This window comes from Oncorhynchus masou, chromosome 33, assembly GCF_036934945.1.
Source record: "Oncorhynchus masou masou isolate Uvic2021 chromosome 33, UVic_Omas_1.1, whole genome shotgun sequence".
NCBI lineage: Eukaryota > Metazoa > Chordata > Actinopteri > Salmoniformes > Salmonidae > Oncorhynchus > Oncorhynchus masou.
In genome coordinates, this window is record NC_088244.1 from 17,458,382 (window position 1) to 17,688,998 (window position 230,617).

The 230,617-nt window shown below is 43.2% G+C and overlaps 8 protein-coding genes and 2 pseudogenes across 15 annotated transcripts; 5 read left to right on the forward strand and 5 right to left on the reverse strand.

The window, feature by feature from the left end:
• The first annotated feature begins 1,040 nt into the window (after positions 1-1,040).
• LOC135527919 (coiled-coil domain-containing protein 71-like) lies at positions 1,041-29,355 on the forward strand. Of its 3 annotated transcripts, none has more exons than XM_064956579.1 (4): positions 1,041-1,229; positions 13,324-13,395; positions 13,752-13,961; positions 26,802-29,355. In XM_064956579.1, the coding sequence occupies exon 4, from the start codon at positions 26,829-26,831 to the stop codon at positions 27,879-27,881; it is 1,053 nt and encodes a 350-aa protein (XP_064812651.1). In that variant the 5' UTR covers positions 1,041-1,229; positions 13,324-13,395; positions 13,752-13,961; positions 26,802-26,828; the 3' UTR covers positions 27,882-29,355. The 3 variants fall into 3 exon arrangements, with proteins under 3 accessions (XP_064812651.1, XP_064812652.1, XP_064812650.1); XM_064956580.1 differs by having other exon boundaries at positions 13,332-13,395; XM_064956578.1 differs by lacking the exons at positions 13,324-13,395; positions 13,752-13,961.
• An 18,170-nt stretch (positions 29,356-47,525) lies between these two features.
• On the forward strand, positions 47,526-48,808 carry LOC135527921 (ubiquinol-cytochrome c reductase complex assembly factor 5). The gene is made up of 2 exons (XM_064956582.1): positions 47,526-47,866; positions 48,475-48,808. The coding sequence occupies exons 1-2, from the start codon at positions 47,710-47,712 to the stop codon at positions 48,564-48,566; spliced, it is 249 nt and encodes an 82-aa protein (XP_064812654.1). The 5' UTR covers positions 47,526-47,709; the 3' UTR covers positions 48,567-48,808.
• Positions 48,809-48,814: 6 nt separating this feature from the next.
• Positions 48,815-51,469, reverse strand: ognb (osteoglycin, paralog b). Its single transcript, XM_064956581.1, has 6 exons — positions 51,260-51,469; positions 50,792-50,873; positions 50,326-50,490; positions 49,985-50,187; positions 49,697-49,789; positions 48,815-49,523 (listed from the first exon to the last, which is right to left on the reverse strand). Exons 1-6 carry the CDS (start codon positions 51,356-51,358, stop codon positions 49,353-49,355), a joined length of 813 nt encoding a protein of 270 aa, XP_064812653.1. The 5' UTR covers positions 51,359-51,469; the 3' UTR covers positions 48,815-49,352.
• Positions 51,470-54,538: 3,069 nt separating this feature from the next.
• LOC135527922 (protein BTG1-like) lies at positions 54,539-56,131 on the reverse strand. Its single transcript, XM_064956583.1, has 2 exons — positions 55,598-56,131; positions 54,539-55,450 (listed from the first exon to the last, which is right to left on the reverse strand). The coding sequence occupies exons 1-2, from the start codon at positions 55,713-55,715 to the stop codon at positions 55,104-55,106; spliced, it is 465 nt and encodes a 154-aa protein (XP_064812655.1). The 5' UTR covers positions 55,716-56,131; the 3' UTR covers positions 54,539-55,103.
• Positions 56,132-63,830: 7,699 nt separating this feature from the next.
• LOC135527525 (cytochrome c1, heme protein, mitochondrial-like) lies at positions 63,831-71,419 on the forward strand (annotated as a pseudogene).
• A 4,621-nt stretch (positions 71,420-76,040) lies between these two features.
• On the forward strand, positions 76,041-80,285 carry LOC135527924 (14-3-3 protein beta/alpha-2). Its single transcript, XM_064956587.1, has 6 exons — positions 76,041-76,149; positions 77,695-77,996; positions 78,092-78,215; positions 78,428-78,591; positions 78,921-79,016; positions 79,246-80,285. Exons 2-6 carry the CDS (start codon positions 77,703-77,705, stop codon positions 79,300-79,302), a joined length of 735 nt encoding a protein of 244 aa, XP_064812659.1. The 5' UTR covers positions 76,041-76,149; positions 77,695-77,702; the 3' UTR covers positions 79,303-80,285.
• Positions 80,286-80,368: 83 nt separating this feature from the next.
• On the forward strand, positions 80,369-87,603 carry LOC135527923 (embryonic polyadenylate-binding protein-like). 3 transcript variants are annotated; one of them, XM_064956584.1, is made up of 17 exons: positions 80,369-80,696; positions 80,847-80,929; positions 83,190-83,383; positions 83,674-83,867; positions 83,948-84,063; positions 84,759-84,898; positions 85,101-85,195; positions 85,344-85,484; positions 85,559-85,654; positions 85,800-86,048; positions 86,133-86,220; positions 86,353-86,472; positions 86,560-86,699; positions 86,836-86,944; positions 87,079-87,209; positions 87,370-87,445; positions 87,538-87,603. In XM_064956584.1, the coding sequence occupies exons 3-16, from the start codon at positions 83,191-83,193 to the stop codon at positions 87,430-87,432; spliced, it is 1,875 nt and encodes a 624-aa protein (XP_064812656.1). In that variant the 5' UTR covers positions 80,369-80,696; positions 80,847-80,929; position 83,190; the 3' UTR covers positions 87,433-87,445; positions 87,538-87,603. The 3 variants fall into 3 exon arrangements, with proteins under 3 accessions (XP_064812656.1, XP_064812658.1, XP_064812657.1); XM_064956586.1 differs by having other exon boundaries at positions 86,560-86,645; XM_064956585.1 differs by lacking the exons at positions 80,369-80,696; positions 80,847-80,929 and adding an exon at positions 81,233-82,084.
• Positions 87,604-88,185: 582 nt separating this feature from the next.
• On the reverse strand, positions 88,186-89,799 carry LOC135527421 (odorant receptor 131-2-like; annotated as a pseudogene).
• Positions 89,800-91,123: 1,324 nt separating this feature from the next.
• Positions 91,124-102,322, reverse strand: LOC135527926 (RNA-binding protein 39-like). Of its 2 annotated transcripts, XM_064956591.1 has the most exons (16): positions 101,942-102,322; positions 101,412-101,468; positions 99,771-99,823; positions 99,361-99,561; positions 98,590-98,655; positions 98,420-98,473; positions 98,183-98,300; positions 97,888-98,040; positions 97,640-97,777; positions 96,090-96,155; positions 95,806-96,010; positions 95,446-95,547; positions 93,737-93,851; positions 93,369-93,474; positions 92,640-92,718; positions 91,124-91,983 (listed from the first exon to the last, which is right to left on the reverse strand). In XM_064956591.1, exons 2-16 carry the CDS (start codon positions 101,460-101,462, stop codon positions 91,883-91,885), a joined length of 1,608 nt encoding a protein of 535 aa, XP_064812663.1. In that variant the 5' UTR covers positions 101,463-101,468; positions 101,942-102,322; the 3' UTR covers positions 91,124-91,882. The 2 variants fall into 2 exon arrangements, with proteins under 2 accessions (XP_064812663.1, XP_064812664.1); XM_064956592.1 differs by lacking the exon at positions 98,590-98,655.
• A 184-nt stretch (positions 102,323-102,506) lies between these two features.
• Positions 102,507-221,393, reverse strand: LOC135527925 (solute carrier family 12 member 5-like). 3 transcript variants are annotated; one of them, XM_064956590.1, is made up of 26 exons: positions 221,044-221,393; positions 164,749-164,852; positions 164,285-164,428; positions 155,067-155,213; positions 147,596-147,650; positions 144,003-144,133; positions 143,091-143,338; positions 142,458-142,669; positions 142,157-142,324; positions 141,138-141,236; positions 138,298-138,355; positions 137,853-138,027; positions 137,160-137,278; positions 136,946-137,044; positions 136,447-136,566; positions 129,720-129,824; positions 129,299-129,467; positions 129,007-129,202; positions 128,727-128,896; positions 128,507-128,638; positions 128,274-128,381; positions 127,439-127,561; positions 126,294-126,487; positions 125,676-125,690; positions 125,462-125,578; positions 102,507-104,798 (listed from the first exon to the last, which is right to left on the reverse strand). In XM_064956590.1, the coding sequence occupies exons 1-26, from the start codon at positions 221,096-221,098 to the stop codon at positions 103,496-103,498; spliced, it is 4,566 nt and encodes a 1,521-aa protein (XP_064812662.1). In that variant the 5' UTR covers positions 221,099-221,393; the 3' UTR covers positions 102,507-103,495. The 3 variants fall into 3 exon arrangements, with proteins under 3 accessions (XP_064812662.1, XP_064812661.1, XP_064812660.1); XM_064956589.1 differs by lacking the exon at positions 102,507-104,798 and adding an exon at positions 118,577-125,251 and having other exon boundaries at positions 125,445-125,578; positions 126,294-126,460; XM_064956588.1 differs by lacking the exon at positions 102,507-104,798 and adding an exon at positions 118,577-125,251 and having other exon boundaries at positions 125,445-125,578.
• Positions 221,394-230,617: the final 9,224 nt, after the last annotated feature.

A 230,617-nucleotide genomic window follows, 5' to 3' on the forward strand; every position in this document is an offset into this window, starting at 1 on the left:
TACTATGCAGTAATTACACCTCATATTCACAGTCTGTAGCAGCCATTTTGATTATTCTTGGCAGCCATTTTGTGCCATACTGCTCACATCTGTCATCACAGTGGAGAGATGAGAAATGGGGGAGGGGAGGTTTAAAAAAGCCTGGCTTCACAATAACTCTAAACTTTTCAGTGTCGTAACAGTCATTCCTATAACCTGTAGACAAATGATAAGGTGATAATATTGACTACATTAAACCAGAATTTCTTAATCGATGTCCAATTGTCAGTTTTTAAATTTTATTTTACACTGAATGGTTGCATTATAAAATTGTGAAATTGAGCTGCTTATTAATGCAGAGGTCCTCTTTCTATTGCTATCACCTAGTTCAATTTTTCTGTAAATGGCCGACAAACGAATACAATGCTTTATTATTGCCCCCTCAAAGACTGCATCCTTTAATGTCGCGTTCAGGTGCTCGTCGGGAAACCACAACTTGCTAACTGGATGTAGTTATACACGTGTCGCATTTAACCAGTTAGCAAGTTGGAACTGACAGAGTTTTCTAGTTCTGACTAGCATCTGAACCTGAGCGCGGCATCATTCATGTGCATTTTGGTCAGAAACAATTCTTCAACCCTTAGAATAAGCTAGCTAACATTCCATTTAGTTGTATGTCAAAATTAACATACATAAAAAACATGCTTAATCGTTATCCCATTCATGAATTTAGAAACATAAATACGTATTAATCTAAATGGCTAAATTAACACTGAAAATGCAATAATTTAAATTTCCTTTCAACCCCTCCATTATCTCACAAAGATTGCTAGCTAGCTCACCGCTTACCTTTTTTTTCACAAAAGGCATGGAAGTTTGCCTCCCTTAAATTTGCCCAACCCCTTTCCTGTTCCTGACCACGCCTAAATCACGCCTTCTTTCCCTTTTTTCTGGGCACGGATCGGACACTGATAAGGTCTAATGGGCGTGCTTAGCTTGAAGTGCCGTCCCTATTGCATTCTAAACCCCACCCCTCTTCTCTTTCAGGTCTTCAAAACGGAAACACCCCCAACGGTTGCCATTTTACTTTGGCCAACGCTTGACTGCAATTGTAGCTGTCAAAGCAATATTCCAAAGAGTGCACTTCCCGTTAATTGCTGTATGAAGAAAGTGTGTCTCTGCTCGCATTTGATTGAAGTTATCGGCGCTGCTGAGTGGTGCAAGGGGGCAGCGGTTCGCACAACAAAAAGGTAGCTACACACATTCAGTACCTATGATGTAGGGGAAATGATAGCAAGCCATGGTGGCATGGTGTTTAAATGGCTGACTTTACAACTAGGTAACGTTAGTTACTCGCCGGTTTGTCAGTACAGTATTGTGTTATCTCCTGTTCCTCGACTCAGGAATGTCTGTCTGGCCTCAAGAAACGTAGCCAGCTAGCTAACGTTACATCGGCTCTTGTTTCGAATGTTCTGCCAGCCGAACAATGCTGCTAGCCGGCTAACGTTATCTACTTGGTTTGTTTGAATGTTGGTTACTTTTCTCACTTTTAGAGTGTCTACTAGCTACTCAAATAATCGAACGAGGGCAGGGACTTAGCTCTCTGACTGAATTAGAGTCGTGTTTACTCATAGTAATGTTTTTACTGTTCGATTTTTCTTCTGTCCGACCTTTTTCGATTATTCGGAATGACATCAAGCACGTTATGCCATTACATTTCCATAGACGAAAAGGCAGAAAGGTGATGATTATTATCTTATTTTTTATGTCTCAGTGCGATCAACCAGCACTACTTTTGTATTGAGTGAAATGGTGCCTTATTATAAACAGTCATAATTAGAGGTCGACCGATTACGATTTTTCAACACCGATTTATTGGAGGACAAAAAAAAGCCGATACCGATTAATCAGCCAATTTAAGTGTGTGTGTATATATATTTTGTAATAATGACAATTGCAACAATACTGAATGGACAATGACCACTTTTATTTTAACTGAATATAATACATATGGGCTTTCGGATGGGTGTTCTTAAGGTGATTCCACAGGTGGTATTTTTTTGATTTAGCCGTTGCTGACCCCATGCTTACATCTTTATCACAAATAAGACGCCTTGCTTTCCCTGGTGCCAATTCCATGTAGTTGTCCCACACTGGTGCTCTGCTTTTCTCTGCCATCTGTAAAACGCACACACACTGAAGTGACAATGATACTTAAGAGTCTGCTTAGGAGACAAATACTCTCAACTGTTCCCTGTGATGAATGTTGAAAACAAAAACTTTAATTTCTATATGTAGGAAATCCTATTTTAATAATGGACATGGTAAGAATTGACTACCAAAGTGCGAGTCATAATTCCCATGACACCTAGCAAAATCTGAAAAGCGGTTCCTTCATTCATTTATTCCATAGGATATTTTTAGATTCACTTTAAGGTCTGTTTCGTGTAGGCCTACACCACCTTGCCAATTTTATAACTGTGTAGATATCCATAGTACAAGGTAACTCTGATCAATATTGGCTAAATATAAGCAAAGATAAAAAAAAAAATGTAGAGTGGATTTATGAAAATATTTTGACTAGCATTACCTTATCCTAGTGAGATATACACGGGTATCAAAACGCCGAGGCGCTTCAGGCCTGCACGAAACACAGATCTTATTTGAAGTAGCTCAATACATTCTCTACGGAGGACATGGATGGTAAAATAACGAAACCCTTTCAAGTTCAGCCGCAAGTTATTACCGGAATTATAACGTGTCGACTATCTCCCTTTGACTCTTACGAGCCTGCTGCTGCCTACCAGCCCTCAGTCAGACTGCTCAATCAAATATCAAATCATAGACTTATCTATAATAAACACACAGAAATACGAGACTTAGGTCAAAACCGGAAACTACCACCTCGAAAACAAAACGTTTATTCCATTCTGTACTTTATCTAACAGGTGGCATCCACGAGTCTAAATATTCCTGTTACATTGCACAACCTTATATGTTATGTCATAATTACGTAAAATTCTGGGAAATTAGTTCGCAAAGAGCCAGGCTGCTCAAATTGTTGCGTATACCCTGACTCTGCGTGCAATTTCACCTGGTTAATTAATATTGCCTGCTAATCTGGATTTCTTTCAGCTAAATATGCAGGTTTAAAAATATGTACTTGTGTATTGATTTTAAGAAAGGCATTGATGTTTATGGTTAAATACACATTGGAGCAACGACAGTCGTTGATTGTTTTTTTTTATAAGATAAGTTTAATGCTAGCTAGCAACTTACCTTGGCTTATTGCATTCGCGTAACAGGCAGGCTCCTCGTGAGGCAGGTGGTTAGAGCGTTGGACTAGTTAACTGTAAGGTTGCAAGATTGGATCCCCCGGGCTGACAAGGTAAAAATCTATCTTTCTGCCTCGTTCCCAGGCCATCATTGAAAATGATGTGTTCTTAACCTGTTAGTACTAGGCGGCAGTATTTTCATTGTTGGAAAAATAACATTCCCAAATTAAACGGGATATTTTGTCAGGACAAGATGCTAGAATATGTATATAATTGACAGCTTAGGATAGAAAACACTCAAGTTTCCAAAAACTGTAAAATTATTGTCTGAGTATAACAAAACTGAGAAAAATCCAATCCAGAAGTGACTCATCTTTTGAAAGCCCTGCGTTCCGATGCGTCCCTATTGAGCTGTCAATGCCCTAACAACCAGATTACACTTTCTACGTATTTCCCAAGGTGTCTACAGCATTGTGAAGTAGTTTTAAACATTTATGTTGAAGAATACCCGTAGGCGGCTTCATTGCTCAAGTGGTCACCTGATGCTCCCGGAGAAATTCTCGCGTAAAATACCATTAGGTAGCCATTTTTCCAATCGCTTCTACTGAGAAACCAATTGTCCCGGTTGATATATTATGGAATAGATATTTGAAAAACACCTTGAGGATTGATTATAAACAACGTTTGCCATGCTTCTGTCGATATTATGGAGCTAATTTGGAATATTTTTTGGTGATTTCTCAGTCAAACGTGAAGAACAAACAGAGCTATTTTACCTACAAAAATAATATTTGGGGGAAAAATGAACTTTGGCTATCTACCTGGAGTCTTGTGAGTGAAAAAAATCAAAGTTCATCAAAGGTAAACGATTTAATTTGATTGCTTTTCTAATTTTCGTGACAAGGTTGCCTGCTGCTAGCAAGGCATAATGCTATGCTAGGCTATCGATAAACTTACACAAATGCTTGTCTAGCTTTGGCTGTAAAGCATATTTTTAAAATCTGAGATGACAGGGTGATTAACAAAAGGCTAAACTGTGTTCCAATATATTTCACTTGTGATTTTCATGAATAGGAATATTTTCTAGGAATATTTATGTCCGTTGCGTTATGCTAATTAGTGTCAGATGACAACGGTCCAGTTCACGGGATGGGGTATCACTAGAAAAAGAAGAAAAAACAGTGCCCAAAAATACTAATTTCCAATTGTTATGAACTTGAAATCGTCCCTAATTAATCGGCCGACCTCTAGTCATAATGGTAAAGTTTAATTCTGATCTGTCAGTGGAGGCACTTCAGGAAGGTACCAGAGAAGGGTAGGACCATCTTTCTCAGGGAATTTTATAAAAAATAGTAAAACAAAGTGATACTTTAAAGATAAAATGTTACGAAATATATTCAAGTCACCAAATTGATTAAAACACACTGTTTTGCAATAAATGTCAGTAACCCAACAGACTGCTGTTGAGGCATCACCATGGTGTAGCTGGAGGACAGCTAGTTTTCCGTCCTCTTCTGTGTTCATTGAGTACAATACAAAACCTAGGAGGCTCGTGGTTCTCACCCCCTTCCTTAGACTTAGACAGTAATTATGACAAGCTCCGTAGGATGTCTTCCAATCTATCAGAGCTGAAAGGATCCGAGAATTAATCTAATGAATTAATCTAATTAATTAATCTGAAATCATAAGTTACAGCTAGCTAGCACTGCAGTGCATAACATGTGGTGAGGGGCCTGCCGGTGTAACTGCTAAACTGCTTGCTGTTCACTGTACTGCATGATGTATTGCGTTTATTAACACATTAGTTCTAGAAGCTAGCTATGTTGACTATGACGTTAGCTAATATGGTGACAACGATGTAGCATGTGTGAAAGTTTGACTTGGAAAGGTTTTTCACCTGGTCACAGACAGCTGTTGTATTGTGCACTAAGGTCCACAAGCAAAGGGAAAAGGTGAGAGGAAGAGGGTGCCTCGATGTGAGAAGGAATTATACCTGAGCAAATGATCATGATGTTTGTATGTGGCTGCTATGAAAGTGAACTGTGTTTGCAGAGATCAAGGTTCATTCGTCTCAGCGACTTTGTTGAAAAACGTATCGGAACAGGGAGTAACATACTTTAATTTGTCCAATACAAACTCTGGTTTAAAACTTTTGGGCTTATGAATACACCCTAAATAAGTTAGATACAGACAAGAGTGTTCAAGGCGGTATTGAGTGCGTCACTGTCAGTCCCCTTGATTTCTAAATTCTCTCAACTGGGCACCTACTTTGTAAACATTCATTCGTAGGCTAGGTTGTAGCAACCATATTGGTTATAGGGAACTTTTTTTTGTATCATGTAATAGACCAAAATATCGTTGTTTCAAAGGTTAGGTGAATGTAATATGAATGACAGTCATCCAATATGCTGTAATCACGCCATATTCAAAAACAAAAGTCCTCCCTTATCCTAAAAGGCACTGACTGCCAATGTACACTATAATAGTGTTCACAACACTAAAATACTAATTTCACTGACCAATAAGAAAGACCAGAACACGTAACTCTATGAACTCATGAGTATTATTTGCTACAGACTGGTGGGGTGTTTACCATAACAACCGGTGGGCACCTTGAGGGAAAAATACAGACTGGGTTAGCTTCCTAGGGGTGTGCTGAGGACTCGGACAAATTGAGTATCGTAATGGATATGGAGATAAGTGTTTTTTGTTGAGAGAAAAAATAGTTGTTGTAATTAGCCAGAACTAACACCAAATCAGGAAGTACCAGTGACTCTTTCAATACGGAAGTGGCCAGATGCCGCAGATGCTAAGTTACATGATTCTTTTGCTTGCACTGACTGGAATATGTTCCGGGATTCATGCTGTGGTATATTCCTAAATGCCATATCAGTCAACGGCTTCATCAATATGTGCATTGATGACGTCGAGCCCACAGTGACCGTACGTACATACCCCAACCAGAAGCAATGGATTACAGTCAAAATCCACACTGAGCTAAAGGGGAGAGCGTTCAAGGAGCCGGACTCTAACTCAAACACTTATAAGAAATGCTGTTTTGCCCTCAGACAAACCATCACAGGCAAAACGTAAATACAGGACTACGCTCGTCGGACGTGGCAGGACTTGCAAAGTAAACTCACTCAAAAAATAATCGTCCTCACTGTCAACTGCGTTTTATTTTCAGCAAACTTGTGTAAATATTTGTATGAACCTAACAAGATTCAACAACTGAGACATAAACTGAACAAGTTCCACAGACATGTGACTAACAGAAATGGAAAAATGTCTCCCTGAACAAAATCAAAAGTAAGTCAGTATATGGTGTGGCCACCAGCTGCATGAAGTACTGCAGTGCATCTCCTCATGGACTGCACCAGATTTGCCAGTCCTTGCTGCGAGATGTTACCCCACTCTTCCACCATGGCACCTGCAAGTTCCCAGACATTTCTGGGGGGGGAATGGCCCTAGCCCTCACCCTCCGATCCAACAGGTCCCAGAAGTGCTCAATGGGATTGAGACCCGGGCTCTTCGTTGGCCATGGCAGAACACTGACATTCCTGTCTTGCAGGAAATCACGTACTGAACGAGCAGTATGGCTGGTGGCATTGCCATGCTGGAAGGTCATGTCAGGATGAACCTGCAGGAAGGGTACCACATGAGGGAGGAGAATGTCTTCCTTGTAACTCAGTGTTGAGATTGCCTGCAATAAAAAGCTCAGTCCGATGATGCTGTGACACACTGCCCCAGACCATGATGGACCCTCCACCTACAAATTGATCCCGCTCCAGAGTACAGACCTCGGTGTAATGCTAATTTCTTCGGCGATAAACACAAATTCAGTGAGACTAAACTGCAACTCGCCATTGAAGAGCGCTTTTTGCCGGTCCTGTCTGGTCCAACGATGTTGGGTTTGTGCCAATAGGCAACGTTGTTGCCGGTGAGGACCTGGATCCTTGCTGACGACAACAGTGGTAGGCCTGATAATGAACAACAATGAGACAGCCTATAGGGAGGGAGTCAGAAACCTGGCAGTGTTACTAGGACGACAACCTCTCAACGTGATCAAGACAAAGGAGATAATCGTGGACTACAGGACAAGGAGGGCCGAGCACGCCCCAATTCTCATTGACAGGGCTGTAGTGGAGCAGGTTGAGCGCTTCAAGTTCCTTGATGTACACATCACCAACAAACTATCATGGTCCAAACACAGCAAGACTGTTGTGAAGAGCGCATGACACCAACTTTTCCCCCTCTGAGGAACTAAGGAACCATGACAAATTTATTCAAGCTCCAAAGTTCTATAGCTGGACCATTAAGATTATCTTGACTGGTTGCATCTCCGCCTGGTATGGCAACTGGTCGGCATCCCGCCGCAATAGAGGGTAGTGCATATAGCCCAGTACAATGCTGGGGCCATCCAGGACCTTCTATACCAGGCAGGCCCTAAAAATTGTCAGACTCCAGCCACCCTAGTCATAGACGGAGAGAACAGCTACTGCACGGCAAGCGGCACCGGGGTTTCAAGTCGGTCCGGAAGGCTCTTTAATAGCTTGCCACCCCCCCAGCTGTAAGACTGCTGAACAGTTACTCAAATGCCTACCTGGATTATTTGCACCCCCCCCCCCCTTTGACAAACCTGTACCCATGGACATTGACTCGGTACCGGTACCCCCTGTATACAGCCTCATTATTGTTTTGTTACTTTCTGTTTACTTGGTTAATGTTGGTTAAGAAAATATTTACTAAGGGCTTGTAAGTAAGCCTTACATGGTAAGGTCTACTCCTGTTGTTTTTGGTGCATGTGACAAAACATTTGATTTGATCTGGGGGTGGGATTCAACTGCCAGCACAGATCTTTCGTCACTCAAACGGTGTGAAGCGCTGGGTGCTTTAGGGATGGTATGCTTCAAGGTTTTCTTCATATTTTCAAAGTGACCCGATACAAACATTGGTACTTTTGTAATCAAATGTCACTCGAGTCATCATGGACATCCAAAGCTTTGTTTGATCATGTGCTTATTCAAAGTGTGTATCAAACGCGAGATCCCATTGATTTCGCCAGTGCTTTCTTCAATGCCAAGTTTCTTTCAGACTCAGACCTTTACTACTGGAGACTGTACTTACAAACTTAGTGAGGATTTCTTCGGCTGATATCACTTTAACGGTAATTCAGCAGGTAGATTATCATGGAACACTCAAGGGTGGCATGTGTCAAGTAACATTTACATTTTTTTCTAAAATCACATTGTTTGCACGCTGTTCAGAGTTCATTTTATTTAGTACCCAGTTAGCACTGAGGAGACAGACGTCCCTCATTTACGGGACTGCCGCAATAGACCGCTTTGTCAAGCGGCAGTCCTGCTCGTGAAATTCACATGCTGTTAAACCTCACACAGCCCACCCGCCCTTCTCCCGACGCCAGTAACACTACAGCTGCCAGTCGAAGACGACTCTTTTTTACTTTTTCATTTTGCATACTCCCTGTGGCCACTTTGTATATTTTCTAATTTATTCAAGATACATTTGCCATTTGTTAAAGGTTCGAAAGTACTATAAAATATTGTGCGCAAAATTTAAGATCACAAGGATATATATAACACATACATATACAGTGCCTTGCGAAAGTATTCGGCCCCCTTGAACTTTGCGACCTTTTGCCACATTTCAGGCTTCAAACAAAGATATAAAACTGTATTTTTTTGTGAAGAATCAACAAGTGGGACACAATCATGAAGTGGAACGACATTTATTGGATATTTCAAACTTTTTTAACAAATCAAACTGAAAAATTGGGCGTGCAAAATTATTCAGCCCCTTTACTTTCAGTGCAGCAAACTCTCTCCAGAAGTTCAGTGAGGATCTCTGAATGATCCAATGTTGACCTAAATGACTAATGATGATGATTACACACAGGTGGATTGTATTTAAGTCTCCGTATAAATGCACCTGCACTGTGATAGTCTCAGAGGTCCGTTAAAAGCGCAGAGAGCATCATGAAGAACTAGGAACACACCAGGCAGGTCCGAGATACTGTTGTGAAGTTTAAAGCCGGATTTGGATACAAAAAGCTTTAAACATCCCAAGGAGCACTGTGCAAGCGATAATATTGAAATGGAAGGAGTATCAGACCACTGCAAATCTACCAAGACCTGGCCGTCCCTCTAAACTTTCAGCTCATACAAGGAGAAGACTGATCAGCGATGCAGCCAAGAGGCCCATGATCACTCTGGATGAACTGCAGAGATCTACAGCCGAGGTGGGAGACTCTGTCCATAGGACAACAATCAGTCGTATTTTGCACAAATCTGGCCTTTATGGAAGAGTGGCAAGAAAGCCATTTCTTAAAGATATCCATAAAAAGTGTCGTTTAAAGTTTGCCACAAGCCACCTGGGAGACACACCAAACATGTGGAAGAAGGTGCTCTGGTCAGATGAAACCAAAATTGAACTTTTTGGCAACAATGCAAAACGTTATGTTTGGCGTAAAAGCAACAGAGCTCATCACCCAGAACACACCATACCTACTGTCAAACATGGTGGTGGCAGCATCATGGTTTGGGCCTGCTTTTCTTCAGCAGGGACAGGGAAGATGGTTAAAATTGATGGGAAGATGGATGGAGCCAAATACAGGACCATTCTGGAAGAGAACCTGATGGAGTCTGCAAAAGACCTGAGACTGGGACAGAGATTTGTCTTCCAACAAGACAATGATCCAAAACATAAAGCAAAATCTACAATGGAATGGTTCAAAAATAAACATATCCAGGTGTTAGAATGGCCAAGTCAAAGTCCAGACCTGAATCCAATCGAGAATCTGTGGAAAGAACTGAAAACTGCTGTTCACAAATGCTCTCCATCCAACCTCACTGAGCTCGAGCTGTTTTGCAAGGAGGAATGGGAAAACATTTCAGTCTCTCGATGTGCAAAACTGAGACATACCCCAAGCGACTTACAGCTGTAATCGCAGCAAAAGGTGGCGCTACAAAGTAGTAACTTAAGGGGGCTGAATAATTTAGCACGGCCAATTTTTCAGTTTTTGATTCGTTAAAGTTTGAAATATCCAATAAATGTCGTTCCACTTCATGATTGTGTCCCACTTGTTGTTGATTCTTCACCAAAAAATACAGTTTTATATCTTTATGTTTGAAGCCTGAAATGTGGCAAAAGTTCGCAAAGTTCAAGGGGGCCGAATACTTTCGCAAGGCACTGTAAATGTTCCCATTTGGATCTGATATAGTATTTCTGATTTGGTTTAAAACACCTCCACTAATGACCTTCGAAGCTTCTCAAAGTAATGTTTTCTTCACCTCAAACAGCAAGCACATTTAAGTCTGTTTTTTACATCACATTGAGGAACGGTCATTCTCAATGATATGAAAAATATTTCTCGCTCTCTCCCTTTTTGATAACCACTCGGCGTGAAAGGGAAAAATGTCATGCTCTGATCCAGTGGAAACGTCATAAAATAGGCCCGCCTGATTTACTTTCTTTGCAGTACTGAAATGGGTTTCTTTACTCATTTTGGGTGCTGGTGCGGTTTTTATATTTAAGTGCAGACGCTCCACAATATGTTTGAGCTAATATTCTATAGGAGGAACAGGTGCAAAAGCAGTAGAACATTGATTTGTCAGTGCTCTACTCCGGTGAGCTCCTGCCCAAGTCGAACACAGATTTCTTATCCTTTGCGCAAATAGCCAACAGCTGTGTCTGTCCCCAGCTCACTGGTGCAGGTAACTTGAGGGGTCCAGAAGATTTTATACAATGTTCCAAGTTCGTTGCAGACCGGCCATACATATCACTTTGGCTATTTTATTTTTATCCAGGTTTTTTCTACTAGCAGGATAGTTTTTATTTGTTGGCTCTGTCATGCCGTTGGCCTGGGGGTAGGTTTATGATAAATACCTCTTCCACCCCCCCCTTTTCCTCTCTACCCTACTGATGTTACATTTGCAAACCCTTGGTTAACAGAGATTCTGGGAACATCAGAAGGTGGGGGGGAAATGAACAATAATCTGGTAATCCGACCAATTGAACATATGCGGTGGTACTTAATGAATATGATGTCAGTTCAGTTGTCATCTGAGATTCTCATCAATGATAAGATGACACAACTCTACAGTGGAAAGTCTACACAGTTATTGTATTCACATGGAATTGTTCAATTTAAATGTTTGAATATGAAATTATTCGTGATGGGATGAAATGTCACTTTAGCTTGTAAAATGTGAGATTTGGGTTTTCATAGGACAGGGCTCTGCTCAATCAGGGGGGGAAGAAGGGTTGGGTCAGGTTCTCGCTCAGTCATTCCATTAGAAATAACACTAAATATTCACTTACCTTTGATCATCAGAAGGCACTCCCAGGAATCCCAGTTCGACAATAAATGACTGATTTGTTCCATTTATGTCCAAATAGCCACATGTTCTTAGCGTCTTCAGCCCAGGAATCCATCTTCATGAGGCGCATGCACTTCATCCAGAAACTCAAAAAGTTCCGTTACAGTCCTTTAGAAACATGTCAAACGATGTATGGAATCAATCGTTAGGATGTTTTTAACATAAAACATCAATGTTCCAACCGGAGAATTCCTTTGTCTGAACGAGAAGTACATCTGTCGGGGGCGCGCGTCATGAGACCAAGGCTCTCTGCCAGACCACTGACTCAAAGAGGTCTCATGAGCCCCTCCTTTATAGTAGAATCCTCAAACCCGGTTCTGAAGGCTTGACATCTAGTGGAAGCTGTAGGAAGTACAACATTATCCATATCCAACTGTATTCGGTAGGCCAAGCTTTGAAAAACTACAAACCTCAGACGTCCCACTTCCGGGTTGGATTTTTCTCACGTTTTCGCCTGCCATATGAGTTCTGTTATACTCGCAGACATCATTCAAACAGTTTTTTAGAAACTTCAGTGTTTTCTATCAAATACTACTAACAATATGCATATTAGCATCTGGGACAGAGGCAGTTGACTTTGGGCACGCTATTCATCCAAAAGTGAAAATGCTGCCCCCTATCCCAAAAGAGTTAATCTATATTTTTCATGGCTATCCATTTACCACGACAAACCGATGGTGGTGCGAAGACCGCACTCAATGAGCTGTATAAAGCAAATGAGAAAATGCTCATCCAGAGGCAGTGCTCCTAGTGGCTGGGGACTTTAATATGGCTGCGATCCCCTCAACATCAGGGGAAATTTCAGAGTGACAACTAAAAATACAACTTCGTAACATTAAACATTCTTAAAAATGCAAGTGTCTTACACCCTTCAAAAGATTAGAATCTTGGTAATCAAACTGCGTTTTCCAATTTTAAAATAGCTATTACAAATACCATGCTTTTGTTTGAGAAGAGCAATCAACAAAAACATTTTCTGCCATGACAGTTTTTACACATTCTCATCTGAAGGTAAAATTATGACTTGCATTCTGATATCTTGCTCTTATTTCTCTTCCTGAGAGTCCCAGTGATCAAATGAAGTGCAGTTTTTTGATAAAATCTATTTTCATAAACTAAATCTAAACATTTTGGAACCCGTTTGTGCCGTGAATTCCATCTCTATCAATTTTTTACAGAGCATTCGTGATTACACACCGTAAACAATCGTTTATCTAGTCACGGTTGGTTTCAGTGCATTCCTCTGGATGTTTGCAACACAGCCAAACGTCATTATTTATTTTTGCGGGGAGTATTGACCAAAGTGAACTGATTTTGAAGACAACGAGCAATGACTCTTACGCACCAATTTTAGCGAAGCTTCATTGACTATATTTCTGCCCAATGACCACTGATCTTCTTGAAATCTAGCTGGGTAGATAGCCAATGAGCTGAGGTAAACGCCAATATGTAATGGTTTTGGGTTGGACCACAATTCCTTGTTTGTAATCGCACGCGCAAGGAACTCCATTCTCGCCTTGATGATCAGAGTAGTTGCTGTAAGGCTTTTTACGCACAGCTGTATTTCGGAAAGTTGTAGTTTCAACGATTTCATTGAAGATATCATGGTGAATAAATCAGGAAAAGTGGAGTCTCAAGTGAAAGTGAGACAGATTTTTGTTTTGTTTGAGGAATCTAGTGGTGTTATGATTCAAACGAACTGAGGAGCTGTTTCTGCAAGGACAGGACGTGCTTCTGGATGGGTAAGTGCTAATGCCGTTTAATGAAATATAATAATAATAATAATAATAATATTATATTAAAAAATTGCAATTAAATGTATGTGTATATTCCCCATGTCAGATTTTTTTATTTATTCAAATGGAGTAGAACAGCAAACACACATGGCCACTGCGCCTGCTACTCCTCCATTTCCATATGAAATAGCCATTGGGTGCTGTTCAGGAGAGGGCGGGCCCACAATAATGGCCGGAGTTGAATGGAACAGCACTTCACCTTAGTGACTGTTCCCTCTGCTCTATACAATACATATGTTTATTTTATGTGATGATAAAAGGCTCATACAATTAAAAAAATATTTGTATGTTTTCTTTCACAGTGATAGCGACTCCGACTGGGAGCCCCCGGTGCCAAGCTGCCCGCTCTACCTCTGCCCCCAGTGGTGTTCATTACTGCAGGCATGACTGTGCCTCAGGGCCAAAAGGGCACAGCATGGAAGCGTCGTTGTGTTCTGTGTCGCATGAAATGCAAGAGACTGCTATGGGACATGGCACAGGCAGAAAAATATTGTGACGAGGACTTCCAAAGGGTTTACTGTCTATTTATTTTTTTCTAATATTTTTTAAAAACCTTGTGTGTGTGTTAGAATTGCTTTTTGATATGTTGTATATAGTTATTTGCACTGCTGTATATAGTTATAGGTAATTTCACCAATTCAGCCACTTGGGTACTTTTGGGCAACTTGTGTGGGACACCTGGGTGACTTCATGCTAAATGTAATGTAGCTCACCCATTCCTGAAGTTCAGTCTGAACCTTTGCATACCTACAGTGGCCCTCTTGTGTTATCCATCAAAATTATCTCCAGCATCCTATCTGACTGTGGCTATTCTAGTACATGTGAAAGATGATACTACAACAATAAAAAACAGAACGTATGCTCTTTCTCTTTTCTTCTACCAGATCTGTGTTATATTCTCCTACATTCAATTAACATTTCCACAAACTTCAGAATGTTTCCATTCAAATGATACCAAGAATATGCATATCCTTTCCTCTGGGGCTGAGCTACAGGCAGTTAGATTAGGGTATGTCTTCAGGTGGAAATTGAGAACAAAGGGATGCAGCCATAACAGGGAAATTTAAAACGCTAGACCACCTTCATGCCACACACACAGATGGGTAAAGAGCTCTCTCGCCCTCATTTTGACAAATCTGACCATAATTATACAATCCTTACAATTCAAAGTTTACAATCCAAAGTAAAGCAGGAAGTACCAGTGATTTGCTCAATATGGAAGTGGACAGATGCTAAGCCACAGGACTGTTTTTTGCTGTTCCAGCAAAAACTGGAATATGTTCCCGGGGTTTCTGATGGCATTGAGGAGTAGATCACATCAGTCACCGGCTTCATCAAAAACGTTGTCCCCACAGTGACCGTAGGTAGATGCCCCAACCAGAAGCCATGGATTACAGGCAACATCCACACAGAGCTAAAAGGTGGGAGTTTTCAAGGAACGGGACGCTAACCCGAACGCATATAAGAAATCCCGCTTTGCCCTCAGACAAACCATCAAACAGGCAAAGCTGAAATACAGGACTAAGATTGAATCCTACTAAACTGGCTCTGATGCTTGTTAGATGTGGCAGGGCATGCAGAGTATGTACTACAAAGTGAAGCCCAGCTGCGAGATGCCCAGTGATACAAGCTTACCAGAGGAGCTAAACGACTTCTATACATGCTTCAATGCAAGGAACACTGATTGCATGAGAGCACCAGCTGTCCCGGACTGATCACCCTCGCTGTAACCAATGTGAGTAAGTCCTTTATAAACAGGTCAACATTCGCAAGGCCGCAGGGCCAGATGGATGACCAGGACGTGTAATCCAAGCATGCGCTGACCAACTGGCAAGTGTCTTCACTGACATTTTCAACCTGTCCCTGGACGAGTTTGTAATACCTACATGGTTCAAGCAGACCACCGTAGTCCCTGTGCACAAGAACACGAAGGCAACCTGCCTCAATGACTACAGAACCATAGCACTCGCGTCTGTAGCCATGAAGTGCTTTGAAAGGCTTTTCATGGCTCACATCAACACCATCATCCCGCAACCCTAGACCCACTCCAATTTTTATACCAACCCAACAGGTCCACAGATGATGCAATCTCTATTGCACTCCACACAGCCCTTTCCCACCTGGTCAAAAGGAACACCTATGTGAGAATGCTATTCATTGACTACAGCTCAGCTTTCAACACCATAGTGCCCTCAGCTCATTGCTATGGACCCTGGGACTGAACACCTCCCTCTGCAACTGAATCTTGGACTTCCTGACAGGCCGTCCCCAGGTGGTAAGGGTAGGCAACAACACATCTGCCATGCTGATCCTCAACATGGGGGAGGCCCTTGGGTGCGTGCTTAGTCCCCTCCTGTACTCCCTGTTCACTCATGACTGTGTTGGCAAGCACGACTCTAACACCATTTGTTTGCAGATGACACAACGGTGGTAGGCCTGATGACTAACAACGATGGACTATAGGGAAGAGGTCAGCCACCTGGTAGTGTGGTGCCAGGACCACCTCTTCCGCGATGTGATCAAGACTGAGGAGATGATCGTGGACTACAGGAAAATGAGGGCCGAGCACGTTCTGATTCTCATCGACGGGCCTGTAGTGGAGCAGGTTGAGAGCTTCAAGTTCTTTGGGGTCCACATCACCAACAAAATATCATGGTCCAAACACACCAAGACAGTTGTGAAGAGCACATGACACCGCCTATTCCCCCTTAGGAGACTGAAAAGATTTGACATGGGTCTTGAGATCCTCTTAAGGTTCTACAGCTGCGCTATCGAGAGCATCCTGACTGGTTGCAGCACTGCCTGGTATGGCAACTGCTCGGCCTCCGACAGCAAGCTACTAGAGGTAGTGTGCACGGCCCAGTGCATCACTGGGGCCAAGCTTCCTGCCATCCAGGACCTCTATACCAGGCGGTGTCAGAGGAAGGCAGACATCAGCCACCTAGTCATAAACTTCTCTCTAATGCAGGGCAAGCGGTACTGGAGTGCCATGTCCAAGAGGCTTCTCAACAGCTTCCATCCCCAAGACATAAGACTCCCGAACATCTAATCAAATGGCTACCCAGAATATTTGCATTGCCCCCCCCCCCCTTATGCTGCGACTACTCACTATGTATGCGCAGTCATTTTAGCTCTACCTACATGTACATATTATGTTGACTAACCTGTGCCCCTGCACATTAACCCTTCTATATAGCCTCGCTACTGTTATTTTACTGCTGCACTTTTCATAATTTTTTACTTTTTCTTAACTGCGTTGTTGAAGGGCTTGTAAGTAAGCAGTTCACTAAGGTGTTGTATTTGGCGCATGTGACAAATAAAATTTGAAGAGCGTGCAAAGGGTGGCTACATTAACAAATAAAAATTTATTTTAGATTCTTAACTTTTTTTTAGTTACTACATGATTCCATATGTTATGTCTCCTACAATGTAGAATAATAAAAAAATTAAGAACCTTGACTGAGTAGGCGTCAACTTGACGCTATCTATCTATCAAAAGAAAAATGTCATGTAGACTGCTTTTTCATTATTAAAATAGGCCCCCCAAAAAATCTAACTCAAGTCATCGAATACTAACATCTGTTCGCATATTCAAATAACCGTGTCGATCTCTAATTGGTGCCGTGCTTTTGAGGCACTTTGCTTTTCTTTTTTTATTTACAGCATTATCCACAGGCGTTTCAGGTAGAAAATCCTAAGAAATGTTTTTAATTGACACAAGCTGCCTCCAATTAATCAATCAACATATGGTTGTGTGTTTTTGGGGGGGGGTGGCCTGAGCCAGGGGAAGCGTATCTCTGCGACTCTTAAGAGCTACCACCCTACTTTGTGCAATTTCCACCTGAAGGCATACCCAAATCTAACAGCCTGTAGCTCAGGCACAGAACCATGGATATGCATATTCTTGGTACCATTTGAAAGAAAACACTCTGAAGTTTGTGTAAATGTGAATTGAATGTAGGAGAATATAACACAATAGATCTGGTTTAGATAAAACAATGAAAATAAACATATGTTTTTTTATTTTGCCCTTTTGGCCCTTGGGCACATCCATGATGAACACTTGTGGCAGGAGCAGAAGGGACAGGGCTTGGTGCAGTGGTGCTGTAGCTAGCAAGCTCCTTGATGAGCTGCTCTCTGATGGCTTTCTGTGAGAGGAAGGGCTTTCTAGTCGGAGTCAGTGCCACTGTGGAATAATTTTCAGTTAGAATAGTTTCACATATGAGCCCTGTATCAACAGGAATAAAACATATTATATATATATGTACAGGGAACATAAAGTGCTGTTCCATTTCTCTTTGGCCATTGTTGTGGGCCTGCCTCAAATAGGCTATTTCATGTGGGGGTGGAGCAGCAGCTGGAAGACCATGCTCCCTCTAATGTAGACTGATTGGAGGAAGCATGCTGGCTGTGTTGAGATGTATGGGTTTACATTCTACACCATACCGTTTTTATTTATTTATTTATTTATTTATATATATATATATATATATATATATACACAGACATAGGCATAGACTATGGTCGTTCTCATAGAAACAAACAGACCCTCACTCACAATGACTAGCTAATGTGTACCTTACCCATTTCATTACATCTTTATTTATTGCAAATAAAATTTAAAAACAATCACAAGTAATATTATATATTAATTTCAAACAACGGCATTAGCATGAGAGCAACTTACCAGTCCAAAACCAATGCCCTGTCCGTTCAAAAAATATGCCTGTTTCAGAATCAAAGCTATGGGAGCTAATGGAGTCTTCAAAAAGCAGATCTGTCTCACTTCCACAATCAATTTCCTCTAAAATTGTTTCTACATTTGTATATCTAGTCTTAGAATTAGCTTTCTTTGACTTATTTGCCATGATGCTGGATAAATAAACAGCTGAAGATGGAAGTCACCGAAATACTGCTGTGCGTAATAAGCTTTGCTCCTTCATGGTTGAATTGGCAATGGCGAAAGAACGGTCCTCAATGGAAAGTTTTGTCTTACAACAAAGAACCATGGGATGTTGCCGTTTACCTCTGCTCATTGGCTATCGCCCCAGCTAGATTTCAAGACGATCAGTGGTCATTGGGTTAAGATACAGTCAATCAACGAGACAGTGGTCATATAATTGTTGCACAATGGGCTCGTCAATTGTTGTCTTCCAATCGTTTTTTCCGGGTCAATACATCCCGCAAAATGACCCATCAGGTTTGGTTGTGTTACAAACAGTTGATTGCAAGGAAACCAAACATGACTGGATAAAGTCAGGGAAAGTCTGTCTATTTACGTTGGATGTTAGGTCGAAAATTTAATGACACGAAATTCAACGAGATAAGCGTTCACAAAATGTTTTGTGTTAGGCTATAAAAAATGGATTTAACCAAACAAAAGACCATTCATTGTGTAACAATGATCCTTGGGATTGCAACCAGAGCAAGATCTTCAAAGGTAAACGATGTATTTCAATGCAGTTTGTGATTTTGTTACGCAAGTGCTGGTTGAATAAGTAGTTTGATATGGGGGTCTGTGCTCAGATAATCACAGCGTATTCTTTCGCAATTAATATTTTTTTAAATATGACAACGCAGTTGGATTAGCAAGATTCTAGGCTTTTGAAGCATGTGAGACACTTGTATTTTCAGGAATGTTTAATATGATTATTTGTGGCGAACACCGTATGTTGTCGAATTCAAACCCGTATCCGGGATGGGTAGTTCAGTTAAAGGTCTGCAAATGTACTTTTGGCAGAAAATATTACTCAGATCATGTACAAAGCAGTAAAGGTTTACTATGTAGATAAGGTTAATGTTTTGGATGCATGTACCAAAGCATGAAGGTCTCCATTGAAAGGCCACTACACATGACCATCTAGATAACACGAGGTTGTACATGAGGTTAATGTCCCGAGGGTCTAGCCTTATCCTCTAAAGGTGGACAGCCATTCTCACCCATTTTGTATAGCAGGAAAGGCCAATACATAACACAAGGTTAAAATATGAAAAACTAAAACAAGGATGAAGTGACTAATAATAGTACTCTTCATTGTGAATAAGAAAAAATGCAACACCCGTGTGTAGCTCACATGACACAAACAGTAATCAACTAGATGACATGAGTGCACATTTTCCCAAACTACATTTACTCTAGGGTGCCACGCATGATGGCATCCTGGAAAGACACTTGACCTGCTGGTGTGAGGATGTAGTCCTTGAGGTTGTTGCACACAATTGTTTTCCCTCTATGCTGACATGTTTCTTAGGTCTGAGAAGCTGGTGTCCCCTTGTATCACTCTCTGGAAGCAGGTCCACAGTGGGTGTGTACTGGATCTACACTGTTGATGAATCTGTGTTGTCAGTCTGTGGTTGACGTTAGTTGTGGAGGGCCATGCAGGCCTTCACAATGGTCTCCGCTTTCTCCGGGGGAACCTCAAGGGCTTGTCCCAGGATCCTCCATCTTGCAGAGCAGTTCTCTGAAATTATTTTGGATTTTGAGTGGCGGTAGTTGCAGATCTTCTCGGCATCAAGGCCAGATGAAACCTTGAGTAAAATAAGTGTTTCCATAGCCTTCATGTTTCTGTACAATACGATCATATGTGTACTGTAACAACTGTGTAGCCTATGCTTTGGACATAGGCCCCCATCCTCTTATTGGGATGCCAGATCACTTTTATGTGAAGCATATCAACATCAAATCAAATGTATTTATATAGCCCTTCGTACATCAGCTGATATCTCAAAGTGCTGTACAGAAACCCAGCCTAAAACCCCAAACAGCAAGCAATGCAGGTGTAGAAGCATGGTGGCTAGGAAAAACTCCCTAGAAAGGCCAAAACCTAGGAAGAAACCTAGAAGAACCAGGCTATGTGGGGTGGCCAGTCCTCTTCTGGCTGCCGGGTGGAGATTATAACAGAGCATGGCCAAGATGTTCAAATGTTCATAAATGACCAGCATGGTCGAATAATAATAAGGCAGAACAGTTGAAACTGGAGCAGCAGCACGGCCAGGTGGACTGGGGACAGCAAGGAGTCGTCATGTCAGGTAGTCCTGGGGCATGGTCCTAGGACTCAGGTCCTCCAAGAGAGAGAGAAGTAGAGAATTAGAGAACGCACACTTAGATTCAAACAGGACACATTGGACAGGAGAAGTACTCCAGATATAACAAACTGACCCTAGCCCCCCGACACAAACTACTGCAGCATAAATACTGGAGGCTGAGACAGGAGGGGTCAGGAGACACTGTGGCCCCATCCGAGGACATCTATTGGTATAATTTTTGTGTGTGTATAGTGACATGTATTTAGCGTATCGTAGCTGGATATGGTTCGTACCTTGCATCGCAGACTGCCATGAGGACCATTGGCAAAAAGCCGTTGTAGTAATCGCTGCCCAGGTTTGCTGGATGTCAGAACCGAACATGTTTTCTGTCCAACAATCCTCAATCTGCCGAGTGTGCCATGGAGGTATAAGCAACACAATCCTCCGTCGGGACATGCCAGATAGCCTGGCACACTTCTGTGATGATGGCAGAAACATTCCTAGCTTATGAGTTACAACTCGCAAGCAATACTTGGTGTGATGCCGCTCGCCAAAAACCGAAAGGGCACAGACAGACTTTCTGCAGCCCTTACGGGTAAGCTGTGAGTTTTCTTCTGCGATATGTGAGGGGCAAGCCAGTGAAGGAAGTCGTAAAATCTTGCAACAGACATCCGAAAGTTGTGAACACCTTTCAACATGGCACCGGCAGAGATGGTCGCCTCGCTTCGCGCTCTTAGATAATTATGCAGTAGTTTTTTAAATGTATTTCTTACACTGTTACCCCAGGAAATCTTAAGTCTCATTCCATACAACCAGGAGGAACTATTGGATATAGGAGCAACGTTAACTTACCAACATTACGACCAGGGGTACGACTTTCCCGAAGCGGATCCTCTGTTTGGTCCACCACCCAGGACAATGGATCAGATCCCAGCAGGCGACCCAAAAACAACAACTCCTCAAAGGGCAGGCGGAGCGGTCTTCTGGTCAGGCTCCGTAGATGGACACATCGCCCACCACTCCTGAGTATACTACTAGCCAACGTCCAGTCTCTTGACAACAAGGTAGACAAAATCCGATCAATGGTTGTAGAGATTGTAACGTTCTGTTTCACGGAAAGATGGCTCGCTCGGGATACGTTATCAGAGTCGGTACAGCCACCTGGTTTCTTCACACATCGCGCCAACAAACAAACATCTCACTGGTAAGAAGGGCGGGGGTGTATGCCTTATGATTAACTAGTCTTTGTGTGATCATAACATACAGCAACTCAAGTCCTTTTTTTCACCTGACCTAGAATTCCTTACAATCAAATGCCGCATTATCTACTAAGAGAATTCTCTTCGACTATAACCACAGCCGTGTGTACCCCCACAAGCAGACACTTCGACGGCCCTGGAAGAACTTCAATGGACTTTATGTAAACTGGAAACTACATCCTGGGGCTGCATTTATTGTAACTGGGGATTTATCAAAGCTAATCTGATGAGAAGACTTCCTAAATGATGTCAGCATGTGCGACCCGGGCTGGCAGCATTCTGGATCATTGCTACTCTAACTTCCGCGACGCATACAAAGCTTGTCCTCCTTTCGGCAAATCTGACCGACTCCATTTTTTTGTTGCTCCCTGCCTATAGACAGAAACTAAAACAGGAAACGTCTGTAGTTGGACCCGCGTTGAACAGACCTGAGCAATCTGATTCCACCCTTCAAGATTGCTTCGATCACGTGGATATGTTCCGGATAGCCTCAGACAATAACATTGATGTATTGAGTTTATAAGCAAGTGCATTTGTGGTGATGTACCCACGGTGACGATTAAAACCTTCCCCAACCAGAAACTCTGGATTGATGGCAGCATTCGCGCTAAACTGAAAGTGTGAACCACTGCTTTTAAATCATGGCAAGGTGACCGGAATACAGTGTAGCTATTCCCTCCGCGGCAGTCAAACAAGCTAAGTGTCAGTATAGAGACAGTCAGAATTCAACGGCTCAGATGTATGTTGGCAGGGTCTACATTCAATCACGGATTACAAAAAGAAAACCAGCGCCATCGCAGACACCGTCTTGCTCCCAGACGAACTAAACAACTTCCTTGCTCACTTTGAGGACAATACAGTGCCACTGACACGGCCCGCTACCATAACCTGCGGGCTCTCCTTCACTGCAGCCAACATGAGTAAAACATTTAAACGTGTTAACCCTCGCAAGGCTGCTGGCCCAGACGGCATCCCTAGCCGCGTCCTCAGAGCATGCGCAGCCCAGCTGGCTGGTCACCTCCACCCTATCAATCAGATTTATTTATAAAGCCCTTCTTACATCAACAGATGTCACAAAATGCTGTACAGAAACCCAGCCTACAATGCCAGAACCTAGGAAGAAACCTAGAGAAGAACCAGGCTGAGGGGTTGTTAAGGGAATTTTTATCAATAATGACTAATTATGTATACATTTCAATCAGGACTGACTAATCAGAATACTATTATATTACTGTATATGTATGAATTATCTTTATAATCCTAGTACTGAATATAATGTGTGTAAATATAATCAAGAATTGGAACAATGACTGTCTGTTCCTTGGTAGAAATGAATGAACTTATAGCCAGACTGGCTCGAATGCTTATCTACACAGGAAGACCTTGGTTCTATTCATAAATTATCGTAATAGGGAGAGACGATGTGAAAACCTTACAGCCATTGTACTGGAACGGAGATCAGACGGGCTAGTACTAATTCTAATGACGTAATTTTTAGTTTATAACCTGTGGTAAAATGTATAATGGGCAGTACTCTCGAGAATAAAAGCTGCTGATTGACTCCTCCTATGGCTGCGGTCCCTGTACAGGGATCAAAATCAGCGGAAATTCCAGAGCGCCAACTAATAGTACTCGATACAACTCAAACTTTCATTAAAACACACATGCAGGGTACTCAATTAAAGCTACACTGGTTGTGAATCTCGCCAACATGTCAGATTTTTAAAATGCTTTTCGGCGAAAGCATGAGAAGCTATTATCTGATAGCATGCAACCCCCAGAAATACACGAAGGGGACGTAAACAAAATAATTAGCGTAGCCGGCGCGACACAAAACGCAGAAATAAAATATAAAACATTCATTACCTTTGACGAGCTTCTTTGTTGGCACTCCTATATGTCCCATAAACATCACAATTGGGCCTTTTTTCAATTAAATCGGTCCATGTATACCCAAAATGTCCATTTATGAACACGGTCAGATCCAGGAACAAACTCAGTTTCAAAACGCAACGTCATTTTTTTTAAATTAAAAAAGTTGCCTATAAACTTTGACAAAACACTTCAAACTACTTTTGTAATCCAACTTTAGGTATTAGTAAACGTTAATAAACAATCAAATTGATCACGGGGCGATCTGTATTCAATAGCAGCAAGTCTTGAAATCATCGTCCATATTCTACCTTTCATAACTTCCTCCGGTATACTCGACTACAGGAAGTGCCTATTACTCATTTGACCAAGGATTAACTTCAATACAATTCCCAACACTGGCGACACGTGCGGAAGCTGTAGGAACTGTATACCGGTCGCTATCTATTTTCCCTTGTCATAGACAATACAGAGACTGGCGGATTGATATTTTTTTCGTGTTTTTTGTGAACAGTTTTCCTTGGGATTTTGCCTCCTACACACGTTCTGTTATAGTCACAGACATCATTTAACCAGTTTTATAAACTTCAGAGTGTTTCCTATCCACACATACTAATCATATGCATATACTATATTCCTGGCATGACTAGCAGGATGTTGTAATTTTGCGCGATTTTTAACAAAAAGCTGCGAAAATTCGCAGCCTCCTTAACATGTTTTAAGACTAGTCTCTGTGCATTTTATACAAATAAGTCATACAGATTCTTATGAATTGACAGTGATCAATTACTTTTAATTGGGTATTAAAACAGAGGAATATAATTCCTGTAACGGGTAGCCAGTCCTCTTCTGGCTTTGCCAGGTGGAGATTATAACAGAACATGGCCAAAATGTTCTTAGATGACCAGCATGGTCCAATAATAATCACAGTGGCTGTCGAGGGTGCAACAGGGCAGCACCTCAGTAGTAAATGTCAGTTGGCTTTTCGTAGCCGAGTATCTCTACTGCTTTCTCAGAGTTGAAAACAGCAGGTCCGGTGAACAGGTGACACCCTAGACCCACTCCAATTTGCTTACCGCCTCAATAGGTCCACAGAAGATGTAATCACACTGCCCTAACCCATCTGGAGAAGAGGAATACGTATGTAAGAATGCTGTTAATCGATTACAGCTCAGCATTTAACACCATAGTGCCCTCAACTCGTCATTAAGCTCTAGACCTTTGGTCTCGACCCCGCCCTGTGCAATTGGGTACTGGACTTTCTGACGGGCCGCCCCCAGGTGGTGAAGCTAGGTAACCACCTCTCCACCCCGCTAATCCTCAACACTGGGGCCCCACAAGGGTGTGTTCTCAGCCCCCTCCTGTACTCCCTGTTCACCAATGACTACGTGGCCATGCACGCCTCCAACTCAGTCATCAAGTTTGCAGATGACACTACAGTGGTAGGCTTGATTACCAACTACGGTGGGATGGCCTACAGGAAGGGGAGAGGGCCCTTGGAGTGTGGTGTTAGGAAAACAACCTCGCACTCAACGTCAACATCACAAAGGAGATGATCGTGGACTTCAGGACACAGCAGAGGGAGCCACCCCCCCCCCCCCCCTAACCACATCGACGGGACCGTAGTGGAGAAGGTGGAAAGCTTCCTCAGTGTACACGTCACAGACAAACTGAAATGGTCCACCCAGACAGTGTGGGGAAGAAAGCGCAACGGCACCTTTTCAACCTCCAGGAGGCTGGAGAAATTTGGCTTGTCACCAAAAACACTCTCAGATGCACAATCGAGAGCATTCTGTCAGGCTGTATCACCGCCTGGTACGGCAACTGCTTCACCCACAACCGTAAGGCTCTCCAGAGGGTAGTGAGATCTGCACAAAGCATCACTGGGGGCAAACTACTTACCACCCGACGTCACAGGAAGACCGACAAGATCATCAAGGACATCAACCACCTGAGCCACTGCCTGTTCACCCCGCTATCATCCAGAAGGCAAGGTCAGTACAGGTGCAACAAAGCTGGGACGGAGAGACTGAAAAACAGCTATCTCAAGGCCATCAGAGTGCTAAACAGCCATCACTAACATAGTATGTCAAATCTCTAGCTGCTTCAATAATAAATAATTGGATGTAATAAATGTATTACTAGTAACTTAAAACAATGCCACTTTATAATGTTTACATTACTCATCTCTTATGTGTATGTACTGTACTCTACACCATCTTGCCTATGCTGCATGGCCATCGCTCATTCATATATTTATATGTTCGTATTCATTCCTTTACACGTGTGTGTGTGTGTGTGTGTGTGTGTGTGTGTGTGTGTGTGTGTGTGTGTGTGTGTGTGTGTGTGTGTGTGTGTGTGTGTGTGTGTGTGTGTGTGTATATATATATATAAGGTAGTTGTGAAATTGTTAGATTCTACTGCACGGTCGGAACTAGAAGCACAAGCAGTTCGCTACACTCGCATTAACATATGCTAACCATGTGTATGTGACATAGCTGCCACACAATACGCAAACTTGCAGCAAAGCAATGCAAAGTTATTCCTGTTTCTACATTCCGTTTTGAAATGCCGCATCCACCGTAAGTTGAATCAAAAGCAAGCCTACTTTGTTATGTGACAACGGTCATACACCTGTTTTTGTGGCAGAGGAGACTCTGCCCATCAGATCTGAACGAAAACAATCGAGGGGCAAACTCTCATTCTCCAAATTTGACATTTTCTCAGATTAAATATGACAGGAATTTTGTTATGTCTTGTGCTTTTTGGAGCTAATTTGAATAAGAATGCTCAATCTGTAAAAATTTATTCCAGTTGGAATTGTCAATTTATCATTTGTCCAAGTCTATGGTGGAAATTGCCTCACTGAATTTTAGCTAATGTTAGTCACCCATGGTTGGTAGATGTTTTGAATCTGTTTTAAAATAGGCAAAGCTCTTTTTTATTTTTTTATATTTTTTTTTACTGATGTAACAACACATTTTTCAGAGTTTGTAGGTCTCCCTCTCCAGCAAGATTATGAATACAGCTTTGTTTGTAGTCACTTTGGTGGTACGTTGAATGTTGGGTTAGCCTACTTGATCAGAAACCTTAACCTGAAATTTCCCTTATCCAGGGTTTTGAATGTCAATGATTTACAGAAGTTGAGTATGAAGTCAACATTTTTATGACTGTTTATTCTCTTTTTGCCCACAGGGCTGATCTCGGACGCCAATATCACCAATGCTACAAATTACAGAACAGATGGTATATGCCATGAATTGTAAGGAAGCCACAGAGAAGGTTGTCCAGTCATGGTCACGTTTCAACTCCGCTGGCCAAACTACTCTACTAGAAACTCTGAAAGCGTTCAGTCCTATGTCAAAAGACCTTTTCGATACTGAGAAAGAACTGGCCACTTTTATTGAGGGACTCAAAGATGAAGGTCACAAGCCTACTGTACTTAAAAGCAAAGATGTTTATGGTTACAGGTCTTGTACTGCAGTACTGAGGCCTGTAATAAAGACACAGAGCACACTGGACATTGCTGTCTCAAAGGTTCAAAAGCCTGGCAAAAAGAAGGGTAGAAAACCCCATGGCAAGAAGACTGAAATCAACTATTCTTTGTTAAGTGCAGCAGCAAAAGTTGTCCTGAAGAATCAACCCACAATTATTTTGACAAATCTGTCAAAGGAGTCTCTCAAACAGACTGTCCTCTCTCAACCACCGACCTTGGCTGTTGTGCCTGTTCAGATGCAGTCATACATAAGACTGACCAACATCACTGGACCCTCTACAGGCCACACAGCGAGACTGCAGTTCCACACAGGTGTATGGTCAGGAGAGGTGACTGTGCCCAACTCTCATCGACCACTATCTCTAACAGGTACCCAAGTACAGCCTTCGGAAGGTACCGGAAACTTAGCAAAATCAGTCACTTTGAGGAGAGTGAACTTTTTGCCATGCCCAGTCAATATCATCGGAGTGCCTGCCATACTGCAAAACGACCGGGTTTTGAAGGAATGCAACGGAATGCCTTGCTGGAGGGACCAGAAAAGGAAAAGGACTGACGAGGCTGAAGACAAACTCTGTGTGAAGAGGCCCAGAAATGAGGTCTGGCTGGTCAAAGAGCAGTCTGAAGACCTTAGACTGAGTGAGAACAACCTGAGGTTCAAGGTGATTAAGGTTGATGACTCGATCACCGATGAGGAGGTGAGGAGGAAAGCCCAGAAGATACTGCGAGTTAACCTGTCACCGGTCATAGAGATTCAACCACTTATTGCCTACCCAATGTGACCGGCCGTAATATTTTTGGCTGCGTTTACACAGGCAGCCCAATTGTTTTTTTTAAATTGTTTTTTAAACCCAAATATTGACAAAGATCTGATCAGATTGGCCAAATGACCAATAATTGCGGGGGGAAAATATTTTTAATTGGTCTGTGTGAACACAGCCTTAAAGTCCTTTTGTCCTCCATGTAAATTTCATCCGTTTGTTGCATCTCATCAAGGCAGTGCTTTGTCTTTTAGCTGTGCTCAGCTTGGGAGTATTGGGATTGTTTGGGAGGCTTTTTGGAGATTTGGAAAATCCTATTTCTTTGTTAATATGTTTAGATAAGGGGACGCTGGGTTATTGCCTAAACATCCAAAAATATGGTTTAAAGTTTTTTGTTTACACTGCGCATACTATAGACTGCCCCTTGACTGTTGAGTGATGGAATGGTGAAGTGTGAGGCACAATGGCTGTTCCCATAGGAGTTGTACCTGCAGTATATCCTTCTTTACATGTGTGTTTTTGGGACACTGAAATTTCATTCATCTGTTTTATAAATGATACAAACATCTGATAATGAAGCCATGTCATGTATAACTATGCAGCATTCATTTGCTAGAATATTACAGATATTTTATATACATCACTTTTTAGTCATGTCATTTCTACTGTATGTTGGATTAAAGGGGCAATTGACATGGTGTGTTTTCCTGATGTGTTATAAAGGTAGTTTTTTTCTTTTTTGGACATGACAGTTAAGAGATCCTAGCTATATGTTAACATTTTATGGCTTTTATTCTCATTTGTACAAAGTTTAAGGCATTTTATTCCATTATCTGCATTTAATTTGTAGAAGTATTTACATGGCCTTATGAGTTTTCAGTGTTTTTAAAGCCTCTGGAGGAAACGCTCTAGCCTATATTGTGTATTATCTGACATTTAGAACTATTCCTAAAGCATTTTCTAGCTTTGAAATTTGATATTTGGACCTTGTTTTTTTCTGTAATTGGAGGAAGTATGCTAGTTGGTTTCTTTTATTCAAGTATCCAACTCTCCATTAGGTTCAACTGATTTGATTGATCCGTCCTTGACCTTTCCATTCTCAATCGAAGGCAGAATAAAGCTTTTTTTTGCTTTGGGTTATATTTTGCTTGCTTTGATTTTCATGTGCCAAATGTATATTTTTGGTGCTTCTCAATTGCACTTTCTTTTTTTTTCTCCTTCTCCCCCAACTGAGAATGTTGTTTCTGTTAGCTACATATTCTAAATCACACATGCTTTGAACAAAATGTCTGAGGCACTTTTAGGTTTGTGAAGAGGTAGAGATACATTTCATGTTCAATGTAGCTTAATTTATATCTATTTAAAAAACAACTTTTTTAAAAACTTTTTGTATGAACCACAATGATACTCTTAACAAAGACATCTGTTAACATGTTATGGTCATTGTGTGTTGAAATTACTGTTGAACTGTAAAATAAAGCATTTTGACCACTTCTTTCTCTGGATTACCTGGCATTTACATTTTAATAATGGGTCATTATACTCATAAACATGTTTGTGTGATGACTAGTACCTTTTTATTTCTTTACTTTTACCCCCTTTCCCCCCCAATTTTGTGATATCCAATTGGTAGTTAGTCTTGTCCCGTCGCTGCAACTCCCGTACGAAGGTCGAGAGCCATGCGTCCTCCGAAACACTACCCTGCCAAGCCGTATTGCTTCTTGAAACACTGCTTGCTTAACCCAGAAGCCAGCCGCACCAATGTGTCGGAGGAAACTACGTACAACTGGCAACCGTGTCGGTGTGCATGTGTCCGGCCCAACACAGGAGTTGCTAGAGCGAAATGGGACAAGAACATCCCAGCAGGCCATACCCTCCCCTAATCCGGGCGACGCTGGCCCAATTGTGCGTTGCCTCTTGTCTCCCGGTCGGCTGCCACACAGCCCGGAATCAAACCCGGGTCTGTAGTGATGCCTCAAGCACTGCAGTGCTTTAGACTGCTGCGCTACTCGGGACGCCCAATGACTGGTACTTTTGCCTGAAACCTGAATAGTTACGTTCGTTCAAGCTAAATTCTAGACAGACTTAAGCCTACATAGTGTTGTGACACACAGGAGACGTGGGTTCGAACCCAGTTGGTCAATAGCAGTGTGAAGGGAAATGTTTGCTTTTCTAATAACCAATTTGACTGGGTTCATGCAAGTGACTGACCGTGCCTGGGAGAATCCTCATCAGTATTGGCAATTTTGTACGCCCAGAACATTGTTTTGAGGACGGATATCTCAGTTTCAAGGTCTAAGCATGGAGGGAAGCCTCATGAGGTATTGGTCGCTCACATGTTTGCACCAAAAGTTAATGGTGAATTTATGAATAATGTAACTCATGCGAATATAATTTGTCTGTTTAAGCAGTATATAAGAACTAACTGGACTGCCCTGTTGGAGCTCTTCACTGACGTGTAGTGTACTATGGTGCATTGAGTTTGTTGAAACCGCTCCAGCTTGCTGTTAATAAAGAATGATTAATTTAAGATTGACTTCAGGTGTCCCTGGTGATTTCCCTGACAATTTGGCATCACAAACTAAATGATTGGTTCTGCCTGTGGAGTTTTCCAGTGAGGGCCTGCGAGGGAAAACCGTTGGTGCACTTTATAAAGCGTGAGGGGAAATTCCTGTCTGACCAACAGACAAGGACCCTTACTGCGAGCTGCCCAGGAGGGGACCCATCATCCGTGGACAATTGAGGGACACTGCAACTGGATTTCAGTAAGTCAATTTAAAAGATTTAAAAATACAAATGTTTTGTAAAACTAAACAAAAATGAAGGTACTATTAGTCTTAAGAAAGCTAGAGCTTGTCTCATAGACCAGACTAGAGTGAGGGCAAGTAACGGTACCATGGAAAAGCCCCGCTGACAGATGTCGAGGCATTTATAAGTGTCGATGTGGTCTGTAGCCACGTAATTGCACAAGGTGTTTTTGAGCACATTTTATTTTAGATTATTAGTTCTAAGATATTTGTAATTTAGGTAAGTGGGAAGCTGAGTTCAACAAATTACATTTGGAATAATAACAGGATTGACATTTAGATGAGATATTACTGTTAAGTACTGAGTGAATGAGAGCTGTCAGGACTAACTCTGGTGTGAAAGAGTTGTCTCTGAATGAATACCCTAATCAGTTCTGTGTGAGCTGAGGTTTTCCCAGTTCTGTGTTAGCTGAGTTTTTCAATCTTTAACATTATCTAGAGGTTTTGTCCACCACCGCCCGTTGATCTACAGGTAGTGAGCACTGACCGGAGAAGCCTAGTCTAACAGCTGAGATGGGTGAGTGCTGTTTATTGATTACGCCGGACACAGATTTCCTCAAACATATGTACCTCTCAGGCTGGCTGCACTGTGATCATTGCTGGTGGTGTGGATGTGAATACCTAAGTATAGAAGCAGCAAGACTAAGAATCCATGTGGGCGATGGGGAGACTTGGGAGATTCGGCAATTCTGGGGAGATTTGGGATGACTGGGGAGATTTGGAAGACTGTGGAGACTGAGATTTGGAAGACTGGGGAGACTGAGATTTGGGAGACTGAGATTTGGACGACTGGGGAGGCTGAGAGGTCTGGACGACTGGGGAGGCTGAGAGGTCTGGACGACTGGGGAGGCTGAGAGGTTTGGACGACTGGCGAGGCTGAGAGGTTTGGAAGACTGGGGAGGCTGAGAGGTTTGGACGACTGGCGAGGCTGAGAGGTCTGGACGACTGGGGAGGCTGAGAGGTCTGGACGACTGGGGAGGCTGAGAGGTCTGGACGACTGGGGAGGCTGAGAGGTTTGGACGACTGGGGAGGCTGAGAGGTTTGGACGACTGGCGAGGCTGAGAGGTTTGGACGACTGGCGAGGCTGAGAGGTTTGGACGACTGGCGAGGCTGAGAGGTCTGGACGACTGGGGAGGCTGAGAGGTCTGGACGACTGGGGAGGCTGAGAGGTCTGGACGACTGGGGAGGCTGAGAGGTCTGGACGACTGGGGAGGCTGAGAGGTCTGGACGACTGGGGAGGCTGAGAGGTCTGGACGACTGGGGAGGCTGAGAGGTCTGGACGACTGGGGAGGCTGAGAGGTCTGGACGACTGGGGAGGCTGAGAGGTCTGGACGACTGGGGAGGCTGAGAGGTCTGGACGACTGGGGAGGCTGAGAGGTCTGGACGACTGGGGAGGCTGAGAGGTTTGGACGACTGGGGAGGCTGAGAGGTCTGGACGACTGGGGAGATTTAGGAGACTGAAGATTTGGAACAGTGGGGGGACTTTCAGATTTGGAAGACTGGGGGAGATTTGGAATACTACAGAGGTTTCTTAAGACTGTAAAACTGGGATATTTAGGGAGACTGTGAAGACTAGAGAGGTTTGGGAAATTTGGAATACAGTAGAATTGGGGAGGTTTGGAACACTTGGGAGATTTAGGAGACTGTAGAGATTTAGGATAATGGGGAGACTGGAGATATTTGGGAGACTAACTGGGAGAATGGGAAGACTGGGGAGATTTAGGAGATTTTGGGAGTTTTGGAAAATGGGAGACTTGGAACACGGGATATTTGGTGAGACTGGGGAGATTTTGGAAGATGGTAGAATTGGGGAGATTTTGGAACACTGGGGAGATGGGGCAATTTGGGAGGCTGTGTAACAGAGATTTGGGAGACTTGGGGAGATTTGGGCGATTTGCGAGATTGGATATATTTTGTAGACTGTAACTGGGAGATTTTGGTAACTGGGGAGACTGGGAGATTTGGAAGACTGGGGAGACTGAAAGATGGGGAGATTTGGTTGATGGGAGATTTTGGGAGTTTTTGGAAAACGGGAGTATTGTGAAGAATTTGTAACACTGGGGACATTTGGGGAGATTTTGAAAGACTGGAATTGGGGGTGTTTTGCAACTGGAGACGGGGAGATTTGTGCGACTGGGGAGATTTGAGCGACTGGGGAGATTTGAGCGACTGGGAGATTTGAGCGACTGGGGAGATTTGAGCGACTGGGGAGATTTTGTATACTTGGGTGACAGGAGATCTGGGATGACTTGTTTGTGAGACTGTTACTGGGATATTTGGGGAGACCAGGAAGTCTGGAGAGATTTGGGGAGATTTGGATTTCGGGAGATTTGGGAACACTGGGGAGATTTAGTAGACTGGGGAGAGTTTGGAGATTTGGAAGACTGGAGATAATTGGGAGACTTTCTAACTGGGAGATTTGTGATTCTGGGTAGATTTGGAAAGAGTGGGGGAGATTTGGAAAGAGTGGGGGAGATTTGGGAGGTTTGTTAGACCGTGCCCTGGCCGTTCTCCGCTTAGTGTGCCCAGGTACATCCTCTATGTTGTGAGTGGCTACCTGGTTGATCCTGCCAGTAGCATATGCTTGTCTCAAAGATCAAGCCATGGAGGTCTAAGTACAAACGGTTGGTAGAGTATAGCAGAGACTGGGGAGATTTGGGAGAATTGCGAGAAGAAGTATTTGGGAGACTGTAACTGGGAGACTGGGGAGGCTGTGAGATTTGGACGACTGGGGAGGCTGTGAGATTTGGACGACTGGGGAGGCTGTGAGCTTTGGACGACTGGGGAGGCTGTGAGATTTGGACGACTGGGGAGGCTGTGAGATTTGGGAAGACTAACTAGGATATTTGGGGAGGCTTGGAAGACTGGAGAGACTGTCAGATTTGAGAGACTGGGGAGATTTGAGAGACTGGGGAGATTTGGAGTTTTTGGAGGACTGGGATGTTTTGGATGACTAGGAGATTTGGATGACTGGAGAGGTTTGGGTGACTGGGGAGATTTGGGAGACTGGAGTTTGGAAGACTGGGGAGACTGGACATTTTGGAGTTTTGTGAAGGCTGGGGAGATATTTTTATTTCACATTTATGTAACCAGGTATGCTAGTTGAGAAGAAGTTCTCATTTACAACTGCGACCTGGCCACGATAAAGCAAAGCAGTGCAACCGAAACAATAACACAGTTACATGGAATATAGAAGCATACAGTCAACACAGGAGCCCATTCTACGGGTGGGTGTTATCGTGACCAGTGAGCTGAGATAAGGCAGAGCTTTACCTAGCATAGACTTGTGATGACCTGGAGCCAGCGGGTCTGGCGACAAATATGTAGCGAGGGCCAGCCGACTAGAACATACAGGTCGCAGTGGTAGGTGGTATAAGGCTCTTTGGAAACAAAATGGGTGGCACTGTGATAGACTGCATCCAATTTGCTGAGTAGAGTATTGGAAGCTATTTTGTAGATGACATCGTCGAAGTCTAGGATCGGTAGGATAGTCAGTTTTACTAGGGTAAGTTTGGTGGTGTGAGTGAAGGAGGCTTTGTTGCGAAATAGAAAGCCGAATCTAGATATGTGAAGACTGGGGAGCTATGGGAAGACTGACTGGGGAGCTATGGGAAGACTGACTGGGGAGCTATGGGAAGACTGACTGGGGAGCTATGGGAAGACTGACTGGGGAGCTATGGGAAGACTGACTGGGGAGCTATGGGAAGACTGACTGGGGAGGTTTGGTAAGACTGACTGGGGAGGTTTGGGGAGAATTGGAATAAGGGAGAAATGGGGAGCTTTTGGAACACTGGAGAGATGTAGGAGAATGGTGAGAATGGAGATATTTGAGAGACTAACTGGGATATTTATGAAACTGGGGAGACTGGGAGATTTGGAAGACTGGGGAGACTGGGATGACTTGAGAGGTTTGGGAGACTGTAAAACTGGGATATTTGGGGAGACTGGGAAGACTGGGGAGATTTTGAATACGGAAGAATTGGGGAGGTTTTGGAAGACTGGAGAGATGTAGGAGAATGGAGATATTTGGGAGACTAACTGGGAGATTTGGGAGAATGGGGAGACTTGCAGATTGGGATGACGGGGAGATTTGGGTTATTTGGAAGACTTGGGAGAATGACTAGATTTGGGAAGTCTGACTAGATTTGGGAAGACTGGAGAGATTTGGGAAGACTGTAATTGGGAGATTTGGAAGACTGTAACTGGGAGATTTGGAAGACTGTAACTGGGAGATTTGGAAGACTGGGGAGACAGAGAATTGGAACGACTGGGGTTATTTGGGAGACGAAGACTGGAGAGATTTGGGAAGACTGGAGAGATTTGGGAAACTGTAACTGGGAGATTTGGAAGACTATAACTGGGAGATTTGGAAGACTATAACTGGGAGATTTGGAAGACTGGGTAGACGGAGAATTGGGACGGCTGGGGTTATTTGGGAGACGAAGACAGGAGGTTTGGGAAGACTGGGGAGTTTTGAGAAACTGTAACTGGGATATTTGGGAAGACTGGAGAGAATTGGGGAGATTTTGGAACACTAGGGAGATTTAGGTGACTGGGGAGATTTGTGGAGACAGAAGAATGGGAGGTATGGGAAGACTTGGGAAACTGGGAGATTTGGAAGACGGGGAGATTATGGAAGACAGGAGAAATCTGGAGATTTATGAGATTGGGGAGATGTGCCCTGGCCTTTCTCAGTTTAGTGTGCCCAGGTACAACCTCAGTTGTCAGTGGCTACCTGGTTGATCCTGCCAGTAGCATATGCTTGTCTCAAAGACCAAGCCATGCAAGTCTAAGTACACATAGTTGGGACAGTGAAACTGTGACTGGGGAGATTTGGGACGATGTGTAACAGAGCTTTGGGAGACTGGGGAGAATTGCGAGACTGGAGATATTTGGGAGACTGTATCTGGGAGATTTGGATGTCTGGGGAGGTTTGGGAGACCCGGAGAGAGTTTGGGAGACCGGGAGAGGTTTGGGAGATTGGAGGAATGGTTAGACTGGGAAGATTTTAAAGACTGGGGAGAATTTGGAAAACGGGAGATTTTATTTTATCTTTATTTAACTAGGCAAGCCAGTTATAAACAAATTCTTATTTTCAATGACGGTCAAGGAACAGTGGGTTAACTTGCCTGTTCAGGGGCAGAACAACAGATTTGTACCTTGTCAGCTCAGGGGTTTGAAATTGCAACCTTCCGGTTACTTGTCCAACGCTCTAACCACTAGGCTACCCTGGGAAGTATTTGGAAATCTTGGTAAATTTGGGGAGAGTGGGTAGATTGGGGAGACTGGGGAAGTTTGGGAGACTGGGGAGGTTTGGGAGACTGGAGAGGGAGATTGGAGAGGGAGACTGGGAGAGGCTTGGGAGACGTTTGGAGAGGTTTTGGAGATTTGGGGAGACTGGGGAAATTGGGAGACTGGAGGAATCGTTAGACTGGGGACATTTTAAAGACTGGGGAGATTTTGGAAAACGGGAGGTGTGGGAATTATTTGAAAATCTTGGGAAAATTGGGAGGAGTGGGGAGATTTGGGAGACTGGAGTTTGGCTGATTTGGAAGACTGGGGGGGGGGGGTGTTGGGAGATTTCTATGACTGGTGAAACTAGGAGATTAGGAAGACTGGAGAGTTTTTGGAGACTGACTGGCAAACTGGGACTGTAGAGGTTTGGGAGACCAGAGAGGTTTTGGAGATTTGGGAAGACTGGGAGATTTGGAAGACTGGTGAGACTGGACAGGTTTGGTAGGCTAACTGGGAGATTTGGGAGACTGGCTGATTTGGAAGACTGGGGAGACTGGCTGATTTGGAAGACTGGGGAGACTGGCTGATTGGGGAGACTGGCTGATTTGGAAGACTGGGGAGACTGGCTGATTTGGAAGACTGGGGAGACTGGCTGATTTGGAAGACTGGGGAGACTGGCTGATTTGGAAGACTGGGGAGACTGGCTGATTTGGAAGACTGGGGAGACTGGCTGATTGGGAAGACTGGGGAGACTGGCTGATTGGGGAGACTGGCTGATTTGGAAGACTGGGGAGACTGGCTGATTTGGAAGACTGGGGAGACTGGCTGATTTGGAAGACTGGGGAGACTGGCTGATTTGGAAGACTGGGGAGACTGGCTGATTTGGAAGACTGGGGAGACTGGCTGATTTGGAAGACTGGGGAGACTGGCTGATTTGGAAGACTGGGGAGACTGGCTGATTTGGAAGACTGGGGAGACTGGCTGATTTAGAAGACTGGGAAGACTGGCTGATTTGGAAGACTGGGGAGACTGGCTGATTTGGAAGACTGGGGAGACTGGCTGATTTGGAAGACTGGGGAGACTGGTTGATTTGGAAGACTGGGAAGACTGGGGAGATTTGGAAATACTGGGGAGATTTGGAAAGACTGGGGAGATTTGGAAGACTGGGGAGACTTTTAAAACTGTCCCAGATGCTAATATATGCATATTAGTATTGGATAGAAAACACTCTGGAGTTTCTAAAACGGTTTGAATGATGTCTGTGAGTATAACAGAACTCATATGGCAGGCGAAAACCTGAGAGAAATCCAACCAGGAAGTGGGACATCTGAGGTTTGTAATTTTTCCAAGCTTGGCCTCCCGAATACACATTGAGATATGGATGATGTTGCACTTCCTAGGGCATCCACTAGATGTCAACCATCTTTAGAAACTGGTTTGAGGATTCTACTGTAAAGGCAGAGTGCCTTGGTCTCATGACGCGCGCTCCCGACAGAGTAACTTCTCGTTCCAGTGCTTTTCTGAAGACCAAGGAATTCTCCGGTTGGAACATTATTGATGTTTTATGTTAAAAACATCCAAACGATTGATTCCATACATCGTTTGACATGTTTCTAAAGGACTGTGACATGACATGTTTCTAAAGGAAGTGCCTGCGCCTCATGAAGATGGATTACTGGGCTGAAGACGCTAACAACAAGTGGCTATTTGGACATAAATTATGGAACTTTATGGAACAAATCAGTCATTTATTGTCGAACTGGGATTCCTAGGAGTGCCTAGGAATCTTCTGATGAAGATCATCAAAGGTATGTGAATTTTTATGGGGTTGTTTCTAACTTTGTTGATTCCAAAATGGCGAATATTCCTCTGGCTGCTTTGGGTTCTGAGCGCCGTTCTCAGATTATGCTTTTTCCGTGAAGTTTTTTTGAAATCTGTCACAGCGGTTTCATTAAGTATAGCTTTAATTCTGTGAATAACACTAGTATCTTTTATTAATGTTTATTATGACTATTTCTTCAAAATCACAGGATGTTTTGGAATCAAAACATTACTGCGCATAAGGCGCCACTGTAAACTGAGATTTTTGGATATAAATATGCACATCAAACAAAACATACATGTATTGTGTAACATGATGTCCTATGAGTGTCATCTGATGAAGGTCATCAAAGCTTAGTGATACATTTGATCTATATTTCTGCTTTTTGTGACTCCTATCTTTGGCTGGAAAAAATGGCTGTGTTTTTTTGACTTGGCGGTGATCTAGCATAATCATATGTTGTGCTTTAGCTGTAAATCATTTTTGAAATCGGACACGATGGGTAGATTAACAAGATGTTTATATTTCATTTGCTGTATTGGACATGGAAATTTGTGAAAGTTACATATTTCTAAAATATATTTTTGAATTTTGCGCGCTGCCTTTTCAGCGGAATGTTGTCGAGTGCGCTAGCAGTAATAATTTGTCATACAGTAAATAGTTTGTCTGGATTTCCTGAATCAGAAATGTCCTAAACTAAACTGTTCAGGTCTGTCCTCTCTCAAGGTTATGGCGAAGATGACCACAGATGGTATCTCGATGCACGGAAGGGATAATTCAACCAAGAAAGTGAGCCTCACCACCTCTAACCATCTGAAGTAATAGCAACAATGGCGTTCACCTCTTCTTACTGAGTCCAAGCTAGCAACCTGTACACAGCATCCAGTTCAAGCTATTAACTGACCTTTCTCTCATACCTTTTCTCTCATGCCTTTTCTCTCAGTAGTGCGACATGAGTCCACGTGGAGTGAGCATGGATAGAGAACCTGTCCAAACTTCTCTCATGCTGCTTGTCTACTTGGTAGGAAAATGTACAAGACATAATGGACCGTAAAGGACAGTGGCGGCTCAGGTGGGTGATTTGTCTGCTTGGGAAAATCAGATCATTATCAAGGGCCATCCACTTTGAACATTGGGAGGACAAACTGAAATAATATCTAAAGAAGAAAATTAAGAAATGCCAGAAGAATGAGTGCTGGGAAGGGGTTAACCATGCTCGTAATTGATTTAGGCTTGTCCAAAATTGTTCATTTGGAGTATCAGGTTAATTGTGGAGGTCTGCAAACTGCATAGTAATTTAGACAAAAAATGCATTGAGATACCGATCTGTCATTAACATACAACTCGCGTCAAAAGCTCCAGCTGTAATGTCATTGCCAAAATCCATAAATTAAATAGTGTAATGAAGCGTACAGTGCATCCGGAAAGTTATCAGACACCTTCACTTTTCCCCATTTTGTTACGTTACAGCCTTATTCTAAAAAATATATATGTTTTTTTAAATCCTCATCAATCTACACACAATACAACATAATGACAAAGCAAAAACAGGTTTATAGACATTTTTGCAAATTTATGTAAAAAAGATAACTTATTTAAATAACTATTCAAACCCCTTGTTATGAGACTCAGAATATTGCTCAGGTGCATTGTTTCCATTGATCATCCTTGAAATGTTTCTACAACTTGATTGGAGTCCACCTGTGGTAAATTAAATTGATTGGACATGATTTGGAAGGGCACACACCTGTCTATATAAGGTCCCACAGTTGGTTTTTGCTCTGACATGCACTGTCAAGACATGAGGTTGAAGGAATTGTCCGATGAGCTCCAAGACCGGATTGGGTCGAGGCACAGATCTGGAGAAGGGTACCAAAAATATTCTGCAGAACTGAAGGTTCCCAAGATCACAGTGGCCTCCATCATTCTTAAATGGAAGGCGTTTTGAAGCCAAAAGATTATTCCCAGAGCTGGCTGCTCGGCCAACCTGAGCAATCGGAGGAGAAGGGCCTTGGTCAGGCAGGTGAACAAGAACCTGATGGTCACTCTGACGGAGCTTCAGAGTTCCTCTGTGGAGGTGGGAGAACCTTCCAGAATGAGAACCATCTCTGCAGCACTCTACCAATCAGGCCTTTGGTAGAGTGGCCAGACGGAAGACCACTCCTCAGTAAAAGGCACATGACAGCCTGCTTGGAGTTTGCCAAAAGGCACCTCAAGACTCAGACAATGAGAAAAAAGATTCTCTGGCCTGGTGAAACCAATAATAAACTCTCTAGTCTAAATGCGAAGCGTCATGTCTGGAGGAAACCTGGCACCATCCCTACAGTGAAGCATGGTGGTGGCAGCATCATGCTGTGGGTTGTTTGTCAGCAGCAAGGACTGGGAGACTAGTCAGGATCGAGGGAAAGATGAATGGAGCAAAGTACAGAGAGAGATCCTTGATGAAAACCTGCTCCAGAGCACTCAGGACCTCAGACTGGGATGAAGATTAAGCTTACAACAGGACAATGACCCTAAGCACACAGCCAAGACGAAGCAGGAGTGGCTTCGGGACAAGTCTCTGAACGTCCTCGAGTGGCCCAGCCAGAGCCCGGACTTGAACCCAATCAAACATCTCTGGAGGGACCTGAAAATAGCTGTGCAGCAACACTCCCCATCCAACCTGACTGCTTGAGGGGATCTGCAGAGAATAATGGGAGAAACTCTCCAAATACTGGTGTGCCAAGCTTGTAGCATCATACCCAAGAAGACCCGAGGCTGGAATCGCTGCCAGAGGTGCTTCAACAAAGTACCGAGTAAAGGGTCTGGACACTTATGTAAATGTTATATACAGTGCCTTGCGAAAGTATTTGGCCCCCTTGAATTTTGCGACCTTTTGCCACATTTCAGGCTTCAAACATAAAGATATAAAACTGTATTTTTTTGTGAAGAATCAACAACAAGTGGGATACAATCATGAAGTGGAACGACATTTATTGGATATTTCAAACTTTTTTAACAAATCAAAAACTGAAAAATTGGGCGTGCAAAATTATTCAGCCCCCTTAAGTTAACACTTTGTAGCGCCACCTTTTGCTGCGATTACAGCTGTAAGTCGCTTGGGGTATGTCTCTATCAGTTTTGCACATCGAGAGACTGAAATGTTTTCCCATTCCTCCTTGCAAAACAGCTCGAGCTCAGTGAGGTTGGATGGAGAGCATTTGTGAACAGCAGTTTTCAGTTCTTTCCACAGATTCTCGATTGGATTCAGGTCTGGACTTTGACTTGGCCATTCTAACACCTGGATATGTTTATTTTTGAACCATTCCATTGTAGATTTTGCTTTATGTTTTGGATCATTGTCTTGTTGGAAGACAAATCTCCGTCCCAGTCTCAGGTCTTTTGCAGACTCCATCAGGTTTTCTTCCAGAATGGTCCTGTATTTGGCTCCATCCATCTTCCCATCAATTTTAACCATCTTCCCTGTCCCTGCTGAAGAAAATCAGGCCCAAACCATGATGCTGCCACCACCATGTTTGACAGTGGGTATGGTGTGTTCAGGGTGATGAGCTGTGTTGCTTTTACGCCAAACATAACGTTTTGCATTGTTGCCAAAAAGTTCAATTTTGGTTTCATCTGACCAGAGCACCTTCTTCCACATGTTTGGTGTGTCTCCCAGGTGGCTTGTGGCAAACTTTAAATGACACTTTTTATGGATATCTTTAAGAAATGGCTTTCTTCTTGCCACTCTTCCATAAAGGCCAGATTTGTGCAATATACGACTGATTGTTGTCCTATGGACAGAGTCTCCCACCTCAGCTGTAGATCTCTGCAGTTCATCCAGAGTGATCATGGGCCTCTTGGCTGCATCTCTGATCAGTCTTCTCCTTGTATGAGCTGAAAGTTTAGAGGGATGGCCAGTGGTCTGATACTCCTTCCATTTCAATATTATCGCTTGCACAGTGCTCCTTGGGATGTTTAAAGCTTGGGAAATCTTTTTGTATCCAAATCCGGCTTTAAACTTCTTCACAACAGTATCTCGGACCTGCCTGGTGTGTCCCTTGTTCTTCATGATGCTCTCTGCGCTTTTAACGGACCTCTGAGACTATCACAGTGCAGGTGCATTTATAAGGAGACTTGATTACACACAGGTGGATTGTATTTATCATCATTAGTCATTTAGGTCAACATTGGATCATTCAGAGATCCTCACTGAACTTCTGGAGAGAGTTTGCTGCACTGAAAGTAAAGGGGCTGAATAATTTTGCACGTCCAATTTTTCAGTTTTTGATTTGTTAAATTTTTTTGAAATATCCAATAAATGTCGTTCCACTTCATGATTGTGTCCCACTTGTTGTTGATTCTTCACAAAAAAATACAGTTTTATATCTTTGTTTGAAGCCTGAAATGTGGCAATAGGTCGCAAAGTTCAAGGGGGCCGAATACTTTCGCAAGGCACTGTGTGTATATATATATATATATATATATAATCATATTAATAATTTGCAAAAATAAATAACCAGTTTTTGCTTTGTCATTATGGGGTATTGTGTGTAGATTGAGGGGGGAAATGATTTAATCCATTTTAGAATAAGGCTGTCGCGTAACAAAATGTGGAAATAGTCAAGGGGTCTGAATACTTTCCGAATGCACTGTATGTGTAACTGCATGAAAGGAAGTTCTTAAGTTACCTATAAAACCATTGCAGTAGAAAGTTGTAAGAGCTATGGAAACAATCGGAGTCTACAGATCCCTTGTGTGTATTTTAGATAGTTCAACCCAAAGTAAAGGGGTTTGAAAACATGAGGTGTCTGGTTTTATGTTTTAATTCCGCTTACTTCATAGAAGAACCTCCTTTTGATAGAAGATGTAATACCTTAAAATGTTACTATAATGTCAGAGTATTACGAGGAGGGAATGTGAAGGTAAATGTTTGTGCTTTTCTAATAACCAATTTGGCTGGGTTCATGCAAGTGACTGATTGATCGTGCTGGGAGGAATCCTCACTATCAGTATAGGCAATTTGGCAGTACGCCCAGAACATTGTTTTGAGAAGGGAAAGGGATATCTGTTTCAAGGTCTAAGCTAGGAGAGAAGAAGCCTCATGAGGTATTGGTCGGTCACATGTATGAACCAAAAGTTAATGATGAATTATGAATAATGTCATTCATGCAAATATAACTTGTTTACATTTACATTTAAGTCATTTAGCAGACGCTCTTATCCAGAGCGACTTACAAATTGGTGAATTCACCTTCTGACACTTGTCTGTGTAAGCAGTATATAAGGACTGCCCCAGCAGAGCTCCTGACTGACGTGTACTTGGTGCATTGAGTTTGTTGGAACCTCTCCAGCTTGCTGTTAATAATGATTCATTTAAGATTGACTGCAGGTGTCCCTGGTGGTAATTTCCACGACAGCAGCAATAACTAATAATGATTTACCTAGTGTCGTTCAAGAGCTGTCACTATAAGGATATATATTGTGACTGTTAACTTAGTTATCCCTTCGCGCGCCAATCCCGTTGACAGGATTGATTTAACACCCAGTGAAATAGCAGTGTGCCAAATTCAAAAACAGAAATACTCATAATAATAATTCATAAATAATACAAGTGTTAAACATGGGTTTAAAGATAATCTTCTTCTTAATCCAGCCACAGTGGCGAAAGCAAACCATGCTATTATCTGAGGACAGCACCCCAGCAAACATACACATGAAAATCATAATTCAACCCGCCAGGCACAACTCAAAAGTCAGATATAACATATAATGCATGCTTTACCTTTGAAGATCTTCTGTTGGCACTCCAATATGTCCATTAAACATCACAAATAGTCATTTTGTTCGATAAATTCTGTCGTTATATATCCAAAATGTCAATTTATTTGGCGCGTGTGATTCAAAAAAATACACCGGTTCCAACTCACGCAACATGACTACACATTATCTAATTAGTTACCTGCAAACTTGATCCAAACATTTCAAACAACTTTCCTAATCCAACTTTAGGTATTTTAAATGTAAATAATTGATACAATTTAAGACAGAATAAACTGTGTTAAATACCATAGGAAAACAAAGTGGAGGGAGCTTTCAGGTCATGTGCCTCAACCACAACAGTACACTTCACTCAAACCTCGTTCTGAAAAGGGCTACTTCTTCATTTCTCAAAGAAAAAACCTCAACCAATTTCTAAAGACTGTTGACGTCCCGTGGAAGCGATAGGAATGGAAAGCAACTGCCTAAGAATTCTAGATTCCCCATGAAAACCCATTGAAAAGTGAACTTAAAAAAATAATTCCTGGATGGTTAGTCCTCAGGGTTTCACCTGCCAAATAAGTTCTGTTATACTCACAGACATCATTCAAACAGGTTTAGAAACGTCAGTGTTTTCTATCCAAATCTACTAATAATATGCATATCCTAGCATCTGGGCCTGAGTAGCAGGTAGATAACTTTGGACACACTTTTCATCCAGATGTGAAAATAGTGCCCCCTAGCCTTAAGAAGTTTTAAAGGGGCAATCAGCAGTTGCTTCATCCATTTTTGGACATATAAATTCGTATCTACCCATTGATTCTTGAAGAACATAACTTGTTTTTTCAACTGTCTTAGCCCATCAAAAACCAATATATAAGCTTGTTTTACTCCAATGTTTGTAAACAAATCAACATGGTTGAAATTATAATTTTAATATCATAGATGGTCAGTCATTTTATGATGCCAAAATGCATCATACTGGCTGTATTTATGTATTTTGAAAGTTATATCTTAATGTTTATTGCTGACTTGCAAAATATATTGATACAGTATCAACAATGGTCTAGGCTAATGAAACGAATAGAAAAATATAGTTTTCGTGGAGTTTTCCTTTTAAGATACTTGGACGCTTCTGCTTATTGTCACTTGCTCAGCTGTGTAGGCATACTGTTGCAAGCTAAGTTAGGGTTAAGTTTAGGAGTTAGGTTAAAGGGTTAAGGGAGAGAGATTAGCTAAAAGAGTTAAGATTACGGGTTAGCGAACATGCTAAGTAGTAGCAACCTTTGGGTTGCTAGATGTTCTTGTTATACCCTGCCATGACGTTGGCCTGTTGGGGAGGTTTATGACCCCCATAAATACCTTTCCCCTTTTTCCTCTCTCTACTCTACCAATGTGACTATTGAAAATCCCTTTGTTAACATTGAGAGTCTGGTAATATCAAAAGGTGGGAAACTAAACCATATTTCGGTAATCCTACCAGTTGAAAATATGCATTGGTACTTAATGAATATGATAGGACAACATAAACTGTATTTTGTAAATCAGATTCACATGGAATTGTTGTGCAGTTTAAATATTTAAATATGAAACTCTTTGTGAAAAGACAATGTAATTTTAGCTTATAAAGGAGAGAGTTGGTTGTCATAGAGTAAACTGCTCAGTCAGAAGCCCCGTCCAAGTGAACAGATTTTGGTTGTAAACTATGAAACACGCCCTTCTTTCACCACTGTATAAACCCTTCGATGAAAATTCAACTTCCTGTTCCAAGGACGTGAGGACTTGTGGTCCCCGTGTTGAAAGGACAAAGACCACCTACAGAACTAAGCCAACCTCAGCAAGAACCTCACGAAATGTGAAGGTGACGATCGACATGCCGAAAGGACGAATTTCGACTAAACCAGCCAGAATATTGCACGAGCTTAAAAGTATGGCAACCTGGTTTGAACATTGAACTCTTATTCACTCCAGGAGTCATACCCACTCTGCCCTCTGAACGTGGGCTAGGAGAGGACGGACAGAGTATCCAGTCTACCACATGATGACGGTACTACCAAGTAGCCGTTCTATTCTTCAAAGGACAACCCGGTCTTCTATCTACGACCAACTGATGGAAGTGCAGCTCAGAGTAAATATTTATTGCGTTTTCTTTTTCCAACTGGGCAGTTATTTAGAATGCATGAAATACTGTATTTACGATAGCATAGCTGCCTACGGCTTGATAGAGACACAAAACCCTTTTTGTTCTTCAGTCTTCCTGCTCTTTCATTCAAACCCAACCCTCTTTCTTTGTGTAACCAGCCGTCATATATGTTCCGTCCGCTAGGGACGTTTTCCTTTATGACATCATTTGTAATCAATGTATGATCCATTCTGTGTAGATGTAATTCTGTGGGATTATTTAGGTATTTAGTAAATAAATAATTAAACCAAATTTTGTATTGCTGATTTAACTTGTTAGCCAGGGTTCGTGAAGATAACCAAGAATTTACAACTTTCAGATGAGACAAAATAAGGTGACGATTAAATATTGACTGCTATTGAGGTAAAAGATTACCAGGTCTTTAAGAGTTTATACGGAAGAGAACAGCTCTATAAACATTATTTCGTGGTGCCCTGACTTTCTAGTTAATTATTTATCTGATTAGCTTAATCAAGTAATATTAATTGCAGAGAAATGATTTTATAGAATAGCATGTCATATCACTTAATCCGGCATAGACAAAGACACGACAACCCCTACTCATCCACACCGACCAGCCACCCTGCTTTAGTGTTTTTTAAGTAACCATCTGTCATATGTAACCATATCAAACGTAAAATAGCATATTATTTTGAGTGTCCTATATTTACATTTACTATGTTACGTCTAGTCTACGAGACCAAGGTGTTAAGTTTCGCATGGTTGGCAGTTGTCACGTATGAGTTTTGACACTAGGAGGCTATATCAACCCTTTCACATTTTTTGCACATCCCTCTCTAAGGTGTTGAGGTTGGTGATTATAGATCTTCCTCTGGGAAATGAGGAAGGCAACCTTTCCATGTCAGCAAACCCCTAAAATACAGATTGGGGATCTGAGGAAGACAACCTGCTTGTGTCAGCATACCCCTGAGGTACAGATTGGGGATGTGAGGAAGATAACCTGTCTGTGCCAGTGTACCCCAGAGAGACAGAGGCTCATTATGCTTCAACAATATTCTGGGTTTATCAGAGGTTCTAAATATATTAATTTGACATATAACACATAGATAAGTAACAGGGTATTTTGAGAAGATGAAATATTCTGACATTTGGCTAAATACTGTTTTAGTAGTGCCATCTAATTAGAGACAATGAGCCAAGTCACCAGGTGTGCATGATTTGTTCCACATTTTAACCTGGATGCTTTAATAATATGAAGGTAGTGCAGAAGCTTGATATCAGCGCAGATGTATTGCCTTTGTATTGTACTACAAGCTGCTTTTTAACTTGTGCACTGACCTGTGTTTTCAGTGTTATTATAATTCATACATTTTTGAAAGCTTGCAAGGATTAATTGTTCTCAGACAAATACATTTGTTGGTCTGGTTGACAACTGCTTTAACCAAATATGCTCTTTGAGGTACACTGCACACAAAGGCCAGTAATTTGCATCCTCTGAGGGATGCACAGTCTCCATTGGCAAACCAACCCACCTGAACAGGTGGTATCAGATACGCTCAATAATTGCTGAAATAAAGAGGAAATTATACCCTGCCTGCACCTGGTGTCCCCCTGTGAACACCTTATAACATAAATACCTATTACACTCAGGAAGAAGGAAAACTATTTGAACATTTAAAAAACTATATATAGGATATTCATCCATAATTGTATTATGATGTGGTTATAATACATTGTAAGACTTGTCATAAGCATGTATAACCCCTCATCTCATACATCAAGCCATCTTGATGGTGGTTGATAATCTTTGGTAAGGGGAGTAGGAAGTTGGATATCTTGTTGGTAGTTGAATATCTTTGGTAAGAGCGTGACATCACGTGAACCAATGAAAACGCTTAAATATATGACGTCTGCAACGCCATCTTCTCTTATGCAGAGTCGTGATAAAGACAGTGGTAAAGGACAAAGTCGCCATGCATGATATGCAATAAAGTTAGTAACATAAGAGATCATTAACGGCATTTTACTTAGTCTGTATGCTACCTTGCTTGCTACTTAGGCAATTGAAAATACTGTGTTAAAACACGAGGAACAGAAGAGATAATGTTTCAGAGGAAGAGTCAAAATATCAAGTCCTTCCTGAGTCTTGTGCCAGGGAAACGTCGCTTTGGAGTGTACAGATTTCTGCCCGTCTTCTTCTGTATTGGAGGTGTGATGGAATGGGTCATGATCAACGTGAGGATTGGAAGGGAGACATTCTGTAAGTATTCAAACCTCTGGCTGATTTTATCTGCACTGTCAAACTAGCGCACACGATTGAAGCATCACTGTATGTGGATGTACGTACAGTAGAACTGCTGCTTTGCCAAGAGCCGACTTCTACTGTTGTAACATGGGGTGATGGTTAACGTTAGGACACCGGCCCTGTCCGTTTCTGTTTCAACCCACATCAGGCTGTTCACTACAGTGGTGTCAACAGTGGGATAGTCCTTGATATCTCAGGCCTTTTAATGGAGATACATTGTGTGTGGATGCATAGAAGGGAGTGTGCCTGTGGCCTCCCAATGTGAGTACTACCTCTGCCACAAGAGCCCAGGCTTGTATGGTGCTTGTCCTGAAACCAAAGGGTCACTAATTCAAACCCTGCTCCAGTTGTTCCTCTGAAATCGACACTGTAGTATAAATTGGATTCAGACAACTTGGGCTACTGCTGAGGTTACAGTCAATACAAGTCTGTTGGTCCTCTTCAAAAAGCTAAGATTGTGCAATTAAGTCAATGGTTGAGCTACTGTAAAGAGTTGAATATATTTTTAATTATAGAATCAGTTAACCATTCTTCTGTTTCATTCATCTCCATTTCTCCCTCAGATGATGTCTACAGAAGAAAGAAGTCAGAGAGGGAATACCAGCAGAAGATCGAGGATGGATTGATTGTACTTACTAAACCAGTAGCCAAGTGAATTACTGAACCAGTAGCCACTATAATGGAAGTAGAACACTTGAGATGTGATTGGGACACAAACACTGGTGTTTGCAATGCAATGGACTTGAGGCAAACATTTCTGGATGGTTCAAAAGACTGATATTTAATGAAAACATTTATGTACTCTTTGTGATACTGAGTTTGGATGAAACATTTTTCAGAGCCAAATGTGACAACGTGATATTTGTCAAATAAAGGTTACATTACTCAGTGGAGGCATCGCAGTGTCGTTTGAATCATTTTATATTGTTTTTATTCTGATAAATGAATATAAACATTTACGTCAAATTACATGTTATACCCATTTAAAATATAGGTAAACAGTTTCAAATGTTAGCAAATTGTAGTTACTTTATGTACATTTATTAGCCATTATTATTTAAAGTAGATGAATGCAACGGATGCAATTTCCAGATGTGTTATTGGAAATATTAAACATTGATAAAAAATGGTCAAAAGAGTATTGTGTATATACTTATGTTGTGTAAGAGAACTCCTGTCCTACTTAAGAGGACACCAATTTAACCAATCATGGCTGTTAAGATGACCTAAGAGACATTCAATTGTAACTTACAAAACAAACACATTTCTCATATTACATAGCGCTGCTCTATATATCGTAACATACCAGTACACACTTCTCATATTACATGCCACTGCTGCGCTATGGTCTATTGACTTGTGTATTACATTAGTTGGCCCTTTTCACAAGGGAACCCCTCACTGTAGTATTGTGGTCCTCACTAGACTGTATTCCACTGGTTCAGTGGTAAGGTCCAATGGGCAGGGCCCTGAGGCAAACAAAGCTGTTGGGATGCTTGGCCAGCACCAGAGGGTTGCCATCCAGTCTCACCTCCTCCATGTTGGCTCTGATGTACTGAGTGTTGTTGCCTTGGCAGAAGGTCTCATCCGATAGCGTGGTGATCTTATTGTTCTGCAGCGGGAGTAGATTAGAAGACAGATGTTGGTTGGTAAAAACTTTTTTGTTTAGTTTTTTACAATATGCATTTGCCTGCACCTGCATTTATACTCTAAAATGTGTTGTTAGGTGAAAGATACATATTTGTCTGAACATTATTGCTGTGTGAGCCAAAGTTGTAAACAGACATATAGGTGCACAATGTGGAGACTCTCTGGAAGTTGTGGGATTGCCTCCAGCTCGTTATTGCCAAGGTAGAGGTACGCCATCTTGGTGAGTTTCTGAGAAAAGAGATTTGATGTTTTGTTTACATACTACAGGGTATTTCAGGTAAGATTCATGTTTGGCATAGAAATTGTTGTTGAAATTCTATTAACATTCAATGCAACCATTACTCAGACTGTAAAATGTTACTGTATGTAAAAAAAATATATATAGTGTTTGCTCCAGAATCTTGGACTGACTTTCTGGCTTACCTTAAAAGCGGTTGACTTTATACCCTTGGTTTTAAGCTGGTTGTAATTGGCATTGAAGGATATGAGTTTGGCAGGTAACATGGGTAGTTTGGCCAGCTTGTTCTCTGAGAGATTCAGCTCTTCAAGGAGGGCAAGCTTTGAGAAAGCTCCGTCTTCTATCTCAGAGATGAGGTTCCCAGTCAGATCGATTCTTCTCAAAGTTGCTATAAAATGTTAGAGACCATAAACTTTAGAGATGTTCACTAAAAAAGTAGTTGGAGTGATAAGTGAATAACATCTTAATGTAAATGTTTATTTTATTTTTAAGTCCACGGTGTTACAAAGCTACTCTAATCACTAACCAATGTCTGCAAAGTCTTTGTTGGTGATTTTTGTGATTTTGTTGTAGCGTGCGTAGAGATAGGCAGTTTCCTTGGGCAGGGATGGAACTGCTGTCATCTCAGGGGAGACCTCCTCACAGTATACTGACCCAGTCAGACACACACACAGTAGGCACGTGGGCAGCTCTGAAATCCATAGCCATGTCCTTTAAATGCATTCTCCTTCAGCAATGACTTCCAAGTTTTCCTATCGATCAGCCAAGTAATCCCTCCCTGTATTCATCTCTCTTCATTCTTTATAGAAACCTAACATAAACGTGTGCCATAGTAGTCCACGGGCCTCTACATGTAACATTCCTGCTGTAATGTGTGGTTGTTTAATGCATTCACAAAGGGGAAAACAGCTCATTAGACCTAGCACATGACCTTAATAAATAAGTGATTGTGAATGCCTTTTCTCCAGTGTGTCTCGAGAGAATAAACTCACCACCCTCATCTTTCGGAGCTGCTGCTGGGCTTGTATCTGAGTCTCCAGTGGTGTCATAGTCTGGGATGGTCACAACCTCTTTCTGTGGAATTGTTTAGAAGAAATGTCTCCAGATCACCTCACAAGAGAAGACGTAAGCTGGCTATTTTATTTCACACCAACTGAGTTTTCCTAACGGTCTGATTATCTGCTAAGCAAGTATTTATAATCTCAGACACCAATGTATAATCTTCACAGACTATGTTGAGTCATCATTTAGGCAGGGATAGGGTTTGGCACCTGGTGTGTGGGACTTTTACAACTCTCATATGCAAACTTTAAGCTTTATAGTTGTATTATAGATTCTGCTAAGTTTTTAGAGGTATGGATCCTGCCTCAAAAACACATTCTCATAAACTCTAAACAAAATCAAATAATCATGAATTTGCCCAAAAACATTTACAAAAGATATGCACTTCCAAAAATTACCTTAGGTTTCCTTGCTTCCATGTATCCATTTCTTGCTGCAGAAGAGAGCATCAATGGTACCAGAATAATGGTGAAAAACAAAGTCCTCAGGTCTATCATTGTGTCTAACAGCTGGAATGGGAGCAGAACCGTACTGAGGACAGAGGGGTAGGGCTGTGAGTACTGGGCTGAGATCTGAGTGAGCAGGAGAATTTTCCATCCAGTTTTAAAGAAAAGCTGCTAGTGGAGTATTAAGTAAGACTAGGAAACAAACCTTAACCCAATATTTGCTGTCAAAGTAGCCTTCTCATCTCATCAGTTTTGACAGCTTTTGGAAATTGGCATGTTTTAGAAAATTGTGAAATCTGACAGTAGGCCTTGGATGCATGTCATTTCAGGATAAACCCCACCGGTTCATAACATTTGAAAATAAAACAAACTCTAATGGTTTTAAGCCAAACATATCTTAATTTATTTTTCTTGTAACAAACCTTGACGTTATGGTTTCTCTATCAACAATGGACTCGTGTTGGGCAGGACCATGGTTGTGTTCAGTAGGCACGAAAATGGGAAAAATGTATGTTCTTATTGGACATTCATTCCTCCTGTTTAGTGCCCACTGAACACAACCCAGTTGATTGAGGCGTCTGTATGTTACAGAGTGTAAGGCTGCCATTGTAAGCTCAGTTGTATTCATTACGCCAATTATTATGGATGTTTATGGACTAGAAAGTGTTATAAAGTGATGAAAAGATTAACATGTATATCAAGAGTGTAAAATGCAAGTAAAACCCATTTGTTTGCCTTATTATTGTTTTTATGCAACTTGTCAGAGACCCTTGCATCCCTATACATTCAATCATTATGTTGGAAAGGTTCACTTTTAAATAAAAAGAAGACCTTTGTCCCTTTAGGATGGACTGGCAAACCCCTGTGCTGTGTATGTTGGAAAAAAAGTTGGAAAAAGTTCATGGAAAAAGGCTGGCTTTTAAAAACAAGAACTATTTATCTGGAAAATACTGACTGGTGTGGACAGAGTGCAGAGAGAGAGAGAACTTAAACGTAAAGAGCAGTGGGATATGATTACTGGAATTTTGGACAGAACTCTTTTGCATGAAGTGATTATAAAATCTAATGCCAAAGCAAGCAATGAAGAAAGGAATGTATTCTTCTTACTAACACCTCCCTTTCTGACTTAAAACTCCAACAAAAATGTTTCCCCTGGTCTCTCGTGGTTTTATTTGGAAATGTTTTGTGTAGAAGCGTTTGTTACAAGTCAGCATCTACTGTCTGCCCCTCCTATAATTTTTCAGAGTGCAGGTGTCCATCCAGTTGCTCAAACTTGGTTCATGTGAGAAAAACAGTTTTACTTGAGAGCTTGTCCAACTATGGGAGCAGCCAATATTAAGACAAATGCATACCTAAAAGTATGTGTAAGGCTTGTTTAAACTGTTGCGCTCAAACTAGGCTGTACACATAAACAATTGAATCTCTCTTTTGCTTCTATACAAATTAAAAACATTCCTCATCCTAAGTACCTTGAGTTTTCCTACATTTCGCACCATTTTCCATGAAAAGATATACACGGTTCTCCTCTGGCTGTTCTCATGTTTTTCCATGCCTCATTTTTCCTATTGGCAGGGTTTATGTGAGATATTTAAAATAATTTTAATGCAATAACAATATGGTGTAATTTCCATTATTATTAGCATTATTATATTCATCATGCTCTCAGTGCACTTTTGCAAAGCAATCTCACTTATATTCAAAGGTGATGGGATGAGAATTTTGGCTATATTTTTATAAAGTAGGTGTGGTCCTAGAAGTGAATTCCCAGAGTGAGACATATCATGTTAATATGTGATACAGTAGATACAAACATGCTTCTATAGTTTTTGTGTAAGATGTGACTGACCATTTTCCCCCCATTCCCCATTTATTTGCTATTCAGAATCTTTGACTCCATGAGCATGTGGATATAATTTGATTACTTAAACAGAGGTGTACTTTCACTGAAGTCTGCTTTAGACATAAAAAGAGGTTTAATGGGAGTCTTTGTAGAATCTGCTGCACAGGACAAGTCGTACCGAGACACTGTGTTGCCCTTTTATGACTGCCTGTCTTATTGAAAAAAGGTAAGTATGTGGAAATGGTTCATTGCTGTAACAGATCAAATTAATGATAAACGAGTTACTTTGGCAAGAGCAGAGATTCAAGCCTTTTGGGTCCATATCATCTCACTTCAGGGACAACAAACCAGCCAAAACAAATGATTTTTTTCATTTTATATTATGCTTATTACCGATCAATGATTTGTTTTAGACAAAAGCATATTGTTTCACTCCCATTGAGAGCAGTCGATGGAAATAACTGTAGATGGAAATACCAAACCAAAAGAAAGGACAAAGTCATCTCTGATGCCATGCAACAGCAAATATGTTCCCCTGAAAAGTATTCTACAATTGCTAGCAGCTGTTTATCATACATCTGCTTTGTCGATGAGAATCTGAAGCTTCAGTTTACTTCCCAAGCTTCTTTCCTTGAGTGTGTGCTGGTTTTCTTCCTGACCAATTACTGTCCGTCTTAGTCAATTCTTTTTGCTCTTTACAGACTAGAAATGCAATTTCTCAACCTCATTGCAGGTGTAGGGTTACACCGGCCATTGTGCTCCTCCTGTGCTCATTTCCCTGTCACCATTTCACTCTTCACTATCATTACAAAATCTGTGTTATTCATAAATCAACTGAGTGCCTTTGTGCGATACTGACCCCCTAAGTTGGAGTGGTCAAACATGCTTATGTCACTGCTCCTTTGCCTTTCGTGAAGGGATGGAAGATCAGAACCTCTAATACAATCTGATAATACGTGGGGTCAGTATGTTCAGTCAGCTGCAGCTCAGGCTCCCAGTGACCTAAATATCCCACCATCTAACAACTTATCTTCAACCTGACCAACACCTGGGGTGTATTCATTGCTTCTTTCAAAAGAAACGGTTTACTATCCAAACGACTGCAAATGGAATGAAACAAGGAGGGACCTACCAGAATTTATCCAATAGAAACTTGTTTTGTAGCAAACGGTTTGTTGCAAAACATTTAGCAACAATTGGCGTAATGAATACACCTGAGCTTACAATGGCAGCCTTACCCTCTGTAACATACAGACGCCTCAATCAACTGGGTTGTGTTCAGTGGGCACGAAACAGGAGGAATGAATGTCCAATAAGAACATGCATTTTCATGCCTACTGAACACAACCATGATCCTGCCCAACACGAGTCCATTGTTGATAGAGGAACAGTTGCTTTTGAGGAATTTATTACAAATACAACTCATTGTAATATAAATCTATACAATTTTTGCTTCAGGACAGTACTTCAGTTACAGATCATGGAACTAATGGAAAACAATTTAGCATTTTCACGAGTCACAACAAACAGGGTGCGGCAGTAATACTAAAATCTTTAAAGGGATACATTGGGGTTTTGGCCATGAAACCCTTTATCTACTTCCCCAGAGTAAGATTATCTCATGGGTACCATTTATGTCTCTGCATGCAGTATGAAGGAAGTTGCTAATGACTGGAAGTCTATGGTATCTGCTAGCATGCTAACAGATACCCATAAACTTCCAGTCATTGTGCGAACACTAGTTACCATTGGCTTACAAAACTAGCTTTAACTTCCTTCATACCTGACACAGATATATAAAAATGGTATCCACGAGTTAATCTGACACTAGGGAAGTAGAAAAAGGGCCTTATTGGCAAAATCCCTAAGAATCCCTTGTAATGTCTTAATTACATCAAAATGTAGAGCAGAACTGATACAGTAGTGCACAGAGAAAGCTCTGAACATAAAAAAATATTAGCTTGATACGATCATCATGAACGAATTGGAGGGGCTTGGCCTTCCAAATCTCATTTCTTCCTTGCAGCTGACCATGTCTGTTGTGTTGGCATTAGTTGGCACTGGTGGAGTGGACTCATAGAGGATGCAGATGGAACCATCCTCTCCTATCCGATAGGACACCTCGTACGGATCGACCCACATCGTCAGTTCACTGGGCAGGAGTGAGAAGAGTTGTTCTCGAGTGAGTCCAATGGTGCAAGCTGCTTGGCCAATCAAGGGGTCCATTTTGTGGTTGATCCTGAGACATCTGTACCCCGAGCCTTTGCATGGAGCCTGGGGGAACCAGTGGTGTTGGTAGTGCTCTGTAAGAGGGCAATGAGAGCAAAGCATTAGACCCAGCTCAGAGGTAATTAAGCTAGTTTGCTTAATAGTAACTAACTAGTAGTCTATAGGCTCTGAAATGTCAACAACACAACAATGGCTTTTACATAGCTAGCTACATGCTCTACCTGCTAAAGCTTCCTCCAAGGAATGGGTGAACTCTTTCAATAGGTCTTCCGACAAGTATCCAGTTGCTCTCAGCAATCTGGCAACAAAGCTGGCCGCTGTTGAGACTTCAGTTTTCATTTTCGAAGCAGATGCTATTTATCTCATCAGCCAGACGTTGAATAGCAACGAGCCCAAGTTGGCTCTATATCCGAAATGTCAAGCTAAATGTAGACTTTCCTCCGTTGAAACAAAGGCTACACAACAAGGTCCAGAGACAACCAGTTGTCGTTTGTCTTTCTTTTGTCCAGTTGTAAAAGCTAGCTAACGTCAGTTGCAAAACGGAAGCCACAATAATTCACTGAGACAATGTAGGGTTAGGAGCTACAATTTGGCACCTACCAAACGTCCGATAATTTGATTGGATCTAGTAAAAATAAAGAAATAACTTTAGATATAAAACATTTTCAGATAATTAATTTAATGTTCATAGAATATGATAACTTCACCCCTTCGCTGCGAAACATTAGTTTTGCGTCACAAAGCCATATCTACCAATCAGACCAAACGTTGTTTAAATGACGTCACAAAGCTTCTTTCTCTATGGTGACGCAGCACCTCAATCGAAGAACTCAATTACAGCGCCACCTGTGAGTTTAAAAAATATACTACATCAAATACCACCTTTTACAACTCAGGCCAAAAGCTCTTTCTTGCAGCACTTTACTATTTCTAAACTAAAGCAAGGCATACACCTAATATTGCACACCCTTTTCAGACTACTGAACTGACCCAGCCAAGCTTTACTATGCCAACCTGATTACACATTCATAGAGAGAGAGAGAGCTCTGTTATCTATTTATTTTCACTTGCTTTGGGAATGTAAACATATGTTTCCCATGCCATCCCGAGTGAGTCTGATCACACCTCTTCAAACTGTCCTGCAGATGAGGATAGTCCACAGATCCACAAAGACTTCAAAAACAAATCCATTTTTGATAAACTCCCATATCTACTGGGTGAAATTCCACAGTGTGCCATCACAGCAGCAAGATGTGTGACCTGTTGTCACAAGAAAAGGGCAGCCAGTGAAGAACAAACACCACTGTAAATACAACCCATATTTATGCTTATTTATTTTCCCTTGTGTACTTTAACCATTTGTACATAGTTACACTGTATATATATAATTTGACATTTGTAATGTCTTTATTGTTTTGAAACTTCTGTATGTGTAATGTTAACTGTTAATTTTTATTGTTTATTTTACTTTTGCATATTATCTACCTCACTTGCTTTGGCAATGTTAACACATGTTTCCCATGCCAATAAAGCCCCTTGAATTGAAATTGAATTGTCATCCCACCCAGTACTAAACACACCCAGATCAAACAACTGCACTGCTCCTCCATCATTGAGAGGGATAAATTCACAGACCTGGAGAGGGACATGGTGGAGCTCAGAGAGCTAGTCCACACAATCCAGACAGAACAAACTCACAAAACAGACCAGCACAACAACACACCCCCAACAAGACCCGGAGGGCAGAAGATGGAGATGGACGGCTGTCTGAGAGAGCTGGCTGCTCTACGGACTGAGGTGAGAGAACTTAAAGAGGCACACATGGCACTGAAGGAGGTGAGAAAGCTGAGGTGTGAAAGAGAGCAAGACACTCCCCAGAGAAGCCAGCAGAACAGCCAACCTCAGACACAGACCACAACCTCAACACCACAACGGGACAGACAACACAGGACACACCAACCCAAAAGACACCCCCCGCTAACAGCTCCCCTGATAGCTCTCTTGACAACCCCCACACATCCACTGAGGACACATAAAAGCCAGAGATTGTGCTCCTCATTGACTCAAATGGCAAATACATTCAAGAGGTTAAACATTTTCCCAAACACAAAGTGGCTAAACTCTGGTGCCCAAACACTAGGCATGCCCTGGCACTGTTGTCAGAGGGCAGACTAGGGTCCCCCAGCCACATCATAATTCACACAGGCACAAATTACCTGAGGGCCCAGCAGAAATAGGTGGCCACAGCACTCAAGGGAGTGACTGAAAAGCTTATTTCACTTTCCCCAACGCACATCTCCAACATGCTACCACAAAAAAACATTCACCCTGTCACCATACAGCGGGTGAAGGCAAGAACTTCGTGAGACTGTGCCTCAAAACCTAATGTCTACCTGGCCCACCACCATCCTGGATTTAAACTGCCTTTACGACCAGGTCCACCTACAATGCATGTCACGACTCCTACCGAAGGTGGCTCCCCTTCCTGTTCGGGTGGCGCTCGGCGATCGTCGTCATCGGCCTACTAGCTTCCACTGATCCCTTTTTCCCCTTTTCTGTTTATTGGTTTCACCTGTGTTTGGTTTAGGCTGATTGGTTGCTGGTTGTGCGGGATTGTTCTATGTACATGTGTACATGTCTGTGTGTCACGGTTTTCCCATGTGTTTGGGTTTTTTGCTGGACTGTTTAAGTCCTCCGTGTTTGGGGCATTTGTTTTGGTTGGTGTCTGTTGACCGTTGTGGTGCATTAAAAGTTAACGCTACCCTGAACTCTCTGCTTTCTGCACCTGACTTCTTCCCCACTACACTCCGGGCGTTACAGAATCCCGCACCTTCAATATGGAGTCAGCAGGAGCAGCTGCCAACCCCCTCCCATCGATGGAGGAACATGTCCTCCACCACACCACCGTCCTCCATCGGATAGGATCGGTGATGGACCAGATGATGGAGAGAATGGACCGATGGGAGACGAGTGGTCTCCTCTCTGCACCTTTGGTTCCTCCAGAGCTGGATCCACCTTCTCCTCCCTCCCCCTCAGGCTTCGGCGCTCTCCGTCTTGCGCTCCCGAGGGATTATGATGGAGCGGCGGGGGGGTGTCAGGGGTTCTTGCTCCAACGTGTACCTGGCGACCGTGAGGCCCACTCCCTCTGGAGCGGAGAGGGTGAGTGTCCTCGTCTCCTGCCTGACGGGTCGTGCTCTGGAGTGGGCAAACGCGGTCTGGAATGGCCCAGGCTCGGCGAAGGAGCACTACCCAGAATTCACCCGCCGCTTTCGTGCCGTGTTTGATCACCCTTCAGAGGGCCGAGTGACTGTTCCACCTTAGGCAGGAGAAGAGGAGCGCACATGATTACGCGTTGGAGTACCGGACCTTGGCCGCTGGGGCTGGGTGGAACGACAGGGCCCTGATAGACCACTACCGGTGAGGTCTCCGGGAGGACATCCGCAGGGAGCTAGCATGTCGGGACACCGCCTGGGGGCCCATCTGGGAGTTCGAGAAGGCAGGCGGAACACTTCTCGGTCACCCCAGGTGAGTCAGCACCAAACTCACCCAGAACCGTTTCATGTGTCTCTCCTCAGGCCGGTGGTAGCTGGTCCCCTGCAGGACGATGAGGTTCCGGAGGTCCCTTCGCCCCCTTTGGACATCGAAGGGTCCCCGGCGTACACGATACGGGCCATTCTGGACTCGAGACGCCGGATGAGGGGCCTGCAGTACCTCGTGGACTGGTCCAGAGGAGAGGTGCTGGGTACCGGTGGGGGACATCTTGGACCCGCCTGCTGGTTGTGCAGGATTATTTGATGTACATGTGTACACGTCTGTATGTCATGGTTGTCCGTGTGTTTGAGTTTTTGCTGGACTGTTTAAGTCCCCGTGTTTGGGGCATTTGTTTTGGTTGGTGTCTGTTCACCGTTGTGGTGCATTAAAAGTTAGCGCTACCCCGAACTCTCTGCTTCCTGCGCCTGACTTTTTCCCCTCTACACCTCGGGCGTTACAATGCAGCAATCCCAACTTTTGCCAGGACCCTGAAGGATGTCACCCTCAACCGTAGCCCCAGCACCTCACACAGGAGCAGCAGAGTAACGGTCACCCCGCCCAGACCAGCGAGACACCCTCCCAGACCTGCGAGACCCCCTCCCGAAGGACCTGCACAAAGAGAACCCACGCCAAGAGGACCTACACCCAGACCACAGCATCACCAGCCACACCCCAACCAGCTACGACCACACCAAGCAAACCCTGGCCACACCCTGTATAGGCCCCCCCATATCAGATCTATTCCCCTTCTGCCCACCCCATGTCCCCCGCCCCTGTGACAAAGACCTCAACATGACAACAGGACATATGCCTAGGCCGTGAGCAGAGTAACAGGCCCAGCCTATTACACCCGCCCAAGCCCCATCCTGCGACCTAAGAGGTATGGGGCGGCAGGGTAGCCTAGTGGTTAGAGTGTTGGACTAGCAGCCGAAAGGTTGCAAGATCAAATCCCAGAGCTGACAAGGTACAAATCTGTCGTTCTGCCCCTGAACAGGCAGTTAACCCACTGTTCCTAGGCCATCATTGAAAATAAGAATTTGTTCTTAACTGACTTGCCTAGTTAAATAAAGGTAAAAAAACAAAAAAACATGTATCAGATGCAGATCACATGCTCTGCTCACACCTACTGTGATGGTTCGGGCCTAAACCACACAAAACTACACTAGACACAATGGAACACAAATCGTTTACTATCTCATCCTGAAATATACAAGATCTGAGGTAGTCTGCCTTTGTCTTAAAGAATAGGAACCCAGACTTCATCAAAGAAATTGGAAATACAGACATTGTCATCCTACAAGAACCATGGTATAAAGGTGACGGACCCACTGGTTTGACTTATAGGTTACAGAGATCCTCTCAGCTTCCCTATCAAATCTAAAAATGTCAAGCAGATAAACTAAAAAAATTAACAACAATGACAATTGGTTTGATGAAGAATGCAAAAACCAATGAAAATATCCTCAATGTACAACGTAAAACACCAAATAATGCATGCAGAGCAGAATTAGGCCGATACCCGCTAATTATCGAAATCCAGAAAAGAGAGTTAAATTCTACAACCACCTAAAAGGAAGCGATTCCCAAACCTTCCATAACAAACCCTACAGAGAAATTAACCTGGAGAAGAGCCCTCTAAGCAAGCTGGTCACAAACATAAACAGACCCCACATAGCCCCAGGACAGCAACACAATTAGACCCAACCAAATCATGAGAAAACAAAAAGAGAATTACTTGACACATTGGAAAGAATTTACGAAAAAACAGAGCAAAATGGAATGATATTTGCCCCTAAACAGAGAGTACAGGGTGGCATAATACCTGACCACTGTGACTGACCCATAATTAAGGAAAGATTTGACTATGTACAGACTCAGTGAGCATAGCCTTGCTATTGAGAAAGGCCGCCGAAGGCAGACCTCGCTCTCAAGAGAAGACAGGCTATGTACACACTTGCCACAAAATGAGGTGGAAACTGAGCTGCACTTCCTAACCTCCTGCCAAATGTATGACCATATTAGAGACACATTTTTTCCCTCAGATTACACAGATCCACAAAGATTTTTTTTTAAATCCGATGTTGATAAATTCCCATATCTATTGGGTGAAATACCACAGCAACAAGATTTGTGACCGGTTGCCACAAGAAAAAGGCAACCAGTGAACAACAAACACCATTATAAATACAACCTATTTTTATGTGTATTTTCCCTTTTGTACTTCAACTATTTGCACATCATTACAACACTGTACATAGACATAATTTGACATTTTAAATGTCTTTATTCTTTTGTGTGTATAATGTTTACTGTACATTTATTGTTTATTTAACTTCTGTTTATTAACTATTTCACTTGCTTTAGCAACATAAACATATGTTTCCCATGCCAGTAAATTTTAATTTAATTGAGATAGACAGCCCAGCAAAATAGTCTTTGCTCTGTTTTATTGCCTCTGTTTATGACTGTAAATATAATGGACACTGATCATGTGACACATTGATTAAGGGCTTGTAAGCATTTCACTGTAAGGTCTACTACACCTGTTGTATTCGGCCCATGTGACAAATACAATTGGATTTGATTTCTATGTGAGACTCAATAGCAAATTGAGACAGTTAAGATGGAGTCTCATGGACGGCGTTATCCAGTACTCCTGTTAGGCAGCTAGCTAGCTACAGTTACCCATAGCTGGCTAGCTAGTTTTATAATTTGATCGGAAGTTGATGCTATTGCTATGCAACCTCTTGCCTAGTTATGACGAGCTATACATTTCAGCTGTGTTCGTAAATTCAGAGCGAGTTGCCATATTGTCTGTTACAAATTCAGAGCGTTTTCCTTTCGGAGCGCAGCTCTGGTCGAGGTGTCATAACAGCAGTCAAGCTCACAAGCAAGCTTCCAGACACAAATGAGAGAAGGCCTCCCTCTGACCATTTTACTCGCCCAAGCGGAGCTGGTTAGGCTTTTTTCATGTTATCCAGAGTTTTGGTGACACTGTGCTGCTTGTGTAACAGTTTAACTTTAGTCCATCCCCTCGCCGGGCTCGAACCAGCTGACACCCACGAAGCATCGTTACCCATCGCGCCACAAAAGCCACGGCAGAGCAAGGGGAACAACTACTTCAGGTCTCAAAGCGAGTGATGTCACCCGATTGAAACGCTATTAGCGCACACCACCGCTAGCCATTTCACATTGGTTACACTCACCCCCCTTTTGACCTCCACCCTTTCCGCAGCAACCAGTGATCCAGGTCACGGCACTAATGTAACAGTTCAACTTTAGTCCGTCCCGTCGCCGGACTCGAACCAGGGACACTCTGCACACAGACAACTGACACCCACAAATCATCGTTACCCATCGCGCCATAAAAACCACGGCCCTTGCAGAGCAAGGGGAACAACTACTTCTCAGAGCGAGTGAGTCACCCGATTGAAACACTATTAGCGTGCACCGCCGCTAACTAGCTAGCTATTTCACATCGGTTACACTTGCAACAATTGAATTATGCTTTTTTTTGCCGATTGGCGCAGTGGCCTAAGGCACTGCATCTCAGTGATAGAGACATCACTACAGACATCGTGGTTCGAATCCAGGCTTTATCACAACTGGCTGTGATTGGGAGTCCCATAGGTTGGCGCACAATTGACCCAGCGTCGTCAGGGTTTGGCCGGTAAATAAAAAATGTGTTACTTGCCTAGTTATAAACAATATATATATATATATATATATTCTGTGCTCTGACAGACTGGAGTACTCTGACATTGGAGTAGATAGTGAATGTACTATTTACCACTTAGCTAAGAATGACATGAATAATCAAGTCAATAAACGTTGGGTAGTTAGTTAGATAGCATATAGTTAATACTGGCAAGTTCGATGTATTAGTAGCCAATTAACGTTAGGTAACTAGCTAACCTACTGCTGTTATGCTATGCGGTTTTTAAGGACAGCGTAGCCAACATAAAATGTAGCGTAACTTATTTGAAAAGTAATTACTTTATTACATTGCTCAACATTTTCTTAACATTTGTCATAATTAGTTAAAGCAATGAAATTGTATCCGCTCTTGCCGGACTTCGGCTGCATTTTTACCCGACATTTTTTTTAAATCTGAAAACGTAGTGAAGCCACGCCCATTTTCGGAAGAATTGTATTATGGGCCCTAAAAGCACTGAAATAGGGCCCACTGCTTATATACTTTGTATTTTCGCGGAAGAAGTACGACACCTGAGAACTTTTGGCATACTAACTATATCCTTACTATGACCAATAAGCATACTACATACTCAATTTACATCACCAAAAAAATAGTAGTTAGTATTAGTATTTGAACGCAGCTCTAAACTCTTCTCTTTGTTGTCACGGCCTTGTTTGAGTTTGCGGAGATCTATATTAGTCTCAGCCATTGGTATGTATGGCTGGTTACAGTAACAGTGGGATAAACTATATAAGGTCAGCTGACGCTTAAACCGACTAGCAAAAGCCTAAAACTGAACCAAACCAAATAGTTTATACATTCTGAAGTTCAATATCGATTTGGGTGTCAGACGTGTCATTATAGACTCAACCAGCAACAGTGCAGTTACAGATGAAGCTGAAGGACAGTTATGTCACTGTGATTGTTTGGTAACTCCCCTTGATCACCACCTGGTGGACATACTCACGCTGGGTGCAAACATTGCGGTTCATGGGACAGTTGTGTGCTGTAGCAGCAGAACACTTCTGAATAATCTCGTCATCACTAATATGGTAATCTGAGGTATATTGTAATTACAGCCTTTCTCTATTGGGTAATATTGGATTTGTAATGTAATTTTGTTTTGAATATCGCAAGGTCATCTATCACCGGCAGCATTCGTTTCCTGGCTAGCTAGCTAACTAGCTAGGAAGACCTTGATTTCACCACTTCCACAGGCACACAACATGTCTTTTGCCAGTCTGTCCAGGGGAAAGATGGCCATATCGTCATTGGGTGTGTTGACTGCAGGAGGTGCAGTGTTGCTCAGATGCTTCACCAGACGGTGAACGCATCAGATCTGGAGTTTCACCCACCATTTTACCCATGGACTCAGTGGCATGCTGTCATCTCTTGATCATGCCAGGTTAGATCACCTCCTTTATGTTATTATCACTCATGTGAGGGGATGTTTAAATGGCTCCCTGAGAAACACGTTGAGATTACACAATTCTCTCATGCCTCTGTTGTTTTGTCCCACAGTATCTGACTTTGATATCAGGTGTTTTCTGCCTGTCAGTATGGAATACATGGTCTTCTGAAACCTTGTAGAAGTCTCGCAGACATAGGCTGAAGTCAAGGTGCTTGCTGAAAAGGTGAGAGCCACTGTCTTGTGTTACTAAAGCATACATTCCAAAATATAGCAATCAGCTGTTTTTCTAACATCTACTAATGAGAAATACAAAACATGAATGTTGACGCTAAACATGTTTTCCCAGTAGATGGCCCTGACGACTCTGCAGAGATGTTGACACGTCAAGGGACTACTTCCACAAGATACCCCAAAAAAGAAGCTGCTCGTGTGTTGAACAATGGAGCCCTACCCCCTGACCTCAGCTACATAGTCAATGGGTTCACACAAAATAGGTTCACACCAAGCAAGGTCTAAAATGTACATATCAAATCAAAATCAAATCAAATGTATTTATATAGCCCTTCTTACATCAGCTGATATCGCAAGGTGCTGTACAGAAACACAGCCTAAAACCCCAAACAGCAAGCAATGCAGGTGTAGAAGCACGGTGGCTAGGAAAAACTCCCTAGAAAGGCCAAAACCTAGAGAGGAACCAGGCTATGAGGGTGGACAGTCCTCTTCTGGCTGCCGGGTGGAGATTATAACAGATAATGGTCAATATGTTCAAATGTTCATAAATGACCAGCCTGGTCAAATAAAAATAATCACAGTAGTTGTCGAGGGTGCAGCAAGTCAGCACCTCAGGAATAAATGTCAGTTGGCTTTTCATAGCCGATCATTAGGAGTATCTCTACCGCTCCTGCTGTCTCTAGAGAGTTGAAAACAGCAGGTCTGGGACAGGTACCACGTCCGGTGAACAGGTCAGGGTTCCATAGCCGCGGGCAGAACAGTTGAAACTGGAGCAGCAGCACGGCCAGGTGGACTGGGAACAACAAGGAGTCATCATGCCAGGTTGCCCTGAGGCATGGTCCTAGGGCACAGGTCCTCTGAGAGAGCGAAAGAAAGAGAGAATTAGAGAGAGCATACTTAAATTCACACAGGACACCGGATGAGACAGGAGAAGTACTCCAGATATAACAAACTGACCCTAGCCCCCCGACACACAAACTACTGCAGCATAAATACTGGAGGCTGAGACAGGAGGGATCAGGAGACACTGTGGCCCCATCCGATGATACCCCCGGACAGGGCCAAACAGGAAGGATATAACCCCACCCACTTTGCCAAAGCACAGCCCCCACACCACTAGAGGGATATCTTCAACCACCAATTTACCATCCTGAGACAAGGCCGAGTATAGCCCACAAACATATGACTGTTTACACAGGTTTAGTTCCTTGCTTTGAATCTAGGGACATTTGTAGCTTTAACCTATCCCTTCCTGTTATGGCCCATTTCGCTAATTCTGCTGCCTTTATAGATTATAAGCACAAGTGAATAGCTGAAGGATGTATCCAAAATGGCATAGCAGTAAGACGTTTTTGTCCCATGTAAATATTCTGTTTTTTTTGGGGGCGTTTTCTGTGTGCATTTCAATATATTGAAATCTCTTTTTTTTTACATTTTAGAATTAAATATACCTTCCTGCAACCCGCCTCACCCAATATGGTATGGATCTGATATTTTTTAGACCTTATAACTGGAACCTCAAGAAGTTAGCCAGCTAATTAGCTACTAGCTATTTAGTCATTGTTAGCCACTGCTGGCGGTCTTAACCTTAAGCTCAGACACCAGCTGCTTTAGCCCAGATAATACCTGCCAGTCTGCACAGCGCGATATCAGCCCTGAGCATATCGTGCTGCTTTTTTCCACCACATTACCGGATTCCTGCCGCAAGATCTGGACCATCACACCTGATCATCGCAGCTAGCTAGCTGCTAATGAGTGGCTATTGTGGCTAAAGCCCTTGTCCAGAAGCAAGCACCAGTTAGCCTCGAGCTAGGCCCATGTCTCAGCTCGCAAACGATGTACACCAACTACAATACCTCTCTTGCCAATTGGCCTGGACCCTTTGTCGACAAGGAGCCCCGCCGATCTATCACTGCTGGTCTGCTGACGTAATTCAGCCTATGTGCTCTCAACCGGCCTCTGTTGGTGAAGACCTATCTGCTAGCCCCGGCCCGCTAGCCTTTTGAACTCCCGCTCGCCTAGTGTAGTAACAACTACCGAACGGCGCCCTGTTTCATCTATTGCTGCTCATTGGACCCTATGATCACCCTCGGCTACACAGCTGATGCCTGCTGGACTGTTCATTAACATGGTACTTCATTTTGTTTATCTGTCGGGGTCTGTGTGTAGCTAACTGACCCTCTCTGCCCATTCATCGTCATTTACCCGTTGTTGTCTTGCCCGTTGTTGTCTTAGCTCTCCCAATCAACACCTTTGATTGCTTTATGCCTCTCTCTCTAATGTCAATATTCCTTGTATACTGTTATTTAGGGTAGCTCTCATTGTTTTATTTTACTGCGAAGCCCCTAGTCCCGCTCAACATGCCTCAGATAGCTCCTTTGTCCCAGCTCCCACACATGCGGAGACCGCACCTAGCTTAACTGGCGCCTCCAGACATGCAACCTCTCTCATTGTCACTCATTGCCTACGTTTACCTCCACTGTACTCTCACCCTACCATACCCTATGCCCTGAATAAATCCTACCACGCCAAGAAATCTACACCTTTTTATTTTCTGTTCTGAATGCCCTAGACGACCAGTTCTTGTAACCTTTAGCCTTACCCTCATCCTACTCCTCCTCTGTTCCTCTGGTGATGTAGAGGTTAACCCAGGCCCTACGTGTCCCCAGACACTCTCATTTGTTGACTTCTGTAACCGTAAAATCCCTTTGGTTAATGCATGTTAACTTCAGAAACCTCCCTAAGTTTGCTTTATTCACTTCTTTAGCACACTCTGCCAACCCTGATGTCCAAGCCGTGTCTGAATTCTGGCTTAGGAAGGCCACCAAAAATGCTGAAATTTCCATCCCCAATTACATTTTTCATCAAGATAGAACTGCTAAAGGGGGCCTATATGTGAATTGATTGCCCCCCCCCCATCTATCGGCAACGTTCGTACTGTTAGGTGACCTAAACTGGGATATAGATGACGTTAATCTCACACAAATGATCAATGAACCTAACAGGTACAACCCCAATCTGTAAACATGAGCACCCTAATAGATGTGATCCTGACCAACTTGCCCTCTAAATACACCTCTGCTGTTTTCAACCAGGATCTCAGCAATCAATGCCTCATTGCCTGCGACCACCCCTCATCACTGTCAAGGGTCCCCTAAAACACTTCTGTGAGCAGGCCTTTCTAATCGACCTGGCCCGGGTATCCTGGAACGATATTGACCTCATCCCATCAGTAGGGGATGCCTGGTTGTCCTTTAAAGTGCATTTGTCACCATCTTAAATAAGAATGCCCTTTCAAAAAATGGAGAACTAAGAACAGACATAGCCCTTGGTTCAATCCAGACTTGACTGCCCTTGACCAACACAAAAACATCATGTGGTGCACTGCACTAGCATCAAATAGTCCCAGCGATATGCAACGTTTCAGGGAAGCCAGGAACCAATATACACAGTCAGTTAAGGAAGCAAAGGCTAGCTTTTTCAAACAGAAATTTGCATCCTGCAGCACTAATTCCAAAAAGTTCTGGGATACTGTAAAGTCAATGGAGAATAAGAGCACCTCCTCCCAGCTGCCCACTTCACTGAGGCTAGGAAACACTGTCACCACCGATAAATCCACAATAATTAATAATTTCAATAAGCATTTCTCTACGGCTGGCCATGCTTTCCACCTGGCTACCCCAACCCCGGCCAACAGCTCTGCACCCCCTGCAGCAACTGGCCCAAGCCACCGCTTCTCCTTCAACCAAACCAAATCCTCTCTTTTCAATTTTTAATTTGTTTATACCTTCCGGTAACCTGCCTCACCCAATGTGATACGGAATCGCTATTATTTTTAATTTTTAGAACACACTCAAGAACCTCCAGAAGCTAACCATCTTAAATAAGAATGCCCTTTCAAAAAATGGAGGCCAGCTTCTTCAGGCAGAAGTTTGCATCCTGTAGCTCCAACTCCAAAAAGTTCTGGGATACTGTGAAGTCCATGGAGAACAAGAGCACCTCCTCCCAGCTGCCCACTGCACTAAGGCTAGGTAACACGGTCACCACCGATAAATCCATGATTATCAAAAACTTCAACAAGCATTTCTCAACGGCTGGCCATGCCTTCCGCCTGGCTACTCCAACCTCTGCCAACAGCTCCGCCCCAACCGCAGCTCCTCGCCCAAGCCCTTCCAGGTTCTCCTTTACCCAAATCCAGATAGCAGATGTTCTGAAAGAGCTGCAAAACCTGGACCCGTACAAAACAGCTGGGCTTGACAATCTGGACCCTCTATTTCTGAAACTATCCGCCGCCATTGTCGCAACCCCTATTACCAGCCTGTTCAACCTCTCTTTCATATCGTCTGAGATCCCCAAGGATTGGAAAGCTGCCGCAGTCATCCCCCTCTTCAAAAGTGGAGACACCCTGGACCCAAACTGTTACAGACCTATATCCATCCTGCCCTGCCTATCTAAGGTCTTCGAAAGCCAAGTCAACAAACAGGTCACTGACCATCTCAAATCCCACCGTACCTGCTCTGCTGTGCAATCTGTTTTCCGAGCCGGTCACGGGTGCACCTCAGCCACACTCAAGGTACTAAACGATATCATAACCGCCATCGACAAAAGACAGTACTGTGCAGCCGTCTTCATCGACCTTGCCAAGGCTTTCGACTCTGTCAATCACCATATTCTTATCGGCAGACTCAGTAGCCTCGGTTTTTCGGATGACTGCCTTGCCTGGTTCACCAATTACTTTGCAGACAGAGTTCAGTGTGTCAAATCGGAGGGCATGCTGTCCGGTCCTCTGGCAGTCTCTATGGGGGTGCCACAGGGTTCAATTCTCGGGCAGACTCTTTTCTCTGTATATATCAATGATGTTGCTCTTGCTGCGGGCGATTCCCTGATCCACCTCTACGCAGACGACACCATTCTATATACTTCCGGCCCGTCCTTGGACACTGTGCTATCTAACCTCCAAACGAGCTTCAATGCCATACAACACTCCTTCCGTGGCCTCCAACTGCTCTTAAACGCTAGTAAAACCAAATGCATGCTTTTCAACCGATCGCTGCCTGCACCCGCATGCCCGACGAACATCACCACCCTGGATGGTTCCGACCTTGAATATGTGGACATCTATAAGTACCTAGGTGTCTGGCTAGACTGTAAACTCTCCTTCCAGACACATATCAAACATCTCCAATCGAAAATCAAATCAAGAGTCGGCTTTCTATTCCGCAACAAAGCCTCCTTCACTCACGCCGCCAAACTTACCCTAGTAAAACTGACTATCCTACCGATCCTCGACTTCGGCGATGTCATCTACAAAATTGCTTCCAACACTCTACTCAGCAAACTGGATGCAGTTTATCACAGTGCCATCCGTTTTGTCACTAAAGCACCTTATACCACCCACCACTGCGACTTGTATGCTCTAGTCGGCTGGCCCTCGCTACATATTCGTCGCCAGACCCACTGGCTCCAGGTCATCTACAAGTCCATGCTAGGTAAAGCTCCGCCTTATCTCAGTTCACGATGGCAACACCCATCCGTAGCACGCGCTCCAGCAGGTGTATCTCACTGATCATCCCTAAATCCAACACCTCATTTGGCCGCCTTTCGTTCCAGTACTCTGCTGCCTGTGACTGGAACGAATTGCAATAATCCCTGAAGTTGGAGACTTTTATCTCCCTCACCAACTTCAAACATGTGCTATCTGAGCAACTAACCGATCGCTGCAGCTGTACATAGTCTATTGGTAAATAGCCCACCCATTTTAACCTACCTCATCCCCATACTGTTTTTATTTATTTACTTTTCTGCTCTTTTGCACACCAGTATCTCTACCTGTACATGACCATCTGATCATTTATCACTCGTGTTAATCTGCAAAATTGTAATTATTCGCCTACCTCCTCATGCCTTTTGCACACAATGTATATAGACTCCCCTTTTTTTTCTACTGTGTTATTGACTTGTTAATTGTTTACTCCATGTGTAACTCTGTGTTGTCTGTTCACACTGCTATGCTTTATCTTGACCAGGTCGCAGTTGCAAATGAGAACTTGTTCTCAACTAGCCTACCTGGTTAAATAAAGGTTAAATAAAAAAATAAATTAAAAAAAACATCTGATGTTCTGATAGAGCTACAAGATCGGGATCCCTACAAATCAGCTGGACTAGACAATCTGGACCATCTCTTCCAGTTTTTCTACTTGCACATCCTCATCTGGACACCTATCACTCCAGTGTTATTTGCTATATTGTAATTACTTCGCCACTATGGCCTATTTATTACCTTACTTCATTTGCACACACTGTATACAGATTTTCTATTGTGTTATTGACTGTATGTTTGTTTATCCAACAGGTAACTCTGTGTTGTTTTTGTCGCACTGCTTTGCTTTCTCTTGGCCAGGTTGCAGTTGTAATTGAGAACTTGTTCTCAACTGGCCTACCGGGTTAAATAAAGGTGGGGTGAAAAAGGACAGTTGTGAAGGAAATGGTCTTATGAGTGTGCGGTATTCACAATCTGCCTCCGGCTTTCCTTGCAGACATGGAGGAGAGAACTACGTGTTCTCCTTACTGACAGGGTACTGTGACCCCCTGCAGGGGTCGAAGTGAGAGTGGACCTCTACTACAATCGTTATTTCCCTGGCAAGGCCATTGGCTTGGCTCCTCCCATCTACAACAAGGTTCTAGAGTTTGAGGATGGTGATTGGTCTACATTGTGTGTAGATTAGACTCTTCTCTTTATCAGACTAGGATATCACACACCTGTACAAAACCACTAGCTATGCACTGTGCATGTTCAACGGCAACCCTTTTTCCTGATGACATTGCTCCACACGCACCTCAGCCACTATGAGCCAGGTGGCCAAAGATGTCTGCACCTGCCTGAGGTGGACAGCGTAACCTGAGCACGATCAGAGGAAATGAATGGGACTGAAAGTGTGTGGCTCTCAATTATAGTTCTCTAAGCTGCCTACTTTGTTGAGCAGCTAGGTCATACATTTTGTATCTAATGCCGTTGATACTTGTGATGGATGCCAATGACGGTATGTTTTCTTTTTCTCTACAGCTACTCATGGGGTCTGAAATCTAGGTACCATTGGTCTATTACATGAAGAGACACAGGTGCTCACTTTTTGAAGAGCTGGAAGATAGATAGCATACAGACCACCAAAATAAGACATCTCAACTTCATGACCCACTGGAATTGTGATACAGTGAATTATAAGTGAAATAATCTGTAAACAATTGTTGGAAAAATGACTTGTGTCATGCACAAAGTACAGTGGGGCACCAATTGTACAAGTTATCCCACTTAAAAAGATGAGAGAGGTCTGTAATTTTCATCATAGGTACACTACAACTATGACAGACAAAATTAGAGAAATCCAGAAAATCACATTGTAGGATTTTTAATAAATTTATTTGCAAATTATGGTGGAAAATAAGAATTTGGTCAATAACAAACGTTTATCTCAATACTTTGTTATATACCCTTTGTTGGCAATGACAGGTCAAACATTTTCTGTAAGTCTTCACAAAGTTTTCACACACTGTTGCTGGTATTTTGGCCCATTCCTCCATGCAGATCTCCTCTAGAGCAGTGATGTTTTGGGGCTGTTGCTGGGCAACACGGACCTTCAACTCCCTCCAAAGATTTTCTATGGGGTTGAGATCTGGAGACTGGCAAGGCCACTCCAGGACCTTGAAATGCTTCTTACGAAACCACTCCGTTGCCCGGGCGGTGTGTTTGGGATCATTGTCATGCTCAAAGACCCAGCCACGTTTCATCTTCAATGCCCTTGCTGATGGAAGGAGGTTTTCACTCAAAATCTCACGATACATGGCCCCATTCATTCTTTCCTTTACACAGAGCAGTCATCCTGGTCCCTTTACAGAAAAACAGCCCCAAAGCATGATGTTTCCACCCCCATGCTTCACAGTAGGTATGGTGTTCTTTGGATGCAACTCAGCGTTCTTTGTTCTTCAAACACGACGAGTTGAGTTTGTACCAAAAAGTTATATTTTGGTTTCATCTGACCATATGACATTTTCCCAATCTTCTTCTGGATTATCCAAATGCTCTCTAGCAAACTTCAGACGGGCCTGGACATGTACTGGCTTAAGCAGGGGGACACGTCTGGCTCTGCAGGATTTGAGTCCCTAGCGGCGTAGTGTGTTACTGATGTTAGACTTTGTTACTTTGGTCCCAGCTCTCTGCAGGTCATTCACTAGGTCCCCCCTTTTGTGGTTCTGGGTTTTTTGCTCACCGTTCTTGTGATCATTTTGACCCCACGGGGTGAGATCTTGCTGGAGCCCCAGATCGAGGGAGATTATCAGTGGTCTTGTATGTCTTCCATTTCCTAATAATTGCTCCCACCGTTGATTTATTCAAACCAAGCTGCTTACCTATTGCAGATTCAGTCTTCCCAGCCTGGTTCAGGTCTACAATTTTGTTTCTGGTGTCCTTTGACAGCTCTTTGGTCTTGGCCATAGTGGAGTTTGGAGTGTGACTGTTTGAGGTTGTGGACAGGTATCTTTTATACTGATAACAAGTTCAAACAGGTGCCATTAATACAGGTAACGAGTGGAGGACAGAGGAGCCTCTTAAAGAATAAGTTACAGGTCTGTGAGAGCCAGAAATCTTGCTTGTTTGTAGGTGACCAAATACTTATTTTCCACCATAATTTGTAAATAAATTAATTTAAAAATCCTACAATGTGATTTTCTGGATTTTTCTCTCTCATTTTGTCTGTCATATTTGAAGTGTACCTATGATGAAAATTACAGGCCTCTCTCATCTTTTTAAGTGGGAGAACTTGCACAATTGGTGGCTGACTAAATACTTTTTTGCACCACTGTAGATGTCCTAACTGACTTGCCAAAACTGTAGTTTGTTAACAAGAAGTTTGTGGAGTGGTTGATAAACTAGTTTTAAATGACGCCAACCTAAGTGTATGTAAATTTCCGACTTCAACTGTATATCTTTTTCTTTTTTACTGGGGTCAACAATTTCAAGTTTTTTTTTCAGGTCTTTTGAGGTCAGGCTTCATGATTGACAGCACTGAATCAAAATAGGACAGGTGTTAGGAAAACTGGCCTATTATTGCACAAACATTCTGTACACATTTTATGTGCAAATACATAACATACACATGTGTAATCAATAAAATGCATTTCCAATGACCAGATTGTTTTTGTGGTAAGGAAGGGGAGGGTGATTAATTACATTATAACCTGATGGTTCTAAGTATTCACCCCCTTGGATTTTTACACATTTTGTTGCGTTAGTTGGATTGAAATATATATTTTGATATACAAAAAATACTCAATGTTAAAATTAAATTCTAAAATTTTACTAAATTTAATAACTAAAATATAGTTGTTCAGGAGTTAAATTTGGATTAACAAATCACATAAATTACATGGAATAACTGTCAGATAATAGGGGTTGACATGATTGTGTAATGACTACCCCTTCCTTTGTCCCCTATATACACACATCTGTAAGGTCCCGAAGTCAAGTATTGAATTTCAAGCACAGACCAGGGAGCTTTTCAAAAGCCTCATGAATAAGGGCAGTAATTGGTAGATGGGTAGCAAAAACAAATCAGACATTGAATATCTAAGCATGGTCAAGTTAATAATTATGCTGTGGATGATGTATTAAACCACCCAGACAAATTGAAGATAGTCATCCTTCTGAACTGAAGGACAGGAAGGAAACTGCTCAGGGATATCACAATGAGGCCATTGGTGATTTTAACAGCTACAGTGTTCAATGGCTGTGATAGGAGAAAACTGAGGATGGATCAACATTATAGTGACTCCATAGTAATGACCTAAATAACAGAATGAAAAGAAGAATACACATATACAGAATACAAATAATCCAAAACATGCATCCCGTATGCAACAAAGCACTGAAGTAATACTGAGGGGGGAAAACACGGAAAAGTCATTCGCTTTTTGGCCTTAATGCAAAGCCTTATGCTTGGGGAAAATCCATTATACTCATTAACTGCCTCCTTATTTTCAAGAATGGTGGTGGCTGCATCATGGTATGGGTGTGCTTGACATCGGCAAAGACTGGGGAGTTTTTCAGGATAAAAAGAAATGGGATGGAGCTAAGGACTAGCAAAACAATAACCCACAACAGAATGTCAAATCTACACTGGAGTTGCTTACCGAGAAGACAGTGAATGTTCCTGAGTGACCAAGTTACAGTTTTGTATTAAATCTGTTTGAAAATTATATGGCAAGACTTGAACATTTCTGTCTAGTCATGAACCCCAACACCTTGACAGCTTGAAGAATGTTTAAAAGAAACATTACAAGTAAATATATTTTAATCACACTTTGACACAAAATGTGAAAAAAAAACCCGGGGGGGGGGGGGGGGTAATACTTATTATAGGTTGTGTATATGAATGGAATTTGGACACTAGTCACATGCACAGGGTTGCAGGGTACAGTGAAACTATAAAGTTTTGAGCTCCAACAGTGCAGGTCAAGTCTGGGGGGGAGGAGGAGCAAGTAGCTGACTCGTGGTGGCTATTCAGCACAATAAATGTCCGTTAGGTGGGGGCAGGGCCTGTTGAGGTGGGGGATTTTCATAGGGGGGGCAGCAAGGGGTGGGAATGGTGACAGGGGGAGCCGGTGGGGGCTATTCAGCAGCCTCACGGTCTCAGGGTATAAGATATTGGATCGTCTTTCAGTTTTTGCCATGATGCTCCTATACTGCCTGCGCCTGAGCGATGGAAGCGGGGAGAACAGTCTGCGGGGTCTCTGATGATCTTCTTTGCCTTCCTGCGACACGTGGTGTTGTTGGTGTCCTAGAGGGCAGTCCGTATGCACCCAATGGTGTGATTGGCTGAGTGTACCACCCTCTGTAGTTCCTTGTGGTCAGTGGTGGTGGAGTTGCCGTACCAGGCTGTGATGCAGCCCAACAGTATGCTCTCAATGGTTCTCCTGTATGACACTGTGAGGGCCCTTGGGGACAGGATGAATTTATTCAGGCTGTCATGCATTCTTCACCAAGTGCTAAACTGTTCTACATTGGACCCCTGACCATGCAATAACTTGGGGCATGCACAAAACCAAAGCAAGCAAAATGACTGTAGAACAGCACTGCACTTATGCAATGTACGTGTATGAGTCAACTTTATTATTTGAAATTAAGTCATTGTAAGATACTGAACACTGTTTACCACTTTGCTCATCCACATTCCAAAGCATGTCTATTTAGCTTTGAGTTATATTGACTCATACAGGCTCAACATGCTCCACTGTAAAATGCTCTGAATGTCAATTGCACAAACACTACAATGAGTAGAGTACAGTATGTAGGAGTGTGCAAGGCCATCTATAGTGCAAAAACACACCTGGCCGTGGTATATCTTAAAACACTGGCCAATTGCTAGTGCATTTATTTTTCTACAATTTTTCATATCTAATTTATTTTTCAACAATTTTTCAAAGCTGTGATGAGATTTGTCCTTCAACTATTAGTCATAGGGAAGTATAACTGCTTCCAATGTCCAGTGGCAAGTGCATCCATAGAATGGGTCCAACGTGCATTGAATTCAGTGCAACGTTGAAGAGATGTGTACAGCTGTTCCTCTTGCTACACATTGCACTATCCCGGTTTAAATAAGAGTTTGAGTCTTTCCCATTGAGTGATTTGATAATAAAACATAGTAGGTAGCTTTATAAACATGATTAAAACCAATAAATGTAATGTCTGTCAAAGGTTGAAGTCTCGGTTTGATATGTCGTGAGCTAGCTAGAGGAAACAGAAGCGTCAATATAGCGGAAGTGGTACTGCCCTGAACGATTCTAGGAGCGAGACGGAGGACGGAGGCTGCATCTCTCAGAGAAAAAAAACAGGAATTAGAGCCGTAAATATTGTGAGTTTGTATAAACGGGGACCCGATGAAAGTGCATTTATGTGTTAGGTCTTTATTTATTGTGTTCAATATTACACAGTATATTCGTTTCGGTGTAATTATATTCGTTAGCCATCATGCTAGCTCGCTAAATCAGACAGCGTTCGTCTGAAGTGGGCCGAACAAGGACTTGCTAACTGGCAATCATGACACTTTGTTCTTGCAAGCTTGCTGACCTAGGCCATGTACGCAACTGAAAATCGTTAGCTAACTGTAAGATACTCGTTAGAAGCTGGATAACGTTGCATCGTAGTACAAAATAACAATTGACTTGTCCTAATTTAAATGGTCATATGAGAAGTCGATAACCCTCAAACATCGTATTTTTCAGCTAGCGAAAGTTTGCTTGCTCCTTTCCCGCTAGCCATTATTTGACATATCCTCCACTCTTCTGACGTGCTTAGCTGCTACTAGCTGATCTCTCGGCTAACCGCTAGCAGGCTGAGCACAGGCCTTTGCGGCTAGGTAATAATGTCACAATCTGACCTGCAACGTTAGCGGGATAATTGTGTAGATTGTTGGCAACGCTACATCTATAAGAAAACAATTATTTGTTAGCCTGCTGCGTTTAAATAAAGGTTTTGTTTAACAATAATGGTAACCAAAGTTAGGCCGTTTGAAAAATGCCGTAGCGTTTGTTAGCCAGCTAGTTAGCTACATCAAGCGTTTTACCGCAACGTCGTTAGTTAGCTAAAGCTAGCTAGGCAAATCTCCGCCATCCAGATACCGTTTTATTTATGTAATAACTAAAACGTCAGATAGCAAACCAATATCTAACAATTGAGACAATCATATTTAGTGATTTGGAGCGGGTGAAGATATATCTTAGGGTCGATTGGTTGTTCTGTCAGAATTGGCTAGCTGGAGTAACTAGCTAGCTATCTAACTCGACGACATGTAACTAGGTAGCCCAACGGCCCCACGCATTGCTGCCACAGTACTAGACAAGTTACTTGCGAGACCATTTTCAGGAACACACCACCATGACGAAGTTGTATGGTATCCGGACTCGTACAACAGCGGCCATGCACCAGTAAAAAATGAAGGCCGAGTGTAAAATATATATTTATATATATATATTTAAAAAAAACACACCGGATAGGTGCAGTCATAGTAACCGAAAGGTCTACTGGCAAAACGCTTCTAACCGTTAGGCTAGCTTCCTGTTTTAGCTAGTAGGACGAGCTACATTCAATTGCATTCGTATTTCAATTCATAGTAAATTGCATAATCCTGGCCCACAACGTAGTATGAAAGTAGGCGATATAATTCTCCCCTAGCCATGAATTTACAAGACTTTCCGAAACTAACCAAGAAGGAACCTACTACCCCTCTTGCAGGTGTCTCCTCTCAGCAGTTTGAATAAATGCTGTAATTTACCAGTTATATGACGTAGGTATATTTAATGACATAGGTATATTTGATCTCAATAGTCCTTTCCCTCATCTGCACAGACATAAGACAAAAATAAAAAGTCCCACCTTACTATGTTTCTCTCTCACACAGACTGAAAAATGGACAAGAACGACCTAGTACAAAAGGCTAAGCTCGCTGAGCAGGCAGAGCGCTATGACGACATGGCCGGGGCCATGAAGTCTGTGACGGAGCAGGGCGGGGAACTCTCCAACGAGGAGCGCAACCTGCTGTCAGTGGCCTATAAGAACGTGGTGGGGGCACGCCGCTCATCCTGGCGCGTCATCTCCAGCATCGAGCAGAAGACAGAGGGCAACGAGAAGAAGCAGGCCATGGCCAAGGAGTACCGGGAGAAGATTGAGACCGAGCTGCAGGACATCTGCAATGACGTGCTGGTAAGAATAACTTGTGGTCTACCCTGTGAAAGGGGACTTTTTACATTTCTCACTAGGCAGATATGCTGAGTTCAACAACAACAAATTTCTTTCAGGGACTTCTTGATAAGTACCTAATTGCCAATGCGACTGCAGCTGAGAGCAAGGTTTTCTACCTGAAAATGAAAGGCGACTATTATAGATACCTGTCTGAGGTAGCAGCTGGAGACGCAAAGAAGAGTAAGTAAGCAAGAGTTCATATAGAGTTACTTAAAATGGGACAATGCACCAAATCACATCGTCATGACTCGTGAAACTCCTAATGGATCAGATGTGTGCATAGAGGAATATGTTAAAATACTCTATGTGATGAAATGCGCTGCCGCACAGTAAGTGCATGTTGGAATCATGGCATTGCTCAAACTCATCTTCTTCCTTGTTCCTTTTTAAAGCCACAGTGGATAACTCCCAGCAGGCATACCAGGATGCTTTCGACATAAGCAAGAAGGAGATGCAGCCCACACACCCCATCAGGCTCGGCCTGGCCCTCAACTTCTCTGTGTTCTTCTATGAAATCCTCAACAATCCAGAGAAGGCCTGCACCCTGGCCAAAACGGTGAGAGTGACTTCAAGTGCCAAGTTATGCAGCCTCATGTTTTACCCCCAAGACAATCAATAGCACAGAGCTTCACTCAAAGCATGCAGAGCCATTGTAGCATGTCTTGTCTTGACAGTTTCTGCATTTGTATGAAGGGACCGTGGCTCTATTTGCAAAAAAATAAATTGGATTTAAAATGGCACCTCTGCTACAGTTATTTCTGCATGCCACTATTTACCCACAATGATTAGTGGCAGTGTACATGTGTATAATTGAGGAATAGCTGTGTACTGGAATAGCTGGTGGCAGTTTTGCATTCTATTCTTAGTGTAATTTACTCTTTACAGGCATTTGATGAAGCCATCGCTGAACTTGACACCTTAAACGAGGATTCCTACAAAGACAGCACCTTGATCATGCAACTATTAAGGGACAACCTGACTGTAAGTTCTGTTTATGTAATCACATTTTTTTTGTATAAATAGTAAATGGTTTCATACATCTTCCTCTTGTGTTGTCATTTATTCTATAGTAATTTCATTGATGGTTCCAGTTGTATGCGTCTGTTTGTAAATTGCTATGGCAATGTGTTTTTTTCTCGTTAATTCTAACGTGGAAAGTTCCAAATGCAATTTGGGGAATATAATGTAACAAATCTTTAACTCTTTGCAGCTGTGGACATCGGAAAACCAGGGAGACGAGGGAGAGACCGGAGAAGGAGAAAACTAATGGAATTGCACTGTTAATCCACCTACACTCTTAAACACAAACAGCTTATAAACATCCCCCTCCACTCCATCAGCCCCTCCCCCTTCTGTATGACAAGCAGCCTGAATTGTTCCTGACCAACTAGTTTACCCCTCTCAGGTCACTGAGGCGACAGGGTAATGTTTAGTTGTTAGCAGGTTGTCATTTTGTTTGTGAAAATAATGTGGTTGTATTGAGTAGCGAGTCCATGTTTGTGTGCGCGCGTGCTAGATCATATGTCTGTGCGCCTGTGTGTATGACTGTTTGTATTGGGGGCCGGGGGGTTGTGAATTCTAATCATCCATTTCTTTGTCCTACCTAGCTGGTTAAACATTTTTCATTCTTTTTTTTATGGTCATTTTTTTTTAGTGTGATTCGTCATGGTATTTGAAGGTTTTATCTTATGGTTATTAAACTGGCAGTTAATTTTCACCTAACACTGTGATGCTAAGTGTTGCATTTTCTTCCCCACTCCACTATTGCTTGCTTTTGAAGTTCTGACACGCAGTACAATCCTGTATTTAACTAACAGTGCAATTCTGCTGTCTGCTCATACAGAAAGGAGGCAGGCTGTATTGTGACACTGGCATCTGGGTGTTTTGCTCTAATCATGATCACAATTTTAACGGTTTGATTAAGGGGCCCCTTTGTTCGCCATGTTAGATTTCCTCCATAAGACATTCCACCAGAATTATATTAGGCATTCTGAAAGGCAGAACTCTTTTTGAACAAATTGTGGATTATTGTCCTAGTGGTGTAACTCACAGTTCAAGATCAAGTGCTGCTTGAACTCGGTACAATTAAAATTTTATGTGCTTAAATGTACCTTGTATTTTGCAAGATTGACTATCATCTTTCTGTAAAACCTACAGTAACCTTTTTTTCAACGTTAATTGAAAATGTCTTACCACACTGTATCAACCCTGCTTGCAAAATATTCCTCTTAAAGCGGTTGTTTTCTCCAATGTTTCTGTGCCTGGGTTTCTCTCCTGTCTCTTATGGACACTTTGTTTCAGACTGCCAAAAGTTCAAATTTATCTTAGACCAATCAAGAGTCTTCATTCAATTCTCATGTTTTAGAATCTAAAACGTATGAATCAAGGTTTGTAAAGGTAACGAACGGTATGATGTCATACTTCTGCTTACTTGCCCCTGAACATTACTGCTTTGAAAATGACCCTCAGAAGGAATTGCTGTCCAATTTATCTGGCTTGTTTGACAGTGCAGGTGATTGCTGACAGACTGATCTATGAAGAAACTTGCATCATCAATAAGTTACTTACTATTTGTAGATCAGTTTATGCATTCATTATGGTTTTGATCCTCTTGAACACAGCCATTGTGAAGCAGCAGATTGGAGGCCCAACCCATACCAAGTAAGAAGCAGTGTCACAATACCATGCATCCCACATAGAGTAAGACACGACTACATATGTCAGTCTGTTTTCTTAAAGATGCACCACATACTGAGTATAACATTTAACTAGGCAAGTCAGTTAAGAACAAATTATTATTTTCAATGGCAGCCTACTCCATCCAAACCCGGCCGCCGCCGCCCTATGGGACTCCCAATCACAGCCAGATGTGATACAGCCTGGATTTGAACCAGGTAAGTGACGCCTCTTGCACTGAGATGCAGTGCCATAGACCACTCGGGAGTTAAAATCCTCTGAATATATAAAAAGGCAATTGGTGAATGTGGAACAACCTTTCTTGCTTTGTTTTTACTGACCAGTATTCTTCTAGATATGTGTATTTTAAAAACCATCCTAGTTTCACTTACTGTACATGTTTAGGAAACTGAAAAGTTGTTTAAGGTAAAGGTCATCTTTATTTTAACTTTACAAAGTACAATTCACAAATTATTGAATGTAGATGTAAATCAAAATGTGTGTAGTCAAGTCAGGGCAACCCCACACTCCAGCAAAGTGTGTTTTGCCAATGAAGTACAGGTAACTGCCAAAATAAAGGAAACACCAACATAGTATCTTAATAGGGCGTTGTGCCACCATGAGCCGCCAGAACTTCAATGCGCCTTGGAATACATTCATACACACCGATAGAATTAGTCGTTTAATCAAATCTCTATAGTGACACCATTCGGAATTCCATCATTTGGAGTATTGTTGATGGAAAATGCTGTTTCAGGAGCCGCTCCAGAATCTCCCTGCCCATCCTGAGACCCCTCCTTTCAGAGTCACTGAAATCTCTTCTATTCATATTTGCCAAAATAATGGGCCACTGGGCATGATGGGATGTTAAATTGCTTAATTAACTAAGGAACCACACCTGTGTGGAAGCGTCTGCTTCCTATCCCACATTTTTTTACGTGTTTTTTATTTTGGCATTTACCTGAATATAAACTGTTTACATCATTGGTTTTAGCTCTTCATTTAATTGTTGAAACAAATGTTTGGTCTTTGCAAAGTGCAAATTAACAGTGGTCAATTTCACACTTCGCTAGCCTAGACATATACTTCAAAAGTATGCAAAATTGAGTGGCGGGACGAGTTTTGTTGTTTTTTGAATCCCAGAATGTAGCTTTTCAATGTAGATGGACTACTTTTTCACGCGGAGGATTAGTCGGACCGTGTCATTATCAAAGTTTATAAATAGGTCATTGAAGAATATTCATGGTCGCGGAGTGAAAAGGCAGGTGTTTCACGGCAATTATCAAATTAAAACAAACATTTTACTAAGTTTTAGGCTAGAACTTTTTAAATTCAAGAATTTGAGCTGTTTCCACCTTGGCCAATTCAATAAGGTAAGAAATTCTACATTAATATATGTATAAATGTATTTTTACTGCAATTTATTTCGATTTCCATTAACGTTAGTGATGCTGGGTTTGATTGGCAATTACTAACTTATTGGCTAGTAGCTAAAGTAGCTGGCATTGTATGTTAGCAAACACATTGGGTTTCAAACAAATGCTGAACTCTTTGATGGTTTACACTAACGTTAACTTTACTGCCTTCTACAACTCAGCAGTCTGTTTCAACTACTAACCGGCTAAAATAGCTGGCTACCATTTTAATGTTAGTTAGCAAGCTTGTGATGTTTTAAGGATAGACAGTACACATGATGTAATGATCCAATCTTTTAGGTTTACTTGTTTTAAGACGAATACAAATTTACTGGCATCTAACTAACTAGCGAAGTTAATAGGTCGCTACTTTAGGTAACTGGATAATCCATGTCAAATCTTTACACTCCCAGTGGTGGCCATGTGAGAGCAGAAATACTCATACTATCATGTTAAATAGCTAAAGTAAACTTTGGTGGTCGTCATTGTTGTATAACAATAGTGAAGGTTTTATGGAAGGTCAGGTGTTAGTATAGACCCCACAACCAGTTCAGACACAACTGAGTTGCCCTAAAAACGCCTTGATTGGCCATTCTGATCCTCAACTGGTGAACTCCATTGTGACCCCTCCCCTCACAAACCACCCCAAGTTTGTTTTATTTATTTGCACCAAAGAAAACAAGTGATAGACAACAATACAGATACTAAATAAATAATGGGTGTAGTTGGAAACCCAAATGCTTATATGAAAACCACACTACAAACAGACCGTGTGTCTCAAGTGCCAAAGGTCAGATAACCTAACTAGCCTACATTTGTAGGCAACTTCATATAATACAGAAGTCAATGAAAACCAGGTGCTTTAATAGGCATATGCTTACTTTGATTTTTACCTTACGCTGATTAAGATGAGATGTTTACATGACTATTTCATAATCTGCCTACTGCCGTAACCAGTTTAATATCGAATTATCACTGCACATGTAAACGTACTGGCTGTTAGATTTTGTTGTCTGCCAGTTTCACCCACTCCCTCTATGATCTTCACTATCTCTGTCTGCAGGATGAACAGCAGTGGTCAGTCATACCCATTGGCCTCCCTCTACGTAGGGGACCTGCATCCTGACGTCACAGAGGCCATGCTCTACCAGAAGTTCTCTCCTGCTGGGCCCATCACATCCATCCGTGTCTGCCGTGATGTCATCACTCGCAGGTCCCTAGGATACGCATACATCAACTTCCAGCAACCCGCTGATGGTAATATTATTTTTGTGATCAGATTTGTACTCTCTATCAATCATGGACAAATTGATAAGCTGATGGCAACTCGCACCATATGAGAGTTCTCTTAATTTCAGCCACTCCAAAGGTCAACTACATTAAAGTAGCTATTTGCTTTGACCAAGGGGATTTCAATAATAATCCTGCTAATGGATTAATATTCCAATGAATACACAACTTAAATCCTATATTAGGTTATTCATGGACATGTGATTAGCAGATGTCTGATGCTGTATTTCTCTTTATACGTGTCATTTTTTCCCCAGCGGAATGTGCTCTGGATACAATGAACTATGAGGTCCTCAAGGGTAGGCCTATCAGAATAATGTGGTCTCAGCGCGACCCAGGGCTACGGAAGTCAGGAGTTGGAAACATTTTTATCAAGAACATGGACGAGTCTATTGACAACAAGGCCCTGTATGACACATTCTCAGCCTTTGGGAATATTCTGTCTTGCAAGGTAGACATTGCATTCTTGTCTTTGCGTGTCAGGGCATAATTTATCTGTACATCATTTCGAACATGCACTTTTCATTTCAGGTAGTGTGTGATGAGAATGGCTCCAAAGGCTACGGCTTTGTTCACTTTGAAACCCAAGAGGCAGCCAATCGTGCCATTGATACCATGAATGGAATGCTATTGAATGACCGTAAAGTGTGAGTGAACAAATTCCTACCAAGAGCTGTTTATTCTATCTGTAAGGTACCTTTTTTTTACCCTATTTTATCTACATTTCTTTCAAACAATATATAAACCACCTTGAATTTAGTGAGATGTAAGTAGGGGAAGTGCAAAGGAAATCTGTAATGGTTAGGGAGGAGGGACTATTGATTTGGTCAACGTTGTATCATTCTCAGACAGTGATGCACGTTTTTGCAGATAACATTTTCATGTTCTTTGCTCAGGCTAGAGACAGGTAGTGACTCTGGCATTGCAGACCCAAAGGCCCATTTCCTGGGGGGGAAATGTCAGTTGTCCACGATTAGGTGAGGGAAATGGTAGACATTTGTTCCTGTCCTTTTTTTTCCTTCTTTTTTTAATAATGTTTTTGTCTGTTGACCACAAAGTTGAGACTTGCAAGACTTTCTAAATTAAGCTATGAAAAAGCTTAGGCAGCAGATTATCATTCAGCATTTCAATAATTACAAGTAGTGCTTAATGTAAAATTAAAGGTATATATCAACCACTTGTCTCATATGTTGCAATGTGTTTATCAAGGTGAGAAAATCATTAAGTCTCCACACTGATATTCTGGGATGTGGAGCAGTTTGTTTGATATTTTGTAACAAGACTGATTGTAGTTTTATATTTTTTTCTCTCAACTGTCCCTGGTGATGGGTGTGGTGTTCAGTTTTGTTGGCCATTTTAAGTCCCATAAGGAGCGACAGGCTGAGTTTGGGGCCAAAGCCATGAAGTTCACCAATGTGTACATCAAGAACTTTGGCGACGACTATAGTGATGAGAAACTCCAGGAGGTCTTCTCTGCATTTGGTAAGAACATCCTGAAAGTAGGACATATGACAAGCTTTGACATTCTATTCCTTTCTTTGGGCACTAGTATAAGGTGGTGGTTGATGTTATAGCTATTTGATTTAAATGAACATTTTGGAACATCCATGCAATCAGATGTTTTGGGTGGATTGGCATGAAAGCTTATGAAATCTGGGCTCCTTCTCTGTTCTTGGACTCCTAGGCAGGACCCTCAGTGTGCGGGTGATGATGGACGAAAGGGGCCGGTCTCGTGGATTTGGCTTTGTAAACTATGAAAACCATGAGGATGCACAAAGGGTCTGTATTTGGGGTTTTATGGTAATACTCTAAAGTTGCTCCCATATGTGCCATCTCCTTGTCAACCAGCAGGCTGTCATAGTGTGAAATGGGGAACATGACATCTAAAATGTGGCATTTTGAGTTGACTTTGATGGACTGCTTTTAGGCAGTTGAGGAGATGAATGGGAAAGAACTCGTTCCTGGCCGAGTTCTGTATGTGGGCCGTGCTCAGAAGAGGATGGAGCGACAGGGGGAGCTGAAACGCAAGTTTGAGCTGATCAAACAGGAACGTATCCACCGCTATCAGGTACTGTGAGGAAGTGAACACCTGTGGTCTTAAGAAAAATATCTTTAATATAATTTATTTTCTTGTTGATTCAGGGGGTCAATTTGTACGTTAAGAACTTGGATGATGGGTTGGATGACGAGAAACTCAGGAAGGAGTTTGCCCCTTATGGCACCATCACCAGTGCCAAGGTAGAAATACCCATACTTTTTCATGAGTAGTCATTTCTGCTATCCAATGATGTATCACAAAGGCTGAAAGAATCATGTCTGGATCCATGTAATATCTCTGCACCTCTTAACGTCATGGTTTTCTCTAACCCTTTCCTCCACTCAGGTGATGACGGACGGGGGCCACAGCAAGGGCTTTGGCTTCGTCTGTTTCTCGTCTCCCGAGGAGGCCACCAAAGCGGTAACTGAGATGAACGGCCGCATTGTGGCCACAAAGCCGCTGTACGTGGCTCTGGCCCAGCGCAAGGAGGAGCGGAAGGCCATCCTCACCAACAAATACATGCAGAGGACCATGCCCGGCCCAGTCATCGACTCCTACCAGCAGGCAGGCTACTACATGTCTGCTGTGCCTCAGGTCTGTAGTACGGTTGAAGGGAGTGAGCTGGCCCTGGAAGGGGATGTTTTTATCTGTAAGATATTGTTGTTGTTTTTTTTGTAGCCCCCAAGTCGCACCTTCTACAACCCCAACCCTGCGAGCACCATGAGGACATCTCCTCGCTGGGCTGCACAGCCACCCAGACCACAGGGTGAGTCGGAGGCAGATGTTTTTGAGATATTGGAGCTAAAATAAGTAGCATTACTGCTACTCTAAAATGTCTATTTGTTACACAAATTTGTTTGATGCCCTATTAACATGGCATGTGTTGTGTTGCTGTCAGCACCCTACTCGGGCCAGTTTGTCAGGTCTGCTGTTCCCCGACGCGCCTCCACCCCCATCAGCACCGTCAGACAGGCCTCCACCCAGGCTCCACGCATCATCAACTACACACAGAGGATGGGTAAGGGATACACACTAGCTTACTCAAAACATATACTTGCTGTGATGCAAAAACCGAACAGTAACTAACAGACACCCCCATCTCCAGCTAACATTGGCACACAGACAGCAGGAGGTCGGGCAGGCATATCTGGTGGTATGGTCCGAGGCACCCAGTATAAATACTCATCAGGGGTGAGGAACTTACAGCAGGTCATCACTATGCCTGCACCAATGGCAGTGCAGCAGGTAATATCGTAAATTGCATCCTTTCCATGCAATATAGCTGTGTAAAAAAATTTTTTTACTCAACTGTTCTTTTAGAGGTCCATCCCAGTGGTAATGTGTATTGCATTGTGTTTAATCTTTCCTGCTGTGTGGTAAGGTTGTTACCCAGCAGATTATGGAGCCAGCGGTGCATGTCAGAGGCCAGGAACCCCTCACTGCCTCCATGCTGGCTGCAGCCCCTCTCATGGAGCAGAAACAGCTGCTTGGTATGTAACTGGAATGTTATTGGGGAGTGTTCATGATCTGTGATGTTCTGCAGTCAATCCTATATTGGAGGGTGTTGAGATGCCTCACTGGCACTCTCCTCAATCTAATTCGTTCTCTTTCCCTTGGTTTGCAGGTGAGCGATTGTACCCTCTGATCCATGGCTTTCACTCCAACCTGGCTGGTAAAATCACTGGGATGCTGCTGGAGATTGACAACTCTGAGCTGCTGCACATGCTGGAGTCACCCGAGTCCCTGCATTCTAAGGTACGACAAGCTTCCATTCCCTCTGTCCTTTCAGATCAACTTTTACATGCAAAAAGGAAGCCACTTATGATTGTTTGGAGTTTCTTGGTGGTGTGTTATCATGGTCATAGTAGTTGTTATGCTAATCCCATGCGTTCTCTCTCTTCACTGTTCTCTCCAGGTGGATGAGGCTGTAGCTGTGCTGCAAGCCCACCAGGCCAAGGAAAACTCTCCTAAGAAGTAGAGAACCCTTTCAGGTTAGGTTATGAGTTAACAGTAGTTACTATGCCAAAATTGACTTTTGTGACTGTAAAGCAGTTACTGAATTTGGATTTTACATGTATTCCAGGACTCTGCGAAGAAATCGCTGAAGGAGGAAAAAGTTAAAACGAACAAAAAAATAGTAAAATTTTGTAAGGGGGGGGGAGAGAAGTTTTGTAAATGGCACTTTTGATTCAAATCTGAGAATTTAATTAATGTATATCTATGGGGAAGAAAAGCTGTTTGCAATGGGTTATGTTTATTCTACTTTTTGTTTAAAAAAAGAAATGTAAAATAAGAAAATAAAGTCTTGGTGTTTTGTGCATTGAACCTGTATATCACTTCTCATTTGTTGTGCTTCATGGATCTGTGGACTGAAATCTCCTTAAATGTTACAGATTAGTAATCAGTTCCAATCCATAGACTATAGTGGAAAGGATTGTGATGTACTGTAATTCTGTGGCGAAGTGGGATAATGGCCTAATACACCAAGGGGATCTGAGGTGAAAACAAGCTTGAGGCAAGAGGGGATCATATTTAGAAAGGGATTAGTGTCTGGATGTCCCAAAAACCACATGCTATTAGTGATGGACACAATCAAAATAATCTTGAGCGGAATTCAAAAGTAATTCAGTACATTACTGGCCAGTCACCATTTTAACAAGTGTTTTCATAAAGGTCAATACAACATTGCAGAGCAGATTGTTTTAGGTGTGCAGTATAGCAACAATTGGTGTTATGGTAAATTTTTTAATCTCTGACTTCTACTCAAAGTTTTGACCACTGGATCTGTTTTTCTATAAAGGGACTCCTTAATGAGCTTCTTAAACTTTTGATCTCTGACCATGGATGAGAGGGCTGGGCAAGTGGGGTAACATGTCAGTTGTGATGTAATTGTAGAACAGTATGACAAAATGGAACTTGGAAGAGGCTAATGAAGGCATTGTCCATGACCGGAGTGATTTATGACAGCATACAGATTAGCAGCTGCACCCCATGCAGTAGTATAGTCATCTGGGCCTTTTTGGCTGAAACGGGATCTGAGATTGCAGCTTTGGCTGAAAACATTACTCTGACGTAGGTGTAGATCTTTGTGATCCACACAAAGCACAGGTAAAGGATATTGGTGGCATATTTGGTGTTCTAGTTGTGAACCGAGTCAGACATTCCTATGATAGCACATCCTACCGGTAGAGAAAAATGACAGGCTTGAGGATGAAGGCAATAATGACATGAACACCGGGATGGCCCCTACAACTCAAATACATGTGATAAGCACATAGGTCATGTTCACTGTGCAGATCAGAGGATGCTGTAAAGGTTGACAGATGGCTACAAAGCATTCAATAGACATGGCTGTCAAGTTCAGAGGTGTGTTTTTGGCTATCATGACAAATATATACACAGACAAATTTAGGAAAGGGCATACACAGGTCAAGACAATCAAGAGCACAGTCAAAGACATGATGCTATCATTGATTAGCTCCATGTACAGGATGTTCCTGGAGTTGCTGTGGAAGGTCACATTGGTGAAGGTGTACAACAGGGTGCCATTGATGAGGGCCAACAGAACCACTGTTAGGTTCTTGAATAAAGCCTCAAGTCATTGCTGTCATCACTGCTACTCATCTCTCAGGCACAATAGTACTTGTTTCCAAAACACAAAGGACAATGTATCAAATACTCCGATTTGAAATTAATCAAGAAAAACAAAAAGAACCCATGCCTACTGTTAACCATTCCTATTCCCTGAAAGTGGATACATAGAGCACTGAACATGTGTCCTATTGAATGAATGTTTGTCTTACCCCTCTGAAGGGGGCTAAAAGGCTTTCTTATAAATCAATGGCGTGGAAAACAGCAATAGCACATAGGACAAATGCATAAGACAATGTACTCACAAGGGTCCCAGCCTAATGTCAAGACCCAAAGTACAGTAAGGGGACCAAAGTTTGGGTGTGAGGTTATGGGTTCATGTTTATTGAAGTCTGAAGTTTCAACAAATCACTGCTGACCTGGGGAGTTCTACACAAACATCTTATCATGGGTTTAGGGGACTCTGACCATTTCACATTCTTAGAAGTCTTTTGGGCCTGACTCTAACAGGTTATTACCAGAATGCATCACTGTCATAAGAAATTCTCTTTAGAGCCTGCTGACAAAGGTCAGGCATTATTTGATGCGAGTTTCATAATTGGCATTAATGGGAGTTAGTGCAGTCTAAAGGGAATGAATAGTGAGTTGGCAAAAAGTGGTCAAGATTATCTGAAGTTCCAAGCAGAAAACTTCTCAAACTCTGCCAGTACTCTACTGCTAAATGTATTGAGTTCTCTGTCAGTACCATATCCATGGTGTAACTGTGGGTAGGAATATAATGTCCACTTGTGAATTGAAGCTTTACTGTATATTAAAACTAGAGGTCAACCGATTAATCTGAATGGCCAATTAATTAGGGCCGATTTCAAGTTTTCACAACAATCGGGAATCTGTATTTTTGGGCGCTGATTTGTTTATACCTTTATTTAACTAGGCAAGTCAGTTAAGAACTCATTCTTATTTTCAATGACGGACTAGGAACGGTGGATTAACTGCCTCCTTCAGGGGCAGAACGACAGATTTTCACCTCGTCAGCTCGGGGGGATACAATCTTGCAACTTTACAGTTAACTAGTCCAACGCAATAACGACCTGCCTCTCTTGTTACACTCCACAAGGAGACTGTTGCACGAATGCAGTAAGCCAAGGTAAATTTCTAGCTAGCATTAAACTTATCTTATAAAAAACAATCATAATCACTAGTTAACTACACATGGTTGATGATATTATCTAGCGTGTCCTGCGTTGCATATAATCTGACTGAGCATATAAACATCTAAATATCTGATTGAGCGGTGGTAGGCAGAAGCAGGCTTGTAAACATTCATTCAAACAGCTATTCGTTGTGCTTCAAGCCTATCAACTCCCGAGATGAGGCTGGTGTAACCGAAGTGAAATGGCTAGCTAGTTAGCGCGCGCTAATAGCATTTCAAACGTCACTGGCTCTGAGCCTTCGAGTAGTTGATCCCCTTGCTCTGCATGGGTAATGCTGCTTCGATGGTGGCTGTTGTCGTTGTGTTGCTGGTTCGAGCCCAGGGAGGAGCGAGGAGGGACGGAAGCTATACTGTTACATTGGCAATACTAAAGTGGCTATAAGAACATCTAATAGTCAAAGGTTAATGACATACAAATGGTATAGAAGGAAATAGTCCTATAATTCCTAAAACTACAACCTAAAACTTCTTACCTTGGAATATTGAAGACTCATGTTAAAAGGAACCACCAGCTTTCATATGTTCTCATGTTCTGAGCAAGGAACTGAAACATTAGCTTTCTTACATAGCACATATTTCACTTTCTTCTCAACACCGTTTTTGTATTATTTAAACCAAAGTGAACATGTTTCATTATTTACTTGAGGCTAAATAGATTTTGATATATTAAGTTAAAATAAGTGTTCATTCAGTATTGTTGTAATTGTCATTATTACAAATAAATAAAAATCGGCTGATTAATCGGTATCAGCTTTTTTGGTCCTCCAATAATCAGTATCGGCGTTGAAAAAAAAAAATATGATTGGTCGACATCTAATTAAAACAGTAATTATTAAAAGGTCTGAGTGTAAAACACAAGACCAGCTGTTGTAAACTAGGATTTTATTACAAACACATATTTCACATCCCCCTTCATTCCAGATGAAACAATCCAATGTCAACAAGACAAAATGCACATCACATTGAACCACCCAAATCACTTATTTTGATAGTAAATTTAAATCAAGAGTTTTTACAAAATCAAGTCTTGATTACAAATGTTAAAAACTTAGTGATCTCAAACACAATGAATACCTTGAAGTTGTTAACAACAAAAAAATAGATCTGTTTTTGGGTGTTTGTAGGCATTGTTCTTTTCATTTAACACATTAACTGAAAAACTTACTGGGCAAATCAATTTCTAAAGCTGAACTGAATGACAAAACGTACAATAAGTGGTAATTGGATGAGGACAGAGCAAACTGCACTTAGAATCAGAGGTTAATTAGGTGGGGTTGTCCCCAAAATGGGTTCTTTTGTGGTCAGTTTCAACTTAAATCTACTTAGTACCCACTTTCCACTGTATAACAACTCCTTATCGCAATGCAGGTTGAAACACACAACGTAATTTGCTCAAGTGCACCAACAGAAATGTGCGGATACAGAACTCAAGCTCAGCCTGATGGCTGTCAGATTGAACAATAAAACAAATATCCTTCAAAACCTTTTGTATTTCTGAATGAAGATTGGGTGGACTGGTGCAGTATTTTGCTACTCTGGTAAATAAGTTCCCAACATATTAGCAAACATTATGTACATTTTGAAGCCCACAGGTGTTGCAACATCTACTCCATGCATGGCAGACCTATCGCCGCGAAGGCATCAGTAGCTGGGTGGCCGTTACCGAATCAGGGAAAAGGTTATGGTAGGTTGGGAGGGGTACGTATGCCGCAGTGATCATTTTACCTACGGAGAAAAGAAAAAAAAACTTGCATCATTACTTGTCTAACACATATGAACAAGTTATTTATGAACGTAGAAAGCAGATTTAAAAAAAACAAAAAAAAAACATTCTAGCTCGAGATAAAAATGTTTTAATAAAATCAGCAGCACAACTCACTTGAACCTAAAATAAAAGAGTACAGTAGGAAGATTTGAGAAGCATTTAGCCTATAGAAATCCCTGATCACACTTGTAGGCGATGTTGGCTAACTAAGCTCATGCGTAGAAAGAGAAAACGCGTTTAACGGTGGTCTCGTGCCAAACTGCATGTGCAGGCCGTCAAATCAAAGGTCAATATAAAAGTTGTTTTTGTCTAAAATGTGTTAGTTTGTCACTTTTACAAGGTTGGAGTAATAACATGTTCAACTACTTGAGACATTTGCTCGAATCTAGGTTGTGCCTTCACATTTCTATTAAATTATCAGCTAAGAAATTTGGCAAGCGTTCAAGGAAGTCTTGCAATGCTGTGGCTCTGGGTTTAGAAACTCTGTGCTAACATGGTACAGTTTTGTTTTGATTACTTCCCATTATTCCATGCCACAAACATAACTGATATAAATGCAAGGCATGTAAATATCAAAGAATGACCCTATAGAATGCATTGGTACAAGGATACACACCTGCAAACCACCGTCCATGTAGGGCATTCACTGCAGCCATCGCTGTTGGGATAGTGGGGCATTTTACGTACACGTTGCCCTATAAGAGAAAGGAAGCGGTAAGATAAGGGCAATAAAACATCTATTGATCTGTAACATTGCCCAAGTACCTTAAATCCACGGAGTTGAGCGCAGACTAGAGTTTTTTTTATTTTTTTTAAATGAACCTCCGACTTGCTATGCAGTCGATACTTCCAAAATGTAAATTCTTACACCCTTACCGTGGACCCATGTTTGGCTTCGGTTGTTGCGTGCCTTTGTTTGCTGAAATCAAATACAACTGACTCTTTCCTCATTGCTGTTGCTCTAAGATGGCAACTCAGCGCATGTGCCAATTGAATCTCAACAAGGAAACACTGTGGCTGTATTTCATTAATGTTTCATTAAAAAGTATGGATTTCAGCAAACAAAGACACGCAACAGAGTACAAACATAGGTACATGGGTTAACATTTTGAAATAACTGCAGAGACTTATATTCATATATTTTTTTTTATAGTCTGCACTTGGCAATCTGCAACAGACAATTTGATGGACGTAAGGCTATAATTGATCTTGAAATTAACGTAACATTCTAAATTTTACCATTATATAAAACATGCAGCACCTAATTTTTGGGGGGCAAAGTGCATAATTTGCTGGACCAGTTTAGAACTATCCACCTCTATAGTGCATTTTAAAAGGGTCTTACCTGAGGTGAGTTCTTGTCGACATATATATGGACAATTCCACCATGTTTGTTGCACTCCTCCATGACGTCATCTTGAATCTCGATGTCCCAACCAGGCTCATTTTCCCTGGAAAGGAGGCAGGTCGTTTCAACCCCTTCATCACAAACTAATGACTCGTCTAACCCAGCTTCATGAAATGAAAAGTTAAGCCCTTTTGGCTCCCAGAAAAAAAGCCATAATCAATGAGTTGACAGTTATTTAGTATCTCCCCAATTGTACCCTAATCTTACATTTGGTGATGCATTTGTGAACCTAGTTCAGTGAATCAAAGCTCTAAAACAATGGTTTTTTGCCATCATGAAATGAAAAGGGGAAAGTAGTGTCTTACGACTGTGGGCTGAACATGTTGGACAGCTGTAGGCAGTGTGTAGCCAGTGGTTGAGTTGGGAGGTTCATGGCCTGGTTCATGCTTGGACCCAGGTTCATGGCAGGGTTGGCGACAGCTGTAAAAGGAGATGACAGCATCATTAACAGAGGTCCTTCTCACCAGGGGGGTCAAGTGCAGTTGAATTCCTGTCTGTTGAATTGACCATCAGCTCCCGAACAAACTGTAATTGACCCCAACCCTGCACCTGACTTAATCATCAGGTTGACTTAGTAATTTTGATTACCTCCCCCCTTTAAACAAGCAATCAATGAATACATGTAAAAGTACAGGACTGGTCTTTCTTCCGTGTTGTTTCAATGCACTGTTGGACAAAATGTAGTTACACACAAGAAAACCAGAGAAGATGTATACGGAGAGCTTGAGAATCTTATTTGGCTTAAACAAGAAAAACATTTATATGCATACTGTGAATTTAGTATGCATGACAGCAATGACTTCAGGCCACAACAAGAAAAAAGGAACATGGGAGATTTCACTCTGGTTTGAAACATGAGAACTTGAAAGGATTTATTTTAGATGAGCATTAAATTGTGTGCAGATTTGATAAATTGTGCACTCCAATTAAACACATTCACCTTCAGGGGGTGGGTTCAGCCTGGCTTGTATGTCTAAAAGATTAGAAGAAGAGAAGTTAAAAACTAGCACTTAGGCTGGAAAGGGGAAATTATTTAGGTTGTGAGGATGGAAAGATGCACAATAGATGAAGAGCATAGCCAAGACCATTTACTTACTACACTGCAGTGCACATCATACCATTAGACCTAGTTACTACAGATGGACATCCATAGCATAAAGCAAACACAGAGAAGCTAAGGTTCTCCTGTTTCTGCATGTTAGTTCAATATCAGCATTCCATCTAGTATTATAGTGTTTCAGCAAGTTGTAAGTGTCCATTCACTTAGTAAGACAAATTGCTGGCTTTGGCAAGACAAAACACAGGTTGACTTGAATGATGCTAACTCATTATAGGTTTCCCACCAGTTGCCCATTATATTCAATGTGCTCTTTTCAAGCAGTGTCATAGTGAGGGAAGAAAACATCTTTCAGAGAGTACGTCTCAGATGTCTTTCACCAAAAGCTGACAACATGGCAGGTTGTTGCAGGGATGTGGCCAGAAGCGATGAACATACCACATAAAGGAGTATTGGTGGCAATGGCAGATTGGCATTTAGTGTTTACGTGTGGATCCATTAGATAAATGTGGAAGAGATCATTAAAAGATAAACGATAGTGAGAAAGGATGAGAAGTCCTATGGTGGTACATTTGAGGTGATCAAATACTGGTGGTCACAGAAGCAGTTTATTTGAACCCACGCAGTCTCCAGATCATTTGAACCCACGCAGTCTCCAGATCACTTGAACCCACTTTGCATCCATTGTTCACTGGAAACCATCCTGCCAATGGAGGTCTGACAGCTCTCGTTTGCTATGTACCTCTAGAATTAGTTATGATCAACAGCCAAAGCAAACTTAGTACATTTCACATTAGCATGAGGTATCAATAAAGCTTAAAATTCAAAATCACAGGTTTTGAACTTTTCTCCTTTGAGGAGAGGCATGTCTGCCGTGTCTTAAGATGAGGCCAGTGAGTAGTTCATTCCACAATATGTAGTGTGACATGTTACATACAGTATAGATCATGTGACTACCTGTACCAGCTGCCATGTTGCCGAAGTGGATTGAAGAGGAGTGCATGGAACCACTCATCTGTAGAGCCTGTTGTGCAGCTGGAGGAATCTGAAGACCAGTACCTGAGGGAAACAAGTATTCATTAGCATCAAGTCTGTTCAATGCTATTTAAAACAACTTGAGCACACATACTGGAGTGATTAGATGTCAACTGGGATAACAACACCTTGGTTGATAAAATAGGTTTTACATTTCATCACAACAGGTGGAGATATTGAATACTACGCTCAACTTTTACTAACTGCTGACAAATAAACCCAATGGCAATTTTGAGCACAAAAGAAACTACATTCACTCAAAAACATCAGCTAATAGCTCACCCTCTGCCAGCCGGGCCATAAGCTGCAGGCGCCCGGTGGTGCCCAGGTCAATGCCCGTCCTCTCCAGCTCGTCGTTGTCCAGGAAGGAGCTGGCGGTGGAGGAGTCGGTGCGTTCTGTCACGTTACCAACCTTCATGGGCCGTCCGGCCAGCTCAAAGCCATTCAACTGCTCCAATGCTTTCTTAGCGCACTCTGCATCTGCAAACTGCAATTACACAAGGTCATCCAGTAGGAAATTAGCTAAATAACATGGCACACACACACTTTTTGAATCAGGAACTTACGGAGATGAAACCATATCCTTTGGATCGTGCAGTTTCACTGTCCATCATCAGCTGTATGCTCTCAATCTGTTAAGGAAAACATCCAGTTAGATACAGAGTTAGTGGAAAATTGAGGTTAACTTTTAATAGCTGCAGGGGCAGTATTGAGTAGCTTGGATGAAAGGTGCCCATATCAAACAGCCTGCTCCTCAGTCATAGTTGCTAATATTTGCATATTATTATTAGCATTGGATAGAAAACACTGAAGTTTCTAAAACAGTTTGAATGATATCTGAGTATAACAGAACTCATATTGGCAGGCAAAATCCTGAGTTGAAAGCAAAAAATCTGAGCTTGTATGCATTCACCAGAGCCCCCAATGAAATCCCCTTGAGATATGAATGATGTGGCACTGCCTAGGGGTTCCACTAGATGTCAACCATCAATAGAAATTATGAGGCTTCTATGTTGTTGAGGGAGTGAATGAGAGCAGAATATATCAGATGTCCATCAAGCAGCCATTTTGTGATCCCACTTTTTCCTCATGGTAGTCACTTGCGTTCCATTGCTCACGAAGACAAGAATACTCCGGTTGGAACTTTATTGAAGCTATATGTTAAAAACATCCTAATGATTGATTCTGTACTTAGTTTGAAATGTTTCTTCGACCAGTAATATCACCTTTTGAAGTTTTTGTCCGATATAACGCTGACCAGATTTAGCGTTTGGATATGTATACCAAACGCTCAAACAAAAGAAGGTATTTAGACATAAATAACGGATATTTTCGAACAAAACAAACATTTGTGGACCTTGGATTCCTGGAGCGCTTTCTGATGTAGATCAAAGGTAAAGGAATATTTATCATGTAATTTCTTATTTATATTGACGCAATCTTTGAGGCTGTGGTGTTTTTAAATTGAGCGCCGTCTCAGATTATTGCATGCATTTCTTTTTCCATAACGTTTTTATTTTATTTTTTATTTTTTTTTTTAAATCTGACACAGCGGTTGCATTAAGGAGTGGTATATCTATAATTCCATGTGTATAACTATATTATCATCTACATTTATGATGAGTATTTCTGTTGAATGATGTGGCTATGCAAAATCACTTGATATTTTTGGAACTAGTGAATCTAACGCGCCAATGTAAACTCAGATTTAAAAAAATATAAATATGAACTTTATCAAACAAAACATGCATGTATTGTGTAACATGACGTCCTATGAGTGTCATCTGATGAAGATAATTCAAGGTTAGTGATGAATTTTTATCTTTATATCTGGTTTTTGTGAAGGCTGTATTTTGCTGGAAAATGGTTGTGCTTATTGTGGTTTGGTGGAGACCTAACATAATAGTTTGTAGTGCTTTTGCTGAAAAGCCTATTTGAAATCGGACACTTTGGTGATGATAAGACACATGTATGTTTGAGGAATTGTAATTATGAGATTTCTGTGGTTTGAATTTTGGCGCTCTCTATTTTCACTGGCAGTCATATCGATCCCGGTATCAGGATTGCAGCCATAACAGGTTAACATACATGACAAGTAATGGGGTTTCCTCCTTACCCTTCCGAAAGGCTCGAAGATGCCTCGCAGCATGTCCTCTGTGATGTTGAAGTGCAGAGAGCCCACGTACAGCCGCATGGGGCCAGCATTACCCTTCTGAAGGTTGTTGGCCATTGCTGCTGCTCTGTTCTTCTCAGCCTGCACACACACACAAAAATGGTGAGTCTATGCCACCTGCCAAGTTAGTTGTGAAAGGTGACATCACATTTACTAATTCCATCTAAAAATGTTATGGTTAAATCAACTACCTGAGAGGCCTGGACAATGATGGGCACTCCAAGAAGTCTCTGTCCAGTCAAGCCAATGGCCAATGGGACCGAATTCGCCTCCAGAAACTCAATGTAGGCGATGCCCTTTGACCTCCTGGAGTTTCTATCGGAGATCATCCTCACGTCTCTCACCTACAGGGGATAAAATAGCAATAGTGTGTCAAGAGTGAGCACCTTCCTATTGACCATTAGCTAAATGCTTTGTCAAAATAAAGTCTTGATCTTGTCATATTTCAGGCTTCTACTTTAAAATGTGTAAACTGTGAATACTGACTTTCCCCACAGCAGAGAAGAAGTCCTCTAGATCTCGTGGTCGGATTCTGGCTGCCAGCTGCATACAGAACACAGTACGGGCATCCCTCTCCTCTGGGGTCAGGTTGTCAATTGGTTGCCTTGAAAAAGAAAACAGAAAAACATGTTTTTGATGGACGGTGAGAAAAGAATTCCAGTTCACAAAACTGATCTGAAACCACGAGAGCTTCTAACTAGACAATCCAGCTGTGTATCTCACCTTACTGGACTCTTGTCTTTCTTGAAGGGACTACGACTTCTTGAGCGCCTACGACTGAAAAAGGTAACAATCACAAGAGTTAGTTCTAACCCAGACTTTACATTAATACTTTAATGACAAGACAGCCAACCACCAACACGTCATATCACAAAGAATTTAATTATAAAAACCTTAGTTTGTTGGCATGTGGTGGGCCAATCTTCCCTCCTGGACCACCGTTAAATTTCGGCCCCAAACTAGGGGTGTAAAACAAGGTTCAGCTCAGTATGTATGCCTACTACTGATGAAGATTAAATTTCAAACTGTGTTGGTTTTTAATAAGTGTTAAGTGTATAATATGTGTTAAGTGTATATTCAATTACCAATGACCTCAACGGAGTAGGTTAATATGCCTCAGAGTACAATTCATGCTTATGTGTTCGGCATTAAGTTTCAGGGACACACTGACTATCTGTGGAGGAAACGTCTCCAGCTGCATAGTAGGAATGATGAACACTTTCCCATTCATAAAGGCGATAGTCAAAATGGGCCCACAACAGCCTCCACCCCCACTTGGGCCTACTTTGTGTACTCTACTTCTCTTGAAACACAAAGGCTAATTAGCCCAGTCACATGACACTCAGCTGAAAGAGGAAGTAAGAAAGGAGTAGTAAACAGGGTTGACCTGAGGACAAAACCAGGGCTACAGCATTATTTATCCACCTCATGTCTGAACTTCCACATAGAAGTCAACCACCATAACCCAGATGTTTGTTTTTTTACTATACCGCTGTCAAATACAAAATCCCGTTTCATTTCATCAACATTTGTACTGCCAGCTTTCAAGGGGGGAAAAACAAATTACCTACAATGAAATGATAAAGCAGACTATTCCCCACCAAAACGTGGGAAGTAGACAACACAGATAAGGGACGCAAAAATTGGTAGATCTCTATACATACAAGGGGCTGCGGCGTCCTCTGTAGCGCCCAGCACGCTCCCTGCTATGGGAGCCGCTGCGGCGGCGCTCCTTACTGCGGCTGCGTTTCTTCTCCCGACTCTTGCTCCTCTTCCTGTCCCGGCTCTTCTTCCTGTCTTTGCTCTTGCTTCTGCGCTTGTCAGAGCTCGGGCTCCGACTACTCCTACTGTGGCTCCTCTTTTTCCTGGAACACAAGTTGAGATTGTCAGAGTGCAAGTCACAGAATCAAATAATACAGTTAAAAGATACTTGAAACAACATCTTCTGCCCATTACTCATGTAGTTTTGTAAAGGTTACATGATTAAAACCTTACTAAATCTGTAGATAGCTAACTGACCAGATAATGTGAAGACGGTTTAGCAAATAGCACAAGTTTAAAACTCAGTACTTACTTCTTACTACTGCGCTCCTCATGTCCATTAGCGCTAGAGGACTTGATCTCATCCTAAGCAGGGTCGATAGAAGAACATCATGAGGACGTAGAGGAAACATTGCAAGTCGTCAGGGGTAAGGGGAGGGAACAAGAAAATACAGAATATATTCATTTAGTAAAAATACTGTTAACATTACTGATATGTTTGGAGAGTATCTAAGGTGGTCCATCTACAGCCCCTGTAGAGTTCCACCCCCACCCCCCACCCACTGTTATAACTACATACTGTACAGTACTCAATCCAACCAAAAGTCAAGGTGTATGGGGAAAGCATCTAACATTTTGGCATGCTACAGTAAGCCATGGTAACAGTTTGGTCATCTCAACCCCACCCCTCCTGCTTTGTCGTACCAATACCACTATCTGTTCCTAAGCCCACTGAGGCCATGCTTGGCCCACAGCCACTAAAAGAGATCCTGTGGTTGGTGCCAGTCCAGTGATCTTCACCCATTTTCCTTCTTGGAATGTAAGAGTTCGATGCCACCTCTGTCACACATCTCGCCCTGAAGCAAACAGGGATTCACACTGCTTAGTAATATGGACTCCCAAGAAAAACTGAAAAGAAAAAATCCACTAGTTCAGCCTCATGTTAAATGACCTATGTTTGTTCTTTTAGTGCCGGCTGAATGGAGGTGATCCATTTTGGCTTGTATTTCATGAGGGGAAAACTATTCTTATTGGTGAAATCAATAACTAAATGTATCATGGAAATGAAATCTTGAAATGAAAATCTTAAATAAATTGTAATAAGAAAATAAACTTTGAATATTACTGGTGTTAAAAGGCATGCAAAGTCAAGATGCTGATTTACGAATCGGAATCAATAGACTTGGGCATGGAGACAGTATTCATATTTCAAAGTTATCAATAGCTTACTCTGTTGACCTCGGCAAAATCATGACTACACATTTAAGCCATATCAATGATTTGTAAAACAACGTATACTATGAGTCAGTAGACTAATCTACGAAAAGACATGTAAGGGTAAAAGTACTAACACACGTAAGGTCTATTTCAGGTCCGACTTACTTGACAACGATGCATAACAAATGTCAATGCATATAAATAGAATATGTGCCAGAACTACTGGTATCACGGTCAATCTAACTAACAGGTGTAAACATGGTGGAACAATGCCGTTAGTTACCATGTCAACAGAAATTTTAAATACTGTCTCCTTTGCATGTGAGGTAAAATGCGCTGATTATCATCCATTTGCATTCACCTTGTTGCAACCGAACAGGTGATAGGATGTTCTAAGATGAGGCTCTTTTTGTCCTAGGGGGATCACAGTACATCAATACATTGCGCAATTACTACCTTACTTTTTTCACAGTTCACACTGGAATCAAAGGTGAATTCATGGGAGTAGAGGTGAGATATCATTAGGCAAGTCTACAAAGAAAGATAGATGGGCGTTTATTGAGAATTTTGGATTATGTCTGACTGCATCACACACCACATTCATACATTGAGAGGCACACACAATCATTTAACTATCAATAATAGCGAACTTATACATCTCTGAGCAGCAAGATGATACTAGATCAGCAAATAGTGAATGCACAAAAAAAAATACAAGCCTGGCAATTCTACCCACCTTTCTGTATGGAGCCTCTAGCATAGCCTCAATGTCAAAATCGTCTGCCATGGTCTCCTGCAAGAGAAAACAAAATACAATCAACTCATGTTTAGTCATAAGATAAAAACATGACATTCATATAGAATTCGTTAGGTCTATTGCGGCCACAGAATATAACGTTAGTTGGCAATCTAGCTAACGTTAGTTAGAAAAACTGTTCGCTAGCTACCAGTAGCTAGTTGAATGTTCTCACAATAACTACATTTTAGCTGGGCAGCTAACTAGCTAGCTAAATAGTTCCCAGCTGACAGAGCATCAACTGTGGAACATTCCAATGCATTTGACCAACACTCCTACACGTTAGGCTGCAGCTTACAGCTAGCTAATGCTAGCTAGACTAGTTATAGCTAGCTACCTACAGTAGCTGATTAAGAACTATAGCTAAGACATTTAGCTAGCAAGATGTTTACTAGTAACGTAACTGGCGTTAGCTAACTAACTAGCCAACGTTCGTTTACTACTGAGGAAGATGTGCAATGGTAATTTACCGCAGGGATTTGTCCCACCGTCCCGTCTGCTTCTTTTTCTGTGACCAGAAAATGAATAGTTACCTAGCTAGCAAGCTAACCAACCAGCCAGTGAGCTAGCCTGCGAACTACCGTTGCCTCCTTCTAAAATAGGCCCAATTTGACCTCGGATTCGCTTGCTGCTGTTCCTGACAACAACAGATTCAAAATAATCGCTCCAGAAAATGCTCTCTCTAGACTACGTATTACCAACGAAATTATCAGTAACAGCCCGTAAAGTATTTAGCTTTATATTAGTTATCTTTCTTCCCCTTTCAAGCGTTTGAAGTTGTTTCACAAAACAACTTCCTTTGCCTCTCTAAAATGGCGCTCTGCACTCAAGCCTCGAGGAAGGCGGGGTTGTTTGTCCTAGCTATCTAGAAAGGCGACTACACCGCCTCTCTCTTCTCAATATGGTACTTTACCGCCACCTACCGGAAAATTAGACCAAATCACCCAAAATGTGAAAAACAAATGCCTCCTAGGACTGCATTACCTCCCCTGCACAGATATGATCATAGAACAGAGCCATGTAGCCAACCGTTTATTTATTTATTTATTTAGTTTTTTGTGTGGTGTATAAACATGTCTGGCTCTTTACGACTGTAATTTGGCTGTAGAATAACAACCTCTTTCAATTTTCAAACACTTTTGTTTGATGTCAGGAAATAAATTCACAAGATCAGGAGAATTTCCTAACCAGGAAAAATATTAGTCCCTAGCTGAGATTTTTGCACTCAAGGCCTCTGCATGCTAAAGGGTCACCTTAGTTGCATAATAGCTTACTGCATGTTGGCCATCAGACTTTGTGACCCTTTAAGGAGCTGTAAAATACCTTTCACCGCTCCACTAAACATGATCTAAATCTGAGTATACACAATAAAACATCGCAAGGAGGACTGCAGGAACAGTGTAAAGCAATAGTGGGATTGTAAAATGAGAGATTCTTTATTAATAGTCATCAAATTAGTGTCAATATTCTGTATTATGTGAATGTGGATGTGTCAATATTCTGTATTATGTTAATGTACATTGTATGAATTATATAATCATGTGGTTTGAGTGCCCTTATTTGCAATTTTTTTGCTAATCGCAAAATTGTATTCATTCTCAGGTCATTTGACATAAAATTACCAATGTTGTACCACACTTGAAAACAAAAGCCTCCTCTGACCTCAATGCATTTAACAGTCAGGTGTGTGAGGCTACTGTAGTCGGTATGAGATGACACACTTTTACAAACCACTAAAAATAGACAAATGGATTTCATTAGGCAGTGAGACACAGACTTGCACACTAAAACATCTTAAAATAAGTACAAATAAAAACCCAATGGTTAATTTGTTTGTGTCCATAACACCTCTCATGTGGGATTGTAAAATAAAAAAGTGCAAGAAAGAGAAATGGATCAGAGTACATTAACCACGAATGAGGATTTATTCTATTGCTAAACTGCATGATTATCTAATCAATTTAAATGTTTTACCGTCATTCAGCAGTAAACTTATTTATACAACTAAATGGATAGCTAGCACCCTATGATGCTGTCGAATCGTCAGTTTTGATTTGACCATTTAGGGCCATCGGACAATCATAATGAGGCGGAACATTGAAAAATAGCTCATCATCAAAGCAGAGGTCATCTGAGGGTGATGCGAGATACGGCAGCTTCAACACAAAGCCTGTCAATATGCCCCCTAGTGCAGCCACTCCCATAGTGGAGAACACAGCTGCCACCTGGTAGAGGGCCTGTTCCCTGGCACTGCGCCCCAGACCTGGCTGCAGACCAGGGATTAACTCCTGGAGCTCCAGAAGCTTAGGATCTCCTTCCATAGGTGCCCTGTGGCTAAAGATCTCATACATGCTGGGTCCATACACCTCCTCAGTGGCTGTCAGGATGGCACATATCCCTGCGGCACAGGATATGAGTCCTGTGAGGCCATGCAGGTTGTGGATACCACACTGGTCCTGGATCCGGAGGTGGCGGGCCAGGAAGGGGCTGAGGTACTTGTATCCCAGCATGCAGGCGATGCAGCCCATCACACCCAGTGCATACGCAGCCGCAGGGGAGATCATCATGTCCACCGACGCCCCCACTGTCACCCCGCCCGCCAGGGTCACGTTCTGGATGTCGGCCATTGTAATCTTGCCATTCTTGTTGAGCATGGCAGAGAGGGCGAAGGCGGTGAGGGTGGAGGAGCTGAGGCCTATGAAGGTGTGCAGGATGGCCCTGTGCTGGTCGTCTCCCTTCAGGGTTAGAGCTGAGTTAAAGGAGGGCCAGAACACCCAGAGGAACAGGGTGCCCATAACTGACAGGATGTCTGACTGGTAGCTGGTGTTCTCCTTGGCGTGACCCTCGTTCAGACGTGGCCTGTACAGGACAAATGTTGCACCCAGGCCGAAATAGCAGGCAAACAGGTGGATGAGGATCGATCCCCCTGCATCGTTGATCCTCAGGTACTTGAGCACGGCCCATTCATTGACTGAGAACACTGGGACCTCCAGCAGGGCCATGACTAGGAGCTGCACTGGGCTGGTCTTTCCCAGGACAGCCCCGAAGGAAATGAGCACCACGGCACAGGCAAACTCAGCATTGATCAGGTTGATGACCCCCAGGTGGATCTTCCCAGCATGGCTGAACTGGAAGTAGCCCTGTACCAGGATGGCCCACTGGATGGCGAAGGTGGCCGTCAGGAAATTGAAGACCATTCCACTGAAGCCGTAGAGACGGAAGAAGGCCAGAAGGCACCCAAATCCAATGAATATCATCACCTGAATGTCAGCAAAGTATGGGTAATCTCGGTACAGTGCGTTGTCCATGGGTTTGGTCTCATTGTTCTGCAGTTTAGCATTAGCATCATTGTCATAGGTGACAAAGGCAGTGTAGAGAGCTAGGAGGAGAACCTCCAGGACCAGCACCAGGACAGGCAGTCTCACCCTCAGACTGGTGGAATGCTTTTTCATGTTGAGAGCTTTTTCAGACAAATGACCAGAATTGCTTTTCTCTGCCTTTATATCATCTCACCCTTGATAAGAAAGGCCTAGAACATTGCTGGAGTTTTTACTAAGACTGATGTGCATAGACCACACCCCCTTTGTAGAGCAACGTTACTACTTGTACTTTGGCCTTTACAATAAACCATCTCCCAGGCATTGTGTGGAAAGCTACTCTGAAATATAGTTTACCAAGTTACCAATTACTTCACACTGGAAAAAGTTGAGCTACATAATGCTTACCTGAAGATAATTATAGTTTAATTAAAGTTACTCTGAAAAAGCAGTTCACTACATCAAAACTACCTTGTGAAAAACTATAACTAAATCTAAAATGTCATATAATACAAAGTTAAGAAACATGTATGTATTAACACTGTTAATACTGTATCAAAACAGTATTAACGGTGTAGTGAGATCTGTGTGACAGACAGAATGTGAGTGTGTCGGCTAGCCCAGCGGTCATTAACTACTGAAAACACTATCAACATTTGAATGTAGTTAAACTGCCAACAAGCTACTGCAAAATGTAGTTGAATTACTAGTTGAATTACATGTTGTGGTACTATTCCCCCAACACTACTCCCAGTCAGAATCTGTTTCGCAATTTTACAACACAGCGCAACCTTCAATAAAATTCTATAATGAGCACAGATGGTATACACCTGACTTCAGGATGATCATTGTAAATGAGTGTGTCACAGGTGTGATGAAAACCCTTGAGTACTATGCATGCTTCAGCCAATGCGCTCCTAATTGAGTCCCTGCTAATTGATTGATTCATTGAGAACTGTGATTGTCTCCCTGTTTTTCCATGCCTGTTTTTAACCCTTGTTTCGGTCGTTTGAGATGTGGCTGTGTTTGGGAGGGAAGCAGCTGTTTTGTTACGAGAAGGATGATGTGACAGATGATGCGATAGCTGATACCCTGAGTTTTAGGTAGTTGTAATGCTTTCCCTCCACCAGCACAGAAACTTGTTTTTATTTGATTCGATTGTAAAATTGTTTTGTGTTCTGGCCTCCCATTTTTGTGCAAAGCTAACACTAACTAGTTTATTTATGAGAACTGGCCCTTCCTATGTTCTTCCCCTGAATCCCAAACGTAAAGAACCTTTGTAAACTGGTATAAATATGATTCTGAACTCCCTATGCTCTTGGTGTAAATCTTGGGTTGTGTAGTTGGATCTATGGTACTGAAAGGAGTTTAGCCATCGCAGCCCTTCTCAGCCAGGGTGTGATGTGTTTCCACAGAGTACAGCATAACACCCTCATGATCAAAACATGGCATAATCACTTTGTTAAAAAGATTGAGGACTGTGCATGCATTTTTACTGTGCGTGGCCGCTAAAGGAAATTCTCCCCAAAAATATAGCTAAAAGAATGTGATACATTTTGATTACTGTTTTTCTAGTGCTAAATCTGGGGCAGCGTGAAATGGTTAAATGTAAACAGGAAAATAAAGTATTGATTGAATCCTCAATTCATCAGTCTGAGAGGTTAGCATTAATCATGTATACTGAAAAAAATAAACACAATGTGCAATAATTTCAAAGCTTTTACTGAGTTACAGTTCATATAAGGAAATCAGGCAATTTAAATGAATTCTCTAGGCCCTAATCTATGAATTTGACATGACTGGAAATAAACATATGCATCTGTTGGTTACAGATACCTTAAAAAAAGGCAGGGGTGTGGATCAGAAAACCAGTCAGTATCTGGTGGGACCACCATTTGCCTCATGCAGCGCGACACATCTCCTTTGCACAGAGTTGCTCAAGCAGTTGATTGTGGCCTGTGGAATTTGGTCCCACTCTTCTTCAATGCCTGTGTGAAGTTGCTGGATATTGGCGGGAAATGGAACACACTGTCGTACACGTCGATCCGGAGCATCCCAAACATGCTCAATGGGTGACACGTGTGGTGATTATGCAGGCCATGGAAGAACTGGGACATTTTCACCTTCCAGGAATTGTGTACAGATCCTTGCGACATGGCGCCGTACATGATCATGTTGAAACATGAGATGATGGTGGCAGATGAATGGTACCACAATGAGCCTCAGGATCTCTTCACGGTATCTCTGTAAATTCAAATTGTCATTGATAAAATTCAGTTGTGTTTGTAGCTTATGCCTGCCCATACCATAACCCCACCGACACCATGGGCCACTCTGTTCACAACATTGACGTCATCAAATCGCTCGCCCACACGATGCCATACATGCGGTCTGCGGTTGAGGCCGGTTGGACATACTGCCAAATTCTCTAAAACAATTTTGGAGGCAGCTTATGGTAGAGAAATTAACATTCATTTATCTGGCAACAGCTGTGGTGGTCCTTCCTGCAGTCAGCAGGCCAATAGCATGCCCCCTCAAAACTTGAGACATCTGTGGCATTGTGTTGTGACAAAATTGCACATTTTATTGGCCTTTTATTATCCCCAGCACAAGGTGCACCCCCAAACTGCAGTCAGTTCAAGACCCTGGTGAGGACAAAGAGCACGCAGATGAGCTTCCCTGAGATGGTTTCTGACAGTTTGTGCAGGAATTCTTTGATTGTGCAAACCTAGAGTTTCATCAGCTGTCTGGGTGGCTGGTCTCAGACGATCCCGCAGGTGAAGAAGCCTGATGTGGAGGTCCTGGGCTGGCGTGGTTACACGTAGTCTGCGGTTGTGAGGCCGCTTGCACTTACTACCAAATTCTCTAAAACGACGCGGGTTATGGTAGAGAAATGAACATTAAATTCTATGGCAACAGCTCTGTTGGACATTCCTGCAGTCAGCATGCCAATTGCACACTTTGAGACATCTGTGGCATTGTGTTGTGTGAAAAAACAGCATATTTTAGAGTGGCCTTATATTGCCCCCAGCACAATGTGCATCTGTGTAATGATCATGCTGTTTAATCAGCTTCTTGATATGCCACACCTGTCAGGTGGATGGATAATCTTGGCAAAGGAGAAATACTCACTAATAGGGATGTAAACAGAATTTGTGCACAACATTTGAGAAAAATCTGCTTTTTGTGTGTATGGAACATTTCTGGGATCTTTAATTTCAGCTCATGAAACATTGGACCAAATCTTTACGTATTGCGTTTTGTTCTGTGTACATTACATGGGTGGAAAGAGTATTGAAATACACTATATATACAAAAGTATGTGGTCCACCCTTAACGTTAGTGGATTTGGCTATGTCAGCCACACCTGTTGCTGACAGGTTTATACAATTTAGCACACAGTCATACAATCTCCATAGACACACATTAGCAGTAGAATGGCCTTATTGAAGAGCTCAGTGGCTTTCAACGTGGCACCGTCATAGAATGCCACTTACCATCAAGTCAGTTCATCAAATTTCCACCCTGCAAGAGCTGCCCCAGTCAATTGAATGTGCTGTTATAGTGAAATGGAAACATCTAGGAGCAACAACAGCTCAGCCATGAAGTGGTAGGCCACACAAGCTCACAGAATGGGACCGCTGAGCGCTGAAGCGTGTAAAAATCATCTTTCCTTGGTTGCAACACTCACTACCGAGTTCAAAACCTCTGGAAGAAATGTGAGTTCCAAACGGACTCTGGAAGCAATGTCAGTTTGCTACATGAGGCTCATTTATAATGGTTAAGTTGTTATGAATGCACTGATGTAAGTGGACGCAAGTTGTATTTCGGCTACTTTGGAAAAAAAGATGAGGCCTCTATCTATCTCTATGGCCTGTTAAAACTCATATCGGCCCTCTCCTTGGCTAGAATGTTCCCACCTGATCTCACGTCCTCCCCACCTGCCTTCCATCTTTGAGACCGGAAGACATCTATTTCCATTGTTAGAGCTGTCACTTGACTATCTTGTCAATATAATAGACAATCGTTGTATAAAGGCAGGTTGTTCCGTCCTCAGTGTTGTTCAGTGTTTGTGGTGGCATGGGGTGGCCCAAGTCCTTTATTATTTTCCTTTTTTTGGGGTGATCTGACGATCAGTGCTATCCAAGATCCTTGGGACTCCCCTACCCTAAACCCTACTCTTACCCTAACCATAACCATGATCTAACCTTAACTCTTACTTTACCGTTAAACATGTTAACTTCAATGGAGTAGGGATGTCTAGTACTGCATGTTCAATATCCTAGCTTATACTAGCTTGTTATTGATATTGTATAGTGTCAGGACCCGGTTACGAACCTGGGTCTCCGGAGTGAGAAACAGTCACTTAACCAACTGAGCCACGAATAGTCAGCAGAACCCAGAAGATGAGGCAGACACAGCAGTACTTAAGACGGTGTATTTAATAAAGTAAAAAGGAGAAGTCCTTAAATACAAAAATGGCAAATCCAAAAGGTGGTAGGAATAGCACAAAAAAGCCTCAAGAGACACTCAAAAACAAAAACAGAATTCCACAAGAGCATCCACCGGAATCGACAGGAAAACACAGAACACTAGGGCTGGGTGCTAACATACAAACACAGAGCACAGAACTGAGGGAAACTAAGGGTTTAAATACAATCAGGGGAAAACGAGGTACAGGTGCAAATAATAATGGGGAACAAGGGAAAAAACACAAGGTCAAAAATCACAATGGGGGCATCTAGTGACCAAAACCCGGAACAACCCTGGCCAAATCCTGACAGAATCCCCCCCCCTAGGAACGGCTCCTGACGTTCCTACCAGCTCTCTCAGGGTGGAGGGCCCTGAACTGACGAATGAGGTCAGGATCCAGGATGTCTTTGGCAGGAACCCAGGAGCGCTCCTCGGGACCGTAGCCTTCCCAGTCCACCAGATACTGCCAGGACCGCTGCACCCGGCGGGAATCCAGTATCCGATGGACGGTATAAGCCGGCTGGCCTCCAATGACACGAGGCGGAGGGGGAGGTCTGTCTGCCGGGACAGGGGAGAAAAAACAACAGGTTTTAACAATGAAATGTGAAATGTGGGATTAATCTTAAGGGATCTGGGTAAGTGTAGGCGATAAGAAACTGGGTTAACTCTCCTGGCAACCTTGAAGGGACCGATGTATTTTTGGGACAGCTTGCGAGACTCCACCCGTAGAGGTAAGTTTCTTGTGGAGAGCCAGACTCTCTGGCCGGGGCGCAGGGTAGGCCCGGGACGGCGACGTCTGTTGGCTTGTTGTTGGTACCTCTGTGAGGAACGCATAAGATTAAGACGGGTCTTCCTCCACATAAGCCGACAGCGTCTGACGAACTTCAAGGCTGAAGGCACTCTGACTTCTGCCTCCTGGTCCGGGAACAATGGAGGAGCATAGCCAAACTGACACTCGTGCGGGGACATACCAGTGGAGGAGGAGCGCAAGGTGTTGTGCGCGTATTCGGCCCAAACAATAAAGGATGACCATGTGGACGGGTTGTCACGAGTCATACATCGGAGGGTGGTTTCCAGCTCTTGGTTCATCCTCTCTGTTTGGCCGTTGGACTCCGGATGGTACCCTGAAGATAGACTGGCAGAAGCCCCCATGAGTTGGCAGAAGGCCTTCCAAAACCTTGAGGCGAACTGGGGACCTCTGTCAGAAACCATATCTTGAGGAATGCCGAAGACTCGGAACACATGATTAATTACCAACTCAGCCGTTTCCTTGGCAGAAGGTAACTTAGTCAGAGGGACGAACCTGGCCGCCTTTGAAAACCTGTCGATTATGACTAGGATAGTAGTATTGCCATGGGATGGAGGAAGTCCAGTAATAAAGTCCAATGAGATATGGGACCAGGGTCTGTGGGGAACAGGTAAAGGGTGAAGGAGTCCTTGAGGGCGGAGGTGAGAAGATTTGCCCTGGCAGCACACGGGACAGGCATTGACGAAAGTGGCAACGTCTTCTCTTATGGTAGGCCACCAGAACTTACGCTGGATGAACTCCAAGGTGCGACCTACGCCCGGATGACAGGTGAGGCGAGAGGAGTGCCCCCACAGAAGGACCTGAGTCCTCACTGCCTTGGGGACAAACAACCGATTGGCAGGACCTCCTTTCGGGTCCGGTTCGCTAGCTTGAGCACGTCTCACGGTATCCTCAACTTGCCACGAGATCGGAGCCACAATCTTAGCAGCAGGAAGGACAGGCATGTCCGTGTCATCTCGAATGGCAGGAGCGTAGACTCGGGACAGGGCATCCGGTTTGAGATTCTTCGACCCGGGCCGATAGGTGAGGATAAACTGGAATCAATTGAAGAAAAGAGACCATCTAGCTTGTCTAGAGTTCAACTGCTTCGCCTGCTGGATATACTCCAGATTTTTGTGGTCCGTAAGCACTTGAAACGGGTGAGAAGCCCCCTCGAGCCAGTGTCTCCATTCCTTCAATGCCATCTTAACCGCTAGGAGTTCACGATCCCCCACATCGTAGTTCCTCTCAGTTGGGGTAAGCCGGTGTGAGAAGAAAGCGCACGGATGAAGCTTCTTGTCTTCACCCCTCTGAGACAGGACAGCTCCAACACCAACCTCTGATGCGTCTACCTCCACCACAAATGGTTCATCCGTAGTCGGTAGTATCAGGATGGGAGCAGAGAGAACGCGCTGCTTGAGTCCTTGGAAGGCCGTCTCAGCTTCTCTTCCCCACAAAAACCTTGCATTGCCACCCTTGGTTAAAGCTGAGAGAGGGGCTGCCACCAAGCTGAAGTTCTTGATGAACTTGCGGTAAAAGTTTGTGAAGCCCAGGAAACGCTGAACTTCCTTAACGGATTTGGGGGTGGGCCAATCCGCTACCGCCCCTACCTTCCTGGGGTCCATTTGGACTCGACCGGGTTCCACTACAAATCCCAGGAATTGTACTCGGGATGAATGAAATTCACATTTTTCCGGCTTAACGTACAGATGGCTGTCCAGGAGGCGTTTGAGTACTTGTCTGACATGCTTAGTGTGTTCTTGAAGGGAGCTCGAAAAGATGAGGATGTCATCCAAGTAAACGAACACAAATATGTTAAGCATATCCCTAAGCACATCGTTTATGAGCGCTTGGAACACCGCTGGGGCGTTGGTCAGGCCGAAGGGCATCACCAAGTATTCATAGTGACCAGTAGGCGTGTTGAAAGCGGTCTTCCACTCGTCACCAGGTCTGATCCGCACAAGATGGTATGCGTTCCGCAGGTCAAGCTTAGTGAAAACAACTGCTTCCTGGAGCAGCTCGAAGGCTGTGGCCATAAGGGGTAGCGGGTAACGGTTACGGACGGTTATGGCATTGAGTCCCCGGTAGTCGATGCAAGGACGTAATCCACCGTCTTTCTTGGCCACAAAGAAAAACCCTGCTCCCGCCGGGGAGGTGGATGGACGCATGAGGCCTGCTTCCAGAGCGTCCTTGATGTAGGTATCCATAGCAGCTCGTTCGGGTGGAGATAGGGAAAAGATCCGACCCCTGGGGGGGCAAGTGCCCGGAAACAGGTCGATGGGGCAATCGTAAGGTCTATGGGGTGGTAGCATGGTGGCCCTCTGTTTGCTAAACACCAGTTTGAGGTCATGGTAACACTCGGGAACTCGGGTCAGGTCGATGGATTCTAAAGACTCGGGAGTAGAACTCGGGGAATTCTGGAAAATACAAGTAGCTTGGCACGTAGGACCCCACTGCTTGATAGTGCCCACAGACCAGTCGATGTGAGGGTTATGGCTGTGAAGCCAGGGGTATCCAAGGACGAGAGGGAACTCGGAACAGGAGATCAAATGAAAGTTCATCAATTCCTGGTGTTGTGAAACTGAAAGTCACAAGGAGGTAGTGACATGAGTGACAAGTCCAGATCCCAAAGGGCTTCCATCCAATGTAGTGACCCTCATGGGTTCACTTAGAGGTTCAGAGGGAACGCCATTCTCCTTCGCCCAGACACCATCCATGAAGTTACCTGCGGCTCCAGAGTCTACCAAGGCTTGAAGGTGAAGCTTGTGGTTGTCCCAGGAGAGGGTGACTGGAATGAGCAGACGGGAGTTGGACGGATGGGAGGAGGTTATGTTTCCCGTTACAGTTCCCCCGGTCTGTACGGGACAGAGCGTTTCCCTGGAGCCCGGGACACGTGGAACGGAAATGGCCCGGTTTGCCGCAATATAGACAGCGTCGCTCCCTCATCCGGCGGTCTCTCTCAGCCTGGGAGATGCGTCCAATCTGCATGGGTTCCGATGGAGCCAGCGAGGATAAAGGTGGGGACTCGGAGCTGGGACTGATAGGGGCTAGAGGTCTACGGTTGAGTTTCTCTCTCTCAGACGCTGGTCAATGCGTGAGGCCAACTTGATCAGGGACTCGAGATTGTCCGGTGGTTCCCGAGTGGCCAGTTCATCTTGGATAGTGTCGGAAAGGCCTTTCAGAAAACACACCGTGAGCGCCTCGTTGTTCCAGCCACTTGCTGCTGCCACCGTGCGGAACTGGATGGCATAGTCCGTCACGCTGCGCCAACCTTGGTGGAGAGTCAGGAGCTGTTTGGCTGAGTCAGAACCACTGCTTGGGCCTTGAAACACTCGTTTGAATTCCTCAGCAAAGGCAGGGTAGCTGGCACAGCAGGAACTATGGGCATCCCACACAGCAGTAGCCCAGGCCAGGGCTTTTTCCGACAGCAGGGTGATGATATAAGCGATCTTAGACCGGTCGGTGGGAAACGACGAGGGTTGTAGCTCAAAGGAGAGAGAACATTGGGTGAGAAACCCTTTACAAGCACTTGGATCACCTGAGAACCGTTGGGGGGTGGAAGACGAGGTTCAGCCAGGGGGTTAACTGCCATGGGTACATGAATCTGAGGTACTGGGACGGGAACTGTTGCCGGGGTAAGACGATCAGATATTTGCTTAATGGAAGTCAGCATCTCCGACAGAAGATGAGAATGTCTAGCCATTAAGACCTCTTGCTGAACCAGGGCGGCTTCGTGGCGTTGGACAGTCTCCTGGTGGTGGGACAGCATGGCAAAAAGGTCCTGGGAACTGGCTGCCTCTGGGTTCATTTTTGGCTCTGTGTTTCTGTCAGGACCCGGTTACGAACCTGGGAGTGAGAAACAGTCACTTAACCAACTGAGCCACGAATAGTCAGCAGAACCCAGAAGATGAGGCAGACACAGCAGTACTTAAGATGGTGTATTTAATAAAGTAAAAAGGAGAAGTCCTTAAATACAAAAATGGCAAATCCAAAAGGTGGTAGGAATAGCACAAAAAAGCCTCAAGAGACACTCAAAAACAAAAACAGAATTCCACAAGAGCATCCACCGGAATCGACAGGAAAACACAGAACACTAGGGCTGGGTGCTAACATACAAACACAGAGCACAGAACTGAGGGAAACTAAGGGTTTAAATACAATCAGGGGAAACGAGGTACAGGTGCAAATAATAATGGGGAACAAGGGAAAAAACATAAGGTCAAAAAGCACAATGGGGGCATCTAGTGACCAAAACCCGGAACAACCCTGGCCAAATCCTGACAGTATAGGCTACTTTATATTATGTTATTAGTTATGACACTGGTTAATCATGTCTGTGTTATATCTACCCTTTAGTGTCCTCCAAAACCACAACATGATTTCAGAACCTTACCTATCATACCTACCTGCCTTACAAGCAATACCATATATTCATCCTACCCCTCAATGTGCTCCTGTGTCCTTTTCTAGTTAATAACTACTCTGAACTGGAAACCATTCTTACAGATGCACCCTAGTGGCAATGTCACTCCTTAACCTAGCTTAAGATACTGTCCACCCTAGTCCTTTTCTTTAGTTACTATAATTACATTTTCTTTCACTTGAGTAATAGGTGTGTATTTTTCCTTTTTTCAACCAGGCAAGTCAGTTCAATTCTTATTTACAATGACGGCCTACACCGGCCAAAACCGAAGAACACTGGGCCAATTGTGCACCGCCCTATGGGACTCCCAATCACAGCTGGTTGTGACACAGCCTGGATTTGAACCAAAGTGTCTGTAGCAATGCCTCTAGCACTGAGATGTAGTGTCTGCGAGCAGTCGAAGTACTCGGAATAAAAGTAATTCAGTTATTTTTGACATAAAAACATTGACCTTGATAATTAGCTAATTCCGCTAAGGTTACCTGAATGTTCTTACACAATCTTTTCCATGCATTAAATTGAAAAGCAAGATGAAATTAATGTATTACGAACTAAGTTAATTTATTTTATGAGTTGCACAAAAAAACGAAGGATTTGTCAAATATACTATTAACATTTGAAAATAACTCAAACATTAAAAGCTATTAAAACGTATTGATACATGTAAAAATCCTTACAAAATAAAGTGCATATTTTTTTTTGCCAGACTTCAAAATTCTTCCATAAATAACAGCCTGGATTCAGAGCCATACGAAACATACTTTATGTATTTTTGAGCACCTCCAAGATTTAAACAGCAATGAAAGTAGGGAGGTTGGTCTAGGAGGATGGATGGGTGTAATCCGTGACTGTCTAGCAATCCAAAGGTTGTGTGCTTGAGTCATGTCGTCATAACTGTAGAATTTTAGCTAACTTTTATTCTAAACTTAACCCAATACATCTAACCTGCTCTGTAAATTCACACAATTTTTATTATAACCATTGTTTTAGTTCTCCTAACCAGTTACATAAAATTATCCTAACCTTTGTCGTTAGTTTCCCTAACCGCCAATGTTAATTCTCCCCGTAATTCTCCTTTGTTGTTACAGCGCAACAAGCAACCTGTTCTCAGAGAAAGATGTATAATACTATACATCCTCCAAGATATATGATAAATTGTCATCCAATTTGTATGCTATAGAGCCCCACAGTGGATGTATCATAATACCCATAAAACCTATTGATCAAACAGGGAACTGTTCCAATTCTTTTTTTCACCATACATTTTTTAGAAACACTTAAAATAAGGGCTATGTTTCGTGTAGGACTACACTAGCTTGACGTTTTGATAACCATGTAAATATCTCTCAGACAATGTGACTTTTATCAATATAGTCGGCTCTATTTCCTCTCAGATTCAAAAAATTATAATTGGCATAAAAGTAGTATCATGTCCTGACCTTAGTTCCTTTTTTATGTCTCTATTTTAGCTTGGTCAGGGCGTGAGTTGGGGTGGGCATTTTATGTTTTGTTCTATGTTTGTATTTCTATGTGTTTGGCCTGGTATGGTTCCCAATCAGAGGCAGCTGTTAATCGTTGTCTCTGATTGAGAACCATACTTAGGCAGCCTGTTTTCGCCCTTGAGTTGTGGGTATTTGTTTTCTGTCTCTGTACCAGACAGGACTGTTTCGTTTGTTCCGTTTTGTTCTAGTGTTCAGTGTAATTAAAAGATCACGAACACGTACCATGCTGCACCTTGGTCCTCTCCTTCTTCCACCAACAACAACCGTTACAGAACTACCCACCGCAAAAGGACCAAGCAGTGTGGTAAGGAGGAATGGACATGGGCGGACATTCTGGACGGGAAGGGATCCTACACATGGGAGGAGATCCTGGCTGGAAGGGATTGCCTCCCATGGGAACAGGTGGAGGCAGCCTGGAGAGCGGAGGCATCAGGAGAGGTGAACCAGCGGTAGAAGGGAACACGGCTGGCAAGGAAGCCCGAGAGGCAGCGGCAAAAATGTATTAGGGAGGCACACGGGGAGATTGGGAAAGTCAGGTAGGAGACCTGAGCCAACTCGCCGTGTTTACCGTGGAGATAGTGACCGGGCAGGCACAGTGTTATGCGGTGAAGCGCACGGTGTCCCCAGTGCGCATACATAGCCCGGTGCGCTACATCGCAGCTCCTCGTATCGGCCGGGATAGAGTGGGCATCGAGCCAGGAGGGATGAAGCCGGCTCAGCGCATCTGGTCTCCAGTGGTTCTCCTTGGTCCGTGTTATATGGCACCAGCCCTATGCACGGCTAAAATCAACATCCAGCCAGGACGGGTTGTTCAGGCCCTTAGTTTGAGACCTCAAGTGTGCCTCCATGGACCGGTTTATACTGGGGGGGGGGGGAGGGGGGGGGAGTACTGTCACGTCCTGACCTTAGTTCCTTTTTTAATGTCTCTGCTTTAGGTTGGTCAGGGCGTGAGTTGGGTTGGGCATTCTATGTTCTGTTCTATGTTTGTATTTCTATGTGTTTGGCCTGGTATGGTTCCCAATCAGAGGCAGCTGTCAATCGTTGTCTCTGATTGAGAACCATACTTAGGCAGCCTGTTTTCGCCCTTGAATATGTGGGTAGTTGTTTGTCTCTGTACCAGACAGGACTGTTTTGTTTGTTCCGTTTTGTTCTAGTGTTCAGTGTAATTGTTCAGTGTAATTAAAAGATCATGAACATATACCACGCTGCACCTTGGTCCTCTCCTTCTTCCACCAACGACAACCGTTACAAGTTGACATCATGCAAAATTACAAATCCCTGCAAGCTCCTGCACGTCGTCTCTAGCAGACACCTTTGCTGACTGGCATTGTGTCAATTTTAAACTTGTACAAGACAGTTCACAGAATTTTACATTTAAATAAATATTGCCAATTTATTCATTACTACATTAGATAATCAATCCAGAGATTCTTACCTTTGCCTCGATTTGGCAGTCTCATCCAGATCATGGCATTTATAGTTCTTTATGATCGCCACATTAAAAGCTAATTAGCTTTTAATTTAGGGTGGGTAAATACAGCCGACTGTATTGATAATATTCACCTTGTCCAAGAGATTTACACTGTTATCAAAACCTTCCGCCACGGTATGTCTGCACGTGCTTTTAAAATCCCCTATGGGAAAAATGAATGGTGAGAAAATGATTGGAACCATTTCCCTGTTTGATCGCTAGGTTTTATGGGTATTATGACTCATACTGTGGCTATTGTATGACTGAGTAAGACGTATGATACTATATGATGACGCAAGTGTCATATGAAAAACAAGGTTTTCTGGTGCACTTTGTCCATAAGAAAAATATGCCTACAATCTTTTGAGCTTTGCTTGGTGAGATAAGAACACACTTGTCATAACAGTCTGAGTTTAAATAGTGCAATGGGATGTGTCTGCCTGACCTGCATATGGTATTTCACAATTTTTTCAAACAGCTCTATGGTAAACATTTAATCTATAACAATGTATTATCATATATTTTTTTAAATGGCTTTTTACCCCCTTTTCGTGATTTCCAATTGGTAGTTGCAGTCTTATCCCAACCCTGCAACTCCCGTACGGACTCTGGAGAGACGAAGGTCGAGAGCCATGCGTCCTCCGAAATATGACCTTACCAAGCCACACTGCTTCTTGACACACTACTCGCTTAACCTGGAAGCCAGCCGCACCAATGTGTCGGAGGAAACACCGTACAACTGGTGACCGTGTTAGCGTGCATGCGCCCGGCCCGCCACAGGAGTCGCTAGAACACAATGGGACAAGGTCATCCCGGCCAACCAAACCCTCCCCTAACCCGGGCGACGCTGGGCCAATTGTGCATTGCCTCATGTGTCTCCCGGTCACAGCGGGCTGCAACACAGCCTGGAATCGAACCCGGGTTTGTAGTGATGACTCAAGCTGACTGGAATGGTCTCCTTCCCCCCTCACATATAAAAGTACTGTTTCACTCCAAAAGTATTTCCCTGTCTAGAAAATGTCACTGTACCAAAGAAGTTCATGAGTGTTTTTAAACATTTAATATGCTTTGAACTGTTTAGTAAGACCCTCAATAGTTTGTCTATAAACAAAGAATACGCCTGCAAGCAAAGTTGTAATAAAATGACTTCAGTTTATTGCATTTTGTGCAGACAAATCTATAAAATGGTTTGAGGAAACCATTAGCCATTGATGTATACGCCTTTGACATGGTAAAACAACACAGTAAAACAACTGTTTATATATCATTATTGAACACAATAGAGAATACATAGTTCTATATCTGTAAAATATTAAACTTGCATTGACACACAAATTAAACATCTAAGCTCTACTTTGATAATTACTGTTTTATTTACAGATGTCCCATCTTTATTCTTCATCTTTTCATTAAATACAATGTCCTCTCTCAAACAAACACATGCATACACATACACACACACATACACACACACACGCACACACTCTGCAGACACTGACATAACTGAACACGCCACTACATTTTTTTCTACATCATCACTCTTGTTCCTAGGAGAGGGAACATAAAATTGTGAACACAAAACAATTACTAATCAAGATAGTTATTCATAGATCTACATAAAGGTCTACATTTAAAAATGCATTACAATGCTCTTATGGACCCAGTATAAATACAGTATCATAAGTGAAGATTTAGAAACACTAGCTTTTGTTTTTTTCTCCTGCTTGCGTTAAGTGCTCACACTTCTTGAGATGATGAAGGAATCATGAGGGTTGCACAACAGTTCAACCTTCTAAAAAAAGGAGGCTTATTCAACATTAATACAATGTGTTGAGGTTTACTTTACTGTCATGAAAACGGCACATCTACATGCATATACTAGGTTCTAAAGTCTTAGGAAACCAGAATAGAGAACACACAGTAGTCCATTCTCAGTAAAAGCTACAAAATCCCCCTCACACTATGCATTGTCCTCAGTTAAATCAGCAAAACAGTTCCTTGCTTAATCAAGAATAGGTCTGTATGAAAAACAATTGGTATTTTAGAAGAATATGGGTGGAAGTGCAATACAGCAGTTGGAGCTTGTACATAAAATGGCAGTTTTTTTCTTCTTCAAATTCAGCAGATAGTGCACAGATTTTGACCAAAAGTGCCCAACATTGCAAATAAAGGGTGTCATTTGAGACACAGATGTAGAGGAAGGTTCTACGAATGGAATTATTTGTCTAGATTTCCTTGGACTGAATAGCCCTTCACAAGGGTTATGATGACCCCTTCACAAGGGTTATGATGACCCCTTCACAAGGGTTATGATGGATTAAAGTTGTATTTCCCCTGTGACTTTTGATTACACTAGAAGCCGCTGACATAATTGTATTGGGGGCAAACTCAGTGTTTCAGTTAAATAATTACATAATGATTCATTTTCAATCTAAATCAGCATGTATCAAGAATTATTGAGCAAATGTGCACAGTAAGACCATTGCAGTTATATTACCACTGTGATTTACTTTTTGTGGCCACAAATGCTTTACCTAAATTGTAAAATAAATAAATATAAATAAATATAAAAATTCTGAATATTAAATTGCAGAAACACACTGCAGTATACATTACGTGCATGCATTAAACCAATCACAATTATTCACAATTGTGCACATATGCGCTAGAACTATCACAGTGAAAAGCCTGTCCCTGCTTTGGACAGACACAAATAGCCTCTCAGCAATATAACATGTTGGATTCTAAATGAATAAATCAATGGTCTAAACAAATTGGCTGAGTTTCTTCAGGTTCTTTTACAGGGTTGTAAACAGAAGTGCATTCTAGATGAACACTTTCATAACTTCAATGTGGTCTGCGCAAGTAAAGGTCCAATGTAACAGGGTAAGGATACATGGATTTCAGAGCCCTTATCACACCCTGTTTGTTAAAAGATTTAGATTATCTGACATCTTGTTTTACTCAAGAGAAGGTTTCTAATGTACACTGAGTGTACAAAACATTGCTCTTTCCATGACAGACTGACCAGGTGAAAGCTATGATCTCTTATTGATGTCACTTGTTAAATCCACTTCAATAAGTGTAGATGAAGGGGAGGAGACAGGTTAAAGAAAGATTTTTAAGCCTTGAGACAATTGAGACATGGATTGTGTATGTGTGCCATTCAGAGGATGAATGGGCAAGACAAAATATTTAAGTGACTTTGAACAGGGTATACTAGGTGCCAGGGGCACAGGTTTCAGTGTGTCAAGAACTGCAACCCTGGCTTTTTCACGCTCAACAGTTTTCCATGTGTATCAAGAATGGTTCACCACCCAAGGACATCCAACCAACTTGACACAACTGTGGGAAGCATTGGACTCAACTTGGTTCAGCATCCCTGTGGAATGCTTCAACACCTTGTAGTCCATGCCTCGAAGAATGTAGGCTTTTCTGAGGGCAAAAGGGGGTGCAACTCAATAATACGAAGGTGTTTCTAATGTTTTGTACACTCAGTGTATATTTCTAGGGCTGTCAAACAATTAAGAACATTTCATCAAATTAAATTGCAGGATTTGCTGTGCTTAATCGCAAATTCAGAATTAACTCAAATTGAGCAGTAATTTAAGATTTCTTTTGTACAGAAAAAGCATTACAATAATATTGACACCTTGATTTTGTCCAAACTAATGGTAAGCAACATTAGGTACATTGTTAAAGCACACTTTCTTTATCGTCAATGTCAACTTGTTTTGACATCACATTGTTGTTTTTAACTATATATTAGGTATTTTGAACATTTCCAGACAATGCAATTAATTAGTACACTAAAATTACAAAAAGTTAACTCAAGTTAACTCTAACAGCCCTGATATTTGGGACATGATACTTGGGAAACACCTGAAGGATGGTAGTTTTACTGCAACAATTCTGTCACTGACAGAGATGGAGTCATCAAACATGTGAATATAATACCATACTGTAAAGGTCTCTCTGACCTCTGCCAAAGGTGGAAGCCCTGGTTTTGTTGTCTTTGATAATATTAATAACTACCACAGTCACACTGCTGGTGAATCAGTAGGTTGGTTGGTTATAAGGGAGGATTTTATGTGTCTATAGAAATCACATATCTAAGAACCATACTGTAGCCAAACGTACAGATGATCTGCACAACGGACATCCATGTCCCAACACACAGCCATTTTCAAAACATAGATATTCTAGTTCTATAGTTCGATGGCTCCAACACTCGTCATCTAATGTACCCAATAACTCCACACACAGAAAAGCTATGAATCTACTTGATTCCGAAGATTGCAGCATTGGAAACTTCAGCTTCATGCAACAACAATAGGCTCAGCAGTGTACTCCCAAGCCCGGATAACATCTTTCACCCATGTCAAACTGTTGATATGGCGATGGACACAGCTGAACTTTGCACATATTCTGACAAAATATATGTCCAAGAAATGCCTTATGTTTTAGTTTTACAGTAGATTTGAAATGCATAGATACCCAGTTGACACAAAAATTCATATTCCAAATCGCCATATCTTTTAAAGTTTTCTGTAGTTAATTGATGACTGAGGCCAAACATATTGAATCAACTTACTAGTCTCCCTAGCCAGGTCTCCCACAATGTAAACAATGTTCCAGCTGTGTCTGGGTTTTCCGAGACTAAACAATGACCTATTTTGAGTTCAAAAGATACACTTTGGACAATTTACTTTATGCATTACTCAATCCAAATAAGATTTCAGCGAGAATAAAACGTAAGAAGACTATATGAAACTACTGTTACAAACACCATGCAAACAGGGATATAATACATTATTTTCAACCGTCGTCTTTTCATCTCATATTAATATTTTGAGTTACTGTATATACATTATAGTATTTTAGATTTTATTTAAATAGTTATATATACTGTATAGCTAAATATTTCCAAGATTATATTATTTTGATTGTAGGTAGTATTTGTGTGACACTTAGTAAGTGTGCTGAGTGAGGATAACTATTTAGCACTAACTTCTAGAAAAGACCCCAGACCTAATCACCTCTTCCCCAGCTAAGAGCTGTCAACAAAACTTACTGGCATGTCTTACTGGGATCCAAGGGACCAGTCAAACATCTAAAAAGGTCAGTCCCCTCATTGACTTCAGCATATTTTAAAATCTATTTGGGAAACACCTGAATATTTTATATCTCAAATAAACTCAATATATTTTCTATCTGCCCTCAGAACTGCCCTTGGATATCTAGTTCAAATGATTGTTTCAGGTCTTCAATCTAAACTTAATATTGAGCAATATTCGTCAATGTTGGTCCTCAAGTAGGCTGCATTTGCTCCAACTAAATAATGCTCAGTAGAGATGTTGGTTGACTAATGTCAGCTGTGAATCCTTTTGTATATATATTTTTTTCCCACAAAAACAGCGTCATGTCAACATCAATAGACAGTTAACAACTCCATTGACTATGTGATTTGTTGGAGCAAAACTGACTGTTGAACCTCAAGGACAGTGTTGAAAACCACTGATTAGCTGCCTTGCTATTCAAGTCACTCCAACCCTGTATGCCCTTTCTACTCCCCCATATGTTTTTGGTTCAATATTTACACATGGATCAGTATAGCAGCTTTTGAAATGTTAGAACCTCTATCATGTCATAATATGGTAGATACATTATATCCTTCACATAAATACAACATCACACACAAAATATACAGTTTTTACACAAACCATTCAATAAATACAATTCAATCATTTTCTTTTGAAAACAATATAATACAACAAAATAATTGAGTGATTTATATAGATAGGACTTTATATAATATGTTTCTACCACATGGTAAACAGTGCCCTCCACTGCCCAGAAACTAATATGTGAAATACTGGCAAATATGAGGTCAACCTGTATGTACACATATGTATCTATTTCCATATAATATTTGTTTACAAAAATAATTAATATGATTCATGTATTAGTTCAGGGTTGATGCTTTAGACATGACCTTGTAAGTATGCAGAACTTAGGAATTGACAGTAATATTATATTTAGCAAATAAATAGCTGTGCCACATTGAAAATAAATTGTGTTTCTTCCAATTCTAGAACAAAGTTGTGAAGATTCGCAGTAATGCTGGGTTCAAAACTGTCCATTCAAACCAGTTGTAATTTCACTGCTAAATTCCACCTTACACATAGTCAATTCAATACACAGTTTTGCCTTGGTACTACAAAGAGGTTTGTATCAAAAAGTTATTTATTTTCATATGGCACAATTTGTATGTTTGTATTTGGCAAGAATTATAGAATTCACATTTTTAGACTGGAATTAGTGTAAACCAAATCATGATGAAGAAAGACAGATGTATTTACTAAAAATATATCACAAACATAGTTTTCTGAGTGTCTCTAAATTAGCAATTCACATTTTCTAATGTAAACTACTACATGGTAAAATATTGAAATGTTTGCCATTTGGTATGATAGTATTAAACAAATATAATTTTGTTTTAGATTATAACACAGTAGTTTCTTGCAATTATTATCTACGTTATATCAATATATTTTTCACGTTTGTTTCTTACTGTCCTATCACTGGTATAACAATAGTTTATGCCACCTAAAAGTCTTGTCAGCAATCTCTAGGTATAGCTAGTAGTAATATATTAAATGATTGGACAATGGACACTATTTACAGTAATCAGCTTTTTTTTTGGGGGGGGGGGTGTCAAAGGTTGAGGTCATGATGTGTCTCTTAGCAACTTCAAATATCTCATTGTACTGTTTTCTTCACAGTATCACAGTATAAAAAGCCAGGGTTGTGATCAACACCAACTCCATCATAATTGAGTCAATTCAATGACAAATTAAATGTATTCAATTCATTAAGTACATTTCAAATACCGCCTGTGAACTGACTGGTATGAACGCTATTCCTCTCTCCTTCCTTCCGACTGTAATATACTTCACTGCTGCTCCGGTGTCGTCAAGGTGACAGCCCATAGGAAGACATGTTGCTGATGACTGATGAATTCTCGACCCACCCTCTTCCCTCAATGATTTTAACACATCATATCGTACATAACATAAAACAACCAAATGCACAACAAAAAAACATATTAACTGTATTCTCTAAATAAATTAATGCATACATTTAAAAAAAGTAAAACATGAAATAGACCAGCAATGAGAATATATCCATCCTTCTCTTGCAAGTAACCCACATCCCTACAAAAATAAGAAGAAAAGCAACAAGATTGACAGACAGATCAAATAAAACAAGGACAAACACAACAAAAACATCTGACCTCTAGTTTGGGGAATTATTTGTCTTTTGAATATGTCCACTCCTCTGTATGAGAAGAAACTCATGTGCCATTTGACATCTAGTGATCTGATAGCCATTGAAGAACCTAAACAGGTTTGATGCCACAGCTTTCTAGATGATGAGATGAGCAGACATTATGCTGGTAGAGGTGATTGAGAGTAAAGGAGAATTGAGCTGGTGCCTTTTTGGGGAGGGGCTGTACTAACTACGTAGTGCAAAGTGAGCTGATATGTTTTGGGATGGGTTTATGTGTATGTGGGTATGTGTGTGTGTGGGGAGGGGTGTTGGTGGGATGTGAAGGATGTGACGACTGAAGTAAGGATGCAGGGGGAGTGTAAGCAGGGGCCATAAACCATTAAGATGCAAGGTGAAGGGGTGTGGATTTGATACGAGGTCTCTCAGGAGTAGATGGTGATGACCTCGCGTCCACCACCACGTACTAGGAGGACCCGGTTGAGACCCTCGGTGAGGACTTCCAGGAACTCCATATCTGAGAAAGGATTAGAGTTAAGGAATAAGCAAGTTGTCACATCTGGCTTTTGTAGCCTATTCATGCTAGCTATCCTGTTGAGCCCCTTGGTTTCACTTACATTTATGACAGTAGAAGCTACGTATTGTTATAGTACTATAAAATACAGAAGTCTATAATATAACATATCTATGACAAAGATATGATAGGATACAGTTTTCCTCTCCCATGCGGTTCTTGGGTGGTCCAGGCATGTTGAGCAGCACTAGCTTGGCCTCCTTGGACTTCTTCATGATGACCTCATTGAGCCTCAGCGCTGTGTGCATGCGCCTCACGTTGGACTGGTTCCTGACGGGAGTAGGTTACAGAATGCATGTTGCATCATTACTGCTATTTCACAACATGCATGGAAAACATTTAAACATCATGCTAATGTAATACTTACAGGCTCTCCCACTCCCTGCAGCATGTTAAGAAGAGAATGACAATGCAGAGATCTTTACAACACTGAACTTACATTGAGAAGTTGTGTTGTGCGGATGACACTCAAAGCCTTTCAAACCTTTGTGGTATTACTTCTGAAACTAGCTTATAAACAACTGCCACCCCCCAACAGTAACAACCTATAAATACTTTGACCTTATTTTCTATTTATTTTAAAGGGAAAGGGGGATACCTAGTCAGCTGTACAACTGAATGCATTCAACTGAAATGTGTCTTCCGCATTTAACACGGTTTAGGAATACACTCCCAGAAAAAAGGGTTCCAAAAGCATTCTTCGGCTGTCCCCAAAGGAGAACCCTCGTTGGTTCCAGATAGAACCCTTTTTGGTTCCAGGTAGAACACTTTTGGGTTCCATGTAGAACCCTCTGTTGAAAGAGATGGTTCTACATGGAACCAAAAGGGTTCTATCTGAAATCAAAAGTGGTTATTCAAAGGGCTCTCCTATGGGGACAGCCGAAGAACCTTTAAAGGTTCTAGATAGCACCTTTTTTTCCCTAAGAGAGTAGTCCACACAAGCCTTTGGACACGTGATTGAAAGTGAAAGTGACAGCAGACTCACGGCTTCATGTTGAAGATGTCTTTGACCCCGCCCTGCTCTGGGTGGCCTGCTGCAGCCTGGGTCTCAGCCTTGTCTGTCCAGGTCATCTGCACCTCCGACCCGGGGGTGGCAGCGCTCCCTGCGGGCGTGGTGGGGGACGTGGGGTTCTTATTGTGGATCAGCTGCACCTGTTTAGGGCGGGAGACAGCCACAGACTAAGAGAGGGACACCACACAACAACGTGACAGGGTGAAGGAAAGAAAGAGATCTGTCAGTTGGGGTGACGCAATATAAACACCAGACCACCACTGGGCGGTGAGTTGAAAGCACAATTGGGGCACTGTAACAAAGAAACTAGGTAAGATGCTGTTCTGTCATATCCCTTCTTTATGCTGTAGAGGAAAAGGTCCCCTTAAAATGCTACACGCCAGAGAACAATATCAAAGTGAGAGAATTGGCATTTTGACAGAGGATGAGGTAAGGCAGTAGGCCAAGAGTTGACAGAGGATGAGGTAAGGCAGTAGGCCTAGAGTTGACAGAGGATAGACAGAACAAAGAAAAAAATGCAGCGGATGAGAGAGATGGTGAAAAATAGAACCATTTAAACACAGCAGAATGAAGGACAGATAGAGTAGCACATGGGGATGTGTGAAACTTACTCCTCAGCCTGAAGTGTCCCCAATTATGCCAGAGAATAGCTAGCTTTTCATGTGGTGCTGACTGGTAAGACGCTTTAGGAGGGGTGGCCACGTCTGCAAGCAAGGCACAGGTCCTGGGTTTGAGGCTCGGTGTGAGCTGAATCATTAGGATGTGGTACTAGCTAAGCAAGCAGCTTGATGTCCATTACAGTGGTGCTCAGCTCAACACTGGGATCAATGTTGAGTAAGTTCTAGGGGTGAATGTAGCACATGGGGATGTGTGAAACTTACTCCTCAGCCTGAAGTGTCCCCACTTATGCCAGAGAATAGCTAGCATTTCACGTAACGCTGACTGTTAAGATGCTTTAGGAGGGCAGTCACGTGCGCTAGCAAGGCACAGGTCCTTGGTTGGAGCCTCGGTGTGAACCAAATCAGGAAGAATCGGTGCTCGTTAAGCAAGCAGTGTGGCATCCTTTACACATAGTACAAAGGTTGATCAGAGAGTTAGGTATGAGCACACTTCTGTACCTCCTCCTCTGGTTTCTCCTCCACGCTGACTCCTGCCGGCTCCTCACTGCTCTGCTGAGACTGCAAGTTAGACGGGTTCTTACGGCGGATAGAACCACGGGATGAATCAGTGATGCTCTGGATCTGTGGAAATCAAAGCAGCAAGAGGTTTTAAAGAAAGACAAAGAGTTCAAACATGAGACTTCGAGTTGAGATATGTAAGTTACTGGTACAACAAATCACAGAGAAGCAATGTGTCAATACTTGACAGATTATAACTGGAGGGGTGGATAGCTCAACGCAAAGCCAGATTTGATGCTTATGTTCTGTAGCATGTGTTTTTCTGTATTTTTTTTATTTTTACATGCATGACATTATAGAATGAATACTTGTTTTTGAAGTGGAATAGTCATTGTTAGAGCACACAGGTTGTTCTGTAAGTCCTCACACTTTATCTTATCTGATGTTAATATTGTTCAGTCTGCTTTCTTGATTAATGAGATAGATCAGTCCAGGCAAGTGCAGACACAGAGATTGCATTTTAAACCTTGCTCAGTAATTATAATCATTTCCCTGTTGCCTTGCCCTGTTGCCTTTCAAAATCAGTGAGTGATGATGGCTGGCTGAATACAAATAACAAGGTAGAGGTGAACTAAAAAACCTTCAGATAATCTATAAGGTCATTGTTTTATTCAACACAAGTGGTACTAAAAGGGGTTAGATAAACCATAGGAGCTTTCTTTTGCCCACTATGTCTTTGTTTGGTGATTGCTAACAACCACACTGGTAATATTAAATCCTAGTCAGTTCCCTATGTATGAGTTAAACATTAGAGGAGGGAGGTGTCAGGGCTTACTTCTCTCTCCATCTCATTTTTGGTGAGGTGCATCTGTTTGAGGATCTGGGTGCGCTGCTCCATCACCAGGGTCTTCTCATATGTATAGGCTGAGATATCACTGTCATGCTAAAAATGGGTGTTAAAACATACTGTTTCAATGCACATTATTTGACTGAACTGCCATTGCTCTCACAAACACATCACCTTACGGAGCACATGTTAAAAACATACAACATGGTTTTGTCTCTCACCATTTCCACCACCTCGACCTCAGCATCGATACGCAGGTGATACAGGAAGGTGATCAGGTCTTTCTTCATCTGGATGCTGTTGTCGTCCATTTGGGCCACGGTGAAGATGCGCATCTTACACTTCCTCCAAACCTGTCAACACAAGAAAGTCTATGGCTGATTGCTGAATAACAAACACTGAAAAACATGTTCTCTCCAAATCCCCAAAATGGGATCCCACCTTGTGCTGGCGGAGAAGGAAGGGCAGCAGCATCAGCATTCCTCCATCATGGACGATCCACCACACGTCAATGTGGCCTTCAGTGAAGCGTTCTCCGTTCGACGGGTAGGCAGCAATGTTTTTAGGGACCAGCAGAGCCATGCTTGCTGCAGTCGTCTCCCTAACCACCTCTGCAGAGGTGTTGAACATGAGTTAGGATATGATGATGATAACACACAAAACCTTCCCAAAGCATTCTTAGCATAGTGAAAAACCTGTCATCTGACCACCTCTAACTCACCGATGAAGTTCCTGAAGCGCAGGTTGTCCTCAGCCTGTTTCCAGGTGCGTGGCCAGCTGACCAGCACAGTGTTGTGCTTCAGGCCTCCCAGTCCCCCGACCTGGATCAGGTGGGAGGTCCCATCCCTCAGGTTGGAGGAGATCACCACCTGGGAGAAACCCTTCACCTTCTCTGTCTCCATCAGCTTCCTCAGAGACTGGAGCACACAGTGGAAGAGAGACCAGGGTGTTATAAATTATTCAGAAATGATTCATCACTGTTTCTGTGTGTGTGTCTCTCAGACAGTACGAACCTGATCTGCCTGCTGGGCCTCTGCATGGTTGTTGAGGAAGGTGCCCACCACTGAGGTACCCACGATGGTAAGACCTTTTCCTGCTTTCAGCTGATTGGTCAGGGACAGCAGACGGGGCTGCTCCACATTCTGTTCTGAATCCATGCTCACCAGAACCATAATCTGAGGCCTAACCAGCAAGAATATCAACAATCAGTCACATTCAGATTTACAGAGAGACTAAAGCTGGAAACCGGCAGAAATACCATTAAATAATGTTGTTGTTTTTTTAAATTCATGAATATCAAATATCAATATCAAATCTCAATATAATCAAATACATTTCCCTTGAGTTCAGTATGGTACAGATGATGACTAAAGCTTGTGCAATAATAGAAGTGTATCTTGTAGTTGTGAGTACCCCTCTCTGTGACTCACTGACCTCCAGTTCTTGGTGTGAGGCGGTCCCTCCTCCAGCCTCATGAGGGCGAAGCGAGCAGCGCTGAGTGAGATGCCACGTATACCATCTCCCCACTCCTTCTCTGCCCTGTCACACAACACCGAGCAGAGAGTTAGAGCCAATTAACCATCAATGAACTGACATTTTCACTGATGCTTAGTATGTGTGTTTAATAGCCTGTGAGTGTGAACATGAGAACATCCCAACAGTGTTTAACCATTGTATTTCAAAATCTCCAGTTTGATTTATATTTCATTCACATATTTTTTAATGCCAAGAGTGTGGAAAGCTGTCATAAAGGCAAAGGGTGGCTACTTTGAAGAATCTCAAATATTAAATATATTTTGATTTTTTTCCACACTTTTTTTCACTATTATTTTACAATGTCGAAAATAGTACAAATAAATACTTTTGACTGGTACTGTGTGTGTAATGTAATATATATATATATATATAGATAGATGTGAAGACAATATTAGCATTACATGTAAGTCAGTTTTTATCATCTCCTCTTTGGTCACTGTGAGAGTTCCACATGTTGTATCTGAAAGTGGTGACATGTCAAATGGTGCTAACCGGACAAATGTAACTGCTATTCCTACTTTCTTTTCTTTTCCTAATACGTATAATCCAATCTTTGAGTCTCCCGTTGCTCTGAAATCTCAAAGTAATCTGACTTGTATTGAAACTCTGTGATTTTAAATGCAGAAAAGGTTTGACATTTTAACAACTTAACATTCATAGTTTATTACCTAAAATGGATCATGTCAGGATGTGGACCTCTCAGGCAGACCCTGATATTGTTATTTGATCTGAAACTTGGTTAACTGATAAAACTCTGGTTAAAATGTGTTTAGAGCTGATAGGAAAGGTAAAGGTGGTGGTGTTGCAATTTACACAAATCATCTTCTTTCTTTGTCTCTGTTAAAGGCTACCACCAGTCCTTAACAATTTGAAATTTTGGCTTTAAGTCTTTAGTTGGGTTTAAACCAAACAATAGCAGTTATGTGAACCTATCGTCCACCCTCCACCAAGAAGTGTGTACTAAACAAACTCACTGATTTAATTGCAATATTTACTACCCCAGAGGTGTTGACCACAGGAGATTTTAATATTGCATGTGGAATGCAGGATGCTGACTGACTATTTAAATTATTTTTGTACTAATCTAAATTTGTGCCAGCTGATGACAAAGCCTACTCGTCCAAACTTAAAGGACCCTACGAACTTTGATTGACGTCATATTTACAAATACTCCAGAGTAATATGCTGGGAGTGGGGTATTTTATTTGGATATTAGTGACCACTGTCCCATTGTATGTGTCAAAGATATACGGATGATTACATCCAAAGAGGAATACATTTTTTAATGAACAGGCCTTTTTTTGTGATCTTTATTTTGGTGACTTTGATTGTATTGCATCTATACCTGACCCAGAGTTGGCTCTGAACCCCTTCTCAAATGTTTTCAACTGTATTGCAGATAAACATGCTCCCTTTAAAAAACTGAGAATTAAAAAAATAGGTCTTGTCCTTGGTTCAGTCCTGAGCTATCTGAAGTCATACACAACAGAGATGCTGCCTGGGCGAAAGCTAGATTCACAGACTCGGGCCCAGACTGGCAGTCTTTTAGGCGATTGAGAAATCGGTGTGTATAAAAATAGTTAAAAAAGCCAAATTGTATTATTATGTTAATACACTATCTGAATGCACAGGGAAACCAGCTACCTTCTGGAAAGTTGTTTTGTCACTGAAGGGTTGTCTCCCCTTCTCTCCCCCAAGAAATCAATTTAGACTAAATTGATATCATTAATGCATTTAATCGCCATTTTATCTCTGCAGGCTATGTATTTGAATGTATTTCAAAGCCAGCTCTTGAAAAGAATAGTTTGGATGTTGATGGTGAAAATATATTGACTGAAAATGCTGGTCAGGAGTTTTCTTTTTGGAAATTCACCGATAAAGTAGTCCTGGATGTTTTGCTAACATTAGACAAAATAAATCCACAGGGGCTGATCATTTGCAGCCTGGTCTGCGTAAGTGTGCAGCTCCCCTTATTGCTGCCTCGGTAGCCCACATTTATTAAACATTGTTTTCAGGAAGTATCCCTAACCATGGAACTCCGCATGTGCTACCACTACATAAGGAGGGATACAAAGGATCTGGACAACTATCGCACCATTTCAAGACGACCTTCTTTAGTGAAGATTCCTGAATCCTTGGTTAATGTACAACTTAATTCCTTTTTACCTGATAATTGTATTTTTAATATAAACCAATCAGGGTTTAGGCCTGGGCATAATATTACCACAGCAACAATGCTAGTTGTTAATGATCTTGTCAATGCCTTGGATGCTAAAAAGAGTTGTGCTGCTTTGTTTATTGACCTGTCAAAGGCGTTCGACACTGTTAATCATTCTGTTTTGCTGAAGAAGTTATCAAAAATAGGCCTGGGATATACAGCCCGTTTAAGGTTTCAGAATTATCTTAGCGACAGAACTCAGGTCACAGATGCGGTTAAATCTGAATTCCTTGAGATTCAAAAAGGTGTTCCTCAGGGTTTGATTTATTATTACTGTTGTTCACCTTGTACATTCGTGACATAGGAAACACTGTTAATACTTGTAACATTCATCTCTATGCAGATGACACAGTTTTGTATTCCTGTGCCACCTCGGTGCAGCAGGCCATTCGTGAACTTCAGCATGAATTCAGAAATCACTTACAGATCTTAAATTAAATCAAATTTTACTTGTCACATGCGCCAAATACAACCGGTGTCGACCTTACAGTGAAATGCTTACTTTACAAGTGCTTAACCAACAATGCAGTTTTAAGAAAATAAGACAGATAAGAATAACAAATAATTAAAGAGCAGCATTAAACAACAACAGCGGGGCTATATAAATGGGGTACCTGTACAGAGTCAAGGTGCGAGGGCCCTGATGCCGAGGTAATATGTAGGTAGAGTTATTAAAGTGACTATGCATAGATAACAGTGAGTAGCAGTAGCGTAGAAGGGGGGCTGCAAATAGTCTGGGTAGCCATTTGATTAGCTGTTCAGGAGTCTTATGGCTTGGGGGTAGAAGTTGTTTAGAAGCCTCTTGGACCTAGACTTGGCACTCCGATACTGCTTGCCGTGCGGTAACAGAGAGAACAGTCTATGATTAGAGTGGCTGGAGTCTGACAATTTTTAGGGCCTTCCTCTGACACTGCCTGGTATAGAGGTCCTGGATGGCAGGAAGCTTGGTCCCGGTGATGTACTGGGCCGTACGCACTACCCTCTGTAGTGCCTTGCGGTCGGAAGCCGAGCAGTTGCCATACCAGGCAGTGATGAAACCAGTCAGGATCCTCTCGATAGTGCAGCTGTAAAGACTTTTGAGGATCTGAGGACCCATGCCAAATCTTTTCAGTCTCCTGAGGGGGAATAGGTTTTGTTGTTCCCTCTTCACAAATGTCTTGGTGTGCTTGGACCATGTTAGTTTCTTGATGATGTGGATGCCAAGGAAATTGAAGCTCTTAACCTGCTCCACTACAGCCCCGTCGATGAGAATGGGGACATGCTTGGTCCTCCTTTATCTGTAGTCCACAATCATCTCCTTTGTCTTGATCACGTTGAGGGAGACGTTGTTGTCCTTGCACCACACGGTCAGGTCTCTGACCTCCTCCCTATAGGCTGTCTCATCATTGTCGGTTATCAAGCTTACCACTATTATGTCGTCAGCAAACTTAATGATAGTGTTGGAGTCGTGCCTGGCCGTGCAGTCATGAGTGAACAGGGAGTACAGGAGGAGACTGAGCACGCACCCCTGAGGGGCCCCTGTGTTGAAGATCAGCGTGGCGGATGTGTTGTTACCTACCCTTAACACTCGTCAGGAAGTCCAGGATCCAGTTGCAGAGGGAGGTGTTTAGTCACAGGGTCCTTAGCTTATTGATGAGCTTTGAGGGCACTATGGTGTTGAACGCTGAGCTATATTCAATGAATAGCATTCTCACACAGGTTTGCCTTTTGTCCAGGTGTGAAAGGGCAATGTGGAGTGCAATAGAGATTGCATCATCTGTGGATCTGTTTGTGTGGTATGCAAATTGGAGTGGGTCTAGGGTTTCTGGGATAATGGTGTTGATATGAGCCTTTCAAAGCATTTCATGGCTACATACGTGAGTGCTACGGGTTGGTAGTCATTTAGGCAGGTTACCGTAGTGTTCTTGGGCACAAGGACTATGTTGGTCTGCTTAAAACATGTTGGTATTGCAGACTCAGACAGGGAGAGGTCGAAAATGTCAGTGAAGACACTTGCCAGTTGGTCAGCGCATGCTCGGAGTACACGTCCTGGTAATCCGCCTGGCCCTGTGGCCTTGTGAATGTTGACCTGTTTTAAGGTCTTACTTACATCGGCTGCAGAGAGCGTGATCACACAGTCATCGGGAAAACAGCTGATGCTCTCATGCATGTTTCAATGTTACTTGACTTGAAGTGAGCATAGAAGTTATTTAGCTCGCCTTGTAGGCTCATGTTACTTGGAAGCTCTTGGCTGTGTTTCCCTTTGTAGTCTGTAATAGTTTGCAAGCCCTGCCACATCCGACGATCGTCAGAGCTGGTGTAGTGCGATTCGGTCTTAGTCCTCTATTGAAGCTTTGCTTGTTTGATGGTTCATCTGATGGCATAGTGGGATTTCTTATAAGCTTCTGGGTTAGAGTCCCATTCCTTGAAAGCGGCAGCTCTACCCTTTAGCTCAGTGCAAATGTTGCCTGTAAATCATGGCTTCTGGTTGGGGTACGTACAGTCACTGTGGGGACGACGTCCTCGATGCACTTATTGATAAAGCCACTGACTGATGTTCTGTACTCTTCAATGTCATTTGAAGAATCTCGGAACATATTCCATTCTGTGCTAGCAAAACTGTCCTGTAGTTTAGCATCTGCTTCATCTGACCACTTTTTTATAGGCAGAGTCACTGGTGCTTCCTGCTTTAATTTTTGCTTGTAAGCAGGAATCAGGAGGATAGAATTATGGATAGATTTGCCAAATGGAGCTTTGTACTCGTCTCTGTGTTGAGTAAAGGTGGTCTAGAATTTTTTTCCCTCTGGTTGCACATTTAACATGCTGATAGAAATTTGGTAAAACTGATTTAAATTTCCCTGCATTAAACTCCCCGGCCACTAGGAGCACCGCCTCTGGATGAGTGATTTCCTGTTTGCTTATGGCGGTATACAGCTCATTGAGTGTGGTTTTAGTGCCAGCATCGATCTGTGGTGGTATGTAGACCGCTACCAAAAATACATATGAAAACTCTCTAGGTAGATAGTATGGTCTACAGCTTATCATGAGATATTCTACCTCAGTTGAGCAAAACCTTGAGACTTCCTTAGATATCGTGCACCAGCTGTTGTTTACATATATGCATAGGCCCCCGCACCATGTCTTACCAGAGGCTGCTGTTCAATCCTGTCAATAGAGTGTATAACCCACGAGTTGTATGTTCTTAATGTCGTCGTTCAGCCACAACTTGGTGAAACATAAGATATTACAGTTTTTAATGTCCCGTTGGTAGGATATACGTGCTTTCAGTTTGACCCATTTATTTTCCAGCGATTGATCTTTGGCTAGTAGAATGGAAGGCAAAGGCAGATTAGCCACTCGTCGCCTGATAGACGTTTCCTTCTCCAGCGAATGGCAGGGATCTGGGCCTAGTGTCTGTAGTATCTCCCTCCCGTCTGACTCATCGAAGAAAAACTCTGATCTGAGGTAAGTAATCGCAGTTCTGATGTCCAGAAGCTCTTTTGGGTCATAAGAAATGGTAGCAGCAACATTATGTACAAAACAAGTTACGAACAACGCAAAAAAAAAAAAAATAGCATGGTTGGTTAAGAGCCAATAAGACGCAGCTATCCCCTCCGACACCTTCATGATGCATTAAATACAAGTAAAACCAAGCTCATACTGTTCTTTAGGTCATGAAATGTTGACACTGAGAACCTGCATATTTGCGCTACAAATGGAGCCCAAATTGAACTTGTTTCTCAATATGTACCTGGGTGTCTGGATTGATGACAAGTTGTCCTTCGTAACGCATATAGAAAATATGTCTAAGAAGCTAAGATTCAAGATTGTCTGTTCATATCGAAATAAATCATGCCTCTATATTGAAAACAGGAGAACAATTGTTCAAACAACGCTTCTCCATTGGATTTTGGTGATATTGTTTACATGCATGCGGCAACCTTTGTACCATTCCGCAATACGTTTTATCACAGGGGACAATTTTAGGACTCATCATTGTAGTCTGTATAAAAATGTGGGATGGACCTCTCTGTCCAGAAACTCCCCTCATATGTAACTTCATTAATTAAGTTAAGAATCATAAGTTACCAAGCCTGTTCTCAGGAATGGATAATACTAGCGATCCCTTCAGTCTCCACAGATTTGGGAAAATTTTGTTATTTTGTTATTGTGTGCTGAATTATATAGTTTTATACAAATATATGAGTATGTTTTCTAATTCTGTTTTTATTGTAATATGTGCAGGGCTCTCTTGTGAAATTGATTTTTAATCTCTAGGTTAAATAAATAAAAATATATATACAGTACCAGTGAAAAGTTTAGACACACTTACTCATTCCAGGGTTTTTCTTTATTTTGACTATTATATATAATTTCTTAGTTGCGATTTTTCTTTGCTTTGTAGTCCAAGGTTGGAAGCTCACTCACCCAGCAAACTCAATGTATTTGTAGATGCAGGTAGCAATCACCATGGCAACAATGGCGTAGTACCAGGAACAGATAAACATGAGCGACAGACACAAGCTCATGCCCAGGAAGGAGAGAGCCCTGTTGGGGAGAGGGACAGGAAGTTATATCCTCAGTCTGTTGCTGCGAAAGTCAAACCAGTCACTGATTATAATAATGGCCACAGATTGGAGACAGGATATCTTGTCTCTCTGTCTGCTGTTGTTACATTCAAGCCAGTAGAGGATCATTATAGGCTAAGCCAGGCTCCAGATTCCCGCAGTGTCTCTGGCAGACTATTCAGGTAAATAACTGCTTCCTAACAGGAACCTACCTGGTCTGGCTTGATATCCAGTGCAAAACACAAATGCTGTAGTAGACTGTTTCACACCTGAGAATATTAGCTAAGCAGCACTCTTTGGCGATGATCCCATGGCTAAGATCTAGAGCTATGTCTGCTATGTTGAGTTGTTTAACTCACCAGTGGTAGAACTTGAAGCGAGGCCTCCAGTTGGGGGTTCTCAGCAGAGTTTGCAGGGCACAGGCCAGGTTGACAAACATGTAGCACATCAAGAAGAACCTACACAGAGAGAGAAAGAAGAACTCAGAACAGCTATACTTGCTACCAAGACATAACCATCTCCATAGTGTGTTCATGAGAAGCAGAGTATATATTAGACATGTGGTGGTCTTACATGGAGAGGATGGGGGCAACAGCGTCCAGAGAGGCGATGATGATGCCAATCTCACAGATACTGGCTGTGAGGAGTAGGGCCCAGGTAGGCTCTCCGTTGGCCTTGCCATGCCCAAAAACCTACAGACAACGCACAACAGTGAGGTACAATGAACTATTAACACCCACACCTGCATGCACGCACACCTGAACCTATAGCACGGCACATTGTAGTATTAAGTTGAGTGGACTGCAAGAGTTTCAGCCCCTCTCGGCCTCTCATTCAGGTCACACTGGTCCTTGCTGCAGCATGATTAATCATTATCGTCCCTATATCACACGTTAGACATGTCTGCTCAGTCTGGGAAACTTTCCCTCATTTAATCAGTGGGGATGACAGACAGCTCCTGTCACAGCAACTCAACCTGAGCCTGGACTATAGTAGGACCATGAATTAGTAATCACTGCTAGCCCCGACACACTTGAGGGCTATTTGAGTAGAGTGGATCTACATTTCTCTGAACAAACAGAGAAATTGTCTCGATGGTATTAGAAGAGTAGAAATAGTGGTTCAGGTAATAATATGCAGTATAACATATACAGAAAATTACTAATGTCTGCTGATTGACCACTCCATGAAGTAAATAGTGCTAGTGTATATGTGTGTGTGTGTGTGTGTGTGTGTATGTGTGTATGTATGTGTGTGTTTACTCACTTTAAGGAAAGGGATTACACTATCGCGGGAGATGGCCTGCAGGAGGCGTGGCGCTCCAGTCAAACTCTGAAGCCCTGCCCCACAGGTGGAGAAGAAGGAGCCAATCACGATCACCCATGGTGAAGGCCACGCCAGGGTACCAATTACAAGGTTACCATCCACCCCCTCACCAAACCTGAAGTCAGAGAGACAGATCTAAGTTGACTTTTTCAATTAGTTTTTGTTATAACAGCTACCCTCGTCCACTGTCCATTGCAGTATCAATTCAGTGCACACATTCTCAATCAAGTCCTTTAAGTATTATTTGTTATTCTATGTGTTGCATCTGATTACATGGACAATTAGTGGGAGAGTATTGATTTTGAGATGGGCAAGACTCACGAGGCAACGATGATAGCTATAGTAATACAGGAAGTGGATGTAGAGTGGAATACAAATAACTCACTTGTCCCTCAGGACCACTCCTTCAATGCAGGCCCCAAACAGGACCACGGCAGACATGTCTGGGAGGAGCAGTGAAGGAACACACACACAGACCTCACAATACACACATTACACAATGAAGAGCAACAATACGCTGCACTTGACCCATTTATGAAATTGCTTATTCCAGTTACTAATAAGCATGCACCCATTAAGAAAATGTCTGTAACAACTGTTAAATCCCTGTGGATTGATAAGGAATGGAACAATTGCATGGTTGAGAGGGATGAGGCAAAAGGAATGGCAAATAAACATACTGCAAATTGAGAAATTATGTGAATAAACTGAATAAAAAAACCAAGAAACTATACTATGAAACAAAGATAAATTATATGAAGAACGATAGTAAAAAGCTATGGAACACCTTAAATGAAATTCTGGGCAAAAGGCAAACTCAGCTCCATCATCATTTATTGAATCAGATGGCTCCTTCATCATAAAACCCAGTGATATTGCCAACTATTTTAATGATTTTTTCATTGGCAAGGTTAGCAAACTTAGGCATGACATGCCAGCAATAAAACTCTGACACTATACATCCATGACAAAATTATGAAAGACAATAACTGTAATTTGAAGACTAGGTTTTTTGTTGTTGTTGTCTATCAATAATGACAAGCCACCTGGGTCTGACAACTTGGATGGAAAATGACAGGGGATGATATTGCTACTCCTATTTGCCATATCTTCAATCTAAGCCTACGATCTAGGTAAACCTTTGGAAAAAAATGTGTTTGACCAGACAGACTTTTAGCACACTTATAGGGAAAGACATTCAACATGCAGGGGCACAAATTACTGATGATTGGCTGAGAGAAATTGATGACAAAAAGATTGTGGGAGCTATTTTGTTAGACTTCAATGCGGCTTTTGACATTATTGATCATAGTCTGCTGCTGTAAATACGTATGTGATATGGCTTTACACCCCCCTGCTATATTGTGGATAAAGAGTTACTTGTCTAACAGAACACAGAGGGTGTTCTTTAATGGAAGTCTCTCCAACATTATCCAGTTGGAATCAGGAATTCCCCAGGGCAGCTTTCTAGGCCTCTTACTTTTTTCAATCTTTACTAATGACATGCAACTTGCTTTGAGTAAAACCAGTGTGTCCTTTGTATGCAGATGACTCAATGCTATACATGTCAGCTACTACAGCGAGTGAAACTCAATGCTATACATGTCAGCTACTACAGCGAGTGAAACTCAATGCTATACATGTCAGCTACTACAGCGAGTGAAACTCAATGCTATACATGTCAGCTACTACAGCGAGTGAAACTCAATGCTATACATGTCAGCTACTACAGCGAGTGAAACTCAATGCTATACATGTCAGCTACTACAGCGAGTGAAACTCAATGCTATACATGTCAGCTACTACAGCGAGTGAAACTCAATGCTATACATGTCAGCTACTACAGCGAGTGAAACTCAATGCTATACATGTCAGCTACTACAGCGAGTGAAACTCAATGCTATACATGTCAGCTACTACAGCGAGTGAAACTCAACACTATACATGTCAGCTACTACAGCGAGTGAAATTACTGCAACACTTAACAAAGAGCTGCAGTCAGTTTCAGAATGGGTGGAAAGAAATCAGTTAGTCCTAAATATTTCAAAATCAACAAGTATTGTATTTGGGACAAATCATTCACTAAACCCTAAACCTAAAATAAATCTTATAATGAATACTGTGGAAATTAAGCAAGTTGAGGTGACTAAACTGCTTGAAGAACCCTGGATTTTAAACTGTCATAGTCAAAAAATATTGATTCAACAGTAGCTAAGATGGGGAGAAGTATGTCCATAATAAAGCGCTGCTCTACCTTCTTAACACTATCAACAAGGCAGGTCCTACAGGCCCTAGTTTTGTCGCACCTGGACTACTGTCCAGTCATGTGGTCAGGTGCCACAAAGAAGGATTTAGGAAAATTACAATTGGCTCAGAAGAGGGAGCACGGCTGGCCTTTAAATGTACACAGAGAGCTAACATTAATAATATGCATGTCAATCTCTCATGGCTCAAAGTAGAGGAGAGGTTCACTTCATCACTACTTGTTTTTGTAAGAATTATTGCTATGCTGAATACACTGAGCTGTCTGTTCAAACTACAAGCACACAGCTCGGACACCCATGCATACCCTACAAGACATGCCACAAGAGGTCTCTTCACAATCCCCCAGTCCAGGAAAGACTATAGGAGGCTCACAGTACTACATAGAGCCATGACTACATGGAACTCTATTCCACATCAGGTAACTGATCCAAGCAGTAGAATCAGATATTTAAAAAATACACTTTGGAACAGCGGGGACTGTGAAGAGACACACACACACAGGCACAGGCACAGACACAAGCATACACATACACATGTTAACACACGCACTCTACACACAATGGATTTTGTATTGTAGATATGTGGTAGTGGAGTAGTGACCTGGGGGCATACTTAATGCGTTGTGAAAAGTGTTATGAAATGTATTTTTAATTGCATATATCTGCCATAATGTTGCTGGACCCCAGGAAGAGTATCTGCTGCCTTGGCAACAGCTAAAAGAGATCCTTAATCAATTCAAAAATAAATACACTGTACCTACAGGCTTTAGTACAAACTGTCTCCCAAGCATTTACAAAACCTGAAACTAAATTAAGAATCAAATGCTTCATATTGTCTATTCAAACGTCACCCATATTCTATGTAACATTCCAGCGTATTTTCGTCAGAAGTCCCTGAGAAGTTTCAAAAAACATGGACTGCTCCAGTAAGACTGGCAGTATTTACTGTAGTAAAGGATACACACTATAGAAGTAGTGGTAATGGCTGCTATGGTGCCTATGGGGATGGACTTCTGGGCATCGCGCAGGTCTCCAGAGCGGTTAGAGCCAGCCATGATGCCTGGGTGGCAGAGGGACAGAAGTGGAGAGGGACAGAAGAAGGGGGAGGGGGGATAAACAGGATCAAACAGGAACCATTCCCATCCTTCACACTTGATGTGTAAGGGCTTGTCCTAGGTTTCACACATGTTTTTTACTTATTTATTTTTACTGTGCTAGCTAGGGAGTGCTGTCTGAAAGTGGTAAAGTGGAGGGCCAACAACAACAACAAAAAAATCTGAATTTTTGATTAGCAACTTTTAAAAAACGAATTCTTTACTTGTAATAGCAAGCAACAGTGTTTTTTTGTTTGTTGTTTTTACAATCCAGAAAACTGGTGAAGTGTTCATCAAACCATTTTACATCACCAGCAGCAGCTCTCACAAAACATGACAATACTAATGTCACAGAGCAAATGCTTGTACACAATGGGCATTTTATTCAGCGGTTATGAAACTGGGATGATAGTGGGAATGTGACTCATCTATTCCCCAGACTTTCTGCTGATGTGGTTTTTGGCAGAAATTCCACTTGATCTAATTTCACCTCATTCAGCTCCTCTAGTGTCATCAGTTCTGGAAAGTATGTCTCTGTCTCTCTCTCTGCATTTGGGACTGTGGAGAGACTCCCAGGTTACTATAAAGTGGATATAACAATAGGAATTATGTTTCTCATGTGAGAAATCCAATACTGCCGTTAGGTGCCCTTGTATAAGCAAATTATTAGTCAGAGGATACAAGCAGTGCTTTTTTTAATGTAGCATTTACTTTGAAATCATAAGGTAAAATGTTAATTTAATTATAATAACTTAATATAGGTGATTAGATTGATCAGGTTTGTGCCCATACTGTCCTTTTGGTATATGATTGGCCTAGTCCGTCCCCAGCAGTGACCCCTGACCGTTGACCCAGTGATTGACCTGTGACCCCAGCAGTGACTGACCTGTGACAGAGGGGAAATAGATCCCCACCAGCAGGGTGAAGAAGCTGGTGATGTCAGCCAGGACATAACGGTTGGAGTTGGTGATGGGAGCGTCAGGGTCCTGCATGGCTGAGATTCCCCGCTTCTCCAAGAAGTCTCCCTTCTCCAGGTAGTAACCAAACAGGTTCTCTGTGAGAGTGAGACAGAGACAGAGAGATGCACAAATATCACAATAATAACATACCTCTTGTGGAGTACCAATATGTCTCTCTATTACAGACTACACTAGCTTACAATACGTTCTGAATGGGGCACTTCTTACCAGCCAGTATACCACTGCTAACCCCTGGGATGCCCTGGATCTCAGAAACATTGTTGCTGGCAAAGTACTCATCACAGGTCGCGTTGAGGAACTCCGAGTCGCAGAAAATCTTCCACAGCTTGGTGGTGACCGTGCCGTTGTCCCTCTCAATGACCTTGGCACACAGGTCAAATCCCTTGGAGATCAGAGTGCGGTTCCCCAGGATGCACACGCTGTAGGGGGAGGACAGATAAGACATCATCAGCCACCGGTCTATTTAGAGGTTAGGAAAACATTCCAAAAATTAAATGACTTAACTAAGTAAATGAAGTAAACATTAAACATGACCAGAGACAGGGTCATCATGACATTTGTTTAGTTTTTTTGTAAAGCTCTAACAACTTTAAAGTTGGAAACCTTAATTGGTCAAACTCCCATGTCTGTTTGGTATAATACAACAACAAAGAAGTTACTGCAAACAACAAACACCATTCCCCCTGGACACTATTCCACGCGTGGTAGGACAGCAGAATATGCAGTGCAATTTCTTTTCTCCCATGCTGACGAATGCGTCTCTCCTCTGTTTTCATCAACAAAATCAAAACAATAACAACGGCGCTGGGGCGAACAATGGCTCAGTCAGGTCAGACTTACGGAAAAACAGGGGGTTCAAAGGCCGTCTTGATGACCCCAGCATAAACAGCCAGGATGGACAGAATAACGCACGCCAGGAAGACCAGAGCCAGCTTGTTGACATATTTGACCCCCACAAACACCACTGTGGCCATGAAACTGAGCACAATGGTGCCGTACACGCGCATGTTGTTCAGCATCGCTGCCTCCATATCAGCCCCTTCCAGACCCTCCATCTTAAAAATGGCCGCCTGGGGAAGGATGTAAATCTAGAGAAGGGAAAGATGGAGGGAGAGAGAGAAAGGGAAGGGAAGAGAACATGAGAGAAGAAGAGAGGAGAGAGTAAGAATAGGATGGAGGGAGAGAAAGGGAGCAAGTGTCAGAAAAGGAGGATGAAGGAAAAAAGGAGGATGGGAGTGAGAAGAGAGATCAGACATGATCTCAAATATTGGAGACATCAGATAAACGTAATAAAAATTGTATTGTTTTTATGATGGTGGATGATGGAACAGACAAGGCACGAACAAATGAACCAGCATATGAAAGGAAATGCACTTAGTATTATTTTGAAAAAGCATCAGATCTAAATAAAGCTCTGAGTGTGACAGCTTGATGGATGAATTCATGGTAATTGAGATATTATGTCTCTAAGGAAAAATCACTCAGGAATTGCAACAACTTTTCATATTTGTCAAAAATGAAAATATATTATTAACATAATGGGTTTCAATTGATTGTATTTAGTGGGTAACTTTCGGCATCCTCATCCCTTGCATTACAATCTACACTGAAGAACACAGACATGTGAGTGCACATCTTTGCATTAATCAATGTTGTGGTCTCTTCCCAATATAAAACGCTGGAAAAGGCACAGAGGAATACAAAACAGATAGTAAACAAATCAATAAAATAATAGCAAGCATCTATCCTTACCAGCAGAAGTTCGATGGCACCAAGGATGTACATGGCACCCGCAAAAGTAGTCCCCAAATAGAAGCAGATTCCGACAGCTCCGCCAAACTCAGGCCCCAGGGAACGGGAGATCATGTAGTAGGAGCCTCCGGCTGAGACACACAAACACACCATTGGCATTTCTATTTGGCTCTATTTCTGCAACATTGTCTTCCAAGATTAACCCCAGGTCTGCACAAAACTCTAAAGAATTGGGGCTTGAATCTGCGAAAGCAGTAGTTTGTAAACAAAAAGGTAGTGCTGCATAGACATTGCTTAGGCATGTTAGATAGAGCTTGAATACAGTTCTAGACTTTCTCTACATTACTATGGTTCTATGGATAGGTACAAAATAGATTATAGGTTTCTGAATAGAAAAGTTTCACACTTTGACTTTGTGCAGGTGGTGGAAGCGGTGCTAATACAGTGTGGTTCTGATTTAGCCATGCTAGCATTACCTAAGCTGTGTTCGAATACCCATACTAACATACTGTATACTACATACTTAATGATTATATACTACACTGCTAAAAAAATAAAGGGAACACTTAAACAACACAATGTAACTCCAAGTCAATCACACTTCTGTGAAATCAAACTGTCCACTTAGGAAGCAAGACTGATTGACAATAAATTTCACATGCTCTTGTGCAAATGGAATAGACAACAGGTGGAAATTATAGGCAATTAGCAAGACACCCCCAATAAAGGAGTGGTTCTGCAGGTGGGGACCACAGACCACTTCTCAGTTCCTATGCTTCCTGGCTGATGTTTTGGTCACTTTTGAATGCTGGCGGTGCTTTCACTCTAGTGGTAGCATGAGACGGAGTCTACAACCCACACAAGTGGCTCGGGTATTGCAGCTCATCCAGGATGGCACATCAATGCGAGCTGTGGCAAGAAGGTTTGCTCTGTCTGTCTGCGTAGTGTCCAGAGCATGGAGGCGCTACCAGGAGACAGGCCAGTACATCAGGCGATGTGGAGGAGGCCGTAGGAGGGCAACAACCCAGCAGCAGGACCACTACCTCCGCCTTTGTGCAAGGAGGAGCAGGAGGAGCACTGCCAGAGCTCTGCAAAATGACCTCCAGCAGGCCACAAATGTGCATGTGTCTGCTCAAACGGTCAGGAACAGACTCCATGAGGGTGGTATGAGGGCCCGACGTCCACAGGTGGGGGTTGTGCTTACAGCCCAACACCGTGCAGGACGTTTGGCATTTGCCAGAGAACACCAAGATTGGCAAATTCGCCACTGGCGCCCTGTGCTCTTCACAGATGAAAGCAGGTTCACACTGAGCACATGTGCCAGACGAGACAGAGTCTGGAGACGCCGTGGAGAACGTTCTGCTGCCTGCAACATCCTCCAGCATGACCGGTTTGGTGGTGGGTTAGTCATGGTGTGGGGTGGCATTTCTTTGGGGGGCCGCACAGCCCTCCATGTGCTCGCCAGAGGTAGCCTGACTGCCATTAGGTACCGAGATGAGATCCTCAGACCCCTTGTGAGACCATATGCTGGTGCGGTTGGCCCTGGGTTCCTCCTAATGCAAGACAATGCTAGACCTCATGTGGCTGGAGTGTGTCAGCAGTTCCTGCAACAGGAAAGCATTGATGATATGGACTGGCCCGCCCATTCCCCAGACCTGAATCCAATTGAGCACATCTGGGACATCACGTCTCGCTCCATCCACCAACGTCACGTTGCACCACAGACTGTCCAGGAGTTGGCGGATGCTTAAGTCCAGGTCTGGGAGGAGATCCCTCAGGAGACCATCCGCCACCTCATCAGGAACATGCCCAGGCATTGTAGAGAGGTCATACAGGCACGTGGAGGCCACACACACTACTGAGCCTCATTTAGACTTGTTTTAAGGACATTACATCAAAGTTGGATCAGCCTGTAGTGTGGTTTTCCACTTTAATTTTGAGTGTAACTCCAAATCCAGACCTCCATGCGTTGATAAATTTGATTTCCATGGATAATTTTTGTGTGATTTTGTTGTCAGCACATTCAACTATGTAAAGAAAAAAGTATTTAATAAGAATATTTCATTCATTCAGATCTAGGATGTGTTATTTTAGTGTACCCTTAAATTCCTTGAGCAGCGTATATACTATTAGTTCATTTTAGTATACTGTAAACGAGCAGTATGCTTTCAGTTGAGCGTACTAGCGCTTTGCCTGTCTACCGGAAGTTGATACTGTTGCTATGCAACCTCTTGCTAGCTACTTAGCATAACACATGACTAGTTAGACATTTTACGACTTCGGGTGTGTTCTTAAATTCAATCTGGAGTGCCAGAGTGTGCTCGTAAATTCAGAGTGTTGTCAGGTTGGCCGTTTGTAAATTCAGGGCGTTTCGCTCTCGGAGGGCACACTGGACGCTCGGGCCAAGGAGTAGGGTTGATTTGAGTGTTCTGACCTTACAACTGCAGCCAAACACCCAAGCTAACTTGCTAGCTACTTCCAGACACAAACGAGACCACTAACCATTTTACTTGCCCTAGAAGAGCTGGTTAGGCAGTTGTCATGTTATCCAGAGCGTTGGTGACTGTAACTGTGCTGCTGGCAACAATTTAATTATGATTTTTTGCCAACATTTACTGACACCGGCCATATTCAACGGGTGGTGAGCGCTCATAAATTCATTATTCTGTGCTCTGGTACACTCAGACAGAGTGCTCTGAAATCAGAGTAGATGGCCAGAGTGAATTTACAAAAGCACCCGAATGTCCATCAAACGCACAATGACTATACCATTTAGCTAAGCTAAGAATGACGAGAATAATCAAGTCAGTAAACGTTGGGTAGTTAGATAGCCTATAGATAATATACTGGCAAGTTTGATGTATAAGTAGCCAACTAACATTATGTAGCTAGCTAACATACCGGTACATACTGCTGTAATGATATGCTATGTGGTTGGTAAGGACAGCGTAGCTAACAAATCGTCAGCCAATATAACGTGTAAGGTAACTCATTTGAAAAGTCATTACTTTATAACATTGCTCAACATTCTCTTTGTATCTGCTCAATGAATTTGTATCTGCTCTCGTTGTACTTCGGCTGCATATTTTCAAATGCCTTTGCTTAACAGCGTCTGTATGTAATAGAACGTCATTTTGGCATAGTGGAACTGCCTACGTCACTACCTTATCTGCTTGAATAGAATACTAAATAGTAGCTAGCAAGATGAAGATCACAGAGGTCATTTTTAATGAGTGCATTTAGAAAGTGAATAGTTTACATCAACTACCTGCAAAGGTTTTGCTTGCAAACTTTGGTTTTGAATCGTGAGTTTCTGACATGTCTGCCTCGTGATTTGTTGTTGGGAGAGTTCTCTGTCTGAGCACCCACCCCAGATTTCTTTTTTCCTTATCAAAGTTGTCAAAAGAGTCCGTTGTCGAAACCAGACCCTAGTTACTGTTGCATAAGGTCGGGTTTTCGAGACTAAGTATTACCTGTCCACAGACCTGAGCAATATCAGAGGACATGAAAACCTAATTGCTTGTAAATAACAACAGGATTGCCCTGCGGCACCCAGGCCTCCCACACATGCACACACTGTGTTATGCACTCACCTGGCACCACTCCATTTGTTGCGATGGCACTCATGGAGATCGCTGTCAGCATGGTCTGAGACAAGAGAGTCAGTGGGGAGAGAAAACAATATATTTAAAATGGAGGAGCAGTTAAATATATTTTATTCACTATCTGCAGAGTTCTGATTATTAGTTTAATAATATATTGTTTGTGATGCTCCATCTTTATGCCATACTTCAGTATGAACATTGTGAAGATGGTTCAAAATAGTTTCTTAGTTATATACTGAACAGAAATACACTATATATACAAAAGTGTGTGGACACCCCTTCAAATTAGTGGATTCGGCTATTTTAGCCACTCAGCCATTGCTGACTGGTGTATAAAATCGAGAACACAGACGTGCAATCTCCATATCCAAACATTGGCAGTAGAACGGCATTATAGAAGAGCTCAGTGACTTTCAATGTGGTACCGTCATAGGATGTCACCTTTCCAACAAGTCAGTTTGTTACATTTCTGCCCTGCTAGAGCTTCCCCGGTGAACTGTAAGTGCTTTAATTGTGGAGTAGAAACGTCTAGGAGAAATAACGGCTCAGCTGCAAAGTGGTAGGCCACAGAAGCTCACAGAACGAGACTGCCGAGTGCTGAAGCACATAGCGTGTAAAAGCGTCTGTCCTCTGTTGCAGCACTCACTACCGAGTTCAAAACTGCCTCTGGAAGCAATGTCACAAGAACTGTTCTCCGGGAGCTTCATAAAATGGGTTTCCATGGTCAAGCAGCTGCACACAAGCCAAAGATCACCATGCGCAATGCCAAGCTTTGGCTGGAGTGGTTCAAAGTTCACCACATTTCGACTCTGAAGCAGTGGAAACGCGTTCTCTGGAGTGATGAATCACGCTTCACTATCTGGCAGTCCGACGGATGCCAGGAGAACACTACCCACCCGAATGCATAGTGCCAAATGTAAAGATTGGTGGAGGAGGAATAATGGTCTGGGGCTGTTTTTCTTGGTTCAAGCTAGGCCCCTTAGTTCCAGTGAAGGGAAATCTTAATGCTACAGCATACAATGACATTCTAGACGATTCTGTGCTTCCAACTTTGTAGCAACAGTTTGGGGAAGGCCTTTTCCTGTTTCAGCATGACAATGCCCTCATGCACAAAGCGAGGTACATACAGAAATGATTTGTCGAGATTGCTGTGGAAGAACTTGACTGCACCGGCACAGAGCCCTGACTTCACCCCCTGTGAACAACTTTGGGATGAATTGGAATGCCGGCTGCGAGCCAGGCCTAATTGCCCAACATCAGTGCGCGACCTCACTAATGCTATTGTGGCTGAATGGAAGCAAGTCCCCGGAGCAATGTTCAAACATCTAGTGGAAAGCCTTCCCGCAAAGGGGGGAACAACTCCATATTACTGACCATGTTTTTGGAATGAGATGTTCGACAAGCATACTTTTGGTATGTGGACAAAGTGTGTAATTGGCATGCTGACTGCAGCGTCATTTTAGAGAATTTAGAGAATCTGCCTCACAGCCGCAGACCACGTGTAACCACGCCAGCCCAGGTCCTCCCAATCAGACTTCTTCACCTGCGGGATTATCTGAGACCAGCCACCCAGACAGATGAAACTGATGAAACTGATGAAACTCTGGGTTTGCACAACCAAAGAATTTCTGCACAAACTGTCAGAAACCAGCTCATGGAAGCTCATCTGCGTGATCATCGTCTCACCAGGGCCTTGAACTGACTGCAGTTTGGCGTCGTAAACCAACTTCAGTGGGGAAATGCTCACCTTCGATGGCCACTGGCATGCTGGAGAATTGTGCTCTTCATGGATGAATCCCGGTTTCGTTGTGTGGGCGAGTGGTTTGCTGATGTCAACGTTGTGAACAGAGTTCCCTATGGTGGCGGTGGGGTTATGGTATGGGCAAGCATAATCTATGGACAATGAGCACAATTGAATTTGATCAATGGCAATTTGAATGCACAGAGATATCTTGACAAGATCCTGAGGCCCATTGTTGTGACTTTCATCCATCAGCTTATGTTTCAGCATTATAATGCACGGCCACACGTTGCAAGGATCTGTATGTACACAATTCCTGGACGTGAAAATGCCCCAGTTCTTACTTGGCCTGCATACTCACCACACATGTCACCCATTGAGCATGTTTGGGATGCTCTGGATCAACTTGTACAACAGCGTGTTCCAGTTCCCGCCAAGTGGGACAACATTTCAACGGCCACAATCAACAGCCAGATCAAGATCTATGCGAAGGGGAGATGTGTTGTGCTGTGTGAGGCAAATGGTGGTCCCACCAGATACTGACTTGTTTTCTGATCCAAGCCCCTTCCTTTTTTTGTAAGGTATCTGTGTCCAACAGATGCATATCTGTATTCCCAGTCATGTGAAATCCATAGATTATGGACTAATGAATTGATTTCAATTGACTGATTTCCTTATATGAATTGTAACCTGAAATTGTTGCATGTTGCGTTTATATTTTTGTTCAGTGTATTTGGCAGATGATCGATCATGACAACATACAATGCAACCTTGAACTAACCTGACAACTCATCAATCTAATCATCATCCTGGCAGAAATAAAAGACAGAGATCATAGATATCTATAGTGTCAGTATTTATATCTAAGGTGGGGAAAATCTGCAAGCTTGTGATAAAAGTTTCCCTTAGATTTAGGATCAGATAATCCATTGTAGAAATTATATAACAGATTTAGGATCAAATGAGCATACCTGTAAATAACCTTACTTATTTGATGGGTGTAAAAATATCAATATCAAAAATATCTGACCACTGAATCAGTGGTTAGAAGCAACTTCTACACAACCTGTGTGTTCTACCCTTTTAACTGGGTCCCAGAGCCCCAGATGACCCAGATGGTCAGATGGCATTGGCTAAATAAAGGATAAATAAAGGAGTCATAATAAATATGCTTGGGAAGGCAGACCAACCATCTCTGCTAAAGCTCAGTGATGCAGATAGGGCATTTCACAAATCCACAAGGCAGAATGACAATGTGGAGAGAGAGAGGGGGGGGGGGTGAGAGAGGAAATGTAGAGTGGAGAGAGAATGAAAGGGACAGACAGGGAGGGAAGTGGGGAGAGAGGGAGGGAGAAGTTAGGTTTAGTAGGAATCATGAGAGAATAAGAATGAGAGGGAGAAACAGGTGAATGTGAGAGGGAGGGATCAGTGCCTGTGAGAGAGAGACAGGTGTATGTGAGAGGGGGAGACAGATCTCTGTGAGTGTCTGTGAGAGGGAGAAAGGTGTCTGTGAGAGGGAGAGATAAGTGCCTGTGAGAGAGAGACAGGTGTATGTGAGAGGGAGAGATAAGTGCCTGTGAGAGAGAGAGACAGGTGCCTGTGAGAGGGAGAGATAGGTGTATGTGAGAGGGAGAGATAAGTGCCTGTGAGAGAGAGAGACAGGTGCCTGTGAGAGGGAGAGATAGGTGTCTGTGAGAGGGAGGGTCAGGTGTCTGTGAGAGGGAGAGATAAGTGCCTGTGAGAGGGAGGGTCAGGTGTCTGTGAGAGGAAGGGACAGGTGTCTGTGAGAGGAAGGGACAGGTGTCTGTGAGAGGGAGGGACAGGTGTCTGTGAGAGGGAGGGACAGGTGTCTGTGAGAGGGAGGGTCAGGTGTCTGTGAGAGGAAGGGACAGGTGTCTGTGAGAGGAAGGGACAGGTGTCTGTGAGAGGGAGGGACAGGTGTCTGTGAGAGGAAGGGACAGGTGTCTGTGAGAGGGAGGGACAGGTGTAATACAGACTGAATCACAGGACACTGTGAGAGGGAGGGACAGGTGTCTGTGAGAGGGAGGGACAGGTGTCTGTGAGAGGGAGGGACAGGTGTCTGTGAGAGGGAGGGACAGGTGTCTGTGAGAGGGAGGGACAGGTGTCTGTGAGAGGGAGGGTCAGGTGTCTGTGAGAGGAAGGGACAGGTGTCTGTGAGAGGAAGGGACAGGTGTCTGTGAGAGGGAGGGACAGGTGTCTGTGAGAGGGAGGGACAGGTGTCTGTGAGAGGGAGGGACAGGTGTCTGTGAGAGGGAGGGACAGGTGTCTGTGAGAGGGAGGGACAGGTGTCTGTGAGAGGGAGGGACAGGTGTCTGTGAGAGGGAGGGACAGGTGTCTGTGAGAGGGAGGGACAGGTGTCTGTGAGAGGGAGGGACAGGTGTCTGTGAGAGGGAGGGACAGGTGTCTGTGAGAGGGAGGGACAGGTGTCTGTGAGAGGAAGGGACAGTTGTCTGTGAGAGGGAGCGATAGGTGTCTGTGAGAGGGAGCGATAGGTGTCTGTGAGAGGGGAAGAGTTGAAGTAAATAAAAGAGACAGAAGAGAGAAAGACAGACAGTCAGAGTTGGAAAATAAAGAGAGCAAGTGAGGTAGTTAGGCCAGAGAAAGAGAGTTAGTCAGAATGGTTAGATGGAGACAAATACTGACTGGATCATGGAGGAATCAGCGGGAGAAAGAACAAGATATCTGGATTAAAGGAAAGAGATGGATAGAGAAAGACAATGAAGGAAATAGATCTCAGGACACAGGGAGTGAGAATGAGTCACGGAGAGACAAAAAGAGAGTGACATTATGAACACGATAGAGAGAGATGATTGCGCTCAATCAATACCTCTTCAGTGTGGGTTTCCAGTGGCACGCCTGGAGCTGTGTGTGTGTGTGTGTGTATATTAAGTGGCGACGGGGCCCTCTCAGAGCCCAACAGGCCTGGTGACCTGGCACTGCTATGAGACTCCTTATCAGCTGGTAATGAAGTGACCCTGCTCTCTGAGGAGCACAGATAAAGCCCTAATTTTTGTACTGTTATCTGATGCTGCAGGTAAGGGACCCCGGGACTGCTCTACTGCTCCTTGAGCATCCCTGGGCAGACAGACAAGCTCCGGGAAGAAGTTGCCCTTTGACACAGATCTGGGATCACCTTACCCCTCATCAAGTGAGCACACATTATATATGTAAATTGACAGTGATGTGAACTGATAACCATGTACAAAGCTGACCTGGGTTCAAATACAATTTCAGGTATTTAAATTACTTTTCAAATCAAATATTCTTTTGTCATTTCAAATGCACATGTATTTGAACCCATGTCTGGTACAATGTAGAACAAGACAGGAAAACATGAAGCGTCAAATCAGCGTTGGGTTATAATCTCTTATAAGAGATAGTTTGGACACTTGTCCCATCCTGTGAAACCCTGCTGTCTCTTCTATCTAAAGGTGTCCGTCCGCATGCTTCCCATCCGGAAGAGTTCGGGAACAGACCCCTTGACCTTTTTCAAAGGTTGTTACGTTACAGAGTTATTCTAAAATTGATTAAATTGTTTTTTTCCTCTCATCAATCTACACACAATACCCCATAATGACAAAGCAAAAACTGTTTTTTAGACATTTGAGAAAAAAATATTAAATATGAAATATCACATTTAAAGTACATAAGTATTCAGACCCTTTATTCAATACTTTGTTGAAGCACCTTCTCCTTCCCTCCCTCTGACAACGATTAAAGCCTGTTCAGCGGATAATATTCTATGTTTTAAATGCTTTTATGTTATGATGCTACAAGCTTGGCACACCTGTATTTGGGGAGTTTCTCCCATTCTTTGCAGATCCTCTCAAGCTCTGTCAGGTTGGATGGGGAGCGTTGCAAAGCTATTTTCAGGTCTCTCCAGAGATGTCCGATCGGGTTCAAGTCCAGGCTCTGGCTGGGCCACTCAAGGACATTCAGAGACTTGTACCGAAGTACATGTCGCTGACAAACACCATGTTTCCCCGTAGGGGTTGTGCCAAGTTTCTTCCAGATGAGACGCTTGGCATTCAGGCAAAATAGTTCAATCTTGGTTTCATCAGACTAGAGAATCTTGTTTCTCATTGTCTGAGAGTCTTTAGGTGCCTTTTGGCAAACTCCAAGTGGGCTGTCCTGTGCCTTTTACTGAGGAGTGGCTTCCGTCTGGCCACTCTACCATAAAGGCCAAATTGGTGGAGTGCTGCAGAAATGATTGTGCTTCTGGAAGGTTCTCCCATCTCCACAGAAGAACTCCTCCCTGACCAAGGCCCTTCTCCCCCGATTGCTCAGTTTGGCCGGGCGGCCAGCTCTAGGAAGAGTGTTGGTGGTTCCAAACTTCTTCCATTTAAGAATGATGGAGGCCACTGTGTTCTCGGGGACCTTCAATGATGCATAAATGTTTTGGTACACTTCCCCAGATCTATGCCTCGACACAATCCTGTCTCAGAGCTCTACGGACAATTCCTTCGACCTCATGGCTTGGTTTTTACTCTGACATGCACTGTCAACTGTGGGACCTTACATAGACAGGTGTGTACCTTTCCAAATCCAATCAATTTAATTTGCCACAGGTGGAATCCAATCAAGTTGCTATTTCTGTGTTTGGCCTGGTATGGTTCTCAATCAGAGGCAGCTGTCAATCGTTGTCCCTGATTGCGAACCATATTTAGGGAGCCTGTTTTCTATCGTGTTTCGTGGGTGATTATTTACTGTTCTGTGTTTTATTTTTTTAGTTTGTTTGTTGTTTTATTGTTTTTTGTCTCAGTGTTCACTATTCATATTAAAAATCAGGAAGACCACTTCCCACTCTGCACTTTGGTCCTCTCCTTCATACGACGACCGTTACATGATCAGTCCTTTGATCTGACGGGCTGTATCTGCCTTTTTTTTAGTACTGTTGCTGACATGCTAATCGGCAGTGATGGAGCTGATAGTAGCTTAGAGTGCTAGCTAGCCTTCATTTGTTACTGGATCTTGAGATAGACGGGGGTAAGGTTGGTCACCTATTGTTTGGAGGTTGGCTCATGGGGGGAGATAGTCCTCAAGGCCAGTACTACTAAAGCTATAGCTTTTAGTCCCTTAGGGAGACAAACCAGAATTAATCAAAAGGAACACCATTTTTTTTTTATCCTACATTCCAAATGCATTCTGGAATTTAAGTTTCAGTTGTTCTGGGTTATATAATAATTTTTAGTAACAAATTATGACATTTCTATGAATCAGCATGTATAGAAACCCAAAATATACTTATGTATACAACACTGTAAATGAATAGCTATTTCTGTAAGTGAAGGGATGAATTGTAAATGTATTCTGTAAAGCTTGTAGGGTTACCTCAGGTCAAAACAGGATTAAACTAGGATTTAGTCAACTGGGAGAGCTTTGGACATCAAACAGAATTAAAATGGAAGTGGTGTTAAGTATATCCTTATCAGAGCTGCAAACTGGCCTCTGCTCTGGCAGGCACAGTGCCCATTCTAACACTGATGGACATTAGGATAGAGAAAGAGAGGGAGAAGGGGAAATAGAGAGAGAGAGAGAGAGAGAGAGAGAGTGGATGGAAGAGAAAAAGAGCTATCCCGACAGAGAGGGAAACATGGAGGGTGATATAAAGAGCGAGAGGATGAGGGGAAGAAATAATGAGAGAAGGAGGAGAACAGAAGAGAGTAGGTTTGTGAGAAGGATATGGTCCAGACTCACCGTGGAGCAGCACATGAAGACGATGATGAAGGAGCCAAAGACCCCTCCGATGCCCACCATCCAGGTCATCCGCAGGAACAGGATCACACCAAAGATATTCTGGATGCAGGGCAGGTACACCCCCATCAGAGTGCCCAGCGATGGTGCCTGGAGAACAAACACAGCGCAAAATGGATTAAAACTGTGTGTGTGTGTGTGTGTGTGTGTGTGTGTGTGTGTGTGTGTGTGTGCACGTGATATGAACATTTAACAGTGGCACGGTAGTACAACCATTAATATACAAGTACAGTAATGTATCCAACACCTTAGTGGAACAAAACAAATTCCTCCAGTGACCAAATCTTGCATCTGAGTTTGGTGGATTCAGTACAGACTCATTCTGCACTCAGCATACTGAAATACAGTACAGACTCATCAGAAGCTCACAGGCCCTCCTCTATCCCATCACAAAGAGACAGTAATCAAATGAAGAGGGAATGACAAGCTCTTTATTCAGTCATAATGGAGACATCTCCTCCCCATTAACCTATTTGAATGGCAGCAGGAAGATAACACTTTTCCTTTTCTTCATTATTTTGGAGAGCGATTCTGTCCGTCCATGACTGAAAGCTTTTCTTCTGACGCAATTAAGCAGAAATTCAGGCAGCAGAGATTCCTCTGTGTCTCACTACACAGAGAGAAAATAATCCATACATGTGATATCATAGTTAAGTAGTAGAAACTTACTTTCACACTCTTCTATTCATGCAGGTGGAAGTGGCTCTAGGATACTAGCTCTGGCTGCCCAAACCCAATGTCCTCTATCGCTCTGCCAGCCCATTTAGCTAATGGCTAGCACAGTTGTCCTGTTGCCAGGGAGAAGGACCATCTCATTAATTTCTTCACATGGGCCTATCTGTTTAGCTATGTATATGGGAGAAAATGTAATTATCCCAACAATGTCATCCCACAATGTCGTTCTCAAACGCTACCCTTGATTAGACATAGCTTTCAACTATTGAGTTCAATGGGATTGGATCTGCCATAGGACTCCACTTGTGACCAGACCTCCAGTAGCTAATACCCGTACGGGACATTACTATTTATTTTTTTATTTTTTAAATTTTACCTTTATTTAACCAGGCAAGTCAGTTAAGAACACGTTCTTATTTTCAATGACGGCCTGGGAACAGTGGGTTAACTGCCTGTTCAGGGGTAGAACGACAGATTTGTACCTTGTCAGCTCGTGGGTTTGAACTCACAACCTTCCGGTTACTAGTCCAACGCTCTAACCACTAGGCTACCCTGCCGCCCCTACTAACACATTATGGTAGTGCAGGATTCACACTTTTTTATTACTTTTAAATGCAATTTATTCTAGGATAAGATTGGAAAGTCAGTTTAAATTCCAATCGCCTATGAAACAGGGATTTGGTCATATCCAATAGTGACAACAATGACAACAATGACAGCGTCTTATAAGACAGTACAAGTAGAGGTACAAGCAATTATTTGTCCTCTTAGTCCTTGCTTGTCTTCCTTACACTCCAATTAAGTGTCTGAAGCTCCTCATTTAAATTCTGTGGAGTCCAGGGAGGAGACGAGACATGGGAAGGAAATTGAAATCTGTATATAGAGAGAGATGTCTTAGCCCCAAGGGTTCTGCAGAGCCACAGGGGAGAGCCAGTGAGAGGTAGCCTACTGCAGGGCCACTCTGACAGACTGTATACCTCAGGTTTTGCCCTTGGACCTCAGATCCTCCAGGTGACTCATCACAATAGGAGCCTCGCCACACCATATACGGAATTACTTAGCATTCAGTGACAGGCTCCACGGCAGCCTGTCTCTTTCACTGTAGAGCAGTTTTTCTCAATCCTGGTCCTGGGGACCTAAAGGGGAGCACATTTTTATTTTTGCCCATGTACAAACAAAGCTGATTCAAATAATTAATCAAGAACAAGCTGAAGCTGGTCATTTGAAAGGTGTGTTAGTGCAAGGGCAAAAACAAAAAATGTTCCCCTTTAGGTCCCTAGTACGAGGGTTGAGAACCACTGCTGTAGAGAACACTACTGAAGTCCACAGTACACAATACTCTACCTGTTGAATGAGTCCTCAAGTGCTAAACTACAAATGGACAAATAAATGCACATTTTGATGCATCAATCTTCATTAAATTGTAAAACGTAGCCTGTCATGTTTTTTCTTTGCAGAACAATCGTTCTTATCAATTTGACTGATGCTAAAGACAACACAAACCACCTCTAAAATAACCTGTCAGACCAATTACCATGCCATGTGATCATGTGCCCCAATTTCACAGCATGAGAGGAATTGTAGTCAGGTGATTGAGTAAGGCTGGTATGATGCTACTCATCTTGTCTAAGATAAAAAAAGTAAATGAAAACATTATCCCATCCTCTCAGGTTAATATCTACTACCCGTTTAGAATTCTCTTATATCAGCCTCTTTTGGCCTCTTGGCTGGAAGAAGCTGTCAAATGAAGATGCAGATAACAAGAAAAAGAGTGGAGGGGAATGATGCAGTAACCTGCCTCAGACCAGGGTAACAAGACAGGACGAGAGAGCAGCTTGTTGTATCAGGGTAACGACAGGCCAACAGAGCAGCTTGTTGTATCAGGGAAACGACAGGACGAGAGAGCAGCTTGTTGTATCAGGGTAACAAGACAGGCCAAGAGAGCAGCTTGTTGTATCGGGGTAACGACAGGACGAGAGAGCAGCTTGTTATATCATTGTAACAAGACAGGCCAAGAGAGCAGCTTGTTGTATCAGGGTAACGACAGGATGAGAGAGCAGCTTGTTGTATCAGGGTAACAAGACAGGCCAAGAGAGCATCTTGTTGTATCAGGGTAACGACAGGCCATGAGAGCATCTTGCTGTATCAGGGTAACGACAGGCCAAGAGAGCAGCTTGTTGTATTAGGGTAACAAGACAGGCCAAGAGAGCAGCTTGTTGTATCAGGGTAACAACAGGACGAGAGAGCAGCTTGTTGTATCAGGGCAACAAGACAGGCCAAGAGAGCATCTTGTTGTATCAGGGTAACAAGACAGGCCAAGAGAGCATCTTGTTGTATCAGGGTAACGACAGGCCAAGAGAGCAGCTTGTTGTATCAGGGTAACGACAGGACGAGAGCAGCTTGTTGTATTAGGGTAACAAGACAGGCCAAGAGAGCATCTTGTTGTATCAGGGTAACGACAGGACGAGATAGCAGCTTGTTGTATCAGGGTAACGACAGGACGAGAGAGTAGCTTGTTGTATCAGGGTAACAAGACAGGCCAAGAGAGCAGCTTGTTGTATTGGGGTAACGACAGGACGAGAGAGCAGCTTGTTGTATCATTGTAACAAGACAGGCCAAGAGAGCAGCTTGTTGTATCAGGGTAACGACAGGATGAGAGAGCAGCTTGTTGTATCATTGTAACAAGACAGGCCAAGAGAGCAGCTTGTTGTATCAGGGTAACAAGACAGGCCAAGAGAGCATCTTGTTGTATCAGGGTAACAAGACAGGCCAAGAGAGCATCTTGTTGTATCAGGGTAACGACAGGCCAAGAGAGCAGCTTGTTGTATCAGGGTAACGACAGGACGAGAGCAGCTTGTTGTATTAGGGTAACAAGACAGGCCAAGAGAGAAGCTTGTTGTATCAGGGTAACAACAGGACGAGAGAGCAGCTTGTTGTATCAAGGTAACAAGACAGGCCAAGAGAGCATCTTGTTGTATCAGGGTAACAAGACAGGCCAAGAGAGCATCTTGTTGTATCAGGGTAACGACAGGCCAAGAGAGCAGCTTGTTGAATCAGGGTAACGACAGGACAAGAGCAGCTTGTTGTATTAGGGTAACAAGACAGGCCAAGAGAGCAGCTTGTTGTATCAGGGTAACAACAGGACGAGAGAGCAGCTTGTTGTATCAGGGTAACAAGACAGGCCAAGAGAGCATCTTGTTGTATCAGGGTAACGACAGGCCAAGAGAGCAGCTTGTTGTATCAGGGTAACGACAGGACGAGAGCAGCTTGTTGTATCAGGGTAACGACAGGACGAGAGCAGCTTGTTGTATTAGGGTAACAAGACAGGCCAAGAGAGCAGCTTGTTGTATCAGGGTAACAACAGGACGAGAGAGCAGCTTGTTGTATCAGGGTAACAAGACAGGCCAAGAGAGCATCTTGTTGTATCAGGGTAACGACAGGACGAGAGAGCAGCTTGTTGCATCAGGGTAACGACAGGACGAGAGAGTAGCTTGTTGTATCAGGGTAACGACAAGCCAAGAGAGCAGCTTGTTGTATCGGGGTAACGACAGGATGAGAGAGCAGCTTGTTGTATATGGCAACTGCTTGGCATCCGACTGCAAGACGCTACAGAGCGTAATGCATATGGCCCAGTACATCACTGGTTGGTATATCAGGCGATGTCAGAGGAAGGCCCTAAAAATTGTCAAAACTCCAGCCACCCTAGTCATATACTGTTCTCTCTACTACCACATGGCAAGTGATACGGATGCATCAAGTCTGGAACCGACAGGACCCTGAACAGCTTCTACACTCAAGCCGTAAGACTCCTGAGGTTAAGAGGTTAAATAGTTAACCAATAGCTACCCAGACTATCTACATTGACCCTTCTTGCATTAACACATACGCTGCTGCTTCTGTTTATTATGTATCCTGTTGCCTAGTCACTTTATTCCTACCTGTATGTACATATCTACCTCAATTACCTTGTACCGCTGCACATCGACTCGGTATTGGTATACTGTGTATGTAGTCAAGTTATCATGAATATTTTATTTTCTATTACTTCAATTTTTTTCTCTCCGCATTGTTGGGAAGGGTCCGTAAGTAAGCAAGTCACTGTTAGTCTACACCTGTTGTCTATGAAGAATGTGGCAAATACAATTTGATTTAATTTGTGTCAGGGTAACAAGACAGGCTGAGAGAGCAGCTTGTTGTGTCAGGGTATCAAGACAGGCTGAGAGAGCAGCTTGTTGTATCAGGGTTATGCTCCACTGCACATGTGCTGGATAACAGGCCTAATGTGGCCATGCTCAGGCAGGTTAGCATTTTTCATAATGAATCTTGTTCTAGATGCAGCTCTGCAGAGTGGTGACTAGTTTGCACAGCCACAAAGTCATAAAATTAGATTTTAAACCTGTATCCTTTATTTAACTATGCAAGTCAGTTAAGAACAAATTCTTATTTACAATGACGGCCTACCCTGGCCAAACCCAGATAACGCTGGGTTTGAATTTTTGAATTTTTGAATTTGCAGTTGGCCGTTCTAAGGGGAAATGGCTCAGTTCTGCCTCCAGGACAAGATTCATGGCAATAAACGTCAACCAGCCCTGCTCAGGCCCGATAAATGACCAAACGGCTGTGAATTGGCGGGGAAAGAAACGGACAGCGTGCACAGCCATCAATAATGTCCTGTCCAGGCCTAAACATGGCCGACAGCGTCATCAATAACGTCCTGTCCAGGCCTAAACATGGCCGACAGCGTCATCAATAATGTCCTGTCCAGGCCTAAACATGGCCGACAGCGTCATCAATAACGTCCTGTCCAGGCCTAAACATGGCCGACAGCGTCATCAATAACGTCCTGTCCAGGCCTAAACATGGCCGACAGCGTCATCAATAACGTCCTGTCCAGGCCTAAACATGGCCGACAGCGTCATCAATAACGTCCTGTCCAGGCCTAAACATGGCCGACAGCGTCATCAATAACGTCCTGTCCAGGCCTAAACATGGCCGACAGCGTCATCAATAACGTCCTGTCCAGGCCTAAACATGGCCGACAGCCTCATCAATAACGTCCTGTCCAGGCCTAAACATGGCCGACAGCGTCATCAATAACGTCCTATCCAGGCCTAAACATGGCAGACAGCGTCATTAATAACGTCCTGTCCAGGCCTAAACATGGCAGACAGCGTCATTAATAAAGTCCTGTCCAGGCCTAAACATGGCCGACAGCGTCATCAATAACGTCCTGTCCAGGCCTAAACATGGCCGACAGCGTCATCAATAACGTCCTGTCCAGGCCTAAACATGGCCGACAGCGTCATCAATAACGTCCTGTCCAGGCCTAAACATGGCCGACAGCGTCATCAATAACGTCCTGTCCAGGCCTAAACATGGCCGACAGCGTCATCAATAACGTCCTGTCCAGGTCTAAACATGGCCGACAGCGTCATCAATAACGTCCTGTCCAGGCCTAAACATGGCCGACAGCGTCATCAATAACGTCCTGTCCAGGCCTAAACAACGACAGCGTCATCAATAACGCCCTATCCAGGCCTAAACATGGCAGACAGCGTCATTAATAACGTCCTGTCCAGGCCTAAACATGGCCGACAGCGTCATCAATAACGTCCTATCCAGGCCTAAACATGGCAGACAGCGTCATTAATAACGTCCTGTCCAGGCCTAAACATGGCCGACAGCGTCATCAATAACGTCCTGTCCAGGCCTAAACATGGCAGACAGCGTCATTAATAACGTCCTATCCAGGCCTAAACATGGCAGACAGCGTCATTAATAACGTCCTGTCCAGGCCTAAACATGGCCGACAGCGTCATCAATAACGTCCTATCCAGGCCTAAACATGGCAGACAGCGTCATCAATAACATCCTTTCCAGGCCTAAACATGGCAGACAGCGTCATCAATAACATCCTTTCCAGGCCTAAACATGGCAGACAGCGTCATCAATAACATCCTTTCCAGGCCTAAACATGGCAGACAGCGTCATTAATAACGTCCTGTCCAGGCCTAAACATGGCCGACAGCGTCATCAATAACGTCCTATCCAGGCCTAAACATGGCAGACAGCGTCATCAATAACATCCTTTCCAGGCCTAAACATGGCAGACAGCGTCATCAATAACATCCTTTCCAGGCCTAAACATGGCCGACAGCGTCATCAATAACGTCCTGTCCAGGCCTAAACATGGCCGACAGCGTCATCAATAACGTCCTGTCCAGGCCTAAACATGGCCGACAGCGTCATCAATAACGTCCTGTCCAGGCCTAAACATGGCCGACAGCGTCATTAATAACGTCCTGTCCAGGCCTAAACATGGCAGACAGCGTCATTAATAACGTCCTATCCAGGCCTAAACATGGCAGACAGTGTCATCAATAACATCCTTTCCAGGCCTAAACATGGCAGACAGCGTCATCAATAACATCCTTTCCAGGCCTAAACATGGCAGACAGCGTCATCAATAACATCCTTTCCAGGCCTAAACATGGCAGACAGCGTCATCAATAACATCCTTTCCAGGCCTAAACAGGCCGACAGCGTCATCAATAACATCCTTTCCAGGCCTAAACATGGCAGACAGCGTCATCAATAACATCCTTTCCAGGCCTAAACATGGCCGACAGCGTCATCAATAACATCCTTTCCAGGCCTAAACATGGCAGACAGCGTCATTAATAACATCCTTTCCAGGCCTAAACATGGCCGACAGCGTCATCAATAACATCCTTTCCAGGCCTAAACATGACAGCGTCATCAATAACATCCTTTCCAGGCCTAAACATGGCAGACAGCGTCATTAATAACATCCTTTCCAGGCCTAAACATGGCCGACAGCGTCATCAATAACATCCTTTCCAGGCCTAAACATGGCAGACAGCGTCATCAATAACATCCTTTCCAGGCCTAAACGCCGACAGCGTCATCAATAACATCCTTTCCAGGCCTAAACATGGCAGACAGCCATCAATAACATCCTTTCCAGGCCTAAACATGGCAGACAGCGTCATCAATAACATCCTTTCCAGGCCTAAACATGGCAGACAGCGTCATCAATAACATCCTTTCCAGGCCTAAACATGGCAGACAGCGTCATCAATAACATCCTTTCCAGGCCTAAACATGGCAGACAGCGTCATCAATAACATCCTTTCCAGGCCTAAACATGGCAGACAGCGTCATCAATAACATCCTTTCCAGGCCTAAACATGGCAGACAGCGTCATCAATAACATCCTTTCCAGGCCTAAACATGGCAGACAGCGTCATCAATAACATCCTTTCCAGGCCTAAACATGGCAGACAGCGTCATCAATAACATCCTTTCCAGGCCTAAACATACGACAGCGTCATCAATAACATCCTTTCCAGGCCTAAACATGGCAGACAGCGTCATCAATAACATCCTTTCCAGGCCTAAACATGGCCGACAGCGTCATCAATAACATCCTTTCCAGGCCTAAACATGGCAGACAGCGTCATCAATAACATCCTTTCCAGGCCTAAACATGGCGACAGCGTCATCAATAACATCCTTTCCAGGCCTAAACATGGCCGACAGCGTCATCAATAACATCCTTTCCAGGCCTAAACATGGCAGACAGCGTCATTAATAACATCCTTTCCAGGCCTAAACATGGCCGACAGCGTCATCAATAACATCCTTTCCAGGCCTAAACATGGCAGACAGCGTCATCAATAACATCCTTTCCAGGCCTAAACATGGCAGACAGCGTCATCAATAACATCCTTTCCAGGCCTAAACATGGCAGACAGCGTCATTAATAACATCCTTTCCAGGCCTAAACATGGCCGACAGCGTCATCAATAACATCCTTTCCAGGCCTAAACATGGCAGACAGCGTCATCAATAACATCCTTTCCAGGCCTAAACATGGCCGACAGCGTCATCAATAACATCCTTTCCAGGCCTAAACATGGCAGACAGCGTCATCAATAACATCCTTTCCAGGCCTAAACATGGCAGACAGCGTCATCAATAACATCCTTTCCAGGCCTAAACATGGCAGACAGCGTCATCAATAACATCCTTTCCAGGCCTAAACATGGCAGACAGCGTCATCAATAACATCCTTTCCAGGCCTAAACATGGCAGACAGCGTCATCAATAACATCCTTTCCAGGCCTAAACATGGCAGACAGCGTCATCAATAACATCCTTTCCAGGCCTAAACATGGCCGACAGCGTCATCAATAACATCCTTTCCAGGCCTAAACATGGCAGACAGCGTCATCAATAACATCCTTTCCAGGCCTAAACATGGCAGACAGCGTCATCAATAACATCCTTTCCAGGCCTAAACATGGCAGACAGCGTCATCAATAACATCCTTTCCAGGCCCTCTTTTCATCCAGGTGGAGGATGGAGACCTGGGAGGGATACACTCTGCCACCTCAGATCAAGTCAAACTTCAGCTAATGTTTATGTTTAGGACAAGACTTTAGTTAGATTAGATGGAGTACCTTGACAGCAGGTTTCTTTTTAGATGGTGCCGCCCCCTCCTCGTTCTCGGCCTCCTCGTGCTCTTTGCTGCCCTGAGGCAGGTTGGAATAGTTGGCCAGACTGCTAAGTATGGACGATACCATAGGACTGTTGTCCATCTCCTCCTGCAGGACAGAGAGAAAGGTGGACAGACACACCATATCACTATATTAGAGAACAAAACACAGTAGGAAACATGCAGGTAATATTGAATTTTACAGTCCTCTAAGCTGATATTGGCAACTGAGAAACTAAATGATTAAGCCAGTTCTTATTTCAAAGAATTCAACCCACCTGCTGTCAGATGGTAAGTAAGTAAGCAAGGCTTCATATATACTGTAGGTGCTTGTTTCATCGAAACCAATGGAACAAAGCAATTTGATAATTACTAGATCATTACTATGTAATTATATGTAAGCAAGTGAAGGAGCCTCATGTTACAGACCTCAAACAGGGCCATGTTCTTGCCATCGTACTGCTGGCTCTTCTCCACGTCGCTGGCACTGCTGCTGTTGATGAAGGGACTGCTCTCCTTGGGGTTCCCATCGCCTGCAACACACAGACAGCACGCTAAGGGTTAACAGAGAAACACACACACACACACACACACACACACACACACACACACACACACACACACACACACACACACACACACACACACACACACACACACACACACACACACACACACACACACACACACACACACACACACACACACACAAATAATCCTTAAAAGAGAGATGTTGATTCAAATGGGGATAACATTTAATTAATATGAATGTTTGCAAAACACAGACATTGGTAACACTGAAATATTACTTTCTCAATATGTAGTTTTAATGACAGACCCAGGTTGTTTTAACAGGAGGAGTGAAATGATTGCTTTTCGATTAATATGAATGTGTTGTTTGTTAATAAATGATGTCAGCTTGGAGAAAGTATTCATCGTTCAGGGTTGAATTATGTTAAGACACATGGGGTAGTCGCTAGAGCCAGGAAATGCTCTCTTTAGATGGATCTGTACAGGCTTTGTGTGGGAAGGGTTCATGCTGGGAATGACAAATGGAACCAGAGATTCTAAATTGTGTGTATTCATCATATCACACAGAGAACCTCATAGAAAGTCAAACATCAGTGTGATTTAGATATTAGGTGTTATTTCACTGTTCAGGAATATAGAGGGGTACTTAAGCAGTTCACACACACATATACACAAGCCCAGTCATCCAATCGATACTTTTTGGATTGCCTGCCCTGTTCCCTCTCCAGCCTGGCATGCAGTTCTGATTGTGGCCCCTGTCAGCTGCCTGACACAGACTCTGTGCGCAGGGCCTATTAATAGCGTTAAGGGAGGGAGGGAGGGAGGGAGGGATGGATGGATGGATGGAAGGAAGGAAGGACAGAGAGAGAGTGTGTGAGAGAGAAGAGTGTGAGAGAGAGAGTGTGAGAGAGAGAGTGTGAGAGAGAGTGTGAGAGAGTGAGAGTGAGAGTGAGAGTGAGAGTAAGAGAGAGAGAGAGAGAGAGAGAGAGAGAGAGGTGGTGGTGGTGGTAGATATGGGCACTGGCTCCGCTCCAGTCCCAGAGGAGACCCTTCTTAGAAGGCAGGAGAGGAATACTAAAGATCCACTGCAGTGCATCAGCGCCAGGCAGCACACAACGATCGACCACACCAGCCATCACTAGAACACACAGCACAGCACAGCACAGTCAACCTGGCATATCGCTGCACACCAAAACTAGCACAGGACATGCAGTGTGTGTGCTGCATTACATTAAAGCCAAACCAACCACATCAGCCAACAGTACAGGGGCTCTGGCTAGAAGTTGCCATAAGGCACAAATCTAAGATGGGGCGGGGGGGCTTCATCTTACTCTGAGCACAGGGAGTGCAGTGAATTAGCAGTTTATGGCCTATATAGCTCTGGCTCTTTGGTAACAAGCTGCACTATATATTTTATTCTATGTGCTTCACATGGAGCTTACTGCTGTGTTTTATGTTATGTAACAAAACTGTACATTCAATGAGTCAGCATAATGTAGACGTGTTTGTAAGATAGGTGAATAGGTTATGTAAGATCGAAGGTTTGAAATGTAATCTCACAAAGCATGGCATGTCATGGGACTGCCCGTATTGACATATTCGTGTCTAATAAGCATTTACACTATGATCAAGCTAGGTACAGATGTAGGATATTAATTTGATCACCCTGTTGCAGGAGAACTTTCCAGATTTTTTTTTATATAGTGTATTTGAGGTGTAAAAAGGCTTCTGAGATTTGTAATTTCCATTTAGAAATTTCAGACTTGATTTTTCAATCCACATAGTAATTCAAATGTCCTGTTGTTGCAGGATTAGTTTCCTTCTGTATCCTATATTTGTAGAGCCCCTATACTTTATGGATCTGGATAGCACCATGTCAGCTAGATAACATTTTCAGTTCATTATGTAGTATGTACACCTGACCGTCGTTCTGATCACATTCATGGCAGGCATGCATACTGTAGTCCTGTATGTAAAAATACATTCGCCATGACAGTTTCTTAATTTACCTTTGGTGGGATGACCCAGTATGAGAGATGCCCATTGGAGAGCAGATAGAGCGGCTCATATCATTAACCACAGCTCAGATCGTTATATTGACCCATCCAAGTGCATGTAATAAATTAGTCCCTGTCTTGGTGCTTTATAGAAATGGGCCATGAATTGCATTTACAGTATGTAGCTAGTGCTTCTCATAAGATCTCAAAGCTTTTTAAAGATGGATTTTTATTTATGGTCATGCTCTGTTTGGCATTCAAATTTCTCTCTAAAAATATTGTTGCTGTAGTTATTAATCATACAATTATTGTAAACAACATAGATTTACATAGAAAGAGAGAACGTGTTGTTAGAAAGAGTCTCCCTTCCTGTTCCATCTCTCTGTGTGTGTTTGGGTGCGTGTGTGTGTGTGTGTGTGTGTATGGTGTGTGTGCGTGTGTGTGTCTGTGTGTGTGTGTGTGTGTGTATGGTGTGTGTGTGTGTGTGTGTGTGTGTGTGTATGGTGTGTGTGTGTGTGTATATGGTGTGTGTGTGTGTGTGTGTGTGTGTGTGTGTGTGTGTGTGTGTGTGTGTGTGTGTGTGTGTGTGTGTGTGTGTGTGTGTGCGTGTAGGGGGGGTGCGAGGTAGATCAATTTGACCTCTGTCAGATTTACATACAGTCTCCCTGTTCATCCTTTACCTACAATATTGATCTTGCCAGGGAAGGACATCCACACTCTTTAGTTGTGAAATGATTCTCCCACTCAGCTCTGCTGCACTGCATAACAGGGTGGCAGGTAGTCTAGTGATTACGAGCATTGGGCCAGTAACACAAAGGTTGCTGGTTTGAATCCCCAAGCCGACTAGGTTAAAAATATTGTAATGTGACCATGCGCAAGGCAATTAACCCTAATTGGTCCTGAACGTTGCCCAAAGATCACTCACTACCTCCACAGTAGAACTTGGAGAGAGGGAGAAAATACTAGAGAAGGAGGCTGTTTAGTGAGAGGTGTGTGTGACTATACATTCTATTTAATTAAGACTACGGTGTGTGAGCTCATGATAAAGGTCCCCTCATACAACGTGTCCTCTGAGTCCTTGGTGACAGCACATTTTGATTAATGCTCCCATTAAGGATGAGGCTTCATAGTCTTAAGACCACTCTCCCTTCCTTTGCCTCTAAAGGTCCCTGCAGTGTGGTTGTGGGTCCTCAGGTAGCTTGCTGACACTATCCAGTCCTATCTCCCAATGATGTTTAAAGCATTAACTATTCACAAACTGACTGAAATAACAAAACAGCAAATCCAATACTTTCACCGTCAGCTAACATGAATATAATCAAAAACATCAACGCCCATATCAAATAAAAAATTGAATAAAATCTAAATGTATTTGTCACATGCTAAATATAAAGTGTTCATAAGTATTCACACCCCTGAGTCAATACTTTGTAGAAGCGCCTTTGGCATTGATTACAGCTGTGAGTCTTTCTGGGTAAGTCTCTAAGAGCTTTCCACACCTGGATTGTGCGACACTTGCCCGATATTCTTTTCAAAATTCTTCAAGTTCTTTCAAATTGGTTGTTGATCATTGCTAGACAACCGTTTTCAATAGCAAATTTCAGTCAAAACTTTAACCCTGCCACGCAGGAACATTCACTGTCTTCTTGGTAAGCAACTCCAGTTAGATTTGGCTTTGTGTTTTACGTTAATTTCCTGCTGAAGGGGGAATTCATGTCCCAGTGTCTGGTGGAAAGCAGACTGCACCAGATTTACCTTTAATAATTTGCCTGTGCTAAGCTCCATTCTGTTTATTTTGTATCCTTAAAAACTCCCCAGTCCTTAATGATTACAAGCATACACATAACATGATGCAGCCACCACTATGGTTGAAAATATGTAGAGTGGTTCTCAGTAATGTGTTGTATTGGATTTGCCACAAACATAACACTTTGTATTCAGGACAAAAAGTGAATTGCTTTGCCACATCTTTTACAGTATTACTTTAGAGCCTTATTGCAAACAGGATGCATTCATCATGTTGTTCTGCACAGGCTTCCTTCTTTTCACTCTGTCAATTAGGTTAGTATTGTGGTGTAACTACAATGTTGTTGATCAATCCTTAGTTTTTCCCATCACATTTTTACCCATCTACCAATAAGTGCCCTTCTTTGGGAGGCATTGAAGACCTCCCAGGTCTTTGTGGTTGAATCAGTGTTTGAAATTGACTGATTGACTGAGTGACCTAACAGATAATTGTATGTGTGGTGTACAGACAGGAGCTGGTCATAATAAAATCATGTTAAACACTATTATTGCACACAGAGTGAGTCCATGCAACTTACGTGATTTGTTAAGCGATTCATACTCCTGAACATATTTCGGCTTGTCATAATAAAGGGTTTGAATACTGTAGAACATTTCCAAAAATATCATTTCACTTTGACATTATGGGATACAGTGTATAGGCCAGTGACACAAAATCTGACTTTAAACCATTTTAAATTCAGGCTACAACATAACAAAATGTTGACAAAGTCAAGGGGTGTGAATACTTTCTGAATTAACTGTATAGGTAGAGGTAAAGTGATTAGGCAACCAGATAAATAATTAACAGTAGCAGCAGCGTATGTGAAGAGTCAAAAGAGTTAGTGCAAAGAGGGTCAATGCAGATAGCCCAGGTAGCTACTTGGTTAACTATTTAACTAACTACTGTCTATACAGTAGCTATCTTATGGCTTGGGAGTAGAAGCTCTTCAGGGTCCTGTCGGTTCCAGACTTGGCCGATCGGTACCGCTTGCCTTGCAGTAGCAAAGAGAACAGTCTGTGATTTGGGTGGCTGGAGTCTTTGACAGTTTTTAGGACCTTCCTCTTGACACCGCCTGGTATAGAGGTCCTGGATGGCATGGATCTTGGCCCCAGTTGCGTAATGGGCCTTATGCACTACCCTCTGTAGTGCCTTGCGGTCGGATGCCAAGCAGTGCCATACCAAGCAGTAATGCAGCCAGTCAAGATGCTCTTAATAGTGCAGCTGTATAACTTTTTGAGGATCTGAAGGCCCATATCAAATCTTTTCAGCCTCCTAAGGGGGAAGAGGCATTGTCATCCCTTCTTCACAATTGTGTTGGTGTGTGTGGACCATGCTAATTCCTTAGTGATGTGGTTACCAAGGAACTTAAAGCTCTCGACCCACTACACTACAGTCCCGTCGATGTGGATGGGGGCGTGCTTGGCCCTCTGTTTCTTGTAGTCCACTATCAGCTCCTTTGCCTGGGATAATGGTGTTGATGTGAGCCATGTCCAGCCTATGAAAGCATTTCATGGCTACAGATGTGAGTGCTACGGGGCAATAGTCATTTAGAAAGGTTACCTTGGTGTTCTTGGGCACAGGGATTATGGTGGTCTGCTTGAAACATGTAGGTATTACAGACTGGTTCAGGTAGAAAATGCTTACGATTGTGACACCGCGTCACAGCATTGTCCATTTGTTGTAATCTGTGTAATTTATCTGGTGTAGATAATCACATCAGTATCGAGACAAGCAGAAAACCACACAAACACAAGACCTTAATCCCTGTGGTGTTTTAAAGCACTGAAACACAACAGTACCTGAGTATATGAGCCAACACACTTGTGGGGAGAGTGCCAAGCAGCAGAAGAGACACAGCCCTTTATTGATTGGATGTAGAGAGAGAGAGGAGTCTGGGGGATAGGGCTGTGAAAACAGCAATAAATCTTCTGTCTCTCTCATAAAGTTACACTGGTGGTTTCTGTGGAGAGATACTAACTAAAAGACCAGCCAAAAGATCAGCCATTCACAATTGCAACGCTGGTTAGTTAAATAACTACAGAGGGAATCTATTTGAACTGTGTTAGCTAGAACAGAACCATGGAACAGAATGGGTGCATCACAAATCCTGCTCAGTACCAGTCTGCTTCCTTCTTCATTTACATGCAAAGCCTGACTCACTGTTTATCAGTCAAACCTGTGCACAACACTGATGTGATCAGACAGCTGCAGAATCACTATTCATGTGCAGCCGAAGTGGCGCATCTTTTCTTCAGCTTGATCTCAGATATTAGGAGGTGCTGAATGAATGAGCCATAGAGGTTAAGTGGAGCTCATCCATACCCATGAGCTACAGTTGGGCCGGGGTAAGGTCGGGTGCTACATGCATTCTAAAGCAGCATGGACTGAGAGACAGTACATTTGAAACAGCTGATAACGTTTTGTGTAAATCATGCACTGGAACAGTCTAGTTGAGCACAAAGAACATCTCAATTCAAGTTAGGCCCTGAGCAGCTGGATGGGGCTCCGTCTTGTTTGTAGCCATCCAGGGCTAGTCCTGTCAAAGTTGCTGTATTCTAGCAGTAACATGCTGTACCCTTTCCCCCTGGCAGTGGATTATCTATTCAGGAAATACACTAAATAAATAAGTGTCCTGTGGGCCAAGTCAGCACCCTCAGCAGGGACAGAGACAATGTGCACTTCCTTTTCAGAGTCTGACACCTCCTCTAACTTCCTCTTGATATGAGCCAAAACAAACCTTCTACTAGAAAATTGAGGGTAAGGCCAAAAGTGTGCTCCCACGACTGCACATTGACTACACTGTGAAGAATAGTGATATATTTGTAAATACATTTCTGATGATGAACATGTAGCATTAGCTACAGGCTGGACATAATATCTCAGTCAATTGTGTTTCTGTATCGGTGGCTCCAACGGCATTATACTCTAATCTTAAAACCAAGGAGACAAAGTCAAATAGCAGCCAAATTGCTCTCACACAGCACAGTAATCCTTTGAAACTTGGAACATTTCCCTAAAGACGCATTACCTGTCAAATTGGATAAGCAAACATTTAATTTTCATGTAGTTTGAGGTTGCACAGAGGATAACAGCATTTAGCTGCATTGTTGAACCTATACACTCACCCCATACCTGAACCTAATGCTCCCTGAATATAAAGCAGTGCTCTTTCACATGGAATAAGACCAAAAACATGCCCCAAACTTACTGCTTTGATGAACATATTAGTCATTCAGGACAGTAGTTCCCAACCATTTTTATTTACTGTACCACCAGCTGAATGTTGCTCTGCCCAGGTAGCCCCGAAGTACACCCTCATGTGCATTATACCAGTAACCCTATGGCCTCATGAGTCTTCTCAAGTAACCCTGTGGATAGACCAAGTACCCGTAGGGGTTCTATTACCCCTGCTTGGGAACCACTGATTTAGCAGAGACTCTTATGCAAAGCAACTAAGGTTAAGTGCCTTGCTCAAGAGCACATCAACAGATTTATACTTAGTCTGCTTGGGGATTCGAATTAGCAATCTTTCGGTTACTGGCCCAGCGCTCTTAACTTGTAGGCTACCTGCCATCATATCAGTGCAGTTGATGCTTTTTATTCCCATTGTAATACCACCTTAAAATACAGTAATCCACCACAGTTTAAAAATCTGCATTTAAACCCCATTTTTAGCCTTTGGCTTAGAATGTAATCTGTTACGAATTTTTTGTACCTTTTCCATGTTTTCCAAAACATATTTTTGTACATATTTTTTTATATGTGTGTGCATGCATGTGTATGAATGAATGCGTGTCCATGTATGTGTATGAATGAATGCATGTCCATGTATGTGTATGAATGCATGCGTGTCCATGTATGTGTATGAATGCATGCGTGTCCATGTACTGTATGTGTATGAATGAATGCGTGTCCATGTACTGTATGTGTATGAATGCGTGCGTGTCCATGTATGTGTATGAATGAATGCGTGTCCATGTACTGTATGTGTATGAATGCGTGCGTGTCCATGTATGTGTATGAATGCATGCGTGTCCATGTATGTGTATGAATGCATGCGTGTCCATGTACTGTATGTGTATGAATGAATGCGTGTCCATGTACTGTATGTGTATGAATGCGTGCGTGTCCATGTATGTGTATGAATGAATGCGTGTCCATGTACTGTATGTGTATGAATGCGTGCGTGTCCATGTATGTGTATGAATGCATGCGTGTCCATGTATGTGTATGAATGCATGCGTGTACATGTACTGTATGTGTATGAATGCATGCATGTCCATGTACTGTATGTGTATTAATGCATGCGTGTCCATGTACTGTATGTGTATGAATGCATGCGTGTCCATGTATGTGTATGAATGCATGCGTGTCCATGTACTGTATGTGTATGAATGAATGCGTGTCCATGTACTGTATGTGTATGAATGCATGCGTGTCCATGTATGTGTATGAATGCATACGTGTCCATGTATGTGTATGAATGCATGCGTGTCCATGTACTGTATGTGTATGAATGCATGTCCATGTATGTGTATACATGAATGTGTGTCCATGTATGTGTATGAATGCATGCGTGTCCATGTACTGTATGTGTATGAATGCGTGCGTGTCCATGTATGTGTATGAATGCGTGCGTGTCCATGTACTATATGTGTATGAATGCATGCGTGTCCATGTATGTGTATGAATGCATGCGTGTCCATGTACTGTATGTGTATGAATGAATGCGTGTCCATGTACTGTATGTGTATGAATGCATGCGTGTCCATGTACTGTATGTGTATGAATGCATGCGTGTCCATGTACTGTATGTGTATGAATGCATGCGTGTCCATGTATGTGTATAAATGAATGCGTGTCCATGTACTGTATGTGTATGAATGCGTGCGTGTCCATGTATGTGTATGAATGCGTGCGTGTCCATGTATGTGTATGAATGCATGCGTGTCCATGTATGTGTATGAATGCATGCGTGTCCATGTATGTGTATAAATGAATGCGTGTCCATGTACTGTATGTGTATGAATACATGCGTGTCCATATACTATATGTGTATGAATGCATGCGTGTCCATGTATGTGTATGAATGCATGCGTGTCCATGTACTGTATGTGTATGAATAAATGCGTGTCCATGTACTGTATGTGTATGAATGCGTGCGTGTCCATGTATGTGTATGAATGCAAGCGTGTCCATGTATGTGTATGAATGCATGCGTGTCCATGTACTGTATGTGTATGAATGCATGCGTGTCCATGTACTGTATGTGTATGAATGCATGCGTGTCCATGTAATGTATGTGTATGAATGAATGCGTGTCCATGTACTGTATGTGTATGAATGCATGCGTGTCCATGTACTGTATGTGTATGAATGAATGCGTGTCCATGTACTGTATGTGTATGAATGCATGCGTGTCCATGTATGTGTATGAATGCAAACGTGTCCATGTATGTGTATGAATGCATGCGTGTCCATGTACTGTATGTGTATGAATGCATGCGTGTCCATGTATGTGTATGAATGCAAACGTGTCCATGTATGTGTATGAATGCATGCGTGTCCATGTACTGAATGTGTATGAATGCATGTCCATGTATGTGTATAAATGAATGCGTGTCCATGTATGTGTATGAATGCATGCATGTCCATGTACTGTATGTGTATGAATGCGTGCGTGTCCATGTATGTGTATGAATGCGTGCGTGTCCATGTATGTGTATGAATGCATGCGTGTCCATGTACTGTATGTGTATGAATGCGTGCATGTCCATGTATGTGTATGAATGCATGCGTGTCCATGTATGTGTATGAATGAATGCGTGTCCATGTACTGTATGTGTATGAATGCATGCGTGGCCATGTACTATATATGTATGAATGCATGCATGTCCATGTATGTGTATGAATGCGTGCGTGTCCATGTATGTGTATGAATGCATGCGTGTCCATGTATGTGTATGAATGCATGCGTGTCCATGTACTGTATGTGTATGAATGCATGCGTGTCCATGTACTGTATGTGTATGAATGCATGCGTGTCCATGTATGTGTATGAATGCATGCGTGTCCATGTACTGTATGTGTATGAATGCATGCGTGTCCATGTATGTGTATGAATGCATGCGTGTCCATGTACTGTATGTGTATGAATGAATGCGTGCCCATGTACTGTATATGTATGAATGCATGCGTGTCCATGTACTGTATATGTATGAATGCATGCGTGTCCATGTACTGTATGTGTATGAATGCATGCGTGTCCATGTACTGTATGTGTATGAATGCATGCGTGTCCATGTATGTGTATGAATGCATGCGTGTCCATGTTCTGTATGTGTATGAATGCATGCGTGTCCATGTATGTGTATGAATGCATGCGTGTCCATGTACTGTATGTGTATGAATGAATGCGTGCCCATGTACTGTATATGTATGAATGCATGCGTGTCCATGTACTGTATGTGTATGAATGCATGAGTGTCCATGTACTGTATGTGTATGAATGCATGCGTGTCCATGTATGTGTATGAATGCATGCGTGTCCATGTACTGTATGTATATGAATGCATGCGTGTCCATGTACTGTATGTGTATGAATGCATGCGTGTCCATGTACTGTATGTGTATGAATAAATGCGTGTCCATGTACTATATGTGTATAAATGAATGCGTGTCCATGTATGTGTATGAATGCATGCTTGTCCATGTACTGTATGTGTATGAATCAATGCGTGTCCATGTTCTGTATGTGTATAAATGAATGCGTGTCCATGTATGTGTATGAATGCATGCGTGTCCATGTATGTGTATGAATGCATGCATGTCCATGTATGTGTATGAATGAATGCGTGTCCATGTATGTGTATGAATGCGTGCGTGTCCATGTTCTGTATGTGTATAAATGAATGCGTGTCCATGTATGTGTATGAATGCATGCGTGTCCATGTATGTGTATGAATGCATGTGTGTCCATGTACTGTATGTGTATGAATGCATGTCCATGTATGTGTATACATGAATGCGTGTCCATGTATGTGTATGAATGCATGCGTGTCCATGTATGTGTATTAATGCATGCGTGTCCATGTACTGTATGTGTATGAATGCATGCGTGTCCATGTACTGTATGTGTATGAATGCATGCGTGTCCATGTACTGTATGTGTATGAATGCATGCGTGTCCATGTATGTGTATGAATGCATGCGTGTCCATGTACTGTATGTGTATGAATGCATGCGTGTCCATGTACTGTATGTGTATGAATGCTTACGTGTCCATGTACTATATGTGTATGAATGCATGCGTGTCCATGTACTGTATGTGTATGAATGCATGCGTGTCCATGTACTGTATGTGTTTGAATGCATGTCCATGTATGTGTATACATGAATGCGTGTCCATATATGTGTATGAATGCATGTGTGTCCATGTATGTGTATGAATGCATGCGTGTCCATGTATGTGTATGAATGCATGCGTGTCCATGTACTGTATGTGTATGAATGCATGCGTGTCCATGTACTGTATGTGTATGAATGCATGCATGTCCATGTATGTGTATGAATGCATGCGTGTCCATGTACTGTATGTGTATGAATGCATGCGTGTCCATGTACTGTATGTGTATGAATGCATGCGTGTCCATGTATGTCAGGATTTGGCCAGGGTTGTTCCGGGTTTTGGTCAGTAGATGTCCCCATTGTGCTTTTTGTCCCTATGTTTTTCCCTTGATCCCCATTATTATTTGCACCTGTGTCTCGTTTCCCCTGATTGTATTTAAACCCTTTGTTTCCCTCAGTTCTGTGCTCTGTGTTTGTATGTTAGCACCCTGCCCTAGTGTTCTGTGTACTCTTGTCGATTCCGGGTGAAGTTCTTGTGGTATTCTGTTTTTTGTTTTTGTTTATTTTTTGGTGAGTTTCTTTTGAGGTCTTTTTGTGTTTTTCCTACCACCTTTTGGATTTGCCATTTTTTGCATTTTAGGATTTTTTCTTTATTAAATACACCGTCTTAAGTACTGCTGTGTCTGCCTCATCTTCTGGGTTCTGCTGTCTATTCGTGGCTCAGTTGGTTAAGTGACTGTTTCTCACTCCGGAGACCCAGGTTCGTAACCGGGTCCTGACAATGTATGTGTATGAATGCATGCGTGTCCATGTACTGTATGTGTATGAATGCATGCGTGTCCATGTACTGTATGTGTATGAATGCATGCGTGTCCATGTACTGTATGTGTATGAATGCATGCGTGTCCATGTACTGTATGTGTATGAATGCATGTCCATGTATGTGTATACATGAATGCGTGTCCATGTATGTGTATGAATGCATGCGTGTCCATGTATGTGTATGAATGCATGCGTGTCCATGTACTGTATGTGTATGAATGCATGCTTGTCCATGTATGTGTATGAATGCATGCGTGTCCATGTACTTTATGTGTATGAATGCATGCGTGTCCATGTACTGTATGTGTATGAATGCATGCGTGTCCATGTACTGTATGTGTATGAATGCATGTCCATGTATGTGTATACATGAATGCGTGTCCATGTATGTGCATGAATGCATGCGTGTCCATGTATGTGTATGAATGCATGCGTGTCCATGTACTGTATGTGTATGAATGCATGCATGTCCATGTATGTGTATGAATGCATGTGTGTCCATGTATGTGTATGAATGCATGCGTGTCCATGTATGTGTATGAATGCATGAGTGTCCATGTATGTGTATGAATGCATGTGTGTCCATATATGTGTATGAATGCATGCGTGTCCATGTATGTGTATGAATGCATGAGTGTCCATGTATGTGTATGAATGCATGTGTGTCCATGTATGTGTATGAATGCATGAGTGTCCATGTATGTGTATGAATGCATGTGTGTCCATGTATGTGTATGAATGCATGCGTGTCCATGTATGTGTATGAATGCATGAGTGTCCATGTATGTGTATGAATGCATGTGTGTCCATGTATGTGTATGAATGCATGAGTGTCCATGTATGTGTATGAATGCATGCGTGTCCATGTATGTGTATGAATGCATGTGTGTCCATGTATGTGTATGAATGCATGCGTGTCCATGTATGTGTATGAATGCATGTGTGTCCATGTATGTGTATGAATGCATGCGTGTCCATGTATGTGTATGAATGCATGTGTTTCCATGTATGTGTATGAATGCATGTGTGTCCATGTATGTGTATGAATGCATGCGTGTCCATGTATGTGTAGGGGTGTGTGTATATTGTCCTCTATGCCATATTTTCAGGGGCATGATTTTCCCTCTACACTTTGAGCAGTGCACTTTGAGCCCCAGTCTCCCAACATGAGCACCACGTATCTGAAATGTATAATCTTCGATGGGATGGCAGAGGCAGGGGGATTACCTGACACCGAGGTCAAGCATGCAAACATCCCACAGCCTGGCTGCTGATTTAACCTCCGCCAATACTCTTTCAAACCCTGGACACACAGTGTAGAACTGCTGTACGCTCTCTCTCTAAGCCTCACTCTCTCTCTCTCTCTCTCTGTGTCGCTCTCTCTCTCTCTCTCTCTCTCTCTCTCTCTATCGCTCTCTATCTTGCTCATTCTCTCTTTCTTGCTCATTCTTTCTCTCATTCTCTCTCTCTCTCTCTCTCTCTCTCTCTCTCTCATTCTCTCTCCCCTTCTCTCTCTCCTTCTCTCTCTCTCCTTCTCTCTCTCTCATTCTCTCTCTCTCATTCTTTCTCTCCCTCTCTCTTTCTCCGTCCAGCCTAAGCCATCTCAGCCTCTAAACCATGTTGACACTCTTGCTCTTGTAATGACGTGGCCTGTCAACGTCTATAAATGAAAAGTGATGTATCCTCGCATTGGCCCTAAGATATTACCCTGGGACCACTGTAAATATCTTCCAGTACAGGACATCAAGTTAACACAGCAGAAATAGGCCATATTTCCTGGGTGGGGATGTCTAGAGGTCAGATTTGCTATAAGTCTGAATCAGTGCAGAGTTTGCATGTTATTTCTCTAACACTTGAGATGCTATTGAAGAAAACTACCTTACAATATCACTGGTTTCATGCATAGTATGACTTCAGAAAATTATCACCAACCCCACCGGCAGATTGGTCCATCCATAATCTTCTCCTTCATAAAGACTTAAAGATTAAAAAAAGCCCTGCTAGTTCATAAATCTTTACAGAGCATGAAGTATTTCCTGACCACAATCCACAGGGTTTTAACTGCATACTCATCCCTACTACCTCCACAGGGTTTTAACTGCATACTCATCCCTACTACCTCTCCTTCATTCCATCTACCAAACTATCTTAGAACCGTCCCAATGAACCCTCAAATTTGACTCCATACTGATTGAAGCTTTTACAATCTGTCTTTCGACGCGTACAGTTTCAGTTTTTTTTATTTTTTTTATACATTTGCAGAAATGTCTAAAAACCTGTTTTTGCACTGTCGTTATGGGTTATTGTCTTTAGATTTATGAGGGGGAAAAAACAATTTTATAATAAGGCTGTAATGTAACAAAATTTGGAAAAAGTCAAGGGGTCTGCATACTTTCCAAACGCACTGTATCATGGATTCTGAAGTGTGCAGATTATACAAGTGTGAAATCCCACCGTAGTCCTCAAAGCTTATTGTTAAAGCACATGGTATCGAAACAATGTCCTTTGTTCCTATAGTCCCCTCTACACACAATGATTTACCTTGTTCCGATAGCTGCTGTAACAGGCCCAGTCCCCTTCACACACAATGATTTACCTTGTTCCTATAGCTGCTATAACAGGCCCAGTCCCCTCTACACACAATGATTTACCTTGTTCCTATAGCTGCTATAACAGGCCCAGTCCCCTCTACACACAATGATTTACCTTGTTCCTATAGATGCTATAACAGGCCCAGTCCCCTCTACACACAATGATTTACCTTGTTCCTATAGCTGCTATAACAGGCCCAGTCCCCTCTACACACAATGATTTACCTTGTTCCTATAGATGCTATAACAGGCCCAGTCCCCTCTACACACAATGATTTACCTTGTTCCTATAGATGCTATAACAGGCCCAGTCCCCTCTACACACAATGATTTACCTTGTTCCTATAGCTGCTATAACAGGCCCAGTTCCCTCTACACACAATGATTTGCCTTGTTCCTATAGCTGCTATAACAGGCCCAGTCCCCTTCACACACAATGATTTCCCTTGCTTCTATTGATGCTATATTAGGCGCAGTCCCCTCTACACAATCTTACAAAAAAAGGTGCTATCTAGAACCCTAAAGTTTTTTTTTTGGCTGTCGCCATAGGAGAATCCTTTGAATAACCCTTTTTGGTTCTTAATTAAGGATCTGCCCCTTTTGTTCAATTTTTGCCTAAAATTACATACCCAAATCTGCCTGTAGCTCAGGCCCTGAAGCAAGGATATGCATTTTATTGGTACCATTTGAAAGGAAACACTTTGAAGTCTTTGGAAATGTGAAAGTAATGTAGGAGAATATAGCACAATAGATTTTAAAGGACCAAAGAGTTAACAAGCAATATAACAGTCAGCTCAGTGCCACAATGTCTGCTTCGGAGTCTGCTCCAATCAAACTTTTCTGTATCCCAGTAAGTTTCACCCAATTAGAATTTCTCCGTTTTTTCTCTCTCAGTGAGCCTACCTGCCCAGAGGGCAGAGGTTAAGCCTGACTGCCGCTCTGCTGCTCGAGTGAGGAGGGGATAAGGTGTGAGTAGCTTTGGAGATGCACTCCCCTTTTCAGTCCCTCCCCTGCAACTGACATCCCTAAATTCACTCTTGTTCTTGTTCTTCTTCTTTGTCTGTCTAGCTAACAACTTCCCTAACTCTGCCACACACACTCTCTCTCTCCCCATCCTGTAACATGAGACACAGAATCCCTTTCATCCATCAGCACCAAATGATGGTCTGTTTTAACAGAGAGCAGACAGACCATATCGATCTCACCATTGACATACCGTGTAAATCAGAAGCATCAGAAATTCCCCAGTCAACCTGGTGGCATTAGTTATGGAGACAACAATGCCAATACAAATGGTGACTAATTGATTGCTTTGGCTGTGTGTGTGGCTGTGAATTATTCATTTACACACTAATTATATGCATCCAAGCCTTGAGGTTATGCTAAGAAGTGCAAGTAAAGAAATAGAACTACTAGTGACCATTCATTAAACTACAAAGAGATAGGGCATGTTGAATAATTAAGCAATAAGGCACGAGGGGGTGTGGTATATGGCCAATGTACCACGGCTAAGGGCTGTTCCTAAGCAAGCCCCAACGCGGATAGCCTGGACACAGCCCTTAGCCGTGGTACATTGGCCATATTTCACAAACCCCAGAGGTGCCTTATTGCTATTATAAACTGGTTACAAACGTAATAAGAGCAGTAAAAATAAATGTTTTGTCATACTTGTGGTATACGGTCTGATATACCACATCTGTCAGCAAATCACCATTCAGGGCTCGAACCACCCAGTTTATAATTAATGATAAGAAATTGTCAACTTTATTACTCCTCTGTTTCCATCTATTTTCTTCACTGCATTATGTAATCACTGCATATTCATAACATAGCACTAAAGCAACTTAATATATTCACCAATTGACCTCATCCAAGGTGGAGTTCTGCACTGTAGTGCCGAGGAAGTGGGACCAGTCTCACCTGGTGGGTTAATTTTCATAGGCAGAGTGAGCCTGCCATGTTTGTGGGGTTATGGACATGTGTAGGAGCACAGAGCTACCGTAATCCCTGCTATCCCACAGATTCTCATTTTGTAGGTCAGACATCACGAGGAGGAAGAGGAGACTCAACTGACCCATATTTGGCCTGCTCATGGCAAAAATCTGCTCAAAGATGGGCATAGAACACACACATACACACATAATGGCTTACAGCACAGACATAGAGCACGAAGACATAGAGCACCAAACACAGTGAGACTCCACAACTCTGTCCGCACTAGCATATCCGCCACGGTCAAAAACCACATTTCACATCCAATGACTCAGCTTCCAAATGTCTATGTGCAGGGCTGGAGGTTAAGGGCTTAAAAATGCAGACAAAGGGTGTTAAACTCGGAATCTAAAATTGTCATTAGTTGTCAGGATAAATCCTTTGTGGCCCAGTCAAAGTTTGGCATTTAGGAGAGAGCGGTTCTGCGTAGCAGATAAGCTACCATTCTCTACCCAGCCTAATTGCCATTGCAGATCCATTTGCAAATGTAACAAATTGACTTGTCATGCTGGTGGCACATTTGGAGGCAACAGCATGATTATTCTGGTGACTCTACCTTGTCAAGATAATGATCTGTCAAAACAAAGTATGCAGCCAAATGTATCATGCCTCCATTTTTGTAGAGATCAAACTCACTCTCTCTCTCCCCCTCTCTTTCTTCCACACATACTTGCTCTCTCTCTCTCTCTCTGATGTCACAAAGTTCTGCCGCAGCAACAGCAGGACCAAGGTAGCTGTTGCTGCAGCCAGGTTGAAAAGCTGCGGGAGTGCAGATTGATGTGAAATGGTTATTTCAAAATGGACAGTTTATACCGGCTTTTAAAAGCTTAGTAGAAGGCTGGCTCAAGAGGATTACCCAACAGCTGCTGGAGGCCACAGTGGAAGAGAGAAATTAACATCTGCATGTGAGAGAGATCTCTCTCCGTCACTCTCTGACCATCTGACACATGCACACAGATCACAGATCACACGCACGGGACTGGAGTGACACAGACACGCATCTGTGTTCTGTGCTCTGTGTTCTGTTCTAGGATAGTGTTTTGTCTCTAATAGAGTGACAGCATTGCATGCTACCTTGCCTACCTGCCTGTCTGCCTGTCTGCCTGTCTGCCTGTCTGCTTGCCTGCCTGCTTGCCTGCCTACCAACCTGCCTTTCTGCTTGCCTGCCTTCCTATCTGCCTGTCTGCTTTCCTGCCTACCTGCCTGTCTTCTTGCCTGCCTACCTGCCTGTCTGCTTGTATGCCTACCTGCCTGTCTGCCTACCTGCCTGTCTGCTTGCTTACCTATCTGCCTGTCTGCCTACCTGCCTGCCTGTCTGCTTGCCTGCTTATCTGCCTGTCTGCCTACCTGCCTGTCTGCTTGCCTGCCTACCTGCCTGTCTGCTTGCCTGCCTGTTTGCTTGCCTGCCTGCCTGCCTACCTGCCTGTCTGCTTGCCTGCCTGTCTGCTTGCTTACCTATCTGCCTGTCTGCCTACCTGCCTGTCTGCTTGCCTGCCTGTCTGCTTGCCTGCCTATCTGCCTGTCTGCCTGCCTGTCTGCTTGCCTGCCTATCTGCCTGCTTGCTTTCCTTCCTTTCCTGTCTGCTCGCATGCCTGTCTGCTTGGCTGTTTGTCTGCCTGTCTGTCTGTCTGGCTGTCTGTCTTTTTCTCAGCGATGTCGCAGTGCTGCTCACATCCCCAGCCACCAGAGATAACTCTCAAATGTAGCTCAGTCCGCAAACAACGCATCCAACTTAAATGTCAAATGTGCATTTCATTGCCACTTGTCATCAAAATAGATTCATTGCTGTGTAAAAAGTAAGTAGCCCTAGCGGCAGTGCGGAGGGAATACCAAAAGGAGGAATGATGCTGCATTTTCTGTGATGGGGGGACTCAATGTCATACAGTAGAGATGTGCCCTTGCCAGGCAGAGTGAACATGGGGTGAATTACAATGTGATCAAGTTGAATGAACCAAACTGGGTACCATATTGCTTACCTGCTTATGGCAGCACAATGTGCAGAATGATTGCATGCCATAGCTCTGTGTCCTTCATAGAAGTTGGGGCACCTGGCACTCTGTAATGCAATAGTTGTATGTTCAACTATTGCATACTCCTGAATACTCTTGCATAATCCTGACCCCTTTTTTGAAGTAGACTCTCTGTATAGTTAATGTAACAAGGGAGATGAATATTGCAAACTATCTTTCAAATAAAACAGCATGCATCATTGTGTTTCCAATAACATCTACCCACTGCTATTGTCATTGAATGCTTTGCATCGTTGCTTTTAATCTCTGACAGGTATGGTTTCTTGTAAACCTGTCAGGTGAAACTGCCACCTGAGGTGCTCTGCTTTGTGGATAACAGCATTAAACACACTCCTCCTTCCACATAAACACCCACTGTGAGATTGTTCAGGGAGATTGTAGAGTGAGATTGTCGATTGAGATCATTAAACTGCATTCACACCACTATTTAACTGCACTGAAGACTCATCGGCAGATCAGATCCTCAATGATCCCTCTTTCTCTCTCCTCTCCTCCCCTCCTCTCGCCCCCTCCGGCGAGGCAGCGGCACCTGCTGTGGGCTGGAGAGATAAGATGGCCCAGGGACAAAAGATAAGAGAGAGAGGGTGACGGAGCGGCGGGTCGACCCCATCTGTCCAAAATTAAATTACGCCCCTGTTGTCGTCTGAGTTATAGCTATCGACAGGGCTGCAAGTATTAATGGAATAAGAGTTTGATATGCTGTCTGGCTGCGGCTGACAGGCCTGATACGGGTGCTCGGAGTGGTCACTCTCTCGCTCTCTCTCTCTCCCTTTATCTGTCTTCCTCTCTCTCTCTCTCTCAATTCAAAGGGCTTTATTAGCATGGGAAACATATATTTTTACATTGCCAAAGCAAGTGAAATAGATAATAAACAAAAGTGAAATAAACAATAAAAAATGAACAATAAACATTACACTCACAAAAGTTCCAAAGGAATAGAAACATTTCAAATGTCATATTATGGCTCTATACAGTGTTGTAATGATGAGCAAATAGTTAAAGTACAAAAGGCAAAATAAATAAATATAAATATGGGTTGTATTTACAATGGTGTCCGTTCTTCACATGTTGCCCTTTTCTTGTGGCAACAGGTCACAAATCTTGCTGTTGTGATGGCACACTGTGGTATTTCACCCAATAGTTATGGGAGTTTATCAAAATGTGATTTGTTTTTAATTCTCCCTCTCTCACACACATGCTCTCTCTCTCTTTTTCTCTCTCACTCTCTCTCACACACAGTCTCTCTCTCTCTCTCTCTCTCTCTCTCTCTCTCACGCTCTCTCTCTCTTTCTCCCTTTCTCTTATCTCTGTTTCACTACCTCTACAGAGAGAGAGAGACTGACTGTGTGTGTGTGAGAGAGAGAGAGAGAGAGAGAGAGAGAGAGAGAGAGAGACTGACTGTGTGAGAGAGAGAGAGAGAGACTGACTGTGTGTGAGAGAGAGAGAGAGACTGACTGTGTGTGTGTGTGAGAGAGAGAAAGAGAGAGAGAGACTGACTGTGTGTGAGAGAGAGAGAGAGACAGACTGACTGTGTGTGTGAGAGAGAGAGAGAGAGAGACTGACTGTGTGTGTGAGAGAGAGAGAGAGAGAGAGAGAGAGAGAGAGAGAATGTGTGTGTGAGAGAGAGAGAGAGAGAGAGAGAGAGAGAGAGAGAGAGAGAGGGAGAGAGAGAGAAGAACAAACACTATTGTAAATACAACCATATATTTCCTTTTGTAGTTTAACTATTTGCTCAACGTTACAACGCTGTATATAGACATAATATGACATTTGAAATGTCTCTATTATTTTTGGAATGTGTAATGTGTAATGTTTTTTATTGTTCATTTCACTTTGTTTATCTATTTGTAAACACATGTTTTCCATGCCAATAAAGCCCCTTGAATTGAAGTGAGAGAGAAGGAGAGGGAGAGAGGGGCAGAGAGGGAGCGGGGGCCGGAGGGGGAGCGGGAAAAAGGGGGAGCGGGAGGGGGAGGGGGAGTGGGAGGGAGCGGGGAGGGGCGGGAGGGGGAGAGGGAGCGGGAGGGAGCGGGAGCGGGAGCGGGGGCTGGAGGGAGGGAGGGGGAGGGGGGGGGGAGGGGGAGTGGGTGGGGGGGGGGGGTGCGGGAGCGGGGGAGGGAGCGGGAGGGAGCTGGAGCGAGCTTGAGGGAGGGGGAGCGGGCGGGAGCGGGGGGAGTGGGAGGGAGCGGGAGCGAGCTTGAGAGAGGGGAGCGGAAAGGAGCGGGGGGGGAGCGGGCGTGAGCGGGCGGGAGCGGGAGCGAGGTTGAGGGAGGGGGAGCGAGAGGGAGCGGGGGGGAACGGGAGGGAGCGGGAGGGAGCGGGAGGGAGCAGGATCTGGAGCGAGCTTGAGGGAGTGGGAGTGGGAGGGAGCGGGAGGGAGCGGAGGGGAGCGGGAGGGAGCGGGAGGGAGTGGGAGGGAGCGGGAGGGAGTGGGAGGGAGTGGGAGGGAGCGGGAGGGAGCGGGAGCGGGAGCGCGAGGGAGAGGGAGGGAACGGGAGGGAGCGGGAGGGAGCGGGAGGGAGCGGGGGAGTGGGAGGGAGCGGGAGGGAGCGGGAGGGAGCGGGAGGGAGCGGGAGGGAGCGGGAGCGGGAGCGGGGGAGGGAGCGGGAGGGAGGGGGAGCGGGAGGGAGTGGGGGGGAGTGGGAGGGAGCGGGAGCGAGCTTGAGGGAGGGGGAGCGGAAAGGAGCGGGGGGGAGCGGGCGGGAGCGGGAGCGAGGTTGAGGGAGGGGGAGCGAGAGGGAGCGGGGGGGAACGGGAGGGAGCGGGAGGGAGCGGGGGAGCAGGAGCGGGAGCGAGCTTGAGGGAGTGGGAGTGGGAGGGAGCGGGAGGGAGCGGGGGGGAGCGGGAGGGAGCGGGAGGGAGTGGGAGGGAGCGGGAGGGAGTGGGAGGGAGTGGGAGGGAGCGGGAGGGAGCGGGAGCGGGAGCGCGAGGGAGTGGGAGGGAACGGGAGGGAGTGGGAGGGAGTGGGAGGGAGCGGGAGGGAGTGGGAGGGAGCGGGAGGGAGCGGGAGGGAGAGGGAGGGAGTGGGAGGGAGCGGGAGCGGGAGGGAGTGGGAGGGAGCGGGAGCGGGAGGGAGCGGGAGCGAGCTTGAGGGAGGGGGAGTGGGAGGGAGCGGGGGGAGTGGGAGGGAGCGGGAGCGAGCTTGAGGGGAGGGGGAGCGGAAAGGAGCGGGGGGGAGCGGGCGTGAGCGGGCGGGAGCGGGAGCGAGGTTGAGGGAGGGGGAGCGAGAGGGAGCGGGAGGGAGCGGGAGGGAGTGGGAGGGAGCGGGAGAGAGTGGGAGGGAGCGGGAGGGAGCGGGAGCGGGAGCGCGAGGGAGTGGGAGGGAACGGAGGGAGCGGGAGGGAGTGGGAGGGAGCGGGGAGGGAGTGGGAGGGAGCGGGAGGGAGCGGGAGGGAGCGGGAGGGAGCTGGAGCGAGCTTGAGGGAGGGGGAGCGGGAGGGAGCGGGGGGGAGTGGGAGGGAGCGGGAGCGAGCTTGAGGGAGGGGGAGCGGAAAGGAGCGGGGGGGAGCGGGCGTGAGCGGGCGGGAGCGGGAGCGAGGGTGAGGGAGGGGGAGCGAGAGGGAGCGGGGGGGAACGGGAGGGAGCGGGAGGGAGCGGGAGGGAGCAGGAGCGGGAGCGAGCTTGAGGGAGTGGGAGTGGGAGGGAGCGGGAGGGAGCGGGGGGGAGCGGGAGGGAGCGGGAGGGAGTGGGAGGGAGCGGGAGGGAGTGGGAGGGAGTGGGAGGGAGCGGGAGGGAGCGGGAGCGGGAGCGCGAGGGAGTGGGAGGGAACTGGAGGGAGCGGGAGGGAGTGGGAGGGAGCGGGAGGGAGTGGGAGGGAGCGGGAGGGAGCGGGAGGGAGTGGGAGGGAGCGGGAGCGGGAGCGGGAGCGGGAGTGGGAGGGAGCGAGAGCGATAGCGAGAGCGAGAGCGAAAGCGAGAGAGCGTTGTGATTCCTGTGGTTGCTGGTTATATAACTGTCTTTCTCTGTATTCTCACTCCGCCCAGGTATCTGCTGTCTGCCTGTGGATGGGGTTATAAATACATCTGCAGAGTGTCTTCAAAGCATGCCTGGGAGAGAGAAGAGAACATAGAGCACAGAGACGGATCCTCGGCAGCAGCTGCCATGTTTGTGTGTGCGGAGGAGGACATGACGTGACCCAGATAGAGACTGTTCAAATTCACTGCTACTGTCTACAGGTGAATCCACATCACCAGCATGTCAATTATCCCACCTTTGGCATAGCTACTAGTCAGAGATTATCACCAATCAGCTATTAACTGAGCTTGTGATGTCAAATGTAAGATATAAAGTGCACAATGAGTACCTTAGAAGTAGCAATACAAAGTATCCGCCCAAGTATCCGCCCATAAGGAATAAAATCCCAGCTTTTCTCACATTTAGAACTCTCACCGCCAAGGCATCCTCTCAGCATCATCTCTCACATCGAAAACACTGTTCTCACCACCAAGGCATCCTCTCAGCATCATCTCTCACATCTAAAACACTGTTCTCACCACCAAGGCATCCTCTCAGCATCATCTCTCACATCGAAAACACTGTTCTCACCACCAAGGCATCCTCTCAGCATCATCTCTCACATCTAAAACACTGTTCTCACCACCAAGGCATCCTCTCAGCATCATCTCTCACATCTAAAACACTGTTCTCACCACCAAGGCATCCTCTCAGCATCATCTCTCACATCTAAAACACTGTTCTCACCACCAAGGCATCCTCTCAGCATCATCTCTCACATCTTAAACACTGTTCTCACCACCAAGGCATCCTCTCAGCATCATCTCTCACATCCATGAAATCATCACCTCCATGAGCGTGTGATGCTGCAGCTTGAAAACATGACTGTTCCCTGAGGGTAGCAGCGACCCGCTGAGCTCCTGGTGACAATACACCCGGGAGCACAGGCGATAATGAGAGCATTCTGTTCCACTGTTTGTTGGCGCGTTAGCAGCTGATGGAGAGGGAGAGGGAAGGAAGGAACCATGACAGTCATGGTCCTGTGGAGGCAGGCATGCTTTCTCTTTCTCTCTCTCTCCTTCTCACTGTCACCCTCACGCAGGGACCCTTTTTTGTAGAAAGAAAAGTTGGGACACCTGAAAAGGGGCTGAAGTACAAGACTGTCCCCTGTGACAAGTGCAGCCAATAAGACTTTATTTTCATATTTACCACTGTAGCAGCACAAAGAGCATTTTAAACAAATAGGAGAATGGATACGTTTCCACTCTGCTTTCTCTGCATCTATTTCATTATGCCAAGCTCATTACCACCCTTCAAACACTGCATAGTGTGTGGTTTAATCTTATGTCCTTTAATGTCATCAGGCTTCTAATATCACGCTCGCACAAAATGCCTGCCTACCCCCCGCCCCTCTCTCTTTCTCACTCTCTCGCTATCTTTGTAATCTCTCTTTCCTTCCTCTTTGGCTCTCTTTTGTTCTTTCTCTCTCAATCTCTCTCATTGCCTGCCTGCAGTTTGTCTCTGAGTGCCACAGACCGTTTCTCTGTGCTACAGATGTTTTTGTGGTTGATTAATTAGTCACATGCACAGGGTCACAGGTGTAGTTACAGTGTACAGTAAAATTCCTAAGCTCTGAGTTCCAACAGAGCAGGTGTGAATGAAGCAAAACAACAAACAAAAAAATACATACATGTTTACAATTGTGACAGTGATAGATATAAAGGTCCTTTGAGGTGTGGGCAGGGTAATTGTCAGTTGAGTGTGTCACACTGCAGAGGAAGCAAAGCACACACACTATGAGCCTCAATATGGTCCACAGCAAAAACACAGTCAGACTGTGACACACGCCATCCCTAGCTGTGTGAGAGGGAAAGGTCTGATCTGAGGCCTGATCTCAGACTGGTGTCGACTTTGTCTCCTTTTGCTCAGTCCACCGCACTGCAGCAGGCCTGCTCTTTATACAGGCAGACATGCAACGGTGATGTCATTTAGAATCTGATCTTAGCCATTCTGGAACTCACCCTATGGCACATGTTCACGTCAGCCAAATTACACAGAGCTCATCCACTCCATACGAGGACAACTGCCCCTGTTAAGTGATTGATGGTGAAGACTCCCATCTCAAAGAACATCCTTTTTTTTGTGCAACAAAATGTCCAGGGCCTGAAAAAAGAGGCTACACTCTTATCTTTACCTTTACCTTGTGCAAAATCCAAAACATTCTCTCCCCTCCTTCCCTATACCTTGTGCAACTATCCAGAAGTCTCGCAAGCGTACATTCTGTTTCGCTACACAAATTGATAGAGCAGCTTTAACCAGTCTGGTAATTACGAGGCTACCTGTTTGTCTCTTCCTGATGTTCTCTTTCAGGTAGGCAGGAACTGGCCTTCAACCATCCTGGGATCCAATCAGTCATTAAATGTCTGTTGGTTATATGTGGCCAATTCCCCCCAGTGGTTCTGTCTCATTCCTGACTAGTGGAAAGTGAAAATGTCCTCTCTCTGCAGAACATTCTTGTTTTACTGAATAAACCGGCTGGTTATCCTGTACATTACCTGCCTCCAAAGTGTTTTTGTTCCTTCACAGACAGAAGGAATTTTGAGGTGAGGTTCCATTTCTGTTTTTATTACATCTCCTAAACTCAAACAATTTCCAGGAACAAAAAGGTGGACATTAATATCCTGAAACGGAATTGACCCCCCCAACCCTGCTTAGGAGATGGAAATGAAGCTGGGAGGCAAAGATGTTAGACAATACCATAAAGCGAAGTGCCACACCATACCATGTACTTGAAATGATAGTAATTCTTGTCAACATCACTGCATTTTTTGCATGGTCAAAATGGTTCTCCTTATCGCCAGTGTGAGCAGCACCTACTAACTGCCCAGTAACATGGCTCTGAAACACTGTCCTGCTGTCCTGCCATCCAGCTATTGTTAGGCCTGACTAAGCCCAAATAGGAAGAACAATAATCTTTTTCAACATAGTGCTCTGGGGACTAGATGGCCTGGATTAGGACTCACAAACAGGATTACTATCAGCACAGAAAAGAGGTAGTTAAACCAAAAAAAGGTGCTATCTAGAAACTAAAAGTGTTCTTAGCCTGTCCCCATGGGATAACCTTTTGAAGAACCGTTGTTGGTTCAAGATAGAAGCCTTTTGGTTCCAAGTATAACAATTTTGGGTTCCATGTAGAACCCTTTCCACAAAGGGTTCAACAGGATTTCACCTGGAACCAACAAGGGTTCTTCAAAGGGTTCTCCTATGGGGACAGGCTAAGAACACTTTTAGTTTCTAGATGGCACCTGTTTTTCTAAAAGTTTACCTACCTTTTGCTGAGACTGATTTGCAGCCATGCAATCATTTGCCAAACCACACCTCTTAAATGTACATTTTATTTTTTATTTAACCAGGCCAGTCAGTTAAGAACAAATTCTTATTTACAATGACGGCCTACACTGGCCAAACCCAGATGACGCTGGGCCAATTGTGCACCACCCTATGGGACTCCCAATCATGGCCGGTTGTGATACAGCCTGGATTCAAACCAGTGTCTGTAGTGACGCCTCTAGCACTGAGATGCAGTGCCTATGACCGATGCACCACTCGGGAGCCTTAAAGCCCAGTTTACAAAATATGCAGGTTCTTGCTTCCAGCTTACAATAAAGACAGTTTAGTAACTCTTTCAAATGCTTTTCCCAAATCAAAGAACTGGAAGCCGAGTGCTGAAGACTCCTCAGCATCTTGCCTGCCTGTTGGCAGAGGCAGTGTTCAGCAAAACAATACATTGACTATATGATTTACCCCTAATTGCTATAGTGTATTTACTTTTCTCAACATTAAGATAAAAGTGCTCATTCCAATGATGGATCCTATATCCCCTCAAAATCAAATGTCAACACCAAACCTCAAAACTATTTATTGATTGTTACAGAGCGTGTTCTGGACTAGAACAGTATGAGATAGGGTTCTAGAAAAGAGCAGTATCAGGGAGTCTTCTCGACTAGAGCATTATCAGAGTGTTCTAGACTAGAGCAATACCAAGGAGTGTTCTAGACTAGAGCAGGATCAGGGAGTGTTCTAGACTAGAGCAGGATCAGGGAGTGTTCTAGACCAGGGGTTCCCAAACTTTTTCACTCAGGTCCCCCTTGTAGCATTGGGGAACTTCTTTCCTGTAATTCTACACATTTTGCAGAGAAAATGTTGCAGTTTTGATGCACATTTTCTTGCAATTCTATACATTTTTCCATGTCTAATGTGCATTCATGTGAAATTTGAGTGACTCTATGGGCTAAAAATCCTAGCTGAAAATTTTTAGCTGACATGGACTAGTTGATCTGGACATTTCTAACAAGTTACAAATAGCTCTCCAATGTATGCAATGATAAGAGGAATACTGATGATGCACTACCCAATTATTAAAACTAGAGTAAGTAAGAGTAAGTTGAAAGCTGGACTTTTTTCCTTAAAAAAATATTTTAAAAATTGATGAGATATTTTGAAATTTCCGCCCCCTCCCCAGGTGTGTGTCCCACAGTGTGCGTCCCACAGTTTGGAAACCACTGTTCTAGACAAGAAGTATCTAGGGGGGAGAAACTAAGAGGAGACGTGTCTGCAATGCCAAGCATTCCAGAGACGTCCCACACGTCACGGCAGACCTCAGAGCCACAATCAATGATACATATGCTTCATCTAATAACTGTGCCTTTATGTGTTTTGCACAAATGAAGTGAAAAAGCGACCTCTACCCAGCACCATCCGAGGCTGTGTGATGATCAGTCATATGAGCTATTTGGAAGAAAACAAGTCGCACCCCAAGGCCATCATGCATTATGCAACCATCCCCTCTTTACCCCAACCCCTTCCACAGCCCTGTCAATTTCTTTCCAGGTGCGTACTTTGCTTGAGGTGTTCACAGGTGTGTGACATAGCCTCTAAGGTGGGTGTCGGCCCTTATAAGGCTAAGGGAAGATACGTTGGCTCCGACTGAGCATGTCGGAGCTATTTACCTCTGTCGTAGAACACTGAGCGTGTCGGAGCTATTTACCTCTGTCGTAGAACACTGAGCGTGTCGGAGCTATTTACCTCTGTCGTAGAACACTGAGCGTGTCGGAGCTATTTACCTCTGTCGTAGAACACTGAGCGTGCGAGTGAGACAGATGCAGAGAGAGAGAGACTGAGAGAGAGAGAGAAAGAAAGCAACAGAGAGAGAGATACAGCGACCGAGCCAGAAGGAGTGGGCATCTAGTCTCAATCAGCACACCAGCCTGATGCAGTGATGTAATAACTCAACCCTGGTTGGCTCTGACTGACCCCTCAAGGGGGTACACTCACATCCCTCAATCAAGGACAAAAAGACTCAAAAAGACTGTCGTAATCTAATCTTCGTTAAGCTGTTTTTAAATGGATCAGATTTCCAAGATTTCTAAGCACCCATCGCACATTTGTGTTGCTTAAGTACAGGATTTATCCTACTAGGAAGCATATTATTGTGTAATAATGTTATTGTATGTATGGAGGAGGCACATTTTTATTTTTATTTGATTTAACCTTTATTTAACTAGGCAGTTACTCCCTGCTGTGTATGCTTCCAGTACTGGGACTTCACATGGCTGCATTTCCATGGATTCATGGACCTAATTAAGTGTGATCCCATCTTGCAGGCAGAAGGGAAGGGAACACCAAGGTGGGAAAAGGCTGCAGACTTGGATCCTCTCCTGTTCTCACTCTGCCCATCATAAACACTCCCATAAACGTCTCCCCTGGACACCGCTGCCTGTCATGTTCAGAGGATTCTTCAGTAATCTATGTAGACTTTTGGAGCCTGTTTTTCCCCTCTCTCTTATTCTCCCTAGTAACAGTACAAGCCTATATAATCTCATCTCAGCCCCTTTTCAAGGATGTAGAAATGCTAAGATGCACAAAATACTGATTATGGTGAATATCTACAACTAGAGATAGTGTACAGTGCAGCCTGAGAGCACATTGTCAATAAGCAGATGATCATTTGTGTCAGGGAGTTGGTAAGCAGCTAGCCTTATTCCCACACTTGCTCTGAAGTTAGTGTGGTGTGACACACTGGAACAGTGTGAGCTGGTTGTGAGCGGAAAAGTGATGAGGAGGGAGAGGAGGAGGTAGAAGAGGAAGAAAGGATTACATGATAGCTATATTTCCTAATCTCCAATCTAAGCAGACAGGGTGTGAGAGAAAGTATCAGATGTATCAGCTTAGCTTGAGGATTAGTGTGGGTCTCTCTCTCCCCCAGCCCTCTCTCTCTCTCCATCCCTCCCCCACCCCTCTCTCTCTCCCGTTCTCTCATTCACTCCCATAAAACAGAGGACTAAACACTAAAGACAAAAGGTATTTCTACCCCAAGCAGAGATTTCCTACCCATTATTTAGGCAGGTAGGCCCTAGCTGTAAAAAGATCTGTTAGAGGTTTCTCGTACCAAAGCCAACAGAAGCCTTTCTGGCATCCTGATGATCCCTGTGATCTCATTCAAAGAACAGGGAGTTAACACAGCTTCAATCAGAAGGATGAGCTGGTGTGATGCAGTGTGGTGTGGTGTGATGTGGTGGTGTGATGTGATGTGATGTGATGTGGTGATGTGATGTGGTGTGATGTGGTGGTGTGATGTGATGTGATGTGGTGATGTGATGTGGTGTGATGTGATGTGGTGTGATGTGGTGGTGTGATGTGGTGGTGGGGTAATGTGGTGGTGTGGTGTGATGTGATGTGATGTGGCATGATGTGGTGGTTTAGTGTGGCGTGGTGTGGTGGTGTGGCGTCACATGGCATAGTGTGATGTGGTGTGGTGTGATATGGTGGTGTGATGTGTGTGATGTGGTGTGATGTGGTGGTGTGATGTCATGACTGGCCTGCTCGGGTCAGGTTACCGTGGACCACAATCCTACAGAGAGATCTCTCACACCCACCAGAGGGGAAGAGATGGAGAGGTATGGAGATGGGGGGAGACACCTCACACCCATTGTAAATCTAAGGCAGCAGACACAATTCCTTTGTCCTCAGAACATTAACATGTAATACATGGACTTTGGGTCAACCACAATGGTGGTAATGACGATAGATGGAATATGAAAGTTGATGTTGTTTTTGTTATGCTATTAAAAGTTAATGGACAACGTTATAACAAAAACATTGTAACTTTAAGAGTTTTCCTAGTATATGCTTGATGTTTGTACATTGTACGTTGTGTGGAAAATGTCCAGATCAAAGAGAATGTTTTTGTAAAAATGAAATGTGAGGTTAGTTGTCTAAATTTGATCTGAGTAAAATCCAGACCTTGCCTCATAACTTGGTACGCCCAGAGAATTGCCCTGAAGCCGGAAACACTACAGGGCTGGCTGTTCTCAAAAGACCCCTTTCAGAACAAGGGCGAGGAAACTAAGACAAAGGACACTGACAAAGGACACTGACATCGTGAGGACAACCTGTACACCCTGTACACCCTGTAACCAGAGAAGTGCGTCATCAGAGAAGCCGAAACGGTCCATGCAGAGAACCCCATCGGAGACCTTCAACACGTAATAACATCATTATATTCTGGCCCACAGTCGGAGACCTTCAACACGTAATGACATCATTATATTGTGACCCACAGCCGGAGACCTTCAACACGTAATGACATCATTATATTGTGACCCACAGTCGGAGACCTTCAACACGTAATAACATCATTATATTGTGACCCACAGTCGGAGAGTTTCAACACGTAATGACATCATTATATTGTGACCCACAGTCGGAGAGCTTCAACACGTAATGACATCATTATATTGTGACCCACAGTCGGAGAGCTTCAACACGTAATAACATCATTATATTGTGACCCACAGTCGGAGAGCTTCAACACGTAATGACATCATTATATTGTGACCCACAGTCGGAGAGCTTCAACACGTAATAACATCATTATATTGTGACCCACAGTCGGAGAGCTTCAACACGTAATGACATCATTATATTCTGACCCATAGTCGGAGACCTTCAACACATAATGACATCATTATATTGTGACCCACAGCCGGAGACCTTCAACACGTAATGACATCATTATATTCTGACCCATATTTGGAGACCTTCAACACATAATGACATCATTATATTCTGACCCATAGTCGGAGACCTTCAACACATAATGACATCATTATATTCTGACCCATAGTCGGAGACCTTCAACACATAATGGCATCATTATATTCTGACCCATAGTCGGAGACCTTCAACATGTAATGACATCATTATATTCTGACCCATAGTCGGAGACCTTCAACATGTAATGACATCATTATATTCTGACCCATAAGGGCGGCAGTTCGGGGAAAGGTTATGGTTAAAATAAGCATAGCTGACAAATGCACCCAAGTGTACTTTTCTCTCGTGTACTCTCTCTCTCTCTCTCTCTCTCTCTCTCTCTTTCTCTCTCTTTTGAAATCCCCATCTTGTGTAACACGTGTCATATTGTGTTGGCCCGCTAGGGAACTGTTTCGTTGTACTAAGTTCTAATCAATAGTCTAGACTGTATGTTTGTGTATGTGTATCTTATATTATCATTTTATCATCAACTCAATTGGTGTGGTACGGACTCATTGATGGGACTCGGGTTTTGTGCAGATTCCCGGATTATGCAACATTCAGAATGAGACTTTAGAGGAAATTGATTAATTAACGACTGTTGTAAAATCAAAATTCTGATTCGTTGAGTTAATTTGGGAAATAGAAACTCAATAAAACCAAACTTCCCACGGTGCCCCAGGTTAATGAGTTAATAATGACCTGATTCAATTAATCACGTATTTAGAAACCGTTAATCATTCGATGAGCAGCAGTCATCACATGAATCAATACAACGTCACTACAGCGTTGTGGTGTGATGTGATGGTGTGGCGTGATGTGGTGTGATGTGGTGTGATGTGCCGTGGCGTGGTGTGGTTGTGTGGCGTGGCTTGGCATCATGTGGTGTGGTGTGATGTGGCGTGATGTGGTGGTGTGGCGTGATGTGGTGTGGTGGTGTGGCGTGATCTGGTGGTGTGGTGTGGTGTGTTTAACTCTGATAGAACTAAATGTGCACTATTGTTTTGTATGGAATAAGGTGTCATTTGTAGTTCTGACTATGCTTTTGAAATAGAGGAGATGGCAACCATTTGTTGGTTTTTAGAGTGAATCTACATCAATCACCATTTTGAATCTGATCATTTACATACATTAATGAGTACAAGATATTAAAACCTTTATGACATTTTCATTCGCTGTAGATTAATGACAGTTTCTGACACTGGAATATAAGAGCAGATAGGCACTACTAAGCTAAGCAAGCACAAGATGATTGATGAACTTCAGACAACCTATTGGCATTCCTTGACCTCCTTTGGTTCAGATCAGATCAGTTACTCTCCTCACCTCATTGGGATGTAGAAGCAGGTCTGAGATATTTAACCTGCATCACTACAACCACCATCATCACCGCACAGAGAAATGGCCAATGTCCTATCATCCAATCCAGCCAGAAACAGCTGGCAATCACAATTTAGCAAAGCCGTAAATCAACTGAGACTACATCAGTGGAATTACGAGCAAGCAGCAGCAATATTAAAGAACTGTATATGGTATTAAGAGGAGGAACGCCTTACATAATGCAATGCTCTTCTGAAATTATATAACACCGAACACACTCCACAATGATATAATACCGAACACACTCCACAATGATATAATACCTAACACACTCCACAATGATATAATACCTAACACACTCCACAATGATATAACACCTAACACACTCCACAATGATATAATACCTAACACACTCCACAATGATATAATACCTAACACACTCCACAATGATATAACACCTAACACACTCCACAATGATATAATACCTAACACACTCCACAATGATATAACACCTAACACACTCCACAATGATATAATACCTAACACACTCCACAATGATATAATACCTAACACACTCCACAATGATATAACACCTAACACACTCCACAATGATATAATACCTAACACACTCCACAATGATATAATACCTAACACACTCCACAATGATATGATACCTAACACACTCCACAATGATATAATACCTAACACACTCCACAATGATATAATACCTAACACACTCCACAATGATATAACACCTAACACACTCCACAATGATATAATACCTAACACACTCCACAATGATATAACACCTAACACACTCCACAATGATATAATACCTAACACACTCCACAATGATATAATACCTAACACACTCCACAATGATATAACACCTAACACACTCCACAATGATATAATACCTAACACACTCCACAATGATATAACACCTAACACACTCCACAATGATATAATACCTAACACACTCCACAATGATATAATACCTAACACACTCCACAATGATATAATACCTAACACACTCCACAATGATATAACACCTAACACACTCCACAATGATATAACACCTAACACACTCCACAATGATATAATACCTAACACACTCCACAATGATATAATACCTAACACACTCCACAATGATATAATACCTAACACACTCCACAATGATATAATACCTAACACACTCCACAATGATATAACACCTAACACACTCCACAATGATATAACACCTAACACACTCCACCCCTGCTCAGTTCTCTCACAACAGTCTGCAGGTGAATACACAAATTAATGAATGAATCAGATAAAAAGTGAAACAATTAAATGAATAGACACTGTAAAGAAGGGAGAGGACATTCACAAACATTACTGCACTGTCTGCAACGTTTTCCCTTTTCTGACTTTTATATATTGCAGGTATTTTGGTCCACAAAATTAAGAAACATTTTCACACATCTACTGTGAACCTGTTATTGCAAGCACACCACATCACACCACACAACATCAAACCAAACCACATCACATCACACCACATCACACCAGACTACGCCGTACTACACCACAACACATCACACCACACCTCCCTGCTGGTTGGGATGGGGAAAGCTGACCCTAGACCCGTGGGAAAGCACCGGACCACAGGTGACCCCTGCCAAGTTGGCCACACTACACCACATCACACCACGCTACAACACACTACATCACTCCACATCACACCAAACCACCACAGCACATCACACCATATTACACCAGAACACTCATGACTGGTTTTCTGTACAGTCAACTTGGAAACAATATGCAAGGAAAATACTTTTAGAACCTGAAGCATCTGATGGAGGATAATGTGACACACAGACCTGGAATCTGTTTTATTTCTGCCTCCCTGCTGGCTGGGATGGGGAAAGCTGACCCTAGATCCGTGGGAAAGCACCTGAACACAGGTGACCCCTGCCAAGTTGAGATGAGTTGCTCCCTGCATTGCAGTGGAAGGACAGACTGTGTTGCACTTTCACTGCTTCCCAAAGACCAGCCAAACAAGTCTCAAGACAGAAAAGATTGACAGCAAAGACATCAGGACCAGATGAGGCTGAGGACAACTGCTGCTCCTGACATATCTCACTCTCTCGCTCTTTGTAAAATTACAATGGACTCATACTGCATTAGTGTATGGGCAATTACACAAATTGATTCAGATCCAAAACACTGGTGGGACGGGGTGGGGACATCTGGCAAGCAGATTAGACCATAAGAGAGATATCTCTCTCTCACTCTCTCTCACTCTCTCTCTCTCACTCTCTCTCTCTATATATATATGTATGGCCGGAGCAGTGGTTGTCCTCATCTGGTCATGATGTCTTTGCTGTCAGAGTTTCAGAAAAGAGACATTAAATTCTACAACCACCTAACCATCTGGGTGGCAGGTAGCCTAGTGGTTAGAGTGTTGGACCAGTAAAAGAAAGGTTGCTAGTTTGAATCCCTGAGCTGACAAGGTAAACATCTGTCATTCTGCCCCTGAGCAAGGCAGTTAACCCACTGCTCTTAGGCTGTCATTGTAAATGAGAATTTGTTCTTAACTGACTTGCCTAGTTAAATAATGGTTTAAAAAAATAAAAGGAAGTGATTCCCAAACCTTCCATAACAAAGCTATCAGAGATAAATCTGGAGAAGAGTCCTGTAAGCAAGCTGGTCCTGGGGCTCTGTTCACAAACACAAAGAAAGCCCCAGGACAGCAGCACAATTAGACTCAACCAAATCATGAAAAAACATAATTACTTGACACACTGGAAAGAATTAATAAACATACAGAGCTAACTAGAATGTTATTTGGCGGACCCAAAATTGAGGAAATATTTTACTATGTACAGACTCAGTGAGCATAGCCCTGCTATTGATAGAGGCTGCTGTAGGCAGACCTGGCTCTCAAGAGAAGACAGGCTATGTGCACAATCCAATTTTGATTAACTCCCATATCTATTGGGTGAGTTACCAGTGTGCCATCACAGCAGCAAGATTTGTGACCTGTTGACACAAGAAAAGGGCAACCAGTGATGAACAAACACCAATGTAGATACAACCCATATTTATGTTAATATATTTTCCCTTTTGTACTTAAACTATTTGCTCATCATTACAACACTGTACATCGACGAAATCTATAATTTGAAATGCCTCTATTCCTTTAGAACTTTTGTGATTGTAATGTTTATTGTACATTTTTTATTGTTTATTTCACTTGCTTTGGGAATGTAAACCTATGTTTCCATGCCAATAAAGCGCTTTGAATTGAATTGAGAGAGACAGACAGACAGAATGACAGGGACAGGGTAGAATGACAGGGGCAGGGTAGAATGACAGGGTAGAGAGTCTGGGACAGAGGTAGAGAGTCTGGGACAGAGGTAGAGAGTCTGGGACAGAGGTAGAGAGTCAGGGACAGAGGTAGAGAGTCTGGGACAGAGGTAGAGAGTCAGGGACAGAGGTAGAGAGTTAGGGACAGAGGTAGAGAGTCAGGGACAGAGGTAGAGAGTTAGGGACAGAGGTAGAGAGTTAGGGACAGAGGTAGAGAGTCAGGGACAGAGGTAGAGAGTCAGGGACAGAGGTAAAAAGCCAGGGAAGGAAAGACAGATGCTTCTGGTCAGTCCCACTAATCTTGCGATGGAAATGTTTAGTTTATTTCCATTAGCCAACGCAGCTCTAATACCTAATGCCACCTCCGTTCATCATTTACCTTGGAGTGTGCAGAGGTGACGTGAGAGACAGCAAATCACACCTGTCGTAAGTAGGATACGCATTGCATGCCTGTGTCTGATAGTTGTGAAGTCATGTTGTACATGTAAACTAATAAGTGCTAGATTAGTGCCAGTACATGCCAATAAGTGCTAGATTAGTGCCAGTACATGCCAATAAGAGCTAGATTGTTGTCAAATGTTGTAGGTTACATTGTAAATCCATGAATCAATATGCTGTTGTACAGGTAGAGTTGTTGTACCAGACATATTCACAAATGTGCCAAACAACAATGATGCCATGGCCACAGAGCCACGGTGCTTACGAGGGATACTAAGCATTAAGTGGGTGAACGAATGTTACCCCATAGTGTCTTCTTCTCTACATTCCATGGTTCCATGGTTCCAGCACTTGCTTAATCTCTGTCAGTTCAAACCGACCCAACAAGCGGTTTGGACCATCTGCCTGGTGCTCCAAGATGAAAGTCCCAATTGATGTTCTGTGACTACCTACTGTTTCCGCAGCTAAGAATGACACAGCCTTGAACTCAGAACTTGAAAATCAAATCTACAGTTCCAAGACATGTCTTTCCTGTGTAATCTTCTTTGGATAATAATATTATGTCTTTCTCAACTACATTTTCATTACACAGTATTCTGCATGCTCAAAGCAAATTCGGGGCATTCGGTTGATTTGGCAGCGCTGTGCTAGTGTTTTATTTTGAACATGTCGTCTGTCTATCCATCATAATAATACCCTGACCTCTGACCTGTGTCTTGCTCAGACATGCCAACATTCTGTCTGTACATGCTGTTGTTACATAAGTGGTGACCAAACTTCTCTGTGTCATGCCGTGTAACACGGATTTAAGAGGGAAAGCCTTTAAGATGTTCTTCTGAATCCACTATATAATCATATACATGTTTTTATCCATAATCATGTTTTTGTTTACTGTAGGCTACATGTTGGCATCATTGTTGTTCCATGAATGGACTGATAACAGCATTGTCAACAGAAACGGAAAATAACCCCAATATTTAGAGACGGAGATGAAATGAAGGATCTCCAAGTGTACGGATGTCAGTCAAATAATAAAACATTGTGTATCTCTGATTTGACTTCAGTAAGGAAATGCAGAGGTATTTATGGTGATGTGATTACAGCCTCAACAGGGGGCTTTTAGAGGGCCTGTCAGCTACAAGGAGTACAAACAGGCATACAGTAGCATCGATTAAACAAAATTACTCTAACAACCATCATGTGAGGAATTCATTGTGTGTGTGTATGTGTGTGTGTGTTTGTGTGTGTGTGTCTGGGGCATATGCAGTAGTGTGCAATATTAACATCCAATCCAAATCAAATATTATTTGTCATATCCGCCAAATACAACAGGTGTAGGTTTTACAGGGAAATGCTTAATTATGAGCCCATTCCCAAAAAGTAAGGCAAACATTTGCTGAACAAAACAAATGAATTGGTAACAGAATAAAACCCACAATGAGATGGAAAGGTGGTGTATATTGTGAAGAACCTAGAAGAACATACAGTCCACATCCCTTATACTGTGAAGAACCTAGAAGAACATATAGTCCACATCCCTTATACTGTGAAGAACCTAGAAGAACATACAGTCCACATCCCTTATACTGTGAAGAACCTAGAAGAACATACAGTCCACATCCCTTATACTGTGAAGAACCTAGAAGAACATACAGTCCACATCCCTTATACTGTGAAGAACCTAGAAGAACATACAGTCCACATCCCTTATACTGTGAAGAACCTAGAAGAACATACAGTCCACATCCCTTATACTGTGAAGAACCTAGAAGAACATACAGTCCACATCCCTTATACTGTGAAGAACCTAGAAGAACATACAGTCCACATCCCTTATACTGTGAAGAACCTAGAAGAACATATAGTCCACATCCCTTATACTGTGAAGAACCTAGAAGAACATACAGTCCACATCCCTTATACTGTGAAGAACCTAGAAGAACATACAGTCCACATCCCTTATACTGTGAAGAACCTAGAAGAACATATAGTCCACATCCCTTATACTGTGAAGAACCTAGAAGAACATACAGTCCACATCCCTTATACTGTGAAGAACCTAGAAGAACATACAGTCCACATCCCTTATACTGTGAAGAACCTAGAAGAACATATAGTCCACATCCCCTATACTGAGAAGAACCTAGAAAAACATACAGTCCACATGCCTTATACTGTGAAGAACCTAGAAGAACATACAGCCCACATCCTCTATACTGTGAAGAATCTAGAAGAACATACAGTCCACATCCCCTATACTGTGAAGAACCTAGAAGAAAATACAGTCCACATCACTTTTACTGTGAAGAACCTAGAGGAAAAATACAGTCCACATCCCTTTTACTGTGAAGAACCTAAAGGAACATACAGTCCACATCCCCTATCATGATGCCTTGAGAGAATGAGTGAAAAGGAGAAAAGGAGCGAGAATGAGGGCGAGAGAGAGTAAGCCAGCAGAGAGTAGAGGAACCTTTTCGTCTGACTGTAATTGGTCAAAATCAATGCATATGAAGACCGATAGGTGCTGTAAGGGAATTAGATCTCAGATGTTACAAGAAGTGAGATTGATAAACACAAACAATGAAGTGAAGAAATTTGAAGTGGTTTACCGTAAAAGTCCTATGCGCTAGATTTTGAGTTACTTGGCAACTTTAGTTGTGAATGATACACATCTTTGAGTGTCTCAGAAATCAAAACAAATATGGGCTGCATGATGCAACTATAGACTATTGATGATTTGAGAATATTGCAAAAAAAAGCTTAATCTCTGTTCCTTGCCTCTGGCAGCACACGCTGTGAAGCTGTGACTATCAGACTATTCTCAATGAAATCTTGTCTTCAGTTTGGATTTATAATGGCCCATTATCAATTGGGCAGGAACAGGGGGAAAAAATACATGTCATCCGTCCGAGTGGCTCCCGAGTGGCGCACGGAGGCGTCACTGCAGGCCCTGGTTCGATCCTGGGCTGTATCACAACCGGCCGTGATTGGGAGTCCCATACGGACTCGGAGGGTTTGGCCGGGGGAGGCCGCCATCGAAAAATAAGATTTTGTTCTTAACTGACTTGCCTATTTAAATAAAATCCGTATGCACTCGAATGGTGAATGGAGGCCACTTTCACAAAATTTGTTTGTCAATCATGTCAGCGTAGGTTACTCCAGTTTTAATGCAGAGCATGTGCTTAATATGAGCAGCTCAGACATAAATATAGTAGCAGCTGAGATCTTCCTCTTAAGTGGCAAACATTTTATTTAACTAGGTAAGTCAGTTAAGAACAAATTCTTATTTACAATGATAGCCTACCGGGAACAGTGGGTTAATTGCCTTGTTCAGGGGCAGAACAACATATTTTTACCTTGTCAGCTCGGGGATTCGATCCAGCAACCTTTCGGTCAAAACACTGCTTTCACACAGGATTCCATATAGAAATGTCTGGGCTTGCCTCCCAGGTGGCGCAGTGGTCTAAGCCACTGCATCGCAGTGCTAGCTGTGCCACCAGAGCCCAGGCTCTGTCGCAGCCGGCCGCGACCGGGAGGTCCAGGGCTCTGTCGCAGCCGGCCGCGACCGAGAGGTCCATGGGGCGATGCACAATTGGCCTAGCGTCGTCCGGGTTAGGGAGGGTTTGGCCGGTTGCGATATCCTTGTCTCATCGCGCACTAGCGACTCCTGTGGCGGGCAAGGCGCAGTGCACGCTAACCATGTCACCAGGTGCACAGTGTTTCCTCCAACGCATTGGTGCGTCTGACTTCCGGGTTGGATGCGCTGTGTTAAGAAGCAGTGCGGCTTGGTTGGGTTGTGTTTCGGAGGACGCATGGCTTTCGACCTTCGTCTCTCCCGAGCCCGTATGGGAGTTGTAGCGATAAGACAAGATAGTAACTACTAACAATTGGATACCACGAAATGGTGGAGAAAAAGGGGGTAAAAAATTAAAAAAAGAAAGAAAGAAATGAACACTTACTGTATTTCACTCCATGCATCAACTACTGTTTGAGGAGCATGCAGCCTCTCGCTGCGCTACAGGTCATATTCTGTCCAAACTATGTATGCCATGGGCTCTCCAACCCTGTTCCTTTAGCTATTAAGTGAAATCTGTTCGGGAACATCGATAGTAACATATTTTCACAAGAAAACATATTTAATTAAAACTGTTGACAGCTCCTCTCTCTGCGCACTTGAGAAAGGAATGAAGGAGAGAGAGGAGATGGAAATGCATGGTGGTGAGATAATCTGTAGCTAAAGATAATGTGTCAGCCTATTGATTATGAAAATATAAAAAATGCCCTATTACTAGGTTATTCAAAATCAAATACAAATTCACTGTAATTGTAGGCTAACTGTAAGCCGCCCTACACAATCAATGAACTAATAGCATCGCCAAGGCCTATACGTTCTTTCCCAGACTCATGGATATACATTTTTGAGCGTAAGGTAAGCAGTTCATCTAGTATGCATAATAATACAGTCCACATTCAAAGGCGATTATTAGAATTTGTTTAATTTTGTAGTAAAGGCAAGACCACTTATGTACCAAAGACATTTTAAATATATAAAAAAGAAGGTTTTCTACTGTTTGGAATATGCTATTAGGCTACAGTGCATTCTGAAAGTAGTCAGACACTTTCCCTTTTTCCACGTTTTGTTCCACATTTGTTAATACATTTTTGCAACTGTATTAAAAATAAAAAACTGAAATACCTTATTACATAAGTATTCAGACCCTTTGCTATGAGACTCGAAATTGAGCTCAGGTGCATCCTGTTTCCATTAATCATCCTTGAGAAGTTTCTACAACAGTCCACCTCTGCTAAATTCAATCAATTAGACATGATTTGGAAAGGCACACACCTGTCTATATAAGGTCCCACAGTTGACAGTGCATGTCAGAGCAAAAACCAAGCCATGAGGTCGAAGGAATGGTCCATTGAGCTCTGAGACAGGATTGTGTCGAGGCACAGATCTGGAGAAGGGTATCAAACCATTTCTGCAGCATTGAAGGTCTCAAAGAACACAGTGGCAGATTGGGGACCATATTTAGGCAGCTATTTCCCCCACTGTGTTTTGTGGGATCTTGTTTTTTGGTTAGTTTTCTGTGAGGACGCCATTTGCTGCAGAAACTCTACGTACGCTTCGCCTTGTTCCGTCATTCATTATAACGATTGTGGCAGGATCGAGGGAAAGATGAACGAAGTACAGAGAGATCCATGATTAAAACCTGCTCCAGAGCACTCAGGACTCCAGACTGCGGTGAAGGTTCACCTTCCAAGAGGACAACGACCCTAAGCACACAGTAAAAATAATGCAGGAGTGGCTTCGGGACAAGTCTTTGAATATCCTTGAGTGGCCCAGCCAGAGCCCGGACTTGAACCCGATCGAACATCTCTGGAGAGACCTGAAAATAGCTGTGCAGCGAAGCTCCCCATCCAACCTGACAGAGATTGAGAGGATATGCAGAGAAAAATGGGTGAAACTCCCCAAATACTGGTGTGCCAAGCTTGTAGAGTCATACCCAAGAATACTCAAGGCTGTAATCGCTGCCAAAGGTGTTTCAACAAGTACTGAGTAAAGTGTCTGAAAACTTATGTAAATATAATATTTCATGTTTCTTTTCCTTTTTCCTATTTTTTCTCTAATTTCATGATATCCAATTGGTAGTAACAGTCTTGTCCCATCACTGCAACTTCCCTATGGATTCGGGAGAGGCGAAGGTCGAGAGCCATGCGTTCTCCGAAACACGACCCTGCCAAGCCGCACTGCTTCTTGACACACTGCTCGCTTAATCTGGAAGCAAGCCACACCAATGTGTCAGAGGGAACACAGTCCAACTGGCGACTGACGTCAGTTTGCAGGCGCCCGGCTCGCCACAATGAGTCGCCAGAGAACGAACGGACAAGGAAATCCTAGCCAGCCAAACCCTCCCCCTTTTCCCTTTGCTAAGCTTTGAAACAACATCCACAATGACCATGATTTCCACTCAGTTCCAACCTGTGGTTGAACTTCTTCCTTCAAATTGATCAATTACAGTGGGTTTTAAAAGCATGATACTGTTTTGGTAATAAGTGTTTGATGGGATTGCCTTTCATTGATGTCATGTGTGTTAGAGGGACAATAGAGCCCTGAGTACAAGACCATTAGGCGAGTTGGGTACTAGTTGGGTACTACCAACAGTGCGAAGATTAGTGTGACTCAACTGTCACGTGGAATTTGACTTTGGTCATGATAATCTATTGAAATCTTTAGCTGTCAGAGCAGCTTACCGATCGCTGCAGCTGTAACACAGCACATCTGTAAATAGCCCATCCAACCAACTACCTACCTCATCCCCATATTTGTTTTTGTTTTTATGCTCTTTTGCACAACAATATTTCTACTTGCACATTCTCATCTGCACATATATCACTCCAGTGTAAATTGCTATATTGTACTTACTTCGCCACATTTGGCCTATTTATTTCCTTACCTCCTTACTTAATTTGCACACACTGTATACAGATTTTTCTATTGTGTTATTAACTGTACCTTTGTTTATCCCATGTGTAACTCTGTGTTGTTGTTTCTCTAAAACAATGTAGGAGGTGGCTTATGGTAGAAAATTAACATAAAATGATCTGGCAACAGCTCTGGTGGACATTCCTGCAGAACATTTTAGGGAAGTAAGCTTTTAGTCCATATGGAACATTACTGTGAGCTTTTATTTCAGCTAATGAAACACTTTACATGTTGCGTTTACAATTTTGTTTAGTATATATGGAACCCAAAAGCATTCTACCTGGAACCAAAAGAGTTCTACCTGGAACAAAAAAGGGTTCTTCAAAGGGTTATCCTATGGGGACAACCAAAGAACCCTTTAAGGTTCTATAGCACCTTTTCTAAGAGTGTACTCTCCTAAGTTCAAAACTGCAAACATGTAATGTATGCATCACAGGACACAAACACAACGCTATTATATTAGCCAATGGTCTTTGTTGCTACAGTATGAACGTGGCAACTAGCTTGGGGGGGTTAAGTACATCAGAACTCCATTGTGTGGGATGGGAGAAGGGAGATTATTTACGAGGTGGAGTCGATGCTTCTTTCCCACAGAAAGGGAGTGAATGAAAGTGTTTCTGATGTGCGAGCCCACTCCAGAGGTGAGCCACCCGTCCTCCCACCTCAGTACGACTCCCATTGCTGGACTATTGATTAGCCCCCAACGTGTCAGTTTCTATTGCTGCTTGGTAGGCTGTAAACTCTGGGCTCTAGGGACTCCACAGCCATAGTTTCCATTGGAATGTTCAGTTTTTCACATCCCAACTTATTTTTATGTAGTATCTCTTTGAAGACGATCAGAAAAATTTATTATTTTAAAGAGAATAGAATGGCTCTTTTTCATTTTGGGGTTGTTTGCTCCAAGGCCTGTTTCATTAGTATGTTCTCTTTCTCTATGGGGCTGATGATCACTCTACTTTGTGTGTGTGTGTGTGTGTGCGTGTGTGTGTGTGTGTGTGTGTGTGTGTGTGTGTGTGTGTGTGTGTGTGTGTGTGTGTGTGTGTGTGTGTGTGTGTGTGTGTGTGTGTGTGTGTGTGTGTGTGTGTGTGTGTGTGCGTGTGTATGTGTGTTGACTGCAGACTGCCTCATTATCCCATAATGATGTATATCAAATGCTGGATTGAAAACAAAAGGTCACCCTCCACCTGTGAGCCATGTCTGATACCCATATAATTAGAATTTAGTGCATTTCCCAATCTCCAATCTACATAGACAACAATAACCAATTCTGGTGTGGAGCCATATTGGATGGAGAGTGAAATCATGTGGATTCTAGGACTGTGTCCTGCACTGACTGCTTCACTGCATGTTGTGGGTGCAATATGTGTTGGGCATATTTCCTCTGCACTGTCCGTTCAAATGCATATTCTGCACTTTACATGTTCAGACATAAGTGTTGGGACATAGAACCACAACCTTGAAGAACCATCCTCAAATGAGGGGGACTTGAGGGGGGTATTTCAACTTACAGTTTCACAGCTGCCCGCCTAGATTGTGTATCAGCCAGGGATCTTTGTCTGTACCAGGCACGTTTGTGCTGATGTCTGGCTCCATGTACAGAATACTAATATTAGAGAAGTCATTATCTGAGATCACACGCAGGGGACAGATGGAGCCAGACATAACCAGAGCATAGATTAGAGTACAGGAGGAAGAAGAGGAGAAGGAGGAAAAGGAGGAGGTGGTAGAGGAAGAAGGCAAAGGAAGGAGTGACTCCCTTCCTTCCTTCCTTCCTTCCTTCCTTCCTTCCTTCCTTCCTTCCTTCCTTCCTTCCTTCCTTCCTTCCTTCCTTCCTTCCTAGTTATCTGCACCCCTTTCATCTATGTGTCTGTCTCTTTCTTTCTATCTACTTTATCTCTACATCCGTGTTTCTCTCTTTATAAACACTATACAATTTTCTATGAGATCATGTATAAAATACTGACTAAACAATCTGAAGTACAGAGCCTTCGGAAAGTATTCAGACCCCTTCACCTTTTCCACATTTTGGTAAGTTGCAGCCTTATCCAAAAATTGATTATTTAAAAAAAAATCCTCAGCAATCGACACACAATACCCCATAATGACAAAGTGAAAAGAGGTTTTAAAAATGTTTGCACTTTTATTAAAACTTAAAAACAGAAATACCTTATTTACATAAGTAGCCAGACCCTTTGCTATGAGACTCGAAATGGAGCTCAGGTGCATCCTGTTTCCATTGATCATCGTTGAGATGTTTCTACTACTTGATTGGAGTCCACCTGTGGTAAATTCAAATGACTGGAAATGATGTGAAAAGGCACACACATGTCTATATAAGGTCCCACAGATGACAGTGCATGTCAGAGAAAAAAACAAGCCATGAGGTCGAAGGAATTGTCCGTAGAGCTCCGAGACAGGATTCTGTCGGGGCACAGATCTGGGGAAGGGTACCAAAACATTTCTGCAGCATTGAAGGTCCCCAAGAACACAGTCGCCTCCATTATTCTTAAACCCCAAACCCCTCTCCCCAAATCTGTATGTTCTTCAATGACTTACTTCAGGCACATTACCATTGACATTACACGCCTGCTAGCCACCCAACACTAAATAATGACATGAATTGCCCCTGATCCTTGTGTATTTCTCCACAGGATCCTGAATCATCATCCTCCAGAGATAACTTTCTGTCTGCTGGTCTGACAGCAGGACACAGCTTATTTATCAAGCATATCCATTTCCATTTGTCTTGTCATTATACTCCTCTGTGGCTGTCCACTTACTCCATAGCAATTTTCACAAACATGCTCGCTCTCTCTCCCTCATTCCACTTGTCTCTCTTTGTCTCTCTCTCTGTCATTCCATCTCTCTCTCTCTCTCTCTCTCTCTCTCTCTCTCTCTCTCTCTCTCTCTCTCCCTCTCTCTCTCTCTCTCTCTCTCTCTATATATATATATATATATATATATATATACGTCCGGAGCAGTGGTTGTCCTCATCTGGTCATGATGTCTTAGAGACATTAACGACACTCAGGTGTGTCCTATTTAATTGTCAGGTTGTCATTTGTCGAAGCTTGAATTGTTAACTGTGTGCTTTTGTTTCCTGGGGTAGTTTTCGAGACTTAGTGTTTGTTGTTTTTTTCATGTGTACTGGGATCCTGCGGCTACCGTTTCTAAGTAAAGCTTTATGTTTATCCTTAACCACTGAGTCCTCGTCTGGACTCTTCTCTGCACCTGGGTGCAACCTCACCACGTCACATCACCTACAAAGAGATTAACCTACAGAAGAGTCAACTCAGCCAGGTGGTTCTGAGCCACAGGACAGAAACACATTTATACCCAACTAAATTATGAGAAAGCAAAAAGATAACTTTGGAAAGTACTCAGACCCCTTGACTTTTTTCATGTTTTGTTACGTTACAGCCTTATTATTAAACAGATTAAAGAGAGAGAGAGAGAGAGAGAGGAAGAATAAGCGAGTGCCAAGCCAAATCAGATGACAGATTACTTTTTCCAGGTTTGTGAAAAATGCTACGGAGTAAGTGGACAGAGTGTAATGACAAGACAAATGGAAATGGATATTCTCTCTCTCTCTCTCTCTCTCTCTCTCTCTCTCTCTCTCTCTCTCTCTCTCTCTCTCTCTCTCTCTCTCTCTGTCTGATTGGGAGAAATAAAAGTCTCAGAATAGGATCTGGACCTCTCTGGTCACAGTCCCTCACCCTCATTAGCATTGAGCTCCAAAAACACAGTTTTAATCACTGCTAAACAAAAAAAAACAATAATGTCACCCTCACCAGGGCCCACGTGCATCAACTAGAAAAATATAAGTTGGAACTGAAGTAATGACTATATACTTAAACAGCCATTAAGTAGATGGCAGAGCCAGATGCATAAATGGAGTTTCCTATATATTTTCTTCATTAAGTTGATACTGTATATTCAGCCTTTATTAGCAATATACTATGGGGCAGGTTTAATTGAATGCTGATGTTTATTGTCATGAGTCTTGTCCTAGAGGCAGAATTGAGTGATTTCCCCTAAATAGGCCAAATGCAAAGTCAAAAATGTTGATATTGTAAAAGTTAGTGAAAGATTCATTTAAGCATTAGAAATTGGCATTAGTGTTAGCGGTGTGGTTAAGATTAGGGTTAAGGTTAGTGTTTGGTTTAAAATCAGATGTTATAACTTTGTGGCTGTGCCAGCTAGTGACCACTCTACAGAGCTGCCTGCAGAAGAAGATCAGTGCAAGAATCCCTGTTATTGTTCCCTTCTTGAAATACCAGGTGCCTATGTTTCGTTTGAATAAGCCTTTCCAACAACATTACATGATACCCCTGTGAGTAAACATATGAGCAACATTTTTCATTGAGCTCTATTTGAAGTTTAAATGTTTGGATGAAGTTTGCTCTCCTGAGGTGGGTGTTTAGTAGAGTGTCTTGACTTTTTCACATTTTGTTGTGTTACATTTAACATTATTTTTAATTGACTACCCCATCTCTTTACCCCACACATGCAATTATCTGTAAGGTTCCTCAGTTGAGCAGTGAATTTCAAGCACAGAATCAACCACAAAGACCAGGGAGGTTTTCCAATGGTTCGTAAAGAGGGGCACCCATTGGTAGATGGGTAAAAAAAGCAGACATTGAATATCCCTTTGAGCATGGTGCAGTTATTAATTACACTTTGGATGGTGTACCACTACACCAGTCACTACAAAGATACAGGCACCCTTCCTAACCCAGTTGCCGGAAAGGAAGTAAACCGCTCAGTGATTTCACCATGAGGCCATTGGGGATTTTAAAATGAGTTACAGCGTTTAATGGCTGTGATAGGAGATTTCTGAGGGTGGATCAATAACATTGCAGTTACTCCACAATACTAACGTAAATGACAGTGAGACTTACCCTGAAAGACTCGCAGCTGTAATCGCTGCAAAAGGTGATTCTAACATCTAATGACTCAGGGGGTTGAATACTTATCTAATCAAGATATATTACTGTTTTATTTTCCAATATTAATTGAAAAAAGTTTTTAGAATTTTTCTTCCACTTTGACATTACAGAATATTTTGTGAAGAATTTTGACCAAAATATTACAATTAAATCCATTTTAAACCCACTTTGTAACACAACAAAATGTGGAAAAGGAGTGTGAATCCTTTCTGAAGGCTCTGCATATATACCGGCTAATAACGACTTGATTTGACCAGTGTGTGTGTGTGTGCGTGTGTTTGTGCGGGTGCATGTGTGCATGAATGTCAATGTGTCAGTGTTCTCAGCAGCTCCAGGAGACTGCAGGAGGGTGCATGCTCACTGAATTTCAAGTCAATAAACATATAGCACATCTTCCCTTTTAATCCAATTTCGAGCTTAATCCTGTAAAACTCAGTCAGGCAGTCGATCCCAACGTTACACACCCCTTCATTGACAATGACATGAGTTGGACAGGGATTACGGTAACACTGTCTATGAACCACCTGTATAATGCAATTTCAATGAATTTATATGGACCTCTATCACATTTTGGAATATAACAGTTGCTATAAGCCTTCATAACTGGTCACAAGGCTTTTAACATCATTTAGGCTATGCATTCATAACGCATCACACAGCATTATAAAACATGCTCGAAAACATTGCAGCCTCTAAAAACGGATAAATGGTTATATTAGATATACAGCTGAAGTCGGAAGTTTACATACACCTTAGCCAAACACATTTAAACTCAGTTTTTCACAATTCCTGATATTTTATCTGAGTAAAAATTCCTTGTCTTAGGTCTGTTAGGATCACCACATTATTTTAAGAATGTGAAATGTCAGAACAATAGTAGAGATAATGATTTATTTCAGCTTTTATTTCTTTCATCACATTCCCAGTGGGTCAGAAGTTTACATACACTCAATTAGTATTTAGTAGCATTGCCTTTAAATTGTTTAACTTGGGTCAAATGTTTTGGGTAGCCTTCCACAAGCTTCCCACAATAAGTTGGGTGAATTTAGGCCCATTCCTCCTGACAGAGCTGGTGGAACTGAGTCAGGTTTGTAGGCCTCCTTGCTCGCACAGGCTTTTTCAGTTCTGTCCACACATTTTCTATAGGATTGAGGTCAGGGCTTTGTGATAGTCACTCCAATACCTTGACATTGTTGTCCTTAAGCCATTTTGCCACAACTTTGGAAGTATGCTTGAGGTCATTGTCCATTTGGAAGACCCAAGCTTTAACTTCCTGACTGATGTCTTGAGATGTTGCTTCAATATATCCACATTATTTTCCCTCCTCATGATGCCACTTTTGTGAAGTACACCAGTCCCTCCTGCAGCAAAGCAGGCTTGCAAGCTTCCCCCTTTTTCTTCCAAACATAACGATGGTCATTATGGCCAAACTGTTACATTTTTGTTTCATCAGACCAGAGGACATTTCTCCAAAAAGTACGACCTTTGTCCCCATATGCAGTTGCAAACAATAGTCTGGCATTTTAAGGCGGTTTTGGAGCAGTGGCTTCTTCCTTGCTGAGCGGCCTTTCAGGTTATGTCGATTATAGGACTCATTTTATTGTGGATATAGATAATTATGTAACTGCTTCCTCCTGCTTCCTCCTCACAAGGTCCTTTGCTGTGGTTCTGGAATTGACTTGCACTTTTCGAACCAAAGTATGTAGGAGACAGAACGCGTCTCCTTCCTGAGCGGTATGACAGCTGCAAAGTCCCATGGTGTTTATACTTGTGTACTATTGTTTATCCAGATGAATGTGGTACCTTCAGGCATATGGAAATTGTTCCCAAGGATGAACCAGACTTGTGGAGGTCTCCAACTTTTTTCTGAGGTCTTGGCTTATTTTGTTGGATTTTCCCATGATGTCAAGCAAGAAGGCACTGAGTTTGGAGGTAGGCCTTGAAATACATCCACAAGTACACCTCCAATTGACTCAAATAATATCAATTAGCCTATCAGGAGCTTCTAAAGCCATGACATAATTTTCTGGAATTTTCCAAGCTGTTTAGTCAACTTCGTGTATGTAAACTTCTGACCCACTGGAATTTTTTAAATTAATTTTAAAAACATATATATTTTTAAACTTCCGGCGCCGACAGAGATGGCCGCCTCACTTCGCGTTCCGAGGAAACTATGCAGTATTTTGTTTTTTTTACGTGTTATTTCTAACATTGGTACCCCAGGTAATCTTAGGTTTCATTACATAGAGGAACTACTGAATATAAGAGCAACCTCAACTCACCATCATCACGACCAGGAATACGACTTTCCCGAAGCGAATCCTGTGTTTTGCCCACCACCCAGGACAATGGATTGGATCACAGCCGGCAAACCTAAACAACGTCGCCATAAAAGGGGCAAACGGCGCGGTCTTCTGGTCAGGCTCCGGAGACGGGCACATCGCGCACCACTCCCTACCATACTACTCGCCAATGTCCAGTCTCTTGACAACAAGGTTGATGAAATCCGAGCAAGGGTAGCATTCCAGAGAAACATCAGAGACTGTAACGTTCTTTGCTTCACGGAAACATGGCTCACTCGAGAGACGCTAACGGAGTCGGTGCAGCGAGCTGGTTTATTCACGCATCTCGCCGACAGGAGCAAGCATCTTTCTGATAAGAAGAGGGGCGGGGGGGGGTATGCCTTATGTTTAACGAGATGTGGTGTGATCATACCAACATACAGGAACATACAAGTCCTTCTGTTCACCTGACTTAGAATTCTTCACAATGAACTGTTGACCGCATTATCTACCAGGAGAATTCTCTTCCATTATAATCACAGCCGTATATATTCCCCCTCAAGCAGACACATCGATGGCCCAGAACAAACTTTATTTGACTCTATGTAAACTGGAAACCACATATCCTGAGGCTGCATTCATTGTAGCTGGGGATTTTAACAAGGCTAATCTGAAAACAAGACTCCTAAATTCTATCAGCATATCGATTGTGCAACCAGGGCTGGAAAAACCCTGGATCATTGTTATTCTAACTTCCGCGACGCATATATGGCCCTCCCCCGCCCTCCTTTTGGAAAAGCTGACCATGACTCCATTTTGTTGCTCCCAGCCTATAGACAGAAACTAAAACAGGAAGCTCCCGCATTCAGGTCTGTTCAACGTTGGTCCGACCAATCTGATTCCACGCTTCAAGACTGCTTCGATCACGTGGATTGGGATATGTTCTGCATTGCGTCCAACAACAACATTGACGAATACACTGATTCGGTGAGCGAGTTCATTAGAAAGTGCATCAGCGATGTCATACCCACAGCAACTATTAAAACATTCCCAAACCAGAAACCGTGGATTGATGGCAGCATTCGCAAGAAACTGAAAGTGTGAACCACTGCTTTTAACCAGGGCAAGGTGAGTGGAAACATGACCGAATACAAACAGTGTAGCTATTCAATCCACAAGGGAATCAAATAAGCTAAGCGTCAGTATAGAGACAAAGTTGAGTTGGCAGGGTCTACAGTTAATCACAGATTACAAAAAGAAAACCTACCCCGTCACGGATCAGGATGTCTTGCTCCCAGATAGACTAAATAACTTCTTTGCTCGCTTTGAGGACAATACAGTGCCACTGACATGGCCCGCTACCAAAACCTGCGGACTCTCCTTCACTGCAGCCGATGTAAGTAAAACATTTAAACGTGTTAACCCTCGCAAGGCTGCAGGCCCAGACGCCATCCCCAGCTGCATCCTCAGAGCAGAAATTCAGCCACCTGAGGTTGGCTTGAGACCAAGCCAAGGCTTGTCACCAAAAGCACTCACAAACTTTTACAGATGCACAATCGAGAGCATCCTGTCAGGCTGTATCACCGCCTGGTACAGCAACTACTCCGCCCACACAACGCATCACCGGGGGCAAACTACCTGTCCTCCAGGACACCTACACCACCCGATGTCACAGGAAGGCCATAAAGATCATCAAGGACAACAACCACCCGAGCCACTGCCTGTTCACCCCCATATCATCCAGAAGGCAAGGTCAGTACAGGTGCATCAAAGCAGGGACCGAGAGACTGAAATACAGCTTCTATCTCAAGGCCATCCGACTGTTAAACAGCCACCACTAACATTGAGTGGCTGCAGCCAACATACTGTCTCAACTCCAGCTCACTTTAATAATGGAAATTGATGGAAATTGATGTAAAAGATGTATCACTAGCCACTTTAAACAATGCCACTTAATATAATGTTTACATACCCTTCATTGCTCATCTCATATGTATATGTATATACTGTACTCTATACCATCTACTGCATCTTGCCATCTTTATGTAATACATGTATCACTCGCCACTTTAAACTATGCCACTTTTTATGCCACTATGCCACTGCATCTTGCCTATGCCGTTCTGTACCATCACGCATTCATATATCTTTACGTACATATTCTTTATCCCTTTACACTTGTGTCTATAAGGTAGTAGTTGTGGAATTGTTAGGTTAGATTACTCGTTGGTTATTACTGCATTGTCGTAACTAGAAGCACAAGCATTTCGCTACACTCGCATTAACATCTGCTAACCATGTGTATGTGACAAATTTGATTTGAAGTGAAATAATCAGTCTGTAAACAATTGTTGGATAAATGACTTGTGTCAAGCACAAAGTAGATGTTCTAACCGACTTGCCAAAACTATAGTTTGTTAACAAGAAATTTGTGGAGTGGTTGAAAAACGTGTTTTAATGACTTCCGACTTCAACTGTATAATGTAGAAGGTTCGTAGAAACTGTTACTGGACTTTATTGCAATTGAAGAATATACAGTAACAGTCGAAAGTTTGGACACATCTACTCATTCAAGGCTTTTTCTTTATTTTTACTATTTTCTACATTGTAGAATAGTGAAGACATCAAAACTATGAAATTACACATATGGAATCATGGAGTAAACAAAAAAGTGTTAAACAAATCAAAATATATTTTAGATTTTAGATTCTTCAAGGTGGCCACCCTTTGCCTTGATGAGAGCCTTGCACACTCTTGGCATTCTTTGTGCCTTTTTCTGATTACTACATGATTCCATTTGTGTTATTTCATAAGTTTGATGTCTAGAATCTCACACAACTGTCCACACGATAAGAGAATGAGAGATAGCTATCTGTCAAGCAGGGGCATAGTCACTGGGGAGCCAGGCCCACCCAATCAGCAACAACAACAAAAATGTTTTATTTTATTTCTTTACTTGTCAGTGTTCCAAACGGGGCATTATTGGTATTTTTATCAAAAGATGCAAACACCATCAGATATAATTCATAGCACACAGTCCACTGGGTTACTCAGATTTGATGAAATATACACTTAGAAAAAAAGGTTCCAAAAGTTTTTCTGCTGTCCTCATAGGATAACCCTTTTCGGTTCCAGGTAAAACTGTGGAAAAGATTCTACATGCAACCCAAAAGGGTTCTACTTGGTACCAAAATTATTCTTCAAAGGGTTCTCCTATGTTGACAGCCGAAAAACCTTTCTAGGTTCTAGATAGCACCTTTTTATCTAAGAGTGTATAAAAGAAGAGATTAACTGGAATGACATTCACTCTCAAGGGATAGGTCGCCAAAAAGAACTAACTGAAAGCCTCACCCCTAGTAAGTCAGAATAGCATGAGATTAGTTATACAACTGCAAATGTTTCTCTTTGCCCCATGGCAAAATGTGTAAAATTGTAGGAAGTTAGCTGTGACAAATGTCTGGCTACGCCACTGCTGAAGTGTAGTTTCAGCACCATGGACAGAGTCTAATCCAGGCAATGTGTGCATGTCACTGTATTACCAAATGCAGTAGACAGAAACATAAGGCATGCTTCCAGGAACAACAGTATTTTAACAGCCCAATTTCAGCACCACAGACAGCGACAATGCAAATATGAAGCTGTATGCTTGCACCAAGTAGTTTAGACTGCAGTGGCTGGGAAAGCGTTGCTTCACATCAATACAAGTATGGAGTTCAAAAGCAAAATTGAAATGTGCAGAATTATCAGCAGTTTAATACATTTTGGGAAATCCCTGTGATTCATAATTCATTTGTCTTATCAGTGTTTAATTAATCCTGCCTTACGGCAGAGGTGATTTGGAGAGAGATCTCCCATGTAGAGCACAAACACACACACTTATAGATGTAGGATCATAATTTGAGCCAGTTTGAGCCAGTTTGCTACAGCAGGACAATAATCCTGCAGCAACAGGAAATGTGAATTATTATGTGGATTATAATTAATGGACATTTTTATAGGGTTTATACATTTTCCAAAAGGGAAAGTGAAGTCTGAAATTACAAAGTGGATGTCACGCCCTGACCATAGAGAGCCCTTGGTTCTCTACGGTGTAGTTGGTTAGGGTGTGATTAGGGGGTGTCTCCAGCAACGGTTCACAGTCCAGAACCTTCAGCGACGGTCCACGGTCCGGAATCTCCAGCGGCGGTCAATGGTCCGGAACCTCCAGACACGGCGTCCAGTCCCGCTCCAAGGCAGGGGCCTTCCTCTGCGCCAATGCCCAGTCCAGACATGGCGTCCAGTCCCGCTCCAGGGCAGGAGCCTTCCTCTGCGCCAATGCCCAGTCCAGACACGGCGTCCAGTCCCGCTCCAGGGCAGGGGCCTTCCTCTGCGCCAATTCCCAGTCCAGGCACGGCGTCCAGTCCCGCTCCAGGGCAGGGGCCTTCCTCTGCACCAATGCCCAGTCCAGGCACGGTGTCCAGTCCCGCTCCAGGGCAGGGGCCTTCCTCTGCGCCAATGCCCAGTCCAGGCACGGTGTCCAGTCCCGCTCCAGGGCAGGAGCCTTCCTCTGCACCAGTGCCCAGTCCAGGCAAAGTGTCCAGTCCCGCTCCAGGGCAGGGGCCTTCCTCTGCGCCAATGCCCAGTCCAGGCAAAGTGTCCAGTCCCGCTCCAGGGCAGGGGCCTTCCTCTGCGCCAATGCCCAGTCCAGGCACGGTGTCCAGTCCCGCTCCAGGGCAGGGGCCTTCCTCTGTGCCAATGCCCAGTCCAGGCAAAGTGTCCAGTCCCGCTCCAGGGCAGGGGCCTTCCTCTGCGCCAATGCCCAGTCCAGGCAAAGTGTCCAGTCCCGCTCCAGGGCAGGAGTCTTCCTCTGCACCAGTGCCCAGTCCAAGCACGGCGTCCAACCCAGCTCCATGGCCAGAGCCCTCCTTTGCGCCAATGCCAAGTCCAGACACGGCGTTCAGCCCGGCGCCATGGCCGGATCCGGGGTCTGGGCGGGTGCTACGACCTGCACCGGAGCCGCCACCGACACGAATCACCCCCCCCTACCCTCCCCATTTGGTTTCAAGTTTTGCGGCCGGAGTCCGCACCTTTGGGGGTGGTACTGTCACATCATACTTAGGTAGCCATTTCTCCACCTGTGTTTTGTGGGATATTGTTTGTGTTTAGTTGCCTGTGAGCACGTCATGACTTCACGTTTCGTTGTTTCTTTATTGTTTTGTTTGTTTCACGCAGATTAAAAATATGTGGAACTATACTCACGCTGCGCATTGATCCGCTCATTACGATGATCGTGACAGTGGAAGTTACAAACTTCAGAAACCTTTTTAAACTTCAAATACACTACAAGTTTTAAATTGCCTGTGATGCAGGAAAGTTCTCCTGCAACAGGGTAATCAAATTAAGATACTACATCTGTACACGTATGCACGCACATACACAGGCACACACAGAAGGAGCACCCACAAGCCTGTCATGGGAAGTCGTTTTGTTGCATTGCTCACATACGCATACTGTCGACCCCAATCAAAGAAATGGCTTTTCAATATGATTTAAGATGTGAATGCACACGCATATGCACACACGCAAGCAGGCACGTGCGCACACTCAACCACCCACACACACACACACACACACACACACACACACACACACACACACACACACACACACACACACACACACACACACACACACACACACACACACAAACAAACAAAGGCTATCGGGCTATCATAGTTTCCACCATTGTGAATTGCTCATCTTTCCCCCATGGGAAGATAATCCTTGATGGGGCGAGACATCAGAATGAATGAGTTCTGTAGATCCCTGGAGTTGAATCTAAACACCTAAAGAGAGAATTGATTCCCCAGACGCTCTCCAGGAGCTCTCTAGGCCTTATCACAGACCAGACAAGATGCCTATGACGTGGATCTATACATCTACAAGCAAGGGCTGAAATCACTGCAAGCCACATCTAAAGGAAAGAAGTGTCTCTGCAGAAACACACACATGTTACTGCACCGCTCTGCTCTGCCGCAAAGACCCAGCGGTCCAGGGACATCCGTCCTCCCACTGTATTTACTCAACTTCAGAAAAACCAGAGGGTTTATAGTCAAGATAAAAGAGGAAATGGCCTGAACGTTTGGCAAACAGATGGGGGTTGACATATGCATCCCCAGGCGGTCCCCTTGCCCAAACATGACTCTGCTTGGGAGCCAAGTGACAGTGCCATGAGGCAGACTGGTCCTCTGGCTGTCGCACTACAGGACTTTATCTGCTGCTCCTCTTCTCTTCTTAACACTGAAACACCATTATTATTCCTGCCACAGAGTCACAGCAGCCTTGCAGTAACAGCCACAGCTGAGGATTGTATAAGCCAGTGGAGGAAGAGGAGTGCAGAGATACAGATACATTCCTCTGTCCATCCATTTTTCTCTGTCTCTCTCTCTCTCTCTCTCTGTCTCTGTCATGAAGTGAGAGACACAGGCAAACACACCATATCCCTGGAAACAGACACACACACTCTCTCGTACATACTGTAACTTGCAAAGACATGTACTGTACTCACATGCACACATTTATGCGCACTTGCACACACATACACCCCCCCCTGCCCCCCTAAAAACTGCTCTTGTACACACATTCAAACTCCCCCTCACAAACACACTTATTAACCTCCCTCCCACCACCCAGCACAAACGCACATTCACCCCCACACTCCCCTGCACACCCGCTCACAGCTCAGTGACATATTTCATAACTCACCCTGGCTGTTGGGTCCCCCCTCTCCCTCCTCGGTGTCTGTCATGTTATTAAGCATCCTCTCTTCCTCAGGCTGCAGTCTGCAGAGAGAGAGACACTGCTACTGCTCTAGCACTGGCAATCAGAGCTCTGTGGGCTGGAGCCACAGCAGAGAAAGCAGCACGGACGACAAGAAGCACTGTTTTATTTCTGTAGCTCACTGCCTCCCTCTCTCTCCCTCTTCCCTTCCCTCTCACGCTCAGCAAAAGAGCAGTGCAGAGAGGAGAGAGTTTTTTTATCTTCTCCACTTCTTCTTTCTGGCGTGTTGCGTGATTCTCTCTTTCTCTCTCTCTCTTCAGGAGGAGGATAAGAGAGTGAGAGAGGCTGCAGGGTATAGCTGATGATGGAGTGCCTGTGAGCAAGGTCTCGCACACACTCACTCACACGCACGCTTGTTCGCTCGCTTGCTCTGCGCACTGCACAGCTACGATCGGCCCCCAGTCAGCCTAAGCCTGATGACTAAATTCATCATGCATTCAGAAGGCATTATCTCTCTCTCTCCCTTTCTCTCTCTCACTCCCTTGTTCATACACTCATCCCCATCAACCATCTCTTCACGAGAGAGAGAGAGGGAGAGAGACAGAGCGAGAGAGGGAGAGACAGAGAGAGAGAGAGAGAGAGAGAGAGAGAGCGAGAGGGAGAGAGACAGAGCGAGAGAGGGAGAGACAGAGAGAGAGAGAGAGAGACAGAGCGAGAGAGGGAGAGACAGAGAGAGCGAGAGGGAGAGAGACAGAGCGAGAGAGGGAGAGACAGAGAGAGAGAGAGGGAGAGAGCAAGTGCGAGGGAGGGAGGGAGGGAGGGAGGGAGGGAGGTTGCACATCAAATGTAAGGTTGCCTTCTGTGTTTGAGCATCTCTTTTGATGTTCTTTTCAGATGCAAGACAAGGTTCCATTTAATTTTTGCTTATGTATTCCTCTATTTTGTTTTCCTCTCCTCTATGGTTACTGCCAGTTATCTGAAGTAGGCTGCAGGGCTTGTATAGCATTCTCTGAACCTAATTATTTGAAACTAAAAGCTTTCACTGTCACCATGCACTGGTTGTACTGGTCTGACAGCTACTACACTATGTCAAGGTCAAGTTGAAAGACTGCCTTGGTTCACCATCAGGTTCAGTCAAGCGTTCATGGCTTTTCCTTTTGGGTTATTTTCTGCCGAAGTTGTAATAAATACAAAATTAATCATTATGTATATGAATAGGGGGCAAAGAAGCACTTACAGCGTAGGGGAGCGTGGGATAAGTTGAGCAAAGGGTTAGTTGAACCTCCCCTTGTTTCTAGGAAACCATACACAAAATGAATCATGTGACCAAATATTGAGGAACCCATCATGTCACAAAAGCCACAGCCCTTGTAGAGCAAGGGGAACAACTACTTCAAGGTCTCAGAGCGAGTGACGTCACTGATTGAAATGCTATTAGCGCGCACCCCGTTAACTAGCTAGCCATTTCAAATCGATTACACAAAGAAGGGCACCTATTGGTAGATGGGTAAAAATGTAAAAAGCAGACATTGAATATCCCTTTGAGCATGATAAAGTTATTAATTACACTTTGGATGGTGTATCAATACACCCAGTCACTACAAAGATACAGGCGTCTTTCCTAAGGAAGGAATCCGCTCAGGATTTCGCCATGAGGCCAATGGTGACTTTAAAACAGTTACATAGTTTAATGGCTGTGATAAGAGAAAACTTAGAATGGATCAACAACAATGTAGTTACTCCACAATACTAACCTAATTGACAGTGAAAAGAAGGAGCCTGTACAGAATACAAATATTATAAAACATGCATCTATTTGCAATAAGTCACTAAAGTAAAACTGTAAAAAAGGTGGCAAAGAAATGTTCTTTATGTCCTGAATACAAAGTGTTATGTTTGGATCAAATCCAACACAACACATCACTGAGTACCACTCTTCATATTTTCAAGCATGATGGTGGCTGCATCATGGGTATGCTTGTCATCGGCAAGGGAGATTTTTAGGATAAAAAGAAAAGGAATAGGGCTAAACACAGGCAAAATCCTAGAGAAAAACCTGCTTCAGTTTGCTTTCAAACAGACACTGGGATAGAAATTCACCTTTCAGCAGAACAGTAACCTAAAACACAAGGCCAAATATACACTGGAGTTGCTTACCAAGCCAACATTTAATGTTCCTAAGTGGCCTAGTTACAGGTTTGACTTAAATTGGCTTGAAAATCTATGGCAAGACTTGAAAATTGCTGTCTAGCGATTATCAACAACCAACTTGACAGAGCTTGAAGAATTGTAAAATGAATCATGTGCAAATATTACACAATCCAGGTGTGCAAAGCTCTTTGAGAAAAATAAGTACAGTAGTGGTTCTACATGAAAAAATGATGTCAACGGCCTTTCACTAGCTAGAGCTTTTACTGGAACTCCATGTCAACTCGAGGGGTCACTTTAAGATCTTAATGCTTTAACCATGATAGAATACACATGAGAGAAAGAGAGAAAGAGAGTGCCTTCTAAAAATAAATGACAGAGATGGGGTGAATGTGAAAACGGTGCTCCTGAAAGGGAGGGAAAGGACCTCAGAAAAAAGCCTGAGTGCCAGTGGAAATGTTACCCTCTGGAAGAGTAAAGCCACTCAACACAAAGGGGGAGAGAAGACGAGAGAGGGCGAGAGAGCCTGGGAGAGAGGAGAGAAGAGGTGAGATGGGAGGGGGGTAGAATGGGAGAGAGGAAGAGAGGGGGAGTATAGAGGAGAGAGAAAGAGAGAATGTAGAGAGGGATGGGGAGAGATGGGAGGATGGGATAGAGTTTGGAAGAGAGGAGAGAGGGGGAGAATAGTGGAGAGTGGGAAAGAGTGGAGGAGTAAGGGAGAGAGGAGAGAAAGAGGGTTGAGAGTGGGAGAGTATTAAAGACCGGGGAGAGTATTAAAGACCGTGGCTGTGTTCGTGGATTATAGATTCTTAGATGTGTGTGAATAGAGGCTACCTTGGGTGTGCACAGTGCAGCAGTGGAGTGGAGAAAGCACTAATCCATAGCACTCACTCTGCCTGTCTATGTGACCTGGTACCAGAGAGATGGAGAGAGAGAAAACTACAACAGGCTTTTTAAAACCATTAGTACTTATATGTTTGTCATTGTAGCCAGAGTGCCCTGTGCAACTACCTCTGTTAGGATTATTCTATTTCTTGGCAGCCATTCAGGAGTATGTTTTTCTCACATTCTCACGAGCTTCAATGCCTTAAAACACTCCTTCTGTGGCCTCCAACAGCTCGTAAATGCTAGTAAAACTAAGTGCATGCTCTCCAACCGATTGCTGCCCACACACTCCTGCACAACTAGCATCACTACTCTGGACGGTTCTGACTTGGAATATGTGGACAACTACAAATTCCTAGGTGTCTGGTTAGACTGTAAACTCTCCTTCCAGATCTCCAAACCAAAATGAAATCTAGAATCAGCTTCCTATTTTGCATCAAAGCCTCCTTCACTCATGCTGCCAAACATACCAATGTAAAACTGACTATCCTACCGATCCTTGACTTCGGCGATGTCATTTACAAAATAGCCTCCAATACTATACTCAACAAACTGGATGTAGTCTATCACAGTGCCCTCCGTTTTGTCACCAAAGCCCCATACACTACCCACCACTGCGGCCAGTATGCTTTCGTTGGCTGGCCCTCACTACATATTCATCACCAAATTCACTGGCTCCAGGTCATCCATAAGTCTATGCTAGGTAAAGCCCCACCTTATCTCAGCTCACTGGTCACAATAGCAACACCCACCCGTAGCACGGGTTCCAGCAGGTATATTTCACTGGTCATCCCCAAAGCCAACACTTACTTTGGCTGCCTTTCCTTCCAGTCACTGAAGCTGGAGACTTATATCTCATTCTCTAACTTTAAGCATCAGCTGTCAGAGCAGCTTGCCAATCACTGTACCTGTACACAGCCAATCTGTAAATAGCCCACCTGTAACGCTCGAAGAGTGATGGGTGTGGAGTCAGGCGCAGAGAGCAGAGGATTCAGAAAAAAAATGTTTTGATGTCCAACAGAAAAACGTACAACGGGTGACGCCGAACACAGGCGTAATAAACTCTACCCAAGTACAAACTGGTACCTCACCAGACAGCAAAACAAAACAACACAACAATTATGATGATGATGATGATGATGATGATCAGGTACACCTCTTGACATAACAGTAACAAGCCCGCACAAACAGAGGCGGGCTAACCGAACTTAAATAGCCCCAACCCAAAAAGCCCAACAAGGAACAGGTGAAACCAATTAGACAAAACCAAACCAAACGGGGAAAAAGGGATCGGTGGCAGCTAGTAGACCAGCGACGACGACTGCCGAGCGCCACCTGAACGGGAAGAGGAACCACCTTCGGTGATATTCGTGACACCACCGAACTACCTCATCCCCATATTGTTACTTATGCTCTTGCTCTTTTGCACCCCAGTATCTCTACTTGCACATCCTCATCTGCACATCTATCACTCCAGTGTTAATGCTAAATTGTAATTATTTAGCCTCTAGGGCCTATTTATTGCCTTACCTCCCAACTCTTCTACATTTGCATACACTGTACATAGATTTTTCTATTGTGTTATTGACTGTACGTTTGTTTATGTGTAACTCTGTGTTGTTTTTTTTGTTGCACTGCTTTGTTTTAATGTTGCTAGGTCGCAGATGTAAATGAGAACTTGTTCTCAACTGGCCTACCTGGTTAAATAAAGGTGCATTATTTTTATTTTTAAACAGTAAGCAACTACTGTACATTACTGTCTACTGAAAACCACATCTTCACAGCTGATTATTTTAGTGGTCAGGTGATGCGACATTCAAATTCATTGGCAGGTAGGCCTAAATTGTTTTTGGAGCCTGTTGAAAAATACACCAACATAGATTATTTTCTACGTTGACCTACAGTACTGTAAAAAACATCAATTTGTATAAACTGTGCAAATAACAGTTATATTGCAGTAAGCTGAATACAAAGGAGATTGTATTGGTTTTTGAGTTCCACAAAGCTCCCAGTCAGAGAAACACTATTAGGTGAAATATTGGACAATGGCACAGCAGTGAGGAGAATGCAATTACTACTCTCTGTGTGAGATAGCCAACCTCACAGGACCTCAGTGTTATCAGGAGAGAGGAGAGTGGTGGTTGGTGGTGGTTGGGGGGAGATTCAAGTATGCTGCTTTGCTGGTAAGTGGATGGGGCAGAGTGGGTGGTGATCGGGAAGATAGAGGGTGATAGAGGGGGAAGGTGTGGAGTTGGGTTTTGGATATGATAAGATATAGGGTGCAGAGCAGCCTACACAGCAGGTGAGGGAGAACAGCAAATAAAGTAGGGCATTGGCAAGAGGGCTGAAGTAAGGTAATGGATAGTGAATTAGGGGAGATATAAAACCACTAGGAATTCAACATCATAGCCCAGAGGTTCTGTATTACCTTATTCCACAGCAAAAACAACTTGGAGCTCCAATAACTTCTTACTAACCAAGTACAATTTAAGCATTTCTTAATTTAGATACTTCATTCTCAAATCACAAAACCTTTGAACTCCCTGGCATCTAAGCAGCAAAATATTTATTTAGCACACTATACAAGGCACACTAGGATCTCTGAGGGAGCATTGCAATCTGGGTCATACAGACAGTGTATTGTACGGTTGTGCTGTGCTGGGCTGCTGTGCAAGAGAAGACTCACTGGCAGCCTAATTAAAAGCATCACTAATGAGGAACTTCCTGACCATTAAGCTTCGAACATGAAATCCTCCAGATGCTTCTGTCTCCTTTGATCCGATGTGGAAGGGAGAGCCACTGCTTCGGCACCTTTGCAAAATACCTTGCTTGTTTATATCATGTAGCAGGTATGTTGTCAGGGAGATGGATCTGATATCAAAACCATTTCAATAAAGACACTTTCATCTTGGTGCCGATGGGGGAAGGAAGATATGGCATTTGACTCGTCCTCAGAGATGCTTGTGGAAGACGAATAACGAACGGTCACGGTGGGTTTCTACCCGGCAACAGTAATGGAGAATAATGTTTCCTCCTAAAAGCATTTGAGAGTTTAATGTTGTCTATTATTAGGAGCTGGGATTGAGAGCAAACCTTCCCGTGTGTTCTCCCTTAGGGAAAGGGAAGGAGAAATTGAGTCAGGGAAGGAGAGATTGAGTCGGGAAGGAGTGATTGAGTCAGTTTGAGTCAGGGAAGGAGAGATTAAGTAAGGGAAGGAGCGATTTAGTCAGGTTGAGTCAGGGAAGGAGAGATTGAGTCAGGGAAATAGAGATTGAGTCAGGTTGAGTCAGGGAAGGATAGATTGGGTCAGTGTAAAGTAATTTGTCCTCCTCTGACGAGGAGTAGTCAAGATCGGATCAATGCGCAGCGTGGTATGTGCCCATGTTAATATTTAATAAATCAACTGAACACTGAATAACAAAACAACAAAGTGAAAGAATGAAACGACAACGAAACAGTCCTGTCTGGTGAAGACACAAAACAGAAAATAATTATCCACAAAACACAGGTGGGAAAAGGCTACCTAAGTATGATTCTCAATCAGAGACAACGAACGACACCTGCCTCTGATTGAGAACCCTACTAGGCCAAACACATAGAAAAAAGAACATAGACTACCCACCCCAACTCACGCCCTGACCAACCTAAAACAAAGACATAACAAAGGAACTGAGGTCAGAACGTGACAGTACCCCCCCCCCCAAAGGTGCGGACTCCGGCCGCAAAACCTGAACCTATAGGGGAGGGTCTGGGTGGGCGTCTGTCCGCGGTGGCGGCTCTGGCGCGGGACGTGGACCCCACTCCACCATAGTCTCGGCCCACATAAGTGGATTTTGGGTGCGGCGACCCTCGCCGCCGACCTCGGACTGGGGACCCTTGCCGTGGGTCCCGAATGAACGGGAGATTCCGGCAGCACTGGACCAGCAGGAGACTCCGGCAGCTCCTGACTGACGGGCGGCTCTGACAGCTCCTGACTGACAGGCGGCTCTGGCAGCTCCTGACTGACGGGCGGCTCTGGCAGCTCAGGACAGACGGGCGGACCTGGAGGGAGGAGACGGAGATACAGCCTGGTGCGTGGGGCTGCCACAGGACCCATCAGGCTGGGGAGACCTACAGGAGGCCTGGTGCTTGGAGGAAGCACCGGATGGACCGGGCTGTGTGGGAGCACTGGAGCCCTGGTGCGCAGCCTTGGCATCACTCCTCCCGGCTGGATCACCATTTTAGCCCGGACCATCCAGAGTGCAGGCACAGGTTGAACCGGGCTGTGGGTGAGCACTGGAGATCTGGTGCATACCACTCGCACCTCTCCCTTAGGCTCAATACCCACATTCGCCAGGCACGGGCGGAACGCGGGCATAGAACACATTGCACCCTCCCAGCGCCTCGGAGACACAGCACGCAGAGCCGGCGCAGGATACCCTGGGCCGAAACGGTGTACCGGAGACCAAACATGCTGGGCTGGCACAACATACCCTCACTGGATGCTCACTCTTGCTTGGCACTTGCGGGCGCTGGCCTATAGCCCACTGGGCTATGAGCGCGTACTGGCGACACCGTGCGCTTGACCGCATAACACGGTGCCTGACCAGTACTGTGCTTCTTACGATAAGCACGAGGAGTGGGCTAAGGTCTCCAACCTGACTCTACCAAACTCCCCGTGTTTGGTAGTGTCCGCCCGTCTGTCTCGTGCCTGTCGCGCTACCGTGCTGCCTCCTCATCTCCAGCTCTGCCTTGGGGCGGCGATATTCCCCAGCCTATGCCCAGGGTCCTTTTCCATCCAAAATCTCCTCCCATGTCCATGAGTCCGGAGATCGCTGCTGCCCGATACCACGCTGCTTGGTCCTTGGTTGGCAGGTGATTCTATAACGTAATTCGTCCTCCTCTAATGAGGAGTAGTCAAGATTGGACCAATGCGCAGCGTGGTATGTGTCCATGTTAATATTTAATAAATCAACTGAACACTGAATAACAAAACAACAAAGTGAAAGAACGAAATGACAAAGAAACAGTCCTGTCTGGTGAAGACACAAAACAGAAAATAACTATCCACAAAACACAGGTGGGAAAAGTATGATTCTCAATCAGAGACAACGAACGACACCTGCCTCTGATTGAGAACCATACTAGGCCAAACACATAGAAAAAAGAACATAGACTACCCACCCCAACTCATGCCCTGACCAACCTAAAACAAAGACATAACAAAGGAACTAAGGTCAGCACGTGACAGTGAGGTTGAGTCAGGGAAGGAGAGATTGAGTCAGTGAAGGAGTGATTGAGTCAGTTTGAGTCAGGGAAGGAGAGATTGAGTCAGGGAAGGAACTTCTCTCTCTTCTCTCTCTCCTAGCTCAGGGTTTAGCCTGCTTTACTGAAGACATGTTGAATCATATCAAGCAGGACAAAACCTGATATGGCTAAATAGCTCTTGTAAAACTGTGCATATGCAGATTGATTCAAACCCAGAAGGGATATTGCTCAGTACAATTGATCATGGCTTAATTTCCTTTTCCTTATTCATCCTTTCTATACTTGTATAGAGACCAGAACCAATTCAGTGATACACTGTCTCATCCAGTCTTGGAAATTACAACCTGTCACGACTTCCGCCGAAGTCGGTCCCTCTCCTTGTTCGGGAGGCGTTCGGCGGTCGACGTCACCAGCCTTCTAGCCATCGCCGATCCACTTTTAATTTTCATTTGTTTTGTCTTTGTTTTACACACCTGGTTTCAATTCCTCAATTACATGTTCATTATTTAACCCTCTGTTTTCCCCATGGTTTTTGTGCGTGATTGTTTTATGTATGTTCGGTTTGTTATTGTGGGCTCGTTATTACGACATGTTATTGGAATATTTGAGTAAAGTTACTTGTGTTACTCATCTCTGCTGTCCTGCGCCTGACTCCTCTGCACCAGCTACACCCAGACCACTACACAACCCTTCCCTGAACAATTCGCCCTCTAATGGTCTCATGGGTGGAATGTTATTCATATTTTTTACAATTTCATAATTAATAAACATTTTAAGGTTAAAAGGTTAAAAACACACATTTAGACAAAAATGTAGCGTACTTTATCAGAATGCCTCAATTCAACAGATTTGATTACCATTTTACTGCACTGGGCTAAATCAGGGTCACAGAGTGTTTCTTAGTAGCCTTTAAGATTGATTCCAAGAACACAGGATGAGATGTTACTATCCTTTGTGCAAGCACTTCCAAGAGTTCATGAACAGTGAGCCTGGTGAAATTTGGGGAGCGCATCGTCAGTAGTGTACCTTTGGTTCCTAGGGTGTTTCGGCCTTTCACACTATACACCCTCCCTAAAGGCGGCCAGTGACAGGGTGATCAATCCTACGCTTGCGTCCCATTCCCAATTAGTCATAGGAGTTGCCTTGTTGTTGATAGCCAACATCCCATGGGACTATGCATGGCATCCTCCCTGAGTCAAGCATTGTTGACCGCATACCTCCTGGCCCTCTCACTTCCGGGCCCAGCTGGGGTCTTTCCTCTTCATCCAGAGCCACTGAC

What these genes read in the sequence shown, in the direction of transcription:
- LOC135527921 (XM_064956582.1), top strand. Translation starts at nt 47,710, where the DNA reads ATGTTTCAGAGGAAGAGTCAAAATATCAAGTCCTTCCTGAGTCTTGTG. An exon ending in GATTGGAAGGGAGACATTCT is followed by an intron (nt 47,867 to 48,474) that starts GTAAGTATTCAA and finishes TTTCTCCCTCAG; the next exon opens with ATGATGTCTACAGAAGAAAG.
- LOC135527925 (XM_064956590.1), bottom strand. Translation starts at nt 221,098, where the DNA reads ATGCTTAATAACATGACAGACACCGAGGAGGGAGAGGGGGGACCCAAC. An exon ending in CTATTTCCCCTCTGTCACAG is followed by an intron (nt 141,237 to 142,156) that starts GTCAGTCACTGC and finishes TCTGCCACCCAG; the next exon opens with GCATCATGGCTGGCTCTAAC. An exon ending in GTGTAATCCCTTTCCTTAAA is followed by an intron (nt 137,279 to 137,852) that starts GTGAGTAAACAC and finishes CGTTGTCTGTAG; the next exon opens with GTTTTTGGGCATGGCAAGGC.
- LOC135527922 (XM_064956583.1), bottom strand. Translation starts at nt 55,715, where the DNA reads ATGAAAACTGAAGTCTCAACAGCGGCCAGCTTTGTTGCCAGATTGCTG. An exon ending in CTTGGAGGAAGCTTTAGCAG is followed by an intron (nt 55,451 to 55,597) that starts GTAGAGCATGTA and finishes GCCCTCTTACAG; the next exon opens with AGCACTACCAACACCACTGG.
- LOC135527926 (XM_064956591.1), bottom strand. Translation starts at nt 101,462, where the DNA reads ATGGCAGACGATTTTGACATTGAGGCTATGCTAGAGGCTCCATACAGA. An exon ending in TCTTCGAGCCTTTCGGAAGG is followed by an intron (nt 96,156 to 97,639) that starts GTAAGGAGGAAA and finishes TTTCCTTAACAG; the next exon opens with ATTGAGAGCATACAGCTGAT. An exon ending in TCGACAAGAACTCACCTCAG is followed by an intron (nt 92,719 to 93,368) that starts GTAAGACCCTTT and finishes TTTCTCTTATAG; the next exon opens with GGCAACGTGTACGTAAAATG.
- LOC135527923 (XM_064956584.1), top strand. Translation starts at nt 83,191, where the DNA reads ATGAACAGCAGTGGTCAGTCATACCCATTGGCCTCCCTCTACGTAGGG. An exon ending in GGAGGTCTTCTCTGCATTTG is followed by an intron (nt 84,899 to 85,100) that starts GTAAGAACATCC and finishes TTGGACTCCTAG; the next exon opens with GCAGGACCCTCAGTGTGCGG. An exon ending in CACCAATGGCAGTGCAGCAG is followed by an intron (nt 86,700 to 86,835) that starts GTAATATCGTAA and finishes CTGTGTGGTAAG; the next exon opens with GTTGTTACCCAGCAGATTAT.
- LOC135527919 (XM_064956579.1), top strand. Translation starts at nt 26,829, where the DNA reads ATGCTACAAATTACAGAACAGATGGTATATGCCATGAATTGTAAGGAA.
- LOC135527924 (XM_064956587.1), top strand. Translation starts at nt 77,703, where the DNA reads ATGGACAAGAACGACCTAGTACAAAAGGCTAAGCTCGCTGAGCAGGCA. An exon ending in AGCTGGAGACGCAAAGAAGA is followed by an intron (nt 78,216 to 78,427) that starts GTAAGTAAGCAA and finishes TCCTTTTTAAAG; the next exon opens with CCACAGTGGATAACTCCCAG. An exon ending in TATTAAGGGACAACCTGACT is followed by an intron (nt 79,017 to 79,245) that starts GTAAGTTCTGTT and finishes AACTCTTTGCAG; the next exon opens with CTGTGGACATCGGAAAACCA.
- ognb (XM_064956581.1), bottom strand. Translation starts at nt 51,358, where the DNA reads ATGATAGACCTGAGGACTTTGTTTTTCACCATTATTCTGGTACCATTG. An exon ending in TGGAAGCAAGGAAACCTAAG is followed by an intron (nt 50,874 to 51,259) that starts GTAATTTTTGGA and finishes ACAATTCCACAG; the next exon opens with AAAGAGGTTGTGACCATCCC. An exon ending in CAAAGACTTTGCAGACATTG is followed by an intron (nt 50,188 to 50,325) that starts GTTAGTGATTAG and finishes AACATTTTATAG; the next exon opens with CAACTTTGAGAAGAATCGAT.